The sequence below is a fragment of the Mirounga angustirostris genome, unplaced genomic scaffold (assembly GCF_029215605.1).
Source record: "Mirounga angustirostris isolate CCGP_5_RB_7025 unplaced genomic scaffold, mMirAng1.0.hap1 SCAF_12, whole genome shotgun sequence".
Lineage (NCBI taxonomy): Eukaryota > Metazoa > Chordata > Mammalia > Carnivora > Phocidae > Mirounga > Mirounga angustirostris.
Genome location: NW_026991720.1, coordinates 1,565,582 through 1,839,994, shown reverse-complemented (window position 1 = coordinate 1,839,994; position 274,413 = coordinate 1,565,582). Strand labels below are relative to the sequence as shown.

The 274,413-nt window shown below is 48.3% G+C and overlaps 3 protein-coding genes across 11 annotated transcripts; 2 read left to right on the top strand and 1 right to left on the bottom strand.

The window, feature by feature from the left end:
* Positions 1-31,045: 31,045 nt before the first annotated feature.
* On the top strand, positions 31,046-48,293 carry NOM1 (nucleolar protein with MIF4G domain 1). Of its 7 annotated transcripts, none has more exons than XR_010406679.1 (12): positions 31,046-32,029; positions 33,569-33,696; positions 35,395-35,590; positions 38,722-39,045; positions 40,757-40,867; positions 41,616-41,783; positions 42,573-42,694; positions 43,467-43,599; positions 44,142-44,273; positions 45,796-45,905; positions 46,468-46,723; positions 46,963-48,293. XR_010406679.1 is itself a non-coding variant. In XM_054505123.2 (12 exons), exons 1-12 carry the CDS (start codon positions 31,067-31,069, stop codon positions 47,055-47,057), a joined length of 2,631 nt encoding a protein of 876 aa, XP_054361098.1. In that variant the 5' UTR covers positions 31,046-31,066; the 3' UTR covers positions 47,058-48,293. The 7 variants fall into 7 exon arrangements, 6 of the variants coding, with proteins under 6 accessions (XP_054361098.1, XP_054361099.1, XP_054361097.1 ...); XM_054505123.2 differs by having other exon boundaries at positions 33,572-33,696; positions 46,468-46,619; XM_054505124.2 differs by having other exon boundaries at positions 41,622-41,783; positions 46,468-46,619.
* An 18,261-nt stretch (positions 48,294-66,554) lies between these two features.
* MNX1 (motor neuron and pancreas homeobox 1) lies at positions 66,555-71,297 on the bottom strand. The gene is made up of 3 exons (XM_045865062.1): positions 70,619-71,297; positions 67,531-67,691; positions 66,555-66,917 (listed from the first exon to the last, which is right to left on the bottom strand). Exons 1-3 carry the CDS (start codon positions 71,295-71,297, stop codon positions 66,555-66,557), a joined length of 1,203 nt encoding a protein of 400 aa, XP_045721018.1.
* A 73,854-nt stretch (positions 71,298-145,151) lies between these two features.
* UBE3C (ubiquitin protein ligase E3C) lies at positions 145,152-268,227 on the top strand. Of its 3 annotated transcripts, none has more exons than XM_054505121.2 (23): positions 145,152-145,657; positions 168,060-168,113; positions 171,043-171,117; positions 171,831-171,977; positions 176,033-176,148; positions 176,552-176,709; positions 180,330-180,483; positions 180,894-181,114; positions 181,733-181,887; positions 185,718-185,905; positions 195,957-196,043; positions 200,780-200,937; positions 201,082-201,314; positions 209,843-209,947; positions 211,924-212,011; positions 213,237-213,334; positions 214,444-214,576; positions 219,826-220,073; positions 241,416-241,628; positions 249,357-249,545; positions 249,645-249,711; positions 257,430-257,560; positions 261,941-264,152. In XM_054505121.2, exons 1-23 carry the CDS (start codon positions 145,592-145,594, stop codon positions 262,247-262,249), a joined length of 3,393 nt encoding a protein of 1,130 aa, XP_054361096.1. In that variant the 5' UTR covers positions 145,152-145,591; the 3' UTR covers positions 262,250-264,152. The 3 variants fall into 3 exon arrangements, with proteins under 3 accessions (XP_054361096.1, XP_045719924.1, XP_045719923.1); XM_045863968.3 differs by lacking the exon at positions 261,941-264,152 and adding an exon at positions 267,853-268,227 and having other exon boundaries at positions 145,153-145,657; XM_045863967.3 differs by lacking the exon at positions 261,941-264,152 and adding an exon at positions 265,061-266,862 and having other exon boundaries at positions 145,153-145,657.
* Positions 268,228-274,413: the final 6,186 nt, after the last annotated feature.

Below are 274,413 nucleotides of genomic sequence, written 5' to 3'. Positions count from 1 at the left end.
GGCTGGGGGATGGGGTAACTGGGTGATGGGCATTAAGGAGGACATGTGATAAAATGAGCACTGGGTGTTACATGCAACTGATGAATCAATGACCTCTACCCCAGAAACTAATACTACACTATATGTTAATTGACTTAATTAAAATTAAATAAATAAATAAGACCTGTCTTCTCCACAAAGTCTTTCCTGATGATTCCAGACACTTCATTCACACATTCATCCAAAACTGTGGGGACACAATGGAAAGACTGCTGGGGTTCCAGGGTGGCTCAGTTGGTTAAGCATCTGACTTCGGCTCAGGCCATGATCCCAGAGTCCTGGGATCAAGTCCCGCATCAGGCTCCCTTGTCAATGGGGAGTCTGCTTCTCGCTTTCCCTCCGTCCCTCTCCCCTGCTTGTGCTCTCTCCCTCTCTCTCTCTTTCTCAAGTAAATAAATAAAGTCTTAGAGAGAGAGAAAGGGAGGAAGGAAAAAAGGGAGGAAGAAAGGAAAGAAGGAAGAAAAGAAAGAAAACTGCTTCAGTCCCTGCTCTCACAGAGGTCACAATCCAAGGGTAAAGCAGAAAGCTTACAGAGGTTATATTCCTAGCCATTCATCTGACCCTTAGCACACATGCCCTTATATCTGTGTCTAGTGACAGTCAACATATAAGCTCTTTAAGGTCTAGAGCATCTTTTCTTGCATCTTGTAAACATCTGTGTACTTCCTGCAATACCTAATAGAATGCCTTGCACAAAGTAGACACCTAACAAATATTTCTTGGCCAGTAGGTTGGTTGCCTGAGAAATTTCCCAGACTTCTTCACATTTCAGTATGTCTTCAAATTTCTATATGGATGTAAATAATTGCCTGGGCCTTGCTGGTGCTTCCAACCTTACTGTTCACGGACGTCCGTCATGGAAGGCCATGCTTGTCACTCTGTCCTCTGGCGTCACTGCCACATCATGTCTTTGAAACTGCTACAGTTCCAGGTAATTCCCCTCGCTTCACTAGGCCTTGCTTTGATTTTCTTCGTCACGATGAAATCAAAGTTTTGAGATATAAGGTGACAGAGACCATTTTTTAACCTCTTTATGCCCTATACAAAACCAAGCCAAGCAGTATTGAGATGTACCCTGTACTCCTTCCAGCCTCTGTCAGAGGGGAGCTTTTTCTTTTTCCCTTAGCCAAATACAGCAAGAGAGATGAACAAGAAAAAGTCTAGAAACAGCCCAGCTATCCCTCTGCAGTGGAATGGGTAAATAAACTGTGATGTGTTCATGCAATGGAATAATCCCCTGGGGTAAAAAATCAATAAGCTACAGCTGCAAGCAACAATATGGACAAATCTCTGAAACAGTGTTGAGCAAAAGGCCGAACAATGCATACCGTATGATTCCATCTGTATGAAGTTCCAAACCCTGCAAAACAAAACAAGGTATTACTGAGGGATACAAACATGTAGTAGAATTTTTTTTAAGTTCTTTTTTTTTGACAGAGAGAGAGAACGTGCACGCGAGAACAGGAACACAAGCAGGGGGAGTGGGAGAGGGAGAAGCAGGCCTCCCTGTGGAGCAGGGAGCCTGATGCGGGGCTCGATCCCAGGACCCCAGGATCATGACCTGAGCCAAAGGCAGTCGCTTAACCAACTAAGCCACCCAGGCTCCCTGGTAGTAGAATTATAGAGAGAGGGGGGGAAGGATAAACTTCAGGAAGGAAGGGCAGGGCAGAGAACGGTGGGAGGTGCTCAGGGGCCCACAGAGATGACTGTGCTCATTGCTAAGACTTGTCATATCTGGACCCTGGATGTGGCTGTTGCCACTTGCATAATGGATCCCACAGGGGATCCCCCTCACGTCACTGCAACGGGTCTCTCTAATTGGCAGAGCCTGGGTCACATGGCTACACCTGAGTTGCAAAGGAAGTGAGTATGGGATATTTTTGGCTTCTTTTTTGGGATGGAGTCCCTGCCTCACAGGATATGGGATTCTCATAACATGGAAAGGGGCTTCGGATATGATTCAGCGTAAAGGAATTATTTGGTCCAAATACAAAGTTCTCTGGTGCCCCAGCATAACCAAAGTATAAAATTTAGACTCTCTAGAGAAACAGATGGACTTCAGGGTTTTGTTAAGTGATAATCAGCCAGCGCTGTGCTGGAAACCAGCTCTCAGACACCGGTTGTTAATTTTTAGGAATTTTGTGAGCCAATTGTTAAACATAACCATTATTTCAAGCTAAGTTATATAAACTTACATTCAAATTATATTTTTAAGGGACGCCTGGGTGGCTCAGTCAGTTAATCATCTATCTGCCTTTGGCTCAGGTCATGTTCCCAGAGTCCCGGGATCGAGTCTGGCAAAGGGTTCCTTGCTTGGCACGGAGCCTGCTTCTCTCCCTGCTTGTGCTCGCTCGCTCGCTCTCTCTCTGATAAACTCTTTTTTAAAAATTATATTTTTAAAAGGTAGCAAATACTCAAAAGCCATCATGTCTTAATTATTTTATTATACTTTACTCTCTGCTGTGCTCCTAAAGTTACCTCAGTCTACAGCAGTGTGTTACTCTTCCTTCAGCGACCCCACTTTGGCAGCTGGAATCAGCCACGGTGGGAGCATTTACATCATGGAAATCAGCAGTGGCAAGAGCGGAGCTTCAATTTGCCAAGATATTGCGTGGCTGTGGGTATCCAAGAGTTGGACTTAGAAGGACCAACCAAAGGCAGTGAAGGGATGTGGACCTGGCGTTGGCGGGGGTGGGCGTGATTACAGGGAATCATGGGAAATATAAGTCCACAGATAGAAAGGGCATCCCCTCCTCGACTTGCCCTTCAACCTTGGTGTCAGCTTCTGATTTGGACAAGATTCTGTCTTAGGTGAGTCACGTGGTTTTCACCGCCCTGCTAACTCTCACTGAAGCAGGAATAAAGAGATGATCAAGGCCGCTTGCAGAGGAAAGGAGAGGGACGTGAGGAATTCATGTGTGGGGAGAATTTGGTCTTATTCACCTAGCGTGCCATCAGCTTACTGTGGCGTGAATCACCCTTTCCACAATAACGTATCAGATGCCACAAGAAAGGGGGACCCGCTAAATTCCAAGGGAAGACACCTGTAGATATCTTTAAAGGTTTTCCCCTTGCAGTATCCACACAAAATTGCCTGATCTCTGACTCAGAAACAACTAGAGGAGGCTCACTTTCTCACCGAGGTGTACGTCCGGTGGCAGGGAGCAAAACAGCAGCAGGGACGGCGGCCTGGGCCAACAAAGCAGGAGAACCAGGAGGAGACGGGACACCCCGAGGCTGGTCGGGGATGAATCAGGAGTACTGGGCGTGTTCTTGGACTCACCGCAGCCATGGTTTTGTCATGACGACTCCCTGCGGCTCAGCAGGGCCTGCTGGGGCCCAAAGCCAAGGTGCAGAAACCCTCTGAGAAAACATCCTTGGCTGGCAGAGCCAGCTCAGAGACGGCTCTAGAAGAAGGAGTTAAGTGCTCAGGAAGAGGGAGGCTGAACTTCCTTCCCCCTTTAATGATAGCTTGTTAACTCTTCCGTCTAAGGAAAATGAAGGAAACGATGAGGAACGTATCTTGAAGAAGTGAACCCTTCTCCCCTCTCCCTCAGACCTGCTCTCTGGGGGCAGCCGGGGGTGAGGGCCTCTGGCCATTCCTCCTACACACATAGAAGTATTTGTTACACAGTCCAGAGCTATTTTGCCACTTGATACTTTTATTTGACAACATATCTTGGCTACGGTACCACATCACTATGTACAACTCTGTTTCATGCTTCCCACTGCTTCATCAGTACTCCTTTGACTAGGACTTTTTACATTTATTGATCTAGTCTTATGTAGATAGACATTTAGATTGTGCGGTTTTTTATTTTCTAGTCTTATCAGAACAGTGCTATACCGTATATCCTTCGTACATATATTTTTGCACACCTGTAGGACTCTTGGGGGCTAGTGGGCCACTGGAGAGAATCTCCTCTGGTTTGCTCCAGATGAAGCCAAGGCAGCTGAGGGGCTTTAGGCAAAGGCTGCACGGGGCCCAGGTCCATCACGGCAGAGGGCTCCCGGGGCACCTGGGGGACAGAGCCAAAGCTGGCTGGGAAGGGACTGGGTCACATTTGGAGTCTTCACTGGCCACGGGGCCTGGGGAGGGAGACTGCCCTCAGAGACCTTGGGGAATTCAGGCAGACCTCACCCGGCCTCCCTCAGAGCTGCCGCCCCAGGGACAGGCCCACTGAGGGTAAATGAAGTCAGCAATGCCATAAGGGAGGGGTCAGCCAGGACTCTCTCTTGCCTATTCCAGCGGCTTTAGAAAACACTAATTTAGGGGCGCCTGGGTGGCTCAGTCATTAAGCGTCTGCCTTCGGCTCAGGTCATGATCCCAGGGTCCTGGGATCGAGCCTAGTATAAGGCTCCCTGCTCAGCGGGAAGCCTGCTTCTCCCTCTCCCACTCCTCCTGCTTGTGTTCCGTCTCTCACTGTGTCTCTCTCTGTCAAATAAATAAATAAAATCTTTACAAAAAAAAACAGAACAGAAAACACTAATTCAGCCCCTGAGCGCCCAGGCCACATGCTTGAGACCTGGGCCCGGGAGGGAGGGGTGGTGGCAGGAGGGGCGCAGTCCAGGTTCACTGTCATGACGAGTAGTCCCTGAACAAGAACCAGCCCCCAGCTGTCGGCTGTAACCTCAAGGGCATGAGGCAGGCATCTCGCCCGGTGTTACTTAGGGAGCTAGAAAGGCTTATAACATATAGCTTGTAACACTGACAAAAATATCTTGGTTACCTTTTGCACTCCTGAGCTGTGGCATGCCTAAACATCCTGCGGCTTATGTTCCTCTTTTATCATCTTTCTAACCCAATTTTCAAGTGAGTGTCATAAAAAATCACTCTATCCAGAAGTCAGTGCCGTAATCTCCACGACATAAACTTTAACAGCAAGATACAGAATGCTGTCGGGATGCCCTGACGTGCTCTCACAATGTGCCCCTTCGGGAACTTACCGGCAGCTCAGCGGGACACGAGGATCCACACTGGGGAACGGAACAGAGGAACCGCTCGGCTGTCGCTGGGGACACATTAGGTTTTGTGAGAAACTGCGGTCTGAGAGGACACAGAAGCATTACTCCATCGGCGCAGGTCCTGCTCATTCGAGCGTTTGCCTTCTGGGAAGGTTTCTTTGACCATAAAACATCAAGACAAGCACCCAAACAAAACATGAGCCCGAGACCCTGCGCTGCTCTATGTTTTCATGTGATGTATGGCACGGCCGAAGTCCTTGCTGTCGTTGTTTATGTATCTGTGTGCACATCTTGTCTCCGTTAGCGTCAGCTCTCTAAGGGCAGGGCCAGGCCCCTGTAATTTCTCTCTCTGGTGTTGCTCCGGTTCTCCCTGGGCTGCGCAGGAGAGGCTTGCCGTAGACGGTGACTCGGAGGTCACAGACCGTCACAGATGCCTCGAAATGCCTTGCTTGCTCAGCTCATCAAGAAATCTTCAGTTGAGGCAAAACGCCCTCCGAGCTGGACACTTAGAAATTCAACACAAGAACCACACACACAAGCCCTGGCTCGGAAGCTGCCGCTGGTAGAGAGGCATAGCTTGCTGTTTGTGTGATGGGGTGCTGCACGCCTGGGCTTGCAGTGTTGGAAACATTAACGGGGGGTTGGGATCCGTGTCCGACAAAGGCTAGTACCTGGGCTGCAGCCTCGGGTCCCCCACCTCCCCCTGGCTCCCCCAGCCGGGTCCCACCTGCCTGCCCCCCATCCTCTTGGCAGAGGGGCCCTGGAGGAGGCCGGCGGCGGCTCTGGGAGCCCGGGCGGAGCTAGGGGGCAGTCGTGTACGCGAGCCGCTCAGGCGGCTGGGGACTTGGGGCTCCAGAGCCGAGTCTCGGCCTCCTGTCCCCAGGACTCCCAGGCTTTGAGCTCAGGAGCCCATCACAAGTCAGAGTACTGACATCTTTTGGACCAAAGATGACACTCTTTATCCTGCTTATCTTTACACTTCATTTTTCCTTCCTTGTGGACTTAGCCCAGATCTTAGGGCGACGGCTTATAATGGAACCGAGAGACGATGTTACACAGAAGGAAGCTGAGGCTGGGAGGGGTCAGTGCTCAGCATATGGTCCTCTGCGTGGTCTTGTCCCAGCACAGGCCAGGCGGCCCGCTCCTCCGTCCTCCTTGCCGCCCGCGGGCTCTTCTCCTGGGAGCCCCGCCGAACCAACTGCACGCTTCTTTGGGGAATAGGTCTTGAAGTGGGATGGCCTCCCCAGCGGGGCCTGAACAGCCCATCGCTAAGAACATTCTGCTGGTATGTGGTATTTTACTCATTATTTAAATTCACAGTAACCCGCCAAGATAAACTAGGGTTATCACCCCTTTTCAACAGATGAGGAATCTGAAATATAAGGTGATTAGCGCATCCAGGTTGGCACGGAGAATGAGCAGCAGAGGCAGCTCTGAATTCCTGACCTCTGTCCCAAGCCCAGAGCCCTCTGTGACGTGCCCCACGGCCAATCCAGGAGAAAGGGGGAGAACGGGGGATGGGACTGGGGGAGCATAGACATGTGGATATAGACACGGCTGCAGTGGAGACAGACGTAGCTATGCTATGGCTAGGGATCTAGAGATCATAAATGTAGTGACAGTCATTGATACACTAGGACTATCGATCTGATGGTTATGCATGCAGAGGTAAATACATAGTCATAGATAGACATTGACAGAGATAGAGACAGATACAAAGTGCTCCTTTGAGCTGGCCAAATTAAATTTCTTTTTTTTTAAGATTTTATTTATTTGACAGAGAAAGCGAGAGAGGGAACGCAAGCAGGGGGAGTGGCAGAGGGAGAAGCGGGCTTCCCGCTGAGCAGGGAGCCCTATGCGGGACTCGATCCCAGGACCCTGGGATCATGACCTGAGCCAAAAGCAGACACAACCGACTGAGCCACCCAGGTGCCCCCCAAATTAAAATTCAGAGATGCAACTAGAAAGCCTGGGTCTAGAGACTGTAGCTCCTGTCTTCCTTCAGTCCACAGACCTCCTTGCTGAAGGGAGGCCATGCCAGGGAGTGCAGGATGCTGGTTCCAAAGACTCAAAGGCATGATAAAATTTCCCTCTCTCTTGTTCATCAAAATCAACATTCCACATAGTTAGAAAATTTTGGAGCTTCCTGGGACAGCGTGGGAGAGTAGTTTATAAATAATTCTACTTTGTCTTTATATATGCAAGGATAGAAGGGAAACTCAAAAAAAAAAAACAGTAAAAATATTTGTTAAATGTTTTACTATTATAAAATTAAATTATAATTTAAGAGCTTCAATACATTTCTAACCATGGTAGATTTTAAGGTAATTATGTGTCTCTTCAGTAATATATTTGCTATCAACTTATTGCATAAAAGGATTGCTTGTGAATTCAAAATTATTTTTAGATTTATAGCCCTTTCAAGTGAAAAAGGGGTTTTTCAGAAATACTTCCGATTTCCAATATCTGGTGAATCTTCCATTTGCCATCAATAATGCCTCCAACAGAAATCCTCCTTCATATAAATCCAACCTGACATTCCTATAATGCACAGTGCAAGAGAGTGCTCTTAGGGCAAGAAATAATATCTCTGTGAATTATATTAGGCCAGCCTGTTGAAAACATTCATCCCACAATTTATGGATTCAGATGCTCCCGGAATATGCTTTGGTATTCCAAGGAGACGTAGGTGTTTTCATTTTCGTTGACTGTCTTGATAAATGTTTATTGTGGGCACTGAAAACTGCTGATCTGGAAAAACATTTTTGTTCTCATTTGTTTGCCTGCCTCTAATGTTTATTACTCACATTATCAAAATTGTACAGCTCTATTATGCAGCCTAACGTTGTTTTGTTGTTGTGATTTTTCCAACATAAAGCAGCGTCGGTGGAAGCCTCGATGTCCAATGTCCGGCTGTACCCCCACCTGGGCTCGGTCTGTCCGGGGGGAGCTTGGGGAGCACAGGAAGCAGAGGTCTGGCTGGAGACACTGTCCTGTTTAATGTCGTGTGACTTCATGTGACTTCCTGTGCCGTGCAGCGTTGTGTTGTGTTGCATTATGCTGCCCACAGTATATTGTATTACATTGTCCAGAGACCATAGAGGCATGGTTGCAATGCAGAAAATAGTAATTTCGTGTGGACTGAGGATAGAGTAAGTGTTTGGGCTAAATGATACATAACGTCCACACGGTCTACGTTCACTGGGCAGTTGCTACTCTCTTCACTTTCTGTCCTGTCACTGTATCATTACAATATGGGGTTTGATGGGGCACCTGGGTGTCTCAGTCGGTTAAGTGTCCGACTCCTGATTTCGGCTCAGGTCATGATCTCAGGGAGGTGGGATGGAGCCCCGTGTCGGGCTCCATGCTCAGTGGGGAGTCTGCTTGAGGTTCTCTCTCTCTCTCTCCCTCTGCCCCTCCCCCTGCTCGTTCTCTCCCTCTCTCAAATAAATAAATAAATCTTTAAAAAGAATATGAGGATTGATTGATTTGTTCATTTGGTTGTTTTAAGATTTTTTTGGGGGGGGCGCCTGGGTGGCTCAGTTGGTTAAGCGACTGCCTTCGGCCCAGGTCATGATCCTGGAGTCCCTGGATCGAGTCCCGCATCGGGCTCCCTGCTCGGCAGGGAGCCTGCTTCTCCCTCTGACCCTCCCCCCTCTCATGTGCTCTCTCTCTCTCATTCTGTCTCAAATAAATAAATAAAATCTTTAAAAAAAAAAAAAGTTTTTTGTTTTTTTTTTTATTTGAGAGAGAGAATGAGATAGAGAGCATGAGAGGAGGGAGGTTCAGAGAGAGAAGCAGACCCCCTGCCGAGCAGGGAGCCCGATGCGGGACTCGATCCTGGGACTCCAGGATCATGACCTGGGCCGAAGGCAGTCGCTTAACCAACTGAGCCACCCAGGCACCCCATTTGGTTGTTTTAAAAGTTAAAGTCTGGCAGAGAATCATAGGGGAAGGGAGGGAGAAATGAAACAAGATGAAACCAGAGAGGTAGACAAACCGTCAATCTCAAGAAACAAACTGAGGGTTGCTGGAGTGGAAGGGGGTGGGAGGGATGGGGTGACTGGGTGATGGACACTGGGGAAGGTATGTGCTATGATGAGCGCTGTGAATTGTGTAAGACTGATGAATCACAGACCTGTACCCCTGAAACAAATAATATATTATATGTTAATTTAAAAAGAAAGAAAGAAAAGTTATACTGATCACATTGAAAAAAAAAAAAAAAAGTTAAAGTCTGGGATCTCAAAACTTACCCAGCCTGCTGCCTCTGGATAAGTGTGTGTGTGCGTGTGTGTGTGTGTGTGTGTGTTGAAGATCCCAGGGAACTGGGGTGCTACAATTTATCTTCATAACCAGTTCTAATGCCCAAGCTCCTGAGTCAGCGGCCTTTATCAATGTAAATGAGGAGGCTCAGTTCCTCTCAGGCTGCACACTCAGTTCTTCTTACAGTGACGTCTGTCTTGCTTAGCTCCTGGCCTACACCTGGGAGTGGGATTTAACCTGTTTTTTGAATAATATTTATAAGAAAAAGCATGCAAATAAACATGTAGCATTAAATGAAGAATTATTTGTGAAAGCCACTCAATCATTTCCTGTAGTTAGGTCACTGAAAAGGAACCATACACTATTCTTTTTCTGAAAGATTTGTTTCAGAAGCATTAGAAATCCAAGTGGGAATAAATCAGATTAATTTTCAAAATTAGCAGGGATAAGCTCTATTCTGAAATCATGAATGTTCTCTTTTAATTAAATTCAAATGCGGTTAATCCCTCTTAGGCATGTTATAATATTACATAGTAGACTGGCGTGTGGTGGGGGAAGGCGGCGAATATCCTTGATCCCTGTGAATAATTAGACCGGTTGGCTTGTAAAGCGTAATGTCTAACATTGTAAAAATCCCAATCTTCTATTTCTGTCTCATTGGCAAAAATAAATAGGCTTGTGCTAGGCGTACACACTAAAACAGGAATTTAGTATTGTTCAAGGACACACACTACAGAGCCCCCGTTAGCTAGCAATGGTTTATTCAACTTGGTTTTCCTCTTCCCAAAAGCATATCAAGAGAATCATTAGATTAGCAGCTCTCACAATATGCTACTGCTCAGCCAGGTCATCAACCAAGGGGTAGGGACAGGAATCCATTCACTGGAGTGCCATGGGGACGTGGCAAAGAGCTTGTTTCTGCTTCCCTGAACCACTAGGGGTCCAACAAGATGACAGCCGCCATCGACGTAAACATGGCTACCAGCCCAGCCTGCCCAAGCCCACCCTCATTCAGCACTTCCAAGCAGGGGCGGACCTGAATCTCACAGACACACCCACACCCCTACCTCTTCTTCATTTACAGAGTCACGGTGGACCTTCTTCATCTGTTAATGATTGCAAGCAAGAGGAGACTCAAGCTTACACTGTGGGCAAGGTCAACCCTTGCCGGCCCCACCCTAGGATATTGATGACGGTCTTCATGAGCTACACAGGGTGGGGGATACCTTGCTTGGGCGAGGAAGACTCCTATAATCACACCCTTCTTGTTCCCTTCGGTTTCACTCATTCAGTTCACCAGCATCACGTGCTCTGTGCTCAGCGTTATCCTAGGAAGTACAAGTACGTGCACAAATAAAGTTTATAAATAAATACAGGACACTACTTACAGGTCTCAGCTGTCCTGTGCTTACACATTAGGAAAGAGACAAATGTAATTAATCATTTTAATTAACTGATTAAAATATTGGGTAATGACTGATAAGTGCTAGATAGAGAATTAAAATAGGATCTTGTGGCAGAGCAGATTAGGTTGCTAGAGACGCAAAGGGGGCTCTGAAATGTGGAAAGGGGACACTGGGCCAGAGGAACCAGAGCAGCAGGACATCTTCCAAACCCCGGCCCTGGCCAGGCGTCCCTTGACCCTCCGCCCTAAACAGAAGGAGGCTCAGGGGGGCTCACCCTTCCCCACACCCAACAGGAGTTCTGCCCACCAAGACCAGGTGACCGAGCAGCACCAGCAGGGCTGACCCACTGACAAGAAGTGACTGGGGGACACATGCCCTCCTGCACTAAGGGAAATGGGGTGGCCTGGGGCTCAAGCAGGGAGGACCCAGCAGCATTCTAGACCTCCTAAAGCACCAGGTAGCTTGGCCTGAGGAAGGTCCCTCTGCCCTTTCAGGTGGCACTAGCAGGACCGGTGGGAGCCCCACCAGCACCAGATAAAAGCAGAGCAAACTAGCACCTCAAAGTTTCTGGACATTCGAACCCCAGCTTCTCAGAACCCCAGCTCACAAAAGTAGGCCAGGAGCTCTGTGCTGAATCTACACCGAGTGACCACCTGCCCCCTGAAATAAAAGCTTTGTGCCTCATCCAGAGTTCCCAGTCCGAGAGCCGAAATGTCTGGAGACACGTGAAGATCACCTGTCACACCCAGAACTAGAAAGGTCACAACAAATGGGAAAAGACAACTGGCGCCAACAACAAAATCAGATCAGATGTTGGAATTAATGGACAAGGAGTTTGAAGTAGACTTCAGTAAAAATGCCCCAGGGAGTAATTACAAATTCTCTGAAAACAAATGAAAATAGAAACCTCAGTAAGTAAATAAAAATTATTTTAAAAAATGACAACCATGATTTCTGAGTCCAGTTCTTTATTCCAGAAGCTCCTTTCTGAGGTAGCGTGCAGCTTAGCGCCGTCTCTGTCCGCTTCGGCCACTGTGGCATACCACGGCCTGAGCCAGAAAATGCAGAAGACGACGGTGCTGCCCGTCGACCTCCTCTTCAGATCCCTGCGGAATAGCCCCTGGATCCAGGTGTGGCGTTAACGAGCATGTGAGCAGGCGGAGAGAGGGCTATGTCATTGACGAGTACATGAACCTCAGATGACACAGAAGAGATTTATTCTAAAAGTCAGGAAAACAGCGGGCTCAGATCATGCTAAAAGGGGTTGACGTTACTCTGCTCCAAAGTGTCTCCAACTAGAAATGATCAATGAAGTGCGAAATTCTTGAGAAGGCCATGTACTTTGTTTTTTGAGGTCGTTTCTTGGGAGAATAGTCTGAAAAAAATTTGTTCATACTGGGTTTTTTTTTTTAATTTTATTTATTTATTTGAGAGAGAGAGAGCACAAGCTGGAGGAGAAGCAGAGGGAGAGGGAGAAGCAGACTCCCCACTGAGCAGGGAGCCCGACGAGGGGCTCAATCCCAGAACCCCAGCATCACGACCTGAGCAGAAGGCAGATGCTTAACTGACTGAGCCACCCAGGTGCCCCATGTTCATACTGTTTTGATTACCTTTATGTTATTACCAGATGACAATAAATGCTGTGGGGTGCTTTTTACCTAAAAAGTAATAATCATAAATAAAGAGTGAAAATTACAGAACTGAAAAAATACGGCAACCAAAATAGAAAACTCACTGGACAGGCTCCACAGTGCAGTAGAAATGACACATGAGAAATCAGTGAACTTGAGGACAGACCAGTGGAATTTACACCACCTCAACAAGAGAGAGAAAATGACAGAAAAAAAAGCACAGAGTTTCAGGGACTGTGGGACAATAATTAGCGATCCAACATTCATTTCCTCAGAGTCCCAAAAGGAAAGGGAAGAAGGGTAGAGCTGAAAGTGGATTTAGGGAAACCCTAGCTGAAAACTTGGGAAATTTGATAAAATGCATAAACCTCCAGATTCAAGAAGTTAGGTCACCTTAGACAGGATAAACCCCCCAAAATTCATTGACGATGCATCGAAATTAAACTTCTGGAAACACAGCCCAAGAAAAAGTCTTGAAGGCAGCCAGAGAAGTCGCAAAGTACCGATAAAGGAACACCAATTCAAAGGGCAGCAGATTCCTCGTCTGAGACCACAGAGGCCCAAAGGAAGCCGCGTGACGTTTTTCAGGTCCTGGAAGAAAAGAGCCATCAGCCACAAATTCTATACCCTCCGTCAAACTATCTTTGAGGAGTGAAGGGAAAATGGAGACATTCTGGGAAGCAGAAAAACCGAAACACTCGGTCACCTGCAGACCCTTCCAGAACGGCCACAGGAAGTCATCGGAAGGTCAGGGCGATGAGGCAGGCAGGGGCCTGGGGACATCAGCAAGGAAGTTCGGGCAGATCGGAAACCGGCAGATGCCACAGGCCTGCCTTTTCCTCGTGAGTTCTCTACCTCACCTTTGATGATCAAAACAAAAATTATAACACCATTTGATATTTGGGACCATGATATGTGAGAGTGACAAAAGGAAAGGAGCCGAAATGGAATTAGGTTTGGTTGCTTCGTGTGAAGAGGGAGAATGGGGGCCCGCAGAGTCTACACTCCCTGAACACTGATCCGAAGAGACTGACCGACTGAACTGTGACACGGCAAGCTCATATCAAATGTGGGGAAAGCACACTGAAATGTGTGTCCTTAGCACGATATCACTGAGACCCACTGCTTGACTGAACAGTATTTAAAACGTATAAGCACTTAAATGTGTGGACAGAAAAACCCCTCTTGCTTATTTTCCCCTTGATTTAGCAATAGTCAAACCTGCAAATGCATAAATTTATGCTAAGTGATTACAAAGATGGTGACTTGCATAATGATACCTCTGTTTGCAGTCGTGATTTTAAAGCCCGTGACCTGATGAGGCATCGCTCTGTAGGGTACACATCCAAACGGTCTTATTCTGCACGCAGGGTGTCTGCACGCAGGGTGTCTGCACGCAAGGTGGCTCGTGACCTTCTCTTTTTTCTTTTTTTTAAAGATTTTATTTATTTATTTGACAGAGGGAGACACAGCGAGACAGGGAACACAAGCAGGGGGAGTGGGAGAGGGAGAAGCAGGCTTCCTGCCAAGCAGGGAGCCCGATGTGGGGCTCGATTCCAGGACCCTGGGATCATGACCTGAGCCGAAGGCAGACGCTTAACGACTGAGCCAGCCACCCAGGGGCCCCGGCTCGTGATCTTCTCTTTCGCCTGAAGCAGGAGCACTGCCTTTATCACTCGCCCTGTGTTTCCACAACCATCTGCAATCAGATGGAAGGAGAGCGGGTTCTGCTGAGCGGGCAGCCAAGCCGCAGAGAAGCCGCCACAAATGCGAGACTGGGAAGGTAGACAGGGGGTGCTAAGAGACGCCAGGGAGGCAGCCCTGAAGCCCAGAGCCCACTCACTGGGTGGACGGCGGCAGGAGGACGGCCCTGTCCTGGGGAGCCTGTGGTCTTGTGACGAGGGTCCTCCCTCCTCCGTGCGGTCGCCCCGCTCGCCCCCTCAGACCATGGATTGGCCATTTCAGGGCTCTTCCTCCGAGAGGCAGCCTCGGGGGGGCGGGGCGGGCATCCTGGTGAGGCTGGAAGCTGGAGTGGTCTCCACCCCTCTGTTTCTGGTCCCTGCAGATGGCGGTTGCCCCTCACCTGCTCGGACTGCTGTGTGGTCGGGGTTCCGTGTACCCCCAACTTGACAGTGTGGTTGGGCCCCGTAGTGTGAGCCCCTGACCACCCTGGGTGGTGGCCCCTCCCCTGCCTTTGTCTCAGGTCCTGCTTCCGGCCCTGCCTCTCCCTTAGGGATCCCAGCTCTGCAGAGTCTAGGAGCGTGGCTGCCCCCAGCACCCTGGCCTCCTGCCGTGGAAGAGAGAAGCTGGACCACAGGAACGTGCCCTCCGGCGTTCTCATCGGAAGGCTCTACTGCAGTCGGGGTCCCCTTCCAGCCCCTGAGGGGGGGACCGGCTTTGCCCTCCAGCCCCCGGCTCCACAGCCGTGATAACAATACAATAGCACCAGTGTGTCCCTCACCCTGAATTCGCTCTAGATCCTCTGCTGAAATGGAGTTTCTGAACCTGTAAAGCTCAGGGCAAGAGGCTGAACAATGAAAAATTCACTGAGTTAATGAATCTGACCTGGGAGACCCTCCCTGGAGAGGCGTGCTCTGGACTGTGCCCGGAGCGTTCGGCAGGGGCTGGCCCCCAGTCATGGGAAAGCCAGAAGAGGAGTAAGCACGGCCGTTAAAGGAAGGCCCTCCGCTGGGGTTGCATTCGCCTCCCCTTGGGAAATCCTGGAGACGGTGAAACACGCCCTGGGGCTCCGGGAGCCTGGGCCCCTGCGGCCTCCCCGACCATTCAACCCAAGTCTGTCAGCTGTACGTAGGGGCCTGTCCCTGCCACCCCCACCCACCCTCTGCCCGCACACAGGACTCGCTTTGTACCCATTTGCACGGAGATGGGATGCCACAAATAAAACACTAAATTCAGAATTTAGAGAAAAGTCTGAATTCAGAGAAAAAATAGAATCCAGAACACTGTGAGCTTTTCCTCTGGAAAAGTAGAAGGGACAACTGTGGAAGTGTTAATATTTATACTGCGTTGAGACCACATTTCAAATGTCAAGTTTCTATGTAATTGTGAGATAGAGATAAAAATAGAGGAATTATTATAATTCCGTCATAATTTGCTACTTGACCAAAATAAACTAATAAGATAAATAAATACGGCTGCTTTTGCCCAACTGACTAATATGACCTGCATGGAAATAAAATACTGGATGAGCTGAAGATGCCGTGTTTAAACTGGATTAGCGACAGAATCTCAGTATGCTGTTTCGATATAATTAACGTGATGATTTAATATGTTTTTAGCTCAGAATCGTCGTGAGGAGTTTTTTTTGTAATAGCGTAGAAATGAAAACACACTCGTCCAGACATCAGAGGAATAAAAGGTTGTCATATTTTTGAGTTCCCTTGGCAGAGCCATCCATCTCGCCCTGCGCAGGAGAACGGAGATGTTGTTCTTCCGATCATTCTCAGTCATTATTTAACGCGGGGCAACAGCCCCAGTCTTCACTAATATATTAACCTATGGCTCAAAAAGGCCTTGCAGTGAACCAACCGAGGACTCCTCGTGACGGGTTTATATCACAGGGCTTGGAGAGACTGACCTCAGGGTTAAGCCTAACGTTAGCTGCAGATGGAAGAAGCCCACCAGCCAGCCAGGAGGGGGCCGGGAGAGCCCCTGCCTGGTGCGTGATAGAGCACCAGTTAAAAACATCCACGATGCAACCTGATAATGCAACATCTTGCAGCTTCAGAAAGAAGGAGGTAGATCCACCGTACCTGCCTGGCCTCGCCGTCTGCTCCTTCTGCGGCAGCCCCGCCAGCCTCCTGGCCTTCGCCTGGACCGCACTTCCTGCTCTTCCCCAGGCAACACTTCCTTTAGGGAAACATGGAAGAGAAGGATCAAGACCCAACTTCACCTCGCTGAGGCCTCCTCTCATCACATTTTAAAGATCGAAACCTTCACCAGCCAGAGCTGCCCCTTCGATGCTTTGTTTTTGGCCACAGTGCGTATCACTGACATGCAATCCCCTAAAAGGTGAATTCCCTAAGGTCCACAAGGGCAGGAGGACGAGTCAGGACCCAAGCAGGAAACAGAGGGGAACCCTGACTTGGCTTCTTTGAGGACAGGGCCCTTTCCCAAGATTTGGATGGAGGCAGGGAAGGCTGGGGTGAGAGAGCACCCCAGGGCAGGGACTCAGCCTGGAGGGGGAGTGTGTGAGGGAAGGATAGCCAAAGGGGGGGAGCCACCTGACCTTCAGTTCAGGGAAGCTCAGCCAGTGCCAACTGCCCCACAGCGAGGGACCCTGGGTCCTATATGCGCTCCCCCCTACTCCACAGCTGCTCCTCATTTCCCACCCTCACCAGAAACCAGAGGTGGGGGCTCCACTGAATCAGCCTTCCAGGCCACAGAGCAGAGGGCAGAGGGTGGAGGGGCATCTGCAAGGTGACACAGAAGGGAAGTCAGGTTTGTCTGCTGTTGAATTCCCACCACTACTGGTGCACAGGAAGTGCAAGTGTCCTGGGACTGCCGTTACAAAGGACCACACACTGGGGGCTTAAAACAATAGAAACACATTCTCTCACGGTTCTGGTGACCAGGAGACAAATGAAAATTTCAGCAGGGCCACACTCCCTTGGAAGACTCTAGAAAAGATACTGTCCCGCATCTGTCTGCTAGCTCCTGGTGGATGCAGACACCCCTTGGCATTCCTTCTCTTGTAAATGTGCCACTCCAGTCATGGCCTCCGACTCCACATGGCCATCCCCCTGTGTGTCTGCCTCTGTGTTTGTACTTGTAAGGACACCAGTCAAGGGCCCATCCTAAATGAGCATGACCTTAACTTGATGACATGTGGGAAGATCCTATTTCCTAATAAGGTTGTATTCACAGGTCCCGGGTTTAAGACTTCAACACAATTCAACCCGTGGTAGTGAGTACTCAATGAATCCATGAGTAAATTGTACTCTTCTGAGAAAAAAAAAGAAAAGAGAAGTAAAGTTTGAGGGAAATTTGACCAGGTCATTAAAGGGCCTCATTCCATTATATATCTTTTTTTATTTTCTTGATGTGATGTCAGGTTATGGGCAGCAGTAAATCCCCAAGAGAAGCCAAAGGCCAGGATTTAGTGCCAGAAAGAAATCCTGAAAAAAAAAATGTTTAAATCAAAACCCCAAGGAACTAGAAGCAGGAAGCGTGGGGTACAGTCTAGGCAGAGGACCCAGGAGAAGCTCAGAGCTCAGCAGCATGGCATTCGGGATGGGAGTAGGTTGATGTCACCCCCCCACCCCTGCATGCACGGTGCAGGGACCAGCCTCCCCTGATGAGGGCTCTTCTCTAAAGAAATGGAATGGTTCCAAGGCAATTACCAAGCCGGGTCTCCCAACCCACCCACCCTGAAGCAAAGCACAACAGGGATGAACCTCAACAGAGATTCAAAGCCCTCTCTCAACATGCTGGTGCCTCCTCCCAGGCTTGAAGGTCCACAGAGAACGGCCAGACATCCTCCTATGAATGAGCAAGAGCAAGAAAACAGGAAAAAGGAAACCAAGACACCATATGTACTTATGGTCCCAATTCAATTAAAAAAACACACAGTATGGGGCATGTGGCTGGCTAGTCAGAAGAGCATGTGACTCTTGATCTCTGGGTTGTCAGTCCAAGCCCCACATTGGGTGTAGAGATTACTTAAATAAATAAACTTAAGAAAATTACACACAGTGTGTTTGTAAATACATCAACATACATGTGTTTATATATGTGTATATTTGTGTAGCGTGAGTATGTGCAGTGGTATTTCATTGTTGTTTCAATTAGGTTTCCCTCGTGACATGTGATGTGGAGCATCTTCTCATGAGCTTATTTGCCATCTGTGCATCTTCTTTGATTAGGTGTCTGTTCAGAACTTTTGCCCATTTCTTAATTGTGTTGTTTATTTTCTTATTGTTGGGTTTTAAGGGTTCTTTGTATATTTGGGTGACAGTCCTTTATCAGATGTGTCTCTTGCAAATATTTTCTCCCAGTCTGCGCTTGTCTTCTCACTCTCTGACATGGTCGATCGCAGAGCAGGAGTTTAGTTTTAATGAGTCCAGCATATCAGCTCTTTCTTCCATGTTCTGTGCTTCTGGTGCTGTGTCTACGAAGGCACACCACACCCAGGGTCTTCTCGGTTCTCTCCTCTGCATCTAACCGGAGTTTCATTGTGTTATGTGTTTTACCTTTAGGTCTAGAATCCATCTCGAATCAGTTACTTCTGACAGTATTTATATTATAGACAACTCAAAGTTAAAATTGATAAGGTTACAAAACCACGACGAGATACCACCTCACAACTGTCAGAATGGCTAAAATTAACAACACTAGAAACAACAGGTGTTGGTGAGGATGTGAAGAAAGGGGAACCTCGTGCACTGTTGGTGGGAACGCAAACTGGTGCAGCCACTGCAGAAAACAGTATGGAGTTTCCTCAAGAAGTTAAAAATAGAATTATTTTTATTTATATTTGCACTACTAGGTATTTACCCAAAGGATACAAAAATACAGATTTGAAGGGGTACATTCACCCCAATATTTATAGCAACATTATCAACAATAGCCAAATTATGGAGAGAGCCCAAATGTCTATCACCTGATGAATGGAGAAATAAGATGTGGTATATACATATGCTGGAATATCACTCATCCATCAAAAAGAATGAAATCTTGCCATTTGCAGCAACATGGATGGAGCTAGAGTGTATTATGCTAAGTGAAATAAGTCAGTCAGAGAAAGACAAATACCATATGATCTCACTCATGTGTGGAATGTAAGAAAGAAAACAGATGAACATATGGGAAGGGGGAAAAGAAAAAAAGGATAGAGAAATAAACCATAAGAGACTCTTAATGATAGAGAACACACTGAGCGTTGCTGGAGGGAGGCGGGTGGGGGATGGGCCAAATGGGGGATGGGCGTTAGGAGGGCACTTGTTGTGATGAGCGCTGGGTGTTGTATGTAAGTGATGAATCACTGAATTCTACTCCAGAAACCAATATTGCAATGTATGTCCACTAACAAAATTTAAATTAAAAAAATAGAGAAAAATATGGGGCGCCTGGGTGGCTCGGTTGGTTAAGCGACTGCCTTCGGCTCGGGTCATGATCTCAGGGTCCTGGGATCGAGCCCTGCATCGGGCTCCCTGCTTGGCGGGAAGCCTGCTTCTCCCTCTCCCACTCCCCCTGCTTGTGTTCACTCTCTCGCTGTCTCTCTCTCTGTCAAATAAATAAATAAAATCTTAAAAAAAATAGAGAAAAATAAATAAATAAAACTGATAAGGTTAATTGGATCTCATAGAGATATCAGCACCCCCATGTTCACTGCAGCAGTTTTCACAATAGACAAGATGTGGAAACAACCTAAATGTTGATCAATAAGTGAACAAATAAAGAACATGGGATATAGACATACAGTGGGACCTTATTCAATCTTACAACAGAATATATATTATGTCCTGACACCTGCTACAACATGGATGGGCCTTGAGGACATTATGGTCAGCGAAATAAGCCAGACACAGAAGGACAAATACTGCGTGATCCCACTTATATGAGGAATCCAAAAGAGTCAAACTCAGAGAAGTAGAGAGTAGAATGATAGTTGCCAGGGGCAGGGGGAAGGGAGAAATGTGAAGTTGTTCAATAAGTATAAAGTTTTAGTTATGCAAGTTAAGTAATTTCTAGAGATCTCCAAACAACCTAGTGCCCAGAGTTAGCAATTCTGTACTTTATATGTTAAAATTAGTTCAGAGTGTCAATCTTGGGGCACCTGGGTGGCTCAGTCCGTGAAGTGTCTGCCTTTGGCTCAGGTCATGATCTCAGGGTCCTGGGATCCAGTCCTGCATTGGGCTCCCTGCTCAGCGGGGAGTCTGCTTCTCCCTCTCTCTCCCTCTGCCCTCCCCACTGCACATTCTTTCCCTCTCTCTCTCTCAAATAAATAAATAAAATCTTTAAAAAAAAAAAAGAGTATAGATCTCATGTTACGTGTTCTTACCAGAAAAGGGGCAGGGGAGGGGGCATGAGGAAAATTTTGGAGGTGATGGATAAGGTTTTTACCTTGATTGCAGTGAATGTATTATAGGTATACACCCAAACTTATCATATTGTCTACATTAAACATGTTCATTTTTAATATATCAGTTGTATGTTATTTTTTGAGAAGAGATTGATATGTCTTAGATAGCAACAAACCAAGTATTGGGATTCAGACAGCAAAGCCAAGGTTGTGCTCTAAATGTTAAAAACCCTGATTTAGGGGCACCTGGGTGGCTCAGTGGGTTAAGTTTCTGCCTTCAGCTCAGGTCATGATCCCAGGGTCCTGGGATCGATCTCCGCATCAGGCTCTGCATTCAGCGGGAAGTCTGCTTCTCCCTGTCCCTCTGCCCCTCCCCCTGTGCACTCTCTCTCTCTCTCTTTCTCAAATAAATAAAATCTAAAACAAAACAAAACAAAAGAAACCCTGATTTATGTTGCCATCCTCATGAAGGACAGCCAGGTCTTCCCGTGGACTAGGACTGTTGAGGTACGAGACAAAGTATTTTTCAAAAAGCACCTGGAGGTTTATTTAACTACCCAACAAGGGGGCGCCTGGGTGGCTCAGTCCTTGGGCGTCTGCCTTCAGCTCAGGTCATGGTCCCAGGGTCCTGGGATCAAGCCCTACAATGGGCTGCCCGCACGGCGGGGAGCCTGCTTCTCCCTCTCCCACTCCCCCTGCTTGTGTTCCCTCTCTCTATCTCTCTCTCTCTCTGTCAAATAAATAAATAAATAAAATCTTAAAAAAAAAAATAAGTACCCAACAAGCACCAGTAATGCCATTAATGGGACCAGTAACGTCCCATTAAGTAGAGTCCTGGATAATGGTCACCGAGGATGGAGCCCAGCGTTGTATTTCTTACTGTATTGTATTCCTTATCTCATTTAAGGCTTTGTTGAAGAATATTTTAAGGACATCTCTTCTGTCATCAAAGAACTCAGCAAGACTTCCAGAAATGAACACCAGTGGATCCGCCAAGCAATCAAAGAAGTTAATCTGTTCAACAAGCTTGCTTACCATTATCAGATCAGATGCCGGAGTCAGTCTGACAAGAACGACGGTGTTGATGTCGGCAGGATGCTATTTTGCTGCTTCTCTTGACCGTAGCTGGCCAGTACATTTAGTTGCTTCCCAAGGCCTGCGGGGGGCACGACAGTGGCTCTGTGTTAGCAACGCAGAAGAGCATCTCCTGTTTATTTAATTTCAGAGGCCACACGACCAGATAAGCTAAGAACTATTCTAAAATCTTTACAAGTGAGGGCTGTGTAAAAAAGAGCCATCTTAACATAATTAAACATGGACTTTTATGTCAGAAGGCCATTCCGGCCCACTCTGATTTTCTCACTGACATTATGATAAAGGCAAAAGGTGCATTAAAAGCTTTGGATCTATACTGAGGTCATAAAATCTCGCACATAGACAATTCCTGTCTCGGGATTCATATGCCAGAAACAGATCAATAAAAGCCACAGAAAGTTCTCCAGCATCTGCAGCTGGCTGTTCCCTGAAGCACAAGGGAATGCTCACGAGTCGAGTGCTAAAGCATGCCCGTGATGCTGGTATTAAAGGTACAATTTACTCAAACAAAAGAATTTGTTTTCTATTTATTTTCTTGGAAAAATGAATTGAGAAATGAAATATTAGACCTGCCTCATTTTTCGGGATAAAATTCTGTTGTAACTCCAGGTCTACACCAGGCCCAGACAGGTGGCCTCTCCACCCCCAGTAGACACTGGAGGTATTGAGTCTTGAGCTCTTAGGGTTCAACTTGATAAAACTCTAGAGGCAGGACGGAGTGTGTCATCGGAAAAATGTCTTCATTATGGCAAAGTGTTAGTGCCAGAGAGAAGGCAAAATAAGCAGATGTGTGCCGGGGTAGATGTTCACACCTGAAATCCTGTAAGAATGGCACTCTCAAGGACAGCATGCACACAAGCGTCTCCAAGGTGAGGGGACTTCTAGACCCACACTCCATCCCTGCAATAGGAAGGACCACTTTCCTGGCAACAGAAAGATTAATCATACATTTCACAAAGGAGACACAAAGTTCGGTAATGTGAGACCTTGATTTACAATGGCCTCCTGATTTATAGTTGTGTATTTTTAAACCATGCTATTTAAAACACAGCTAATTTAAAGGCTACGGTGTAGGCACCATCTGACTGTTGCTAAAGATTTACTCTGCGCTAATACAAAAATTATTCTGTCTAACGTTATTCCCACTTCTCCCGCGCCGAGATCCAACCTCCAGTAAAATTGCTTGTCAGGTGATAGATATTGGGTTCCTCTGGGTAGTTACTATTTCTTTTTCTGCCCCCCCCCCAATACAGTTTAAATGCTACAGACACAACACAAGAAGGATGCTTCCTAGCAGCAGCTCTCTGGGTGAATAAAACAGCAAGTGTGTTTAAAGGGGTCCTTTCAGCTGGCATGACCAGCAGCTGCAAACGGCTCATTTCAGTCAGAGGGCGGACACAACCAACACCCTCCTCGTGCGGCTGAGGACACGGCCTGCCCACCCCGTCCAGCAAAGCAAGGCGGCCCAGCCAGCCCCCTCCTCCCGCTTTGCACCCTTGTCCTGCTGCCTCTGGGATTGTAGGGGACACCCATGAGCTGATGTTTTTAAAAAGCCTGAAGAGTGCCCGACTCATGGAAAACATGCAATAAATGTTAACCATCCTTGTTAACACAAACACATGAAATTCTATCCAAGCTCATTATTGTTCATACAAGACTGGCAAATAGTTTTTGAAGAGCCTATTAAAATTCTCCAAAGAAGTGAATATGTTGCAGTGTGAATAATTAAAGTAACCAAAGTGAGCCCACAATCTCCTATATGAACCTCAAAATCCAAATCACTAGACCAGGGACCCCAACTCTGCTGTTGTAAAAATTTCAAACATCTCCACCTCGAGCAACCAACAAACAGGTGCTTTCTAAAGACCTTTATGCCAGGCCCGAGAAATCAAAAAAAAATGTGACCCGGGTCCCCTTCCTTGGATAAAGCCATAAAAACCATGCACCGGCCACCGTAAAGGCTCCACCACCATGAGGAATGCACCAAGAGAGGATGTCGGGGATTTCTAAGTGAGCGGACCCAAGGTCAACCTCAAAACAGAGGTCGTATGTGGCTAGCTGCATGAAAAGATGTACCTGGGAGAAAGGGCAGGGGGAGCGTGGCTAGTAAGCTGGGGTGCAGCTTTGCTAGCTCTGGGGATGGCTGGGCAAGCACGTACAGCCATGCCACCCGCCTGCCGAGCTACTGGTCTCCGGGGGCTCCATCCTCTGCCTCCTGAGCACATCTCCTGCGACCCTCGCTAGCTGTCCCCTTCACAACCCTCCTGCACACAGCAAGGACCTCAGGGAAACTAAAGAATGGAATGTGATTCCCCCCCACTTTTCAAAAAAAAAAAATGTGTGTGTGCTTAAGAAAGAATTTTGTGCTGGGGAAGGAGAAAACCAAAAAACTTTGGGTTTACAAAGAGAGGAAGAGTTTTCTACACCGATTACTTCTAAATAATTGTTCTAGTACTATTACTAGGCTTTGCTTTTCTTTAAACACCTGTGTTAAGTTGGATTCTTCCAGAAGCAAGCCTTGAGTCAAGGATTTGAATTCTTGCAGGAGTACCCGCTCTCTGCCCGCGGCTCCCCTCCCTGCCCCTGGTCGGAGCAGAGGAAGGCACCTGCTCCAAGGTGTGGCAGGCTTGTGCTGTGTGGAGGACACAGGGGTCTGACAAAAATGTCTTCTACAACCTTATGCTTCAAACTTCTTGATATTTTCTGAAATTTTTACATTGAACTTCTTATAATAAAAAGAAAAACTGTTTCGATTCAGAAGAAAACAAAATACGCATGCCTGGTTACATTGCCAGGGTTTCTGGACGGAGAAGACCGTGCTTACATTTAGTCTGGGATCTGAGCAGTATTAAAGGGTTGTTGACTTTAGCCAGCGATGATACTAGGGAGGATTTTATGCTAATTGAAAAATCTACTTCAAAGTTCAAATGATTATTAGCTTGCTTTAGTTATTAGCTTGCTCTAGTGTAAGCAAGACTCAGCGCAGGCAAGACCAACCAGCTGTGTGGAAAACTGAGAGTTTTATAAGTACATGTTGGGGTGCCTGGGTGGCTCAGTTGTTAAGCGTCTGCCTTCGGCTCGGGTCATGATTCCAGGTCCTGGGATCGAGCCCCACATCGGGCTCCCTGCTCTGCAGGAAGTCTGCTTCTCCCTCTCCCACTCCCCCTGCTTGTGTTCCCTCTCTCGCTGTGTCTCTCTCTCTCTGTCAAATAAATAAATAAAATCTTTAAAAAAAAAAATAAGTACATGTAAAAATGGACATCCTCAGTCTACACTGGCCCAGAGCACGGTAAACATCAGGACGGACAGTCTCACGCAGGAACGCTGATGGGAAACACACACACCCATGATTGCCCAGCACAGACACAAGCCCACCTGACGATCAAGTCTTGCACAGAAACCACAAAGGAAAGACAGAACTAGTGATACAGACGTAACTGTGATCAAGAAGGTGAAGTCCCCACGTGGAGAATGTAACTGCCCTAATTCAAGGGCATTTAGGTAATGCATGCTGCAAAGGGGGAAAGCATCTCTAGACGGGAGGAAGCCACCAAGAGCGGGAGAGCGTACAGAAAGGACAGGAAGGACTGATGAAAACTAACGGCGCATCTGAAATACAGCCAGAAGTAGACAGGGCTTTATGTTACTCAAACGCAAGAGAGCTGACCTCAGGGCCTGCACCAGGGGACAAAATTTTCTTAAGGACTTCAGTAATCAGGAATGAGATTGATAACCGAAATGAAAGCCGGGGCATTAACAATAAAGGGATCAATGACACAGACAAATATATTTACAGATCATCGCCTCAACTTGAAGACTGCAAAGGCCCAGACATATCACTGCTTTCAAATTTATTTATAGATCAGTGTCTTAATGTGATAAACAGTTGGCTTGTAAACTAGAAATACTGAAAATCACAACACATAACTATGACTTTTGTTCCTTTTCTTTACTGCATGAGAGATGTCAGACAGGTCCATGCCTCAGGGACAACTCCTTAGTCATCTGGTGCGTGGGGTCAGAGGGCGAGCCTACCCTACAGCTAACCTCTACCGGGCACAACACTCAAGGCCTGGGGACGCTAGCTAAGAGCCGAGGTGCCCTGGTGCCTCACCCACGGAAATGCCCTTTTCCACGTCTGATCTGCCCCGGTGGCTGCAGCCGAGGCTGTCGAGTGCCGTCGAGAGGGAGGCCGGACCTTGCAGCTCTGGACCCAGCCGTTCCATAGCTAATTAACGTAGAAAGGAAAAGACTTTCAGAGTTCCTTTTTGGCCCGGTGTATTGCACTTGGGCATTCCAAGGACCCCACTCAGCCACGCATTTGTCCAACAAATATTTGAGTGCCCACTGCCAGCCAGGAATAGAAGCAGGTCTGGGGGTAGACACACGGCTGCCAAAAGTAGAAGAAGACGGAATCTGAGTTCTGCAGCTGGGGAGACAGAGGTGAGGGGTCAAGGGAAGCAGGAAGCTGCGTCTGGGCGATGCAGGGGGGTGATCAAGCAGAAGGGGCACTTCCAGCCGGAGGGCAGTCAGGGAGATACAAAACCAAGTGTCCTGCCAAACCCAGGATGCATGCGGAAAAGAGGCCAATAGTGGGGCTGGGGGCGGGGACCCGAGTGGGCTGAATGGCCAGGCTTTGAACTTGGTTCTTCCAGGAGCCAAGAAAGATCTTCAGCAGGAGAATGGCAAGGGAAGATTTAGGGTGAGAGTGAGCACTCTGGCAGCCCGTGGACTGGAGAGAGCCAAAGGCAGGAGATGCTGGGGCCTGCAAGGGGCAGGGGCCACCGGGTGGCGAGGAGGACAGTCTGGGTCTGGCCAAATGTTCTCCAGCAGGGCACCAGCATGGATGCTGGGGACGCTGGGGAAGAAGCCTGGGCTGGGGTTCAGCAGGCTGGGTGGTGAAGGAGGCAGAAGAAGGGAGGTGTGTGTGACCTTGCAGCTAAGGGTCACCCACAGGGCCTCTCTGGATGCTGACCTTTCATCCACTGGATGCAAAGATGGAACCCCAGAGGCATCCGGTAAGAAGAGGCTGTGGGGACAGGTGCTCACACCCACAACTATAGCACAAACGGGCACTGCTTTGGGTTGCAAACGTGGCATTATCGGTGCATTTATTTTTTTAAAAAGATTTCATTTATTTATTTGAGATAGAGAGACAGTGAGAGAGGGAACGCAAGCAGGGGGAGTGGCAGAGGGAGAAGCAGGTTTCCCGCTGAGCAGGGAGCCCGATGTGGGGCTCGATCCCAGGACCCCGGGATCATGACCTGAGCTGAAGGCAGACGCCCAATGACTGAGCCACCCAGGCGCCCCTCCTGGTGCATTTAAAAAACTGTATGTATACAGTTCCTGGAAGCAACTTCCACGATGATGGTCCTGTGAAGCATGTGCCCCTTCCTGCAGACACACACACACACACACACACACACGACCTTGTTAGTAGTGCAAGAAATGTGTTTTCAAAAGGAAACCATGAAATATTCCTCATTAGCAGATTGGCTACAAAAGTGATGCCCATCAAGCCATTGGAAAGAGTGGTGGATCCAGAACCAGGACGCTCGAATGCCAAGAGTCATCCTGGAGGCTGTTGAATGCAGATTCTGACTCGGGGGCCTGGGGAGGGCCCACGGTGCCACATTCCCTGCAGGCCTCTGTTAATGCTGCTGCCCGATCCCAGGCTGCTGATGTGGAAAGAAACCTAAGCTGTATCTCTCATCAACTGCAAAACAATAGATGCTATTTTGGTAAAAAAAAAAAATATTCATAATGCAAGTTAATATATACATTGAGTATCCAGAAGGTATGTATTTCTGGAAAAAAAGAGCATATGGTGGACTTCTCCCTTTTATGTTACGTATGTAACTATAATGCTTCCAATTTTGGGCGCCTGGGTGGCTCAGTCGGTTAAGCATCTGCCTTTGGCTCCTGTCATGGGTCCTGGGATCGAGCCCCACATCGGGCTCCCTGCTCGGCGGGAAGCCTGCTTCTCCCTCTCCTGCTCCCCTTGCTTGTGTTCCTTCTCTTGCTGTGTCTCTCTCTCTCTGTCAAATAAATAAATAAATAAATCTTAAAAAAAAAAAAAAAAAAAGACTCTTTCAGAGGACAAAAAGCCACTCCAACCTGTCTGGACCAGGCCCTATCAGTTCTCCTGACCACTCTAACCACAGTAAAACTTCACAGCTTCTCCCTATGGACCCATATTTCCAGAGTCAAGACTGCTTCAGCCCCAGATGAGGAGCCCTCTGCCAAGTAAAGCTGTAAGCTGGTTGGAGATTTATTTATGTTATTCAAACAAGACTTGGGTAATACACATCTAAAGGCCTAGTGGTGGGGCGCCTAGGTGGCTCAGTCATTAAGCGTCTGCCTTCTGCTCAGGTCGTGATCCCAGGGTCCTGGGATCGAGCCCCACATCAGGCTCCCTGCTCAGTGGGGAGCCTGCTTCTCCCTCTCCTGCTCTCCCTGCTTGTGTTCCCTCTCTTGCTGTGTCTCTCTCTGTCAAATAAATAAATAAAATCTTTTTTAAAAAATGGTTCCTTTTTTTATGGTGGGCAGGAATTATTCTGCATCAGAAAAAAAATTTTAATCAATAGATGCATTGAAACAAAAAAAAGTTTGTGAGCCTAAGTGTTATGGACAGAATATTTGTGCCCCCACAGATTCATGTGTTCAAGTCCTCACCCCCAGTGTGATGGTGTCCGGAGGGGGGACCTCGGGAGGTGAGTCGGTCAGGAGGGTGGAGCCGCAGGATGGGATTAGTGGTTTTATAGAAGGTACCCTGAGCCCTCCCTCCCCCTTCCACCAAGGGAGGACACAGAGAGAAGATGTCATCTGTGAACCAGGTAGGGGGTCTCACAAGACACTGAGGCTGCCAGCACCCCGACCTTGGACCTCCAGCCTCTGGAACTGTGAGAGATAAATGCTGTTTAAGCGCCCGCCTCTGTGCTCTGTTACGGTCGAATGAAGACACAGAGTTAAAGGCTACGCTTCAAATTGTATATCATATTACTCTTAATAGATCATTCGTGCTATTATTTTTAAAAAGCTGTCAGGCAAAGCCCAACCCGCAATTTTTTCCAGGCTGGGGGACAAGGGCCTGATGCAACAGCCTCGTGTCTGCCCTTCCACCCTGACCCGCTTCGGTCAGCCCCGCAGGCAAGAGGATGAGCTTCTTGCAGTGCAAATCTATCTAGGCCACCCCCGAACACTCTTACCCACGTCTGCACCTAAAGCACTTCCCTGGTTTCCTGGTGCTCCCAGAATGGGGGGGGTGCAAACCTGTCACATCTGGCCCTGCCCCCCCGCGCCTGTTTTCTGCGCACCCACTTGCTAGCGACCCTTTGTTGCATCAGTCCCTGTGCCATTAATGGGCGCTTTGACGCTTGCATTCCTTGTCTTGGCAACGGGACGGTGAAGCCTCTGCTCCCCCCACCCCAGCTGCTCTCACTAGGGAAAAAGAACATCCTCCCCAACCCGCTGCCCGAATCCCTGCCCAGTGGGGCTGTGGCGGTGTGCAAGTCTGGAGATGCCGAGCTCCTCCAACCGAGAAGTAGCCAGAACAACGCCGAAGACCTCCCTCGCTTTAGGATTTCAGGGTTGAAAACTGCCCCCAAGATTTACCCACATCAATCCCTCACGGAGTCAGAATCCGCGGCTTCGGAGCTGGGCAACCTCTGCCGTCAGAAAGCCGGAGGCCGCCCAGGGCTCCGAGTGATTCACGAATGCCCGCTGATTTGGGAGGCCACTGACATCGACGGCGCAGTGACGACGTGCCAAACCCCTTCTGAGGACCTCGCATTACTGAATGGATTTAATTCATTGGGTTCCTGTCAAAATGGGTTAGAAACAAGGGCCTCCATCTCCCTCTTCCCAGTGAGTATCAGAGAAATTATTCAACGAGAGGGGAGCATGGACCCCAGGGCGTAACAGCAGAAGCGAGACCCCGCAGAGCCTGGAGGTGAGGACACATGGAGACAAGCTTTCTCAACCCCGCTCTTGCTTCGCCCTTTGCACACGACCAGGGCCCAGGAGGGGAGGCACCCCAGGAACCTGCTCCCGAGCCCCAGAACCGCAGGACTGGGGGCTGCCCCTAGGGGACCCTGCCTCCCCTGATGCTTCTCCCCAGGAACCTAGACAGTGATCTACACAGGTGGACAATGCTGCATCTCTCTGCACTGAAGGCCCCTACGTTCAGCCTTTGACATACTCATTCGCAGAGTGTTGGTAGCCCAGGCGAACAAGCCCTCACAGGGAGACCTGAGGAGCACCGCAGCCCCCAGTCAAGATGAGAAAGGAGACCACTAGCAGCACTGGACTCGGAGTGAGGGTGCGACAGACCAAGAACCGAGAGCCTGGCAGAGCCACTGAGGGGCAGCAAGAAGGGAGCAGTTTAAGTTCACCATGAAACGAAACAAGGAAGTTACTTTTTAAAACCTCGTTCATTTTTACAGCAGCCCGGTGGGATAGGCATTATCATCCGCCCATTTTGCAGATAGAGAAGCTGAGACTCAGCAAGGTTGAGCAAGGTCACACAGCTAGGAGGCAGTGGGGTCAAGATTCGAACCCCAGCCCCAGAGCCTGGGCTGCTGAGCACGCTGAGTTCTGAAATTTTATTTGGCCTTCCCAGAGCTTTTTCTCTTCACTAGTAGGCCGCGAGTACTGTTTGCTTCTACTTCCCTCCTCCCCATCTGCTATACTAGTTTCCTAGTATAAATTACCTGGTAACAAAGCGCCACACACCAGGCAGGCTTAACACAACAGAAATTCATAGTCTCGGTCCTGAAGCTGGACGTGGGAAATCGAGGTGTAGGCAGGGCTCCTTCCTTCCCGGGGCTCCAGCAGAAAATCTGTTCCAGAACTCTCCCAGCTCCTCTGGTTCCCGCAAATCTTGGCATTCCTTGGCTTGTAGCCGCTTCTTTGTGACTTTCTCCCCGTGCATCCAAACTTCCCGCTGGGAAATCCAGGAAAACCTCTTTTTTTTTTTTTAATTGAAGGATAACTAACATACAGTGTGATATTCGTTTCACGTGTAACCTCCTCTTAACTTGATTACAGCTGCAAAGACCCCATTTCCAATAAGGTCACATTCCCAGCCTCTAGTAGACAATACTTTCATCCCGGGACAGATGTACTGGTAGAGGAATCATGGAACATCATCCATGAAGCCAGGCACCCTAATGAATAATGAGGTGAGCCATTACACCGTACATGGAGAGACCCAAGGCCCGAGGTTGGGTGGAATAAGCAAGTTTCAGAATACTAAGCTGGGGTGAAGTTGCCCCGTAAAATACGCACAGAAAACAACATTAATATTTTCCCTATGGATGTATGAGATGCAAACACGTCTGAAGAGTCACGCCCTGCAGACAACTAGGCTCACTTCTGTGGCAGGTCGCCAAGAGGCCGCTCTACCGTAAGCCGTCAGGTTTCATTCATGAAATGAGCACGTATTTGTGTCACGCCGTTACAAAGTTACAAAGTGTTCGGAGAGCAGGCGCCGTTGGCTCCCGGGCGGTTCCCTGCGCTGCCGCCCTCCCGCCAGCAGGGGGCGCCATCCCGCCCCGCGCAGCGCCCGCTGCCCGGAAGTCCCGCCCCGGCCGGAAGTCGGAGTAGGAGCATCCAGGAACATGGCCGCGTCCGCGAGTGCTGGGGGGGCGCGCCGGCGCGGCGGCCGGAGGCGGGGGCCCGATGGGCAGCAGGGACGCGGGGCACGCCGCGGGCCGGGGGGCGGCACAGGCGGGGCCCTGCGGCGGCTGAGGCTAGCGGTGGAGGAGTTCGTGCAGGCGAGCTCCGAGGGTGGGATCCCCGGCGGCCCCGCGGGGCCCCGGACGGGGGCGCGCGTGCGGCCGGGCGGCAGGAAAAGCCGCAGGGAGCTGAGGAGGGAGAAGCGGCACCGGAGGACGGCGCGCCGGCTTCAGAGCACTGCGGGCCGCGCGCAGGGCCCGGGTCCGGGCGGCGGCGGCGGCGGAGCGGGGGGAGCGAGCGGCCCCCGGGCGGACGGCCGGCCGCCGGCTCGTCGGGCCCCCCCGCCGCGGGACGGGCTGCGACCTCCCCAGGCCACGGGCGCCCGGGCCCGCACCGAGGCCAGAGGCCCCGCCGGGGCGACCAGGCCCCCTGCAGCTGCCGCTGCGGCTCGGAAACGGGCCCTTCTGGCGGCCAACGAGGAGGAGGACCGGCAGATCCGGAAGCTGGAGCGATGCCTCGGCTTGAACAAGCGCAGAAGGAAGGGTGACGGTAGCTCCGTGCCGCTTAGCTTTGCCCGCGATGGGCTCGACTACATCCTGGGAGCCCTGGAATCCGGAAAAAATAGTGGCTTGTATGGGAGCAGCGGTGAGGAGGAGGAGGAGGATGCCGGACAGACTGCCCCCGAAAGCGGCTTGGAGAGGGGCACCGAGGGTGAAGGGGAGGAGGAGGAGGAGGTGGAAGAAGAGAAGAACAAGCTGGGAGCAGAAACCGGAGCACAGGTCGAGGAAGAGGATGAGCAAAAAACAGCAGAAGGGAGGGCCACGTGGGAGAGGAACAAAAAGAGAGTCCGCTTTGCAGAAGAAAGGAGTGAACCTTCCTCTGAGGACTCTGACACAGCAGATCAGGTATCATGCGAACAACCTAAATTCTCCGGGGTTTTTCCTGAAATAACAAGTGATGGCAAGAGTGGGACAGAAGTGACCTATTGATGTATTGGTAGTTGTTGAGCCAAGTGTGGGTGAATTGGGTTATTATGTCTGTTTTGTTTTTTAATTTACATAATAAAGAGTTCAAGGAGGAAACCTCTCTAAAGATCTTTTTATCCCAGAAAGTTAATGGCCTTCCCACTGATTGTCCTAAGGTGGTATCTCCTTCATTCCGTGTTACTGCCTCATTGTCCAAACCTGACTTTGAATGCCCTCCCCCTTTGCTCTGTTCCCACCGCCGATGTGTACCGCAAGGACATCAGGACCCCCTACCGGGCTCTGCCCTCGCCTAGTCCTTCTCCTGTCCAGCTACTCCTGCAGTGAATCTTTGAAACACAGAGCTAGTCAATTAACGCTCCCTTGCATAAAGCCGTACATTGAAGATCAAGTTCAAAATCCATGACAGAGCAGTCAGGGCCTTCATGGGCGGGCCCCTTGCTATTAAAATAGCTTCACCTCGGCATGCACCTGACAGGCAACCTTGTGACTGCACGCACGTCCTTCCTCACATCTCATCTGCCCCTAAGTATATGTATTCCTTCTGCCTGCACGGTCCCTCCTCATCTTCTCACTGTTTGTGCTTATCTGTTCACGTCAGACAGATCTGGGAGTCTTTCCCACCTTAAGTATATGAACTAACTGGCTTTCGTTTCTGGCCTGTGCCTTAGCAGCAGGCACTTCTCGAGCAGTGTTAAACTGCTGTCAGCTCCTCTCTTAGAACTTCTGTTTTGGACTGTTCCTAACTTTTCTTTCACAGCCTGTTGAGGTGTAATTAGCATACAGTTTGAACTAATGGGTGTCTCAAGGGCAACGGTTTCTATGTACATAAATGTGATTTCTCCAACTAAGTTTAAACTCCCTAACAGCATGGATCATGCCTTACAAATGTTTGTCTCCTAAAGCCCTCACTTAGGTGCCCAGGGAGGGTTGGTACGATACCAGTGGTAATGATTTGTAACCTTGCACGTGGATGATCTAGGACATAGTGAGCAATGGATTGATTTTGATTTTGTCATGTATACTTACGTGTTAGTTTTGAACAAGTTTGAAGTTATTTTAGGACACTCCTCCTCCAGAACCGGTGGTGCGTGTAATTGAGGTGTTCCTGTACTGCTGTGCTGGCCATAAATCGAGCCTGGGCAAGTGCAGAGGGGAGAGCTCTGGTGGGCAGCTGCCGGGGGGCGCGGCCAGGTCTGAAGAGGCACAGAGTGGAGAACAGGATGAGAACACACTCTGATAGTCACGGCAAGGGTGACCCCCCGCGGGCTGGTGAGGGGAGCCCTCGCTCAGGACTCCCCAGGGCACTCGGGGAATTTTTTATGTGGATTAAGTCACAGTGGTCAGTCAGTAGTTACAACTTCTGCCCGTCCTTGGGACTCTGATACGTAAATATGAACGTAGCAGGCAGAGAAGAGGAACTTGTTCAGTGTTAAATTTTTGTAATTCTGTCCTTTCAAGCAGAGTCTTTGTGAAAACAACGGCAAGTACATCCCCCCTCACGTGAGGCAAGCTGAGGAAACAGCGGGTGGTCAGAAAAAGGAGGGACTGGAGAGACTGCAGAAACACGTCAGAGGTCTGATCAACAGGTAACCTCGCCCATTGCCATCCCATGCTGTGCCAAGAGCCCATCTGTTTATTCTAAACTTACAGAAACTTTCCCAGGAATTAGACTGTAAGCGATGGGGTGGCGGGGCTGTGGTGGTTGATCGGCCCCTCTCTGTTTCTGTCCTGCTGTGGCCAGGTCTGTCCCCTGAAAAGCAGGAAGCCCACCTTTTCCATTTGGTACTTTGAACCCTTCAGAGTCTGAAAGCCATGCAGGTGCCCTCGTGGTTGTTCTGAGAAGTCCCAGGAACAGGGCTGGCAGGGCCTGTCCTCCCCCTGCGGTGGCACTCTGGCCCAGGAATGTGGTCTGCGGCCCCCTTTGCTCATTCCTTGTGGTAGCACGTGTGTGCGTCCTCTGCAGCAGGAAGCATCAGGTCCCTGCCCACAGTGAAGACAGGACCTTCCCAGCACCACATGGCTTTCCTGCTAGCCTTTGTGGCCACACCCAGTCCTCCCCGCCGAACCCACTGCTTTGTTTTGAAAACAAAACACTCTTTCCAGAGCGCCTGGGTGGCTCAGTCAGTTGAGCGTCTGACTCTTGATTTCGGCTCAGGTCATGACCTTAGGGTCCTGAGATCGAGCCCCACGTCGGTCTCTGCACTCAGCGGGAGTCTGCTTAAGATGCTGTCTTCCTGGGGCGCCTGGGTGGCTCAGTCGGTTAAGCGTCTGCCTTCAGCTCAGGTCCTGATCCCAGGGTCCTGGGATTGAGTCCTGCATCGGGCTCCTTGCTCGGCGGGGAGTCTGCTTCTCCCTCTCCCCCTGCTGATCCCCTTGCTTATGCTGTCAAATAAATAAATAAAATATTAAAAAAAAGAAAAGATGCGGTCTTCCTCTCCCTCTGCCCCTCCCCCGCACTCACTCCTGTGGGCACTTGCAGTCTCTTTCTCTCAAATAAATAGATCTTTTAAAAAAAACTTTTTTAAGATGTTGAGAGAGAGAGAGTGAGTGCACATGTGTGCACACGAGTGAGGGAGAAGGGGCAGAGGGAGAGGGACAAGCAGACTCCCCCGCTGAGCAGGGAGCCCGACGCGGGACTTGATCCCAGGGCCCCAGGATCATGACCTGAGCCGAAGGCAGATGCTTAACTGACTGAGCCACCCAGGCGCCCCTAAAAAAATTTAGAAACAAAAACAGAACACTGTACATCCTCGACTTTTACCAAACATGCATGCTGTTTGAATGCTCAGTGTTCGCATAGGTGCAGCGATAGTCTTCCAGGTGCATATCCATCCTTCCCCTCTACCAAGTGGAGCAACCTTTTCTCAGTGTGGGAACTAAAGATTTTTATGCTGGCCACTAGCCAAAAAGTGGAAAAGTTGGACTTTTTCCCAACAGCACATACTGATGTGCTAAGTAAGGATGCTTCCCTGCCTCTGCCTGGGAGCCTGGATCAGGATTCCAGTGGACTGTCATCATCGCAGTCTCCGTGGTCTTAAGGGGTCCTGTGTGTGCTTCCCCAGGGCCAAGTTTCAAGTGGAAAGACAGCATTTGGGGAACTGCAGGATTCCAGAGGATTAGGGGCTATTACGGCCAGTATATGCTGGGTTATCGGGCGAGATAAAAGCTGTTCATGGCTTAAATGTGAATGTGACATAGGGGGTATTGGTAGTATTGATGACTCGCGTTTTTTGAACTCGACCTAAAACCTCATTCCTGATGTGAGGCGCGCTGCCATTCTGCAGGTTGAGTGAGCCGAGCATGGCCTCCGTAAGCGGGCAGCTGGAGGGGCTGTACATGGCCCACAGCCGGAAGGACATGAACGACACCCTGACGGACGCCCTCCTGAGCGCCTGTGCCCCGGACACCGCCATGCCCAGCAGGCTGGTGATGGAACACGTGCTCCTGCTCAGCGTTCTCCACCACACGGTCGGGATTGAGGTAGGGCTCCCTTCCCCTGCGCTGTGCGTCACGGTGGGCTCCATATGGTGGGTCGTGTGTGTCTCTGTCACGTGAACACTTGATTTTGCGTTTGGTCCATTCTAACGTGCCTTCATCACTTATTTTTCTCTGGACTGACATTTTGGACTTGCCTTCATGTGCTTCGTATTCCAACTCTAACAGGGACTTGTTTCAGATATTCGGAACACAGTGCTCCCGATGGTGTTACTACTCGGGTATTCATGCTGGGTGGAGAGCACTCTTTCGGAAGTGAGAAGGCCAGCAGCACGGGAGGTAAACCCAGATTTAATTAAGTGAGGGACACCTGTGACAGGGCTGAGGCTCGGGGCCGCCTGCGCCCCCTCCAGATGGGCCCGGACCCTCCCTCCCGCGCCCTCCTCTGTGAAGCGGGGCCTTTATCAGGACTCAGTCGGGCCGCGCACATAAAGCACCTGCATGATGCCTGGTACCAGATAGGTGCTGCCAAGCGAGTCCTTGTCCCCCTTCATCTTGTGCCCTTTGTCCTTGCTCAGTGGCCCTCTGGGTTAGCGTCAGGGAGGCTGTGTGGTGCTGGCTCTGGTTCTGATAGAAAGGCGTCTTCTGTCACCTCATACGGTGAGTCACAGCCTCCAAGCATTGTTCCGTCCCCCGGTGTGGCCTTTCCCAGGGTTGTTGGAGGAAACCGCTCTCATCGCAGGACTTTATACTGAGGCTCGGGAATGAATGGACGATTCGTGAGTAGGGCTTCCTTGTCCCAGGTGACGTTCATACAGAAGAACTCACTGACCCTGTGGGTCTTTCTGTGGGGCAGTATCTTTCATGGTGGTTTGGTTTCTTTGCTTCCTGATCACCCTCCCCCCCGGAGAGGACAGCCTGGCCCTTGGGGAGGTGGGCACACTTGTGCCTCCCTTCCTCCTGTCCTCTCAGTTCCCGGCAGGGCCCGGAGAGCAGGTGGGCAGCCGCACTTCACACCCACAGCAGAGCCTGGGGGAACCGTGCGCTGAGCCACGTGGCAGCTGCAGACCCGTCTGGAGCTGTTGTCAGTACCCAGGTCTGCACTCTTTTCCCCTCGTTCTGTTCGTCGTTGCTCCCAGAACTCACTGGAGTCTTGCAGAGCAGGCCTGCGCAGGGCTCACTTTAACGGCCACAGACTTGCTAGACTCCGTGTCCTCCGTGCCGCTAGAGGTTCTGCCATGAAAGCGGTGCGTGATGTGGGGAGACGTCGCCTGCGGCTGCCACAAGGCCCCTGTCACCTGGCAGTCTCTGCGCCAGTGTCTTCCTGTGTAGCGTCGGTTTAGCGGGTTCTACATGCAGCGAGCGTATTCGGGGCCTTGGCCTATAGGAAGTGCTAGTCATCCTAACTTCTGCCTGAAGCGGGAAGTTTTCAGGTTGAAAGTCTCTTCTCCTCACAGCCTGTCCTGTCCCTGCAGGCTACATCGCTCTCCGTAGACAACTTTGGAACCAGGCTTTCCCATCTAGCAGCAGTCACAGCCTGTGAGGTTTGGAAGGTGCCGATTCTAGGATCTTCTGGGTGTTGGGAGGTGGGGACAGAGAGACACAGGCCCCGAGTCTTCTGGGCAGCAGGACTCTCCTCTGTGACGTCTGTGCCAGCTGTTTAGAGAATCTCCCTTCTGAAGCAATTGTTTTATTTCTAAGAGCTGTCCTCATTTTCACATAAGACACTGCGAGTCTCTTCTCTTCGTTATGAAGTGTGACAGAGTCACCGGATGCCATTCCTGGTGCCCCGGGAGTGCCATGATTCAGTGCCATTATTAGAGGGCTTTAAGAGCACCCCCCGTCCTCCCGCCTCACGCCGTGTACTTCGTAATCAAGAGGATTCTCATAGGGACAGTAGTTTGAGTTACAGTAAGAGCTGTAGGCCCTGACCGCCCACAACATGCAGGGATTCACTGGACTTGAACACAGGAGGTTATTGGTCCTCCTTATTCAAGCCTCTGCTAACAGCGCGAAGGACATCTGAGCTGACTCGTTCCATGGGAAGCTGTTACGGTAGTTGGCTAACAGGGCCCACTAGCACTTCTAGCGGGTGACGCGCTCCCGGGACTAGTGCCAGCATGCTGCTTGCAGTTCTATGAGAAAAACTTGCTCACGGGAATTCATGGAAGGGGAGAGTCTAGCGAAGCCCATGTTGTCAGTTACTGAACTGCTTCTCAGTCATTTAGAAATAAAAATCAGGTCTGTGCAGATCTGTGTTAAATTCCCCAAGTCAGAATTAATGTATATTCTCAAGTAACTTCAGCAACATGAACGTTATTCGTATTTTTAAATGTTATCCTAAGTAGGGGCGTCTGGCTGTCTCAGTCGGTGGTGCGTGGGACTCTTAATCTCAGGGCTGTAAGTTCCAGCACCATGTTGAGTGTGCAGATTACTGAAAAATAACATGTTAAAAAATAGAAGTCATACTAAGTTATATTTTATTTTGAAGATACTAACTGGAATCTAAAGTTTTAAAGAATGCTAACATAATTATTCTACTCATGTGATTGAAAACATACCTATATATGTTTTATGCCTGAATTTTTCTTGCTATCTGCAGAGTTCTGATTTCTCTTCAGGTCATATTTGAGTACAGTATTCTTCCTCGTCCACGTTTCAGGTGGTCATTTCGTGGCCGGTGTGCTGACGTCCCTCCCTGCCAGCACCGAGCCCCCTGCTTCTGTCCCCCTTCAGCCTTAACTTGAGCTGGAGAAATGAGTGTTGTTCATAGCAGTACATTTTTAGAGCTGTAGGTGTGTTCTTGACATTTTTAATAATTTTATTTTTTTAAGGAACCAGAATGGCTGCTGGCCAAAAATACGACCGTGTTGATGATAAAGACCAGAGGATGTACTCGGGTTTGGGAGCCGCGGCAGATCACCGTGGGCCATTCGCTGTGGCCTTCTCCCACGTGTATAGCGCTGTACATTCAGACTTCGGTTTTTAGAGTTCATGCCATGTTGGGGTTTATACCCTACTGTTTGTATATTTTATGTGTCAGCTTAAAAAAAGCACTGATTTTTTTCAACATACATCTTAGCTTGTTGAAAGAGGAAGAAGGATCCCTGTGAATAGCTGCTAACGTCTGGTTTTTACATGTTTGCAGTGATACTTTTTCTGCCTTCTTTGTCCAGGTCGGTGCTCACTTTTTGGAGGCCGTGGTGAGGAGGTTTGACGCCATCTATAAGAATGGAGGTGAAGGGAAGGAGTGTGAGAACTTGCTCACCATCGTCGCCCATTTGTATAACTTCCACGTGGTACAGGCTTGCCTGGTCTTCGACGTTTTGAAAAAACTTATCGGAACATTCACAGAAAAAGATATTGAACTGACCCTGTTAATGCTGAAAAACGTGGGCTTTTTGTTGAGAAGAGATGATGCTTTGTCACTTAAGGAACTGATCGTGGAGGCCCAGGCCAAAGCCAGCGAGGCCAGTGGCAAGTTCCAGGACCAGACCAGGGTACGCCTGACCTGCTGCCTGAGTGCTCACACATTGACCAGAGCTTAAAAATAAGTATTTGGGGTAAAATTGCATTTAATTTCTTAGTGATCCCCATTGTCTTCTGCCTCATCAGGTTTTGTGGCTTTATCATGAATCCGTATGTGAGTGAACTTTGGTTTTCTGCTAAGAACTCAGGTATTCTGTGAATTGAAGAATCCATTCCTTTAACGTTGATGCATTCAAACAATATTTACTGAGGAGGGCTGTGTGGCATATGGGCCTCAGGCATCAGCACTCTTGGATTTTCCGCTCTGCTGCTTAACAGTGATGGGCCCTGGGTCTTCCAAGCCTTGGTTTCCCCATCGAGGAAGTGGGGGCTGATTGTGGCTCCCACCTTACCTGCCGGTTGACAGGCATGGGCGAGCCCTGGGAAGCCCACAGGGGAGAAGAGGACGTCACTAGGAACAAGAGAAGTGTTCTGTCAGGAGCCTACGGGGGAGCAGGGCAGGAGGAACGGGCAGAGGCTGGCCTCAGGAGGCCTTGTAAACCCTTTCAGGGGCTTGGGATTTTAAGAGGCCCTACCTGAAGAGAGCTGAGCAGGTAAATGACGTATGCTGTTTCCATGGCACTTTACACCAAGAAAAGGGGGAGGTGGGCGGGGCGGGGAGACGCCACCACAGTGGTCTGGCAGGGAGCCTTAGCATCGTAGCAGTGGGTGTGGGGTTAGGAGTTAGAGGTGACCGGAGGGCGTGGGCTGGAGGGAAGGGCGGTGTGAAGGGCAGGAAGGGCCAGGGTTACCCCTGGTGGACAGCAGGGCAGTAGGAGGAGACAGACTCAGGAGGAAAACAGGCCCGCTCTGGAAATCCTGAAATGAAGAGGTGCGGTCTCAGGATCTGTGCAGGCTGGGGAACTGCTAGCGTGCAGTGGGGTGTGGACAGAGCCCCGAGGTTTCAGAGCACCAGCATTCAGCTGTGTTGTCGAGGGGAAGAGGAACAGGACGAGGCTTCTGGAGCCAGGTCCCAGAGTGTCCCAAGGAAGCAGTTGTCCCTGGTTGAATGCTCAGAGGCCAGGCTTAAAACACGAAGTCAGCAGAGGCAGGAAGTAGCCTCTGTTGCCCAGGGATGGGGGGATGGGGAGTGCCCATGATAGGTTTGGGGTTTCTTCCTGGGGACGACGAAGATGTTCTGAAATTGATCCTGGTACCTGCACACCCCTGAACGTGCTCAGTGTGCACTTTTAAACAAGTGAGGTTTATGGTGTGTGAGTTAGATCTCAGTAAATAAGTATTTGGGGAAATCTCAGAGAAAGGTATGCAAAAATTCTTTTTTATTGTTTTTGCAACTTTTCTCTAATTATGACGCTTTCAATTTAAAAGTTAAAAAGGTAAGAAGGCCAGGAATGGGGAAGAAGTTGAAATATCATGTAACTAAAACCACGGGGGCAGGAGGGGTGCCAGGGGCGGTTCAGAGGTGTTGGGGGGCTGACTAGAGGACGTCCGATCTCGGGAGGTGCCCAGGGTCCCAGGGGAGGCCAGGTGGCACAATCATACTGAAATATGTGGTCCTGAACAGGAGGTCCTGTTGGCGGCGACTGTTTCCCTGGAAGACCATCTCTGGTTTACCATCGGCAGCAGTGGCCCTGTGCGTGGCCGGTGTAGTTCTTCCCAGGCAGAGGGTCCGTTGTTCGGGCTGTATGAAATAATGGTTTCTTCCGTTTTGTTTTCTTAAAGGTTCGGTTTATGCTGGAGACCATGTTGGTGCTGAAGAACAATGACATGCGTAAAATCCCGGGCTATGACCCCGAGCCTGTGGAGAAGCTCAGGAAGCTACAGAGAGCGTTGGTGAGGCCCTTGCCCTTCCTCATCTCCCGCTCCCGTGTCTGCATGGACTCGTGAAACTGTGGAAGGCAGTTGGAGCTCTAAGTCAGGTGCCGTGTCTGGTTACTAAGAGTTCCAGGATCCTGCCTGAGAGGAAATGTCCCATTTCTGTGCAGAGACCCTCGGAGTGGTCTGGGTGCGGGGCCGTCCTTCTGAATCCAGCGTTCCCAGCACTTAGCCTGTGGCCCTCAACTCGGCCGTGCAGTACAACTGACCGCTTTGAAGGAGGGCTCAGGCCGGGGTCCCACCCAGACCAGTGACGTCCACGTGGGGGTGCTGGGGGCTCACCTGTTGAAGCTCCCTGGGTACTCCTGATGTGGGGCCGCAGCCGAGACCCACCGCCATCCCCAGCCAGGGGGTCCCTCGGCCCTGGCTCTGGGCAGCTCTGGAATCGTTGGCTCGGCAAACCCCAGGCGCTCCTGGACAAGGTCTCACCACCAGCTCCAGGCAGCTCTCCTCGGGGCCTGCGTCCGAGCCTCCTCCCTGGTGTGACAGCTTTCCAAAGACAGCGGCATGTGGGGTGACAGACCCACAGACCTCAGACAGGAGCACTGAGTTTCCCTCCACCTGCGGCATTATTCCAAACTGGCTCACTGTCCCAGCTGTCAGGGACTCAGCACAATGTTCAGGGTCAGACGCGAGAGAAGCCCGAGGGTGACGGTGGTGCCCGCCAGGAGCCAACAGCACTGTTTGACTGGCTCCTTTCTGTCAGGTACAGAGCGCTAGCTCCGACACGGACACTCGGCTCCGCATCTCCTGGGATGGCATCCTGAGCGCCGAGCAGACCGGGCGCTGGTGGATCGTGGGGTCCGCGTGGAGCGGCGCTCCTATGATTGACAACAGTCAGCAGAAGGTCCTGGAGAAGCAGCCCTCGGGGACGGTATGAGAGCCCTGCGCGGTCCCCCGGTGTCCCGCGGCCTGCCCTGCAGGAGCCGCCTGATCCCTTGCACGTTACGAGATGTCCTGGCGTGCGTGTCTGCAGAGACTTTATGGAAACCCTTTGTTGTATGATACGATTCCATTCCATTTCTGTGGTTTCAGTCCCAAAATAGCATACGTAGAGGACTTAAAAGTGAGTGGAATGAGGGGAGCGTAGGAAAACCCGGACAGTCAGCTTGCAGACGGCAGCCTTGAGAGGTAGACAGTTTCCCAGGAGGTGTGGCTTCTGGTCTATTAGGCTCGGATTTCAAATTGTTGGAATTCTTTGTATTTCTTCGTATTTGATTATTAACTAAAGTCCATATGTTATTCAGATATCCTTCATTTTTCTCCTAATACCGTTTTTTGTCTCAGGATCCCATGTCACACCTTGTCGTCCTGGCTCTTCTGGCTGTGGCCACTTTTAATTTATGTCCTCATTGCCCGGACTGACAGGTCGTGCTGCTCCTGAGACGCTCCCCCGAATCAGGCGGTTTTCTCCTCTCGTGCCTTGCTTCGTCTCTTGCTTTGGTTTTCTCTTCATGGGAGTGTACCCAAGAATAAAGATTTAGCACTCACATACATGTATTTCCACGTAACTTAAAATTAATCTTCGTAACTTAGAATTAGTCTTCGGTAAAGCCATGGAGGAATACGTGTTCTCTTCTAGAAACTTCCTGATCACAGTAGACCAGAGTAACTCTTCCTTGAAGCATGCTTGTGGTCTGTGCCTAAATTGCTCCTCTTTCAGGTTAGCGGGAAGATGCTAGAACTTGCCCGAAAGCAGAGAATGAACACTGACGTCAGGAGAAACATTTTCTGTACAGTAATGACTAGTGAAGATTTTCTGGACGCGTTTGAGAAGCTTCTGAAGTAAGCATTAGTGCAAACACTTTGATTAGATGTTGTTTGAGAAATGCGCACAGTTGGGTTTTGCGTCCCGGAGGGTTGGGTCAGATGCTGCCCGGGGCAGCTGGGCTGTCCTCTCTCTCCTCCTTCCCTGGGTCCAGGCATGCACTAGTCAGCAGTCTTGCTCCTGCTGACTGGCCACTGGTAGTTCCAAAACATTTTCTGATATATTTTGATTAAAAGTATTAGGTGACCAACTGATTAGTGACAGTGACTGTTGGTTGTCTTAAATTGCTTAAAATTCTCATATTGAGGTTGTGTTTTTGATTACTTCTAAATTAAAATTTCCTGGTGTAGTTTCTGTAATTAGTTGTAAAAGGATATTAAAAAGGGGCGCCTGGGTGGCTCAGTCGTCAAGCGTCTGCCTTCGGCTCAGGTCATGATCCCGGGGTGCTGGGATCGAGTCCCGCATCCGGCTCCCTGCTCTGCGGGGAGCCTGCTTCTCCCTCTCCCCCTCCCCCTGCTTGTGTTGTGTCTCTCTGTCAAATAAATAAATAAAATCTTTAAAATAAATAAATAAATAAAAGGATATTAAAAGTACCTGTGTACCTTCACAAACTTTCTCAGCAAATCCGATAGTGATTCTCCTTTATGTGCTTCAGATGCAGAATACCCGGGCGCGAGGTGGGAGTCTTGTGACTCCCACCTCCTCTCCTCCATCCCCTTTGAACCAAACTGCCAGGCAGGATGTGCTCTCCTCACAGATGTCTCACTCCTCGCCGTCTCTGTTTTGCAGGCTTGGGCTGAAGGACCAGCAGGAGCGGGAGATCGTTCATGTCCTCGTGGATTGCTGCCTTCAGGAGAAAACCTTCAACCCTTTCTACGCATTCCTGGCTGGCAAGTTCTGTGAACACCACAGGAGGTTCCAGGTAACCCGCTAGCAGCCCGCCAAGTCATCTGTGCTCCGCTGTCTTCCTGGACATTCTCTCTGGCTCCGCTCACTGGGAACGAGCGCCGAGTGAGGCGTCCAGCCTGGGCCGAGCTCTGTGTGCAGGGGGACAGTCCCAGGGCCCACGCCCGCGGCCAGGCCCCCTCGGGGAGAGCAGGGGGGCGTTGCAGAGGCGGAGTGACCAGGGCAGAGGGTGCCGGGCCCTTTTCCTGTGGCAGAGGAGGGTGTCGTGTGGCCCCTGTCCCCGGGGGAGTGCCTCCTTATTCTTAGGTGGCACCAGCCTTCTCTGATCTTTCTCAACATTTCTGCCGGTTGGAGGGGAAAACCCTCAAGAGAAAGAAATTACTGTGGCACTGTGTGTAGGAATGGAGGGTGTGTTGCTCCTGGCTCATCCTGACTTGACTTTGAAGACACTACAAGCAGATGAGCGGTAGAATCCGTCTGGATTACGTCCTGAGCGACTTGTTCTAACAGTGGGCTGCATTGTGACTCTTCCTTCTTCTTTTTCAATTGTTCTATTAGATGACTTTCCAGTTCAGCATTTGGGATAAATTTCGGGACTTAGAAAATTTGCCAGCCACTAATTTCTCTAATTTGGTTCACCTGGTAGCCCACTTGTTGAAGACGAAATCACTTCCACTTTCTATTTTAAAGGTTTGTATCATGGATGAAATTATTAAAAGCAATGAAAATGATAGTATAATTGTTTATATTTGGTACCTTAAGAAAATGCCTTTCCTTAGATTCTGACTTACCTGGAAAGTGTGTTTGTAACGCCCTGGCCATCCTAGAAGGTAGCCAGCGTAGCTTGCCGCGTAAATGTACCGAGTAAACAAAGGCACGGTTACAGTTGTTCTGCTCATCTCCAAGAATCTCGTTTGCACTTTGGGTTCACATGGAGGTCCTAGTTCTCAATCCTCCATTGGCCGCTGCTAAGTCGGGAGGGGGATGGGGAGGCCTAGGAGCAGGTGAGCTGTGGTGCAGGACTCTCTGCTTCTCCCTCTGATGGGCGACCCCCCCGTACCCCAGCCCTGCCGTGTTTCTGCATCGCATCCGAGCCAGTGAGGTGCAGGTGCCCTGCTGTTGGTCTGGAGTGGACAGGAGAACCTAGACAGAGGATGTGGAGTCCAGGTGGCCGTCAGGCCTGGACAGCGGGACCACTGGGGCCTGGGCATCCTAAAAACGGGGACAGTGAGGGAAGCTGAGGGCCAGAGAGAGTGCTGGGCCCGGGCTTCTGTGCCTCGTGCTTCCTGACCTGCAGACGCTGCAGGTGTGGTCTCCTGTTTATGCGCTTGTGTCCGTCCACCAGGGCACTGAGGTGGGTTTGCTCTGTGCCTCTTTGGGGTGTGGGACTAGGTTTGGGCCACTGAGCCAAAAATGAGAGTACTATAAAGCGTGGAAAGGACATGCCTTCTCATTGCTGGACTAGATCTTGCTTGCAGTTCACTCAAGTTTTGAGCTCTGAATGGAAGAGGATACGGTGTTTCTCTAGATTCAGTAGAACCTGGAGATGTCCTTGAAGCTTGTCCCAGGGTCCTCGCTCCCCCCCCACCACCACCACCCATTCACAGGGCCCTCTCTGGTTCTCAGGCGTGCTTTGAACTCTTCCCTCAGATGGCACGTCTCTCATTTCACACACCGTCACCCTCCGTGTGGACAGCAGCATCCTGTCCCCACGCTCCGAATATCCTCTCACAGTTCTTTAAGTCAACATGAGTTTGAAATATATCCACATTAATATCTGTGATTCTGTTCTCTGATTTATCACTTCTGTGCAATATTGCATTGTGTAAGTGTATCAAAATTTATGTGTAATTCTTAGAGAACGTCTATGAGTTATTTTTCCACCTAGATCCAAATTTTCTATGTATGGTTTTAATTAGGGGGTAGTTTCTCTAAGGCATGGAGGTAAGTATGTTTCAGTTCTAGGATTAAATTCCTGATTCATGGAAACTCTGCAGGGGCAGGTTGCTCTCGACAGCGGTGTGCAAACCCCTCCGCTGTAGAGCGCACGAGACCCCGTGGCCCCACGCCCTTGCCCGCCCGCAGCACTTCATCTTCTGTAGCTGGAAACGGTCTCACTTAAAGGGGGCGGGTGATTTTTTACTCTATTTTTAGAAATTATTGAAAAAATTGACTAAACGTGACTTGTTCTGTCTGTCCTGACTCTGATTAGGTAGTTGAGTTCAGTGAATTGGATAAACCCAGAGTCCACTTTTTACGAAAAGTGTTACATATTCTCTTAATGGAAACAGAAGTTGAAGACCTTGGTTCAATTTTTGCAAGGTATGTTCCCAGCTTATTTTGTTAAAACATATGGAAAAGAGAAGAAGAGAATTATTTTCACTTATGTTGACTTAGAAAAAGCAAGGTTGTTACACATTCGGTGCAGCTTAATACCTTATTTTCAGTTTTCATTTTACGCGGATATCTTACGCATTCAATTTGGGGAACATGAAACTTGCCTAATAGCAAACTAATGATGATTTCTAACACGTAGAATATGTTGTTAAGCTCTTAATTGAGAATTCTATTTTTTTTTATTTTTATTTTTATTTATTTATTTGACAGGGAGAGAGATAGCGAGAGCAGGAACACAAGCAGGGGGAGTGGGAGAGGGAGAAGCAGGCTTCCTGCCGAGCAGGGAACCCGATGTGGGACTCAATCCCAGGACCCTGGGATCATGACCTGAGCCGAAGGCAGACGCTTAATGACTGAGCCACCCAGGCGCCCGAGAATTCTATTTTTAAAAGCAATTAGGTTATGCCTCCCAATTGGAGATTCCTAGAAACTGCAGTCTGGAGAGACTAGCTCATCACTGATGCACGTTTATGCGCCTCCCTTCCAGAGTGTCTGACAACCCAAAGCTGGGCTTGTTGAGAGAAGGTCTGAAGCTCTTCATCAGCCACTTCCTGTTGAGGAGCGCACAGGTGAACACAAGCGTGGAGGAGGCCAGCATGCTGAGAGAGAGGGCCGACCTTTCAACTAAGTTTCTGCAAGGCAAGGCTTCCCTGAGAATGTAGTCCAGGAAAGGAGAGGAGCGGGTGGTCATTTGTCTGAAAATGTCTTTTTAAACCCAAAAGGCTCATTACTCGGACGACCAGGTGTGTAAGCTTGGTGGAGCTAGGCCACAGTCTGTTGTGTTTAAGATACTATGTTTTAGATAGTTTCTAAATTCAAGGTTATATTGTATTTTTTAAACTGTTTTCACCTATCTAGTTGTAGAACGGGGTGGGGAGAACACAGGGAGGGAAGGACAGGCAGACGCCAAGCAGGTTCTCTAAGCAGAGACTGGCTGGGGTGCGGGTGGGATCCCGTGTGTGATGGTCTTATTTTTTAATAGACAAACAGTCCACTAGAGGGTGCAGTTATAAAGAAATTGACGGCGTTTTTTATCTTCGTTATGTGTTGACTTGGAGTTCAAAAACCACCAGTTAAATGTGGTACCTGGTGTTTGACTGATTATTTCAAATACTGGGAGTGCAAGTGTGTTGCAGAAGTGAACAGTTGACGTACACTGCGTGGTACGTGCAGAAGCTGCCCACCGGCACTTGCCCGAACTTTTGACGTGGCGAAGGACGCCTCCTGCGTGTGTCCGTCACTCACACGCATCGGCTCCAGGGTGTGAAACACGGTACTAAGCAATTCTGGAGTCGCCAGACAGATACCGGATGCGTGATGGGTGTGCGTCTGAGCTAGGTTCTAGGAGGAGTGCGTGCGAATAAAACAGAACTGCCGCCGGCGAGGAACGGACGTTTAGCTAGTGAAGACACGCCCCACGAGTCCCGTCAACTCTGGCTGGTTCTGAGAAGGCATAGATCGACGAACGTCTGTTCTCCAGCTCTTAGACTTTGCTTCTCTGTCTTAAATGCTGCGAACTTGAGTTAAATGTCACCTCAGTTACTGAAAAGTCATCAAAATGTGTGTGTAGAGTAGGATTTTCTGCAGCATCCACACATGCCCGGCAGCTCACGGTCCCGCAGAGTGGTCACTTGGCCTGAGTGAGGCCGCTCCCGCGCAAGCTCCCCTTTGTCGCAGACTTTCAAACACTATCTTTACATGGCCCGACAGCAGTGTGTGTTTAGAAATGACCACGTGAAGTCGTGAGCGTCTCCGTGTGCGCCCTAAACTAATGGCTCAAGTCTTGAACGCACAAGGAACACAGACGCCTGTTGGCTGGCCTCCCCCGTGCCTGTCGAGCCCACTGACGGCCACACCACACCCATGCCTTCCAGCCGGTTCTGAACCTCGTCAGCAGAGAACAGCGCGCGCTACCCGAGAGCCCCCACTTTCTCTGCGGGAGCGGTCCGTTCTAATCCAGGTGCCTGCCTCCGCTGAAGGCCAGCACAGCGTCCTGCATCCAGAAGTCTGGCTCGGAAGGAAAATGCACCAGTCGAGCTAGACTGCGTGCTTACTGACACAGTCGACTTGCATTTGGTGCAAGCTCCCACTTCCTCGAAGACTCACGGAACTGACCTGAGGCCACTCACTGTGGGGGCGGCCACTAAGACCGAGAAGGACGGTCCCCCCATCCCTGACGTTCACTGAACCTAGTTGGGGGCTTGGCTGAGCTCAGGCCGGTTTTTTGCAGAAGATAAACTTGTGTCAACTGAATTTTTATTTTTATATTGTCTTTTATTATTAAAACAATAAAAATGTTTTTCTGCCATGGAATATACTTGTGACTTAATTCCTAATGTCCTGGTCTTGCATGTATTATATGACAGGTTCTCCATAAATTTGTCCTTTTTGTAAAAGCCCTTTTTAACAGCAAAATATCGTGACTTATCACATGTTACTAAGTATGCTTTCAGTAAATAATTCTGTCTTGACCAAAAGCTACTGTGAATTCAGATTTGTTTTTGTTTTTGTTTTTGTTTTTAAAGATTTTATTTATTTATTTGACAGAGAGAGACACAGCGAGAGAGAGAACACAAGCAGGGGGAGTGGGAGAGGGAGAAGCAGGCTCCCCGCAGAACAGGGAGCCCGATGCGGGACTCGATCCCAGGACCCCGGGATCATGACCTGAGCCGAAGGCAGTCGCTTAACCAACTGAGCCACCCAGGCGCCCCCAGATTTGTTTTTAAATATATAGGATTTTAAAATGTATTACAATAACAGTATTTAAAAAATACTGCCATCAGTGCTTGGTGTATATGTAAATTTTTGGACTTCTTATGATGCAGGTTGAGAACTGCTGTTCTGTTGATAGAATTTCTGAAAAGACTCTTTTAGGGGATTTCATCTTTTTTTTTCCCTTTAAGTAATCTCTGCATCCAACCTGGGGCTTGGACTCACTACCCCAAGATCAGGAGTCGCATGCTCTACCAACAGCCAGCCAAGAGCCCCTGGGGGATTTCGTCTTTAAAATAGAGACTAAAGGGGGGCGCCCGGGTGGCTCAGTCATTAAGCGTCTGTCTTCTGCTCAGATCATGATCCCAGGGTGCTGGGATCGAGCCCCGCCCCAGGCTCCCTGCTCGGAGGGAAGCCTGCTTCTCCCTCTCCCTCTCCCCCTTGTGTTCCCTCTCTCACTGTGCCTCTCTCTGTCAAATAAATAAAATCTTAAAAGTTTTTTTGAAAAAAAAATAATAAAATGTATAAATCACTTTCTATATTTTATTTAGAGTGCCAGTGAAGGTTTATTTTGAAAGAACAGGTTTGCTGGTTCTAAGATCTATGCCTTATCTTTCCACTTTTTGGAAATCTATCTAAAAAATACAGTCTCCGTCTCGCTCCTCCCCTCCTTCTTTGCCCAAAGACCCAGATAAAGCAAAGGAGGCAAAATGTTAACCATTAGTGGATCTGGGTGAAGTTTATACGGACAAAGTATATTCTTACAACTTCCCTGTAAGTTTTAAGTTATTTTAAAATACAGAATTTGTGTAAGGCATTCATAATGCAGAACTCATCCTTCAAAGTTTTAAAATACTCTGATGTTTTTTCACAAAAATAATTAAGCAAATCACCTTTGCCTCTTCTGTAAAAAACCAGTTAGGCCTTGCTGTGTAAACAGTGATAGGGTTTCTGTGGTTTGCTTGGACTCGGGGCACCTGGGTTAGCAGGAGGAGCCGGAGTGGACGGAGCGGGGGCCCCCGTTCATTCCCTGATCACTGAGCCACAGTCAGCCTCTGGATCAAAGCCTGCGCGTGGGCGGGGCGGCCTCGGGCACCGAGTCACCAAGAGTTGAGCGCTCCTTGAAGGGGCTGTGTAGGATTCAGACTCCCACGTGTGCGCTCGAGGCACCCTTCCCACCCCAAGGCACGGGATCGGACTTGTGCTTTCTCTCTGTGGGTCGGTCCCTCGGTCAGTAGCTAGACCCAGGGTTTTCTGAACCACTTAAAGTTGCATTATCACATCCCTTCACCCTAAATGACTGTATTTCCTAAGAACACCGTCTAATTACCCAAATCGGGAAATGAACATTGATGGAATGCTGGCTCAGTCCCTTCGTTTGGGTTTTCATGCTGTCCCCTGTTCCCACAGGTTACAGCTTCGTTCCTTCTCGGTGCGCCGCATCGGGAGACGCGTGATGTCACTCACGGTGACGGTCAGTGATCGAGGCGGAGTTGGCTGGGCTCTGCCCTGGCCGCTGACCGCCTCTCTGCAAGTAGTGGGGGGACGGTGTCAACCTGTCGCTACGTCCCCGGTCACCGCAGCCTCCCTGTGGAAGGCAGCAGTCGCTCGCTGTCGGATTCTCTGGGTCACGAACAGCGTGGCTGGCCGGTTCTGGGTCAAGCGGGAGGAGCTTCCTGCCACATGACCTGCCAGCCCTCTGGGCCCTCGCCAGCCTGATGCCCTCAGGGACCACCTCGGCCGAAATAGCAAGTGTCTTCTGTTTTCTGCACCGAAGGCTGAGAGCAGGGCAAGATGCCGGGCCCGGGGTGCTACAGGACACCCTGCCTGACCCCCACCTCCCGAGGGGCCACTGAAGTCCTTCGCTTGACTTTGATCCTCGTCTGGCTGCCCTGCCCCTGATTCCAGCGCGCACGTAGCATCCTGATCACGGTTCCCAACAGCAGGCTGGCTGTGGGGGCGCATTGGGCGCTGGCTGGTGTGGGAGTCATCCGCGACGGTTCCTCTCCGATCGCACCCCCTCTGGGCCTCGCTGCCAGCTCTCAGTGTCGTGTGCGTGGGCGATTGTTCGCGTGGCTCTGGTCTCTGACATCCGCTCAAAGCCTCTTCAGCGGAGGCCCCTCACGAAAGTGCGAATTGTTGATCGCATTCCGCGCTTCCTGGGGGCCTGCCCGGTGCAGCCCAGAGAGCCGGGCCTGGGGACATCCTGAGCTCCAAGAGCTGGTTGAAGTCTGACCAACAGGCCCTGTGGTGAAGGGGAGCAGCCAGCCGTGCCCAGAGGGACAGGGATGGAGAGCTTCCCTCGGGGAGGAGCCGAGCAGGGCGTTGTGGGGGCGCCGCCAGGCATGGGTCCCTGGGCACAGAGCCCTGCTGTGGCCCAGCCCCAGACATGGCAGTCCCACGGTGCACGTGGAGCTGACCGAAGGGCCCCGGTCTCCACGCTGTGGACGTGGGGTTTGGTCAGCGACAGCAAACCATCAAAGGATCACTGGCAAGGAGATTAAGTCCCTGAAGTTGGGTTTCAAAAATACTGGCCGACGAAGCCGGGCTCTGGATGGGCAAGTGGGCATGCTGGTGACAGAGGAGGGCCAGGGAGCGGGTTCCTGTGACCTTCCGGCCTGGCGGGCCACACGGGCCAGCGCAGCAGGGGCAGCAAGGGGGTGCTTCAGCGACACCTCGGGGGACAGGGCAGCTTGGCCTCTGGCGCCGGGGAACCCACAGAGGTCAGGGTCGGGGGGCGCAGATGCACCACCTGGAAGTGGGAGCCCTGCAAGGAGTCAGGCAGCCTGAGGGCGGAGAACAATGCCGGCCGCGGAATTTGGGGCTGTCTAGAACCAAGTCAAAGACACATCCTGTGGACAGCAGGTCGCTAACAGGGGAGGCAGCTTCACGCAGACATCGTGCGGGAGCTAAGCGCCCGGAGCCCCCCGAGCCCCTCGTGAGACCTCCGTGAGCACAGGGGGTGAGGACACACAAGCAGGTGCCTCAGGAACGCTCCTGTGCAATCTGGACGAGTTGCCAACGGTCGGGAGAGTAATCCCGGCCCGGGCATCAGCGCTTTCCTTTTTCCCACCCCTGAGGTTCTGTACCCCACGCTACCCTGCCGACGCCGGCAGGAGGAGCTGAGCACTGCGGGGTCGAGTTCACAAGAAGGGGACATTTATCTTGAGCTCAGCTGGATAAATGATGAAAAATTATGTTTGCACGATAAGATGATGAAAGGGAAATGGGGCCCGGCTTCGAGGGCTCCGAGGGTGCAGAGGTGATGTCAGGCCCAGGGAGGGCCGCGCAGGCTCGGGAAACAATGCCGTGTGTGTGCCCATGGGCCGCCAGAGCCCAGCGGGTTTGACCTTGAGCGTGTCCAAACAAGGATGTATGGGCCACTGACCTTCACGGGTTATCAGGGCAACGCTTTCCCAGCCCTTCCCCTGAAGATGGCCTACTCCCAAAGGGGAGTGCTGCTCCCGTGCCCCCCCCCCCCCCGCCGTGTTCTCCAGCGGGGACCTCACCACCGCCCACAGCCGCGGCCCGGTGCCGGGGAGCAGCGCTTGGGGAGGACACCCCTCCCAGGCAGAGCCAGAGCCAAAGCAGGCCGGCTTTCGGCCTGGGCCAAAGTGAAAATGATCAGGAGTATTTAAAAAATTATTCTTTCTAGAAAGTCATTCATAATGGACTGCTCCTCTCATTTTACTCCGTCAGAAGTGTTTCCAAAGAGGGCACATTCCTCCTCTTGTGTTTGTGGTGGCCATGCTTGCCTTTTCTCCTTTTTGTGCGTACACCCCCGTGCATTTGTACTCACCCATGTGCTGTGCTGGACTCGTCTGCAGACCCGCACCTCAGGACGCTCAGCTCCCAAAGCCTCAGCCCGTGTCTCCTGAGGATGAGAACGTGCTCCAGGGCCCACGGCACCACCATCACACCTGAGAGCTGGGCCGGAGGCTAACAGACCGGTGGCGTGAACGCTGCCCCTGGTTCTGAAGTGAGTTTTCTAGAGCAGTTTGTTCTCACCACCAAGAATACGAAATGAAACAAGACAAAACCAGAGAGGGAGACAAACCAGAAGAGACTCTTACTCTCAGGAAACACACTGAGGGTTGCTGGAGTGGTGGGGGGCGGAAGGGATGGGGTGGCTGGGTGATGGACACTGGGGAGGGTATGTGCTATGATGAGCGCTGTGAATTGTGTAAGACTGATGAATCACAGACCAGTACCTCTGAAACAAATAATACATTATATGTTAAAAAAAAAAAAAAAAAAGAATAGGGTGCCTGGGTGGCTCAGTCGTTAAGCGTCTGCCTTGGGCTCAGGTCATGATCCCAGGGTCCTGGGATCGAGCCCCGCATCGGGCTCCCTGCTCCGCGGGAAGCCTGCTTCTCCCTCTCCCACTCCCCCTGCTTGTGTTCCCTCTCTCGCTGTCTCTCTCTCTGTCAAATAAATAAATAAAATCTTAAAAAAAAAAAAAAGAATACAGCCAAGGTCCAAACGTCACATCTCCTTTCCATTTCCTCTTTTAGCGTAGAACACCTCCCGCTGTTTCCTAAAAAAATTCATGGCGCTGGACTTGTGAAGAGTCCTGGCCAATCCTGCACATGTCTGTGAGCCTCGGGGTGAACCCTTTGGGAGCAGTGCCGCACGGCGATGCTGGGGCCTCTCACAGTGGCGCTGGGGGACCTAATCGTGACTGCCAGTCCCAAGTTCCATCGCTTAATTCAGGTCAAGGCCACCAGACCTCTCCACAATACAGGTACATTTTTACCTTTGTCATTATTAAGGGAAATTAATCACCAAATTTAAGGACATGTTACAAGGGGAAAAAATGGCAAAATGTGGATTTCCTGTTGCCCACCAATAGTTAGTGGGTGGCTTAGGCAGCCATTTGTCACCCTTGCCAGACTTGGGGGTTGCAAAATGGCCCCTCCTCCTACATTATTAGCTGGCATTCTTATTTTAAAACGAGTCTTCCTAGTGGAACACCTGGCCAGCTCAGTCAGTAGAGTGTGCAACTCTTGATCTCGGGGCCGTGCATTTGAGCCCACCTTGAGTGTAGAGATTATTTAAGTAAATAAATAAAAATAAACTTTAAAAAAAGCATGAGCACATAAAATGAGTCTTCCTCTGCTCCTCTCCCCTTTGCCTGGATAAGATCAAATTCTACACGTCTTTAGTCTACTAAAGTAGTGACAAGCGATTCCCTGCCTTGTACACGTTAAGATGTTGCTGTTGGCCACGGTGAGTGCAAAGGATCCGTTCCTGGCCCAGCATATGGGAGCCGCCAGGCTGTGGTGGGCTCCGCAGAGCATGGTTCTGCAGTCTCCCAGGTGGGTGGCATGGTCTTCTGCCTGTTGGGGGCAAGGTCCGGCCGGGTGGAGGGAAGGCCTGGGTGCATCGCCAAGCTTCCGTAACTCCCAGCTGCATGGCCTTGAAACTCCAGCATAACTACCCTCCGTGGCCCAATATGTAGGTTTGGGGTACATATTACACCATCAGCACCGTTCTGTTATGTTGTGCGTGGCCTATTAAAAACAAAGACTAGGCATCACACCGCGCAATCCCACTGCAACGAGGCAGTGACCCTCACGAGACATGCCCCTTGGTCAGTCGTAGGTGCAGAGGGACGCGGTGTGTCAGACCTGGCCAGCACCGCCACCAGCCCAGCTCATGGCCAGTTCCTCCCCTGACCGTCAACCCCTGGCAGCCGCCCCACCTTGGAACTACGATTGCTGAGAAAGTCAGCTTGCCCTTTATGTTTTCTCTAATTGTTCAGCTGGGTTTGTGGACATCTGTGATTACAGCGGTGATCTCTGTAAGACTCGGGATGGGCTCACTAACTGTCCTCGTGTCTTCTTCCTGCTGATCTTTACTCCTGTCCGTGAGCGGAGCAGGCAGGGTGACCAGCTGTCCTGTTTGTCCAGGAATCAGGGGTTCTCAGGATGGAGCTCTTCGGGTGCTAAAGCTGGGAAGGTCCCAGAAAGCTGTGGAGGGATGGTCACCCTAAGTCCTGGAGATGATGTGCAGCACTGGACAAGGTCTTCGGCAAAATCTGCAGGGATGAGATAGGGCTCAGGGACTGAAATGCAGCATGAGCAAGGGGGAATTCGTTACTACTCCAGCAGCCTCACCTGGGGTGCCCGTCGCCTCACCTGCACCTGAGAGGGTTTCCAGCAGCAACTCTGGCTGTCTCTGTCCCCAGCATTTCCTCCTCCCCGCTCCATCCTAATCAATAACTTGGCCAAAGAGAAAGTGTGCTTACGGGTTTGGCTGACAACCTGACATCGGCAGGAATAAGGGCATGTCTCACTCTTGGAGTCTGTTTTATGACCCATGACCAGCTTCATGTCCCTCGGAGGACCCAGCACTGTTTGTCTCCAGGTTGGTTCTTACCTAGACCAAGGAGGTGCCTGCGGACTGAGAGCAGAGCCTGGTTACTTCTCAAAGTGCAGAGGACAGTCTCTAAAGTCACTCTCCTTTCTCAGTCACCAGTTTGCCACGAACATCATTCCCAGGGTCTGTATCAGCACCTACTTTGTACTTCTTAAAAGCCGATGGATAATCCAGAACATTTTTACTGCCTCTGGGAAAATGAGCCTTAATGAAAGTAAAGCAAGACGAACCCACGGTGCTGAAAGGTGTGCCGGGCACCCACATGCCCTAAAACCGAGGCCTGAGATTATTTCTAGTATTGTTATTACTTCATTTGCCCAGGCTTGGCCAAATCTCTGATTTCCTAGAAAGAGTGAACTCTGAGCAGATGTGCCCAAGGGCATAATTATCAGACAAGATGCAAACGGGCTGCATTACAAATGCAGATTTCCTAGGAAGTGCGGGGAGAGCAGCAAGTTCCTGCGTGTAGGGCATACGCACACTTATTTAACTCATCAAAAATATGACGTGATTATTTGGGATTTATTTTATCCTTGCCCTCAAACTTCTGATTAGTGAAGGAAGTGCATTTCAAGCCAGGCCCCAGACCAGCAGGTGAAATCCATATAGCCCTCATTAGCACCCTTGCACTTTTTGACTCATATGGACAATGAGATTTTTAAAACACTCTGCTTTCTACATCAGATTTAATAGGGCAGACAGAGTCTGCTTTTCTACTTTAGCACCTGTGGGACCAACACCGTAAGACCAAGCTGCAGAGGCCCCTGGCAGCAGGGGCTGGGCCTGGGGAAGGCTGCAGACCAGGGCTCTGTCCAGGGACGTGGCCCTGCCTTCCACACCCTGTAAATTCACCAGGAACTGTGCCATAGAGAATCCTAAAATACAGGATGGGCTTTGGGAGTTGGGTGTGCTGTTTTCTATCCCGCGTGTGTATGAACGGATGTGTGCACCTTCGGTCCTGTTGACACAGTCCTCTGTTCCTGTGGAAGAGTTCTGAGCGAGCCCTGTCTTCCCAGAACCGTCGGTCTGGGCCGCTGTGGGCGCTGTGGAAGGAGCCCCATTGCCACCCATCACTTTCCAGAGCTGCTCCCCTCAGGGGGCTCCTCCCCAGGGTAAGACTCGGTTCCCGCGGGGCCTGGAAGAAGCCCGCTGCTCTGCTCCAGGCCTGTGGCCACCTGCCCGTCCGAGAGACCAGCATTTCCGGAGCTCTCATTGCGGGCTTGCAGGCTTGCGGGCCTCCGGGCCGAGCTCCGGCCAAACTCGCAGCAGAATAGAAGCAGGGCTTCTCGAGGAAACGTGTGTTTGGCAGCGATCTCATGTGAGACAGTCTGTGATGGACAATCTCGCCACCGCCCCACCTGAGATCGGGGGCCTGGTCCGCTGATGGCGGTCAGAGGGTTTCACGTTCCCACGTGGTGCCTGGATCCTAGGGGGGCTCATGGGATCTCTGGTCCCCGCTCACCCCCTCTTCCGCCATCCTGAAGGCTTAGGGGGCGCTCAGCGGGCGAGTCCTCAGGTGCGCCGGGTGCCCACCCGCCGAGCGCTCCCCGGGCCGTGGACTCTCGGTGGGAAATTCCTCGCCAGCCGCGGGGCTCGCAGCCGGCTGGGAGGAAGCAGAAAGCACTCTGTCGCCTGTGAGCGTGAGGCCTGGTGAAAGCAAAATGGTATCACAGCACCTGTGATTAGGAGGCAGCTGGCCCGGGGGCCTGAGTCACATTTGTGGGTAAATACAATCCATTTCTGCTCTCTGATTATGAAGGTCACGGTGGTTTAACCCTGTCAGGCAAGCCTCGGCACATTATCTGCTCAAATAGAACTGGGAAAGAAAACACCGGCAGTCATTAAAAGTGAATTACTTTGTTTTTTGAAGATAGAAGGCCTCCAAAGCCTCCCGGTGCGGGGGACGTTGGGGCCTCTCCGTGGGCCACCTGCGAACGGGGAGCTTCAGAGAGAAGAGCTCACAGGAGGCCACCAGAGGTTCGGGCAGGTCGTGAGCTCCCCTGGCGGCTTCTTGGAAAACGCTGGATTTTTCAAGCAATTGTGGAAGCTGCCAAGAATGCACTAGGTGGCATTTCCGGCATTTTCTTTACCTGTGAAACAGAGGAAAGGACTTCTGAGAGCTACAAAATCAGCCTAGATTTCTGGTTTTAAATTTAGCAGAGGACTTGTGTTTTCTGAGGCACGGCCCTTATTTTTCAGAGTGAAATGTTTGGCCAGGGGTGATCATTTTCAGTCCCTCCAGACTCGGTGAACCGTGGCTTCTCCTCACTCCCCAACCCTGGGGCTCTTGGGGGATGTCCTAGTCGGGATCGGTGTATTTGAGCTTCATTTAGAAATGCTAACACCTGTATCAGAGAAAGGTGGGCGGTGTCCTGGTGTATCGTGGGGGTGGGTGCACACCACGGGGCATGAGCTGCTGAGGAAGAGCCCGGTCTGGGGGTTACTCAAACGCCGGGGGGATGATGTCAACTTTGCTGAGTTGGGGGGAGAAACCAACTTTACTTACGGGCCCTTTCTATGGGTTCATCTCTATGGACACTGGGAACTATGGGAAGTTTAAAAAGAGCCCAAACAGACCCAGAATACGCAGATTCTCAGAGGCAGAGTAGATGTTCCCAGGGGCCGAGGGAGGGGTTCTTGTTTAATGGGGACAGAGTTTCTGTGGGGGATGACGGAAGAGTTTGGGGTGGATGGTGCTGACAGGCACACAACATTGTGAGTGGACCGAATCCACCACTTGCACACTCACAAATGGGCTACAATGACACGTATCGTTACGTGTGTTTTACTACAATAAACATAACCAACACAAACACACACCTGTGGCAGAGTTTGTTAGTTGTTCCCCAATATCCCTTCGCCCCCTCTGTCATCCGGAACAGGGCTAGGCCTGCAGCCAGCCGGAAACACCCGTGTCCCAGTTCCCAGCGAGGCTCACGGTGGCCGCGTGAAGAGCGCTTGCCACTCGAAGAGAAAGGGCCAGTTTCTGCACTCCTCGCAAGGACACACACTTGTTCGTCCTTTGTCCTTTGCCCCGTTGGCTGGGACGTGGGGCCCAAGCGCCATCTTGAACCATGGAGGAGAAGCCATGTGATTAAGATGGGCCACGAGATAATGGGCCTGGGTCCCTGGTGATCGTGGGGCCCCCAGCCCAGCCCTGGGCAGCCTAGGTGCGTAGGAGAGAGAAACAAACGTCTGTCTGTGCAACCCTCTGGTGTTTTTGGCTCTGCCGTCACTTGAGCCCCCCAGTCCTGACCGAGAGGACAGCTGCCGCGGCCCGAGCGCTCACGCCGCTAGCGGGCCCCCGTGGGCTATGGCCACACTCGGTAGTAACAGTTGAGGCCACAGATGGCTCGGCCGCTTTCTGCCTTCCGTCCAGAGCCTGGCACAGCGCCTGGCACACAAGAGTCAGTCAATACTACTGGAATCTCGAAGGCAGGGGTCCACCAGTGGTCCGCGCAGCGCTTAGCAGCCCGGAACCCCCTGACGTCCTTGTGCGGGTGTGGCTTGGAAAGATGGTGTGGGCCGCGTGGCACGCACTGGGTCGAAGAGCGCTTGCTGCGCGACAAGCCCCCGCGAACGCTGCTCCGCTGATCCGGGGAGAGGGGCTCAGCCGGACCTGTGCCCGTGGGCTGCACGTCCCCGCACCTACCGGCCAGCCCCGCGCCCAGCCGGCCAGCAAGCATTCGTCGAGGCTCTGGCCACATCACATTCGCAAATGTCGCACCGGTCGGTTAGGATTCGTGTTCCCGCGCAAGGCAAGCGGGGAGAGGACCAGCCAGGCACCAGGGGCGATCCACTGGCTGCCAACAGCATCCTCCTCGCTCCTCTGTGTCTCTGCTGACGGGTCCCAGACGCAGGGCGGGTGGAGCCCGAGGTGCACAGGCCACCGACAGCAAGCCCAGGAGGGCAGCAAATGGAGAAGGGGGGTCCCACCGCAAGAGACCACAGGCCCCGAGGGAGACAGCAGGAGGGGAGTGGGTGCGACTGACTTCCTCTGTGACCAGCGCTCCCTCTGTGTGCGCGCTGCCATCTCTACAGCCTCTGGGAGGCAGGCGCTGCCTTCCCCACTTGACAGAGGACGACCTTGGGGCTCAGAGAAGTGAAGTCACTTGCCCAAGGCCACCCAGTCGGTGTGTGCTGAGCCGGGTTTCGCCCCACCTTTGCCTTCTGGCTCTGCGTACGACGACTTCCTCCCCAGCACACACCCCTGCACCTCCTCCCTCCTCCCTTACCCTTACTACACATCTTTTCCCAGACTCTCCTGAGCTACAATGGCCCCAGGAGAGTTCGGGAGTGTGCTCTGTGTGCCGCATGGGTCCGGAGAGCTTGGGCTGAAGAAGTACACATGGGAGGGGTATTCTTCTTCAGTTCGACGACCCCAGGAGCCGTGTGTGGGGCCCGCACTGCTATAAATGTCCAGTAGTGTCCAACCCTCACCTCACTCTGTGAGACGGTGACTGATAGAGCCCGTATTCTTCAGATGGGGGCACTTGCACACAGGGCACAAGGCCCTTGTCCCAGCCGTACTTCAGGGGAGGCCCGATGCAGGCCCGGGGCGGGGGGCCCTCTGCTCAGGGCACAGAGACTTCGTCCGGGGCCCACTGGATAGGAGTCAGGAGAGTGAGAGTGAGGTGAGTCCAGCAGGAAGGACAGCACGTGTGGATGTGTGGATGCGGACACTCATGCAGAGGGGGTGCTGCTCAGGTACCCGGCAGGGCAGAGGGCGTCCGCGGTCCCTGAGTGTGCAGTGAGGGGCATTGTCCATGCCCTGCTCTCAGTGACACATGGCCTGGGCCCGGCATCGGGTCACTGGGCCTACGCTCCCTCTTCCGGAGATCTTCCCAAGTCTCTCAAATTGGCAGTGAATCTTTTATGTGAAAATTTTGGCTTTCTCTTTTATTTTCTAGAGTGCTGTCAAACGTGTGAATTATTAAAATTAAGAAATTATGCACGTGGGGCACCTGGGTGGCCCAGTCGGTTGAGCGTCCGACTCTTGGTTTTGGCTCAGGTCATGATGTCAGGGTCGCGGGATCGAGGCCTGCGGTCGGCGTCCCTTCTTCACTCCGTGTACTGCAGCTTGAGATTCTCTCATTTTCCCTCCCCCTCCGCCCCTCCCTAAAATAAATAAATCTTAAAAAAAGAAAGTATGCACCTAAAACTAAAGCAGTGTTATATGTCAGGTAGATCTCCATAAAAGAAGAAAAAGAAATCACACATGTCATCTATTTCTCTCTCAATACCCCTGTTTGTACTGCCCACATGCCTCTCTATTCTGTGTTCTGGAATATTTACTCCGGCAGAAGGGTTAGGGAGCGAGCATGTGGTGGTCTGGGCACTGGATCAACGTCCTGCACGATCCCTCAAGGCCTCCGATCCCTCGAACCCTAGCCACTGAAAGGAGGCAGGGGATGCACAACCCGCCTGCTCACACTCCCATCACCGCGGCACAGCTGGGTCTCGGATGAGGTTCCAGGTGGCAGCTGCGGTCCCGGAGGACTGCGCTGAGCACTCTAGACCTGCCTTGGCCTTACTTTACCACGATTTACAACCTTGCACCTAACCTCATGTATTCACGCACCTTTTACATTATATAATTTATGTATTCATTGTTTGTTATTCTTCTCTTCCCCATACAATGCAACTCAGGAGGATGGAGATTCCGGGCTGTTTTGCTCACCCGCGTATCTCAGTGCTTGGAACGTCGTCTAACTTATAGCAGATACTCCGAGAAGTCTGGTTGAAGGAATGACTGCCCGAGTTGGCTATTATTATCTGTTCTGTGGTGGAAAAGCCTACAGTGTCACACAGGTACCTGATCCGAGGACATATATGGGAATCTGATGACCCCCCCCCCCCACTCCCCGAGAACATTTCATCACCAGGATAAACCCACCAGGGGGGTAAAAGGTGCTAAGGACATGCTGCAGACCCAGGGAAAAAAATTTTGCATTTGCTTTACAGATTTATCTATTTAAAAAAAAAACTGCAAGTTTCCCGTCATGGTGTTGGCCTCTCTATTATATATTTAAAAAAAAAAACCGGAGCCCCGCAGCCCCAGGCGTGGGCCTCTGCTTGGGAGGACGAGCACCCACCCGGCCGCAGTTTGCAGGCGGCAGCTAAGCCTCCCCCCCCCCCCGGCCCTCTGCCTGGAGCGCACCCCCCGCTCCGGGGAACAGGGCCGCCCTTCTCTCGGCACCAACCCTCCCCCAGACGACCCTGGTTCTCCTTTTTCTAGGTCTTATTTCACGACAGAACGGGGACATTTTATGCTTGGAAGAAAGGATATTAATAGGGAAGGTGGAGGGGAATATTAACCACCGACAGGAAACCAGACATTATAATGAAAATGGGTGAACTTCGAACCCTAACCGCAGGCACCGTTCCCTGCGTGTGGAAGATCCTTATTCCCACGGCCTCCGCCCCGCACCCCCACACCTCGTGGGAGCGTCTCAGGCGCCCCTTGCACAGCCCGGGGTGGCGAGGTCGGGAGGGAGGAGCAGCAGGGGCGGCGGGTGACCGCATCCGGCGCAGGGCGCAGGGCGGGAGGGCCCCCCACCCCCGCCCCCACCCACCCCCACCCCCCGCGCAGGACCTGGCACGGCGACCCCGCCTCGGCCGCGGGCCCTCCCGCCCCCCGCGCCCCCGGCCTGACCCCGCGCCCCGCCGAGATAAGGCGGCGGGCCTTTGTTCCTCCCCCCAGCTGGGTAAACCGCGCCCGCCGCCCCCCGGCCGAGGCCGCCCGGGGCGGGGGCACCCTTTGTCCTGCCCGAGCGCGGGCGGACAATGGCCCCGAGGAGCCGCACATTGTCCGGAACCTTGTGCACACCTGGGGGCGGCAGGTGCGCGGGGTCGGCGCGGGGCCGGGGGCGGGCGGGGGAGGGTGGTGGGTCTAGGGGCGCGGGCCGGGGGGGGGCGGAGGGGGGACGGGGGCTCGAACGGCGGGCCTGGACCCAGCGGGGGGGGTTCTTGTTGGCGTCCAGTTGGGGACACACCTGGCGCATGATTTGCGAAGTCAAAGTGTTAAACGAGGCCACCAGCTGGAGGCCCGACCCGGCCTTGTGAGTTTTATTAGGTGCCCTATTACGGAAAATAAACTTTAATCCGACCATAAAAACCAAATCTGAAAAGCATACTTGCCCTTGTGGTCTGGAACAGGGCAGCCCTCTTGGCGGAGGTCACACCTCCCAAGGGATTCGTTTTATTGAGGGAGACACAATGCGCCGCAGGACTTTGATACGAGACGGGGCCGCGCACGTTTGCGGGGAGCACGCCCCACGTCGCCCACGCCCGGCACCGGCCCCTCCCCGCGGGTCCCCCCTCTGCCGCTCCCCACCCACCCCAGGAGCGCGGCCCCCGCCTGGCCACCCCGGGACCCTGGGCGGGGGGGGGGGGGAGCGCAGGGGACGCCGCGGGGCTGCGTTGAGCCGCAGGCCCTGGGGGTGCTCCCCGCCCGGACTCGGGGCCTGACGCTCAACAGCGCAGCCGCGCCCGCCAGACGCCCTCCTGCTCTGGTCCGGGGCTCCCCTCCCGTGCCTTCCCGGGGATTTGGATTTTCCACGGCAAGGCTGTCCTATCTCGGAGGGAGGGAGGGAGGGAGGGACGGGGCGGGGAGGAGCGGAAGGGGGGAAGGCCCGTCTTGAGGGTCAGTACAGTACTGTTAACTGTGGTTGGGCAAAAGGTCTCTAGAATCTTTTCATCTCCCCAAACTAAAACTCCGTATCCATTGAAAAACTCCTTCCCCCTCCTCCCAGGCCCTGACAACCACCCTCCCACCTTCCAAAAGTTTGACTTAGATTCCACTTGTAAGGACAGTTACGCAGTATTTGTATTTTTAGTGACTGGCTTCTTTCATGCAGCATAACGTGCTCCAGGTCCATCCGTGTGGTGGCGGGGAGCAGGATTTCCCTCTTCTCAAAGGCTGAATAATATTCCATGGTGTGATATATTCCATTTTCTTTCTCTCTTCAGCTGTGGACACTTACATTGCTTCCACCTCCTGATTACTGTGAACACTGCTGCCCGAGCATGGGTGTGCAAATCCCTCTTCCAGATCCCATTTAAATTCCGTTCTCTTGGCTATACAACTAGAAGTAGGACTGCTGCATCCTATGGTGTTTCTAGGGTTTTTTGTTTTGTTTGTTTTTGAGAAAACTCCATCCTGTTTTCCACGGTGGCTGCCCTATTTTACATTCTTCCCAGCAGTGCACAAAGGGTCCGATTTCTCCATACCCTCGCCAACACTTGTTATTCTCTGTTTTCATTTTTTTGTAATAGTCATGGTAATGGGTGTGAGGTGGAAGCTCATTGTGGTTTTGATCTGCATTTCCCTGGTGGTGGGTGATGTTGAGTACCCTTTCATGTGCTTGTGGACCATGTGTATGTCCACTTCAGAGAAATCTCTATTCAAGCCTTTTGCCTTTTTGTAAATCGGATTCTTATTTTTCTTGTTGAATTGTATGAGTTCTTTATATTTTGGCATATTAACCCCTTATCAGATATATGATTTACAAATATCTTCTCCCAGTCCTGGGTTGCCTTTTCATTCTGTTGACTGTTTGCTGTGCAAAAGTTTTCAAGTTTGATGTAATCCCATTTGTCTATTTTTGCTTTTGGTGTCATAGAAAGTCACTTAAACTGATCTTGCCAAGCTGACTTCCCTCTGGGGCTGGGTTGTGGAAGGCCCACCTCAGAAGGAACATACCCACTTCCTCTAGGTTCTAGTTGTTTCTGTACTTCTCAGACTCTGCCTATTAAAGCTTCTGTAGAGGCCTGGGACCCTGGGCCACAGCTCTGCCAGGACTGCGGGCTGTCACCTGGAAGATACCTGCAGATTGGTTTCTTTGTCACAAAAAGGGCTTTATCCACACCCGTTTGTACATGCTGGAGACACTCGCCAGGGCAGGTGCCTCTTTTCTGAGAACGAAGGAGAATCTCCCACTAGGGTGAAGAGAAGCAGGCTCAGGATCCGGCCCTCGGCAGTCAGCGGGCCAGGCTGGCTGGGGGCCTCGCTGGGGACCCAGCCCCCGGGCTCCAGCGACCCGGCGCCTGCAGGGTCTGCACGGTGCACCCTAGCTCTGGTGGAAAGCCGGGAGGCCCGCGCGATAGTCCTGCGGAGCGTGGGCTTGTGTCCCCCTGGGCTCGGGCCGCGAGGACCTGACTCCAGGTCGTGGAAACAGGGTCGGGGGTGGGGGGCGCCTGCAGAGCCTCTCACACCGCCCCCCCGCGCGGTCAGCGGGGTGGGGGGCGCGCCCCGCGAGGCGGGCGGAGCAGGGCCTGGCGGCCCTTCATTAGGCGGAATGAATTGTTCGCCGTGCCCGGAGTGGGTGAGGATGAGCCAGTGATTATATTTAAATTTGCTATAATTGATTTGGGGAAGAGCTACTGTGACAAGAACGAATTGATCATTAAATTTATTAGCGAGATAAATTCCGCCGCGATTAGGCAGCTGGCTGCAGGCGCTGGGGCCGCGGGCGGTCGGGCCTTCCCGCCGCCAAGTCCCCGCGCCAACGCCGGCCTTGCTCTGCGCGCTGCGGCGGGGTCGGGACGCACGTCTGCCTTCAGTGCTCCGCTTCCCCGCGCCCGGGGCGAGCCGGCCGCCCCGACCGGCTGGGGCTTTTGCCCCTCGGCGGGGAGGCACCCCAACTCGCAGGCCCCGCCACCCGCCCCGGCTGCCCTGCGCTGAGCTGGGGGCGCGGACCGAGCCGGCCGAGCAGGGGGCGACCCTGGATTGAAGCCAGGCGGGGAAGAGATTGCTTCAGGCTAAACTGCACCGATGTGTTAGAAATTAAAGCGCCATAGTCGCGGATTGCAAAGGTTTGGTTTGGGTTTGGGTTTTTTGAACCCCAAAGGCATCTGTCTTTCTCTTCTCTGCCTCCCCAGCCGCCCTCTGCTGTTCCCACCAGCTTTCTCGGGGCCCTCTGGCTATCCCACAGCTGCAAACCCAGTCCCCGGCCCCCAGGGCACCTTTGGACCCCGAGCTGGCCGAGGCCCCGCGCCCTGCCCACAGCTGCCCCCGCCGGCTCCGGCTGCGCCGCGCCCGGCCCCAGCTGACGTTGCATTTTATGGAACGAGCCCGGGGTGATAATGAGCTGCCAGAGAGGATATTAATCTCACCCCGGCCCTGAGGTAGGGGAGTGGCCCCGCTGGCCCGCGGTAATCACCCAAATGAAACGCCTGGCCCTTCTGAACTCATTTATCAGCTGGGAGGGGGCGCGCAGGCGGAGGGGGGCGCGGACCCGGCGCGCGGCGGCTGCGGAGAGAAAGGGAGAAACAGAAGGACGGAGGCGGGCGCGGGGGAGGAAGAGAGAGGCCGCGCGCCCCGGCCGCCTGGCTCCTCTGGGCCCACGGGCGGCCCCGGACCGCGGCGGGCGGGGCGGGGAGGGGAGCGGCCGGCGCGCACCCGGCGCGCAGGTGCAGCCGGGCTCGTGTGCAGCACATGGCAGCGCCCGCGGCAAGGTTGGTTCACCCCGAGCCACGCTGCTGTCCTCGCGGACATTTGCACAGATCCCAGGAACACGGTTCCGGCCGCAGCTAGAAAGGTCCTGCGGGAGAGAGGGCCGGGCAGAAGCCCGGGGTTGCTCGAGGCAATCCCGACCCCGGACGCCAGAAAATCATCTCGTCGTCTCAAAGCGTATTTTCTGAAACATTCAGTGTGTTTCCACGAGCGCCAGTGAAGCAAGATCCTCAAGGAAATGAAAAAATAAATACTCGGAATCCAAAGTCACTCTCCTGAGATTCACGCATTAGACACGCGCTGACACCTGGTCTCAGGTATTTTTACGAACATTTCGCACCTAGGCCTCCCCAGCGGCGGGAATCAGGTTCCCCGCCCACGTCACAGCCCAGAAGAGGAGGTGTTCCTAACACCTGTTTGCCATTCTCATTTGCACCTTTCGCTGTCAATTGAGGAATACACCCCCCCATCATTTCAACAACAAAAAATAGTACAGTGCGCTTTCGTAACTCCCTCCCCAAAGACCTGCACTCTCATCCAGTAAAAAACCAATTTATTTTACATTCCATCGTGGGCGATGGGAGAAGCTAAATAATAATTTAGCATGCATAAGTAGATGCTTCTTTATATATATATATATAAATACAATATACAAAAATAAAGACAGTACAGTTTTGAGATTTCCAGCGGTTTGAATGCTCATGACATAAAGTTCCCCCTAAGATAGGTAAGCACAAAACATTTTCCCTTTTTCAATACTCAGCAGAATGTCGATTCCGGAGAAGGTTTCAAGTTTTCCAGGTGGTCCAACACTGTAGGTTCCTGCCTTCTCCATCAGGAGGAGGGGAGTGGGAGGCTCCCCCTGATAGCGGCCAGCTAGCTCTTCTCACAAATACTAGGCCCCAACACTAACCGAAATTAAATTAAAAAGAACGGGAGTTCAAGCTTGAACCTGCTGGGCCTCCCTCTCTGTCCCCAACGGGCAGCGCCGGGTCGGCGGCCTGGCTCACAGGCCCGCGGGGCCCCTACTGGGCCTGGGGCTGGTGCCCGGGGCCTCCAGGCCGGGGAGGCGGCGAGTCGGCCTCGGTGGAGCAGTCGGAGGACACGGCGCGCGTGCTGGCGCCGTTGCTGTAGGGGAAGTGGTCCTCATCCTCGTCGTCCTCGTCCTCCTCGGGGTCACTGTCCCTCAAGTCCCGCAGGTGGCGTCCACTGCCTTTGTCCCCAGCCGCCGGTGGCCCCAGCAGCTCCCCCTCTCCCTTGTCCTCTGCGTTGCCACCTTTGCTCGCGCCCCCGCCACCCTTCTGCTTCTCAGCCTCCTGCGCTGCCTGCTCCTTGGCCTTTTTGCTGCGTTTCCACTTCATCCGCCGGTTCTGGAACCAGATCTTCACCTGAGAGCACGAGAGGGTGTGAGAAAGCGGCCACCTCCATCCCCACCGTTGGTCTCTCTGGAGGCCCCCACCTCCTGCACCTCGCAGGGTCCTGGCCTCCCTCACGCTGCGCAGGAGCGGGCTTCAGAGTAGGGGACACAGAGGCTCCGGCGGGAAGGAGCCCCCCACCCCCTTGGCATCAGCAACCCCAGGAGTGGGGCTGGGGGATTCCACGGAAGCTCAGACTAGGACCTCCACTGCCGGATGCCTGTCCTTTTCTAGGGGTGCTCGCCCACTGTCCAGGAAGGGCCGGAGCAGCTAGGGTCCATATCTGTAAATCTCAAGATGTTCCCCCTCTTTCTGGAATAAGGTTTCTCAAACGTGGCCTGAGGACCATGGCTTCAGAATGGGGGAGTGGGTGGAAGTGTCCTTAAAAAGCAGATTTCTGGGTCTGACCTCAGCCTACTGAATCAGACCGCTGGGCTTGGTATATGAACCCTAGCGGGGCAAACACGGACTCTGCCTCGGACATTAGCCGTCCCCCTAAAGTCAGGAGGCGCTGCTCCAGGTGCCAAGAGTGGCCCCTAGGAGGCCCGCTTGTGTTGAGGTGGCGTGGGGGGAGGGGGCGGTGTACCTGGGTCTCCGTGAGCATTAGCGACGTGGCCACCTCGAAGCGCTTGGGCCGTGACAGGTACTTGTTGAGCTTGAACTGGTGCTCCAGCTCGAGGAGCTGCTGACTGGTGAAGGCCGTGCGGGGCCGGCGGCACTTCCCCAGGAGGTTGGACTGCGCCTGGGCTGGGGACAGAGAGGGGCGTGAGGCCTGCAGCCTGACGCTGTCCTCCGTCCTCCGACCCCCCCACGGCCCCCCAGCGCCACCGCCCCCAGGCCGCCACCTGGCCCACCAGCCCTGCCAAGTGGCTGCTCTTCCTTCAATGTGAGCACCCTGTCCCCAAGGGACTCAGTGACCAGAGGAGGCCCTGGAGCCCAGGACCTGGATACCAGGTGGAGCCATGCGGGTTTGGGTTTAATGCGACTCAATATATTTTTTTTCTTTTTAACTCAGGGTCTGGGTGTTCTGATTAAAGAGAGCCTATCACCTAGGGCAGCCCTGTCCATCTGGGGGGTGCGGGGCAGTGTAGAAGAACTTGACAGGCAGGATGCTGAGGCCAGAGAGGCATAGCTCCTCTCCACTCCTCACCCAGCACCCACCCCCGCAACTCAGCCTCAAATCCAAACAGGTCTCCGGAATTACCAGTCCCATTTCCTCCCAGCCAGCAAGGAACTAATGCAGGATTCCCACCACCACCTCCTCAACTACAAAAGGAGGAGTAAAAGTAGGGCAAAGGCAAAGAGAGAAGGAAGGATAGAAGGAGAAGGAACACATCTTGGGCCCAAACATGTGAATTCATCACACTCCCCACTGAAAACTCTTCTTGAGGCTCCTGCCCCCGTTGCGGAGGGGCAAAGCCCAGGGAGACTGGAAGCCTTTCCAGGACAGATCTCATTTCACCAACTGAAGGCCAGGCAAAGGGGGGATCCGGCTTTCTGAACGTTCAAGGAGGTCCCTTGGCTGTATTTACATAATTTCACACGGTTACATCAGAGAATTTTATGGCCTCAAAAAACGAGACTTCCCTTGATTTCCCAGGAGCCTTACGAGTGTTAGACAATAAACGAAAGGATAGAAAAGAGGGCAGCCCAGCGGCTGAGCGCAGGCCCCCCGGGTGGGCAATTTGCTTTACGGGAAGGCCCACGCCCCCAGCTTTAGTTAAATGAGGCCCCAATTCCCAACTTGACAATACATTAGAACTTTAATTAAAACACTGACTCCAGAGGGACCATTTGGGAAATGCCATCCAACAGCAGAGACAACCAATTAGAGGAAACCAAACAGGTGTTCCAGCGACAGAGGAGGGACTCTCAGAAGACATTCCGGCATCCTGGCCTGTTTATTATCGCCCTTTCAGGATTTGGTATTTAGATTCCTTTTCTAAACTTAAAGCAGGCTGGGTTTAATTCTGCTACCTGTAGGTCAAGATTAGGAATCAGGGATGGGCAAAAGGGATGTGACTTTCACCAATTTTCTGAGCGACCTTGAGCTCCACACAGGCCCAGGAAACCATGGGAAGGGAGGGGGGGGCAGGGAGCCCAGAACCCAGTGCCCAGGGGAGGTCTGTGTGGAGACCCCCACCCCACTCAGTGGGAGACTAAGCATCCCAGGCTCTGGGACATGCAGATCATAAGGAACACCCATGGGTGGCTTTCCATCAGAAGGGGATTGTTGGCTCTGCTCACAGCCAGGTCCAGGAAGAGTGCCTTGGGTTTGGCTGACCCGGGATCAGCAGGTTCAGATATGTCCGAAGCTGCGGCCCCAAACTGAAAGGTGAGTCCAGGCTTTCCCTGCTGCGGATCAGAAGGGGCTGACTTCCACCTGGACAGGCTGGGTGGCCATTAGGGTCTTCTGGGAGCTGGAGAAAGCCTGGGGTGGCTAGGGGCAAACAGTCCGCAGGCTGAGATTTTCTCACCCAGCTGTGACTTCTCCAGCTCTCAGGCCCCTAGCTTTTCTCTGTTTAGTCACAACCATGGCTTCTAGCAGAGGAATCTGAATTCTGCCAAGTGTTTATTTTTGTTTTCCTTTTTGCTTTTTCCCCTCCTATGCCTGCATCTCCCCAGTCTAAACACTTCCACTCAGAAGGAAACAATGGGGTCTCTTTGTTCGGGTGTTCTGCAGCTGAAAGCATAAAGTCTCACGCATCACCCTCCGTGTGGAGCCCGGGTGGGGCGAGCAGAGGGGAGATCCAGACTCCCAGAGTGCCAGCCCAGTGTGCCCGCCCAACGGGCCAGGGAAGTCCAGTGGGCTCAGGCCTCCCGGAGGCGTACCACCTGCATGGCAAGCATGCTGCCCACAACCCAGCAGCTCTCGGGCTGGGGGTGGCCAGCCGTCCCTTGCTCCTATCCTGGGGAGGGGTTCACTCTGTGTTGGGTGCCTCCAATTCTGGGCCGGCACCTGCTACGTAGAGTCCCTATGATGGGGTTCGTGAAAGAGGCACATCCCTTCTGCAGGGGCATGCCACCGCTCTGTTCAGGTCAGGACATCTGCCTGCTGGGCATCACACCGGGGACCAAGCGCCCTTACAGAGGCGGGCAGAACCCCTGCAAATGGCCAGAGCACAGCCAGGGACCTGGCCTTGCGGCCCTGGCCTCTTGAAGCCCATTTCTTGTTCTCTGCTCCTGAATCTCTCCTCCTGGGAGGGACTGGGGGTCTCTCCAGAGCCCGTAATGCGTTTCCTAAGTTCGTTTCCCTGGAGATAAGCCCCTGGTTTAGGTGGCCTCGATCCCCAAGCCAGCCTAACTTGGACGCTGTTTGGCTCGCCTTCCCCCACCACTTCCTTCTCCTCCAGCCCGCCGGTTAATGATTAGATTTTAGTCTCACACCTCCAGCTGCCCCTTCCCGTTAGGAGAGGAAGAGAAAGCAGGGCCCGCGCGTGGCCATTTTAATAATTCGCTGCCAATGCCACAGCGTGCAGTCCACACAAGTCTTCGCGGGCCCCAGGCGGAGGCCAGGCGGCCTCTCGGCCCTCCCACCGTGCTCTCAGAGCAGAGAGCAAGGAGAAGGAGGTGCCGGGGGGAGGCGGAGGCGCGGGAAAGCCGTGTGCCAGGACTCCCCCTCCCCCATTTCTTCCTTCCTTCCTCCCCAGGCCCGGGGGCCGCGCGGTACTCACAGTTAAAGTCGGGCATCTTGGGCAGGATCATGCCCGCGGTGGACGCACGCAGCCACTGGTCCAGCTGGAAGGTGCCGGCGCCCAGCTTGATGGGATCCGCGGGGTGCGCAGGGTGCGCGCCCTGCACCTGCGGGTAGGAGTAGGAGAGCGCCGGGTGCTGGCCGGCCAGCGCGGCCGCCGCCGCCGCCGCCGAGTAGCCGTAGACCGGGTGGCCGTAGAGCGCCGCCTGCGCGGGGAGCCCCGCGCCTCCCTGCGCGCCCCCGGGGTGCAGCCCCAGCGCCAGGCCCCCGGCGGCGGCGGCGGCCGCGGCGGCCGCGGCGGCGGCGGCGGCGCCCGGGTGCGCGTGGTGGGGGGGGCCCCCGGGCCCGCCGCCCGCGCCTCCGCCCGCGCCGCCCGCGCCCAGGAAGCCGGGCTTAGGCAACAGCGCGCAGTGCGCGGCCAGCAGGCGCGGCGGCGAGGGGCTCTCGGCGTGCAGGCGGTCGGCGGGCGCTGCGGGCGGCTCCGAGGACGCGGGGCTGCAGTTGCCGCTCGCCCCGCCGCCCGCCCCGCCGCCGCCGGGGCCGGACGCTGCGGCCGCGAGCGACGTGACCAGGGCCAGCGGCGCGGTCTGCGCCGAGGCCGCTCGCGGGGGGTCCACGGCCAGCAGCGCATCGATGCGGAAATTTTTGGATTTTTCCATCGGCTCGTTCGCGGCTGGCGAGCAGGGCCGGGCGGTGGGTGACGCGGCCTCGCGCCGGCTCGCGGAGTCCGTGCGTGGCGGTGGCAAGCCCCAGGGTTCGGTATTGTGGTGGTGGTGATTTGCCAATAATCAAAGTCGCCGCCGGAAACTCAGCCGAGGGTGACCATGGTCCGGGCGCCTCCTCGTGCGGACCCCGCCCCGGGCCGCGCTCGCACGGACTCGCACGCGAGGGCCTGGACGCGCCGGGCCGGGGAGCCCGGCTCTCTGCGCTGGACCCGCGGGCGACCGCGCCGAGGCCGCTGGCGCCGTAGTGGGGACCCGCGCCCCTCCGCGCACTTGAAGCGCAGCGCGGCCGCCGATTGGCGCGCCCGGCGGGGGCTCGGGGAGGGGCGTCGGCCCGGCCATTGGCGGAGGGGCGCACCTGTCACCGTCGAGGCCGCCCGCCGCCCCGCCCCTGCGCCGCGGGGTCCTAAGCACCCGGGGTGCTGCGCCGCGATGGCGGAGCGGAGACGGCGACCGGGGTTGCCAGACGCGGCGGCTGAACCTAGGGACCCTGCCTGCCCTCCTGCAAGTGCTGAGCGGGACTGCGGGCGCTGGCGCCCCTGGGGCGCGGTGTGGGCCCCGCGGCCTGAGGCCAGCTCCGGAGACACGCTGTCCGGCTCTGGGCTCGGCGTCCCCTCGAGCCAGCGGCGTGCGTCTCCTCGCGCCTCCTCGCCAGCACTTGAGTTTGTGCACTTCTGCGTCGGCGAGCCCACGTTGCTTGCAGATCTAGCTGCTTTGCTCAAGGACGGTAGCACAACGAAGATCAAACCAGTCCCCAAGCCCTGTTCTTGGGTCTCCAGGGTGCACGGGAGCAGTTTGTGTCCCTGTCGTCAACCCTCTGCAGGTCGAACCTTCTCATCTCTGGGAAGTCCTGTGCGTTTCAGGTGTTGTGTGTGTGTGTGTGAGCGAGGGTTTGCCTTCCACAAGTCATCGCCTTGAGCCTCTGCCCCTTCTAGGCGGAGAGGGCAGAGTCTGTGAGCCCCGCGGCCTGCAGGACCCAGGTCGGCTTGGAGACGTTGCCCACCTGCCAGTGAGAGGATCCTCGATGACAGAGCTCTTCCTCTCTGCGGAAGGATACCCATGGGCGTGAGGAGACAGCACCCACCTCGGTTCTCGAAAGCCTGCGGGAGCCGGTAGTCCTCCCGAGGCCAGCCACTCTGACCCCGGTTAGTCCCCAGGCAGGAAAACGCAGCCTCTCTCCTCTTCCTACCTGCAGCTTGGGAACTCGGGCGAAAGGGCTTCCCCTGGCTGAGCAAGGTAGTGGAGTGAGAATCCAGACTTCACACCCACCCCCTCCGTCCCCCATACACACACTTCAAATATTTACAGTAAAAGCACTTCCAAGGGCTTTTCTGAAGCGGAAAGAATCAACATGCAGGTCGGGGAGTCAAGCGGCCACCAGCACGAGGCTTTGTCAACAGCTCCATTAGACCTAGTTATCTGGCCCCAACAGGGGAAAGAATGCAGGAGGGGGTTTCGGTTCTTGCAGCCAGCTTCCTAAGCAGTTAAGAGGTGAGTAAAGGACAGGGTGGGGGCTGGAGGAGGGACAGAGGAGGAAGGAAAAATGAGGGCAGGTAAACTTTAAAATTAGCAGATCAGGTTGCTACAAGAGGGATTTTTTTTTTTTTTTAAGGTAAGTATAGGGATCGCTTAGTTTCCCTTCAAAAGGCTTTTTGCCTTGGCAAGAGTTGATTGTGGTGATTCTGTTGGCAAGAGTCGACTTTCTTTTTCATTAAAACAGGGTAGTTCCGAGACACACAGTACTAGTTGGAAATCAGGAGGACAGCAATGGATAAGGGACAGCGCTGGGAGTAAATATGATATGGCTTTGCACAAACCAATGTTAACTTGTAAATAGAAATTACAGCATTTACATGGTGTTTGTCTGGTCTTTAGATGCTATCTCTTTGGGGTGGTGATGATGCAGTCCTGCCTTTAAGCAGAGAGAGGAGAGCACTTACACTTCCTGAACACTGCTATATGCCATGAGCTTTCTAGAATTCTCATCTTTAATTGTCACTGTGACACAAGAAGAAGGATTTTATCCTCTCCATTTCAGAGAGTAGAGGTTCAAAGAGGTTGAGACTCTTGTGCCCAGCAAACCGTTAAGCCTCGTAGTTTGGAGTGGGACCAAGTGTGACGCAGGGGCCACACAGCTGTCACCGGCTGCCCTCAATGCTCCAGTGGTCCCTAGCCCTGTTTCTCTATGCCTGTCTGTTCCCTTTGGGGAAGGAGGGTTTATGAAGGAGACCTGAGATTCTTAGCCACCTGTTCTGGGCAGGAAACCCTTCGCCCTGTGAGGGACAGTAATGACATCTTGGCTGTCACTCTGCCTCCCCGGGAGAGTCTTGGCCCCCACCTCTGACAGCGGTTTGCTCTAATGCTGACTGCCTTTCCCTACCTCCCTCCTCCTCCATCTGCTGGGGCAGGACTCCTGGGATGCAGGGCAGTGATTTAGGAGGCTGGGGGAAGGTAGTGAATGAAACTCCCCAAAATTGATCTTGGAGAGCCTGCTGCCCTCTCTTCTCCCTGAAATACCCACCGCCAGGGCTATTTTAGTTGGGGACGGGTGTGCAGTCTATATGCAATAAATCTCCCATGTTCCTCAACAAAATCATGCTGTGTTTTAGAACTCCCAGAGGAATTCATTTCACCCCCTCTTTATTCCACAGTACCCATTGTTCCTAAACCCCTCAAAATCCGTGGTGGGACGTGCGAGTTGTCCCCCTGAGACCAGCTGAGAGCACTTCCTGGAAGCACAGACTGAACAGGTATGTGGGGGTCCGGCAGGCAAAGGTTCACCTGGTTTTATCCCCGAGGCCACACCACCCATGGGGGCGCCCAGTGAGGCATTGAAGAAGCACTAAGCCCGCGGTGGGTCCTGGTCGCGGCCACCCCTGTAACTGCAGTGAGACTCTGGATGTCTGTGCTCTTTTATTTTCATGGATTTCTGTTTCTTTGTTTAGTAAAGTCGGGGTTAGACCAAATGCACTCTGTGGGGCCAAAGGGCTTTAAAATTATCATATATTCTGTTGATGTTAAGAAAAAGTTAATACAGATTGGAGGTTTTCTGTGAAGTTGTATGGAAAGAGAGAGGGACAGAGAAAGAAGGCGAAGTCTTGGAAGTTTGGGGGCTTTGTGTGGTTTATGAGGTGTGAAGCTGAGCGCGCTGGGGCTCTTCCTGTCTCCAGCATCTGTATTGGTCCAGCCCAGCTGGCTTTGAAGAAGGTTTTGGGCAGACAGGAGTGGGGCTTGCGTCTGTTGGAGGGCCGTAAGGAGAGATCAAAGTCTGGTCCCAGCAATACTCCCGGACCCAGTCTCCAGGTGACTCCCCTCTCCCACAGCCCTGGGACAATTGGGGGACCCTTGATTTCCTGAGCAAGCACGCTTCATCAGCTGTCCCCCATCTTGGCCCCTTCCCTGCCCGGCACACCACCCCTTTCCTCTCTCCACACGGTCTCCCTTCAAGATACTGAATATTGCCCACAGTCGCCCTTCTCCCACTATGTAGAAAGGAGAATTGGTGGTTTATACCAACAACTGCAAAAGAAAAAGCTGTTTGTAATCCATGTCTATTCATGTCTGGAATTATATACCTATGAGGTTGGGAATAAAATCTATATAGTCACACATTCAAAGGCTGGGAGGCAGGCATCATTCCTTATCATGTATATATTGCTTTCTTCCACGTGAAGTGGGGCAGGTACAGTAGAATAATTAACCTGAAGACCACCTGGAAGGGCCCTGGGCAATGGGTGCAACAAGACTTTCTCGGTGGTCCCTGTGCGCTCCCCCCTTCCCCACCAGTCTGGGGAGACGCTCCGTGGTGCCCAGAGCCTCCTCTGGGGACCTGCCCACCAGGCCTGGAGTCAAACAGGGGCAGGCGTGGGGGCAGGGGGGTGTAGGGAGTTGGCGGAGAGTAGGGGGTGCTGGGGTCACCGGAAGGCAAACTTGGGGGTGGGGATAGGGAGGAGGAGGGGCGGATCTGCACAGGTATCCCCTCCCCCCACCAGCAGAGCCCCAGGACTAAAGGTATCATGTTGTTAGCGCTGCCCTTTGATCTGCTGACCTCCTTCCTGACCCGGGGGCACTTGTCTTGCAAAGGGGTCTGGAAAGGGTGGGATCCTGCCAACCAACCGCTCCAACGAGAGGTGGGCCCTGCCAGAGGCACTGGGTGCCTTTTCTTGAGGCCCCTCCTTGTCAGCCTGGCCCTTTACACCTGGATTGCGTGTTGCCCCTTTAGAGATCACAGCCGCAGCTCCAGGCCTGACCCTAACGGAGCCCACCTCCGAAGTCCCGGGTCATGGGTCCGTCCCCGTGCACCGGGCCCAGCCCCAGGTGCAGACAACCAGCCTAAACGGGGCTCACTGGTGGGGTTGTGCTAAGAGGTCAGGAGGATGCTGCAGGATTAAATGCCTAAAAATTCAGCAACCTAAGGGCCCTCTATTTTTGGAAATTTTCTCCAGATACAATAATATCTGCTTTATGCTCAGATCTTGGGCAGTCTCCCAGCTTCCATAGACACCAAAGAGAAGGGACAGGTCTTGCTGGGCGGGCCGGGCAGGGGGAGATATGCTCAGCCCTGCCCCTCGTGTGGAGACAGAACATATCCACCTGCAATTTTCCTTCTAACCCAGAAAACTGAAAGTGTTTCCAGCCTCTCTGTTGCACAAATTCGAAGCTCCGGGCTACAAAGAAACAAATTCCTACCAAGACATCGGGGAGCATGGGGAAGGTCACGTGAGCCCTTTAATCAAGCTGGGGGACAACAGTCTTCAACAGAGATGAAGAACATCCCCCAAGTAGCTTGTATTTTTGCTAGAAGATTTTAATTTCAGGTTCACTCTTTCATGCTGTTGTCAGGAACAAGGTACAGAACACACATGCCCGCGAAGTCAGCCTTGATTGTTGTAACCTTCATGACCCCTCTCTAGATAAGCTAACACCTGACCTGCACTTCGTGGGGAGGGAGTCTTGACCTAAGGGCTTTCTTATTTTAAGATTGGGCACAACACACACCTGCTTTAGAGGAGCCCAGCTTTGCAGTCTCCCCCATAAAATGTGTCTAGTCATCGAAGGCTCGCTCTCTAAACGCTCCCCACGGCGGTTCTGGGACCCTGTGCCCGAGACAACCCCCTCCCCCCACCGCAACTGAAGGAGAGGGGTGCGGAGCTCACACCAGCAGCTCAGCCCCTGGGGAGACCAGACCTACACAGGTGGGTGTGCACCCCAGCCTGGACTGTCCTGCAGGTAGGGAGGCTCCAGGGGAGAAGTACAAAAAACAAGACGCTGCTTGCGATGTTTTAATGCTTTGGTATGTGAAATTTTTAGTGCCTTCTGACTCCGAATGATGGCTGGATAGTCGCACGGTAATGTCCAAATCCACGGTGGATAATGGCAGGAAGTCACTGCTAATTGGTCTCTTTAGTAGTGCTGAGGTGGCAGAAGCTGAGGCTGCTGGCTGCCGAGAGAGAGAGAGAGAGAGAGAGAGAGAGAGAGAGAGAGAGAGAGAGAGAGAAGGATGAATTCCTTCTCATGCCATTTTCCAGAGCTGGAGGGATGTTCCCTAAGATGGGCAAATGGTGTCTGTGGTCAAGTTCTCCTCTTTCCACCCTGCCCCTTGCCTCTTCCCACAGGTGCGCACTCCAGGCCCAAGGGACAGATCTCAGGCTTGGAGGCTTGGAGTGGACTTGGCGGGGGGGCGGTTCTGTTTGCACGTAGAACTTGGCTGGGTTACCCAGGACGTTATTCCCACGGCGCCTTCCTGAAGCAGCTTCTCCCCCTCACATCCTACCCCAGCCACACTTCCTAAGCTTAGGTGGAGTGTGTGGTCAGCCTGGCAGAACGATGCTAGTGTATCAGGAACCTGCTGCCTACCCGACGGTTTGAACAGGGAATGTTTTACCCAAGAGGAATCTGAAGTTGTTGTCATCCACGTAGTAAGTGTGGCTTGGGAAGCCAGTTTTAAAATGACGGCGTCCGGCTCTTAGTGCCCCTGCTCGGCCCCGCATGCCCCAAGCACTCATGGGTGCCGTGCCTCAGTGTACCTTCTTGCGTAGTCTCATCCAATGAGATTATAACTGAAAATACGTACGGTGTCCCCAGTCTTACCGGCGGGCAAACTATGTCTCTGGGAAACCAAGGCACTTTGCTCCAGAGCCCACAGCAAAAGGGCCAGCGGTGACTTCCAGTCCTGTGGGGGGGCCTTAGCCGGAACCCACTAGTCACATTGGCGATTATGTTATAATCTCCTCATGGCAGGATTCTAATCAGTTTTTCCCACTTGGCCTTTGACCAGCAGGGCTCCTGCCTGTCCAACCTAAGGGTGGCGCGAGGTGGAGTGTTTGCTGCTGAACGCACTCTATCTGGGGTCCCTTCTTCCTGACACCAGTGGGATGGGGCCATTTCCCCCTCTGCACTGCTTCTGCCCAGACCTAGGGGTGGGGGTGGAGAACGACCCCCCGCCCCGCCCCCGCCCCCTTCCCTGGTCTCCGGGCTCCGTGCTGCCGGCAAGATAATTTGGCTAATGAAGTCGTTAAAGGGCCCCTGGTGACCCGCCCCGGCGTCCCCTCGGCCCATCTGGGAAATTCCATTGAAAGGCTGAGAGCCTCCTCGGCCTCGCCGCCGTCTGTCGCCGCAGGAGGCGCGAACCCGCTGACGCTGGGCCCTTACATTAAAATAATTACCCGGCGGAACAGGTGGCCCACTCCGGACGCCCGGGCGCATCTGGGCCGGGAGCCGCCGCCGCCAGGGGAGGGGAGCGGCCCGCCCAGGGGTGGGAAGGTCAGGCCCGCCGCCCCGGCAGCCGGGAGGGCGGAGAGGGGCCTTCCGGGGCCGGCGGTTGTCCCCAGGCGGAGGGGAGCTGGCCCCCGAGTCTGGGGAGAGGGGCGGGGAGGGGGGTGCCAGGGCAGAACCCCGACCTGGCGCGCGGCCGGCCCGAGGCTGGAGCAAATGCTCACTTCGGGCGGCGCTCAGGGCCGCGCGGGAGAAGGAGCTGGGGCGCCGGCGGCGTGCGCACGTGTGCATGCGTGGGAGCGCGTGTGCGGGAGCTTGTACACGCGCGTTTCGAGTGTGCGCACGTGTGCGGTGGAGGAGGGCAGCGTGGCTCCCAGCTCCCCGGGCCCGCCTGGGAAGCGTCCTCCGGCTGCCCGCCTTTAGCGCGCGGGTCTCCAGGCCGGGCGGTGCGGAAGGAGGCCCGCCGCGCTGCTTAAAAAGAGCGGCGCGATCCAGGCGCGGGGCCAAGCCGATTGCCAAAAACACATATTACACTGCGACATTCTGTAAATGAGATAATGATACATAAACCCGGATGATAGATGTGACATGCCTGGGATGTCTTCTCTAAATTAGCTGCTCGCATCGACTGCTAATAATGGTGAGTTTATGAAAGCAATTTCAGTGCAAAATGCGAGCCAGTCTTCTTACTCTAATCAGCCTGCCTCGGTTAATGCATGAGGGGGTCAGGCTGAGAATTATTGACACGCCCGTGCCCTTAACCTGTTTCCCAATAAAGCTGATTAGTTTTTGTCAATTCATCAGCTAACCACTCTTGCTGGAACTGCATCAAAGCCTTATTTGCTCAGGGGAAATCAACAAGTCACAGATCAGCTCCATTAAGGGGCTGCTTGGCGAGGACGGTCCTGGGGCCCAGGGACGCCCCACTGACCTCACGCCCCCAGAGTGGCTGACAGCGTGGCCCCCTAAACTCCAAGCATGGCAACACAAGTGAATATGGGAAATGCTGGGTCCGAAGACTTACTCTTTCTGTGAGGGGAGGCCTCTGCCGCCCAGTGCTTTGGGGCGGTTGTCCTGGGCCCCAACAGTCCTGGTTGGGGCTGGTTGCCTTCCAGGCGAGGTGGCCCCAGACGGTGGAGCCGGAGGGGGATATTGCAGGCGGCAGGGAGCAGAGGGTGTAAGTGGGGGAGCCTAGGGGTCCACAGAGTGTCTGTCCCAAGGCTGCGCATCCTTCCCGTGATGGAAGGGAGAGGAGTGCCGATTTTGGATTGTGTCGGGACAGCGCTGACAGTGAGCCGAAAGGTGTTACTTGGGCGGGGTTGTACCTACACCCGAAGCTGACCCTGACCTTGCTTGGTGACCTCTACAGGCACGTGGGGGAGGGCACTGGGCTGCTGGGAGGACAGCTGGGGAGGAGGGGATCTTGTGTCGCTCCCTCCACCTTGCCCCAGGTGAGCTGGCTGCAGAATGGAACCCCCCACACATGCACACCGCCTTTCCCCGCAGGCTGGACCCGCAGATCTGCAGATGGGGGAGGTGACCTGGAGGCCCCGGCCTGTGGGCGGGTGGGGTGGGGGGAGGAAAACCTGCACTGTCCCTTTAAGCCCTGGGCCACTGTCGCCTCCCGACCCCATCCCCCCTCAATTTAATTTCATTAAAACGGAGCATGAATATTTCTATTAAACCTAAAATGAAATATGAAGCCATTTAGACTCTGCCTGCACCAATCACCCAGATTTATGACTTTTATTCATCACATCAAGAGCTTGGAAAAATGAATTTTCTTCACCCAGGAAGGAAATAAAACCTCAGGCTTGGTCATTTCCAGAAAGCTGTTAATTTGACCGTGTGGTAATTACTTTCACAATTAACTAAAATACAAATCAACTTGACAAATTGGGCTAGTTTATATATTAATTAGCCGCTTAAATTTATTCATTATGAAAAGACAATTTAAGGGGACCTGTGGTGTCTGTTTTATTGCAATAAATTATTGTTAGGAAATGGGTCTACTAAAATATCTTAATATTTAAGGATATTGTATACGCGAGGGGGGATGCTTTATTGACAATTTCATTTTCCAATTAGTAATTTTGTTGTAATGTATCCGTGAGCCCAGGACTAGCAAGCGGGCAGGCAGGATTCCCCTGGCCAGGGGCAACAACGAGCGTCCGGGCTCGGCCGTGGGCAGAGAAGAGTCAGTTCTGCGGGAAGGGCCGGGGTCGGATCCCACGCAGACACCGGGTTTGTGGCCGGGGCGTCCACGGAGGCACCGAACCCGGCGAGATGCTGCACTGGCCTGGGGCCGCCTCCTACTGCCAGGGGCCGCGGGGGCTGATTTAATAGAATGTCGATAGAATCATTCGATGCCTTTTAGCTTGTGATCTTTATAAATGTCCCTCTATTAAATTAGAAAATGATTCTCTTCTCGTTTAATTGTATTCTTTCGTTTCTTATTTCCAATTAATTAGTCCTATCGACGTTACAATATTTTAAGTGACTCGAGTCCGTTTCCAGTTAGAATATATGGGTCAGCACATGTAATTTTATACCCGACAGAACTATATAATGTGGGTTTTAACTACTCGCTCCTCATCTGTCTTAACTCTCTGGCCCGAATGCGCCCCCTGGCCGCCTGGCAGCTCCCTCCGGGGTAGGTGGGCCCCCTCCGCCACCCCGAGCACTTCTTTGTAATTCTGTCTTAAATCTAGTCCCAGCCGGCTAGCTGGAGGGTGCGGAGAGCGCCCAGGAGCCCAGGGCCGCCCTGCCGTCCGCGGGGCGCGCGAGCCTGCGTCCCCCCAGGTTGCCCTTGGCCGGCGGAGCCGCTCGCTCGCGGCCGTGGCCTCACGCGCATCTGCGCGCCCCGGGGCCCAGCGCGGCGCTGGCGGAGCGAGGGCCCCGTGAGGCCGGGGGCGGGTTCCGGGGCGCAGAGCGGAAGGCCGCAGGGCCAGGCTCCCCGGCACCTTCTGTTCCACTCCTGCCCCCGACTTGCTGCCTTACAAGACTTGAAATCATTTGTCAAAAAACGGCCCTCGCGCGCCCAGGCTTCGTCTCCAGGCCCCCTCGACCTCTGCGACGGAGCAGCCCGCCGGCCCTCCCTGCGGGCCACCCCTGTGCTTTGGGGAGCGCGCGGTGGCCCTTTCCTCGACGACGTCCGCTTCCCCGCAAGCACCCAACAGCTGTCTCGAGAGCTCAGCTTAAACGGGGAGGGATCCACCGCTCCTTAATTCAAGGACAAATTAACTAATTCCTCCCGGGAAGATTGACGGGGCTGCTGCTGGGGCCGGCGCCCTCCCCCCGTGCGGGGGCTGCTGTAGGCCCCAGGCCCGCAGCTCGCCCCCTTCCCCAGCACAGCCCCGTCCCACCACCGCGCCAGCCCCAACCCCGGCCCGCGCGCAGTCACAGGTGGGGGAGCCGCCCCGTCCCGCCGTGGGCAGAGGGGGGCGGGGCGGAGGCCAGCGGGTGGGCTCCGGGGTCCCCGCGGCCCCTGCTCGGCTGCCTCCCGCTGGGCGTGGGCGCTCGTTTGCCCTGAGGGTCAGTGGCCTGGTGCCCAAGGCGCGTCCTGCGAGGTGGGAGATGGAGGGTGCCGAGAGCCCGGTCCGTAGGACTCCTCCGTGCTGTCGCCATGGGGCGGGCAGCGGCACCCCTGCGCGCACCCCAGCCCGCAGGTGAGCTCCCCTCTCCTGAGGCCCCTGCTCACCAGCAAGGCAGCTCCAGGAGCCATCGCTGGCAGAGCGGCCAGACGGGTGCGTCCACTAGGTCCACCAGCCGTGTCGGTGTCCGGGTGTCCGGGAGCTCCTTAGCTCTCCCCTTCCTTCCAGGGGGAATGAGGGTGGAAACCTATTTTGTGTATTTCTAACCAATCCTTCTCTCCCCACGTCTTTCAGATAGCTCCCCAGTCAGCTCAGCTTTCTTCTCCAGAGCAGAGAGACCCCCATTTCCTCTTCAAGGCCTATGTCCTAAAAGTGGGGACAGGAGCCTCACTGAGGCACCTGAAGGTGTCCCAGCCCCTCCCCTCAGCTTGGGCGGATCGCGGCACTTCCACAGCAACGTCTCCCTTCTCCTCCAGACCTGATAGGGTCCAGCTCACTGACTGCCCCTGATGGGGCTGGCTTGGGGAGGAGGGGGACATTTAACACTTCAAATCTGGTCCTGAGGGACTTGGGCCTGTTTGCTGACTCCCAGCTGGGGCTCCCTCTGTCACCGCCCCTCCCCAGAGCACCCCGCTCTCAGGGAAAGATGGTAGCTGGGAGGATGGGGGTCTTTAACCCAGTGGCATTGTTTGAGCCCAGAGGAGGATTTTAGATCAGGTGAAGCTGGTAGCCCATTCCCTCAGCACATTCCTCAATGCCTGGGGGCGTTGAGGGGGAGGACCCTGCAATCTGAATGATTCTGCCAGGCTCCTAAAGCATCTCCAATCCCAACCATCCCAGCAGATTAGCTTTTCTCTGGGGGTACAAAGGGCAGGCCACCTCGTTTTGGGTTTGTTTTTTTTTTTTTTAAGATTTTTATTTATTTATTTGACAGAGAGAGACAGTGAGAGAGGGAACACAAGCAGGGGGAGTGGGAGAGGGAGAAGCAGGCTCCCCGCTGAGCAGGGAGCCCTGGGATCATGACCTGAGCTGAAGGCAGACGCTTAACGACTGAGCCACCCAGGCGCCCCAGCCACCTCGTTTTTTTCACCCCAAAGTCATCTGCTGGCTAAAATAAAAATTTGCTCACCTCCTCTTTCTGGTTATTAGCGAGGGTTGTCTACTGACAGTTAAGGGGGGAAAATAGTCCTCAGCAATGAGAGCGCACTAGAAAATCTGCAGAAATTGGCCTGGCTCCCTCATGCACCCTGGGGTCAGGGCTGGGCCAGCAGCAAAATGGATGGACTTTGTTTTCATGTCCACTGTTCAATCTGAAGGTGGTCAGAGCAGTGGCCTAAGATAGGCCAGCCAAGGGCTCTGGGAGCCCTCGTAATCTCCCAAAGTAGGTTGTTTGCCAGACAAGTGAGAGCCCCCTCAAACTGTGCTCTCTGGGATGCCGTTTGTGTGAGAGCATCTCACACTGTGGCTGGGCAGAGGAAATCAGTGTCCCCTCCCCTGCTTGGGGTGACATCTGCACCTACACTGTCCTATCTCTCGGCCCCAAATGGGCCATTTAACAGGATCCAGAGCAGCAAGTACTTATTAAGCCACTTGGTGTGACCAGCTTGATACTGAAGGATGAGCAGGAGCTTAAAATACCCTTTCTGTGCTCAAGGAACTCCATTCCTTCTTGGAAGAGAAAAAAATGCGCATATGAACAATTAGAAACCCCCATCAAATCATGTATAATGATGTATAAGAATGAGAAAGAGGGGCGCCTGGGGGGCTCAGTCGGTTGAGCATCTGACTCTTGATTTTGGCTCAGGTCATGATCTCAGGGTCATGAGATCGAGCCCCATGTGGGGCTCTGCGCTGGACATGGAGCCTGCTTGGGATTTTCTCTTTCCCTCTCCCTCTGCCTCTCCTCCCCAACCACCCCTCATGTGCTCTCTCTCTCTCTCTAAAAATAAATAAATATTAAATGAAATCACAAACTTCAAAAAAATTACATTTTCGATAAGGGAATTTTTTTTAACTTGTTTTGTTTTTTTAATATGGTAGAAGCTTAGTGGAAAAGGGGTCATTTAAATTGTTGAAAAATCTAGTAAAAGTGCTGCCATATGCAGTCGTATGCTCATTTTGCAAGAGAGGAAGCAGGAGCTTTGGTTGATTTGCCCCCAGACCGCAGATCTTGAAAGTGGCAGAGTCAGGATTTGAACCCAGACGTGCGTGGCCCAAGGTTCTCCTTGCTCACTATTATTACTGCAACAGCTGGGTGGCTCTTTGCAAAGGTGGCTTTGCAACAGACCAGCTCGAGTCCTAGTGCCTCAAAGGGAAACAGTTGCCATGTGTACGAAGGGCTGATTTGCCCTGCCAGCAGGATAAAGTTTCGTATTTCTGGTAAAAAACGAAGCACCTCTGCTCTGTCCACCAGTTTCCTTGTCAAGGAGAGCTGGAGTTCAACCACCAGCACATTTGGAGCATGCTCCCAGGCACTGAGCCGTAGGGCAGTTAGGACCCACAGAGAGGGTCACTAACTCAAACCAGAACAGCAGTTGGGTGCCAAGGCCACCTGAGGCAATGAAGAGATTATATAGAGATGCACCTCGGTGGTTGGGGAGGAGGCAGACAGAAGGGGAAGAGGGAGGACACGGAAAGGTCTCCAGGCAGTTCTGGAAATCACTCCCAATACTGGAAGGTAAATCTTACGTAGAAAGACAATTAAAGATAACATTTAAAAAGCCAGAACAAAACTATGGAGTTAGGACCAGAAAAAAGAAAATCATCACGAATAGGGGGGGAAAGTGAGACGTTTTAAGATCTTTGGAATAGCCTCCTCTGGCCATGTCTCATGACGGACCCGGGTAAGGGGTGGAGTGTTTGCGGGCTTCAGACTTTCTGTTCCCCACCCCGGGCATCTCCCCAGGAGATAGGTCTCCCCAAGCTGTGGGGAGGTTGTTGCCAGATGAGAGGAGCAAGCACCCAGGAATCGACTCAGGCAAGAGCTAGTAAAATCTAAGATAGAGGGGGTTAGGTATCTAGCAGCTGGGGAAGGAAAAAGGGGTGAATTCCGGCCAAGGTAATCGTGGAATGCTGCCAAATGTGTGATGAGGAGCTTTAGTGTTTGTCTGTTGGGCATTAAAATACCATGAATCATTGACAAGAAACCAAACAGTGCTGATCTATATAACAATTCGAAACCATATTGCTCCAAGTAAAATCAAATTAGAGCCTTTCCCCAATTAGGTTACGCAAACGCTTACAGAAAGCACAAAGAGTGATGTTCGTGGGACGCATGCTGGTGGCCCCCACCTTGCACCTCACGCAACACAGAGACTCTCAAGCACGCGGGCTCAACACCCGGGCTCTGTCAACATTCTACCTCTAGATAATAAATATGAGACACAGCACACACTGCTTTTAATTGCATCGATAAACTGGGATTAACCCCCAAGTCAGGCTTCACTATTGCAATTAAATGTCCTCAAATAAATTGTTTCCTCAATAAACAAATGGAAGGGGCTGTGTTTGCCCTGAATAATAACAGGTGTAATATTTTACTGGCTAAAGTTAAGTATTAAGTGGAATCACTTGCTGGCCCTGATTTATTCCCTGAGATCGGAAAGTCATTTTTCATACGTCATGTGCCGCTTCAGTACTGTATAAACAGCTAATAATGCACTAAATCAACCTAGCTCGACCTTGCATTTCACCTAAAGCCATCAGGCCTCAAAAACCTGGTGCTGGGGGTTCTAGGGAGAGTCAGGAGCTAGAAGCTGTCCTGGAAAGACAGCTGAGTCTCTAGCTTCTAGGATTCGAAAGTTAAGAATTGTATGAAAACCTACGGGGTCCTTAAACAATCCAGGGGCTTTTTACAGACATGCATCTCCTTTGGGTCTTCTGGTTGCAGTAGGATGAGCTGGAAGGCTTATCCCTAAGAGGAGGCTGATGACGGGGTTGATTTCCTTTATTCTCTTCACTGGCGAAATTGCACTGGAAATTCTTAAAGCCATTATTTCTCGTTCTTCATGAATGCTCACCTCAGTTTTGATGTTTTGGTGGACATAGAATAGACTTTCAAGGCCGTCAGTATCCACGGGCAACTTTTGGTCTCTCTGTGTCACCCTTGATTTTTAAGGCATCGGGGAAGGGAAAGCACAGTGATGTGTCCTGGGAGGTGAGGAGCGAAGAGTGTATTAATTCTCAAATAACCAGGATCAATTCCATTCTTCTAGAATAAAGTAGAATAGAATAATATTCTTATTCTATGATAGTCTGTAGGGTGTAGGCCAGCACTTCCTCAATGATGAGTGGTGATTTGTTCGAACAGGGACCTATTAGAATGTATTCACTACTATTGACTGTCAGTTTTACTTGGCCGTTTTGAAAGTGTGTATTCTTTTCCTCTGGTTCCCAAACAAATATCTAGTCATGAGAATTTGTAAGTAAGCATTTTGGTGTTCATTATAAATATAGATTGATCTGTTTATAATCTTCTTATAATTTATTTGTTGGTTGCTTCTTAAACTTTGCAACATGAAAGCTCCCTCCCATTTTACCCTATAAACCTTATATTTGCATACATACTTAACCATATTAAAAATAATGCATTTCTTTTTTTTAGTCAAATGCATACATTCTGGCCTACATGGGAGTGCTAATTCCCGAGCTGATTCCAGCTCAACCAGAGATGCTGCAGACTTTGGTAAAGGCAGCCTCCTGGGGAGAAAATGCAAGATTTCTATTAAGCTTTCAATATTTTGAAATGATCTGTAAGGCACCGTCTTCCCCCTCCCCCATGACTACCTTCCTCAATGCTTGGAGACCTGGAGATTCTCGGTTGGGATTTATTGATTTAGTTAAAGAGCAGTTTAGGCCACATTTTATTAATATCCTCATCATCAGCATTACTACCCCTCACCCTTCCCATTTTCACCACATCATTCTACGTGACTAGTGAGCCGCACTTGTCCTTAGTTAGTGAATCTTCCACACTCTCGTTACCACAGGGAAGTGCTTGCTTGGGCTCCCACAGAGACCAAAAAATATGCATGGGAATTACCAGCATGCCTTAAATATATCAAAATAACCTTCCTTAGCACCAATGCCCTGTAACTTGAGATAAAGAGAGTTTGGGTTTCCCAAACTATTATAAAACATCTTTCAATGCTAAAGGATACCAGGTGGAGAAGATAAAATATTTAGCATGCGGGACCTCATTCAGAGCATGAATATATCTATAGATAATTGTAAGTTCCTAGGAATACTTGATGGGAAATATATTGATAATACAATTTTTCTTTTGAAAGGGGTTGTAATGATTGCAAATTCGGTTAAATAGTTAAATTAATAAGAACTATCTGATTCAAACACGGGCCTTTTAATGATATACAGAGCTAATAATACCCATCTTGCCAGCTAAAGAGATTTTAACAGACTACATCGGGCCATCGACAATTGGAGCACCTAGCTGCCTCTTATTAATGCAACATTCACCTTTATATTAAAATGCATTTAAACATAGCCTGAAAATATTAAAGAAAAACCAAATACAGAATAGTTCACAACAATGTCCTTATTTTACTGTTGTGAATAGAAACACATTATTTGGTTGTCCACAAAATATAGCTTTTGGGTGAAATTTTAGGAAACCCATTGCAAAATGGAGGTAAAAACACCTAATCTGTGTTCATGCATTTCAGAACAGGATCTTCCAAGTCAGTGAGATGTTCGGAGAACATACATCTGTACTTTGTATGTAATGTGGGCACTTGGTGATTGGTGTGCGGGGGTTGGGTGAAGGAGCCTGGCGGTTCTCGACGCAGCTCCCTCCCTGCATGTTGTTATGTGACTCTGGATGGTGACTTGGTCCTTCTCGGCCCATGTTCCCTTATCTTATCTGTAAAATGGGGATAACAACATCTGTCAATCCTAACATTAATGAAAGGACACATATAGAGCATCTGGCATGCAGTAAGTGCATAATACATGCTGGCCCACTCGCTCTCTGAGGGATACGGGGTATTTGCTGGCAACCATTGTGACCGATGCTGGTGGTGGGAATATGTGTCAGTGTGCGTGCCTGTTACGGACTGAAAATTCGTGTCCCCCCAAAATTCGTATCTGAAGCGCTAAGCCCCAGTGGGATGGCATATGGAGGTGGGCCTTTGGGAGGGGATTAGGTTTAGATCAGGTCATGGGGGTAGGGTCCTCGGGATGGCATTGGTGTCCTTACACGAAGAGACCCCAGAGCTCCCGCTCTGCCTTACATGAGGAGCAGGGAGAAGGCAGCTGTTGGCAGAAAGCTCTTGGGGGACGGGACGGGCTGGAGCCTCCATCTTGGACTTCCAGCCTCCCGAACTGTGAGGAAGACATTTCTGTTCCTTGAGCCCCATTGCTGTTACCACAGCCCATAATAAGAAAGTGCCTAAAAACCAAAGTTGAAAACCAGAAGCTAAACTTGCTGTGCTTCCACTGTGGCAGCCTGCGGTGTGCCCATTGGCCGATTTAACCCTCGTGTTTCTGTGAGACAGATTCTTTTTTTTTTTTTTTTTTTAAGATTTTATTTATTCATTCGACAGAGAGACACAGTGAGAGAGGGAATACAAGCGGGGAAGCGGGAGAGGGAGAAGCAGGCTTCCCGCTGAGCAGGGAGCCTGATGCGGGGCTTGATCCCAGGACCTCGGGATCATGACCTGAGCCGAAGGCAGACGCTTAACCGACTGAGCCACTCAGGCACCCCTGTGAGACAGATTCTATTGTTGTCCCATTTTACAGATCAAGAGATGGGGGCTCAGAGAGATTCAGTAACCTGCCTAAAATCCCCAAACTGATTCACACTCAGTCTGAAACTCTTTCCTATGTGTCTGGCCTGATTTGCTGGTTTCCCCCAGTGCCTCGTGGTTGATTGGCAAAGAGAGGTTTTGGAGACGCAGATGCTCTGGAGAGTCCTGGGGGAGTCCAGCTCTCAGGAGGCTGAGTCTCACCTTCCTTGGCTCTGGCTGCTGGAGGTCCATGGCTCTAGCCAATCTGCTGGGACCAGGAGGTAATCCTGAGTCCCCCCCGATCCATCCCTCCTGGGTCCTTCCAAGTGAATGAGGAGCTTGTGCGGCCAGCATGCCGGATCCTGGGGGCAGTGCATGTGCAGAAAGCTGACTTGCTGGCCTCCGCTCTCCAGCCTCTCCAAGCTCAGGCATCTTCCAGGCACAGAAAGTCACAGGAAGTAGTGACGTGGCTCAGAGAGGTAATCTGTCCGGCCACGGAGCCGGGGAAGGCAGAGCCAGGGTGAGACCAGCCCGATGTGGGACTCCAAGCTGACACCTGTGTGAGCATCCCAGTCTTCTGTCTCCTGAGCTGGAGGGGGGCGGTGTCCAGAACAAGGTGGGGGAAGGAGTGAGAGCAGGGTGTCTGAGCCCCAACCCAGGTGATGGCTGGCATCTAGCGGGGGCTCATTGTAGGCCCGGCACAGTTCGAAGTGCTTGATAACATCTCAGCTCATCTGATGCTCACAACAAAAGTCTATTTTTCAGAATTGAAAACTGAGAAAAGGAACTTGGCCAAAGTAACAGAGCTGCAGTGGTAACTCTGGGGCTCAAACCCAGGGCATCTCCTGCTACACTCTGATGAGTGTGTTTGGGTGTGACCCCAGGTCGGGGACAGGACTGTAGATGGAATCGAAGGCAGAAGCTCCATCATCCTGGCTGGGTACCAGTGATGTGGCTTACAGGTGAGGCTGTGGCCCTTGGGGCCCATAGGAATCCAAGTGGGTGCTGGACTTGGGGCAACAAGACCAGTTCCAGGTCCCACAGGCCAAGGGGGGTTTCGAATGTCCTCTCAATGGGGTTTCTCTGGGCTCGAGGCCTGGCTGTCCCCAAATCGGCTGTCTAATGGGCTCAGGACGTATTAACCGGGGACAGAGACACTTCAGGGGCTCTGAGCTTCTCTCTGCTCGGCTGCTAGGGTTCTCGGCCCTCCCTCCGCCTTTGCTGCCCCCAGCGAGATGCCAGGTCAGGGCGGCTGGTTTCCTCCGTGTTGTCACCACCCGCGTGATGAGGACCTGGCAGGGCTGTGGCCATGGCGAGTGGGGCAGGGAGAGGGGCTGACGAGGTCAGTGGAAGGACGCAAGACAAACGGGGATGCGCCAAGGGCCAGAACAGACTGGGGTCAGAGCTGAGAGCCCGGGCGAGGAGGAAATGGCCTGGGGCCAGTTGTGTGGAGGCCGACCTTCATCCCCACGGCTTCGGAGGCCACCTCTCTGAGGAGTCGGGGAGCCGAGCAGGAAGGCCCTGAAACGGTGGGGAGCAGGGACGGGAAGTTCCAGGCACCGGCCGGGCGGTCAGAGCTCCGCCTCATGCCTCGTCCTCAGGCCCGGGATGCCCGGTGATGGGAGAGCCCTTCCGGTTGTCTGAGGATGGCAACACCTTCTCCATTTGGAAACAGCCAGGTGAGAGGTGTCCCAGGGCTGTGGGCATGGGTGCCTGTCTCTCAGCGCCTTTTCACCTTCAGAGCACTTTCCAAACCCTAAGTGCAATTTATTAAAAAATGTTTTGTAAAAAATTAATTTCCCAAGAGGTTCCTCTATATTACTCTAATTGCTTTTCCTTGACTGACTAATTTTTTAAGTAGCAGTTTTATGAAAAAGAAATCCGAGTATTTCCAGATGAGAAATGTCTCAGTGGGAATTCAGCTTCAGTGGGGTTTGTAAGCTTTATATCCAGGTTTATATATTACCCTTCTATCGACACTACTTTTTGATTAATATTGTGTATAACATTCCTTAATGCATCAGCAGAATTAATTATGCAGAAACATTCAGGCACACAGACATTATATTGATGAAATGACATTTTATTGACAAAATGACAGTTTAATACTGAGCTTTTCTGAAGCCGTATATCCAATCGATTGCCTCAAGCCTGCGAGCGGATCTGTTGGAGTCAGAGCGAGGTAAATCTGTCCTGCCTTCCGCACACACTGTCAGTAGAGGGGTGTGGGGCATTCGGGGTGTGCGCGGGACGTTTCGGTGCAACATGCTGATGCTGGTGGACCTTTTGCATGGGTCTGAAAGCTTATTCACCCCTGGGGTATTCATCTGAATTTCTTTTACCAAAGTCTGCAACTCACGCCTTTCACGGGCTCAGGCTCACTTTCCCCTGTTTTGTGGGTTGAGTTGTGTCCCCACAGAATGCGTGTGTTGAAGTCCTAACCTCTGGTACCTCGGATTGTGATCTTGTTTGGAGAGAGGGACTTTACGGATGGCCACGTGGGGATGAGGTCACCGGGGGGTCGGGTCCAATACGACTAGGATCCTCCTGAGGAGGGAAATCAGACACAGCCGATGTGTGTGCAGAGGGGAGCTTGGCCGCCAGGAGTCGAGGAGCCACCCGGAGCCAAGGGGGAGGCCCGGTTCGGACTCCTCCTGGCCCCTGTGGAGGGAGCACGGCCTCCATCTCAGACTCCCAGCCTCCAGGACTGTGGGAACGTAAATGTGTGTTGCATAAGCCACTCAGCCTCTGCTACTTTGTTCCGACAGCCCTTCAAGACCAATATCTAGTTTCCAAACTGTGAGATCGTTCCCTCTGTGCTCTTCACACATGGAGCCCCGTGAGCTGGTCTTCCTGGGACCTGGGGGGCTCCCGTGGGCCTAGATGGTGGTTAACACGGGTGGTGGGGGTCTGGGCCCCCACAGCCTGGGAAACCCCCGCCCAGCAGGCCTCAGAGCCGAGGCGCGGTGGCGTGTGATGCCGTGAAATGTGAAGCTGCTGGCGCCAGGCTGCAGAGTGGCCCGAGGCCTGCTCTCGGGGTCCCCAGCCACCGTCCTAACAAAGCACCCTCGCGCTGGCAGAATCCTGCTTGGTGGTTCCTCCTGCACGCTTGGGGCTCATGTGGTGCCACTCTTGACTTGATTTACTTAATCCTCCCCCAACTGTCCCCTGGAGGCGAGGCGGGCTGGGCCAATTATCCGACAGGTGCTGGGTGCGGCGAGGAGGAGGCCGAGGCCCGAGGCCCTGGCAGGGCAGCCCTGAGCCCGTCTCGAGGACAGAGCACGCTCTTCCCGCGACAGCCTTCCTCGGGGTCAGGAGCAGGCCAGCAGCAGGTGCTCAGCCTAGCCACCAGAGAGCCGCCTGGCATCTGATGTGACATGCTGGTCTCCAGCCATCCTCGGAGCCGGTGGGAATCTGCATCCCTCTTAAGGCACCATCTGGCAATTTCAGCAGAGAGGTCTCGGAATAAAGGAGGATCTTTATTTGATACAACTTCATCCGCTCTCCGGCGCCACGGACATTTATCAGAAGGGCCACATGTATACTTACCATTATTAGTGAGGCTGCCAACACGACTGTTGTCATTTCGTTCCCCGGGGCCGATGGCCGCCTTGGCAAATTATCCCTGCCCCTGCCTCGGCTTCCGTGTCTCCCGCTTTCCCGCCAGCCCCTCACTGGCACCTGCCCGGGCCAGGCGGGTTGAGCTGGGTCCTCTGCCCGACAGCTGCCCCTGCTCCTGCTCCCACCATGGGGGGACCTGGTCTTCGGCCCTAGGATGGGTTCTGAAGAATCACGCAGCTGGGCTGGGCCCTTAAATCGGGGCCGTTCCTCTTCGGGGAAATGTCCTCTTGGAGAGCACCTTCAGTGTGAGGGGCAGTCCCCGCGTCCAGGCTGTTCCCACTGCCTGGCAGACAGCAGCAGAGACCACCCGAGAAGGTAGCTGCAGGCGACCTTTGGTCTCCTCTGGACGGTCTTGCCCAGCAAAGCGTTCCGAGTCGGGCCTGCTTGTCTGGTGCCTGTTAGGTTCAAATCGCATGTTCCTGCTCTGTGTCTGGGATCCGCGACCCTGAGCTCTCAGGGGTCAGTGAGCAGAGCCTTCTGCCTTTCTCTGGGACGCAGCACGCGTCAGCGAGCTCGAGCCCTCACAAAAGGGCAGCGGACAGCCGAGCCGGATGGCATCTCAGCGTGCTCACGGCCGATTCTCGGGCCCTGACACCTGGCACCGTGCGCTCGTCGACACACCGTCGTTTTATGCCAAACCTGCTGTCTCTGCTTCAGCACGTGGACTGCGTTTGAAGCCTTGCGGGAAGGGGCCTGTCGGCGTCCTGTAGGCCTGCGCCCCACGGGACGTCCAGCGGCGTCCGTTCCGACGTGACAGCAGGCCCCCATGAGAGCACTGCTTTCCAGAAGCCACGTCAGACCCGAACAGAGTTGTCACAACGTCCTTGCCAGCACAGCAGGTGAAGAGGAGCATGTCATCGTTTTCTCTCTTTCGTTACCAAAGATGCGGAACTTTTAAAAATATGTGCACCATTGGCCTTTTGTGTTTTCTCTTAGATCATGTCCTTTCCTTCTGCTTGGAATAGCTCTATTGAGGCGTAATTTATACACAACAAACCACACATCTTTAAAATATGCAACTGGAGGGGCACCTGGCTGGCTCAGTCAGGAGAGCACTTGACTCTTGACCTCAGGGTCGTGAGTTCGAGCCTCACATTGGACGTAGAGTTTACTTTAAAAATAAATAGGGCAAAATGTACCCCTTGTTAAGTTTTGACCTGGGTGTACATATGCAGGGAGACACAACCACAGATAAGGGTAATGGACACATCGTCACCGACCAAAAGTCCTCGGGCTCCTCTGGAAGCCCTCTTCCCCTGGCCTCCATCCCAAGCGATCACCAATCTGCTCCCTGTCACCACAGATGATGGGTTATATGTAGATAGATTACAGGTTATACACACACTGTAGAATATGGACTCTTTTTTGTCTGGCATAACTATTCTCAGGTTCAGCCATGTATCATGTATCACTAGTTCATTCTTTTTTTTTTTTTAAAGGTGGTAAAAAACCACATTTTTAGGTAGTCTCTTTTGCCATTTTTTTGCCCCATGAGATGCTCAGCTTTTTCTTATTGATTTATAAAAGCTCTTTCTATAAAGAAGACCTTACCACTTATCACATGTTTCAAATATTTTCCCCATGTTTTTATTTAAAATTTAATTTTTGTTATTTAAAAATATATATCAGTATTTTAAGAATAATCTCATTTGTTCACCAGGGACTCATAACAGTCAAAGAGAAATAGAGCCACATGCTGGGTCATCTAGGATAGTCTTAGATCTTCTGCGCATCTCCTTCTCAATGGATATTTCATCTAGGGGAGAACACACAGGGTGCCTCCGTCTCAATGATTCGGTGAAGCTGGAAAGCCAAGGAGGAGAGAGTGAAAGGTTACAGAGTGCACTGAACTGGAGAGAAAACCTGGGGGAAACATTCTTTCAGTTGTTGCAATCTTGTTTTGTCCCAGAATTTCCAGGTTTGCACATTAAGGACCTGCTTACTTATGCAGGTTTGAAAATGTCTTAGGGCATTTCCAGCATCCTTCACTCTCTCCTTCGGCCTTCATTATGCTCACCCGGCAAAGCGAAAGCAACCCACCCCGATTTCTCTTTATGTCTACACTGTTGCAACTGGGCACATAACGGTGCTGACTGGTCTCCCCTGAAACTGATCATCATGGACATTACTCGGGCTTATCCCCTCCCAGCTCCCACATCCCCTCCCTCAGCCCCCAGCAACCACTGAGCTGCTTTCTGTCTCTATGGACATTTGCCTGTTCTGGAAATTCCTATCAAGGGAATCAGAGAGCACGTGATCTCTTGGACTGACTTCCTTCACTTTGTATAATGTTTTCAAAGATGATCCGTGTTATAGCAGGTGTTAGTCCTTCCTTTCTTTTTATTGCCAAATAATATTCAGCTGCATGGAGAGACCACATTTTATTTATTTATTCATCCGTTGATGAACATTGGGTTGTTTCCATCTTTGGGCTCTTATGAAAAATGTTGCTTTGAACATTCATGTACAAGTTCTTGTGTGGATGTGTGTTTTCATTTCTCTCGGGTGGAGTTTCTGGGTCGTCCGGTAACTCTGTGTATAAGGTTTTGAGCAGGTGTGTGATGGTTAAGTTTACAAGTCAGCTGGACCAGGCCACCAGCACCCAGACAGGTGGCCAGACATTACTCAGCATGTTTGTGAGGATGTTTCTGGATGATATTAACATTTGAATATGTAGAGTGGGTCAAGCAGATGGCCCTCCCCAATGTGGGTGGGCAGCATCCGAGCATTTGGAAGCCGGAACAGAACAAAAAGGCTGAGAAAGAGGGAATTCTCCTGCCCGACTGATGAGGGGGAAACTGGTCTTTTCCTGCCTGCAGACCGGGACTGAATCATCAGGTCTTCTTGGGTCTCAAGTCCAGCAGCTTTCAGCCTGGAGCTTACACCCTCTGATCTCCCGGTTCTTAGGCCTTTGGCTTAGGCTAGAACCACACAGGGTCTCTCCTGGGTCTCCAGCTTGCTTACTGCACATCTTAGGATGTGTTCGCCTCCATAATTGTATGAGCCAATTTCATACCGTAAATCTCAACACCCTCACGCCTGCGTCCTGTTGGTTCTGCCTCTCTGGAGAACTCTAATACAGACCCTCAGGATGGGATGGATTTGTGCCCTTACAAAGAGAGATACCAGAGAGCTTGAGAAGGTGGTTGTCCACAAGCCAGGGACAGAGCCTGTCGGGGACGAAATCTGCCAGGACCTTGATCTTAGCCTTTCCATCCCCTAGGACTGCGAGAAGTAACTTTCTGTTGTTTAAAGCAGGTGGTCAGTGACCGTGTGATGGCAGCCATACTGATGGATATAAACAGAGAAACTGTTTGTCAATGGCTTCACCATTCTACACTCCCACCATCAACTGTGATGGCCCCTTCGGACCCTACAACACTATAGTCACCCGTCTTTTTATCATAGCCGTCCCAGCGGGCCTGATGTGGCATCTCACTGTGGGTTTGATTTCATTTTCCTAATTGCTAATCATCGTGAACATCTTTTTGGTGCTTATTGGCCATTTGTAGCTCTTGAAGAATGTTCAGATCCTTTGCTCATTTTTAAGGGGCAGTTTGTCTTTTTGTTGTTGAATTGTAAGTGTTCTTTACAAATTCTACATATGAGTTCCTCTCAGAGGTACGATTTGCAGATATGTTCTACTCAGTGGGCTGTCTTGTCACTCTCTCAAGTGTGTCCTTGGAAGCACAAAAGTGTTTCGTTTTGATGATGCCAAATTTCAAATTTATTTTTCTTTTGCCAAGTGTGCTTTTAGCATTATGTCTTAGGAGTATTTACCTAACCCAGGTCAGGAAGACTTGCTCCTGTGTTTTAGTCTAAGAATTTTTATAGTTTCAGCTGTTAAATTTAGGTCTGTGATCCATTAGGAGTTAATTTTGTGTGTGTGTGGTGCAAGGAAGAGACCCAAAGTCATCCTTTGGCACGTGGATACCGTTATCCCGGGAGCACCTGCTGGAGAGCGTCAAGTAGGGCCGCCTCGTCAGTAGCCACCGAGGAGCCACTTGAAGTCCCAGCGAGCTGCGGGAGGCTCAGAAGGTTCCAGCTGCGTGGGTCTCCCGGGGCTGCTGGAACGAGGCCCGGCCCATGGGGCGGCTGAGAACAGCAGATACCCCTACGGGCTCACCGTTCCGGAGGCCGCACGTGCAAAATCCAGTTGTTCGTGCCATGCCCTCGGAAGGCTCCGGGGGACATCCCTCATTCGCCCGGACTTCTGGGGGTGGCATCGGGCCTAGAGACCTGTGGCCAGCAGCTGCACCCCCAGGCCTGCTTCTGCTGTCCTGGGCCATCTTCTTCCTCTTCGTGTAAGGACACCAGTCCTATTGGATGGGGCCACCCTGCTCCTGCACAACGTCATCTTAATGAATTCGAGCCGCAGCAACCCTATTTTTCAAATAAGGTCACATTCTGAAGTCCTGGGGATTAGGACTTCAACCTATCTTTTTGGGGCACCATTCAAGCCATAACACCCACCATAAGGACTTTAAGCGTCCTTAGAAGCAAATCTAATCTGCACGAAGCACAGAACTACGCAAGAGAGCACGGAACAAATGCTGGGTTCTCCTGCAGCAACGTGTGGGACATGGGGGATGAGGAAGAATGGGAAGGAGCGGAAAAACTCTGAGAACAGTGGCCTGGAGGAAGAAAGAACTGGGTCCCTCATGGGGCCTGCCGTGGGACGCTGAGCGGGGTGCCAGAGGCCAGACCCTTGCCTCAAGGCAGGCCAGGCTGTGGTGTGGCTTAGGATCCAGAGCTTTCCCTGAGAAGACATTGCTATCCACCCCTCCCTTTCTGACCCTCCCCTGCCCCGGCCCCCCCAGTTCTTCCTGGAGAGCCATACCTCCCTGACAACCTGCATGCGCTGTCCCCATCCTGAGCTTTGCTTCTAGCTCAGGAAGTCGGTCCACTGGCTGGCAGGAGAGAGGAAGACAGATTACAAACAGGATATTTCACCTGTCAGAGGCCATCCGCTGGCTGATTGGGAATGCCAGGCTGTTCTTACATTTCTATTTCCATGGATAGGATTGACTCCAGCCATTGGATGAACAGGTCAACTTGTTCTTTGCTGAGAACCAGGCAAAGAACAAGTTCCTGGATGTAACTGAACATCTTCTTTCTACTTTAGGCATTCACATAAGCATTTCCTGACTACTGTGTGGAAATGTAGTTGAATAAGCAGACGAAAAGCAGCATGACTTCTGCATCCATATGACAGATCGTGACACGCAAGCCACCAGAAGCTCACATAAGCAGACACGTCCTCTAACCCAGCCACTGGCCTTGGGGTTGAGCCTCCCACCTTCCACGTGGGAAGCGTGCCGCCTGGGAAGACCAGAGGCCTGGAGGTGCTGCTTCCATGTACACACCGCAGGGTCCTTCAGGAGACTGGCCTGTGAATGCAGCGATCAGCAGGATGAAGAGAGGACATCGTGACACTCTGTGTGTCGGCAGCCCGATGGTGCCATATGAAAGGAGATATCTCAGTGCTAATGGAAATGTAATGGATGTAAACCTGCGATTCTTACGGTGACTCAGAAGGCGAGGAGCTCACTTGTCAAACAGATAAGGCTGGAGGGAGCGGCGGGAATCTCAGGGCGTTAATCCTGGCTGTATTGCTGGTGCCAAATGCTAATAAGTAACTGATTGTTCTAGTTCATATAGGTACCACCGATATTTATTGTATTCCCCAGATCGGGCTTGCCTGCCGCTGAGTAAATCAATAAGAGCGTCACTGTTTCATTTCTTCTCCTTCAACGGCACGTCGGGAGCAGCAGCCCGACCCGCTGTTATTGATGGGACGACCCAGGAGGGGAGGCCACGGAGGAGCACGTCAGAGCACTCCGAATTCATAAGCAAGAGTGCTCTGCTCAGGCGCTTCCGACTTGTGGCCGCGGTTCTTACCGCTCAGAGCCTCCAGCCCCGCCAGGCCCCGCTGTGGGCGCTGGTGACAGGTGGCTCGTTGTCATCCTTGTGGTGCTGGAGCGCCCGCCAGCCCCGGGGAGGACGGGCCTTGTGGGGACTCCGCTGACGCCTTCAAACTGTCCATGAGACTCGAAATGGGGTTGAATGTTTGGACTGGAGGAAATGCTCCGAGGGCAGGCAGGCCAGATCCCCGATCCCTGATCCCTGCCTCGCCCCCGTCCTGTCCCCACATGCCCAGCCTCAAGCCCACCCCACTCCGGGCCTCAGAGGGTCTGAGCCCTGCAGCCTCCCTCGTCGGCGGGGCTTCGGGGGAGATTCAGACAATGAGATGCTGGCGGGAGGGAGAAGCCGGGGCCCGTTTCCCTCTCTGGCTCAGCTGGAGGCCTGCACGGGCCCCAGCTGCCTCTGGAGTCTGGCAGACCGTCCCCTTTGGTTCCTTCGGCCTCGGCAGTGGTGGGGGCTTCCTGCGGTTGCAGTCTCTAGTGGGCCCGCCTGGTTTTCCTGCTCTGCCGCGCTCCAGGCCTCCCTTGGTTTTAAACCCTTTCAAGTGTTTCTGCCGCGCTGGTTGGAACCTGACTCCAGTCCCCATCCTAGGTCAGGGATCCACCATCTCTTCTGTGCCGTGATCACTTCGGCTGTGTGGTGGAGCCCGTGGACTGCTTCTTAGAAGCAAGTTTCTCAGTGCATGATGAAAAATACACGGGCTTAAAAAGGAAAACAATTATATTGAAACATACTTATCAAAACATTTAAACAAATATATGCGAGAGTACTAGGCACACCTCTTTACTAGCGTGTCTCACGGAGGCTCCGACACTTCCGCGTTTGGAAGGAGTGAGGTGTGCACCCAGCATTCTGAGGTCTCTGCAAAAACGTGGTGCATCTTGAGATGTCGGCCATCATGTGCTATTAAAAGTATCTGTGCTTTTATACACCTGAAACTAATATAACACTGTATGTTAATTATACTTCAATTTAAAAAAAAAGGATCTATGCTCTGGGGGCACCTGGGTGGCTCAGTCGGCTAAGCGTCCAACTCTCGACCTCAGTTCAGGTCTCAATCTCAGGGTCTTGAGTTCAAGCCTACTTAAAAAAGTATCGGTGCTTTGTACTAGTGATAGAGCAAGCTAATTTAACTAGTTTGCTGCCACGTTCATAATTAAAGGGCATGCCAAATTTTAGTTGGAGGTTAGTGAAAATAAAGATATAATTATTTCTTTTTTTTTTTTTAAAGATTTTATTTATTTGAGAGAGAGGATGAGAGGAGAGAGAGAGCACATGAGAGGGGGTAGGGTCAGAGGGAGAAGCAGACTCCCCGCTGAGCAGGGAGCCCAATGTGGGACTCGATCCCGGGACTCCAGGATCATGACCTGAGCCGAAGGCAGTTGCTCAACCAACTGAGCCACCCAGGCACCCCGATATAATTATTTCTTATCCTAGTTCATGGACTCCTGAATTTTATCCACAGAGCTTTTAAGGGTCTATGAAATGTAGATTAACAACTCTTGCCACGGACAAGCCAAACATCCCTTGGATTTTCAGGCTGAGACTCAGACCGCCTTTCCCCCAACTGGCCATTTCATTGTTACCCGGTTTCTGAGTGACCATGCTTTCTGGGTCCCCACAGATGTCTGGCCACACTGCTGCCTTACCCATCCTGGTGCCCTATACACTTGGAGTCCTCTGGTCTCTGCGGCTGGCTGTTCTCAGCGGGCACCCCTGCCCGGGTGCGGCAGAATCCCACCTCCTCCACGACTGTCTTTAGGATTTGAAAGTCTCGATTCAACTTCCAAAGCCCTTCAGGCACATCATCTTCAGGGGGGTGTGGATAAGTGCAGGTTGGACTCTTGAAGCAGAATTCCACTTTTAATATTTTAGGGAAATTATAGAATAATATATTTCCGCACAGGAGACAGTTTCCTGGCCCCAAATAAACCATTAGTCAGTTGTGGTGCGAGCAGACTCTTTTCCTAATGGAGTCATGTGCGCGTCTTTGGCCCCGTCAGAGTTCTGAATTGGGTCAGAGACAGATGTTTTCTCGGGGTTACTTTAGTGCTCAGGTACTGGGGGATGATGCCAGGCACAGAGGGCCAGGCCTCGACCACTGTTCTTCGCGGAAAGACCACCTTCACTCTTGTGCTGGGATCGTGGGACTGAAATGCTTCTCTTGACAAGTAAGCTCAGGCAAACTGCTGATGAGAGACCCCCCAAAAAATCAGTGACACCAGTTGTTCAACGAAATTGTCTTTTCTCCCCCTTTTAATGAAATCGACTGGTCAGGTAAAAAATTATCGACATGACCTGTGTATGTGGGGCGTATGTTGACCGTATTTCTCACGGGGCCATGCGGCTTTGTTCTGGGCACCTCACGACACAGCGTGTTAGTGTTGTCCTCATGGCGTAGCCACGGGAATGTGTTCTCTCCTAGTTCTGGAGGCTGGAAGTCTGAGATCAAGTCGTTGCCGGCAGGGCTGGTTCCTTCTGGTGGCGGGGAGGGAGGCTCGGTTCCGGGCCTCTCTCCAGCTACCGCTGATTTGCCGCCGTCGCTGGTGTTCCGTGCTGTGTAGAAGGTGTCACCCCATCTCTGCCTCCCCCTTCCATGGTTTCTGTGAGCTTCTGTCCCTCGGTCCACATTTCCGCTTCTTACGGGAACTTGGTCACGTGGGAGCAGGGCCCACCCTAATGACCTCATCCTAACTTGATCACATCTGCAAAGACCCTATTTTTTTTTTTTTAAGATTTATTTATTTGAGAGAGCGAGAATGAGAGAGAGAGAGTACATGAGAGGGGGTAGGGTTAGAGGGAGAAGCAGGCTCCTCGCTGAGCAGGGAGCCCGATGCGGGACTCGATCCAGGGACTCCAGGATCATGACCTGAGCCGAAGGCAGTCGCTTAACTAACTGAGCCACTCAGGCGCCCCAAGACCCTATTTTTAAATAAGATCACATTCTAAGGCACAGGGGTTAGGGCTCCAACGTGTGAATCTGGGGGACATCACTCGACTCATAACACGTAATATCTTTTAATAAATTAGAAGCTTCTCAATGCAGGAAGCGTGTCTCCAGCTTTCTTTTATCTCAGATAGATGGTAGAATTTAGTAAATCCCAGCTGAGCAAAATCCACACAGACCCCAGGTCGTGCCTCAAAGCCATGCTCAGGGAGATCAGCCAAGCACTGGACTAGCAGAGGCCGACAGAAAGACTCACCCGGAAGAGATTCTCTCCCTCGATGTGCTCATATTCAGGTGTTTTTCTCCGTGACTTAGAAATTCTTCCAACCAGGGCATGGGCAGTGAGCTAGAATCAGCATTGTCAAATGTGAGGGTGTGTCGGGCAAAGCTGGAAGCCGTCACGTTCGGCCCAGTAACACCTGTCACCTGGGGTTCGGACCGGTTGCCTCATTGCCTGGAATAGCTTCTGGTCCCGGATGGAGAGTGAAATGCAGCACTGGAAATCTCCTCTGCTGGACAAACCTGGAGGCAGCCCTTTGGTGGAGGGTATAGGAAAAGCTGGTCGGAGCGCGGACCCTTCATACGGCTCATTTTCACCCTTCACTGTCAGCTTCGGCGCCAAGTCCTGTGTGGGCTGCAGGGTGATGAGGCGGAAGGAACGCAGGGAAACTGGAGAACCACATCCCAGGCGTGGCTCTGCCCCCGGGTGACGACAGGCATGTCATGTAGCCCCCTGGGGCCTCAGTCTCCCCATCTGCTCAAGAAGGGCCTGAGCTCAAAGAATCAGCTGGGCCCTTCCAGTCTTCGGGGCTCTTCTGTGACCTTCCACGTGCCCGGGGCACCACTGTGATCTGATCCACAGGGCCAACAGCAGCTGCCTTCAGAGCGTCAGCCCAGCCCGGGCCTCCTGATGCACTTGTCTTAGCAAGCGGTGGTCTGGTTTTGGACAGCAACCCCCCACACACCTAGCTTGGGTAGAATGGGAATTCCCAGGCCATCTTATGGCCGCCCCAGGCAGAAGCAAACAGAGCCGGGCCATATGTCTCCCAGAGCTGGACTGTCTGAGACGAGGCTTCTCCCTGCTTCATGGGGACACATGACCTGCACATGCACACACACACACACAGGCACACACTCCTTCGGCTTGCCTCAGTGCTGACTGGTCTGGCTCTACTTGACCTTCCATCGAAGAACCTGTCATCCTACGGCTGACTCCTGGTCTCTTAATTCAAATTTTCTAGGGAGAGAGAAGGAAGTGACTGACTCAGGCCGGCATGGGCTGGTTCTCCTTGGGTTAGGTGCTCATCCTTGGTCTAGTTGGGGTAGAAGGAATTTAGGGGGAAATTTTCAAAAGCAAGGGCAAAGTTGGGGCTGGGGCAAATTCTCTAGGAAGGAACGTGGGAGGAAAACTAGGCAACCACTGATGTTCGTATCTCGAGAAATGTTTATTGATTGACCCAACAAAGGAATCCCCAAAGTGGCGGCTCAGCTAACTGTAGTCAGAGCCAGTAACCCCACCCTGAGTGCAGGGGGGAGGAAGGGCTCTCCCTCCCGCTGTGGGAGCCAGCAGGATCCAGTCCACCTTCCTCCCAGTCCCTGGCCCAATAAATGTTCCCACACATGTTGAGCCTTGGGCTGGTGAAACAGTGATGAAAGGACAGGCCAGCATTCACAGACAGCATCCTGTGGCGGCCTCAGGCAGCCCCAGCCAGCCTGTTTCTGCTCCTGACCTTGGCTGGAACCCTGCTACCATTCCTCGGCTTCTTGCCGTTTTCTGAGCCTGTTCTCAAGCCTTCAATCCATCCCATGAACTATCGATGTATTTCCAATAAACTCCTTTTTTGCTTAAGTAAACCAAGACTCCTGTTTCTTATAGCCAAGAACCCCGACTAATTGGCATTTAGTCGATGATTTTTGCATAAATGAGCGAATTAATGGTGGCCATGGATTGCAGAAGGAAATTGGCTATGGGTTTCAGCTCCTTCCTCCTCACCATCTTGGTACCACTGGGCAGAGGCTGGATGGGTGCGCTGGGAACCCTGGGGCCTGCTTCTCTTTCTGCTAGAGAATGACGCTTGCCCCGGGCAACCTCGTGAGGGAGCCGGGCATGGTCTTTAGTGCCCCCCCACTGAGCTTGTATCCTTTCCCCCACCCTCTGATACAGTCAGTGATTACGCTACATAACTTAAATATTTATCAAGTGTATATCTTATGCCAAGAAAAGACCAGGAGCTCTTGACCCAAGTTGCTACTGAAAACAGTGCTGTGATGTATATCCCCATAAAGATGTCTTCGTACCTATTTACAAGGACGTTTACAGAGGAATTCTTGGGTCAGAGGGTATGTTCATTTAAAATCGTGAGAGATAATACCAAATGGCCCACCGAGGAGACTGTATCAGTTTCCCCCGCGCAGAGCTGTGCGCCGCGGGCCTCGTTTCTCGCCCCCATCCCCAGACTCTGTCTTGGCCAGTCAACTAAGTGAGAGAGATTCCTTCCAGACTTGATTTGCAAAGTGTCTTTAGTATCAGTGAGGAAGGGGGTCTTTTCACGTGTTGAAAACACTTGTATTTCTACACGTTATACAACCTCTTGACTTCTGCTTTTTCATCAGTAAAAGAAGTGGCGATGATGAGCAGCCCTTCCTGGGTGGCGTGAGACTTCCATCAGATGTGGGATGTGGGAGAAATGGCGGCTTCATAAATGTTGGTTGCCTGATGGTGATGCTACGGGCACAAGACGCGGGGTGCACGAAACAATCAGAAAAAAATCAAGAAGTGGGGCGCCTGGGTGGCTCCGTTGGTCGAGCGTCTGACTCTTGGTTTCAGCTCAGGTCGTGATCTTGGGGTTCTGAGATCGAGCCCCGCCTCGATCGGGGGGGTTCTGCGCTCAGCAGGGAATCTGCTTGTCTCTCTCTCTCTGCTCCCCCGCCCCCCACTCTCTCTCTCAAATAACTAGATAAAATCTTTAAACAGAAAGAGGTGACTTTAATCTGAAAGAAAAAAGAAAAAAAGAAGATTTGGATGCTGTTAAATATTCTCTGCCCCACTGTGATGAGCAAGGTGAGAAATAGCAGGTCCCATTCACATGGGGACATCCAGGCAGTTGAGGAATCAGTGGACCCTTTACTACGAACTCCCCTGGTGGTTGGAAAGATGGGCCCCACCAGGGACTTGCCCTGGGGAATCTGAGGCCCTCTGCTTCCCCCGAGGCTTCTCACCTGTCTCTCCGGGGCACCATCACCATCCCTGCCTCCCACCTGCCTTCCAGGCAGTGCCTTCAGAATGCTCCCCTCCCTCTGCAGAGCCCCCATGCTCTTCCCACTCCTTTCTGGAGCCTCCTCTCTCTGTTCAAGCTCTGGCCTATCCAGCTGAAGCTTCCGTCAGGGCTCCCTGGTGATTTGATGTGAGACAAAGGATCCTGCTCCCCCTGCACACCTCCATCACTTGCTCCTCTCCCCCCCCTGCTTCTGCCTCCTACCCTTTTGAGAAAAACCTGCCCTAACGTCCAATTTGCAGGCAGGTACATGGTTTAGGTTGAAATTATGGACAATGTGTCAAAGCCATTCATGAGATAATTAAGTTAAATGTATTAAAAACCAAACCACAAAGGTGACTTGTGAATAAAGGGGCATCCTTATGCATGAAATAACCCAGATTGGTCCTCTCCAGTGGTGGCAGGGGTCGGGGGTCAGTTCCAGTCTCCTGTCGCCACGTCTCTGCAGACCCAATGGGGGAAAGACCAGGAAGGGGTCCTGACTGATCAGGACAGCCAGAGGGCCGTCCCCTGGTGCCGTAGCTTCACATCTGTCCCAGGCTTCACAGAGGAGCTACAGTTCTGCCCGGGATTGAGATTCACTTCCCTGTTGCTCGGGGCTTTCTGGGGCTTTGGAAGGATTATCGTAGCTGTACCTCCCTCCCCATTATAAGGTGCTTCCCATTTCAATCGATGGTGTTTGTGGGTAACCTAAAGCCTTTGATCCAAGGTTGTTTACCTGCCTGGGGACACCAATAACTTTCCTGAACAATGGCACAGCTCCAGGGAGTTATCTGAGACCCAGACCTAGTTCCAGAACAATCAACTCTAAGTTGTTTAAGAAGGCTGTGTATATTAAAACAGCCATAAATCACGGTAATGAATCCACCAGCATGGGGAGAAATTCATTAAACATCTGATACATGGGGCTATTACTTCAATGCTTGATGCACATGCTTTTGAGAGTGGTAAATGCAGGACGAAAATGCAATATTAACACACCACCCCCGTAAACGAAAAACATTGCGCATTTCAAGAGGCGGAGGGGTAAGAACCCAACCAACCCACCCAACACGTAAGTGCTTTATTATTATAAAATTCCTTGAGGCCAACAGTTCAGCAAGGAGAATTTATAAACATATTTCAACCCTTGGAAGGATTTCAGCATAATTTGCTTGGGCTCCTTAAGCGAGGTGGAATGCATCTCTAGGTCTCTGCAGAGCAATAAAAGGAGAGAAGTGGCTGTTTGTATGTGCAGATGATTTCACAGTATCCAAAATGCTTCATATTTTCCAAACGAAATGGGTCTGCCTTCAAGACTAGGAGCAATGGCAGGGCCCAAGAACGTCTGGAAAAGGCACAGGACGCTCTGAGCACGGGCAGGTGCCTGCCAGGCAAGCCAAGGTCAGCTGTCTTTCTAAAACCCTTTCATTTGGAAGGGAAAATGCTGATGCATTGGGCCCAGTCCTCATTTGATTTCCATTTGCAAATGAACAGGAATGATTTCTTCCACTTACCCTTGGTGATTAACTGTTGGCATTCAACACTGCACAAACAAATGAGCCTGCCCCAGTTTTCAACTTCTTAAGTTAGACACTTGAGAAATGTCACATCTTGGGTTTCTGGGTCAGGAATGAACCAGCACAGGTAACTCTGAGGAGTTAACCTTGGCTTTGGGGTCTGGCCTGGCTCTTACCATGCATCTTTTCGAATATTGGCCCTTTTTGGGTTCTTTCAAGTGGGTGACGGCTAGGGAAAGTGACTTTCATACAGAATGCTGCTGGCTGGCTGGCCCTGATGATCTGTGGGCAAAGGACAGCGGGGGGCTGTGGACATCTGCTTCAGGATCAGGATGCTTCTCAGAAGGGGTCATGGCGAAGAGTCCGATCTCTCTGGCTCTGGGGGAATTCTGCTTCCCCCCCTCACCCCAGAAGCTGGCAGGACAGGCTCCCTCAGGGGTGGACCCAGGGTGTCCTCTGAGCTGCCCTCGCTTCTGTCAGATGCAGAACTTCCACAGGCCACAGGAGAGAGATCAGGGATGTGTGTCTGTGAAGGAGAAAAAGACATCCCCTTCCAGGCCCAGATACCCCACATATGAAGCGGATTTGACTTTGGGATGCCCATGAGCGATATTCAGTCTGGGACAAGCGTCTCATCATCATTGGGCCATGGGGGGGGGGGCGGGCAAGGGGGATGCGTAGGGTGGGTGTGGTCGGTGGGAGAGGCTTAGAGGGAGGAAGTCACTCGCTGATCTTGGATGAAAAAGGTCGAAGCTCTAGCTGTCCTAAAAGGACAGTTTTATCACCGACTCCCCTCCCTGGCTTTCCTCCTTTCTCTCTGACTGCTCTTGTTCCGACTACTATGCTGGCCCAAAGCCGTCCCCCCCGAGCCCACCTTCAGCCTACAGGTCCCATCCGTCACCAAGATGCCTGGAGCCTCCACCTAAGTAGCTCCTGGGTCTATTTCTTTTCAGCCCACACCCCCTAGTCGCCTCCGACAGGGCTCACCTCAACTTCTGCGATTGCTTGCTGGTTTTCCTGCGTTTATTAGATTTGCATTTTCTCGGGGTCCAGGCCTATGCTCCGTTCTCATTTTAAACCGTCTTCCTGGGCGCCTGGGTGGCTCAGTCGGTTAAGCGTCTGCCTTCAGCTCAGGTCATGATCCCAGGGTCCTGGAATCAAGCCCCGCATCGGGCTCCCTGCTCCGCAGGAGGCCTGCTTCTCCCTCTCCCACTCCCCCTGCTTGTGTTCCCTCTCTCGCTATCTCTCTCTCTGTCAAATAAATAAATAAAATCTTAAAAAATAAAATAAAATAAACCATCTTCCTGTGCAACTGATCCAGTTTCATGGTTCTAACTCCCAACTCAGTATCTCTACCCTCAACCTCTACGGGCTCCAGAGTGAAACATGGGGCTGCCTGTCTGCAGTCTCCATCTGGGTGACTTACAGGCCACTCCGACCCAACGTCTCCAAGACTGGACTCCTCTCCTCCTTTCCCTTAAAACCACACCTCTTCTAGTACCGTATCGGTCACGGTGCCACCCCTCGCTCGGGTGACTAAGCCAGGCACACGGGAGCACTGCGGGGCTCCCCCCACCACAACAGGATGCCTGGAGGCTTCCACCCAGATCCCCTTCCACTCCTGAATCCCCTTCACTCATCCCACCCCCCAGTCCAAGCCTCCATCGGTACCTACCCGAGCTGTTGCAATAGCCTGCTGCCGTCTGCGCATTTATCTTGGCTTTCTCTAATCCACTGTCCACACTGGAGCCAAAAGGACATTCCAGACACTTGAACAAAGTTCTTCAGTAGCTCCCGGTGCGCAGAGACTCAAATCTGAAGCCCATCACGCGGCCGGAGAGGTCGTGCCTGACTCGGCCCCTGCTTGCTCACGTTCTTCCTGGAACCAGACTCAAAGAGCTCCCACACTGGGGAGTGCTGTTCCTTCTTGTGGGTCTTTCTACAGTTCGCTACGCTGACCTGAAGGGCAGTGGGTGAAAAGGACAGACAGTATCCACTGGGGACAAGAATGACACGACTGGAACTCTCCGGAACTGCTGACAGTAACATAAATTGGCTCAACCACGTTGGAAAGTTGTCTGACAGTATCACCTAAAGCAGATTGTACCTACAGCCTATGACCCCTAACTCTGCTTCTCCCTGTGCACCCAAAAGACACATGCAGGAATGTTCACAGTGGCAAAATTTACAATAACTCCAAACCGGGAATAACTCAAATCCATCAACGGTGGGATGGACACTTAGTGGCGGAATACTCATTCGGTGAGGCACCAGCCAGGGGGACAAGCACACTGCTCGGCAGACCACAGCGCCTCAAATATACTTCAGAGTTTCCTTTCTAAACCGGTGATGTGTGATGTGTCCACCAAGCCCTTTCCATCTAACGATTCACGTCCTTTAGTTCTGGGGAGGTACTGGATTTTGTTTGTTTGTTTGTTGTATTTTCCTCTTTCCTGTTTTATCTCTTCTTTTCTGGAACTCCTGTTGTCTACTGTTTGACTTTTGGGGTTGATCTTCTTTTTTTTTTTTAAAGATTTTATTTATTTTTCAACAGAGTGAGAGAGACAGCGAGAGAGGGAACCCAAGCAGGGGGAGTGGGAGAGGGAGAAGCAGGCTTCCCGCGGAGCAGGGAGCCTGATGTGGGGCTCGATCCCAGGACCCTGGGATCATGACCTGAGCCGAAGGCAGACGCTTAACGACTGAGCCACCCAGGTGCCCTGGGGTTGATCTTCTGATTTCCTTATTTTGTTCTACTCAATCTCTTTGTCCCTCTGTACATTTTTTCTGACAGATTTCTTCAACTTTCTTTTCCAAACTCTGAATTTTTTTATTCAATATCCTATACTTTTAGTATCTAAGAGCACTCGGTTACTTGTGAACTGCTCCCGGTTTAAACTAACATTCTGGGGGGCGCCTGGGTGGCTCAGTGAGTTATGCATCTGACTCCTGATTTTGGCTCAGCTCATGACCTCAGGGTCATAGGACCCAGCCCTGCAACCAGCTCTATGCTCAGCGTGAAGTCTGCTTGAGATTCTCTCTTTCCCTCTCCCTCTGTCCCTGCTGCTCATGTGTGTGCTCTCTCTCTCAAATAAATAAATAAATCTTTTTTTAAAAAATAAACTAATTCTGTTCTATTGTTTCATGAATCCAGTATCATTCCTTATTTCTCCAAAGATATTCATTACAGTAATTTGGTTTTTAGTTTTCTTCTGTTCCTTATAATATGTTTGCTTTTTATAACTTCTTCTATTTTTCCTTAGTTTTATCTTTGTCTTTATATTGGAAGCTTTCCTCAAATGTCTTGTGATATTTGATTATCAGTTCACATTTGGGAACAAGACATTAAAAAGCTGTTCAGAGCTCTGTTTATGTGACGGATTGAAGACGGCCACAAATTCTCTCTTCTCCTCCCGTTGAATTACATCCTGAGACTGCCAAGGCCAGATCATAAGCCGCCTTGTGGCTTCTGCCCAGGCTTCTTGGAATTCTTGCTCATGGAGGCCAGCCGCCATGCTGTGAGGAAGCCCAAGCAGCTGCAAGGAGAGGCCCATGTAGGAAGAACTGAGGCCAACAGGCTGGACCGAGCTCCTAGCTGACAGCCACGTGAATGAGCCATTCTGGAGACCGCTCCACTGGGTGACGGAGAGTGTCTCTGCGGGGTTCTGCCTAAATGGGAGATTTGTGAGGAAGAGCAGTGATTGCGGTTTTGAGCCACTGTGTTTCAGGTGGTGCACCATGTGGCATACGGAGCTGCTTATGTACATAGCCAGGCATTTCACCGGGTGGTATTCACTCTAGGCAGTCAGGTGGCAAATGGCCTTTGTTTGGGAACTCCTAGATAGCAGTGTGTGCAGGAAGGATGCTGCCCGCCTCTGGCTTGGGGCCATGTGTGCAACCACCTCTACCCTCCATCTCCAAAGCTCTCTTCATCCAGGAAAATGGAAACTCTACTCTCCTTCTTTGTTTTTTTAACCAGCTCCCACTGGTTTCTATTACTCACAACTAAGAGCTCTACCTAGGACATGTGGAACTGTGCAAGTGTGTGTGCGTCTTGGAGAGTCTGGCAGTGTCTATGCAAGCTGTAGGTAGAAGGCCAGCTTGGATGGGGCACTGTAGGTTCTGAGGTAGGCTGTGCTGACCTCATTTCTCTCAGGATGGGAAGATTCTCTGTCTTCTCCGAGCAGTATAAAACTATGTGTTGAGAAGTCTGACTTGACAGTGGGGAGTAGCATGGACTGAAGAGGAATATTAAAGCAAGGGAGATGAGTTCATTAAGTGAACAAGTGTTCATCAGGCTCCTTATACACCAGGCCCTGTTTGTGGCCCTGGAAATGCAGCAAGGGACAGAATAGACAAGGTCTCTGCCATCATGAAATGTATATTCTACTTGGGAAAGACATATAATGTACAAGTCAATACATGCACAAGATAATTTCAGATAGCAAAAGTTGTTTTTAAAGGAACCAAATGAGGGGCGCCTGACTGATTCAGTTGGTGGAGCATATGACTCTTGATCCCGGGGTCATGAATTTGAGCCCCATGTCAAGGGTGAAGTTTACTTAGGAAGGAAAAAAAAGGAACCAAATGAGATGACAAGATAAACAGTCCCTGGGGAGGACAGGTGTCCACTTTAGAGGGGTGACCAACCAAGATCTGCATTAGGCTGGGGGAGGGAAGTGATAATTAGGACAGAGTTTAACACAGGAGGGACTCAGATCAGTCCAGTTGAATTCCACAAACTGTTCTGGAACACAAACTTGCACCTCTGGTGTGTAATCCAGTAGTTTGGGGCCTGAATGGAGTTACGGGACTGAAGGGAGGCTAGAGGTTAGGGGGCACACCAGAGGGGGTTGCATAAGAAAGCTGTACCAGTGTCATTGAAAGAAATCAGAATGTCTAAAGAGAGTTCGTTTGGGGGGAATGTTGATTCTTTCCGTTTGGGAGTATAAATGGGACACCTGAGTGGAAATGTCCAGTGGACCCAGAGGTCAAACCTGGAAAAGTCAGCTCTAGAAGCATCCTCGGCTCCTTTCTCTCCCTGCACCTCCTCGTCCATGTGACCACCCAGGGCTGCAGCACCTACCTCCTGATAAGCCAGCCTCCGTCCTCGACCTCCCATCCACGGCCTGCGGCTCGCCTGTGGCCACCGTCTCCAACTTCCCTCACAGCATGAGGCCCACGGAAGATGCTCCACAAGTGTTTGCTGAATGAAATGAGATTGAATCTGAGATGTGCAGAAAAGAGGGGAGTGTTAAGTTGCTGAAATTAGGAGTTGGCAGCATTTTTATACTTTTTTCCAGACTGGCCGGAAAAGGAGGCCGTGGGTTACCAGATGCCAGCATGGCAGGAACATCTTGGCACCTTGACTGTCTGCTGTCCACAGAAAGGAGCTAAAGCACACTCGAGATGAGGGGCGGCTGGGGGCTTTAGAGAGGGCACATCGGCAAGAGTTTGGGGGCCTCAGAGCAGTCCTGAGCAAGCGGCATCCATGTTCTGGGCCATCTTCCGGCTTAGGGTTATCCCCCCCCCCCCCCGCCAGTGATTAACAGTGACCCTTCGTAGGAAGCAGTTAGCATGGGGCCAGGGAAAGTCTTTACTGAGTGAGGTGCAGGCAGGCGGAAACTGAGGTTGGTAAGTCACTTCTTGAGAACCACACGGCGGGTTAGCTGAGGCAAATGGTAGGGAAGCCCCCCTTTTAAAAATCATATCTTTGTACTTCAAAACTTGAGGCAGCTGGTTCCGAGCACCTCTGGGGTAGCTGAGGACTTGCACTGCTAGGCTGTCCCACAGTGAATCCCCTTCTCCCCTCCTCGGTACCCCCTTCAGACAAGATTTACTGAAGTCAAGTGAACCTTGGTTCAACCTTGTTCGCAGGTTCTAAGTGGTCGTTTCATTTAAGACATTTACCTAAAAGCCCTTTCCATAGAACCAACTCCTGCAGGCATGCTGCCAGCAATTAATGAAAGATGATAAAATAATAAAAGAAGTAATACATTAACTATATTATCCTTGCACATTTGGGCAGTCCTTTTCATTATATCCTCTTTATGGACATTCTCCAGCAACATTTGAAGAGCTCCTTTATTGCTGTTCTGTGACTGTTTAGGTTTCCAGACATTAACAGGCTACTTAAATGCTAATGTTCTGTTCTGCTCTCTGTCTTCGCTGGTGGGCTTTGATGCAAATGCTCAGTGGGCTACATGACACCCATACCGTCCCCTCTCTGCTTGGAGAGTGAGCCGCAAGAGAACTTGGAATGACAGATCTCACTTTTGGGCTCCCAGCCCCTGAAGGAGATTGGCTTGCTAATTAAGAGAAATGAGGCAATTCGCCTCCATCTCTAATTTGCTTCAAGAACAACGTGGTCTGGAAGCGAAGCGTCCCTGTGCGGACCTGGGGTTTCCGGGTCACAGTCTGCGGTGGGCATGACTGAGGCCTTTCACGGCCGGACCAGCGGACCTGGGGTGACAGAGCGCGCACTGCGTGTCCACACCTCTGCTCCACCTGCTTGTCCTCCCGCTCCCATCAGAGCCTGTACCAGACTCAAAACCAGTCTGATGTTTACCCCACAGACCCAGGCGCTACTTTTGAAAAGCGCACAGGTTTGGGAGGAGAGGAACTGCGCCCCCCTAAACCACCAGCTCCTCTGGGCGCTGTGGCGGCCACGTGACACAGTTCTGACCAATGAGATGCGAGTAGAAGGACAGAGGCGACTCCTGGGAAAGTCTATGTGACCAGGTGACAATTCTGACCAATGAGATGCAAGGAGAAGCATGGGTGTGATTTCTGGGAAAGTTCAGGTGGCCACGTGTCATAATTCTAACCAATGAGATGCGAGTAGAAGGACAGAGGCGACTCCTGGGAAAGTCTATGTGACCAGGTGACAATTCTGACCAATGAGATGCAAGGAGAAGCATGGGTGTGATTTCTGGGAAAGTTCAGGTGGCCACGTGTCATAATTCTAACCAATGAGATGCGAGTAGAAGGACAGAGGCGACTCCTGGGAAAGTCTATGTGACCAGGTGACAATTCTGACCAATGAGATGCAAGGAGAAGCATGGGTGTGATTTCTGGGAAAGTTCAGGTGGCCACGTGTCATAATTCTAACCAATGAGATGCGAGTAGAAGGACAGAGGCGACTCCTGGGAAAGTCTATGTGACCAGGTGACAATTCTGACCAGAGAGATGTAAGAAGTATGGGCACGATTTCTAGGAAAGTTCAGCTAGCCTGACAGAGGGAGCACTCCTTCCTCTCTTTCCTTCCTCCTTCCTCTTCCCTTCCCTTCTTTTCTGCCTGACAGAAGGACAGGTGTACTCTGGACAGACACCCTGCACCCTGCAACCATTAGGTAATAAGCCTGAGTCTGGAAGCTCCCATGCTGGGAAGGATGGAGCCGAGAGAAGAAAGAGCCTGAGTGTCTGGCAGGTGTGGGTCACCTGCCTCGGGACTTGTAGTGCAAGACCAAGTCCCCAGGCAGAGGGGCCACTGTTGGACAGATTTTCTGTTTCTTACAGCTGGGAGCCTTCCTCGCGGATCCAGGGTCTCACCAGGGAGAGAGTCAGGCTGGCTGAGCCGTCATCACCTTTGAAGCTTGGATAGGACTGGGTCCCGGCCAGGGGCCCTCTGGCCGGCGCAGCCTCCCCTCTGCTATAAACTTGTTCCTCGTGGCCTCCGTTCCTCTTGTCCTGGTCACCCTTGTTCCTGAACTTACCTGGCAAGAGCTGACCTCTGGAGTCCTTGCCCGGGACTCCTGCTGGGGCCTCTCTCCCTCCCCAGCCTCCCCAGTCCCCACGTCAGCCACAACTTCCAGTCCTGATGGTAGCCCCCCCTCGCCCCCCTCGCCAGAAGCCGACTGCTCTAAAGGCAACAGACTGAGCGGCCGGTGAGAGGAAGTGAAGAAGATGCCAGAGAGCCGCAGTGGGCATCCGTAAGCCTGGGCTGTGCCCCCTAACAGAGCACATTCCGCAAACCTCCTGCGTCTGCCTTCCTTCTCTGAACCCTCAATCTAGGAAGTGAGCTCACTTTTTTTTTTCTTAAAGATTTTATTTGGAGCTCCTGGTGGCTCAGTCCTTGGGCATCTGCCTTCGGCTCAGGTCACGATCCCAGGGTGCTGGGATCGAGCCCCACATCCGGCTCCCTGCTCGGCGGGGAGTCTGCTTCTCCTTCTCCCTCTGCTGCTTCCCCTGCTTGTGCTCTCTCTCTTGTGCTCTCTCTCTCTGTCATGACCCTGGGATCATGACCTGAGCCGAAGGCAGACACTTAACCAACTGAGCCACTCAGGCGCCCTGTGAGCTCATTTTTCTGAGCTGATCAAAGGAAAAGAGAGAGCCTTAAGAAACCGGAGTGCAGTGGGGAGAAAGAGGTCTGTTGGCCCCTGATGCCTGTGGCCTCCCTGGGGTCTCGGACAGATGCGGTCAGGATGGGAGAAGGCCTCCGTTCACTGCGGCACACATTTCAATCATCTCTTATAATTTTACTTTCCAGCTATTTTTATCAAGAACTTAATTTTTCCCTGCAATGGAGTTACTGGTCCCTTTGCCTAACTATACTTCGGATTCTTGGAAGCTGAATGTCGTTCTGGTTGTGATTCCAATTGACAGCCTTCTGGGACAAGGCCTTACTGAGTCCCACCCCTCTCCTGGGTGGGATGGGCCCAGAGGGGAGCTGCTCTCCTGTGACGGCTCCCAGCCTCTGCCCCATCGCTTTTCTCTTCAGAGTTCCGGGCCTCTCATCTCTCTGATAAAGAGCAGAAGTGGACAGACAGCATTGAGATGCAGTGGGGGACCAGCAGAAGTCGAGGTCAGGAGCCCAAGAGGTCGGAGTCTTTGGCAAGCTGGGGAACAGGGTGACCAGGACAGGAAGGGAGGCTGGTAGCCAAAGAAGAAAGCAAAGATCTTTTCCAAACTTCGAGCGTTTCCCTGCTCCTCCCTTTCTCACACGACCTTCCCGGATGTGCGCCGCTTCTCTGCTAAGATTCGAAGCGTCTGTTTGCTCCTTGAGTTCATAGGGAACCTCTCGGCCCTGACCCCTTGTTGTGACTTAGCTGAGTTCCCCAGCCAGCCACAGGGCCCGTTGCCCTCCACCCCAGAGGGACAGTATGATCTCGTCCTGACCTTGGATCTGGCCCTGACTCCAGGGAACACCAAGATTTATTTAGGGAGGAGCTCTAAACGGACACTGTAAGCCCCTTAGAAAATCCCTTGTTTGTAACAGTTGGTGAGGGCTGAACGCTATGGAGAGCTCACCTTCAGTGCTCATGGCAATGAGACGGTTTTGTAAATCCATGAGCACCTAGTAAGAGAATCAACTTTGCCTAAAGAATGAAACAGGCAAGCACGCGGCACCAATAAGAAAAGGTCCTCATTTTCATCTGCTTTGGCTCAACTGATCAGTGACATTGCTCACCGATATGACAATGACATATACTTCCTGTATTCAAATTTCATGAACGGTTAATCTTCGGCATCCTCCTCTATTCCTTTCCATTTTGATCTTGGAAGAAACGCTCATAACCTTTCAATTTAGACGTTTTATATTATTCACTATGGAAATCAAAAAGCTTTGCCAGATTGGAACTGAAATGTCAATTAATTGTCAATTCGTCACATTGAGTAATTGATTAATTGGCACAATGTTAATCTCTAAATCAGTGGTAATAAATTACCTGGTTTTTAATCTTGACCTTCAGAGTGCTAAAACTCTTCAAATTGCCACTGTTCTGCAGGAAAATGACTGATGGAGCTACATTCCTCCCATAATTTTCATTGCTCCTAAAATATCTACCTAATTGAGAGTCACAGGAGTGCCTGGAGCTGAGCCGGGCACGCCCCACCCTGCGCGAACGTCAAGGTGGAAGGGGTGAAAAGCAGGTCAGGGCGCTGGCTGCCCCGAGGACCAACGGTTGATGGGTTTGCTTTGGGGGTTTTTGTTTTTGTTTCCTTTCGAACCCAATCACTTGAATATCACTTAGAATTAATTTAATAGGTGCCCTATTTACAACAAAATTTATAGCTAAGCCGCTGGGACAGCGTCCTTTTCTCTTTCCATCACGGTCGAGGCCGAACACGGAGGCCGTGGTGACCGTGTTCTTTGCCGTCTTCGTATCTGGCTTCCTGGTGTTTTGGTTCCACAAATCCCATTTTCTCCTTGAGCAAAGGAATCAATGCGTTCGGCTTGACCCCAAATGGCTCGTAAAGGTTAACATTTTTGTAATACGGAGAGCTCCTTGAATTTTCTTCCTAAGCCAGGGCTCGGCTTTTTGTCCCACGCGGGACGGGCTCAGGGCGAGACTGTGGGCCGGGTGGACCTGCGGTCACCTCCTTCCTCCCTCTCGCCCTACTCTTCTCTGTTCGCTGCTGCGGCACAACAGGGACCTCACGTGTGGACTTGCCACCTTGCAGGGCTGCTCGAGAGTCAACGAAGCCTCCCGAAGGAAGCTCAAAGCTGCTCCCTGGACGTCCCGGCCCCTCCCCATGCACCCACCAGCAGCCTTCTCCTCACAGTGTGCTTTGGGCGATGGTTCACGGGCTGACTGGGGACTGGAACATGGGCCCCTCCGAGGGACCATCGACACAGTCAGGTGGAGAAGCAGTCACGTTGTTGTGTGAACCCTGCCCGATGTCTACACGGCCGGGTTCTCACCACCTCGTGCTGGCTCCTGTCTTTCTGTCTTTGGGACGTTGCCTTAGCCTCCTGAGGGCTTTCCCATCAGTAAAATGAGACGAATATTGTCTACTTCATAGGACAGTTTCGAAAATGTGCTAGTAGGTGAAGAAAGGTTTAGGAAATGTAGCACTGCATATATAAACAAGGTGGTGGTGTTACTTGTTGGATGTTTCTGGGAGTTCTGCTGAGATTCGTGGCTTTTCTGGGAACCCCCAACCATGGGACAGTCAGGCCTGGGGGCCTCCTGACACTGGTCTCTCAGGCCCATCAGGCCCCCAGAGGGATCTGTGGCGTGGACTGAACTTGGCCAGGCCCCACACGTAAGGAGATTAACCACCAGGCTGGGCCAGGGTGGCCCAAGTGCAGCCTTCCCTGACCTGGGTGAGGAGCAAAAGTGCATCTGTCCTGAGGAGGCCAGGCGGGGATGGGCCTGGGTTAAAGACTTGGAGTGGGCGCCGTGGCAAATGGCAGCGTGGATGTCCTGTGCCAACGCATTTTGCCAAAAATACCTCTTCAGGGTAAACATCACCTACATCAGATTCTTCCCAGAGATGCTAGCCCACATGAAATTAGGGGGAAACAATCAGGACACTACAGAGAGGGGTCACCTGACAGAGTCGGGGAGACCTGGCCTGGCCTCAGCCAACAATTCAATGTTGTGGAAAATAACCCCAAGGAGGGGGGGGAGTTCCCATGTGAAAGAGATCAGCAGAGTAAAACCCAAATGCCACGGATGGACCCTGAGGGGACAAGACTCTAAAAAAAACCTCAGCTTTAAACGACATTCAGGGGACAGCTGGGGAAATCTGAGTATGGGCGGTATACCACATCATCTGTGGAATGGCCCGTTGTCTTCGGAGTGACGCTGACATTGTGGTTCCCAAGTTCCTGCAGGAGATGCATGCTGACGTATTTAGACGTGAAAGGCATGCTGTTTGCCATGTGTTTTCAAATGGTTCAGCAAAAACTGTGTAGACACAGCCCCACGTAAACAGTGCACCCACATCTATGTGTACCCACACGTACACACATCCACAGAGACGCACGTACGCACACGCACATGGGGAGAGAAAGTCGATGTGACGATATACTAACATTGGGTGAATCTAGGTGAGGATACGTGAATGCGTTTTGTACCATGTGTTTAGTTTTCTGTAGATCCGAACATTTTTAAAATAAAATGGAACCTGTTTGATTGGAGAACAGAGGGCAGTAGCCACAAAGAAGGAAAGCGTTCTGGATTTTCATAATTTGTATTAGAGACCTAGAGCTTAGCCAAAATGTCACTAGTGCTGAGGTTGAGAACTCGCTGTCCTGTATAACCCTGTAACCCCATTCCCAAGTATTGTGTATTTTTTTTAAGATTTTATTTATTTATTTGAGAGAGAGCACACAAGCGAGTGGGAGAGGCAGAGGGAGAAGCAGGCTCCCTGCTGAGCAGGGAGCCTGATGTGGGGCTTGATCCCAGGACCCTGGGATCATGACCTGAGCCTCCCAGGCGCCCCAAGCATTGTGTATTTTAAGTAAGAACTTAGAGAGACTACTCCCTTAATTCCAGGGCTGTCCCTCTAATCGAGGGTGTTGTAGGCCTCCTGGAGGATGTGTTGATGGGGACGTGGGGAGGAGAGGCTGGGGAGGGACCACAGGGACCCTGCAGCCTCTGGGCTCAGTCAGTGTGGCCAGCCAGCCATGAGGATTCAGACTCAAACTCGCTTTCCTTGGCCACAGTATTTTCTGCCTAAATGATACAAATCATTCCTTTAATTCCTTTCCCTTTTTTCTACATAGACAATCAGAGGGAAAATCTGTTTTCTTTGAAAGTATTCTTTTCCTTGCTCTGTGTCTGTATGTCTGCATCTACATACACACGGAGGAAACACTAATGCCAATAAATTGTGTTGACTAAATTTGCACTTTTAAGCAGGTAGTTTTACAGTTTCTGAGTAAGAGAGTGAATATGCACAGAGCTTTTGCCAAGACGTTTTCCTGGTTCAGCTCCCTCCCCCAGCCCCAAATCAACTTCTAGTTATGGTGGAAAATGCCCAGTTCTTGAAGGGCCTGCTCTCTGTGTTGGATGTCTTGAGTCGCAAGTCCTCCTTCCAGACAATAAGATACAGGGTGTAGGGAGTGTAGTATGGACAGTGCAGGAATTGGCTCCCATGGATAATGGGGCCCCCACTTAGCTTGTGAGAGGCAGCATCTGTCTGCGACAGTCTCATCCTCCTGGGGAGCCACCAGTGTGGACGTCATGTCTCCCCACCAGAGCCACCGTGCTGGTTTTGGGGGAAAACTAAGAGACATCAGCACAGAGCCAAAGCTTGTACGCTTGGGTCTCCCAGGATGGGGCACACGGACGGGGCCACGGGCTCTTACCGTCAGGGCACCCCGACAATATTTACACCCTCATTTGCCAGACTCGCCCTGGGAGCGCAGGACAGATGGCTTGCCCGGCTTCAGTGCGTACAAGGGACCCCGCACACGGCTTCGTGTTTTCCCCGCCACCTCAGCTGCTTAGCGCCCAGACCCGTTACCCGAGCAGGAGGGGAAATGTCAGCTGGGAACACAGTGTTCCTTTTCGGCACAGGCAGGGCTCCGGTGTCCCCAGCTCGGGCTCCTCGTGCTGTGGTTGGCTCACGCCCTCGGAGCCCACTTCTGCACTGAAACCATCGCCCTTGGGTTTGGTTGGGGGGTTTCCACAGGGCCCGTGAAAAGGAACACAGGGGAAGACAGATTGCCCGTTTGTTTGAAAGGGAAAGGGCTACAGATCAATAACTGGGCGAGCAAGGAGGAGAGGGAGTAAAGGTTGGGTAGCAATGGGGGAAAGACAGGGGAGGCTGGGCACAGGGCAGGACAGGAAGCGCTTCAAACTAAATCCCGCGTTCACACCAAAAAACATAAAGCTGTCAGTTTTCATTAAGGATGAAGCAAGTGAAATCTAGATGGTGCCAAATAATTAATGACTTTTAATAACCCTAATAAATTTGGATTTCATCAAAACCCTGTTGCCTACCACGGATGATCACTACAAGAACGGGGAGCTGTTAAGGGTAGCCTGACACCTATGTAAAAACGGACGCCGCTGACATCTTTCCCAGGTACATCAATTATAATTAAAGAGTAATAAGAATGCCAAAATGGACTTCTTTAGCACTTGGATACAGAGCCCCTTACGTTGAAAATTAAATCCATTAATTGTAACTACTGTACTTTTGTGATCCCGCAGCTAGCGTGCAAACTAATTCATGGCTTTGGCAATCACGCGGTCTTTGTTAATTAGGGCCCTTGATTTATTTCACATAGGGAGGGCTGCAGGAGTGTGCCCAAGATCACACTGATAAAGGGTCATTAGATCATGTTGTTCCAGACGGTTTAGAAACTGATCATGAAATATGTCTCCAGAAACTGGACCAGAAATGATTGGAGGACGATGCACAAGTGGTGGGTGTTCAGCGGCATCCAAAGCTCACAAGGAAAGAAGCATGGTTCCCTCTTGGCTGCATGGTGAAATTTATTTTAAAATAAAAGATTTTTAATGGCGCTTGGCATTTTTTTTCTATTCCGGGTGGCAGCCCCGTTGATGCATCCGTTTTGACTCTGGCCCAGGGGCGGCTGAGGGGGAGAGACGGAGGAACTGGCTTCCAACCAGCCGAGGCAGGTTCGTCTGGGAGAGGAAGATGCGGGCAGGGGGACAGATGGTGGCCGGGCTGCCGCTAAGCCCAACGGCCCCGGGGCCAGGGAGGAAAAAGGCGCAGGGCAGAGGGGAAGACGCAGGAAGAGCCTAGCGGAGTCCTAGGCTCCGGGCTGAGGCGCTGTGAGGGTGATGTCATGAGGAAAGTTCTGGAAAGGGGAGAGGCTTGTTGGAAGCCGAAATGCACTGAGTCGAGTTTGGACACCTGTGGGACAGCCGCGGGCAGAGGACAGCGTGTGGGGACCCGACCCCGCTGAGCAGGTGGGGGCTCCTGCTATAGAGATGGAGGGGAGGAGGGACGCTGCTTTCCTGGAGCGGGTAGGTGATGAGACCCTGAGGACCACGTCGCTCCTTTGTGCCCCCGCTGCCCCTTCCTGGCTGCCCCCTCATCCCCGGCACCCCCAGCACCCCCAGTGTAGTCCTCCCTGGTCTCTCCTGTCAGGCCGGCCAGGCGCCCTCAGTTTGTAGCCTCCATGCATTGTGTTTCCTTGAAGGAGACAGGAAGCCTCTTCAGGACGGGGCATCCCTCAGTCACAGCACACAGCAGGTGCTCAAAAGGTGCTTTCCTCACTGAACTCAGCTCACTGGAACTGGTCTTTCAGTTCCGTCGGCCAGATGTTGCTGTGAGACATCCTACACGGAGTCGTGGGGGGAAGCATTTTCCATCTCTTGGCCAGGTTATAGACTCCGCTAATGAATCATCCTTAAACGCTCTCACCAATTTCTGCCCTGAAAATCCTGAATTCTCTCCCGGGATCCCCTCAAAAAACTTTCTCCTTCTTCAATATGAAGGTCTCCCACATGTTTTAAATAAAAAATACACTTCTAGTAGACAGAGTAATGCCCTCCAAAGAGGTCCACGGGCTAGTCCTGGAACCTGCGACTATCCCACCCTACTGGGCAAAGCAGACTTGTGCGGATGTGATTATGTTAAGAATGTTGACATGGGGAGATTCCCTGAATTATCTGGGTGGGCTCATGGTAACATAAGGGTCCTTATAAGAGGTAAGACGGAGGTCAGGGTCAGAGGAGGAGACGTGAGGATAAGCAGAAGTGGGAGCGGCTTGATGGCCAGGAGGCCACGAACCAGGGAACGTGGCAGCTTCTAGAAGCCCGAGAAACAGGAACGGCAAGATTTCCCCCTAATCCTCTGGAAGGAGCCAGCCCTGCTGATGACTTATTTTAGCCCACTGGGAGCATGTTGGATCTCTGAGCTTCAGAACTGTAGCAAGACACATCTCTGTGGTCTTAAGCAACTAGATTTGTGGTCATTTGTCCCAGCTGCCATGGGAAACCGATACAACACTTACGTTTCCATCTCCTACAATTGGAAACTCAAGCCTTCCTTGCTCCATAAGAGCAAAGCTTAGTAGAATCAAGAAGCTTTGCCCAGCATCCCTGGGAAGGGATGACCTCGCTGCTCAGCTGGGCACGTGCAGACACCACACCTGTCTGAGGGGTGAGGACCCGGAAGGTGACCTTCCAACCTGTCACCTCTTGCCTAGGTCTCTTCCCCCACCTGGCCACACCCCCAGCCTCCGGGAAAGCCCCTAACTGGCCCAGGTGTACTCAGTTGTTACCCTAAGACTCTCTGAAGCAATAAACAGGCCAGTCTGAGGTTGCCTAATGGGTAATAACCAGATCATTTATTCAAAATAATTGATACATTTTGGCAACATAGATGGGACATGATCTGCTTTTGGATTTTGACATTCTATACTTGCAGTTTTCATTTTAATATACCTTCACCATACACTCAGTGTCCTCACACAACCACATAATGTGCTGTTCGAACGTTCTTTTAAATCAAAAAGAGTGAAAAATTATTTTAACCTTGAGCCTTTTTTCCAGCTTATTGTTTTAAGACTCTTAATTCCTTGGGAAGGTCCTGGGTTTTCACAAACTCAGGCGGAGAGCCGTGTCACGTACAACAGATGGATGGCTGTTGCACGCCTGATCAATCGGCTGTAACACTCGGCTCGTTGTGCGCAGAACAGCGCCCGTCCTGTACCAGGCGGCGCTCTGCTTGATCAAGATAACACAAAGAAATCTCAAATATGTGCCGCTTCATCACAAAGTGCTGTTCAAACTGTTGTAAGGCAGGTCTGAACAATTCCTAGCAGCGTGTGAATGGGAACGGAGATGAAAGTTGGGTTCGCAGCAGGACGCATTCCCTGTGTAGGGAGAAGACATGTCCCAGAGAGCAGGGGCGTGTTGAAATGTGTCGGGGATGGCAATTTCTAGAGCAAAAAACTACATGAGGTTGTTAGTTGGGTTTCTGAATTGCTTGTATGGAAACAGAATCCTGACAGTGGCCTTCTGTCCAGCCTTGGGAACAGAACTAGTAACTGGAGATTAGGTTTGTCTCGATTTCATTTCATCTCACAGGCGGAGTATATTTTATGGGTTTTCGTGAAAGGTGTGATTTATGCGTTGAGACTCCTGGAAAAGCTCACGGCTTTTAAAAATAATTCCTGAAACGAATTTCTTTTTAGGGTCACTGATTTTACCGCGTAGCTCAAGAAGACTCAGGCCTTTCCAACAGCAGAGCGTTAGAGCAAAATTCCTTCAAAATTCATTTATTCTTTTGAAATCTTAAAAGGAAATACTGTGTAAAATACGCACTTCTTATCTGTAACATATTTGTGCTCCTGTCCCCCAACCTTTCTCTTAGCACCTTGTCTGTAGTTGGAGAGCCATCCAAGTTGGTTGATTGAATTTCAGGGAGCCTACAAATATTTCACCAGATGGAAAGTGCCAGGCTGGGTTGTTGCTCCAGAGCCGAGGTCCTCAAAGAGGTTTTGATCTATGTCTACCTTGCGGAAAAGAGCTCTGTACTCAGGCTGATTTACATATTGATCACCTCTTGTAATCACCACATGTGTTGGAGGAGGTAGAAGCTTTAAGATCCACCCGCTTTGAAAATTTCAAGCATAGGCTATAGCATTGTTAACTAAAATCATAGTGCTGCCCGGCAGGCCTCTGGAACGTTTCCATCCTGCAGAGCTGAAACCAACACGTCTCCGATCGCCCTCCGCAGCCCGGCCCCCCAGCAAGCGCCCCCCACCACCCGCCACCCGCCACCCAGCTCTGCAGCTTTCACTGCACTAGGCTCCGCCTGCACGTGAGGTCGTGGGGTATTTGTGGCAAATGGCAGGGTTTCCTTCTTTTCTGAGACTAAGCGATGTTCTCTTGGGCAGAGGCCACATCTCTTCCAAGCACTCATCCATGGAAGGGCTCTTGGGTTGTTCCCCCGTCTTGGCTGTTGTGAGTAATGTTGCAGTGAACATTGGGGTGCAGATATCTCCTCGAAATTCTGATTTCAAATCCTTTGGATACGGTATATACCCAGAAGTGGAATTACTGCATCATAGGGCAGTTCTATTTTTAATTTTCTGCAGAACCAGCATACTGTTTTCCATAATGGCTGTGCTAATTTACATTCTCACCACCAGCGCACAAGGGTGCCCTTTTCTTCACAGGCTCGCTGACACTTGGCATCTCTTGCCTTTTTGATAATTGCTGTCTTAACAGGTGTGAGGCGACATCTCGTTGTGGTTTTGATTTGCATTTCCCTGCTGATGAGTGATGCTGAGTACCTTTCCATGTACCTGTTGGCCACCTGTGTGTCGCCTTTAAAACAATGTCTATTCAGGTCCTTTGTCCACTCTTTAATTGGGTCATTTGTTTTTTGCTATTGAGTGGCATGTGTTCCTTATATATTTCAGATACTGACCCTTATCAGATATATGATTTGCAAATATTTTCTCCCACTCTGTAGGCTGGCTTTTCATTCTGTTGCCAGTTTCCTTTGCTGTACAGATGCGTCTTAGAGTGACGCATCGTCCCACTTGGCTATTTTTGCTAGGCATTTGTGGGCTGCCCTTCACCCTCCACCACACACTCACTGATCAGGATTTCCGAGGATGTCTTGAAAGCAGCTGGGCTGAGGGTTCCTTGTGTCCCCCTTCTCTCTGTGAGATGCTCCTTCCCTCCCTGGCCCTTAACTAAAAATGTTAAGGACAGGGGCACCTGGGTGGCTCAGTCAGTTGGGTGTCTGCCTTCAGCTCAGGTCATGATCCCAGGGTCCTGGGATCGAGCCCCGTGCCAGGCTCCCCGCTCGGTGGGGAGCCTCCTTCTCCCTCTCCTTCTGCCTCTCTCCCTGCTTGTGCACGAGCTTTCTCTCTGTCAAATAAATAAATAAAATCTTTTTAAAAAATTAAAAGGTTAAAGACGGACAAGCTTTTCAGCTCAGAATGTCGTCAGCCTTGCCCCTGGCCAGTCCTGGGCTAGGATGGAGCAGATGATAGTGAGGGGGTAAAGACGAGGAAGGAGAAGGAGTAACAGGGGGGAGGGGTCCCCTAGCGGTGTCCCTAGGGAGAGTCAGTGGTGGGAACATGGCAACTTGCCCCTCACTGATCCTGAGGGAGAATTCTGAGTCAGGCCTAGGAAAGGAGGGGTGGGAAGCTGACAGCTGGGAAGCAAACAACCTCTGAGATGGGTTGTAGGAGAAGGGGACCTCACCTCACTTCTCTAAGATCCCCTCTGGTGTATTACTCTCAAAACTCCCTTCAAATTCCTTGACTATTGATTGATTGATTGATTGATTTTTTCTTAAGTAGGCTCCATGCTCAGCATGGAGCCCAACGTGGGTCTTGAACTCACAGCCCTGAGATCAAGACCTGAGCCAAAATCAAGAGTCAGACACTCTACTGACTGAGCCACCCAGGTGCCCCAGGATTTCCTTCCTTTTTAAGGCTGAATGATATTCCAAAATTCCTTGGCCTTTTCAACCCATAATTTAAAAACTTGCTCTGAGGAGCCTAGCTGGCTCAGTCAATACGGCGTGCAACTCTTGCTCTCAGGGTTATGAGTTTGAGCTCCACGTTGGGTGTAGAGATCACTTAAAAATAAAATCTTTAAAGACAAAAAAAACTTCCTCTAACCTGGTAGGAGAAAGGTAAGGGTCTTCATCAATTGTAAACCAAAACTTGTCCCTACGCTGCTTCATATCCTCCTGTTGGGGATCAGAGGGGCCTCCCGGGGCTCTCTTTTTGGAGGCAGAATGCAGTTGACTGTCTTAGTCACGGCTCTCCAAGGCTGACCCTGCCATCTCCCAGAACATTCTCCCCACGCTGGGCTCTGGCCCCACCACTCCCTTTTGGGTCACAACAGGCCACACCTGCTTTGGGCTCAGGGCATTCCCTCTGGGCTATTCCCTGGGTCCCAGATCCTCTTCTTCCAAATCCCCTCCTGTCTGATTCCTGCCAACAGTCAGGTGTCACTCACTCTCCTCCTCAAGAAGTCTTTCCTGACCTTTTGTAAGGCATTGCTCCTCACCCTGCCCCCTGTCAGCATCACAGAACCTGGTCTTATCTTCCTCCGAATCCAGATCACTGTCTGATGTGTCCCCATCCTGGAGCACTCCTGAGAGCCAGCACCTGGTTTGGGTTTTTCCTGTCATTGCGAGGCCCTGCATGTAGACAGGAGCTGGGCGCAGGAGAAGCTCAGGGGTGCTTTGTCAAACGGGGACACGAGGAGACACGGGGAGACATGAGAGGTTGATGGCACCCATTTGATACCCCCAAAAAACTGAATGTCAAAAGACCCACATGGTGTAAAGTTTCAGAATATTAGGGATGAAGATCCTGAACATTTCTGGAGTTGGAGGAGGAACAAAGTTGTATACAAAGGATTGGAAGTCGCAACCTCATCAAATCCTAAGAATCATCAAGGTAAATGATGAGACAATGAATCTAGTGCTCTACATCCAGCCAAATTATTATTTACGTGTGAGGATAGAAAGAGACATCTGGAGACATTGAAGATCTCACAAAGTCAACTTCTCTTGTATTCTTTCCTACCAAGCTATTGGGAGATGTGTTCCACCCAATGGATGAGCGAGGCCACGGGAGATCACATTTCCAGAGACACAACTGTGTGGTCCCAGACACAGGCGTAACTGATGGGTGTGGCTGACAAGTGTGGCTGACAAGTATAACTGACAGATGTCATTGACAGGTGTGGTTGACATGTGTGGCTGATGGTGTGGCTGACAGGTATGACTGACAGGTATGACTGACGGGTATGAGTGACAGGGTGGCTGGTAGGTGTGACTAACAGATTTGAGTGATGGGGTGGCTGACAGGTGTGGCTGACAGGTGTGAGTGACAAGGATGACTGACAGATGTGGCTGACAGGTGTGGCTGACAGTGTGACTGACAGGTATGACTGACAGGTGTTGTTGACATGTGTGGCTGACAGTGTGACTGACAGGTATGACTGATGGGTGTGAGTGACAAGGTGGCTGGTAGGTGTGACTAACAGATTTGAGTGACGGGGTGGCTGACAGTGTGGCTGACAAGTATAACTGACAGGTGTCATTGACAGGTGTGGCTGACATGTGTGGCTGATGGTGTGGCTGACAGTGTGGCTGACAGGTATGACTGACAGGTATGACTGAAGGGTGTGAGTGACAGGGTGGCTGGTAGGTGTGACTAACAGATTTGAGAGACAGGGTAGCTGACAGGGGTGGCTGACAGGTGTGGTTGACAAGTGTGGTTGACAGGTGTGAGTGACAAGGATGACTGACAGATATGGCTGACAGGTGTGGCTGACAGTGTGACTGACAGTTGTGGCTGACAGGTGTGGCTGACAGGTGAGACTGATAGGTGTGACTGACAGGTGTGATTGACAGATGTGGCTGACAGTGTGACTGACAGGTATGACTAACAGGTGTGAGTGACAGGTGTGGCTGATAGGTGTGACTAACAGATTTGAGAGACAGGGTAGCTGACAGGGGTGGCTGACAGGTGTGGTTGACAAGTGTGGTTGACAGGTGTGAGTGACAAGGATGACTGACAGATATGGCTGACAGGTGTGGCTGACAGTGTGACTGACAGGTGTGGCTGACAGGTGTGGCTGACAGGTGAGACTGATAGGTGTGACTGACAGGTGTGATTGACAGATGTGGCTGACAGTGTGACTGACAGGTATGACTAACAGGTGTGAGTGACAGGTGTGGCTGATAGGTGTGACTAACAGGTGTGAGTGACAAGTATGGCTGAAATGTGTGACTGACAGGTGTGGCTAACAGATGTGACCAACAGGTATGACTGACAGATGTGGCTGACAGGTGTGATTGTATAAAAAGAGTATTGGAAACATTGGGAGACATATTACAGGGCTACTGGAGGTGAAAAACTAGACATTTCAAAGAAAAAGAAATATATTAAAAATTAGACAGTTATTGGGGTGCCTGGGTGTCTCAGTGGTTAAACATCCGACTCTTGGCTTTGGCTCAGGTCATGACCTCAGGGTCATGGGATTGAGTCCTGCCTGGGGCCCCAAGCTCCATGCAGAGTCTGCTTAAGATTCTCTCTCTCCAGGCACCTGGGTGGCTCAACTGGTTAAGCGACTGCCCTCGGCTCGGGTCATGGTCCCGGAGTCCTGGGATCGAGCCCCACATCAGGCTCCCCCTGCCCTATGGGGAGCCTGTTTCTCCCTCTGCCTCTGCCTACCACTCCCCCTGCTTGTGCTCTCTCTCTCTGTCAAATAAATAAATAAAATCTTAAAAAAAAGATTCTCTCTCCCCCCTCTCTCTTTGTCCCTCACCCTCCTCACTCTCTTTCTCTCTCAAATAAAATAAATAAAATCTTTTAAAAATTAGACAGTTATTATTTTTTAAAGTCAGCTCTACATTCAATGTGGGACTTGAACTCATGAGTCTGAGATCAAGAATCAAATGCTCTACCAACTAAGCCAGCCAGGTGCCCCCAAAATTAGACAGATATTAGCTTCTGGGAAAAGGTATATAAGAAAGGAAATACCATTATAGTATAGATTTATTGTGCTGTCTGGTATGATAGCCATGAGACACAAGTGGCTATTTAAATTTTAATTAATTTTATTAAATACGATTCAGTTCCTCACCTTCATTGGCCACAAAAGCTCATAGCCACATACGTCCAGTCCCTTCTGTATTAGACAGTTCAGATATAGAACATTTCCATCAATGCAGGAAGTTCTGTTGGACAGCGCTAGCATAGAACTTGGGTCAGCAGCGAAAAGTATTCACACGGAACCATAATGATGAAAACGCTAAGTGTGGATGCACTATAAAATTGTGATATATCTGGGGCTCCTGAGTGGTTCAGTCATTAAGCGTCCGCCTTTGGCTCAGGTCATGATCCCAGGGTCCTGGGATGGAGCCCTCTGTCAGGTTCCCTGCTTATCGGGGAGTCTGCTTCTCCCTCCCCCTCTGCCCTTCTCCCCACTCATGCCTGCTCTCTCTCTCCCTCTCTCTCTCTCAAATAAATAGATAAAATATTTTTTTAAATTGTGATAAATCTGTCCTGGGGAGATGGAGAGCTACAGTCCTCATGTATAATATCATGTCATCTAATGCAATCAAGTGTTGAAGACTGACAGATCAAGGGCTGTCTGATAATGCATATTATATAGAAATAAGGAGGGAAATAACCAGAATGAACGACTAAAAGAATTGGAAGTGGCCACCCCTGAGGATTGACAGTAGGGTAAGTAGAGACCTCATTAAAAAAATTTTATGTATATAAAAAGCTGTACTTATTTAATGCTTATAACTTGATGAGTTTGGAGATGAGTATACACCCATGAAACGATCACCACTATCTATGCCCTAAACCTATCCATCACATCAAAAGTTTTCTCCCACCTCCTTAAAATAATAATAATTATTATTATTATATTATTATTATAAAAAATACATATTTTATAATATATAAATATTATATTTATTTTTATAATAATTTATTTTTTAATAAATATTATAAATAATATAATATTATATTGTTATTGTAAAAATAATAATAATTATTATTATTATTGTTATTATTTTGGTAATAAGAACACTTAAAAGATCTACTCTGTTAACAAATTTCCGAGTGTAGAATAGAGAATTGTTTGCTCCAGGCATTACACTGTATGATAGCTCTGTAAGACTTATCCACGTCATGTACCCAGAACTTTGTATTAATTACTCCCCAAGTCCCCCTTTTTCCAGCCCTTGGCAACCACCATTCCACTCTCTCCTTCTATGAGATGTTTTGTTTGTTTGTTTTGTTCAGTGTAAACAGACTTTACTGAAGTCAGTGCTTCTGTAAAGAGACTGAAGACATTGTTGACATAGCACAAGTTGTAACATTTCACAGCTTCTCAAAGAAACGTCAACAATGACGACGATCATGCATGCTTCAGTCGGTAATCACACCTTAGAAGCATTTTCAACCATTTTTAAAGAAATGCTTATAACATCATTCTATCCTTCTATGGGTTTGACTAGTTTGGATTCCTCATATAAGGGGCATCACGCAGTATTTGTCCTTCTGTGACTGGCTTATTTCACTGAGGATAATGTCCTTCTGGTTCATCCATGTAGTCACAAATGTCAGGATTTCCTTCTTTTTTTAAAAGGTCGAATAGAGGGGCGCCTGGGTGGCTCAGTTGGTTAAGCACCTGACTTCGGCTCAGGTCACAATAGTGGGGTCCTGGGATCGAGCCCCGGTCGAGTCCCACATCAGGCTCCACACTCAGTGGGGAGTCTGCTTATCCTTCTCCCTTGCCCCTCCCCTGCTCATTCTCTCTCTCTCGAATAAATAAAATATCTAAAAGTAAATAAAAATGAAAAGCTGAATAGTACTCTGTAAGACATACACATCACATTTTCTTTATCTGTTCATCCACTGAAGGACACTAAGGTTGTTTCTGCATCTTGACTATTGTGAATAGTGCTGCAGTGAGCACGGGGGTGCAGACATCTCTAGGAGATCCTGATTTTATGTCCTTTGGGTAAACTCCCCGAAGTGGGATTGCTGCATCATCTGGTACTTCTATTTTCTGAGGACGCCCCATACTGTTCTCCACAATGGTCACATCAGTGTGCGTTCCCGCCAACAGTGCACGAGGGGTCCCTCTTCTCCACGTCCTCGCCAACCTGTGTTGTCTTTTATTTTTTATTTTTTTGATAACAGCATCCTCACAATGGGAGGGGCTCTCTTGTTGTGGTTTTGATTTGCATTTGCCTGATGATGAGTGATGTTGAGCATCTTCTCATATATCTGTGGACGATTCATCTGTCTCCTTTGGAGAAATAAGTGTTTAGCTCCTTTGCCCATTTTTAAACCTGGTTATTTGGGGTTTCTTGCTATTAAGTTGTAAGAGAGACCTATTTTGTTAAAAGCCTTGCAGTACTAGTTGATTTTGAAAACCACGTTCACATACTACTTTGAAAAAAATGAAAAATAATCAAAACCACAAGCATTGCAAGCATATCGTATGCATGGGAGAGAGAATGCTGTGGAGCAGCGGGCAGAGGAGGTCACCTGAGACACAACGGGGTACTCCAACAACACCTGACACTTTATTTACTTATTTATTTTGAGGGAAAGGGTATGAAGCAAGTGCAGGAAATATTTCTTAAATGTAGGTGGTGTGTACATGGGTATTTGCTATACCCTTTGTACTTGTGTTTGAAATATTTCAGAGAAGAGGGGCGCCTGGGTGGCTCAGTCGGTTAAGCGTCTGCCTTCGGTTCAGGTCATGATCTCAGGGTCCTGAGATCAAGCCCCGCATCGGGCTCCCTGCTCGCTGGGAAGCCTGCTTCCTCCTCTGATCCCCCCCCCTGGCTTGTGCACTCTCTCTCTCTCTGTCTCAAGTAAATGAATAAAATCTTAAAAAAAAAAGAAAGAAAGAAAGAAAGAAAGCTATCACAGATGGCAAGAATCATGCCAGACAGGTGTGGGAGCTGGGCAATCTGAGCATCTGGGAAAACAATGATTACAATGGGTTAAGCACATCAGCTGTATTTTCTTTTTCTTTTTTTTCTTTTTTCTTTTTATTTTTTTTAAAGATTTTATTTATTTATTTGAGACAGAGAGAATGAGAGAGAGAGAGCACATGAGAGGGGGGAGGGTCAGAGGGAGAAGCAGGCTCCCTGCCGAGCAGGGAGCCCAATGCGGGGCTCGATGCCAGGACCCTGGGACCATGACCTGAGCCGAAGGCAGACGCCCAACAACTGAGCCACCCAGGCGCCTGTAAGCACATCAACTGTATTTTCACTAACACTTTAAAAACCTTTGCTGTGACCCGGTTGGTCAAACTTGGGGTGAAGGGCACCACCCTCCACAAGACTGCTCTGGCTTCAGGCACCAGTTGGAAGTTTGGGGTCCATGGGACTACCCTCACTTCTGACCAGCTGGCTACAAATTCTGGACCCCCTTCAGGTTCAATAATTTAGACTACATTAGAGAGTCTAGAAAGACTCGCAGAACTCAGGAAAATGCCATACTTAGGATTACAGTTTTATGATAAAGGATACAAATCAGAACCAGCCAAAGGACAAGACACAGGGCGAGGTCTCGACACGTCCCAAAGGCTGTTTCCTTGTTCTTAGGGATGTGTGACCCTCCCAGCATCCAATGTGTCTATACTCAAAGAGTATTGCCAATTCTTAAATCTCCAGTTCCCCTGCCCCTGAGGAAGTGGTGGGTCTTCCCTGGGGCCTGCCCCCTCCCCAAACCACATTAGTATAAACCATCAGGTGTGGTCCACATGAAGAACAGGGACTTGCCCATCACGTGGAACTTGAGGGTTTAGAGCACACCTCTAAGGGACAGGGGCCAAGGCCAGCTGAATTCTTTAGGACACAGTTGGTCCTTTGGAGAATGCTTAGGAGCCAATGCATTATTTTCAAAGCTGGTAGATAAAGGTAAAGAACCAATCAAGCATTTATCCCTCTTTTTCCTTTTTTATTGTATCAGGTTACCAAATATTGATGGGAGGAATTTTTTTTAAGATTTTATTTATTTATTTGACAGAGAGAGACACAGCAAGAGAGGGAACACAAGCAGGGGGAGTGGGAGAGGGAGAAACAGGCTTCCCGCTGAGCAGGGAGCCCGATGCGGGGCTCGATCCCAGGACCCTGGGATCACGACCTGAGCCAAAGGCAGACGCTTAACAACTGAGCCATCCAGGCGCCCCAGGAATTTTTTCTTAATAGAAGTTTGTCACTAGTGAAGAAAGAGGAAATGGATTAGAATCCAGGAGCTGGCATCTCTCCATCTGGCACATCCTCGTGGAGTCGGGGATCGGGCAACGATGGTCAGTGATGGCTAATGAGACAAAAGGACAACCGGTGTGACCAGCCTCCTGCGGCACAGGACACCCCCACGGGACAGGCCCCCCCCCCGTGAAGCGGTCTCCAACAATAGCACCTGAAGCTGTCCAGGTCCCCAGATCTCACTGGTTTCCTCCCCACCACAGGGGTGCATTCTCTATAACAGGCACCAAGGACCCCGGTGTCTTCGGAAATGAATTGTTGAAAAAGAAATAGAAGGGGAATCTAGAGATTAAAATAAATTTTGGAGAAATATCAACAAATTGCAACCTATGAATATCATTTGAATCCTGACTCAAACAAAGTAAAAAATTATGAGACAATCAGGGAATCCAAACACTACCTAAATATCTGATGCATTAAGTAATTATTTTTCATTTCTTTGGGTTTAGAAAAAGAGCAGTCCTTATCTTTCAGCAATACATCCTGAAATATATATGGATGAAATGATGCAGTTTGGGGGATTAGCCTCAAAATGACCTGGGGCTGGGAGGAGGACCAGTGTCCACCAAGGAAACACGAGCAGTTATGAGTTGGTAACTGTTGAAACTGAGTGATCGATCCGTGAGGGTTTATGATCCTTGGCTCTCTACTTTCACGTATGTGTAGAATTTTCTCCGGTAAGAAGCTTTAAAAATTTCCATGGTGTTACCTGGGCAGATGAAGAAATCCATTGCCACTCATTTCCAGATCAGCAGCTAAGGCTGGGGGTGCAGGGGACCGGAGTACAGGACAAGGGCCCCGCCTGAAGGGAAGTGGCCCCCGGGCCACGGCACAGCAATCCAGGGCCCTGGGCCAGGGCGGGAGGTCCTGTAAAGAGGACAAGGATGCCACGAGGGAGGGCGACAGGCGGCCACTTGGCCCAGTCCTGGGTGTGCTCCGCTAAGTGTCCTCTCAGTCCTGAAAGGTAAGGGAAAAGGCTGTCTTTGAAACACGATTGAGATAATTTTAGGATAATAAACAAGGCGTCATGATATTAATGTAAAGAGTGAGAATTGGACATTACATCCATTCGGGTAATTTTCTTGACTTCTCTGAGTTCAAATTTTTTAATCTGTAAAATGAGAGGATTGGACAAGATCCATGGCTATCAATCTTTGTGCTAGTTAATATTGATCTATTTAATATCTGTATGTCAATCTTTGCACCTCAAAAATACATTAAATATTTTAAAGTAATCACATCTCCTCAGGAAAAATATAATCATAAACTTACTCACCAAATTTAATTTGAAAGATGAGCTACAGGTGGATTACGAAGGCTTGCTTTCTAGTGCGATATGGAGCGCTTGGACGTACATTCATGGCTCTGCATTCATTTATTTCGTGTTTTTTTGTGTAGAAACGACTGTAAAAGCCAGATTCCAGATATAATCAGGTTGTCATGTGAGATTTTTAAGTTTAAATTTGTATCGCACATCAGTTCTATAATTTTTAAATGACGAAGTCCCAGGTCGTATGCACTTAAATAGATTGTGAATCCAACCACAATTTTCAACTGCAGGAGGAAAACGTCCACGCTTCTGAAGCCTAATTTCGCTCTTCCCTGAGCCAGCAGTCTTGCGATTATTCTCTGAGAAGTCGTGGGTGGCAAATCAGGGAAATCAGCCTTTGTCTTTGTGTGCATGCTAGATTTCAGGTTCCCTTCCTGTGGCTGTGATTTTGCCATCACAGAGAGGAAATGTTGCCTTGAAAGTTCAGTTTTATTCAGCTCCTAGGTATGTGCCCAATGGAATTGAAAGTAGGGACTCAAACATACTTGTCTACCAATAATCATAACCACATTATTTACGATAGCCAGAAGGTAGAATAGCTTAAGTCACAGCAGCTAAGACATGGAAGCAATCCAGTGTCCACCAATGGAAGAATGGATAAACTAAAAGGGATATATCCGTACACTGGAAAATGATCAGCCTTAAAAAGGAAGGAAATCCTGACACTTGTTGCAGTGTGGGTGAGCCTTGAGAGCATGGGCTGAGTGAGATCAGACAGTCACAAAGGACAAATACGGCACCACTCCTATACCTGAGGTCCCGAGAGCCATCAGGTCTATAGAGATAGAGAGTAGAGGGTGGGGCGGGGGTGGGGCGGGAGTTAGCGCTTCACGGGGACATCATCCCAGTTTAGGAAGATGGAAAGTTCTGGAGATGCACAACCATGTGGATGTACTTAATGCTACAGAAGTGTGCACTTGAAAATGGTTAAAATGGGGGAGGGCACCTGGCTGGCTCCGTCGGAAGGGTGAGCGACTCTTGATCTCAGGGTCGTGAGTTCAAGCCCCACGTTAGGTGTAGAGATTACCTAAACAAATAAACATTTTAAATAAATAAATAAATACATAAATACATAAACTGGTACATTTTATGCTGTGGGTATTTTACCACTATTAAAAAATTCATGAGTACAGAACAGGTTAGGTTTAGCTCATTAGCCCTTGACGTGGAGGAGGTGTGGCAAAGTCTGAAGGAGGGGCTGGAAATATTTCTGTGGCCTTTTCCAGAAAACAGTCTGCCATGTTTGCATTAACCTCTGTTTGTAACACAAAGATACAAAGGCTCCCTCACATTTCGAATACATTGTGCTGTGACATTCAGTAATTTGTTACTAAGGATTTTCTTGCTTTTAAATTAGATTATAGTGGCAGGGAGAATTTTCTGACAGATTCCCTTATTTTGAAAGAGACTCTGGTCGACTAGTTGCCTGCTAGTTGGGAAAGTGTTTGCTCCATGGAGTAGGATACTGAGATTGAGCATTTTCAGAGATGAGCATTTTTAGGGATGTGGAGATGGGGGAGGCTCCGTGCACCTGCAAGAGGGGACTGTTGAGGAGTGGGAGCGAGAACCCACAGCCGCCAGGCTCAGTGGCAGACAGCATCACGTGCGCAGGACAGACCCAAAACAGGGCTGGAGGAGCTAACGGAGGAGGACTACAGGATGGACCAGGAAACCGCTGGTGGCCCCACAGGGGTCCGACTTGAGCAGAGAGGGTCGGAGGACATGCCAGGTCGACCCAACAGTGGGGGCAAAGCCATTTTCCATCCTGATCCATTTCTGGGTTTGAATGCGGCTGGACATTTTCCTGGACATTTTCTCCCCCAAGGTTCCGTGGTTCTCAGGCGTATGCCCCTCTAAAGCCTCCTAGAGGCGGGGACTGGAGAAGGACGGGACGGCTTGTTCACACGACCCTGAGCTCCTTTCCCCACTTGTTCTGGACACCAAAGAGGACACTGGTTACAAAGTTGTTACGGGACAGTTTTTAATTCTAGGCCTAGACAGTGCTTTAAGGGAAAAAAACTGTGTCAAAACATGGCACATACGGCCAGATTTCAATTCGTGAGCAAGCAGGCCACGGAAGGGGGTGGAAGTTAGGCGATTGGCCAAAGCCCCGCGGGGCCGCAGGTGGTCCTGGAAGGCCCCCACCACTCAGGGCCCGCTCTCTGATGAGGCTTTTCAAAACAGCCCTTTCCAATCAAATGACATTAAAGACTCACAACAGCTCAATGTAAAGTCTGCTCCTCAACGGGATTCTGAACCAGGAAGACAACACCAACTTACCCTCCAATGTTTCAGCAGGTAATTCAGGTGCGGGCGGCCGAGCGCAAGCGGCTCGAGGTGAGCGGTGGGCGCGTCTGGGGGCGCGCGGTTCTTCCGACTGCGACTGGGACTTTCCCACACCTTTCAGATTTGTCGTATAACCTTAAAAAGTTAAAATGAAGCCAACCCATTCTGAAACACGCTCTCTGTCTGTGTGGGCGCAGGGACCTCGGGTGGCTTTGTGGGTGGCCGGGTGAGCCTTCCCCGACGGCCACCGCTCCTTCATCAGCCCCACGCGGACCAGGGTCGTGAGGTGAGTGGAGCAGAACAGGCATTTTAGGGGCAGTTATGGAAATGACTGTCATAAAAGAAAAGGCTTGGGTCCTTACGCGTCTAGCCTGGCTGCACGATGAAGCCGGGCACCGGGCACCGGGCACAGGAGCCTCCCCCATCTCCACATCCCTAAAAACGCTCATCTCTGAAAATGCTCAATCTCAGGATCCTACTCCATGGAGCAAACACTGTCCCAACTAGCAGGCAACTAGTCGACCAGAGTCTCTTTCAAAATAAGGGAATCTATCAGAAATTCTCCCTGCCACTATAATCTAATTTAAAAGCAAGAAAATCCTTAGTAACAAATTACTGAATGTCACAGCACAATGTATTCGAAACGTGAGGGAGCCTTTGTATCTTTGTGTTACAAACAGAGGTTAATGCAAACATGGCAGGCCTCCTGTGGCCACCACAGCCCCTTCCCAGTCACTGGCCATTTCAAACCAGGAGGGCCTCCTTGTAGCAGAGCGGACACACACAGTACTCCAACCCACCAGCACCTCCGTCTGGAAACCTCTGGAACTGACCAGAAATCGGTTCTGGAATTTTCTTGGAGAACTTGTGTATCAGGGTCTGAGTACCAGAAACGGCAGTCCCAGGATCCAGCCTGACTGCTTTTCCTGGTGTCAGACCCACAACGCTGGCCTCATCAACCCCACACAGATCCAGCTTTGTATTAGAGCTGTCTTACTGCCTAACGAATTACCCCAACAGCCAGTGGCTTAAAAGAATAAACATCTCGTGTCTCAGTTTCTGTGGGCCAGAAATTTGGGACTGGCTTCGCCTGGTGGTTCTCCCCCAGGGTCTCTTGGGAGCTTGCAGTCAAGATGGTCCTGGGGTTACAGGCTCATGCAAAGGCTCAACTGAGGCTGGAAGGGCCGCTTCCAAGGCGCCACCTTCTCCGGAGGCCTCCCTTCTCTGTATTACCGTATCTTTTATTTTCTGTGTCCTGGTGCTTTGACGTCTGGGACCTCACTGATCCTAGAGGCTCTGCCCACCCAGGGTTCACCATTCCTTAGAGATAGTCAACACTTGTCTACCTGTGAGAGCATTTCACAAATGCAAGCCGAGCAATGTGGGGCCCTATCACCTGCTCGAGTGGGGCCCTCACACTCTGGGCCACCAGCCACCTGCCCTAACCACCCCAGAGCAAGGGCCCAACAATTGGGGGCAGCTCCTATGCCCCAGAGCCCATGTAAGTCACTCAAACCAACCAATCCTAAGCCTCCTTGCCCTGCCTCACCCATTCCTTCCTGCAGAAACCCCAGTAAAAGCTCTTGCCCATCTCCCCACCACCTGCCCCCGCACCTCTTGACTTGCTTTAGTGCATCCCATGTGGCCCCCATGGCATAGTGAGCCCCCTCCTCTGGGGATCGAACACACTGTCTTTCACTTGGCAGTTTTCTCCCCATCTGTTGGCCTCACGACCCCTGACTGATAAAGCCGACTAGACGGAATGGCCAGCTTGGTTCTCTCCTCCCCTTGCAAACGCTCCCTGCGTGCTTTGCAGACACCATGGAGGTCGTAGCTGGAGGAGTCACCTGCTTAGATCTTGCTCGAACCACAACTGACTGCCGTGTGTGGCCTGGCCTGGAGAGCTCTGAACAAAACCTGGATTTTTCTGGATTTTCCTTCAGGCTCACCGCTGCTTGGAGCCTTGGCTCTTAAATGACCACCTTGTATCAGAAGAGATTTACTACTCCAGCTCTATCTGTATCTCAATTTAATGAAAATGTTAAGGATACTTTGATGGTCTTGTGCCAGTGTAATTTTAAATAAAATGTCTTCATTCTTTGGCATCATATTGCTGCCCTGATGTTAAACTATCGGAAAGTACTTAAGTGAAGTGCTCTTTACAATATTGTCTTTACAACATCGGCTTGTTCTACAGCATTTTTTTCCCCAGAGTAAACAAAAAAATGTTTATGGAAATATTTGAGGCAAACTTCATCTGTGTTGCTAGACATTAAACCCTGGCTGACTGTAGATCATAAAGCAATGTATTTTCAGGGGAAAACACCGGGCTTTGAAATGACACAGTAACTCTGGATTTGAACCCCAGCCACGTGTAAACCAGCTATCAGACTTGTCATGAGAGTGTCCAAGCTTCGGTTTCTGCATTTGTAAGACGTGGATAATGGTATTTACCTCACAGTGTTGCCGTGAGAAGCAGATGAGTAAAAGAACCCTTATGGCATATACTGTAATTCCTGTCAGAAAATGAATGCTCGAAACATAGTAGCTTTTATTTTCCACTGCTGTGTTTGTACCCTCTAGCACTTAGTTATTTGGAGGTGACTTTGAACAGAAGTGTAAGTGTTTCTTGTTTGGAGGTGACTTTGAACAGAAGTGTAAGTGTTTCTTGTTTGGAGGTGACTTTGAACAGAAGTGTAAGTGTTTCTTGTTTGGAGGTGACTTTGAACAGAAGTGTAAGTGTTTCTTGTTTGGAGGTGACTTTGAACAGAAGTGTAAGTGTTTCTTGTTTGGAGGTTTAATACTTTGCCTCAGCATAGGGAGGAGGAACTCTCCGGACTGTCCTGGCAGCTCACGGTGGCCAAGGCAATGTGGAGCATTTGCAGTTTGGCCTCCTGCTTGTTGACACTCTTAATTGTCTAACCTTTTTAAGTGATTAAAACGATGATGATGATAATGCATAAAAATAGTAACAATAAAATGTTAACAGTGTATTATTCATGCTTGGTCTTTTGATTTTGCTTATTATTAAACTCGAAGGGCACTTGGCAAAATGCCTTTCGAGTGTAGATGTTTAGTACCAACAATAGTCTACAGTGATGACGTTTGTTCAATATATTTGTATCACCAAGACCTCAATGTCAAGAGTCATCTGGGCCAAGGCCTGCGCCTCAGCCCTGGCTGGGGGGGCGGGGGGGGGGGGAGGGACAGGGGGTGGTGTGGAGGGGCCTTTCACCCACTTGGCAGGTGAAGTTGTGGAAGTTACCTGACTCATCCAAAGTTACACAGCCAGGACAGCGGGGCTAGGACCCCTTAGTGGGCGGGGCTCAGACACCCCCAAGTGGGCGTGGCCAGGACCCCTAAGTGGGCAGGACTCAGACCCCCCACATGGGTGTGGCTAGGACCCCTAAGTGGGCAGGGCTTGGACCCAAGGCTGCTTCTGAACAGCGCTTTGCTACGAGAAAACATGTTACCCTAGGACCCAGAAATTGCACTACTAGGTATTTACCCCAAAGATACAAATGTAGTGATCTGAATTGTCACCTGCACCCCAATGTTTATAGCAGCAATGTCCACAATAGCCAAACTATGGAAAGAGCCCAGATGTCCATCGACAGATGAATGGATAAAGAAGATGTGGTATATATGCAATGGAATAGTACTCAGCCATCAGAAAGAATGAAATCTTGCCATATGCAATGACATGGATGGAACAAGAGGGTATTATGCTAAGTGAAATAAGTCAGAAAAAGACAATTATCATACGATCACACTCATATGTGGAATTTAAGAAACAAAACAGGATCATAGGAAGAGAGGAAAAAAATAAAACAAGACTAAATTAGAGAGGGAGACAAACCATAAGAGACTCTTAATCATAGGAAACAAACTGAGGGTTGCTGGAGGGGAGGGGGGTAAAGGGGAGTGGGGTAACTGGATGATGGACATTATGTAGGGCACGTGATGTAATGAGCACTGGGTATTATATACAACTGATGAATCACTGACCTCTACCTCTGAAACTAATAATATATTATGTGTTAATTAATTGAATTTAAATTTAAAAAGTAAATAAATAAATAAAATATGCCCTTCATAGCAAAAAAAGAAAGGAAGGAAGAGAACATGTTAAACTTGATTTTCCTTTGAAAGTGGAATGCATGCATGGATATTTGTGCACATTGTTTAACCTGTCAGTGACAACAGGAAGAAGGTTTTGTTGAAGAATAACATGGCCGTCTATGCAAGGCAACTTGAAAGGATGAGGTTGTAGGCTATTTTGTATTGGATGCAGTCCAGTTTTTAGCAAAAATAAATAATTCACAGCCCATAATCTTAAAGAGCTTTCTGATAAAAAGAAGAGAAGGTAAATGCTGATCAGTGCCAAGCCTAGTTGTGAGATCAGGAGCTTTGCTTCACACCCCTCTGGGCACAGCTGCAGGCCTTCGCCTGGTTTCTCATCCCACATCCTGGCCCCCAATACCTTCACTTCCTGGTCCCTGCATTGACATTACAGAGTCACGTCTGATGCCCAGGACCATGAGGCAGGCCGCTGGGGGAGCACTGTTATGCCCAGAGCACGTGGCCCTGGCCCCCGGCCTCGGAGCCCGGCCTGACCCCAGGCCCCTGCCGCGGGGCACCTCCGAGGGCGGGCGCAGCTGATGGCGTGTGAGGCAGCTGTTCCCACAGCTGTGCGGCCCCCTCGCTGCCGCAGCAGAGCAAAAGGATGTTCGTCTTGGGCCACACGAAGTTTTGACTTCATTGGGTGACTGCAGCTGATGCTGGATTTGCCCACATGCAAGTGCCACGTGGGCTCCGACTGTCCTGGCGTCGCAGCAGGTGAGAACATCGGGGAAGGTGTGGACTGTGGGCCTCAGCCAAGGCAACCTGGAGAGCAGCTCAGCCACGTGGCAAGGGCTCTGGGGGCACCTGCCGGAGCACGGCCTCCACTCCAGCACAGGGGATGGAACATGCCGGGAGGGGAGAGACCGTGCTTGCAGGCGCACGAACAGAGGGAAGGGCCCCGGGGATCCCACAGCAACCCGCATGGCACCTGCAGCTCCGAATCAGCTGGATCCAATGTGGGGTATGAAGAAGCTTTCTTAATCAACGGACCGTGGGCCTGAGCACTCCTGCCGCAAAGTTCAGGGCTGGGGTTTGCTGTGGTGTAAACTCACAACAGTTCCCAAGCACTGTGGCAGAGCTCACCCTCTGTGGGCATCGGTGCCAGAGACACGGCTCAGGGGGAGGAGATAAGGGGTTTCAGAAATGCGGGCTAGGAGAGAAAGATGAACCCAACTCAGGCCTGCCGATGGGGCCTGCCCCCACTGAGATTCATAATGTGCGCAAGACGCAGGGCCACGGTGTCTCGAGGATTGCTTTCTGCAGCGGGAGAGCCGGCTCAGGTAAAACCCCGTATTCCCCTGGATGGGGCAGACACAGTGTGCAATTCATCTCTCCATAGGAACGGAGAACACTTGGCATGCTTTCCAGACGACTGGCACAGAGGAGTCCCGTGTCTGTGAACCTAGAATCTTATCTACCTGCATCTGGAATTACAATGACCCCGCTGTGGTCTCCGGCATGCTCTCTGGACTTTCATTCACCTCAACAGGCTTTCTGCTTCCACTTTTGATTTCTTCCCTGAGCCACAGGCCATTTAGAATGTGTGGTTTAAGCTCCAGCTTTGTGACCTCCCCAAATTTTCCCTGTCAAGGATGTGTCAAAGATTTCTAATTTCGTTCTGCTGCATATTTCGAATGATTTCCATCGAGGTTTGTTGGCGGCGGGCACGTGGCCCACTGTGGAGAATGTTCCACGTGCTCTGCTGTTGGCAGCGGGCACTCTCGGTCAGTTGTTACACACTTTAATTCCTTTGGACTTCCATCTTGCAAAGCAATTTAATTTTTGTTCTTTACTTCCGAACATAGTGGAAGAGCAGTGTGTATTCAAATTTAAGGCGTCTTATTGCTGCCATTTTATTAACGTTATGGACCATCCCCCTCCAAATCCATATGTTGACATCCTTACCCCCAGCGTGACGCGGTCAAGAGGTGGGGCCTTCCGGAGGTGATGAAGTCATGAGAGTTGCAGAACCTTCATGACTAGGATTTGTGCCCTAATCCCAGGGCCCCGGAGAGCCCCTGAGCCTTCTGCTATGTGAGAACGGAGAGGGTACCATATGTGAACCAGGGAGCAGTTCTCACCAGACATCACATTGCTGGGCCTTGATCTTGGACTTCCAGCCTCCGGAACCGTGAGAAACATTTCTGTCGCATGTAAGCTACATAGTCTGTGGCGTTCTGTTATAGCAGCCCAAACTAAGACAATGAAGTTTTTCTAAAATATATTTATCCTTAAAATTATTGTACACACAGAAAGTATGTGTAACATATCTACATTTTAAAGAATATTACCAGGGGCGCCTGGGTGGCTCAATCAGTTGAGCGTCTGCCTTTGGCTCAGGTCATGATCCCAGGGTCCTGGGATTGAGTTCCAGGTCGAGCTCCCTGCTCAGCGGGGAGCCTGCTTCTCTCTCTGCCTCTGCCCCTCCCCCTGCTTGTGTGCTCTCTCTCTCTGTCAGATAAATAAATTTTTTTTTAAAGATTTTACTTATTTATTCATGAGAGATAGAGAGAGAGAGAGGCAGAGGCAGAGGGAGAAGCAGGCTCCCCGCAGAGCGGGGAGCCCGATGCGGGACTCGATCCCAGGACCCTGGGATCATGACCTGAGCTGAAGGCAGACACTTAACTGACTGAGCCACCCAGGCGTCCCAGATAAATAAATAAATTCTTTTAAAAAAATTTTATTTTGATTATAGATTCACAGGAAGTTGCAAAAGTAGTACAGAGATGTCCTACATACCCTTTACATAATTTCCCTTCCTGTTGTATCTTACATAATTAGGGTACAATATCCAAGCCAAGACGCAGACATTGGCATGCTGCGTGTTCATGGTTGTGTGTCATTTTATCACACGTGGATGCATGTAACCACCCCTGACCAAGACCCAGAACCGTTCCACCACCACAAAGACCTCCCTCCTGTGGCCCCCGTATGGTCCCACCAGCCCCTCCTCCCCCGCCCTAGCCCCTCACAACTACTAACACAGTCTCTGTCTCTCTGATTTTGTCATGTTGCCATAGAAATGGAATCATCCCATCTGTATGTGACTTGGTGGGAGTGGCTCTCCCAGGCAGCAGCATCCAGAGGGCGGCCCCGGTACCGCCGAACCCTACCTGCGGCGAGGACGCCCCACGGTGGGGTTGGCCAGCACCCTTCAAAGGACATTTTGGTTGTTTCCAGATTTGGTCGATAGAAGAAGCTGCCGTGAACAGTTATGTATAAATGTTATGTGAACAGACATTTTTATTTCCCTGGGATAAACGTCCGGGAATGCGAGTCCTGGGCCGTCTGGTAAGCGTTTGGTTTCATTTTTTTTGGAAAAAGAAATGACCAAACTCCTTTTGCAGAGTGGCTGGAACATTGTAGCGTAGGGCAGGCCGGGTTTCTCCGCCTCTTTGCCAACATATGGTGCTGCCACTAGGTTGCACCTTGGCAGTTCTAAGGGCTGTGTAATAGTTACGGGATTTTAAGCTACCTCTTTGCACTGCCTTTTAGACATCATCGATTTAATGCCCGAGTATTTAAGGGCCCATCCTACAGCACTACAGCAGGCCCACAGGCGAGCCGGCCGGAGGAGCTGCGGTCTGGAGAAGGAAGTAGGACGGGACACAATAAGGGAATCCCATTCCACAGGCATTAGGCTCTGCCGTAGCACCTGTGGTGGGGAATCTTTTACCCAATATATCCTTGAAAACTATTGTTAGTTTTTGCAGGGCGATAATGAGAGAATGATGTCTTCAAAAACAAGCCCCCGCCCCTTTTTAAGAGATACTGACATACTTACATGAGATGTTGTCTAGAATTCACTTCACAATAATGGGGAGAGTGATTAACGGATGGGGCATGAATTACACAAGAGTGGCCACAATAATCTCTGAAGCGAGGTGAGGGGTAATGGGAACCAATAAGACCATTTCATATTCTGCATTACTAGGCTTGAAATTTTTTACTTGAGAGTATTTTTAAAAAATCTTTGAAAATCTTTCAGAGGAATCCTATTTTGATAAGCCATCTTTTCCTCTAGCATGGGGGCAGATGACTAATTCTTTAGCGGAGCGCCAAAGGAAGTACCTGGCTCACACAACGGGCCGCGTGATAAACCAGTATAGGGATGTTCACGCCACCAGCGGCAGGTGGAACCTACGACCAAAGGAGGGGACAGCATGCTGGGATTTTTAAAAAAATAGAAACCTCTTCCCTGCCCGTGGTCCTAGTCAATTAAAATACTTGAAAACTACCCAGCAGATGGAGGCCGCACACCTTAATTCCCAACAATGCGGATGCTGGAGAACTAGGCTTGGTGTTCTGGGCAATTGGGCTTCCCTGTTCCTCACCTCTGGTCTAGACCTTCAGAGGGTTTATTTGAGGCCAAATCTGAGAACTCTGAGCAGACTCGCTTACTGAGGCACATACTGGGTATCACCCGTATTTTTAACCCTTGCTCATCTGGCAGGTTAAAGAAAAGCTGATGTCCTATGTACAGAAATCTGGAAAATGTCAGGGTTGGTGAAGGGTAAATATCTTTGTTGAATCAAGGATTTCTTGACGTCTCCGAGTAGCTGAATATGTTAGATGCCGAGGAGCGAGTACTGTCCTGGTGGCCTTCGAAGCTTTTCGGTGCTGATTTACAATGAAACACACTCCACGCTGTAACCTCGTTCACACCGTGCGCGCGCAGGGCAAGAATTTTCCGAACCGAGGCCCAAAGTGCCTCCCTCAAAGCGCGTTGTGAGAGGTACTTAGAGCTTGTAATGGCGCTGAAAAAGATGAGGGCGCGCCGCACGGTGATGATGAGCGGAGCGGGTGCCATCGGGGCTGCGGGCGCGGGTAGAGGACAGATGTCCGGCGCGTGTCGCTGTATGTGACACGTCCACGCTAAGTGCTTTCGCGTGCCTGACGCCTGTGTGCTACGTGTTCCGAGGGACGAACCTGGTCACGCGTGGAACGCACGCACCCTCTACAGGCGTCCGCGATCTCCCGAGGCCCGTCCCCTCGCTCTCCCATCAGCCCAGCTGGGCGTCGCACGGAAAGCGGCCGGCCCCGCCTCCCGGGACAGCGCACATGCGCGCCCAGCTCCCGGGTGCAGGTGCCGGCGTCTCCCCTCCCCCGCCCCGCGCCGCCGCCGCAGAGCCGGCGCCCCGCGGGGCCTTCCCACGCTCCCGCGCGCCGACGACGGGCGCGCGCACGCTGCCGGGCTCCGGGGGGCGCCACGGCGTCGGCGCCGGGCGCGCGCACGCCGGCGGCCCGCGGGGCGCAGGGCGTCGGCGTCGGCGTCGGGCGCGCGCACGCCAGCCCCGGCCGGCGGCCATCTTTCCTGCCGGCGGCTGCTCCCGGTGCGAGCGCGGCTCCGCGGCCCTGCAGGCGCCCTCGGCCTCGGCCGGAGCAGTGGGGAGGCGTGGATGAGGGGGGAGGTGAGGAGGAGCGGTCCCCCCAGTGTCGCCGCCTCGCCCCCGAGGGCAGGCCGGGCGGGCAGAGCGCGCGGGGCGGGCTCGGGCTCGGGCTCGGGCTCGGGCTCCGGCTCGGGCTCCGGCTCCGGCTCCGGCCCCGGCTCCGGCCCCGGCCCCGGCTCGGGCTCGCTCCCCGCCGCGGCGCAGTGCTTCCCGCGGCGACCCCTCCTCTCGGCAGACCCCTCCCCGCGGGAGGCCCCGCCCCCGGGGCCCGCCCCGCCCGCCCCGCCGCTCTCGGAGTCGGGGGCTCGTCCCGCATGGGCTAAGCCGTGAAGATGTTTAGCTTCGAAGGGGACTTCAAAACGAGGCCCAAGGTGTCCCTCGGAGGCGCCAGCAGGAAGGTAGGAGCGGCGCGCGTGCGTGCGGCCCCCGGCGGCGGCTCGCCCGCCCCCGGGGCTTCCTGGCGCGGCGGGGGAGGAAGGGCTGTGTGGGCCGGGCGCGGCGGCGGCCTGACCCCTTCGGTCCCGAGGCAGGCGGCCGGCCGCCGAGCGCGCCGCAGCCCTTGCGGGTCCGCGCTGGGGACGGAGCGTTTCTTCGGACGTGGGTTCTAGACGCTCCGTCCTCCTCGGCTTCGGGCGGCCGTTGCTCCTGGAACGCGCCCGAGGGCTCTTTGCTGTCGTGGAGGGCGAACGGGTGTATCTGTTACGGCCAGCCGCCTCTGAAATCGGGGCAGAGCTCTCAGCCGGCCACGCGACTGAATCCAGAGCCGGCGATTCCTCTTCACCAGCTTCTGGAAGCGCCGCCGGAGGGACTCTAGCACCGCGTTCCCGCTAGGCTCGGCCCCGTGTCACTCTCTTAGCTGCAGAGCGAGGGGGCGCCGGCGGCCGTCGCCCTGCGTCCTCCCTGGTGACTGGCACCTGCTGATTCGGGGACGTGCTCACAATAGGTGAGGGTGGGCGTTGCTTCCCGCGCTCGTCTCTCACGGCCCCTCCGCTGTCCTGGTTCGGGGCTGCCTTCTCTGCCTGTCTTGCTGTCATCAGGCTACAAATAAAAGCGTGCTCTGCGTGCTTGTTTGAAAAGTCTCAGTGAGTCTAGCTAGTTGATTGTTGACCAGAGAATTTTTTTGAATGTCTTTTAAATGCTTTGTATATTCTTTTTCGCCTCTTCATTAGCACATTCTGTACGTTACACTCAAATAACTGGGTTGACACACAATCCTCGGTGGATGCTCAAATCCGAGTAGGGACATCCTTTTAAAATCGGGCCCAGGGTGTGTGTGTGTGATGGTTTCCCGGGGCAGCGGAAGGGAACCCAGTAGGGAGTTGGCAGAGAACTGTGCCCATAACTTTCAAGCCTGAGTTTTGCATGGTAGTGGCTGGCTGCAGAACTAGGTACTAACTAGGTACTGTGTGGCTGCGGCACGGTTGGCATGGGTAACATTCAGTGGTTTGGGTAGTCGTGAAAATTACAAATGAGATAGAGGTGTTTCTGCCCTTGGAGTGTAGAAGAGGCCTTGGGGCCCTCCGGGCAGATCTAGGGTACACGTGAGGTAGAGAGCAGATGAATGATTGCACATGCACACAGCAAGCTGAGGACAGGCCATCACCTCAGAATCCATGTCACTTGTGACTTCTCTCATAGACAGGAGGGCCCCTGCATGCCCTGCTCGGGTGCTGTTTTCTCAACTGGTAACACGACTCTAGTCTGAGGAAATTCTTATCTATTGATCAGAATCTCGGGGAGATGGCACATCTTGTTTTTAGCTGTGCAAAACAATTTTTTTTTCTTTTTGATTGAGACTAAACATTAACTGTACGTGTCTTAGGTCATGTGCCTAGAAGAGCTTGAGGAGGTGACCTTGGTGCGACTGAAATTGGGGGGTGGGGTGGGAAGGAGAGGGCAGGGAAAAGGTCTTCTTGCTTGGAGTCTCGCTGAAGCCCAGTCCCACCAAGAACTCGGGACCGTGGCTGGCATCACAGAACTGTCCCTTCTTGAGGTAAGGGGGCTGAATTTTGTAATTCTGTCTGCCCCCCCATCAGTTGGTCTTTGGCTGCAGGCCACCCTTGGGGTGAGGGTGGGAGTGTGACACTGCTGGCCCTTGGCTGAGGGCAGTTGTCCTGGGAAGGTACTCAGGGGCCAATAGTGGTTATAACACACAGCGGCTGGGGGATGGGTGCTCTGGCCTGGAATCTGGGTGAGAAATCAACTGCAGGTTCAGCTGGAAGGATTTTTACGAATGACTGCACCCTTGTGACCACCCCCCCCCCAATCAAATAACATTCCCAGCATTCCATAGGCTCCCTCCTGCTCCCTTCCATTCAATATTCCTTCTCCCAAAGATAATTGCTATTTGATCCCTGTGACTGTTCGTTAGTTTTGTCTGTTGAACTTCATGTGAATGGAGTCACATACAGTTTGTTCCTGTTTTGGGGTCCGCATTCTGAGAGGTGGAGTTCACTCTCCTTGTTTTGTTGCATTGTGTGAAAACAGCATGGTCGATGCATTCTGTTTTTATGGTGTCTTCTGGAGGGCACAGCCGCTCATATGCTGGGTTATGCACACACTTAGCTTAGCTCTAGTGCACATACCTGCATTGTCTGAGGGTGTCCGTGGCCTCACTTCCTTTCAACATTCTTATTGTCAGTCCTTTAATTTTGGCAGTTCTGGTGGGGATGTAGTTTCATTGTAGTTACAGTTTTAATTTTGTTTCCTGGCAGAATTGTTGAGCACCTACAAATGCATATTTTTCCTTAATTCTCTTTGGGTACAATGTAATTCCTTCCCCTAATTTAAAAGGCAAAAGGTTATAAGGGTCTTTCCTTCATGTATTAAATTATTTGTAATTTTCCTCCTTTCTTGAACTTGGTGGAAAACTGAATATTGCCACCTTTTGAATACATCTTTTCTTTTTCCAAATTAAATGAATATCTTTAATGTTTATTTGTGAAGGCTCTGTCTAGCATCTGAAGCATAATAAGGAAACTTCCATGCCCTCATTATAATCTTGTTGGAGAGAGAAGACTTTAACAATTACAAGTCATATAATGGTAGAGAATAGTTACTACATTCTAGGTTTGTGTTAGGGCTGGTCCAGGAAAGGGTAGAGCTGGTTGGGGCTTAGTCTTGAAGGATGGATAGAATTAGGGTCGGTGGGAAACAAGAAGGGTATTCTAAGTGGGTGGAAGGGTATACACAGAGTAAGTATATACTGGATTCCGCTGATTCTAAGTTACACAGTTTCCTACTTTTTAATATTTCTGAAATCAGGATACATCTTGGTGGCATGACATAGTTCATGGGTAATATTTGTTTTTCCTTTCTTGTAGTGCAGAGAAGAATATCTTAGGGACCATTCAATTACAAGTATAGAAATCCACTGAAAATTGCTTAGTAGGGGGGAAAAAGTGTATGGGAAGAATATGATGGTATCTCAAAGAACGTAAGGACAGAAACGTACCCAGATACCAAGTCATTAGCATCAAGGTGGTTACTCTTGGTGTTGGGCTGCACTGTCTCCTTCATTCTTGGCTTTCTGCTGACTGGCTTTCTCTCTTTTACTTGCATGTGACCTTGGCAGTGTATGATTTCCTAGTTGAGGTGCCCTACTGAGACTGTTGGATCTCAATTCCATTTCTCAGGAGAGGAAATCTGATTGGTCTGGGTCAGCTTCCCACCTGATGAGCTGAGTCTGGGATGGGGGATGGAATCTTTGGTACAAATAGAGCAGTCTAGATGTATGAGTTGTGGAGAGCAGATTCTCCAAGAGGAGGAAGTGGTTGTTGAACAGAATGTCTAGGTTTCTGTGGACATAAGTAGAGATGTGTAACAGGCTATTGATTGTACATGTATGAAATGAGGGAGAAATATGGGCTAGACATGCAGATTTGGTAGTTACCAACAGATAGATGACGCAGAAAGAAGTCCCGAGGGGAAGGCCTGGAGTATGCGATGGGGCGTGGCTTGTGGCATGTTGTAACATCTAATAAGTGAGGAGAATATTTAGGAAAGAATCACACCTGGCGTGGGGCTGGGGCAGGTCGGGGGGAAGCGACCACAGTGCCAGGTGCTGCAGGGGTGCAGTGAGGAAACACTAACAAATACCAAGCCCGGGGTGACTTTATGGGGATAATAGGCCAGGGTAGTAGGACTTGGAAGTCAGATTGCAGTACATCAGGGAGTGAATGGGAAGTCAAAAAGTGGCTAGATCTTTTTTGAAAAGGACCTGAAGAAGGTTGCATTCAGGGTCTAAGGAAGGTTTTGTTTTGGGGGGGATGGGAGAAACTTGAGCAAGCTATAGACTGGGGAAGGGGCAGGTAGAGGAGGGAGGCGTTGCAGAGCTTTCAGAGTCCTGGGGGAAGGGAGTGGGAAGAATTAGGTGTGAGCAGAAGAGAAAAATATATTTTTTAAATATTTTATTTATTTATTTGTCAGAGAGAGAGAGATCCCAGGCGGGGGCTCCTCACATTTCCCCAGTTAATTAGCGTCTTGCGTTAGTGTGGTTCATTTGTCATAATTGATAAGCCAATACTGATACATTGATGTTCACTCTTTGTGTTGTATTTTCTATGGGTTTTGACAAATGTATAATGACATATTATCCACCCTTGAGTATCATCCAGAATAGCTGATTGCCCTAAAAATCCTCCCGCCTTTACTTATTCATCCTCCCCCATACTCCCTGCATCCTGTATTACAAGTATTTAGTTTTATAAGAAACTGCAGAACTGGGGGCGCCTGGGTGGCTCAGTCAGTTTGGCGTCTGACTCTTGGTTTCAGCTCAGGTTATGATCTCAGGGTCCTGAGAGCGAGCCCCTCGCTCAGCAGGGAGTCTGCTTCTCTCCCCCTCTCTCTGCCCCTCCCCCCGGATGTGTGCACTCTCTCTCTAATAAATAAATAAATCTTTAAAAACAAAACAGAACTGCCGAAGTGTCCTCCAAAGTGGGTGCAGCATTTTGCACTGCCGCTGGCAAGGAATGAGAGTTCCTGTTGCTCCACATCTTTGCCAGCATTTGGTGATGTCAAGTGTTCTGGATTTTGGTCATTCTGATAGGTATGTAGTAGTATCTCATAGTTTTAATTTGCATTTCCTTGATGACACATGATGTGGAGTATCTTTTCATATGCTTATATGCCATCTGTATATGTTACCTTTTGCCCATTTTTTAATTGGGTTTTTTTTTTTTACTTATTTTTTTTTATTAATTTTTTTAAGTGGGCTCCATGCCCAGTGTGGAGCCCAATTCGGGGCTTGAACTCAGGACCCTGAGATCAAGACCTGAGCTCAGATCGAGTCAGATCCTTAGCCGACTGAGCCACCCAGGTGCCCCTCCATGCTGTTTTTTTTTTTTTAAGTTGGCACTTGGTATATGTGTTGTCATGCTACTCTGTGTACATTGCAGTGGAAAATAAAACTCTTATAGATCTGGCATTAAGTAAAAATGTTATCTGAGATTAGATTTAAGAATGTTAATTTATTGTCAGGACTGGTATTATTACATTACTGTTTTATCTAGCAGTACCAGTTCTGTTCTCTTGAATGTAATTGTTGGTAGCCTTCATATATGGGACCAAAAAACTGGTTCCTTGTAGCAGATAAGGTCAGGAATTCTTGATTTTGTTCTTTGGGAAATCAAGCGGACTAGAAGGCTGTGACTATTTGTCTAATTCCTTTTGTACTCGTAATCAGGGCCTAGGGTGAGGCAAGCAAGGCAGCTAGGGCACAGAATTTAGGGAGGCACTCACGCAAGTTGTACAACTGCAGGGCTTAAGGGGGCCCTTACTCTCATGGCTGGCCCTGCACCAACGCCACCCACAGAGCAAGCACCTCCTTAAATCTTGTTCTCCAGGTACCTAGCTTGCCTCACCAGTCCCTGTCTGGCTGTGCACACTGAAGCTGATTTTCTTGGTTAGGAACTTACTTGCCCACTAAGTCTCTTAATTAAGGTAACACATGGAAAGTGTCATAGGACTGCACAGGAGCCTCAAAAGAGTTTATTGCAAAAGCAATAGGGAGTTTTCTTCTGTGACTTTCCTTTTATTCTTAAAACTTTCATAGAATGCAGACAGCTAGAAGTTTGGAAGTTAGACATCTTATTCTTAACAGTGACCTTTATTTTATGCCACTGTAAGAGTAGCTGCTTTCTACATGTTCCTGTTCTCCAGCCGTGGCCTCTTCACACCTTCCTTTATTTATAGCGTTTGTCAACAGGAAGGCAGGAGCGGGAACTTTCTTCTGTTGGCTTGTCTCCTTATAGTTCATTGCCTTTCGGGGTAATCAGATTAAAGTTGGACATGCCTGATGGTGTAAATTGGCACAACCCACTTGGTGGGGGGGGGGGGCGGGGGAGAAGCAGTTTAGCATCAAAAGTCTTAATAAGGTACATCCCCTCTAATCCAGTAATTCTACTTTTAGAAATTAATCCTAAGGAACTAATTTGACAGGTGCATAGGAAAGATGTATGGGAAAAAATGATGATTGTGGCGATACTCATCATATTAAAAATATAAAACAACCTAAATGGCCTACAGTAGGAAATTTGTTAAGCAGATGGTAATATAACAACGTAATGGAATGCTATACAACCATTTAAAGTGGTCATGATGTTTGCTTATTAATATCTATATTTTAGGGGCACCTGGGTGGCTCAGTTGGTTAAGCGACTGCCTTCGGCTCCGGTCATGATCCTGGAGTCCTGGGATCGAGTCCCGCATCGGGCTCCCGGCTCGGTGGGGAGCCTGCTTCTCCCTCTGACCCTATCCCCTCTCATGCTGTTTCTCTCTCTCTCTCTCTCAAATAAATAAATAAATAAAATCTTTAAAAAAAAAATCTGTATTATATTTATTAAAATGATTCATTGTTTATGGAAATAAGCAGATTACAAAACAGTACTGCAGTGAGCATTTAAATATTAGTCTAAACAATCATGATATTGGGGTGCCTGGCTGGCTCAGGAGAGCATGTGACTTTGTTGTTTTGTTTAATGATTTTTATTTATTCATCTGAGAGAGAGAGCATGAGTGGGGGAGAAGCAGCCTCCCCACTGAGCCGGGAGGCCGATGAGGGGCTCGATCCCAGAACCCTGGGATCATGATCTGAGCTGAAGGCAGATGCTTAATGACTGAGCCACCCAGGCGCCCCAAGCATGCAGCTTTGATCTCCGAATTGTAAGTTCAAGCACCATATTGGGTGTAGAGATTACTTAAAAATAAAATTAAAAAAAAAAAACAAAACAACCAGTCATGATATCTACTTTACCACTTTCTTAATTTCCAGTAAACGAAGGACATGTTCTCTATTCCAGTGTAATGGTGGCTTAAAGCAGTACATTCTCGTCATTTCACCCAGTTTTGTGGGACAGGTATCTGAGGGCAGCTTGTGGGGTGGCTCTGGCTCAGCATCTCTCAGAAGCTCAGGTGTCTAAAGCTCTGACTGAACTGGGGATCCACACCTGGTCTTGGTGGGAGGTGTCAGTTTCCTCCTACCTGCACATCTCCTGAGGGCTGCGTGAATGTCCTCATGACATGGCATGTGATGTGAGAGGGCAGAGAGAAAGCAGCATGCCTGTACGAGGTAGTCCTGAAGGTCACATACACTTTCGTCCTATTCTATCCACCCAGTCCACCCTCAAGGTGAAAGGTAAAGTTAAGTTCCACCTCTTAAAGGGAAGCAGCATCAAAGAATTTGTGGAAATATTCTTTAAAAAAAATATATGTTATTGTGGGAGACAGAGTGCATGCCTGCATGTGCACAAGCAGGGGGAGGGGCAGAGGGAGAGAGAGAATCTCAGGCAGACTCCCCATTGAGCGCAGAGCCGGACACAGGGCTCAGTCTCACGACCCTGAGATCATGACCTGAGCTGAAATCAAGAGTTGGAGGCTCAACCGACTGAGCCACCCAGGTGTTCCCAAATTTGTGGAAATATTCTAAAACCACAGAAGGGGTGTCAGTTTTAGCTAAGTTGTAAACGCTGATACCACATGACTTACAGATGTTATTTTTCTGTTTCAGCCTATTAAGAGTTAAATATTATGGCTTTCTTTTTCTCCTACTATATTGAGTCAGTAGTTACTAGCTATGTAACTATTATGTAAATAATGAAACAGTTATAAAGCAAAAATTGTTGACCAAGTAATTTTTCAGTAGACATTTTGATGAAATTTAGTTGACTCGGAGACAACTTTGTAGCTCTGTGCCTTGGAAACTTAAGCAGATGACATTTATTTGCGGCATTGTGCATTTACTTAGGTCATTTGCCTCTTTAATCCAACTACCCTTGGAGAAAAGGGGGGATATACGGTTGGGCGGGGGGGAGTAGATAATTTTGGAATGAGTGTCTTTGGGTTGTCACCATGACAACCGTAGGGCAGGGTGCAGACACATGAGGATATGGAAGAGAGGTGAGTGAAGTAGGAGAGTATCGTGGTAAATTTTTGCTCATTGGGAACTTTTTTGGACAGTCCTGTACCAGAATGAAGGGAGAAAGCTTGTTTTCCTTTTCTTTTAGTCCTTGTGTATCCTGTTTCCAGAACTCCAGGCAAATGGTATAAGGTTAGTGCCATAGACTTTTGTGCGCTGGGTTTCTTACCACTGTTTATGTATGAACATTGTTGCCATCAGTGAGAAGGAACAGCATAGACAGAGGTGTCCAGCCATGGAGGGGTGGTAATCACCTACAGATGGTTCAACACGGCTGGAGTTAGGGTAGGAGAAGAGAAGGCTGGGGACGGGCAGTCGGGGGCCAGATCACAAAGGGTTCCGGGGGTCACACTTGGCATATCCAGGCACATTGATGAGCCAGTGAAGGATTTTAAGCACTGAAGTGAGGTTTTGGGAGAGATGAGCGTGGGGCAGTGCAGGTGGTTGGAAACCAGGCGAGAGATAGCGGTAGTTGTGCAGAAGAGTAATGAGGGCCTAAAGCAAAGCCAGGGGGGAGGCTGAGTGGAGTGGAACTGAAGAGCTGTTGAGGAGGCAGAATTGATGAGCTCTGCAATGAGAGGGTCACTTCAGGTGTTTGGGATTACCAGAGTGGATAGTGACTCCAGGAACCAAGACGATGTTCCATTCCTAGGGGCCTGTGCAATGTGAGATGTTTGGGGATGTTCAGGAAGCACTGGTTTGGACCTTTGGGTAGAGCCTGGGAGTCCATCAGTAGGTGGTTGAAATTGTGAGATGCACCGGAATCCTCGGGAAAGCGTTCCTCTGAGAAGACTTGTAGGCTCAGAACAAAACTCTGAGGGATGCCAGCATTTACAGAAGCAGAGAAAGGGGCATGCAGTCAGGGCCTGGTGAGCAGAACGCCCGCAGGTATGTCCACATGTGGGTGGCCACACTCGCCATCAGGCAGCAGTTGTTACTGACGGAGGCAGAGTGTGCGAAAGCAGGGCTCATCGGAGGACCGCGAGCCTTGTGTGTGAGGCTTGATCTTGAGGCTTTTTGTTTTGCTCTAGCCATTCCGCTCTGTCTTGTGTCTGACTCTATTTTATCCCAAAGCTGAGAGCTAAGTCATTCAATCTGTTTTCTAAAATTAAAATTTTAATTTTTAAAAATTACTGTACATGCTCATTGCATGAGCTTTGTATGAAGTATATATGTTTATACTTTATTTTTGGATGTTTAGGTGGTTTTTATTTTATTGTGAACAACATCTTTAGAGCCAACAATTTATCATTATTTTTTAGGATAAATTAAAGAAGTTGAATTGCTTGGTCAAAGTATGCATATTGTAAAGGCTTTTGATACGCTTTGTTCTCTAGAAAGAATTGTATCGGTGTCTATTCCCTGGGCGTGGCGGTTAAGTGCCGCCTGCGCATCTTTGCCTTGCCGTCAGCCTCTGAGGACGTTTTTGTCTCCAGGGAGTCCCTTTTCTCTCTTTCCTTGTTGCAGTGACATAGGAGGCTGTCCTCCGTATTTGTCCTCCTGCAGGGCGTTTGGCTTGTTGTGCCCCCTCATTTCTCTGTGACTCCTGGAGGCGTCCACACTCCGTGCCACATCCTTCCGAGGGAGAGAGATCAGAGCTCATCGAGTCCAGAAAACCACGAAGCTCAGGAACCCTGGTCTGTTCTCCAGGATGCTCTGCTGTGCCGTGTAGCCTGCATGTCTGGCATCCGCCTCCCACTTTACTTAACGCTCTCCTTTAACTGCGGGGGGAGTCAAGGAACATGAATGGCCTGCAGGCACTGAGAAGGTGGTTCTGATAAAATCCTACGTCTTTTTAAACTAATTTTCCTTGCAATGCTTTAATGCTCTAATATTTTTAAGGAACATTGGTAAACTCTAGTGTGTTGGCAAGCAGCATGATTCGTATCACATCTTTACTACAAAATGTGAAATTGTTAAAAGTACAACGGAAACCAGAAGAAATGTTTATCTCCGTAACCAACTGTCTGTGATTTAGTTGCTTATCTTTTTTGGGCTTCTCTTTTTCACATCTTATAATATGAAAGTTGTAATTCTTGATAATGAGAAAGTCAAACTGAATTATCACTAATCTTCCTTGCTTTAATAATGTTTCCATTTCCAGTCTCCAGACCAGGGGCCTTTGAAACAGTGTTAACTTCTTTTTAATTGAAAAAAATTATAAGAAGTGAAATCCAGCTAAAGGGCTTATAATGAAACCTTCCCCTCACTGAGATTCCCAATTTCCCCATTAGTACCAGTTTCCTCAGTGTCTGTTCAGAACTAGTCTAAACATAAATAAACATATTCCCCATCACTTTTTCAATAAAAACGAGGGAATATACTGTTCTTCTACTTAGTGTGGTAGCTTAGTGATGACTCATTAGGTCTTGGTAGTTCTGTTTTCACAGGTGCATGATACTCCACACATGGTTTGTGTCATGTAACCACTTCCCTATTTATGTGTGTTTCTGTGTGTCTGTGTGTGTATGTATCTATAGGTTATTTCCAGGGTTTTGCTATTAAAATGGTGCCATATTTACCACCCAGTTCTTATGTAAGAAAAGGACATCTTTCAGAATTTGTTATAATGGGATTAAACTATTTCATAAAGTGAGCTCTTGTCTACTTATAATGTTTATTATAAAAAATTTAAGATACACTGAAATGAAGAAAAACTACCTCTTCAGAACCCTACCCTCCATTTAGAAATAAAACACTGCTAATATGTGGGTAAATTTCTTTCTAGTTTTTTTCTATTATTTGTTGAATTAGGAATCATATTGCACATTCTGTTTCATAAATATGATATTTAGTAATTTATTACTGTATTTGATGCACCTTTAAATATTTTTTGCATGTACATGAAGTTGGTTGCTCTTATATTTTCATAGAGGTTCTTGGAAAAACCCACATATCATAGATTGTGTATTATTCACAAATAATACTTTTGCTAACATTTGACATTTTAATTAACTCAAAAGGAAGTGTTTTACTCGAATATTCTTTGAACTGTGTAAAACTGTTCTTACTATGTTAGTGCATGAGAGTGGGAAAATACTAACTTAAACCAGGTGTGAAACTGATTACTCTATCTACACTGTTAAATGAAGTAAATTGCTAAAGGAAGATAACCCAAATAGTGAAACAAAGGAAACTTTGTTTTTAGAAATCAAGATATTAATAAGCATGCTAGCATTCCTTTTATAAATGGTTAGCCCATTTGAGCATTTGGTGTATGGAAGTCATATTATATAAATGTACTTTGACTTCAGTGACCATAATGTTTTTTATTCTGATAGTTAATGAAATCTAATTTAAACTATCTATGACTTACATTTTAAAAAACTTCATTTTGTTACTACCAAAGGTATCTGCATTTAAAAAGGGCATTTTTCCCCCATTTAAAAACATGTTTGTTAATGGTATTTTTGAAGTTTGGCCATATTTAATTTTCAGAGATGAGATAATGTGCCTTGAGTGCAAAGATCAAATAGAGAGGTTTGCTGTAATTTACTCTTGTTTACATATTGATGAAAACAGTTAGTGTCACAGCAGTGGAGGTGAGATTGGCGTTGAAAGTAACATGTACCCAGACGTCCCGAAGAATAACAGGCTTAGTCATTCCAAAAACACTTGATGAGCGTGTTTTATGAAACTGGTATACAATTGCCCTTCGAATTCCTAACTTTTCTAGGCCTGGAGAATTTAGAAGGTAGAATGTCTTCAAGCACATGTATAATAAATTGGAACCAAAAACTTGCTAAGAATCAAAATCTGAATGTTCTTTTTACTGGTACTTTATTATTCTTTTCCTCCCAGCCACTTCACTGTGGATTTATTCTTGGTCATGTTGAGCTGTTTTTAAAAATTGATGTTCTCATGTAGCTTCAATAGTTTGTTATTACCAAAAAAAAGTATTCCATGGGCATGGATAATGATTCAAGCAGTAGGAAATAACAATGCAAAGTGATCACAGTCTCCCCACCTTTCAGTCCCTCGGTCCCTGATCCTACGTCAGGCTCTCACAGGTTCTTCCCTGTCATCTCGGCTGGTCTGGCACGGAATCATCAGGGGCTTGCCCTTCTCTTACTTGACACACTGTAGAGCATATTCAACAGACAGTGGCACTTACCCCCGAGAATACATCTTGGAGATAGTTGCAGTTCAGTGCAGCTGGACGGACTGCATTCTTTTAAAAAGCAGGATGATCCTCAGTGTAATGAATGTTTCGTAACTTCGTTAGCTGTCATATATTTTAATGGCCATTTACTGTCTTTTTTGATAATTTAAGCAACATTGCAGTACATATCCTTGTATATGTGCCTTTAATATGTATAGGCTAAATTCCTAGAAGTGCTAGGTCAAAGGCTATGCACATTTTGAATTTTAATAGATTCTCCTGTATTGCTAAGGCCGGCTTATCAGCGAACGAAAGTAGCTGCCGTCCTCTATAACTCACAGCATGCTATCTGAGTTTCTTTGCCAGACATATAGGTCAAAAAGCCTATTTCATTGTGTTTCTATTGCATTTTTTCCTCAAATGAGTAAAAATGAAGCTCTTCTGTTTAAAAGATTTTTATTTCCCTCTGCACTGTATATAGCTTTTGCTAATTTTTCTATTTGATTGTAGATCTTTTTAAATTATTTTGGAGAGCTTTTACAAACAGTTGGTTTTGCATTGTTACAAATATTTATTCCCATTTTGTCATTCTATTAACATGTGTTATATTTTTCTATGTAGAAAGTTCTAACAATCATGTACTCAAATTTATTTTTTAAATAACTAATGACAAACAGTAACAAGACTTAATGTGTGATATATCTTTCTTAAACTTATTCCACATGGGAGTTTTTTAATTCTCATATTCACATATTTTTATAGTGCTTTATACACACACACACACACACACACCTTACATCAATCGGGGATCTCTTGATGTGAAAACTAGAGATACTTTGTCGTTTATTTAGGTCATGCAGTTTTTCCTATCATATTTACTGAACAGTACATTTCCTGGATAGATTTGAAATGCCACCTTTATCACATGCTGAATCTGTCTCCGTATGAGTCTTCCCGGAGACCCTCTGACGTTGACCTGTCTATTCATGCTTTACCCTCATTAGTATAGGTCACTGTTTGTCCCAAAGCGTGTGATGATTTAGGTGGCATGTACGAAGGAACATTTTTTAAAAACTTAGCAGTGTTTGTTTCAGTGTCCAATAGAAAAATATAACTAGGGTGTCAAACCTGTGATTTCTCTGAAATGCTAGCTCATGGTGAGATTAGAGTTAGGGAGCTTTGTGGTAAGCTAGGCTTGCCAGTGACCTGTCAGTATTCAGTGGTTGCAGTTTGGGAATGTATGCATATATAATGTGGGCTCTGTATAGTCTGTGTTGCTAGTGTGCATTTCTGTATACTGACTCTCCTTATGCATTGTGTAGGTTTGTTTATTTTTCTAGCAGCATGATGAAATTTCACTCTCAGAAGATGATAATTATGTGCTAGTGTGAGCTACACGTAGGTATTGATAACAGCAAGTTAGGATCATGCCTTTATTTTTTTCCACCTGACTGCTGTGTCTGACATGCATGGGTTAGGTTTTGTAACAACAGAAAACGTGTCCTTTTTAAAGCCTGAAGGTAAAGATTGTCTTACAAATTAAGGCACCTAAGGATAATTATGATTGTCATCATATATCTTCACTTATAATGAGGACCACGGGGGCGGCTGGCTGGTTCAGTTGGTTGGGCGTCTGCCTTCAGCTCAAGTCATGATCCCAGGGTCCTGGGATCGAGCCCTGCGTCGGGCTCCCTGCTCGGTGGGAGGCCTGCTTCTCCCTCTCCCACTCCCCCCGGCTTGTGTTCCCTCTCTCACTGTCTCTCTCTCTCTCTCTCTGTCAAATAAATAAAAATTTTAAAAAGGACCACGTTAATGACCCACTGGAACTAGCTTTTTAGTCTTGTAAATTTACAGCCTGCATAGGAAACACAAACAAATATGATAAAGATTTTTGAGGGGTGCCTAGGTGGCTCATTCAGTTAAGCATCTGCCTTCAGCTCAGGTCACAATTCCAGAGTCCTCGGATCGAGCCCCGGGTCGGGCTCCCTGATCAGCGGGAGCCTGCTTCCTCTCCCGCTCCTCCAGCTTATGCTTGTGCTCTCGCTCTCTCTGTCAAATAAATAAATAAAATCTTTAAGAAAAAAGTTTTTGAAACATGGTTTTTCATGCACTGGCTGAGAGAGTGAACCTATCCCATTATGAGCCAGATGTCAGTGTGAAACCACCACGCTCAAGCTTTATTTTGAAACCGTAAGGCATACCACCCCCAACCTGTTAAACTTTGGGGAACAAACAGGAAAGGTTTCTAAATAGCCTGAAAGTAAGTGCAGAATGTGATGGTGAGTTAAAATGAAAAGCGGAGAACACTTCATGTGGGATATTATACTTAATTGCAAAGGCTATAGCTGCTAATTAGCAAAATACATGAAAAGTTATGATTAAAAGTGGTGATTAGTAACAAAACAGAGAACATAGTTGATGAGATTCCTTTGTCCAGTGAGTGAGTTCATTGTTCGCTTATACACAATTAGGGCCAGTTGTTAATCTCCCAGGGAAGACAGACTTGGTGCTGCTCACTGCAAACCAAGGAGCTCACTGACGTTTTGAAATCAGCACATCTTTTGCTGTTTGTCAGCTATGAGTTGAATAAACAAGTCCATGAAGACTTTTTTGTCTAACTCATAAATTAGAGGAAATCTTTGAAAATGTGTTGATGACTTCATGACAGACTAACACAGACTTAACGTGTGATGTCATGAGAAAAGCAGAGTTGGTACAGAACACTATGGTGGTTCAGTAGGCGGTTTGATCCAGTGTGTTCCAGCCCCAGAAACTGGACCCTTTCGTATCCAAAAGGCAGTCTTGGTCATCTCCGGTATTTAAGAGTGGTACCTGATAGAATGTCAGTTCATCACTCCTGTGGCAGGTGACTTACTCCTCTAGCTTTGTGAAGATTTGAGCTGTAAGTACAAGCACACACTTCTTCCCGTACTGAGAGCAGAAAGGTCTCTTGATAGTCACTTCAAGAGGAATGTTCAGGTCTTTGTGGAGTAAACTTTTTACCTGAAGCCATGGGAAGTACACCTTGATTGTGGGAGAAAGAATTGCGAACAACTTGAAGAAAATCTTTTTTTTTTTATAAAGATTTTATTTACTTATTTGACAGAGAGAGACAGCAAGAGAGGGAACACAAGCAGGGGGAGTGGGAGAGGGAGAAGCAGGCTTCCTGCGGAGCAGGGAGCCCCATGCGGGGCTCGATCCCAGGACCCTGGGATCATGACCTGAGCCACCCGGGCGCCCCTTGAAGAAAGTCTTTTGAATACCATACGTACAAAGTTAAGAGTGATGGCCTCCAGGAGCATAGTGACTGGGTAGACGCAAGCCCCACCCGCTTCTTAAAAATCATCATGAGAATAGTACTAAATAAAAGGACACTTTCAGAAGATCAGGCCCTGGAGGTTTTCTTTCTTTCTTTCTTTCTTTTTTTTTAAAGATTTTATTTATTTATTTGACGGAGAGAGAGGGAACACAAGCAGGGGGAGTGGGAGAGGGAAGAAGCAGGCTTCCCGCTGAGCAGGGAGCCCGATGCGGGGCTCGATGCGGGGCTGGATCCCAGGACCCTGAGATCCTGACCTCAGCCGAAGGCAGACGCTTAACGACTGAGCTACCCAGGCGCCCCTGGAGGCTTTCTTGAAACTAAAGTTTGTTGAACCAAAGTCACACTTGGTGTTCTGGTTAGGAATTCATTTTTAGAATCCAGTTCTGTCAGAGAAGGCAATTAAATAACATTTGCCTGATGAATGATAAACACGTTAGTATTCTCTGTGTTGTCCAATATCAAAATTAAAAAATAAAATTATAAACTTATCCTCCTCTTAAACTTTACATAGCACCTCATGCCCCTTTATTGTGATGATAAACAGTTCTTTTGCTTTGAGGGGCTTAGTTTCTGATGGGGCTTTTCATAAATAAATTTATTAGGTTTTTCTTGTAATTCAGTGTTTATTTTTTATTTTTTCTTGCTCAAGCTTTTGCCCGCTAATTTTAGCACACATCAGTAGATGTTGTCTCCACCATTTATTACTGCGAGGTGTTTGGTGATTGTTTTCCTCTTTCCTTCTACATTTATTAACTGAATTCTGTGAGAAGAGATTTTTCTTCTCTCTCATTTATATATTGGTCATTTATATAAGTATGGAGACACAGATATACGTTTTACCATATACATTAAAGTCCACTACTATCATTATTGCATAACCGCACTCCAGTCATAAGAGAATATTGGAAAAACCCAAATCGAGGCGCAGAATCCAGAATATAAAAGACAAAGGTGGGGGAACTGTTATAGGTTGGTGTGGATTAGGAAGAAATAGTAATTAAATGCAGTGTTGGATCCTGGATGGGCTCCTAGAACAGGCAAAGATCATTAGTATAAAAATCGGTGAATTTCTAATAAAGTTTGTAGTTTAGTTAGTAATGTTATGCCATTGTTAATTTCCTGATCTTGCTAATTGTATTCTGGTTATGGAGGGGGCAGTGGAGTAAGAGAAGGGATAAGGAAACTCATGTATCCTTTCTGCAAATTTGTCTAAAGTTAATTCAAAGTAGAAAGTTCTAAAACTCCGTGTGAAGAATAATATTAAGTGATTAACAGTCCCGGTGGTATAGCTATGGTGAACCTTGTGAAAGTGGTGGGGGAGCATCTCTGAGACACTGGTGTAGCGGGTAGTCGAGTTGGAGGGGAAGGGGAGGGCTTCATGCCCAGTCCCCTTTCTTCGCTCCTCCCTCTGCAGGTGCCTCAAGATAGAGGTCCTCCCTTGTTCCCTCCTTGACCTTCCATCCTCTGTGCCTCGTCACTGCATAATATGGAGAGGATGTGGTTGCTTTTCCCCACCTTTGTGGTCACATTCCCACTGGTTTCTGCTGTAACTAACGGTAGGCTTATGTTATAGATTGCTCCGCTGGCTTAGGCAGGATTTTGCTCTGGGGATCTGTTTAAAGACTTCTCTCTACAGGTGGGTTTAGCATGTGAAGAGCACCTTGGGGGTGGAGGAGCTGGTCTGTCCATCTAAGCAGTCATTCTTCCTGGGAGGAATTGGGAATTGGGCTAACAGTTATAAGGGTGACTGATTATGTAAGGAGTACTGATGAGATTTGTAATAGTACTTACAACATTTTTGAAATTGTCGACTTATTGAGTACTTACAACATTTTTGAAATTGTCGACTATTGTTTAGGGGCTGCATATTGATAATTTACAAATTATTGATTTGTCTGGCCAGTATTCTGATTTTGGTGGCACTAACTGTTGGTAGGAAGATGTAGGTCTTTCTGATGTCAGCCTCAGTAGATAAGTGATTTTACATTCTATTCTCTTAATTTATCATGACTTTTTTTTTTCAACTTTAAAATCTTTCAAGCTTCAGATTTCCCAGTTGTACCTTTATTCTTTCTAAATTTAATCCTTCAATCATTATATTAGGCACAATGCTAAATACCAGGACTATGAAGAATAAGACATAGGTCTTATTCTGAAGGAATTTATAATTTATTGAAGGAGAAACAAATACAATTAAGGTTACCTTTACTCTTTCCTCTCTCCAGGTACACTAAGATAAAAAATGTTTTTCTCTTTAAATAGACACTTCATTATGTCTGTAAGTGATAAAATCCTAGAGCCTTTGTTGGGCACAGAAATCCAAACCCTGCTAAATATTTAGTATTACCACGCTTGTGTGGTTTGAGCTTGGTTTGCAGGGGAGCGGCCTGGGTGTCTCTTCCTGTCGGGCGTGCGCCCTGCAAGGCTGCTTCCGCTCGGACGGCATGTGCGTCAGAGCCTGCTCTTCCCTGCTTAGGGGCCTCACCCGCTCTCTGTTCTTACTCTGATCGTTCATTACTTGCTGCTTTAGCTGATACAGTTCAAGGTTCATTTTCTTATTTCCTGCCCTGAGGCTGAAATGCACTCTTCTGCAGAATAATCCTACCCACACGAGCACTCTGGCGTGGTGTGCTGGAGAGTGACCTCCAGCAACATTTTGCAGGCAGTGTCTTTGTAGAGGAAACCTATGTAGCCTCCATGATTTTGACTAGTGCCCATGACACAGTCATTTTCTGCGCGGTGAGTTGTAAACCCTATGTGCTAAGTACACTTCCACGAACGTCTTGTGTGCCAAGGCAATCTCGTTACATTGGTGAACTCACCAGTTTATCATGTGGAGGAGTAAGAGAGAGTGTGGTCTTCTAGGGAGAGCTTCTCCCTCATGGGAGAGAGGACATTTAAATGGAGTCTCACCTAAGATGAGCGGTGCTTGCTACGCGTGTGTTTTGGGGTCAAGAGGGAAGGAGAGCCAGATTGGGCAGACGGAAGCAGGGCATTTGAAGCTTGAAGGACAGTCGGAGGGAGAGATGCACTTGAGGCAGCATCAGGGGATGGTGCAAGAGAAGTTGTCGGGAGAAAGGGGAGGAAATGTTCTGACCATAATGTTCCTGTGCTAAGGCAGTGTTTGAACTTGATCCCTTAGAGCACATTGGTGGTTCTCAAATTAGGTCCTCAGAGAGGCTAACATGGAATAGACAATAAGGACAATGTAATAGGTTTTGCATAAATTGGGTTAATTTAAATAACTGAGCATTGAGAAGAGATGATTCTTACATTTGTTAGTCCCTCAGACCTCTCAGTGGCACTGAATTGTAAGTGATTCTCATCTCCTTCCCATCCATCCTGCTGTGAGACAGGCTCCATAGCCAGCCGTAGAGCTCTCAGGTTCCCACGTGACTCTTCCACGGACGGCTGCCGAGTCTGGTTCCTCCCCGGTCCTGCTACCTTGTGTTCTGCCCCTCTGCTGCGAAGTTTTCCCATCTTGTCATCCTGCTGAACATGTCCTTCCTAGGTGCCTTTCAAATTTGCCTTTTCTTCTGAGCGTTCTCTTGTCGCGGAGGCAGAATAGGTCTCCTGTCCCCACGCTTATGCCCGGTGCATGCCTCTGCACGGGGGGCAAAGGCAGTGTCTGTCCCGGTCAGGCTTTCCCGCTGGTGTCTAGAACTCTGTCTGGTACCAGGTGCGTACTCAGTAAACAAGCTTCTTTTCTCTCCCACCAGACTATGAACTCCTTGGGAGCAAATGCCTCACTTACTTTTAAAATCTCTAGTGCCTGGCATGATACGTGATTCACTAAATATTTGTTGAATGGATAAATGCACCCCCTGTGCCTCATTTGAATGCTTTTTGAATGGATACATTCTTCAAGGTGGGGAACAACATACAAGAGGCTCTGGTTCTGATCTGGAATTTGGTTACATGTTTAGGGGCTGCATATTGATAATTTACATCGTGTATAGACATCGATTATGCACTCTTGTCACACTTTTCTTTCTGTGCTGGGCTGACTTTTCATGGTAGCCTTTTTGTCCTGATCTTTTTGATTGCTTAGTTTGCCTTTTCTAGACATTCTGTGTCCCGTGGTTCTCAACACCACCTGCTCCCCATGTTTTCTTGTCAAATTTTGAAGATCAAAACTTTTTTTTCTTTGGCCTCCCTTCCCTCTCCCTTCCTTTCTGATATATCTTTCAGATTACTCATGTATAATGAAGACAAAGAATTGTTTAAATTTCCCAAAATGTAAAATAATAATGTTCTTTTTCAAAGTAAATAGCGTACTGCTTAGTGGGTTTTAAGCTCCAGGCCATCTGAGTTCAGATCCTGTATCTACCACTTTCAAACCTCACTTTCCTCATCTGTAGACAGGAAAAATAATAGCACTTCCCTCATAGGCTAGTTTTGAGGAATACGTGAATTAACCGAAGCCAAGGGCTTGGACTGTGGCTTCGTGGGGGGACAGAAGCCTTCAGTCCCTGTTAGTGTTCTGTGTGTGGCACACGTAGCCGCCTCGGCTGCCTTCCTCTGCTAGGGCACAGGAGACGGGTGCAGACGAGTCCGTGCTGGCGGGAGATGGTGCTCCCGTTCAGTCGGCTCTGCAGGGTGCCCAACTGGACGTAGACGATTGGTCACCTCTCCCTGTAGACCGTTTTCTTTTGTCTGCAGAGTATTTAAGGGGCATGAGTACGCTTTGAAAGGCCTTATTAGCGTTTTCAAAAATAGGATTTTATTGTTGAAATTACATATCGGGGGGGTGTGTGTGTGTGTGTGTGTATCCATTATTTTGGATTGGCTTGCTATACTTTATTTTTTTGAAATGAATTTGTCTTTTAAGTAGGAAACATTACAGCCCTTGAGCACAGGTGCATATTGACCTTCACATTTGTACGATGTCCTGTGTCCAGGGATTTGGATTTACAGGTAATCAGAAGTTAAGAATGTTCACCCTCAGCACATCCAGCATTGCCCCTTGTGCTTTCGTGGCTCCTCCCATACCATGAGCTTCAAACTTAAAATAGAATTTCTAAGAAATTCCAGTATTCAGTTAGACTCTAAGTGTGCTTTTTGATCCTGAGTACCTATTTTGATTTTTAACATATTGCAACCTAAGTACTGTGTTGCAGGAATCCAAAGTGCTTTTCAGCTGTTACGGTTATGCCATCCTTTAGACTGCAGTGTTTTACTTAAAGGAAATGTTCGTTCAGTCATTTCATAAGTATGTGTTGAATACCTACACGTGCCAGATGTTGAAGCAGATGAAAGCAACAGTGCGGTCAGGGAAAATGAGGTACTTGAACCTGTGCGGCTTTTAGATTAGCGAGGACTAGGAACTTATCTGTGTGTGGAAGTAAGTGTAGTGGCTATTTTGCCAGCATGTACCATGTTTTTAAGGTAAAATGTTGGTTTGTTGAATTTCAGAGAAATTGTTTTTATTCACTTAGCCAACATAGATAGTACATCATTAGTTTTAGGTGTAGTGTTCAATAACTTATCACTTGCATATAACAAACCAGTGCTCATCACATCACGTGGCCTCCTTAATGCCCATCCCCCAGTTACCCCATCCCCCCACCCTAATTTCAAACTTAAGTGTATTTTTTCATAGTTGTAACAGGGTATATTATTTTAAGTAATCTTAGCTTTTTAGCTCTAACCAAATAATGGACATATATTAAATCTGATCAAATGGAGATAGAAGGAAAGGAAAGTATAGACACAAACATACCAGTTCTATTCATAAATAAGGATACTGGCTAGAAATTTTTATCTAGAAGCTTTCCCGAATTCTGACCATCATACCTTTGCACTTTTTACTTTAAATTTTCCATTCCCCCTTCTCCTTTTAATTAAAATTTAAAAGAAAATATTTTTCTGACCTTGGTCATGTGATAAAGGCTTTTTATTTGAAATTCAAGAAATGAGATTATTTGTAGTGGGAAATATCTGGAGGATTTCTTTTCCTTTCTTTTCTTTTCTTTTTTTTAAGTAAGCTCTGTGCCCAATGTGGGGCTCAAACTCATGACCCCGAGATCAAGAGTTGCATGCTCCATTGACTGAGCCAGCCAGGTGCCCCGGATTTATTTCTTTGGCTTTAAATTTTGTCAGTGAGAAACTTTTCGTTCTGCACACTGTTTATTCACATACCAATGTATAATTTTAAATTGGCTTAATTACTTGCCTTCTGACACTCTTTTGATGTTGTGTTTGTTTTTGTTAAGAGATCTGTGTATTCATTTTTATAATGATTCATATATAATGTCTTGGGCTGTTAATTTTCTTTTGGATTACATTTATAAAAATAAAATGCCCATACACTATAGACTTGAACAGTTCTGGGGGAAGGAGGGTTATCTTTAAGTATTTTTATTTCATTTGAAATGTTTAAGTTTCCCATTTATTACTTTGGTTCCTTCTACATACCAGTAATTTTGTTCAAAATTTAGTTTTATGATGAAAAGAGAATTTTTTGAAATTCAGTAACAATACTGAATTTTGTTTCATCAAAAATTCATCAAAATGAATTCATAAAAAATCAAAATTTTATTGAGGTAATTGTAGGCTTATGTGCAGCTGTTAGAAATAATACAGAAAGATCCCTTGTTCACATTGCCTGATTTCTCCTGGGGGGGTTATATTTTGCAAAACTGTAGTATGATAATCACAACCAGGATATTGACATTGATATAATGCACTGATATTATTCAGATATTCCCAGTTTTACTTGAACTCTCTTGTGTGTGTAAAGAAATCAGATTTTATTCTTAGAAAACTACTGAAATACTAACTTTAATTAGGTCTGTGATCTGGCGGGGGGCTGTTTAACCTCTTGTGCCTCAGATTTCTCATTAAGTCAGAATGTTTGTATGATCTTTAGAATCCTTTTTTGGTCAAGACATTGTATAATTTTTGTTTGAGAGTATTTTAGAATTTGAAATTAGCCTTCTTTATCTTTTCTCTTTTTGTGTTTAGGAAGAAAAGGCTTCTCTTTTACATCGTACTCAGGAAGAAAGAAGAAAGAGAGAGGTAAAAACAGTTTTGTAATAGTCTCTTTAAATAAGCATTTTTCCATAGCATTTAAATAAGTCTTGGCTTTACTGTCATACAGGTGTATAGATATATGTATGTTATATGTGACATAACATATATATTTTTATGTATATTAAACTTCAGAAGCATTTCTGGATTTTTTGGATTTTATAATAAGTAATTTATTCTGGAACCAGTGTGGAAAAAGATGGACTAAAAGGGCAGTTTCCAGAATGGGGGGGAGGGGGAACAGGCTTTTACAAAGTTCACTTGCTTGCTTATGATAACGGTTTCCAGAAGATCTAGACAGACTTAGTATATCGTGTTCATGTTTTGCCAAGCAAAAGAAGAAAACTCACTGTTAAGGCAAATATCTTAACTATTTGTGAAGAAGATAAATAAACGAATGGAGCTAGTGACAGTTGTTTTATTCTTTATTTTATTTATTTATTTTTGTTTGTTAATATATTCTTTATTTTACATTTCATCTCTCTGGTGACAATTTCTCAAAATGGCTTTATTTTGTTGATTAATCAGCAATTATGGTATTTTATGGCCTACTTTTCCAGATTTTTGTTTTGTTTTGTTTTCTAATAAATCATTTGTTCTTTTAACAAATATTAATTGAGAGCTTGATATATTCCAGGTACTGTGCTGCTTGCTGGGTATATAGATAGTGAATAAGACGGATAATGTTCTTGCTGGGTTCTAGGGCACAGATGTGAGCCGGTGATAAGTGCCATGAAGGCAGTGGAGTAAGGTGATAGTGATGGGGAATGGTATTCAGGGAAGGACTCTCTGAGCTGGTTAGAGTTGAGCTGATAACTGAAGAATGAAAAAGAAGCTGCCTTATGGAAAGCTGGAGGAAGAGCATTCTTGGTGAAGGAAGCAGCAGACACAAAGGGTTTTAGGCGGGGTTTCTCAACCTCAGCTCTGTTGATATTTTGAACCAGATAATTCTTTGTTGTAGGGGCTTATCCTGTACATGGAAGGGTGTTTAGCAGCATCCATGGCCTCTACTCTACCCACTAGATGCCACAGCACTCCCTCCCTCCAGTTGAGATAACCAAGAATGTCTCCAGAAATTACCAAATGTCCCCTGGGTGGTAAAATTGCTGTCAGTTGAAAATGACTGCTCAAACAAGAAATATTTATTGGTTGGTGTCTTTCATCTTTTCTGGAAAATTCTCAGCCTTCATCTCTTGAGTAGTGTTTCTGCTCCATTCTTCCTCTCCTCTTCTTCTTGTACTCAAGTTATGTACATATTTGACCTTTGCCTTGTGTCATATATGTCTCCTATACTCTTCTGTATATTTTTCCTTTTGAGTATTTCTACTTTGGTTTGGATATTTTCTTCTGACCTAACTTCTAATTTACAGATTATCTCTTTACCAGTGTCTAATTGTTACATATATCCATTGAATGCTGAATTTCAGATTTTATTTCAGTTCTAGAATTTTCTTTGATTGTTTCATTTATTTCCCAGTTCTCTTGTCTTCTAATTTCATGAACATAATTATGGGTTATTAAAGATAATGTTTAAACTCCAGTTTTGGGACTCTAAAGGTCCCTGTCCCAGCCAGAAGGCTAGAATGCTACCAAGATTTCCTCCTTAGTGAACAACTGAATGAATAAAAATAAATGCTTTGAAAACTCATGGGACCATATATGGGTTTTTAATGAAGGGCTCTTAGAATCATCGTAGTAATGAATAGATTCGCAAACTAGGTTTAAGCTCAGGGGTTCCTTTGCTGTAACCACTTGAAGCTCAGGAAGTACACTTGGGTGACCTGATTGGTGTTCTGCCATCCTAGGATTGTGTGTGTGCGCATGTGCATTTCAAGCCTGGCAGGTGGCATTCATAGAAGACATAAAATAATGTCATGTGGTAGGATGAGTACAGGTTTTCGTGTCACACTTGGCTTTGAATTCTGACTCTCTTACGTCTTCCAGCATCACTTTATCTTCATGGAAATTTCAGCTTCTGCATCATAAAATGGGGAGTAGTAGTTGTCTAAGATGATTGTGCAATGTCTCTCTTAGGGCCGGCACATAGTAGGCTTTCAAACAGTAGGAGCTGCATTGGTTACGATGATGTGAAGAATAAATATTTTTGCTGGGTCACTGAAAATTTTAAAGACAGCCTTAATCAAAACTGGAGTTTTCTGCTTTGAGATAAGAAAAGTGGCTTTTAAAATTGATGTTTGGGTTGTCTGTATTCTTTTTGTATTTAAAGCTAAAATTGTTATTATAAGTCTTACTATGCTGGTGGGATTGTGAAATGGTGTAGCCATTTTGGAAAACAGTCTGGCCATTCCTCAAATGTTAATTCCACTCCTAGGCATACACCCAAGAGAAATGAAAACCTGTGTCCACACAAAACTTTTATGTGAATGTCCACAGCAGCATTAGTCATAATAGCCCAAAGTGGAAACAGCCCAAATGTCTATCAGGTAGTAAGTGGATAAACAAAATGTGAGACATCCATACGGTGAAATATTAATTGGCCATAAAAAGTAGTATAGTATTGATACTTGATACAACATGGATGAACCTTGAAAATATTGTGCCAAGTAAAAAAAGTCAGACAGAAAAGGCCACATATTATATGATTCCATTATAAGACATGTCCAGAATAGGCATTCCCACACAGACAGATTTGATTAGTGGTTGCTGGGGATGGGGGAGCCAGGGCAGGGGTTGAGGAATGAGTGCTAATGGGTACAGGGGGTTTTGGAGTGGGTGATGAAAGTATTCTAAAATTAGATCATGATACTTGAATTTTGAATATTTTAAAAATTGGTGAATGGTACACTTAAAAGTGAATTTTGTCGTATGTAAATTCTGTAATTTTTTTTCTTAAGTCTTTGCTAGCTAAACGTCATTTCCCTATGACCCATTGTACCTCCCTCCTTCCACTCTGCAGGAGGAAAGACGAAGATTGAAAAATGCAATAATTATACAGTCATTTATACGAGGCTACAGAGACCGGAAACAGCAAGTAAGTTTGCTTTTAAACTGAGAAAGAATTAGGCATGCCAGAGCTTATTTTAAATATGGCCTCGGGGGGCGCCTGGGTGGCTCAGTCGTTGCGCATCTGCCTTTGGCTCAGGTCATGATCCCAGGGTCCTGGGATCGAGCCCCGCATCGGGCTCCCTGCTCAGTGGGAAGCCTGCTTCTCCCTCTCCCGCTCCCCCTGCTTGTGTTCCCTCTCTCGCTGTATCTCTCTGTCAAATAAATAAATAAAATAAAATAAAATAAATAAATAAGGCCTCGGAGTCTTAGAAGTGGAATCCATTTTGTGGGTATCTTAGTACACCTGTGTAATCAAAGCTAATGTTGATAATAGTGTTTTCCCCAATAATTAATTTTAGTAGTTTATATTTACATAAAGATTTATAGACAGGGGAGTTTTGAGGTGATTTTTAAATAGTAAAATAGCAACCTGGGCCGCAGCTAAAGGTGGAAGTGTTGGAAGCATCTTTGGGGGATTGAAATGTCTTCATTCCATCCCAAGTTTTCTGGGTTTCATTTCACCTTTCCGCGAGAACGGTCCGAATGGCGGGGGCAGCGGAACCCAGACTGGGAGCCCCCCCCACCCCCTGCATCGCCGCGCAGCCCCGCCCCCACCGCCGCGCAGCCCCAGGTGCTCCCTGGGGCCACCGCGGCCGCACCTCTCCCCGTCACACCTGCTGTCATCTGTGTCGCCTCCAGCACGCGGTCCAGAGAAGCGCGTTCGATCGCTGCGCCGCCGCCTCTCAGTCCGGTGGTACTTTCTCCGTTGCCAGTGGGCCCAACCTTACCCTTTTGGTGAGGCAGCTTCTGTTTTTCTACAAGCAGAACGAAGACTCAAAACGTTTGGTGAGTGACAACTGCGCTTTCACTTACCCTTGTTTATGTGTTTTCCAGCGTGCTTTTTTAATGGGGTCGGGTAACCCTCCCGTGTGTGTGCCTTTGGGAACTGCCCTCCGCCCGCCATAATGGGTCACCTTTGTGGTGATGTGCTTTACCTATTAAAGAGCCAGATAAACTGTCAGTAGGGTTTTTTTGTTTTTTGTTTTCTTTTTTATGGAAAATTTCAAATATAAGAAAAAGTAGAATGGGGCGCCTGGGTGGCTCAGTCGTTAAGCGTCTGCCTTCGGCTCAGGTCATGATCTCAGGGTCCTGGGATCGAGCCCCACATCGGGCTCTGTGCTCGGCGGGAAGCCTGCTTCTCCCTCTCCCACTCCCCCTACTTGTGTTCCCTCTCTCGCTGTCTCTCTCTGTGTCAAATAAATAAAATATATATATATGTATATATATAAGAAAGAAAAAGTAGAATACTGTCTTGATCCATCCACCATGTAGCCAGTACTCAGTGTCCATAGTCATCAACACCCATCTCACCCAGAGCCCTCCATACCTGTGCCTTCCCTTCCATCACTGTGACAGGCATCCTAAATATTCTTGCATGTTATCTGTAAATACTTGAAATCTCTAACATACAGGGTCTTGCTTTTAAAACATCCCAAATACAACTATAAGAATGTCAAACATAGGCTTCTAATGTTATCAGTGATGAGGAACGGCTTTGGAAAATACTGATGGGTGTGTAGATGAATCAACTTTTTAAAAATGCAACTTGTTATTGTGTCCATTTTCTCAGGAAATATTAAGAGATGTCTTATGTAATTATTAGATTAAAAATGTACTTATTCTTAGGAATTCTTGTTTACTCGTAACAGAAATTTCAAATTACATTGAAAGATGGTGTAAAATGAGAAGTCTTCCGTACTACAACCATACATACTACAAAGATCCCCATAAGAAATATAAATACAGGAACAGTTTATTGCTTATCTGCTGTTTGGCTTTAAAATGAATGCAACATTACTTCCTGAGTTGAGCTAGGCTGGAACCTAAGAACTTTCCATAAACTAGGTCCAATCTAGAGAGGCAGTAAAAGTGGCTTCATCTGCCCATTCTAGACTTTCCTTAAGTGTAGCCTCTTTCCAGGCTTTCTATCTGAAGTTCATGAAAAAATGAATCAGAGAAGTACAGTAGCAGATAATCAGGCTTGCTTTCTGGAACGGGCCATCACCATCTTTGTGTACTCAAGTCTTACAGATTGAGATTTGGCTAAGGAGCACCGATGTGTGGGTGCCGTGGGGGGTGCCAGTCATTTATGCCAGTCATTATGTCATAAGATAGTACAGAAAGCACCCCTTTCCTCTGGAGAACTGCTCCTGCCATGCTCCTGTGTGAGGGTCCGTCTGTGGTCCCCACGCGGCTGCTTCAGCAGAATTCACGTACGTTTGCCGCCAGGCCTTAAGCAAAACAAAGCAAAGTGCTCCTGTGCGGATTCTGAAACCCTAAATAGAATTAAATGTCATCAAACCTGGTTAATAGAACAAAAGTGAACTTGAATGTTTATTCAGTTTGCAAGCAAAAATGCAAGAACAACAAATTAATCGTGTGGGGAAAGAGGCCCTTTGTGCCAGTCTTCAATGCTCCCTAATTCCCTCCCAGGAGTAAGCATGATGCCACTTTTGTGTTTTTCTAAGATGCTTCTTGCAAAGCTAGGTATATATGGCTGTATCTTCTGCATTTCCTCCCTTTATTTTTTATTATTATGACTTTAAATTATGGTCTCGGGGCGCCTGGGTGGCTCAGTTGTTAAGCGTCTGCCTTCGACTCAGGTCATGATCTCAGGGTCCTGGGATTGAGCCCCGTATCGGGCTCCCTGCTCCACGGGAAGCCTGCTTCTCCCTCTCCCACTCCCCCTGCTTGTGTTCCCTCTCTGGCTGTCTCTCTCTCTCTGTCAAATAAATAAAATCTTTAAAAAATAAAAAATAAAAAAAATAAATTATGGTCTCTGCTAAAATAGTGTACTCTGATTATATTTAATTATTCTGGAGTTCATAATTGCCTCACTTTTGTTTAACTTTTTTTGAGTCTCTTGATAAAGTTGCCCTCTACTTTTGACAGTACTGTAAAATGCTGCTCAGTATAATTGTCCATGATCAAAGATGTCAGCTAGTCTGATGCTCTATTTCCCTGGAGCTAATCTTCTTGGATTCCCGGAAATTCTTGTGTCATTATCTTGGGAAAATCACTTGCTTTGCTTCAGTTTTAGATCCTCCCTCCTGATTCCATTATCTTTTTGCTTTCTTGGTTTACTCCCTCATTTTATTGATACATATCCTCAGCTGACTTCCCAAGAAAGAATGAATAAGATGTTTTTAAAACTTTACTCATCTGCATTTAGTAAATAGTAACAAAAAGTTAGGCAAAGTAAGTGTTTAATGTACAACTTTTTGGATGTTATTGGTACATTTGTCAAGGTTGTGAAATACAGTATCAAAACACAGTCCAGGATTGCCTGGCTGGCTCAGTCGCTTAAGCGTCTGACTCTTGGTTTCGGCTCAGGTTGTGATCTCAGGATGGTGAGATCAAGCCCCACGTCGGGCTCCACGCTCAGCACAGAGTCTGCTTGAGATTCTTTCTCCCTTCCTCTGCTCCTCCCCTTGAGCTCTCTCTTCTCTCTCTCAAATAAATAAAATCTTCAAAACACAGTCCAGAGAATGTTTAAGTAAAGTATCACTACTGCTTTGAGGTTTTTTTTTTTTATTTCATAAGCAACTTGAAACATAATTACTTGGTTAATATATTGACAGCCTTATTCTTGAAGTTCCTACAGTTGCCCTTTAGATTTTTATAATGTTTAGTTACTGTACATGCTATTGTTACTTGTTAAGATAGCATGCAATTTAGAATGAACTACATGTCAGAGAGTACAGAAAGTATTGTATCCTGTTGGTTCCTGAGAAAATATGGACAGGGTAGTTCCAAACACCTGAAGAAGAAGCCTTGTGTGTGTAGGCAAATCCGTATTTGGAATGGGTCACAGAGTTATCTCCACCTAACTTAGGATCTGTTGTAATTTGTTTTATAAAACACTTCTGCATTAGTATTTTGTTTGATAACATTTTATATGAAGACGTGCTCCTGTCAGATAACAGGCAAAGAAAGAATGTGGCACATTTGTAAGTGGCCACATTTAAGAGGCTGTCTTAATTTTAACCGGTTCTAAATGGGTCTTACAAAATGAACAAGTAACAGCCGGTTTTACAAAAATATAGTACAGAAAGTAGAAGAGCTTCCTTGTTAAGTGCTGAGTTTTCAAAATCATTTATGGTAGCTACGTCCATAGCAGATAGGCCTCCTGGGTGCAAGTTAGAAATCTTACTCAACATTTGCTAAATTCACTGCCCAGTCGTTGTGTCCAGGAGACTGGGGAGTTCTCCTCACCCTGGCACATCCTTGACTTTTTTCCAACTCTACGGAGGCATGGTTGGCAAAATTTTAAGATAGTTAAAGGGTACGCCATGATGATTTGATATATGTCAGCATTATGAAAGGATCTGTCCAGTCTCTTGTCACCTCACATACTACATACCTGAGCTTTTACTGGGCAGAGTAGGGCTGTATGATCGGTTTCCTACCAAAATTTCATGGAGTTAGGGAAGGGGAGTATCCAAACGGAAAGGATGCTGGAGACACAGAGGCAAAAGGTAAAACGAAGAAACAGATATCCTTGTGCACCTTGGCATTAATACTGTATTTCTCGTGTGTTTTTACTATGGATTGCTCATTTTTGCAAATGAGCTGTTTTATTTCAGATTTAGATGAGTTTTAAGTGTACTTGTTCTAGTAATAAATTTAGAGATTTAGCTTAATACTGATTTGCTATTTTAAGATAGAAAATCAAAGACGTGTGGTATATACTACAAAATAAAAGCTGATTTAGAAGATTTACTTTTTATCATGTTTTGATTAAGTATCTATTTACCACTTAAGGAAATTTGGATTGTTATGTACTGTAAACAATGAGCTTTTTATGGATTGAGAGTGATCTGTATCTTTTGCTGTTTCAGATATGGATGTATCAGAACTTAATTAAACACAGCTCTCTGTTTGTCCAGCAGTTGGATGGATCTGAGCGACTTACGTGTTTATTTCAAATAAAGAGGTTGATGAGCCTCTGTTGCAGGTAAATCCCATCGAGTCAGCAACTTCTCACAGGTGTGGAAAGTCTTGAAGAGCTCTTTGAAGGAGTTAAGCACTTTTAGCGAGATCCATGGATTATAACACTTCTCACACTACATTTGTGGTCTTTGATTTTTCTTGTCTGTTTTTCCCTCTGTGATTGTGCATTTCTCATCTCTACAAACCCAGTGTCAGCATGCTGTTGGGCAAGTAATGAGTACTCCAAAGGAAGTGTAAGTTGTTGTCCTGTCTATCCTCGAGTCATGCCTGTTTTCAGAGACCTCTAGTACTAGAACAGAGTGGCTCAAACACCATAGTGAAGGAGAGTCATTTGCGGGAGTTTGGGATGACATTTGCCATGCAGTAAGTAAGTATGTGAATACTTTTTTTTTGGTTTGTTTTTACAGGTTATTGCAAAACTGTAATGATGACAGTTTGAATGTTGCACTTCCAATGAGGATGCTTGAGGTGTTTTCATCTGAGAATACTTACTTGCCTGTTTTACAAGACGCTAGCTACGTGGTGTCCATCATTGAACAGATTTTGCACTACATGATTCAGAATGGTAGGTAGCAGGTGGGGCTGGGGCTTTGCGTAGGCAGGATGCTCTGTAGAGCTTGCACACGCGCTCTAAACACCCAGAGTGACTGTGACGGGGCACTGCTGAGGGGAGCACCTGCTGGAGGCACGAGTGCTGATGTTTGTCCTCAGCTCTCCACACCCTGAACGTCTGGAAATGTGGTCCACTCTAAAGCAAATGCATGCTTCCAGAAACTGTTGTGGGGGCTTCGCTTATGCGTATCTGCAGCAGCTGGTCCTCACGTCAGTGAGCCAGCGGCCGTGTCCCCAGTGGGAGGAGCAGTAAATAGTGCTGCAGCGACGAGAGACAAGTCAGCGGGATAGCCGGTCTCAGTCAGAAGTAATCTCAGTCTTCACATCAGTTCAGCAGAGGAGAGGAAGAGATTGAGTCGGAGTTTTCTTTCCGACTGGGTGTTAAAGCTCTTACACGTTGGCACTCTTCTGATAAGGACTGCGTTGTGTAAGGTATAATCTAGATCTGAAATTCCTCTGAGGACACATTAGTGACTATGAAATACACAGGATTTCTAAAACTTTTATGATGAGTTAAGCTGTATACAACAAAAATTTAAAAATCTGACTCCCAGGGCACCTGGGTGGCTCAGTCGTTAAGCATCTGCCTTCGGCTCAGGTCATGATCCCGGGGTCCTGGGATCGAGCCCCACATTGGGCTCCCTGCTCCGCGGGAAGCCAGCTTCTCCCTCTCCCACTCCCCCTACTTGTGTTCCCTCTCTCACTGTGTCTCTCTCTGTCAAATAAATAAAATCGTTAAAAATAAAAATAAAAATCTGACTACCAGTAATCTCACAGCTAGGAAGTCAAACACTTCAGGGCTTGGACTTCAGAGGTATTAGCATTAAAAAATAAGTGTGTTATTTGTTATAAGAGGGGCTATAGGTGGTTCTGGAAGGCAGGAGTCACTGGTAAAGCCATAAATAAGTTTCTTTTTGTTTTCCAGAGGTGATGGACTAATGTAGGCTAAACATAGCTAATTTAATCCTCAATACTAAAACTGTAAAAATTAAATTCGTATACATCTCAACCTTAGCTTTTGGCTTAGGTTTAAAATAAAGGGGGTGGGTAGGCCTGGGTGGCTCAGTCGGTTAAGTGTCTGCCTTGGGCTCAGGTCATGTTCCCAGGGTCCTGGGATCGAGCCCCACGTCGGGCTCCCTGCTCAGTGGGGAGTCTGCTTCTCTGCCCCTCACATCGCTGTGCTTTCTCTCTCTCTCAAATAAATAAATAAAATCTTTTTAAAAAAAAAAAAGAAACCTATTTTAGTTTGTTGAAAAATTAGGGAGTCAACTAAAAGTAAATTGAAATTTGTGGGATTTGATCTTTTAAAAAACAAAGTAATGATAATTAGAAATCATCCTTTGTATCAGTGATGCATTATTGTGTATATTGATTTAAGGCTGAGCAATCATGAGAATTTTTACTTTTCTTGTTTTCTAAAAGTGTAAAGAATGTAACTAAGAAATGCATTATTTTGAAATGTGTCTAGAAGTAGAAAGTGTGTCACAATCTTGCGGTGAAACTGCCGCTTCTGGCACCTTCTGTGGGGACACGTGGTGATGCCACAGCTCCATGCGGTGCTCAGGGCTCCGCGCGACAAGTGTGGCCCCCATCTGTCCCATGCACCATTACTGTTGACTCTACTCCTGTGCTGTACTTTCATCTCCGTGACTTACTGACCTCACTGGAAGTTTGTTCCTCTTAATTCCATTCACCTGTTTCTCCCCGGCATTAGGAGTCTATAAAATTTGGCAGTGTTTACTAATTATAGGTTGTATTATTATACAGTATGTGCTGTGATTTAACATGAAGGCTTTTTAACAAATGCAGCGGAACTTCATACTCTAGTCATGCTGTCAGGTAAATCTGTTCAATACATACAGAGATTGATGTTGACATATTAACGGTATCATTTTTTTAAGATTTTATTTATTTATTTGACATAGAGAGAGCACAAGCAGGGGGAGCGGCGGGCAGGGGTGAAGCAGGCTCCCCTGCTGAGCAGGGAGCCTGATGCGGGACTAGATCCCAGGACCTTGAGATCATGACCCAAGCTGAGGGCAGATGCTTAACAGAATGAGCCACACAGGCACCCCATAATATTTTTAAAATTCTTGATGTATTCTCTATACTGTCCCTTTTTTCTTTTTTTCCTTAATCTCCGTGACTTACTGATTTTATGGCTGGAGGTTTGTACCTCTTCATCCCCTTCATCTGTCTCACCCCACGTCGGGCTCCCTGCTCAGTGGGAAGCCTGCTTCTCCCTCTCCCTCTGCCCCTGCTGTATTCCTTCTCTCGCTGTGTCCCTCTCTATCAAATAAATAAATAAAATCTTTAAAAAAGGCGGGGGTGGGGGGGCAAATATATTTAAAAGACTGTAGGGTTTGGATCATTGGTGATGCCAGAGTTGATGTTTACTGCACACCTTGCAATCCCATTAAAAGTTTAGTAAGGTCATAAAAGTTGTTGCTTCAGCTTGAATTCCCTGGTGCCCATATTTTGGTCTCCAAAGCCATCATTTCCTCTAAAAGGAATGAAAAGGCTGGTGGGTGCCAGGTCCTGGCTCCAGGTCAGGAGATGAGGACAGGTGAGTCTGGAGATGCTCTTCATGAGCGGTGGAGCTCAGGGGCCTGCCCACAGCCTACCCCATTGCCCAAAGACAGGACAGTGTGAGAATTAGTGAGGATAACCACTGCAGTAAATTGAAATATGTCTGTTTAAGTCCATGAGTTCAACATGCTTTTTAAAAACCACAAAACTAGTTAAATACTTGGAGGATGCTTAAGAGGCAAATGAAAACCATCACAATGTATGGGCCTTACTTAGATCCTGATTCAAGCAAACTAGTTAAATAAAATTTATAGCAAGAGAGAGTTGGAGACTTGAACACTGACTAGATAGATGCTTGTGATAGCAAGGAATTATTGTTAATTTAATTTAGCTGTCATAATGGTATTTTTAAGAAAAATAAAGTCCTTTGATGACACATTGAAATCATTATATTTTAGATTTGCTTCCCAATGAATGGAGGAGTGGGTGATGGGTACATGGAGTATATATACCATTTCAGGCTACTTATGTATTTAACTTTTCCTTAATAAAAAAGTTGAAGGGGCTCCCAGCTGGCTTAGTCGGTAGAGCATGCGACTCTTGATCTCGGGATCGTGAGTTCGAGCCCCACGTTGGGTGTAGAGATTACTTTAAAAAATTAATAAACTTGGGCGCCTGGGTGGCTCGGTTGGTTAAGCGACTGCCTTCAGCTCAGGTCATGATCCTGGAGTCCCGGGATCGAGTCCCGCATCGGGCTCCCTGCTCGGCGGGGAGTCTGCTTCTCCCTCTGACCCTCCCCCCTCTCATGCTCTCTGTCTCAAATAAATAAATAAAATCTTTAAAAAAAAAAAATTAATAAACTTAAAGAAAGGGGGCCATTGTCTGTTTAACTAGTAACATTTAACAAAAAAGGAAAGTTGAAGAAGAATTAACTTAAATTTGGACCCATGGAGATTTATAAAAAGCTTTTAAAAATTGACACATTTTTTTCCTCATTATGATGAAGGTATCTAATTTTAAATATGTGTTTTTCCTTTCTTTTAGGGTATTATAGATCTCTCTATTTGTTAATTAACAGCAAGCTTCCATCAAGTATTGAATATTCTGATTTATCTCGAGTTCCTATAGCAAACATTTTGCTAGAGAATGTTCTGAAACCATTGCACTTTACCTACAACTCCTGTCCAGAAGGTGCAAGGTGAGAATGGGATAATTTACTGATTTTGAAAGTTCACAGGTTCTGTATCTAACAATAACTATTACATGGATGCTATTTTACATATAGACTTCAAAGTGAAATTTTTACTTTATTAATGTGACTCAATTTAAAGAAAAGTTTTACTATTTCTGTTTGGCCTGTACCCCAATATAAATTTATAATTCTGATGGTCTGGTTATTTTCCTGTCTTCTAGTAGCTATTGAAAGATATAAAAACATGGTAGAGTTTTCTCAATAGGGAATGCACAAAATCCGTTAATTTCAAGGCAATTTAGTTGATACTGAATGCTTAACTTCAATTAATTTAGAAAAGAATATTTCATAAGTTAATTTTAATCGGTGATTTTATGAACAGTATGTTTTGATAAAAGCTTCCGTTTTTCTTTCAGGCAACAAGTTTTTAGCGCCTTCACTGAGGAGTTGTTGGCAGCACCTTTTACAGATCAGATTTTTCATTTCATCATTCCAGCCTTAGCGGATGCACACACTGTTTTCCCTTACGAGCCCTTCCTGAGCGCACTGTTGTTCCCAGAGAGCAGGCACTCCAAGACGAGCAGTGGGGCACCGTGGCTCTTCTTCTTTGTCTTAACTGTTGGCGAGCATTACCTGGGTATGAGATAAAAGACGTGTTCTACTTGAACTCCTATTTACATAGTACTGGCAGATAGAAGTCAAAAGAGAAGCAAATCCAGTGCCAGGTGTATGTTGTCAAGGTGGCCCCTGGGGGACGGGGTGGATTTCTTGTAAGAGTGTGTTTGCTGAAGGTCTGTGTCCTAGACAGTGGGGAAAGTTTCTAGGCACATAAAAAAGTCCCTATTCAGCGACGCCTGTCTGGCTCCATCAGTGGAGTATGTGACTCTTGATCTCCGGGTTGTGAGTTTGAGCCCCACCATGGGTGTAAAGATTACTTAAAAAAAAAAAAAGGCTCGATTCAGATACATGTTACCAGGCCACACAGATTAAAAAGAATTTTAAAGTTGAATGGGAGAACTCCTGTGAGTGCAGGGATGTTATCCCCACTTATGCTAAACTTCTAATGTGTGCCTATTCTAGAATTATAGCATCTTTCTCTGATGTATTTTAATACATCTGTACATGAGTTATTAGAATTTTGATAATAAGATGTGGTCAGAAATGTTTCTCTGAATATAAGAAAAATGATACCTGAGTTTTCTAGTTTCTGTTTGATCATTTCTAATGAAATACTACAACTGACTGTTTTACAAAGGAACCCTCTCTGAGGAAGGACTGCTGGTGTATTTAAGAGTACTCCAGACCTTTCTCTCTCAGCTACCAGTTTCACCTACCGGCACGAGCTGTCAAGATTCGGCCAGTGACTCGGAAGATGAGGGTGAAGAGGCCGATAAGCAGCCGAGCGCTCCGGTAAGCTCCAGGGGGCCTGGGGGTCAGCGAACGAATTACACTACATATCACTCCATCTGATTTTGAGGTCACTTTTAACTTTGTGTCCATCCTTACTTTTGGCTATATAAGTAGTACATGAAAGCGTTCTTGTTGTAAAGCATTCAGACTGCAGATGAAGTCCCCTCCCTTCCTCGGCCACCCTGTTCTTTTTTTTTTTTTTTAATTTTTTTTTGAAGATTTTACTTACTTATTTGACAGAGAGAGACACAGTGAGAGAGGGAACACAAGCAGGGGGAGTGGGAGAGGGAAAAGCAGGCTTCCCACGGAGCAGGGAACCTGATGCGGGGCTCGATCCCAGGATGCTGGGATCGTGACCTGAGCCGAAGGCAGACGCCTAATGACTAAGCCACCCAGGCGCCCCTCGTCCACCCTGTTCTTTCCAGAGATGACTGTCCTGGCGACTGGGGATTGGGATGTTCTTCCACACCTTCTCCTGCCCATCCATAGAAGTGTATGTGGGGGTACATAGTTATGTGGGTTCTTTATGCAGAGTAGGCCATGCTGTATATTAATTTGTTACTTGGGAAATTTTCCTAGAGGTGAAATTGTTGGGTTTTTTAACCCAACCCATTTTTAAGAAATTTTTAGCGCAACTTTGTTGAGATACACTTTACCATAAAACTCGCCCTTTTAAAGTGATGTACAGGGGCGCCTGGGTGGCTCAGTCGGTTAAGCGTCTGCCTTCGGCTCAGGTCATGATCCAGGGGTCCTGGGATCGAGTCCCGCATCGGGCTCCCTGCTCTGTGGGGACCCTGCTTCTCCCTCTCCTCCCCACTTGTGCTCTCTATCTCACTATCTCTGTCTCTCTCTCTCAAATAAATTAAAAAAAAAAAATCTAAAAAAAAAAAAAATAAAGTGATGTACAGTTGAGTGATCTCTCAGTATATTCGCCTAACCGCAGCCACCACCACTCAGGTAGAGCATTGTCTGCACAGAAACCCGCGCCCATCAGCAGCCACGCCCTCCCCTTCTCCCAGCCTCAAAGGGAAAAAAGGTTTTCTTCCTTACCCTATGTTGTGGGCACCAAGTAATGTCTCCTGTTAATTTTTGGCAGTTTTGTAGATGACAAATGTTAGATTTATTTTTAAAAAATGAATATTGAGTTTATTGTAACGTATAAGCATGGTTTGCTGTGTATTTTCAAGGAATAAAAAGCTCTGCATTATACACACACATAATTTATGTGTCTTCAGTGATATATCTGCTGATTTTTCTCTTAATTACACAATTGAAATAACTTGAGATAAGGCTGACATGGGTTTAAATATTTTTTTGGTTAGGAAATTTCCCATTATTAATACTAAGTCCAGTCCCAGGAAGAAGACACTCCAGAGTAGTTCAGGTTTCCCAGGGAACGTAAATCTTCAGGATCTCGTGAAGTGAGAGGGTGTGTTAGTGCTCTGCCTTCCGATGCAGATAGCTTCGTTAGCAGAGATGAGGAGTCATTGCCCCTTACGGCTAGGGGAAGGGCTAGTTACAGAGGGCAAAACTGAATGTTTTGGTGGAAGCTGCAAGCCTTGCATCTGTCAGAATTCAGAACTGCACATAAAAATGTGAATTTTTTATATGGTAAAAAAAAGTGGGATTCTGTAGATGGAATGTAGATAAAACTTTTGTTTTTAGAAGACACTTTTTTAATGCTTAATTACCTTCTAGAGAAGCTGTGAAATTGTAATGTTTATACACAGTATAATTTGTATCCACGTGAAAATGAGGCTCTGGGCTGCGTCTGCTGGAGGGGTGTTAGGAAGTCCCTTCTCACTGTGGACACAAACAGAAGAGCAGAATATGAGACATAGGAAACAAAAGAGTACTCAGGCTCGCTTGTGGTTACACTGCTAGAACGTATAAAAAGTGTAGCTTGTCTCCCTCTCTGATTTTATTTTTTTCTTTCCCTTCCCCCATGTTCATCTGTTTTGTTTCTTAAATTCCACATATGAGTGAAGTCATATGACATAAGAGGCTCTTAACTCTAGGAAACCTACTGAGGGTTGCTGGCGGGAGGGAGGAGGGGGATGGGGTAACTGGGGGATGGGCATGAAGGAGGGCATGTGATGTAATGAGCACTGGGTGTTATTTAAGACTGATGAATCACTGACCTCTACCCCAGAAACTAATAATACACTATATGTTAACTAAATTGAGTTTAAATTTTAAAAAAATTTATTTTTAAAAGCCCATAAGACTGGGGCGCCTGGGTGGCTCAGTTGGTTAAGCGACTGCCTTCGGCTCAGGTCATGATCCTGGAGTCCCGGGATCGAGTCCCACATCGGGCTCCCTGCTCAGCGGGGAGTCTGCTTCTCCCTCTGACCCTCCTCCCTCTCATGCTCTCTGTCTCTCATTCTCTCTCTCTCTCAAATAAATAAAATCTTTAAAAAAAAAAAAAAAAGCCCATAAGACTATTGGAGAATATGGCTTAGAACTTTTATTTTGAAGTTTCTAAATGTAAGCCTTTGAAGTGTGAGCCATTGCATGGGCTAGGCATCCCATAAAGTCATTAAAATTTTTTTTGACAAACTGCAAAAAAAAAAAAAGTGCAGCTTTATTTTGTTACTTATATTTTTGGGAAATTTTACTCCACTTTATTTTTCTTCCTTAATATACAAGGGTTTCAAGGTCTGTGTTACTAGAATTATATGACATGGTACTTTTGTTTCTCTTTTTCATTTTTTTCTCTTCATTTTTCCCTTGCATTGTTTATCATCTCTCCCTTCTTGTCCACTTTTGGGTTCAGAACCAGTGACCCAGTAGAAGGCCAGGTACTCAACAGATTTGACTCAAAATCTTTTCTTTATTTTTTGGTCTGATCTTTTGATGGCTGCTTATGTATTATTTCCTATGAGAATTATGTAGACTTTAATTTGATTGAATGAGATTTTCCAGAGGCAAATTTCACTGTTCATAAACTCTTAGGTTTCTGTATAATCAGTTTAGTTATTATTTGTGTATAATTTATTTTAAATATGTACACTACGAAAATAGTACCAATGTACTCTATTCCTAACTCCTTTTATTAGGTGTATCTTATTTACAGATTCAAGTTTGACAGAATTTATTACTTTTATCTAAAGCAGTGTTTTGATAGATTATTATAAGTTACGTAAATTATATCCATTTAAGTTTCCAAACAATGTATTCAGCAATACCCAGTGTTGTGTATATATATTCATATTTATATATACTTGGATATATACATACATATATGAAAAAAGTATGTATCTCTGGTTAATACCCCAAATAGGTAAATGCATAGTGTCTTAGTTCAGGTTTTATTTGGTGAATGAGATCTTTAGGGAAATTAAGATATAAAATATATCTCTTGTTTTTCTAAAAATAAATTATTTAAGATTCTATTTTTGCTTAAACTGTAATCTCCCAAATAATTTAAAATGGAAATTCTGCTAGATGATAATATATTCCCACCCATGTATGCTTAATACAGTGGTGTCTAAAAATACAAAATTAATTTTTCTTAAAATGTCAATACTGAAATACTGTCACATCAGTAGGCAAAAACTGAGTATTTACAGTCCCTGTGTTGGTAATGCTGGATAAAATTGGTGTCTAATGTAGATAGTGACTGTGGAACTCTAGAGAATTTCATATTACTTTAATGGATGCATTTGGAGAGCTATTGATTTGTCCATTGTGATGTGGGTAACTTTTAGATAATGCCTACTTTTTATTTTCACTTGAAGTAAGATCAGATTTCGTGTGTGTGTGTCGTATAGAGGGTCATTTCTAATAAAACGTCGTTAACTCAGAGCAATTTATGTGGTGTGTTTTAGGAGGATGGTAGGCTCTCAGTACCATACATAACGGAGGAGTGTCTGAAGAAGTTGGACACGAAGCAGCAGACCAACACCCTGTTAAACCTGGTGTGGAGGGACTCAGCCAGCGAGGAGGCCTTTACTCTGATGGCATCGATCGGCCACACGCTTATGGTGCAGCATCGGATGGTGGTGCCCAAAGTCAGGCAAGTGTTGCTGGGCACTCCGTGAACGATGCAGTGTGCCTCCCCCCGTGCTTTGTTCCGGCTTCCTCTGTAGCAGTTTTATCTGCCCACTTTTCTGATAGAATATGATGGAGGATATTCAACTGTGCAAGCACTTCGTGGAGAATGAAAGTTGGTTTTTCTTTTCTAAACCGACTGATACTGTTTGAATCCGTTTTCCTGGCCTGTCATGTATTAAATGAAATAAGCTCATTTTTCTGGAGTATCTTGGAAATGAGAGTGGAGTTTAGTCCTAGCCGCCTTCTGAAACATTGGTCTCATGCCTGTGTATAGAACCAATATGTTACGTATCTTCTAGGCTTTTTCTCACAGGACTCTTTATCATTCGCCCTCGACAGTTTACTCTAGCACCCTGAGATTTTTGCCTCTCAAAACTTTGGAATAAACTTTTGAAAGGGACAAAACAAAACACACAAGTTAGAATGTGGCTTATTTCATTGAGGTAAGTAAGTGTGACCATATGTTGAACTATTTTTCTCTCTCTCATTTGAGTAATAGTTCAGTGGTTTCTTGAGAATTGCACAAATATTTCACAAGGTGCAAAGATACATAGTGGTTCTAGGAGGAATGAAGGGACTGACGTTATATAGGCATTCTGCTGACAGGCGCTGTCTCTTGATGTCCTGTGTTATGTCGGATGATTTATGTTACCCTAAAGAATCCTCTCCTGTTTTTATAAAATGCTATCCTGTAACATGAAAAGAGCTGTTTCTTTTGGTTAGGAAAGCATTCTTTGAACCGAACTGTATGCAGAGAACACATCACCAGCTGAAACCGCCTTGTAAACACTAATGCAGCTCACTAATTAGGTGCTATCTTAGCGCCCTGGTGTTTATTACTGTTGGAGGAAGTAAGATGTCAGTGAAACTGTGATCCCTCGATTAGGTAATTAGCTCTCTGTAGGCTAATTGCATTAGGGCAGGATGTGAGATCTCAGGATCATAGCAGCTCAGCGAGGATACTTGCTTTTATTGTAGCACAAAGTCCATCCCTTTGGATAGTAATTACTGGAGTTAAATGCATCACTGCCTTGGTCTGGGGTTCACTAGTGAACTGTTTCCAAAAGGTGTTTAATGGGTAAAGGAGCTTTATATGGAACCTTGATTTTATGAGTACTGCACCTATTTCCTCTAAGAAACTACTCCAGGAATTTTATTTATGGTTTAAGTATATTAGGTTTTAAGTATCTAGAATGTTTTTCATAGCTCATGAAAGCAGGTACTTTAACTGTGGTTGATTTTCCCTGCTTTCAAGTTTGTTTTTGTTTTGTTTTTTTAAGGTATTTAAAAGATGATTAATAAATTCCAGGGCTGACAGCTCGCTATCAGTGCCTCTGGGCTCATACAAATCCCTCTTACTTTCATGGTTGGGATTTGCAATTTTAATTATTATTATTTTTTCTTCTTCTTCCTCCTCCTCCTCCTCCTCCTCCTCCTCCTCCTCCTCCTCCTCCTCCTCTTCTTCTTCTTCTTCTTCTTCTTCAGATTTATTTATTTATTTTAGTGGGGGGAGAGGCAGAGGAAGCGTGAGAATCTTACACAGGCTTCACAGTGCAGAGCCCGACTCGACTGGGGGCTTCAATCCCAGGACCCTGAGATCATGACCCGAGCCAAAATCAAGAGTCAGATGCTCAACTGACTGAGCCACCCAGGTGCCCCTGCAATTTTGATTTCTGTTTAACATTGATTGTCGGGATCTATAAAGGAACATGGAGACCCTTTTTACATTGATATGGAAAGAGTTCCAAGGTACATGTTTAAGTGAAAAATAGGAAGCTACAGTACAATGTGAATAATAACCTACTTTTGTGTCAGAATGGTGGAAAAAGTAGGAATGTATGTTTGTTTGTATTGGCATAAAAAATCTTGGACACATACACAGAAAATTCATAGAACTGATTATTCACATGTCTGGCTGTGCTGGCGAGGTCAAGAGTGGAGGAGGGTGTGGACTTCTCACTGTATTTTTTCTTAATGATTTTTATTTATTTATTAGAGAGCATGAGTGGGGGGAGGGGCAGGGAGCCTGAAGCAGGGCTTGACCCCAGGACCCCGGGATTATGACCTGAGCTGAAGTCAGATGCTGCTCAACTGACTGAGCCACCTAGGTGCCCTTCATTGCATGTTTTTTGATATGGTTTTAAGTTTCAGATCATGTGAATTACTTAAATTTTAAAAAATTAAGTAATAAATGAGTTGCCAGCTCCTTTATTTATTTTTCCTAAAGATTTTATTTATTTATTTGACAGCTAGAGAAAGTACAAGCAGGGGGATCAGCAGGGGGAGAGGGAGAAGCAGACTCCCCACTGAGCAGGGAGCCCGATGCTGGGCTCCATCCCAGGACCCTGGGATCATGACCTGAGCCGAAGGCAGACGCTTAACCTACTGAGCCACCCAGGCCAGCCAGCTCCTTTTATGAGAGAAAATTTGTAGATCCTGCCGTTGGACTAGGGACTCTGAATAAATACTTGGATATAAATTTATTTTTTCCTTAAGAAAACGTATTCACTATTTTTACTATGAATAAATGCTACATGGTTGTATTGTGAGATGGAAAACAAGAAGGCAGTGTCCCAGTATCCAGAGAACTGAACCCAGAAAGGTGGACACTTACGTGGACACGTGAGGGTGGCCACTGGGCCCTGGTAGGCTTTAACCCTGGCTGACTTAGAATGCGAGTTGACAGGCAGTAGGTTAGTGTTTCATCGATGGATTTGTGCTGTTCAGAAGTGTTACAGGTAGAGCTGAGGACTGTGCCCTTCTGTTTCCCCTGCCTCTGGTCACGCCCCACCCTACTCTTCGGAGGGGGCACCCCCACAGGCCCCCCCAGCAAGCCTGGCCCTCCGTGGCTATCTGCATGGTTGCCCTTCCTCTTCCCAAACTTCCTTCCCCTGTGACCTTTGCAGGTGCCTTTCTCATGAATTTCCCTTTGCTGTTGGGCTTCTCTTTCTGTCTCCTCCATGGGCTCTTCTTTGTCTCTGTGTTTCAGTGTTTCCTCAACTTCTTCGACTTCTTTTCCCTTCAGTTTCTTTGTTTTTTCCTACTCAATTGATTCTCTGGGTGATAGAAGTACCTTCAACCACTTTCTGGAGTCCAGACTCCTATTTAGCTGTTTAACAGGGGCTGTCCTCAGATCCCTTACATACTGCCTAAGATTGAGTTCAGCATCTCTCCCCAAAACCTGGGGGTTACGCTGGCGGGGGGGGGGCCACTAGCAAAATGTGGCTACTTCATTGTAAATTAATTACAGTTAAATGGAAGCACAGACCCAGTTCCTTGGCCACCTAGCTCGCCACATTTCAGGTGCCTAGTGGCCGCCGTGTAAGACAGCGTAGACTATTCCCGGCATCACAGAAAGTTCTGCTGGATGGAGTTGCTGTAGAGTTTAGGCTTAGAGTCGTTCCTTTCTTGGTGATTCCGCACGTGCATCCAGTCACTGATGTGTGAGTGCTATGTTCTTATGCTCTGTTTTGCCAAACTGAATTGTCAGAAACGTAACCCTGTTAATCTCCTACTCAGATATCTGCCAGTGCATCCCCTTTGCTTTCAGGAAAAAATTCACATTCCGTAGTTTATCAGGTGCCTTTCTCATGCAAAGGCACTTCACTTATCAAGTGTTTGGTTACCTCTCTGCCCCAACCATGCTCGCGCTGGCTTTCTGCCTCTCCTGTGTTTGGGCTCTGCCCCCTTTTGCCTCTGCTAGACTCTGTCCAAAATGCATCTTCCCTCCTTGTCCTATCTTTCTTGGCTCACTTGTCTGCTAGATTCTCGCTAAGGTTATCATCTGTCAGAGGCCTTCCTGAGTTACTGAGATTTCACCTGTAATTCCCAACTTGCAGTGACATTTTCATTTTATGGCAGGCACTTCCTGTTAGTGCTCGTGTCAGGAGTGGGGCTTATAATCCGGGTGCTAGACGGACTTGTTCTTGGTACTCAGCTCTTCCGTTGCGTGGACTTCTAAAACCTTTGAAATGGAATTTTAAAAGGTAGTGTCTTAGGGGTCACAGAGGTTGCTATTATAATTTGCCCGTGGTTTTCTTGAAAATACATCCAATCACAAGGCCTTCACAGATCAGTTTTATTGCAACATGTGCTTCATTTTTCTACCAAAACCTAAAGAATGAGCCAACTTAATTGTATTTTATGTTTTGAATTGTGGTTTAGTTAATCCTGTGCCTGGAAGCGCATGGCTGTTGTCCTGTCTGTTTTCTGGGCGCTGTCAAGTGCGTGTGGCAATGGACATTCTTTAGCTCTGGTTCACAAGTTCATGTCTATAATAATTTGAGGTAGTGTGAGTATGCACATGACTTCAGTGGGGAAAAACACGGATTTGTGTTTTGTTTTTTATTGCAGATTATACTACTCATGTTTTTGTAAACAAGTGTTTATAATTTCTTTTGAAACTATTGAGCCTGGCTACCTCCATAGAGAAATTTACTTTTTGCCTGTGATTTCATGCTTGCTTTTATTATCAATGATATTTTCAGTACAATCAATACATTTAATTTGCTTTTGATTCATGTTAGAATATTCTATGATAGGGGCGCCTGGGTGGCTCAGTCGTTAAGCGTCTGCCTTCGGCTCAGGTCATGATCCCAGCGTCCTGGGATCGAGCCCCGCATCGGGCTCCCTGCTCCGCGGGAAGCCTGCTTCTCCCTCTCCCACTTCCCCTGCTTGTGTTCCCTCTCTCGCTGTGTCTCTCTCTGTCTTACAAATAAATAAATAAAATCTTTAAAAAAAAAAAAAAAAAAGGAATATTCTATGATAGAGGCCAAGTAAGATTTGTGAGCTTTTAAACATTTCAATACATAATGATTTTATTATTAAATCTATTTTGAAGTCCTATATAGATTATAAACTAACTGGTAATCATTATTGTTAGACACATCAAATTAGTAAGTGGTCTTGATTTGGTCAGACTTAGCAATAAGTGATTTTTGAAACTTCTGAGAATTTTCTAAACATTTATGAGTGACAGCTGATTCACAGGAAACACAAGTCCACTTGGGAAAAGCACATATGCTGCCTGTATTGATCTTCTTATGTGTACTTTTTAAGAGTAGTATTGAAGGGTGCCTGGGTGGCTCAGTTGGTTAAGCGACTGCCTTCGGCTCAGGTCATGATCCTGGAGTCCAGGGATCGAGTCCCACGTCAGGCTCCCTGCTCAGCAGGGAGTCTGCTTCTCCCTCTGACCCTCCTCCCTCTCATGCTCTCTGTCTCTCATTCTCTCTCTCGCAAATAAATAAAATCTTAAAAAAATAAAAAAATTAAAAAAAAAGAGTAGTATTGAGAAATAGTAAGGAACGCATCCAACATAATGATTCATTTTAGTGAAACTGTAGTATGAGGGAAAGTTCCGTTTTCAAGGGTGTTCACTCTTAAATAAAAGCAGTTGTCAGGAGAAAGGTACTGTCTGTGTGACCTGGTTGTGGTTTGAGCGCTGGAACGTGGACTGAACAGAGCTGTGTCTGGGGCTTCTCTTCGTAGTTTTCAATGGTCTGTGAAGAGAAATTCTTTGGCAAGTTGCCTCAAACTGAAATATGTCTTAAGATTTTTGTCATAATAAAGATGGGCGCCTGGGTGGCTCAGACGGTTAAGCGTCTGCCTTCGGCTCAGGTCATGATCCCAGAGTCCTGGGATCGAGCCCCTCATCGGGCTCCCTGCTAGGCGGGGAGCCTGCTTCTCCCTCTGCTTCTCTCTCTCTCTCTCTGTCTCTCATGAATAAATAAATAAAATCTTTAAAAAAAAATTTTTGTAATAATAAAGGCAATTCAGAATGTATTTTTAATCTTATCTCAGAGGTGAAATGTTATATGTGTGTTTTAATACTGCTTTTGTCAAACAAGTGATACTTCCAGCAGGAAAACAGTATTAGGTGTGTGCTTGTGAGCTACAAGAGAAGCATGGTCTTTGGGTGGCTGACTAGTCCTGTTTCTTTTACCTGGGACACCTTCCCAGTGTCTGAGGACGCCTCTCCTTCCTGCATGTGCACTGTACCCTCCACTGTGTTCTCTTTAATGACTTAAAGAGTCCCTGCAGACAGCTGACCTGAATTTATGACTCGGGTTGGACAGGTCGCCCTTTACTAAGTAACTCATAGAGTTATCTCAGCTAAATAAAACTTAGTGGGTAATTTTTAATATATCCCAGTATACATGAAGAACAGATTACTTCTTTACCTTTTAGCAATAAAGCTCCAAACTAAATAACCTTCAGTAATTTATAAAAATGTTTAATAATTTGTTTTCCTTTTGCCTATTGAATGGTTGTTTGAAATAAAATTGTTTCAAAGTTAACTTGAAATATAACTTTTGAAATACGTAGCCATTAAAATGGTGTTTCAGAAATATATATATATTTTTTTTTCTGTGGAAAGATGATAATTATAATCTTAAGGAGAAAACTATTATAAGACAGTATACTGGGAGGACCCATTTCTGCTTACGTGTATCCACATAGTATCTGGGGGATTTATCTCTGGGCATTAAGTTTGGTTATTTCTGGGAAGATGGATGAAATGTTGCCAATGCTCTTAGACTATATTGTTGTGTTGCTCTTAAGAAAAAAGAGCAAACGAGACATACATTGAAAATATGTAATTTCTAAAAAAAGAGATTAATAAAATAAAATAAAGAGATTAAACAGACAATCTTGGGGCGCCTGGGTGGCTCAGTCGTTAAGCGTCTGCCTTCGGCTCAGGTCATGATCGCAGGGTCCCGGGATCGAGCCCCACATCGGGCTCCCTGCTCCGTGGGAAGCCTGCTGCTCTCTCCCTCTCCCACTCCCCCTGCTTGTGTTCCTGCTCTCGCTCGCTCTCTGTCAAATAAATAAAATCTTAAAAAAAAAAATTAATTTCTCAGATTTCTTAGGTGCTAAGTTTTAATATTTATATATAACATAATTTTAAGAAATCTTATTGCTATCAGTAAAACTATACTAGATAATTCATTTTTTTAAAAGAACTCAGTTTCTTGAGGCACCTGGGTGGCTCAGATCGTTAAGCGTCTGCCTTTGGCTCAGGTCATTATCCCAGCGTCCTGGGATCAAGCCCCACATCGGGCTCCTGGCTCAGAGGGGAGCCTCCTTCTCCCCCTCCTCATGCTCTCTCTCCGTAGCTCTGTGTCTCGAATAAATAAAATCTTTAAAAAATAAAAATAAAAGAACTCAGTTTCTTGATGGAACAGAAATAAGGCAAGCAAATACTACCTTCTAAATTCTTTTTTTTTTTTCCATAGCTTTCTTCTCTCTGTGTTTTACCTGTGGTTGTTTGGACATCCTTCATAGTATATAAAGACAGATTTAACACTCTCTACGTGTTGGGTGTGGCCAGCATTTTAAGTATCTCAGAGATGGGCCCGCAGTCCTGTCTTCCAATACAGCTCAAGTGCCCAACTGGGGAGTCCTTTTGTTTTGGGAGTGGAAAGTTTAGGTGGGAATTTGCTTAGACATTAATGACAGAGATTCAGCATGTTGGAGAACAAGGTGTTTACATTTCTGTGACTACTTTTGAGACTCACCCAGCTGAGCTTTCTTAAGAATGAGGGTCATGTTGTTACCACTTTGTGCCAGCACGACTTGTGACAGACCTAACCCCCTCCTAGAATCATCATTATGTCTGAGCTACAGCCCTTTCACATCCTGAGGAGCACAGATTGCTTGTGTCCTCGGTGGCATTGCAGAGCGGGTGGACGGAGTGATGTAAGAGACTCTTCGTGGCCGAGGTTTCAGGATTCCCAGTCAACTCCACACACACTTTCCAGCTCTTGCTGGTTTGTAAATGACTGTGCTTTTATGGCCATTTGGACTTCTCAGAATGCACCGCCCTAAAATGGGATTGGATTTTTTAAAACCAGAACTCCATAATCCCTATTGTGTACTCAGAAAATGCCAATATTGGGGCGCCTGGGTGGCTCAGTTAAGCGTCTGCCTTCGGCTCGGCTCATGATTCCAGGGTCCTGGGATCGAGCCCTGCATCGGGCTCCCTGCTCGGCGGGGAGTCTGCTTCTCCTTCTCCCTCTGTCTACCACTCTGCCTACTTGTGCTCCCTCTCTGTCAAATAAATAAAAAAAAAAAAAAAAAAAAAAAAAAAGATTTACTCGACATTACAATAAACTTGTTTTAAAAAAAATAAATAAAAAAATAAACTGTTCATTTAAATTAATACACTCCTTGTAAAATGTAGTCTGTAACAAATACCATATATTCCATTCACTGTAAGAGTTACAGTAACTATGACAGTTACATGCTGGGGATGCACACCACAGAGTTTTTTGTGAGACCATCCGCGGTCGTTGTTGATGGCTGTTTCTTACGAAGAGAAGTAGAAGCGGTCTTGGGAGTTCCCAGGGGCCAGTGGCTGCACCGCTGAGGAGACAGAAGAGCCCTCTGGGACTCAGAAGCCCATGCTTGTTCTCGCCACAAGCTGGCTTTACCCCTCGGGGGTAGAATTCAGGCCCTGAGCTCTCTTCCACCACGAAAATGAACGATTCAGTGTTAGCTCCAGCGTCCCACAGAGAGTATATGATTTGCAGATATTTAAAACGTGCAATTCTGTCCTCATGGCATTTTTTATCTGCATGTTTTCATTCTGGGATCATTCCTAACACACCCTCTACTTGCACTGGCAATGTTTATATCCTCTGGTTCTGCTCACCTAAACCCCCTGTTTCTGCTCTTCTGCTTTCTTGTTTCTTCTACGGTGATTCTAGAGTAAGGTAACACTCCTTTCTCAGAGCCATGTTTTCCTACTATCCTAAACTTTTTTTACTGTGGTTTAGTCTCATAAGTTTGAAATTTAATTTTTGATTCATACACTTTTTTTTTTTTTAAAGATTTTATTTATTTATTTGACAGAGACAGAGACAGCGAGAGCAGGAACACAAGCAGGGGGAGTGGGGAGGGAGAAGCAGGCTTCCCGCCGAGCCGGGAGCCCGATGTGGGGCTCGATCCCAGGACCCTGGGATCATGACCCGAGCCAAAGGCAGTCGCTTAACCAACTGAGCCACCCAGGCGCCCCTGACTCGTACACTTTTTTTTTTTTTTTTTTAAGATTTATTTGAGAGAGAGAGGGAGAGTGTGGGGGGGAGGGGCAGAGAGAGTCTCAAGCAGACTTCACACTGAGCATGGAGCCCAATCTCACAACCCTGAGATCACGACAAAAGATCAGCCGACTGCGCCACCCAGGCGCCCCTAAACTTCTGCCCTTTATCCACAAAGATTTTTAGTCTTTTTTTTTTTTTTAGATTTTATTTATTTGACAGAGGGAGAGACAGCCAGAGGGCTTAGACCTTTAAAAGATACTTTTAGATCTGAATTTATTTGAGATGCTAGTTAAGCATTAAAAAACACATCTTTATGTGTTTGTTTCAAGAATGGTGACTTAAAATTAGTAAGTATTTAAAAACTTTTAGGGCGCCTGGGTGGCTCAGTCATTAAGCATCTGCCTTCGGCTCGGATCATGATCCCAGGGTCCTGGGATCAAGCCCCGCGTCGGGCTCCCTGCTCGGCGGGAGGCCTGCTTCTCCCTCTCCCACTCCCCCTGCTTGTGTTCCTGCTCTCGCTGTCTCTCTCTCTCTGTCAAATAAATAAATAAAATCTTTAAAAAAAATAAAAATAAAAACTTTTAAATGTATGATTAATAATAGTATTAGTACCATATAATATTATAGCATATTAATATAACACATACCCAGAGGGTGAGCAAACTCAGCTGTGCTTTAGAGCAGCCCGTCTCTTTCTCGTGGGGTGGACCTCCCGTCCCCAGCTCAGGACTCCCGAGCTCTGGAACAGCGCTTGTGGCCTGATGCCTTCTAGAGCTCACGGGCAGGAATGTTTCCCAGTCACCCCCACCCCCAGCAAGCAGCCTGGTGCAGGAAGCATGCTATTCGTGGGCTTCATACAGACATTTTCTGAATTATATACTGTCATCAGTTTATAGCTTTCTTGAATTTTGAAGAAATATGTTGAATGAATATCTGCTTATTCTCACTTATTTTTCCCCATTCCCTTTTTAGGCTTCTCTACAGTTTAGCCTTTAATGCCAGGTTTCTGAGACATCTTTGGTTTCTCATCTCTTCTATGACAACACAGATGATCACAGGGTATGTATCACATGGACTTACAAATTGAGCTTATGTACATGGAAAGTGGCAACCTAATTAAAAATATTCTAAGATGGTATTTTAAAGTACTACTTATTTTATGTAAGAAAAATTCTAGATGGTCTCAATTTCATAAGAAGGAGAAATTAATGCCTAATTTTACAGTTGTTTATCTGTATACATTAAGAGTATGGCTTTATCTGAGAGTAGATTTGTTTTTAATAGCCTACTCATTTTTTTAAAACCGTATGACTTTCATATGTTTTTGATAGTGAAAACACAGAGTTGAAGCAAATTTAACCCCATTATAGACTTTAAAACATGTTAAATGTTGAAGAAATTGGTTTTTGGAACTTTTTATTTATGTAATTTGATTTTTCTTATATGAATCATTATGTAACTTGAAGTCTGGAATCTTTAATAGGCATATTTTAACTGAATGTGAACTAAACAGAAAATTTAATATTCAGACGTCCTTTGTGGTGAGCTGACCTAGCCTAGTGCCTCGTTGAATTCTCCTCTATCCGGAGTCCAAGCTAACTCCTCGCTGCTGTAATAGGAAAAGATGAGTGTGTGACTCCGGTAACCAGAGACTAAACTTCCAAAATACAACTAACTATATTAGTAATTACAGAGGTCTGCAGTCCAACGAAGGATGACACCTCTCGCCCAGTGTCTCTTAGGGCAAGTTTTAGGGCAAGAGTTTGGAAGGGAGCGTCCTTCTGTCTTTTTGTCTGTCTCCCCCTCTCCCCCCACCCTCTCCCCGCCTCCATCCCTTCATCCCTTTCTTTGCTGACAGGTGGTTGAAGGAATTTCTGGTGCACGAGGGTGGGGTGTCCAGACTGAACACACGCTGATTGGGTCTGTGGCATGTCAGACGGGGGTGTGCAGAGAGGACACTCACGCTGGTGCTTTGTCTCACGGCCGCTCTTCTGCAGCAGGAGGGGGTATTCGGGTCATCTGCACAAACTCGTCTTCTAATAAAAGGGAATGTCGGTTTTTGAGTAGCATCACTTTGAGTGACGTGCTTGGTTTTCTTCCTTTAATGTCCGTGCCTCTGAAGTGAGTTACTGATGCCACAGCGGCTGTGGGCACTTGGAAGGGAGAGGAGCAGGGAGAGGCAGCAGGGACATGCCTTCATGTCCAGAAAAGTCCTTTTGCACCCTTTCATTTTCAAATTAAAATGTAAGGTTTTTGTGTATGTTTTGTTTGTTTTTCTGGTGCTTTTCAGCCACTTATGACGATGCCGGCCTCAGCCTATGACAGGTTTGTTTAGTGCAAAAGATCAGGGATCATTGGGACAGGAAATTATCATTGGCCTCAGAGTGTTTCAGCTTAGCAACTCAGACCCCGCCACGGCTCTGCCTGATGATTGCCTGTTTGTTTATGGCGTTGGTCTCTTGGTAAGGAAGTGGAGTCACAGTGTGTGAAGGAAAAATGAGGTATTGTTAATTATATTAAACTATTGGTATTACTTTATAAGTTTATAAAGTTATACAAATTTTTTTAAACTCATTATTTCTTAAAAACAATTTGAGAATTTGGGTTTCACTTTACTTATTTGATTAAAGTCCCTCAAGAAATGTATGATGGGATATATATTAGGATTGTATCAATACAATGTAAGTTTCTTGAGTTTACTATTGGAATAAGATTTCAAATTGAAATGCCTCATTTTTCTGAAACTGGCACTGAGTTAATTTGGAAATAGTTTCATTAACAGGACTTACCCTGGGACTTGTAAGTTCGAGCGAGCATAACGGTCATCATAGGAGCGTGAGAAAGCGTGCATTTCCTTGTTGAGCCCTGTGACGCGCTGGTGGCCTGGGTTAGAAGCCCAGGGCTTGTGACCTCCCAGGCTCCGGGGTGGTTGGGGTGCAGCTGAACATGCAGGAGCATGTGGACTGCTGGTTCGTCTTCGCTGTTGGACATCCCGTTACCAGAGCTTCTCACGAGCTGGCACGGGGCCTTCTTGTCTTTAACTCTGTGTAGACTCTTTTGACTATGAATTGCCCATTTCTTGTCACACTGACACCAATAGTAAGTAGTACTTATGGTAGTCTAAGTAGTACTCTTAAAATTCTTTCTCAACAAGAAAGCATTCGGTAGCAACTTCTGTAGGAGAGAAACTCTTGTGGAAAGGGATGTGGAAAGGGATGGGTTGCTGCAAACGCGGCGTGGGAGCCGTCCTGCGGAGGCTGTGTCCAGAGGCGAGCAGTCACCTGTGGTCTCAGGGATGCTCGCGTACCAGCCAAGTCTCCGAGTTCTGAAGCAGTGTCTTTTCCATTACAGTAAATTGTGGACTTTTTATTTGCTCGTAAGTCTTTGAGATTGACGTGTTTTCAGAGGAATATTTGAGTCCATGTTTATGGCAGGAAGAGTGGCCAGCAAAGAATCAAGGAACATAAGCTTCCTTTACCTCTCTGCTGGAGGAGACCACAGGCACACATCTGACCCTCCTGTCATTTAAATGACATTTTCCGTCATTTAAATGAAAATGATTCATTCCTTCTGTTTACCTTATGGGGGTTAAAGAGAAACAGTAAGCTAAGGCTGAATAATGGCCTCATCGTGCCTTAGGGAACCCCAGTGTGAGAGCATTGAACACTGGACACGTATGTGCCTAACTGCTGGTGATGGTTGAGTACCAGGGCTGGTGACAGGTGACAGCAGGAGGCTGGCTTGCCACTCTTCTGTAACTCGACCTGGACCGTGTCCCCTGAATAGCATTCGCTCATCACTCTCCTCTATTGTTTGTGTGGTTCTGCGAGGGAACCAAGAGATACAGACCATTTTTACTACTATCAGTGAAACATGACATTAAACTGTTCTTCTTCTGTATGTCAGCACAATTTTGTTGGGTGACTGGCCCGGTGCTAGGCTTGGTGGGGAATAACTCAGGAGGTAGAGGAGGGCTCCTGCCCTCTCAAGACTCGCCAGTTCAAAGGGAGCCCCCCTGCCTCTTTTATCCTAACATAAAGAGCCTTTTTCTGTCGTCCTGGCTTTGGCCATGAGGTAGGACAGTTGTACTTTGTCCCTTTTTATATGTCCTCACTGCGTTTTTATTTTGGACAGAACACTTTCATCCATTGCTCCACTCCGCTCATGTAAGTGCTGGGGCGGCACAGGGCAGTAAGGGCGCGTTCAGGATCGGGATGCGTAGAAAGATGGTCAGAGTACGTTTCTTCTGCACGACAGCAGAGTTCAGGCTACACATCTGGGTCCCTGTCCTCACAGCCCTGTTGGTGGCAGTGCTCTCCCCTGAAGTGGGCCCCATCGAGATCTAAAGCTCCAGGTGGCTCAGGCCCGCCCACCAAAGCCACACTAGGAATAAAAGGACATTTGCCTGGCTTTTACTTCTGCCTTGCTCTCTCACATAACTTTTGGCAATGGTGGGCAACCAGTTGATAATTTGTGGGTCCTTACTCCTGGTCATAGCGCATCTAATCTATAACTGTGGTTTTGTAGAAATAGATATTGAAGGTATGAAGATCAGAGAGTGATCTTGCCTACAACATTTGCTAGCTCAGGACGGATAGGAAATGCTGTAGGGGACCAGGGGGCTTTATAGATTCGAAAGAGCTTACAGGTGAACCTCTGGTTACTGAATGTTCAACAAGACAAGGAACCACATTTAACCAAGGGAGAAAGGGAACAGATTCTAGGTGGGAGAAGTAAATTTAATAGCTCACAGCTCTTAACACGTGAGAGAGACGACAGGGCTCTCTAAAGATCGCCCTACTTTTTAGAGCTATTCTAGGATGTCTCAGGACTCCTGGTAAAAGTGGGAGCGGTAACAGGAGCTGGTAAAAAATGTGGCTAATAGAAACAAGGTCCAGGGGTGCCTGGGTGGCTCAGTTGGTTAAGCGACTGCCTTCGGCTCAGGTCATGATCCTGGAGTCCCAGGATCGAGTCCCGCATCGGGCTCCCTGCTCGGCAGGGAGTCTGCTTCTCCCTCTGACCCTCCTCCCTCTCATGCTCTCTGTCTCTCAAATAAATAAATAAAATCTTTAAAAAAAAATTAAAAAAAAAAAAAGAAGAAACAAGGTCCAGTATACAAGAGGGGAAACTATTCCTGAAAGTTTTATCAAGGTTCAACACTCAACAGTTCTGAATGTTCCTAAATATAAGTAGCTGGATAAATTTTTCATGAGACCAGCATGATACTTTGTTAAATATGTTAAGTAGAGAGGGGGGCGAGGGGGTGGCCTTCCACATAAAAGTGGCATTACTTACTATAACCCTCTGTCTGGGGACCACCGGCACACGCTCAGTGACTGCTTTCGTCCGGGTGATCGTGGTGGCAGGAACACTAGGAAAGAGTGCTGGCTTGGTGTCCTGCTTTCTAACTTGAGCTGTTTATGAACCCATATTGTTAGAAGGACTTTACCTTCCCTTTAAGTAGTTTGATTGCTAATACGAATGTAATTTTCCCTGATTATGTTTGTCTGATGTCATAATTCATCCCCAAATCAAAACTAACCTTGGGCGCCTGGGTGGTTCAGTTGGTTAAGCGACTGCCTTCGGCTCAGGTCATGATCCTGGAGTCCCGGGATCGAGTCCCGCATCGGGCTCTCTGCTCGGCAGAGAGTCTGCTTCTCCCTCTGACCCTCCCCCTCTCATGCTCTCTCTCTCTCATTCTCTCTGTCTCAAATAAATAAATAAAATCTTAAAAGAAAAAAAAAAATTAAAAAAAAAAAACTAACCTTAAAATCATTTTTTTCTGCCATTTCAAGGTCTATGGTGCCGCTGCTCCAGGTGATCTCTAGGGGTTCTCCGATGTCTTTGGAAGACTCCAGTCGGATCATCCCTCTCTTTTACCTGTTTAGCTCTCTCTTCAGTCACTCGCTAATTTCTATACATGACAATGAATTCTTTGGAGATCCCATAGAAGGTAAGAGTTTTGGTTTTTGTTGGCTTCATGGCCTCTGTTTTCACAGGTTAGATAGAGAGGTTTTATTTTAATGTGTTAAGAAATGAAAAAAAAAAAAACAAAACAAAACCCAAGTATGATAGAATATTGGATTATGTTTTCCAGTTGTAGGTCAAAGACAATCATCAATGATGCCTTTTACTCTTGAAGAGCTGATAATGTTGTCTCGCTGCCTTCGAGATGCCTGCCTAGGGATCATCAAGTTGGCTTATCCAGAAACAAAACCAGAAGTTCGAGAAGAATACATTACAGCGTTTCAAAGTATTGGAGTTACAACTAATTCTGAAATGCAACAATGTATACAGATGGAACAGAAACGATGGATTCAGTTATTTAAGGTATAGAGTATATGGGGTTTTTTGTTTGTGTGTGTGTGTGTTTTTACTGAGGTCAAATAATGTACAAATGTGTTCTGACTTGACTCATAAGAATAGAAGTACAGGCTTGTTTTACGCATAATTTTTAATCTGCAAAATTTTTTTAAATGAAGAAAAGTTCATTTTCATTTTACTTTTGCCTTCCTTGAAACCCTTGTTTTTACATTGTTACATGCATCTTTTATAAGTTGCTCTAAGTACTTAGACAAAATGAATTACAAATAAAAATTTAAAATATTTTCATTTTTCACTAAACGATCTCTTACAGATTTTATTTTTTTAATTTTTTCAGAAATTGATTAGCAAAGGTGGGGGATAAGGTCATTAATGTAATGCAAGTTGCATATAAATTATTTTAAAATATCTTCACTTTTAACCATGCAGAAAGAGAAGTGATGAGTTACTGTGGCTGGAGCGCTGGCAGGAAGTCACCACCGCTGAGACTGTAACTGTGGGGTAGAAAAAAAGAAAAGAAAAAGGGTGCTTGACTTGCCATGAAATTTCTGCAGCAAACACATCTAGTCAGCTAAAATCGCTCATTAAAGGAGTGAGAGCAGAAGAAGTGCATTTTCCAAATTGAATGCTGGATTTACAGTCCGTTTAATACCCGCGACCCCTCGCACACTAATGTGCAGTCCGAGTCATCAGCTGTCCCTTCAGGTCTTTTATCACTGCTTTTGTCAAGCTATCTATTTAATTGAAAGAAGTTAATTGAATGAAAATGATCAACTAAGCTTGTATTAATATTGCTAATGGAACTTTCTTCTTGGCCATGTTTGGAGAAAGATGTCAAGCTAGACTTTAGGAAAGGCCCATTAATGCTTGCACTTAACCTGATGGGCTAATTAAGGACTGCTTATTCATCCGACGAGCGCACGATAGTCTCTATCCAGCCCATTCTGCCTGATTTTACAACACATTTCACTTATGAGCATGAGCATTAGTAGCAGTGAGAGTAACTGATAATGTTTTGATTGCACTGAACACAGTACTAATGCATCATTGAATTTATAATTTGTGCAGATTGATGTAATATATGTTTGCACAATTTATTTTAATTACCTATCTCTGTATTTCCAAGTAAACTTTAAAGAGCACATGTTGAACCCTTAATATATCCATTCTTAAAGATTGACAATTTTGCAACTTTTTAAGTTAAAAATAAACCAGCTAACCTATTTCAAGCTTATAATTCTTAGGTAAACTTGGCTGGATCTGTGTTTGGTGGTGGCATATGTGTTTTTCTTCAAGTATTTAATTAAACTCTGGGATCTTTGTTAATAAAGCTTTCCATTATGTAGGGTATCGGGTTTTGTGTACAGTATCAGATAATCTCTTGTTTTATAGCACCTATTGAGAATTTCATAATTTTCATATGACAGGCTTATCTTCAGGACCTAGGAATCTCAGGATTTAATAATGCTATAGAAGGTATTTTCCCCTGGCCCTATTTTATATTACTTAAGCATTAAATGAAAATTTTGTAGTGGATGTTTTCTTATGCCTCAGAATGACTCATTACCACTTGATTAAGGATTGAAGGTTTTAGGAATTAAGGAGAAGGTCAACTTTTTAGGTAATGGGATTGTTTTACGTTTGAAATTGAGTTGTTACAAAGACTTTCTGAGTTTAGGACAGAATTGTTTGAAGACAATTTTTTGAACAGGATTCCTGTTTTTTGGGGGGTAAAAAAACAAAAAACAAACTTTTTGATGCTACGTGATGGTAAGCTGAGCCCTAAAAATAATGAAGAATCAAGGCATAGTCTTTGTGTTGTAGAGAATGGTTCAGCTGCTACTGTTTTTCTTTTAAGAAAAAATTATCTTTAATACGAGATAAAAAGAATCCCCCTCAGTGGTTCCTGTGTCCCAGACAGTATTGTAAGAGCTTTACGTATACTGAGTCATTGAACATAGTAACTCTGCCAGGAACGTGCAGTTATTACTCCATTTTACAGATGAGGTCCCACAGCTGGGGGGCTGGCAGGGATAGAGCTGGCCCTTGGACTCAGCTGCTCTACATCCCCCTCCGAAAAGTACTAAATACAATGTTAGCATTTTTTGTGTATTTTAGTGCCACATTTGTGTTGAGGAACTCAAGGTAGAATCAACCGAAGAAGGTAACAGCATTTCACCAATGATTTCCTGCCTTCCACTGATTTTGACAGAATTGCAAATGATGAGACCTGACTCCTTCAACCGCCAACAATTTTCATTTTTCAGTCTTATGATGGTCCTTTCAAACTAATTTCTGTGAGAGGCTCTGTTGGCTGGTCACAGAACATAGAATTTTAAGTGGATAGAGTCATCTTTCTTTGTCACTATAAGAATTGAGGTCAGTTGCTAAGCCCTGCATTGACACTGCTAAAACAGTTTATGCATTTATCAAATTTATAAACTCCTCTTGAAGTGTAATTTATAGCTATAATTACTTTAGCCCTGTGAGGAGATAGGAAGTCCTGTCTGATATGCCTTTGTGTGCAGCTGTCAGCCTAAATAGGAGTCACCTGCAAGGAACAAGGTGCATCGGGGAGCAGGAAGGAGACTCTTCATGCCTTTCTCATCTGCACATGTCTGTATGGGGAGAGAGAGGTCTGTGTTGTGAGTGATGTTCACTTTCTCAGTGGCTGAGTTCATTTTTCAGTTCCAGAAAGAATTTTTTAAAAAGTGATAATTAAAACAACCACACCCTAACGTAACCCTCCCATGCCACCGTTAGGTAGAGTGTTCAGCGGAACAGTACACCCTTTGTTCTCGTAGAGCTGCCTCATGCCCTTTTCCGTCTTTGAAGGTTTTTGTTTCTGACTACTAAATAAAATGGGTACTCTAAGAAATATTTTTGTAGTGTTTTAAACATCCTGGAGAATCCTGTTGTCTTTAAAAATACACCAATTTTCACAAGTAGTAACTAAGGGCTTTATAAAACTTGGTTCACCTTTGACGTGGGTAGCCTGCCTCAGACGCTTCACGGCCTCTGCAGATGCGGGCATCGCTCTCGCCAGTTCCTTGAACACTCGGGCTTTATCCCGGGAATGCTGATGCCACCCCATGCTGGCGACTCGTGAGTGGTGTTGGCCCAGCCCTTGCTCTCTCAGCACTTTTACGTGGTGAAAAAGACAAACGTTCAGCTAATCACATTGAGATAAACGAGATCAGTACCATTAGTGCACATGAGACGGAAAAACAACTGCTGAGGTCACTCGAAACTTTTCATTTACTCTAGGAAAACGGTCATTCTGGTCTGCGAGATGATGCTCTTGGAGCTGGTGCTTTATTGGTGTTTCTCGTATTTCATTTCTATATATTCTTCATTATGAACTCAGATGTGTAAAAAATTCCTATAGGATTTACATTTACCACATTGTACATTCACCACACTTAAGTACCCATAGATTATGTGCTATATCCTGTACTTTGTATTGAACTTCTTGAAGAATTACCTAAGATGTTTGATTTTACTTACCATATTTTACGTATACGATTTAAGATAAAAAGAGATTATTAGGGGCGCCTGGGTGGCTCAGTCGTTGAGCATCTGCCTTCGGCTCAGGTCGTGATCCCAGGGTCCTGGGATCGAGCCCCACAAGGGGCTCTCTGCTTGGTGGGAAGCCTGCTTTTCCCTCTCCCACTCCCCCTGCTTGTGTTCCCTCTCTCGCTGTGTCTCTCTCTGTCAAATAAAATCTTTAAAAAAAAATAAGAACTAAGCATTTAAAAAAAGATTATTATTTTATATTAAATGTGATTTAGTCTTGCAGTTGCCTTTCACAATTTGGACTATATGTACTTTTTTGGGGTTACAATAATTTAACTGAATGTCAAGAATCTCCATTCAGAAATGTGAGACTTTACTCAGTAGCCTTCAGCCATTTAATGTACATACAATGCTGATTATGTATATGATGTAGCCATATGTGGTGCGTAAGCACATCTCCTCGAGTCGCTAGGATTTCGTGTCATCGTTGTAACCAGTGCCCTCAGAAACATACGGGGTCCTGTGAAACAGTGCCTGTTAACTTGCCATCTTGACCTGGGACAGCTGTCGAGGGTGGTTTTTATGAGTGGTCTCTACGTTTCTAAGCAGTCACCTACTTGATCTTTTTAACATTGGATTCAGGGAGCCTGTTTACAAATCTCCTGGGGAATAGTTACAAACAGTTGACTGGTTTCACCTCAAATGAATGGAATTAAATTCGCCATTGCTGCTGCCTCTGCATGACCTTCATCAATAGGAGATTTCAGGATGCAGGGAGGGGTGAAGAACCATAGGCCTCACTGCACAAAGAGGTTACTTTGGGCAGATATTTATAACCTTGGGTCTCAGTTTGCAAAACTGGACTTACCCATGACTTAGGTCTTGTTTAAATCTAAAATTCCTTCAGTTTTGGAACAGTCTTCTTTTTTTTTTTTAAAGATTTTATTTATTTATTTGAGAGAGAGAATGAGAGAGAGCGCGCGCACACGAGAGGGGGGAGGGTCAGAGGGAGAGGCAGACTCCCTGCCGAGCAGGGAGCCCGATGTGGGACTTGATCCTGAGACTCCAGGATCATGACCTGAGCTGAAGGCAGTCGCTTAACCAACTGAGCCACTCAGGCGCCCCTGGAACAGTCTTCTTTAGTAGGCTTATCTGTGCCAGAAAATTTAATAAAATTGACTGAAAGAAAGACTGCCTTCAGATCTCAACACTGCCTATCTGTTGATCCAGTTCAAAATTGTGACCCCGGTTTTCCTTACCTTTTACAATCTTTAGTCAGTTTCTGTAATTTTAGTGGTTACCTCCATATATTTTCCTTCTCGGTACTAAGTATCTGTGTAGAAGTTGAGTATGTGATCCTGAAAATGGGTGCAAAGAAAGGGGTATGATCAAAAGTGTTTTGACATCACAAATGGACTCTGCGTGGGGCGCCTGGGTGGCTCAGTCGTTGAGCGTCTGCCTTCGGCTCAGGTCATGATCCCAGGGTCCTGGGATTGAGCCCCACATCGGGCTCCCTGCTTGGCGGGAAGCCTGCTTCTCCCTCTCCCACTCCCCCTGCGTGTGTTCCCTCTCTCGCGGTCTCTCTCTCTCTCTCTCTCTCAAATAAATAAATAAATAAATAAATAAATCTTTAAACAAACAAATGGACTCTGCGAAATTTTCACAGTTTCTTAAAATTTGCATTTTTCTTTAAAACTTAGAAGAGAACTAGTTTAAATGAGGGAGGAAAGTGTTTTTAGTTGAATTTAAGACATGGGATTTGACATTTCTAAAAGAATTTTTTGGGAATTGGTCCAGGGCTAGTATTGCCAGATTTAGCAAATAAAAATGTGTCACCCAGTTAAATTTTAATTTCAGATAAATAACAAATGCTTTTTTTTTTTTTAAGATTTTATTTATTTATTTGAGAGAGCGAGAATGAGAGAGAGCACATGAGAGGGGAGAGGGTCAGAGGGAGAAGCAGGCTCCTCGCCGAGCAGGGAGCCCGATGCGGGACTCGATCCCGGGACTCCAGGATCATGACCTGAGCCAAAGGCAGTCGCTTAACCAACTGAGCCACCCAGGCACCCAACAAATGCTTTTTTTAGATAAAAATATGTCCTATGCAATATTTTGGATATATTTACATTTTTTTTAAAAGCAGTATTTGTAGTATATTTATACTAAAAAATTACTTGGTATTTTTTTGAAATTAAAATTTAGTGAGGTATCCTTTATTTTCTCTTGTAATCCTGTCCAGGACTCATCTTCAAGGTTTGCTTGCTGTCAAGTCTAACTTTGTAAGACCTGCTTTTTCACAGTGACTCTGTCTGGACAGCTCATCCTTGACACACCTCCTGAGGCCCCTGTCACTTTGTGCCTCCCACTTTTTCATCCCTCCCTCCCTCCCTCCCTCTCTTTTTTTTTTTTTTTTCTTTTTGAAGAGGGTCACTGATACCAGGACATTTATAAGTAATATGTGATTACTTCTTTTTTTATACTTAAAATGTGAAAGTAAGAAAGGGGGTGCCCTGTATTGAAACTTTTTATTTAATTTCACAGTAATTTAAAAGAAGAAAGTTATGGCATTAATTGCTTCATAGATAGTTTAATATTTGTGACCTGTAGAAAATAAATGACCTCATAACCACAGGTTGAAAAGAGATGACTGCCAGGAGGCAGATAAAAGGTTTTATTCTGGAGTTAGGCAGCCCTGGCCCCACCCCTCGGCAAGCCCTGGAGCAAGTCTCTTACCTTCAGCAAAGCTGAGTGTCCCCCACTGTGCGGTGGGGAAAGCCAGTCCACGAGGGTGTCAGCATCCAGTGGGACTATGTGCGTAAGCCCGTGAGTGAATGGGTGCAGTTAAATCAATATGTGTACATACTGGTAAGAAAGCATGTCTTTTGTTAAGAGTTGTGTATTATGTGTAAATGTCAGCCCAGTATCTGTTCAATGTGAGCTTATTTAAAGTACTAATATAGCTGGTTATGAAAGTGGAAAGATGGGCTGTGATATTCTTCATACAAGACGATGGTGCTTCAGTCTCTCTGCTGTTGAAAGAGCAGTTGTTTATTTGGTGTGCTCCGTGTGCACTGACCTGGACTTATCCCAGACAGGATCACACACATAGCAGAGATGTCAGTGCATTAGGTCAGTGACCATACTTTGTTATGACCGTAAAGTTAACCAGATAGAACCCCAAACGGGGCTGTTCTTAATCTACCTCAGACGCACTTGAAATCCGTAATCATAAACCCCTGAGTGAGCACAACAGGGTGTCAAGAGGTGAGGATAACCAACTGCGAGTTAACCTGAGCTCATTTCTGCTGATTCAGAAAGGATATTACTTAGTATTAGGACAGGCTTTCTACAGCTCACTTGGTAAGAAATATCCATCAGTCAGAAAGCTGTATTCTAGATCTTGAGACGTTAGTACTGATGTAGTTTTGTCTGTGTGGCCAAACTGCTCGAGCATTACTTTTTCCTCTGTCCATGGGCATCTCATCCAAGTGGTGTGTCCACATTCTAGTAGTCTAAGGTGTCAACCAAGGGCCTTTTCCCACCCATTTTTGTTGAACACAGAATTTTTGGTATCCCTGAATACCAGGATTTGCATGTCATAAAAGAAACGTTTGTTTGTATTTCTATCGTATATAGATGCCGAATTGTGAAATTTTAAAGGTAAATCTCTATTAACAGTTAAAATTATGCAATGTTGTTTGTCTTGTGGGTATATTTGGTGGAAATTTATTGCATAATCCTAATTTTATTCCTTACCCGTTATATTTTATCCTAATTCCTTATCCAGATTATATTTTACTTGATTAGAGGCAGTGTGTATAGAGGCCTGGCTGACTTTTTCAGAAAACATCATCATAGTCTTACTTTAATTACATAGTAGTTGTGTGATGAAATCCTGTTTGTAAAGGTTTAAAACTTTGGATTTACAATTTTATGTTGGTTTATCACAAAGTACATTTGTATTTAATATAAAGCGTCAGGTCTTTTTTATTGTTTAATTTCTTTTTTAAAGATTTTATTTATTTATTTTGAGAGACCGAGCATGTGCGTGAGCGGGGGGAGGGGCGGAGGGAGAGAGAAAATCTCAAGCGGACTCCACGCCGAGCGCAGAGGCCACTGTGGGGCTCGATTCCACGACCCTGAGATCCTGACCTGAGCCAAAATCCAAGGTTGGACACTCAAAGGACTGAGCCACCCAGGTGTCCCATCATCAGGTCTTTTTTAAATAGGCAGTGCCATCAGTTCTCTTTAGTCATGTATTTTTAAATTTACAATTAATTATTGATCCTAAGTCAATCATCAAATACCTACTGGGTTTCCAGGTAGTTAGTCGGGAGTTTCTTCATCAGGAGCTTCCTGCATAGCCAGGGAGGAACTAATGCTCATTGCAAAAGCAGTAACGAAGCAGTTCAGCTGTGCTGGTGTGGGGAAGCTTTATGAAAGAAGTTAGACGGAGTCTGTGTAGAATTACGGTGAGGGTAGGCCTGACTCCAGAGAGTTACATAAGGAAAATACTGGAATTGTTTTTCTTTTTTTGACAGGTGTCAAAGATCCATCCAGGACACTTTTTTCCCCTCAGTGCTCTTGATAGAGTGTCTTTTCAGAAAAATATGAAATGCTATTACTGTAGGAAAAATTTTTACAAAATTGCTGTATATTTGGAGATTTCCTGCATTATAGCTCACACGAGCTAATACATTTCCAAATTTGTGTTTGAAAACTTCATTACTACCTTCTTTGTAGTCCGCCTTTAACATCTTCCTGATAATTTTCCTCCCTTCGTTGGCACGTGGCTAACTGCTTTGTACTTGAAATTCATTCTTGTGACCACAGGATGAGGTACTTCTCTGTGGCCTGATCTGTGGTGGCCTAGGGCAGGCTTTGCGGCCAGGCCCCCGCACACTCAGGCCTGTGGCGGGGAGCGCGCCCCGTCCTCTGTGGGCTGGTGCTCTTGCTACCTTTGTGCCGGGGTCGTTCCTGAGCTTGTTCCGTGACTTAGCCCTGTGCTTCCTCTGCAGGTGATCACCAATCTGGTGAAAATGCTGAAGGCCAGAGACACAAGGAGAAATTTCTGTCCTCCAAACCACTGGCTGTCAGAACAAGAAGATATTAAAGCAGATAAGGTTTACTGAAAAATCTTTCTAATATGTTTTGTTAAACATATTTTTTCAGCTTTTGTCTTTCTGGGGAGAAGGATAAGTTCTTTTAAATTGTTTCATTTATTACTTATTGTGTAACTAAATATTAACAGTAAGCTTTTTTATTCTTAGGTCATAGAATATATAACAGTATCATTGACTTAAAACATACATCCTGAGTTTATTATTAAACCTAATTTTCTCCTTTAACTACAAATTATATTGGAGCCTCGTGGCTCTTTGTTGGGATTGCAAGAAATTTTGCTTTTATTGGTGTCATAATTATCAATGTGTATTTAGCACTTAAAGGAGATTGAATATGTCCTTGATTTGCTAAATGAACAGAGACAAATTTGAATATTACTGAGATCTAGATCTAAAGTAGATTCAATAGTATAAATATTTTTAGAAATTTAACTAACAAAGATCATGAACTATGTGAATTTTTGACGAATAAGAATTTTCATTCTTGTCAGAAAAAGGCATGATTGTATTCATTTCAAAATCTTGGGGATCAGGGCAGAGAGTGGAGGGTGTAGAAGAAACAAGACCATAGGAACATTCAAGAAAAGAGAGCAGCGGTGTTTTACACCAGGTTCAGATACTGTGTCTGCACGAATCCTGAAGCGGGTGGCTTCTAGCTGTGCCCACTGGTTAGGCCGAGACACCATGCCCCATCCTGTAGTGGTGGACGTCCTGTAGCGAGACCCTGGGGGGCGGGGGGCCTCTGAACAGCACTGCCACCCAAAGGAAACAGCCTTTGGTACGATGGGACGTTCTGTTACTGGAGAGCACGGGAGCCATGGGCGGCCCCAACCGTCCAGACTAGGTGCAGCGAACTGAACCTCAAGTAGGCTTAAATCTGCAAGTTCGTAAATATACAAAAAAGAACTTGATTGGCCATCTTGGTGGGATGCAGAGGAACCACCTGATTTTGAGACTGGCTTGGAAAGAAGAAGTAATCATGCCCTGAGCCTGCCTGCCTTTTATGAACTTCATGTACCTCAGGCTAAGCAAGTAGTGGTGATGGGAGAGCCTTCTCGGTGTATAGTAGCTAATAGTGCATGAGCCGGGGTCCCACAGTCTGCAGGCTGTGAGGAGGAAGCAGTCCAGGCGGTGCCCCTGGGGTGCAGGCCCCAGGGGACCTGCCGAGACCGGGCTGGGGGCCCCCGCGGATGGGGGTCGATCACCGTGCTGCTGCTTGACTCCAGAAGGCGCAGCTATGGAAAAATGGCAGCTGAGCCAAACTGCGTCTGGTGATACTTGATTCCTGCTTGGGCACAGGTTCTTGATCTCATGGCTGACCGCAGCAACCAGACACGTGCCTCTTGAGAGAACACGCTGCCTGTGAAATGCTCTGGCCAAAAGTCCAAGCTGGATGTGATGACACCTCTGGGTGTAATTGCACATTTAGAGGGAAACGGAGGGCCTAGAAGCCCACGTGAACACCGAGGGGACACTGCTAGCAAAATCCGATGGTCGGCAACATTGCTGGACAGCTGACTGGGGCCACAGCCAGGGCTGGGGGAGCAGGCAGAGCCTCGGGCTGAACAGAATGTCCGCGGACCCCAGCCCTCCTGGGGTACTGATGCAGACAAATTAAGTGTTTAGAATTAGGAGACACTGAGTATTTAGTAATAAGAAGAAATTGTTAATTCTTAAAGTGTGATGTGTTTTCATTTGTAAGTGATCATATTATGACAGTTTACTAGATGCAGATATTACACAGCATTAAAGAGAACAAGTAAGATTTCCTTGGGATGTATTAGGGAAAACAGTTACAGTGTGAAAGTGTAAACGGGCAGCCGACCAAGGAGAGAATGCATGAAGAGGACATGAGGTCAAAGAGCAGGACCTGGCAGCGCGTAATGTACGCACAACATCCATGTAGTTCACATGTGGCCAGTAAGAGATCGTGCCGGGGCACGAGGAGGTACTAAGCCAAGTTGCTGGCCCCACAGGTCACCCAGCTCTACGTCCCGGCTTCCAGACACGTGTGGAGGTTCCGGCGGATGGGGAGAATCGGCCCCCTGCAGTCGAGCCTGGACGGTGAGTTCCCTGTGGCCTAGCACGTTTCTCCTTCAGCCCACGGTCATGGGCTCTCGTTGACATACTGGGAAATCCACTCTTTTTGATGTACTGTTCGGAGATTTTTTTTTAACTTTTTTAGTGGGGGGGAGGGGCAGAGCGAGAGAGAGAATCTTAAGCCCAACACGGGACTTGATCCCCACGACCCTGAGATCATGACCTGAGGCGAAATCAAGAGTCAGAGGCTCAACCGACTGAGCCACCCAGGTGCCCCTAGTGTTCTGTGATTTTTGGTAAACATCTGCCTCCGTGATCAACCATATAGAAAAGATTCATCACTCCACAAATTATCTGATGCACCTTTGTAGGTAGCCCCTTCTGACTTGTTTTTTGTCCTGATAGCTTTGCCTTTTCCAGAATGTCTTTAAATGGAACCATATAGTGTGTAGCCTTGTGAGTCTGGAAAGGAAAAGTCCAGGCATACCTCTGAGACCTGGCAGGTTTGGCTCCAGACCACCGCAACAAAGTGAATGTCCCAAAATGAGTCAGACGAAGTTTTTGGTTTTCTAGTGCATGTAAAGGTTAGTGTGCGAGGGCACCTGGGTGGCTCAGTCGGTTAAGCATCTGACTCTTAATCTCGGCTCCGGTCTTGATCTCAGGTCACGTGTTCAGGCCCTATATTGGGCTCTGTGCTGGGCGTGGAGCCTACTTAAAAAAAAAAGAAAAGTTACGCATGCAGTAGCATTGCGTATATACGTACTTTCATTAAAAATACTTTCAGCTAGGGCGCCTGGGTGGCTCAGTTGGTTAAGCGACTGCCTTCCGCTCAGGTCATGATCCTGGGGTCCCGGGATCGAGTCCCGCATCGGGCTCCCTGCTCCGCGGGGAGTCTGCTTCTCCCTCTGACCCTGCCCCCTCTCATGCTCTCTCTATCTCATTCTCTCTCTCAAATAAATAAATAAAATCTTAAAAAAAAAAACCTTTCAGCTAAGAGATGCTGATCATCGTCTGAGTTTTCAGTGACTGGGAATCACTGATCACAGATCACTATAACAAATACTAAGTATGAAAAAGTTTGAAATATCAAAAGAATTACCAGAAACAGAAAGTGAGCAAGTGCTGTTGGGACATGCTGGATGCGGGGTCACCACAGACCTTCAGTTAGTAAAACACTGTGTCTGCGAAGTGCGGTGAAGTGAGGTCACGTGTGCGCAGAACCTGACGGAGGCGTTCCCCTGTTTTGCAGTGGGTTTGGAGTCCCCGCCTCTGTCTGTGTCCGAGGAGAGACAGCTGGCCATCCTGACAGAGCTGCCCTTCGTGGTTCCGTTCGAGGAGCGAGTCAAGGTGTGCACTTTGGTGTCTTTAGAGATTGACTGCGTACTACATCGTTTCAGTGTGAAAGAATTAACACCAACGCAAAAAGCTCTGAAGTTGCTTAGTGCCTAGCTGGTTATATAATTGTTATTTTTCTCACTAGACTGTAACAGTTGACAGTGATTTATAAAAGCTTAGTCCAACCAAATACCTCTGTATAGACTTGAAAGATTTTTTTCCCTTAGTTGTAACTGTAGTTTAAATGCCTATCACACCATTATCCTCTTACAATGGGAGTAGAAGGTCTTTTTGTCTAGTAAATCTTGCATTGTTTTTGAAAATGCAAATTTTTTTTAAAAGATACGCTTCTGTATATTATGTTGAGGTTATTTATTGCAAGTACTACTTTATAAAAGAGTGATGGGCAGGTATCTTAAATTCCTGCCTGGTGATTTTTGATGAGTGTACAAAACTTTGTTTACATTTATCTGTTTTGAGATTTAAAATGTTTTGTTTGTGTTCACCAACTTAGCAAATTTCTAAAAACTACTAGGCTCTATTCTTAAGTAATGGCTTCGAGAGGGTAATTTTAGTCCTGCCCACTTTCTTTATAGGATGAGCAAAAGAGTGAGTTTCTTTTAAAGCTATTGGTGTTTCTTCGTTAAGACCCATCGGCACCCAGGCACAGATGTAACATGACATTACGTAGTTCCTGAGCTCCCTCTACTGGATTTTTAGCATCAAAAAAAATTGCTTAAATTTTATTGTTTAGGGAGATTTTCTTACTAATATTAATATATAGCTTTACAAAGCTATTCTTTTCTCTTTACCACCTGGGATTTTCTAAAGGTTTTGCAAAAGAAAATACTGAAAATATACTACAGCTTGGGATTTTTAAAATTTGTTACAAAATTTGTTATGAAATGGAGGAAAGGGGCAGTATTACAAATACATAAATATTACGCATTTACTGAGAAGGCATAAAGTCCACATTTGATACCTTGGCTTTGAAAATTCGCTTCAGGATTTATGGACATAGAAAAGTTAAGATTTATTTAGCAGTTTTTCCTTTTGTTGCTTATATTTCTAACAAGAAGTCTGTTGCTTCAGATAACCTGACAACTTCCCCTGTTTGTTAGATCTTTCAGAGGTTGATTTATGCAGATAAGCAAGAAGTTCAAGGAGATGGTCCATTTCTGGATGGAATTAATGTCACAATAAGAAGAAATTATATTTACGAAGATGCTTATGACAAACTTTCCCCAGAAAATGGTATATATGATTCTGTGTGTCTGCATGTGGCAGGGGAGGCGAGGGATTATTTTAGAAAAAGGTAGTCTTAAAACATTAGTGTCCGTCATCTTGTTCCATAATGACTTTTTAACAGTGGAATGTACTATGTCAGATTTGGTAGATGTGTATTATCAAATAACATTGACAAATAATTATCCCAACAGGAGCCTTTCAAATACTGATTTTTTTTTTTAAGGCAAGAAACTCCACCCACAAATGTCTGCGTCTAAAATTTAGTTGACAACTTTTAATTCTGAAAATGTTGATGGGCAGCCATCGACATTCTGTATTATGGTATTATGATAATCTATTTATGTATATATTGTAAACTCTAAGCCATATTTAACATATCAGAAGAAACCCCACTGCAGTCCAGACCCCTCTACAGACAGACATGTGCATCAGTGACCGGAGCGAGTCACGCTCAAACAGTGACTTGGATCGCATTTAGAGCTCAGCAACCTGTTTTGTCTCATGTGACTATTTGACACCCAGTGTTAAATGTGTAGTGTTATCATTTATATATTAATAATTTTAACTTCAGAGGATGGTATCCATGATACTGCATGAAATTGTGGCTCGATCAATGCAGGGAATTAACAATGGAAGCTTGGCAGGATCTGGAGCACAGCTTTAGGAGGTGATGGGAGGGTGTCAGAAATGAACAGTTGCCTCTTCCAGGGGAGCAAAACTTCAAGTCATTTTTTTCTTGAAGAGCTGATTGTGCTTTACTGTGGGAGTAACGGAGGGTGGCGAGCATCAGTCACTGGCCCCTTCTCTGTCCCAGGGTTTGTGTGCGAGGGTTTGATGTTCACATGATGTGGTTTTGTCATGGAATCGGGGCTGCAGACACCACCAGCTCAGTCCTGACCCCTGGCTGTGCACTCTCCACTGCACCAGCGTACTCTTGCCCAGCAGAGCACGTTTTAAATCTTCTCTGTGAACCAGGCAAAAATCTGGTACTCTGACTTGCAGCCCAGCGTACTTTTGGAAACCAACTGGGCCTCCCTCCATGGGGATCTGGTCCCCATGAATCAGCTGGTGCAGCTGTTGCGTTGTGTCCCCGCACACTGCGGGGCAGGGTCCTCGTCCATTGTCTCCTTCAACTAGCTGGTGCTCAGTAGGTGTTGGGTTTGCGCTTGAACCTGGGGAAGACTCAGTCGATAGACAAGATGGTAAATGTGCCATCAACTCAGAAGTGTTGAGAGTGGGATGGAGGGGGGGTCGATGCCAGAGGGTTTTATAAAGCCGTGGGATTTAGGAGAGGGAGCAGTGACCGCCGACCGTGTGCACATTCGGTTCAGGCTTGCTTCCTCCACGTGCCAGAGTTGGAATGAGCTCCTCAGCCCAGAAGGAGATGTGTGTATCAGCAATTTTAAATTAACTTTAAAACTATTTCATGTAGATGATTTTTAAAGACGTTACTGTCCAGGGGCGCCTGGGTGGCTCAGTCGGTAAGCATCTGCCTTCAGCTCAGGTCATGGTCCCAGGGTCCTGCGATCCAGTCCCACATCGGGCTCCCTGCTCGGTGGGAAGCTTGCTTCTCCCTCTCCCTCTGCCTCTCTCCCTGCTCATGCTCTCTCTCTCTCTCTCTCTGTATCTCTGTGTCTCAAATGAATAAATAAAATCTTAAAAAAAAAAAAAAGAATATGTAAAGACATTACTGTCCAATTATAACAAGCCTCAAATTTCCTAATGAATCCTTAAACTTAAAGTTATTCAGAAGTTGATCACACCCTAACTCCCCAGGGCGTGCTGATATTTGCATTGAATTTAAGGGAGTTGGAGAAATCTTTTCCTAATATGTATGTTATAATGCTTTACATCTCTGCAAATAGTCTCTAATTCAGGCCTTATTAACATGACTTTTTTAAGCCATGTGTTAAAATTGCTATTTTGCTAGGGAGAGTAGTAAAATTAAATATCATCTCAGAATGTTGCATTTACTTCTGGAAAATTGGTGTGAGGTGCTGTGTTAACTGATCGTTTACACATAATCAGTTAATACGACTGCTCCACGTGCCGTCTCGTCCTCACAGCGCATCTGGCCTTTATGGACACTCATCATCTCGTATTCATGTCTTCTCAGGACGGTTTTCTTCCTCTCTCTTTTTTTTAAGATTTTATTTATTTATATAATCTCCACACCCAGCGTGGGGCTTGAACTCACACCTCCGAGACTGAGCCAGCCGTTTCCCTCAGACTGGTTTTCTGGAGTGTGGATGTTGGCCCCGTGGATGATCAAGCTGGCTGCTGGAGCTCAGAGAGGTGGGGAGCCCAGCAGGTACCGGTGCCCCAGCCCCAGCGCCAGCCCCAGGCCCGGGCTTCCAGGAGCTCTCGTTGCCCCACCCCGCCCCAGTGTGAGACCGGGGCGAAGTGATCACTGTTACTCTCAGGACTGCTGTAGCTCTTGACGTCATCATCCGTTAGCTTGGATGAGAATCCGCTAGAGCTGGCTCTGAACTGTGCTGTAGTCGGTTCCCGAGAGCCTCGCGTGTCTGTGCTTTTGTGTGTGAGTTGGTTTCATTTTGTTTCATTTAACGGGCAGGATTTATGACATTGTTTTCCTGAAGAACAAACTATAATAGGGTAAAATAAAAGTAACATTTTACTTAGGTCCCCCCCCCCCCCACTGAAACCTTAGTATATAAGTAGATATTTTATTTTATTTTATTTTTATTTTTATTTTTTTTTTAAAGATTTTATTTATTTCACAGAGAGAGACACAGTGAGAGAGGAAACACAAGCAGGGGGAGTGGGAGAGGGAAAAGCAGACTTCCCACGGAGCAGGGAGCCCGATGCGGGGCTCGATCCCAGGACCCCAGGATCATGACCTGAGCGGAAGGCAGATGCTTAATGACTGAGCCACCCAGGCGCCCCTATAAATAGATATTTTAAATTTGTCCTTAGAAACAAGTAGTGGCAAGTATCTCAGGCTAGATTTGATTCTGAAAATATTATTATGCTATTGTATATTACCATTCACAGAAATGAGCTTTAGGGAACACAGAATCTCAATTCTAGCCAAATTAGAGGGGTGACTTCTGTGACTGCCCACTGAGTCTGCAAAAGATAATGACACACTCCCGCTCTCCTTGCTGGTGCTACAGGTGGAATGAGGGTGGGAAAGCATGGGCCCTAGTGGAGTGGTTCCCACTTACAGCATTGTACACTTAGAATTTTTACGGAATCTGCTACCTGCTGACCATCAGTTTGAGAAATAATACATACAACAAATGCTTAAAGTTCATCCTTAAAACTGGGTATTAAGAGGAATATGTAAAGGTGAGAAATATCCACTGTATTTTTATGTTGCATCTATAATTATCCGCTTAGATTTCTCTTGGCATTTTACCTAGATCTTGAGATTGAACGTATTTTGTAATCCTATTAATCAAAATACATGCAAATAACATATTCATGGAGTCTAATCAGTAAAAAGCATGTTCTTCATGTAACTATAGTTAAATTTTAAAAATAGAAGAGAATACGGTTTAGTATAAAAGCCTGTGCTTTGTAGGTAATAGACCTATCTTTAAATTATAGCACCCCCTTTACAGTGTTAGCTGTAGGTCTTTAGATACGTAACTCAACCTTCCTTTTACTTGGTTTTCTCACTACAGAATGAGGATAATTCTTTTTTTTTCCTCTTCTTCAAGTTTTTATTTAAATTCTAATTTGTTAATACCCAGTGTAATGCTTGCTTCAGTAGAATGTATTGACTCAGCACCTCCACCCAACACCCAGTGCTCATCACAGCAAGTGCCCTCCTCCATCCCTTCACCCATGTAGCCCCTCCAGAATGGGGGTAATTGTTAACCCAGAAAGTTGTTAAAGGACTTGAAGTAATGTGTGTAAAATTCCAGGTAATTTCTAGCTCGGGGCAAATACTCAGTGGTCATTATTCCTTTACAAAGTACAAGAGCAAGCTGAAACCAGGTGGTTTAGGTCTGTTTGCCTTACTCCTGCGGGAGATGTGGGCGTCAGCACGGAGCTCACCTGGCACAGTGTCTGTCCTCTCCCCTGCCGGCTCAGCGGAAGACGAGGTCTGTACTGCTGGGCACAGTGGTGTAGATCTCAGTCCATACAGTAAATCGTCCTGGCCCTGTTTGAGCCATGTTCTAGAATAGTCCTGGCCGGGTTCTGTGACTTCGGAAGTACTGACGCCCGCCCACCGCCGTGATGGAGGCTCTGGCAAACATGCATTCTGCTAAGCCCCTTTCTGGAGTGTTTTCTCAAGGTCCCCTGTCCCTCGGGAGGTTTGAGGTGGCCGCACAGGAAGCCTGAAAGATGGCAGCCGCTCATGAGAGCCCCGGAGCACTGGTTCCACGTGCCCACCTGGGCCGAGCCGCTCTGCACCCACCACGCTTGCCCAGTGGCCCGCCCCCTCCACCCCTCCCCGCCCGCTGAGATGCAGAGCACCCCAGGATGCAGGGGGGAAAGGAGGAAGGACGTGCCAGTTACTTTCTCAAACCTGCAGCTTGAGAGAGCCTGTCCAGTGAAGACCACCTGGTTTCGACTTTTGGCAGAATCCCTGTCTTTGGCTTGTATCTGGGGTCTGTTGTATCACTCTAGGGGAGTCAGCCCAGCCACACTGTCCTCTTGAGGACCTGGCCGGACGTTTTTCTAAGATGTCAGGCATAATTAAGCAACTTGGCAAATTTTTTTGTGTTTTTATCTTTGTGGCACACTATGACCAAAAAGACTTGACCTTTTTCAGCCAGATAACACTTTGAAATGAAAATGGAGACTCTGGGTTCTGACTCTCCTGCATTGTTCACCTCTTTCCAAGACTCTACTGTTGTGGCACCGATGTCTCCTTTATTCATTTGTTTTTTGCCTTTCCTGGTAACAATTTCTGTTCCCCTTGTATTCTTACGTGCTTAATTCCCTCCCTCCTCTCCTTGTAGTTTAGAGTACTTTAGAGTGTCATGTCCTTTAGAATATGAGGGGTAACTTAATTCTCTCCTGAGCGCTCTGTCTCGCCTCACATCCATGTGTGATAAGTCAACTTCTTTCTCTTTCTCCCATTGTCAGCTTTGGGGAAAATATGGGTCCGTCTCGTTGTCTGTTTTTACTCTCATTGGTTTTTTTTTTTTTTGAATCCTGTATTAAAATATCTCTAATATTCTTGCTTCCCTTCCCAAAACTTCCTGTAATACCAGCTTATTTTATTGCCTTCTTTTAAAATCCTCTCTCCTCCCCTGTTAATCCCCTTGCTTTCACAGAGCCTGATTTGAAAAAGCGGATCCGTGTGCACTTACTCAATGCCCATGGCCTGGACGAAGCCGGCATCGACGGTGGTGGGATTTTCAGAGAGTTTCTGAATGAGCTGCTCAAGTCAGGATTTAACCCCAACCAGGGGTTTTTCAAGACCACTAATGAGGGGCTCCTGTACCCCAGCCCGGCCGCTCAGATGCTCGTGGGAGATTCCTTCGCCAGACACTACTACTTCCTGGGCAGGATGCTTGGAAAGGTAAAGTAACTTTGTATGGACATGGACCTCAGACCACAGGATGTTGGAAGTTCTGCCTTTCTGTGTGGTTGCTCTGTGTCATTGAAGATGTTTACTCAGAATTGCTGAAGTAATTTTGGTGAACCCTGAACGGTATTCTTTTACATGACAACTAACACTTCGTTGTTACACGTTGCATGCACAGTAGTCACAGACATAAATCATTTGGGAAACCTGGGGGACATACATTATAAAACCCTGTTTGTCGAAGTCTCTGGGTGGATGTCTCCTGCCTCAGTGTGCACCCTGGAAATACTGTCAGTCTCCCCGTTGCTCTTGTCCATAGTGTTCAAGTGGTTCTTTTAAGGTTCTGTAAACGTGTAAAGTGCTACAGGGTGGAAGACCATAGTTGTTGGGTATGGGCTAAGTGTTCTGTATGTTGTATGCAGACTCTGTGAGAAATGGCCATTAAGGATGACGTGATCGGGGCGCCCGGGTGGCTCAGTCCATGAAGCGTCTGGCTTCGGCTCAGGTCATGATTCCGGAGCCCCGGGATTGAGGCCCGTGTCAGGCTCCCTGCTCGGCAGGGGTCTGCTTCTCCCTCTCCCTCTGCTCCTCCCCCTGCTCAGGCTCTCTCTGTTCACTCTCTCTCTCTCTCAAATAAGTAAATAAAATCTTCAAAAAAAAAAAAAGGATGACATGATAGAAATGCTCTAGTAACCGGAATCCTACACCCCTGCCGACCAGCTACACAAACTCCTGTAAATGAAAGGAAAAAATTGATGAATGGTGTGTGTAGCCTTGTGGAAGCGTCCTATTTAGTGGTGAAACTGATAAACTAGATCAGTCCTAGCCTGTTGTAGCCCCTTCAGGCGGCCATAACAGAACCCCACAGACCGGGCGGCTTATCAATCACAGACCTTTGTTCCTCACAGTTGCAGAGGCTGGAAGTTCTGGTCAGGATGCCACATGGTCTCACTTGCTGGGGGCCCTTCTCTCTGGGGTCGCTTTGATAAGAACGCCGATCACATTCCTGAGGGATCCACCCTCCTGACCTAATCACCTCCCAGAGGCCCTCCCCCTCCTAATGCCATCACCCGGGGGGGTTAGGACGTCAGCGTGTGAACTTTGTAGGACAGGCGGGGAACAGCAGGCCCAGGCCGCGAGACTCCATTTAAATCAGGGGTGGCTAACTGCTTCCCTATGGGTCAAATGCAGTCCAAAAAAGAGATTTAGTGGTTTTTTCTTTTTAATTAATTACTAACATTTTTAAATGGGGGAATATTTATGTGCAAGGTCGTATTTCTGGGTTACTTCGTTTTATTTTGTTTGCGTCTTTATACTTGAATTCCACGTCAGCAGTTGCCAATCCTAGCAGGATGCAGCTGGTAAATATCCCAATAACATCAGTAAGTGAGACTTAGGTCTAAACTGTTCTAGGGCGCCTGGGTGGCTCAGTTGGTTAAGCGACTGTCTTCTGCTCAGGTCATGATCCTGGAGTCCCGAGATCAAGTCTCGCATCGGGCTCCCTGCTCAGCGGGGAGTCTGCTTCTCCCTCTCCCTCTGCCTCTCGTGCTCTCTGTCTCTCATTCTCTCTCTCTCAAATAAATAAATAAAATCTTTAAAAAATAAAAAAATAAACTGTTCTGAATGAGGTGGGAAATCATCTAGGTCATTTCCCTGGGAAATGAAAAGTTGATTCTTGATTTTTCTTTGAATGATTCACTCCACTCATCATAACTCTGGGGTAGAGAAAACCTGATGCATGTGGGGCAGTGTGCCAGGATCCCCAAGTATTCAGACTCTTGTTAACCAATAGTCACTCTAGTGACAGTGACCCGGGTTTACCCCAGACTCACCTTCTGAATCAGAAGCCTGATACAACAGCCTGAGAGCTGAGGGGAGAGCTGGAGGGAGCGCAGGGCTCAGGGCCGGTGGTTTCCTGCTGGCCTGCCTCATCTGAAGGATGCACACCTTTCTGTCCTCCCCACCAGCGATGCTGGCTCCTCACGGGGGCTTCCGCCAGCCACCAGCTCCAGTTCAGAAGGTATCTTCCTTGTTTTCATTACTGGGGGTCTACCTCGCAGCATAGAATAAAGATGGAACATACCTGGATCTGTAAAGGGTCACAGCATATCCAGTAATAAGGTTATTATTAAATAAGGACGCCTGGGTGGCTCAGTCGATTGAGTGTCTGCCCTCGGCTCGGGTCGTGATCTCAGCATCCTGGGATCGAGCCCCATGTTGGGTTCTCCACTCAGCAGGGAGTCTGCTTCTCTCTCTCTCTCAAATAAATAAATAAAATCTTCTAAAAAGAATCGTTGATGTATTGTTATAGGAGTTAAATGTTTTCCATGGTATTTGGAGGAAGTTCATTAGGGTTTTTGGATAGTCTGGGAATGCATTTTGGTTTCCCCTATTTTTTTTTTTTTTTTTTAAGATTTTATTTATTTACTTGAGAGAGAGAATGATAGAGAGCATGAGAGGGGGAAGGGTCAGAGGGAGAAGCAGACCCCCCGCCGAGCAGGGAGCCCGATGCAGGACTCGATCCCGGGACTCCAGGATCATGACCTGAGCCGAAGGCAGTCGCTTAACCAACTGAGCCACCCAGGCGCCCTGGTTTCCCCTATTTAAGAGTGGGTTAGGAATGCCTGATACTCAATATTTACTGTCCAAAGCATTTTGAGGGACAGATTGGATTATAACACAAGAATCATAGCTGGTGCAGCTTCTGCAGGTCAAAGGTATGACTGAAGGTGACACTCTGGAACTGAGGGCAGCGAGCTACAGCCTCTGGCCTCCTATTCTTTGTAGTTAAAAACAAAAAAAAGTTAGAATTCCAGCAGGTATCATCATTTACATTGTCTGGTTGCTTTCCCTACAGCGACAGTTGAACAAAGCCCAAATAAAGGCTATGCTCTGGGGCCCTTTCCAGGACAGTTTGCTGACTCTGCTGTAGGGTTAAGCCAACAGACAAATCGTAAAGAACCTTTGTGTCGCATGGTCTCCATCCTATGGGTCATGGAAAATCATTGGTTTGAGCAAGGGCTGAGACTTCCTACATTTGTAAGGAGACAACATGGGGCGAATGGATTTTAGAGGGTGAGACTCAAGAATTAAAGAGTTTAAGGGTCTGGGACACTGGCCTGTGAGGTCAGCAGGGACTAAGAGTGACCACGGGATGTGTCCGCAAGTCTTTATTTCTCTGGCGCGTTTTCTTAGAACTGCTTTATTGAGAGATGGTTCACATACCTGCAGTTTGCCCACTTGATGTGCGTGCGATTCAGGGCGCCTGACTGGCTCAGTCGGTGGAGCGTGCAACCCTTGATCTTGGGGTCATGAGTTTGAGATCACTTGAGTGAATGAACGAATGAATGAATGAATGTTTCTCAAGTGTACGGTTCAATAGTTCCAGTGTAGTCAGAGTTGTGCAGCCGTCACCACCAACACATTTGGAACATTCATCTCCTGCGTCTGTTAACAGCTCTCCTTTCCCCTCCCCAGGCCCTAGGCAAGCGCTAACTTACCTTTAGTCTCCATAGAGTGTCCTGTTCTGGACGTTTCGTATAATCGCACCAGACCTACGTGGCCTTTAGTGACTGGCTTCCTTCACCTGGAGTCATGTGTCCAAGGATCACCAGAGGTATGGTCTGTGTCAGCACTTCGCTCTGGTATTGCCAAATCATGTTCCTTCTGTGACAACCACATTCATTGTCCATTCATCAGCTGATGGGTGTGGGGTTGTCCCCGGTGATGTTTTTAGTGGAGTGGTTTGATAAAAATGAGTTTGCTGGGGCTGAAGAAGAGCAAAGGCATAAGAGCAGAAAAGAGTGTCGGTGACCTTTTCAGAAGGCTTCACTCTGAAGGGAAGGAGAGAAGATCCCCAAAGAAAGAACATGTTCCAGAAAAGAATGGGTGGGTTGGTTTTCAAAGATAGGGTAGCTTTGTGCAGGTAAGATGTCGATGAAGAGCCAGGTGAGAGGGATGGCTTAGCAAGCTGGGAAGACACAGCCAGGGACTGGCGAGCCGCCATGCTCCACGAGAACTGTCTGCGTGGCCTGGCGTCTAGCTGGCACGGGGCTGGTTCAGGGAATCACATGCACGATGCAGGTCTCGATCGGTTTGGTGGCTGGTGACTGCAGTGTGGAGCAGCTCTGAAGCCCAGATGGAGGCATTGGCTTCAGGTGTCCTGAGCAAGGAAGGTGGGCCAGGGGTGGTCTCTGTGTGGACTGGGTGAGTAAGGAAGGTCAGAAGGGGAGCTCTTGCTGGCGTGGGTGCCTGGCTGATGGAAGGAGGAAAGCCAGCCTGAGGAGTCGGCCCTCGGCGCTTTGGCATCCAGACAGACTGAGGGAGTGGCCATGGGGGAGGAAGATCAAAGAAGACGGGGTGTTAGAAGGGAAGGAAGTGTATCAAGGTCAAGCGGTGAACAGTGACCCCCTGCTACGAGGTTGGGAGGGTGGGGACCGTGAGCGACACCGTGGTGCCCACCACAGTGACGTCAAGCCAAGGGGTAAATGGAATGCGTGCTATTCACGGACTCAGTATGTAGGAATTGCAATTAATGAGTATCATCCTTAAGTAAGTAATTAAGGAGTTAATGTTGCTATCGTCATTGTTTTCTGTGAGAATTAATCAGAACTATCATCATTTTCAGCTGTATAGTAAAATTTCTTATAGCTCAGATTTGTAGCTCTCTGTTCTCTACCTCTGAAACAGACCTGCCATTGTTCACCTTGGAGTTGCCCATTTGAGAAGCAACGTACAAATCAGTGTCTGCAAAGCAGATCATGCTCTGACTTTTAAAAAAATAAATGAATAGATTGATAGATAACAGCTTTTTTGAAATATAATTCACATTCCATAAAATTCAGCCTTTTAAGTGTACCGTTTGGTGGTTTTTAACATGTTCACGGAGGTGTGCAGCCATCACTGCTTTTACTTTCAGGACGGTTGCGTCACCCTGGACAGGAGAACTCTTTGCACATTAGCAGCTGTTCCCCTCCAGCCCACCCCTGCCAGCCCTAGGCCGCCACTCATCTACCGTCTCTGTGGATTTGTCTGTTCCGGACATTTCATAGAAACAATTCATAGCCTTTTGTGACTGGTTTCTTTGACTTAACAGAATGTTTTCAGGGTTCCTCAACATCGTAGCATGTGTCGGAACTTCTTTATAGCTGAGTGATATTCCATTGTGTGGATATAAGACATTTTGTTTATGCATTCATCCATCAGTGGACATTTGGGTATTCCCACCCTTTGGCTATTATGAATAATGCTGCTATGAACATTTGTGTACTGACCTTCCCTGACTTAGGATGGGGTTACATCCCGATAAAAACCCATTATAAATTGAAAATATGAGATGTTGAAAATGCAGGGCGCCTGGGTGGCTCAGTTGGTTAAGCGACTGCCTTCGGCTCAGGTCATGATCCTGGAGTCCTGGGATTGAGTCCCACATTGGGCTCCCTGCTCGGCAGGGAGTCTGCTTCTCCCTCTGACCCTCCCCCTCTCATGCTCTCTCTCTCTCTCTCTCCTCATTCTCTCTCTCAAATAAATAAATAAAATCTTTAAAAAAAAAATGCATTTCACACACCTAACCTACCGAACGTCACAGCGTAGCCCAGCCCACTTTAAGTGTGCTCAGAGCGCTCACATTAGCCCACAGTTGGGCAAAGTCATGTAACACGAAGCCTGTTTGACAGTAAAGTGTCGAATATCTCCTGGAACACACGGCACGCTGTCCTGAAAGTGACGGACGGGACGGCTGTGTGGGTGCAGATGGCTGTCGGTGTATCGGCCGTGGCCCCTCGTGATCGCGTGGCAGCTGGGAGCTGCGGCCCCCGCCCGGCATCACGGGGGGAGGATCGGACCGCGTATCGCTGGCCCGGGAAGAGATCCACATTCAGAACTCGGAGCACGGTTTCTGCTGAGTGTGGATCGCTTTCGCCCCATTGTGAGGTTGAAAAATCCTGAGTTGGGGTCCATCTGCACAAGGTTTTGTGTGGACATATGTGTGCATTTCTCTTACCCGAGAGAAATCTGTACCGAGGATTGGAAGTGTGGACTCGTGATTCTGCTGTCAAAGTGTTTACAACCTTTTACAGTCCCACCAGCAATGTTTGAGGGTTCCGGTTTCGCCACACCTTGCCAACACTTAAGATTGTCTGTTTAATCTCTTTTTTTTTTTTTTTAAAGATTTTATTTATTTATTTGACAGAGAGAGACACAGCGAGAGAGGGAACACAAGCAGGGGGAGTGGGAGAGGGAGAAGCAGGCTTCCCGCAGAGCGGAGAGCCCGACGTGGGGCTCGATCCCAGGACCCCGGGATCATGACCTGAGCCGAAGGCAGACGCTTAACGACTGAGCCACCCAGGTGCCCCAAGATTATCTGTTTAATCTCTTTATTTTACTTACTTTCTTTATTTTAGTCTTTTTTCTTAGAACCATCCTGGTGGGTGTGAAATAGTATCTCATTATAATGAGCGTTTGATTTCCCTGATGACTAGCGATGTTGGGCATTTTTTGTGCGCTTCATGTTTTCTGTGCAGAAAGGTCCCTTCAAGGGGCACCTGGGTGGCTCAGTCGTTGAGCATCTGCCTTCGGCTCAGGTCATGATCCCAGGGTCCTGGGATCCAGCCCTGCATCGGGCTCCCTGCTCTGCGGGGACCCTGCTTCAGGGAGCCTGCTTCTCCCTCTCCCACTCCCCCTGCTTGTGTTCCCTCTCTCACTGTGTCTCTCTCTGTCAAATAAAGTCTTCAAAAAAAAAAAAAAAGAAAAGAAAGGTCCCTTCAAGTCCATCATCCGTTTCCTAAATTGAGTTGTTTTATATTAAGTCCTTTATATATTCTAGTTTCAAATCCCTTATCACCCTCCTCATGATTTGCAAGTATTTTCTCCCATTCTTTGGGTTGTCTTTCGCTTTCTTGATAGTGGCCTTTGAAGCTCCAGAGTTTTTAATTTTAATGAAGTCTTAATGCATTTATTTTTTTTTTGTTGCCTGAGCTTTTGCAGTCTTATCTAAGAAACCATGGTCACACGACGGTTTTAATCCAGGGTCACAGAGATTTACACCCGTATGTGTTCTTCTAAGAGTCTCATGGTTTTAGTTCTCATATTTAGGTCTTTAATCCATTTTGACCTAATGTGTTTTTTTTTTTAATTTTTTTGTTTTTTAAAGATTTTATTTATTTGAGAGAGAGAATGAGAGACAGAGAGAGCACACGAGAGGGGGGAGTGTCAGAGGGAGAAGCAGACTCCCGCCGAGCAGGGAGCCCGATGTGGGACTCAATCCTGGGACTCCAGGAACACGACCTGAGCTGAAGGTAGTCGCTTAACCAACTGAGCCACCCAGGCGCCCCTTGACCTAATGTTTTTATGGTATGATTAAGGATTTTATTTTATTTTTAAGTTTTCAGGGGCCAGATAAGCTCCTTTCTTTCCAGTTACACATCATTTTGAGTTAATATTTGTAGATGGTGTGAGTTAGGGGCCCCACTTGATTCCTTGGCATGTGGGTATCCAGTTGTCCCAGCACCATTTGTTAAGAAGACTGACCTGGTTCCCTTATCAAGAATCAGTTGACCGTGAATGTAAGGGTTTATTTCTACTCTCAGTTTTGTTTCATTGACCTCTCTGTCTAGCCATGTGCCAGTGTGGCGTTGTTTTGATTACCTGTGTAGTCAGTATTGTGTGTGTATTTGTTAATGACAAATGGTAATGGAGCCCCAGGCCTAACAGTGCAGAGGGGTGGTGGAAGGGAACCGGTAGGTCCTCAGTATAAAAATCATACCCCTTTATTTGTATCTCTGAGATGCACGGATGGAGGCCCATTATCATTCATTTGTTCTGATTCCAAATGTTGCTACTTTAATAATAAAGACTCTAAGTGTTGCTCAAGTTTAGAAATGGGCTCTAACTTAACCTCATCATTGTGTACGTATGTTTCTTTAGGCTCTCCTTGTCATTTCAGAGACAAATTTCAGACATTGGCCTGGTGTTAAATTCCTTAACATAACTGTCAAACAGATCATTTTCTACTTTAATTCATTTAAAGACATAACCTGTCTCTCCCACCTGAAGCCGCGTGCTGGCTTTGGTGTCCGTTCTCCATGAGATACCGTCTCTCCCTGGCAGTGGTCCCTGTAACTCAGCTTCAGCTCCTCCCGGACGAGAATATGTTTCATAACCCATTTCATGAAAATCTTTGAAATGATGCACTAGTTCTTTCTATTAAGGTGAGCCCAAGAATCTCCTAAATTAATAGTAATAAAATTAAATTTTAAAATAATAATGGTGAGCCTCTATTTTGCTAGACTAAACTGAGATACCCCCTTAAATCTTTTAAGTACTTATTTTTTATTTATTTAAGTAGTCTCTACCCCCAGCTTGGGGCTTGAACTCATGACCCCAAGGTGAAGAGTGGCACACTCCACTGACTGAGCCGGCCGGGTACCCCTGAAGAAACCCCTAAATTCAGTGGTTCTCACACAGTGTGGTTAGAGACAACAGAGGAAGTGGTTTTGTTTGCATGAGTTAAATCTTACTAAAATTTGGCATTATTTTTTCTTCCTGAATGTATAAATTGTCCAATCTTGATTAATATAGAGACAAGATAATTAGACGGTCCTGGTCCACTGAAGTTTTCTGGCCAGTAGTTTTGTAAGTTTGGTGAGGATAAACTCATTTTCCCCTCTGTTTAAGGATATGCTCCCAGCTGCAGACACCGTGAGGAGGCGGTTCCATCGTGGCGTCCTAGAGGCTCAGAGCAGATAATAGATCGCTCCTACTCCTCTACTTCAGAATACGTATCTCTGTACCAGATTCCAGGGAGGAGAATTTGGGATCTACACCTTTCTCCCAAAAATGAAGTTTATTAAATTGTTTCTCAGTAAAGCTCTTTAAAGTAGTGAAGGTTAGACAGAACCAGTAACAAAACTCTAGTTATAGGAGGATGGTAGATAATTTAGTTCCATGTATTGAAGATTTTACTTATATAATTTTCTGCATTTTCTGGAAATTCCTAAGGGAATACTAGTTTCTAAAACATCTGATTATTATCTGGTTGCAAATGGTTAAACTTTGTACCAACATGTTAAAAATTGTCCAGAGCTTAGTGAGCGTGACAGTATGGCCCTAATAGTGATATCTGCACGTTAAATCCTTAGGGGAAGAAAATTGTGTATTGATTGATTATGATATTTATTGGGTCATAATGTATTTAAATTTTCTTTAATGCATATGTTAGTGATTGTTTACTGTGATGAAGTGCAAAGAGGTCTTCAAGAGCAATCCTACATAAAAGAATTACCTCATGTCACTGGTCACTTCTCAATTAGAAGTTCCATTAGCAGATGATTCCTGCTGCTGGTGTGGGTCGTGATTGCATTTTATTGCCTGTAAATCAGGCTTGAGACAGGGAATAAATAAACAGCTCAAGGATGTGGTAATGTCAACTTGAACTTTTTTTTTTTTTACAGATAGAAGCACCTAGGTCCATTTAAGCCAATTAAGTTCAGAAATTTATTGAAGGAAATCTTTTATCATATTTGAATTCTATTTGAAAATGGCTTTTTCCCCCTTGCTTCAGAATATTGATTTAATTGGAACAGGATGCCTATAAATAGATTATTTGATAATATCTTGGTCATGTATTTCCAATTTTTAATTAGCAGACCCTGAAACTTCCATGTGGCTTATAATTTTGTATTTTAGTAGAATACAGGTACACTTAATGTAGCAGAGAGTGTAATAGTTAACAGTTTATCCTGAGATTTTTTTTAAAAAAGATTTTATTTATTTATTTGAGAGAGAGAAACAGCATGAGAGGGGAGAGGGTCAGAGGGAGAAGCAGGCTCCCCGCTGAGCCAGGAGCCCGATGTGGGGCTCGATCTCGGGACTCCGGGATCATGACCTGAGCCGAAGGCAGTCGCTTAACCAACTGTGCCACCCAGGCGCCCTACCCTGAGATTTTTGAGACTTGGGAAAATTTATTCTTTTATATCATTAGAGTCCTTTTGTAAAATGCTCACTGAATTTGCTGAGCCTTTGAAAGTGTAGATTGAAGTGAGTACTAGTGATTTAAGTTACCTTGGTCTGTAAATGGCAAAGCTGCTCTTTTATAATATCTTGTTTTGAACTCTCAAACTCATTAAGGGTCAGTGTAATTGAGCTTCTTCATCTGATTATCATTGGACTAAGTGCTCTTGTCTCTAAAGTTAATATATCTTTTCCCCTAGATTTTTTAAACATAATATTCAGCAAATAGTTGATCATTCTGTGCTTAGCACAAGCCTTCCAATCAATGTTAAGACTTTTTTACTTTGATGTCAGCAAATTTCACAAGCAAGCTTTCTCTGAATCTCCCAATTATCCACAGTGGATGGTTCATTATGAGTTTGCTCTTGTTGACCTTCAACTTTTTTTGGAAGCAGAAAAATCAAAGACCATAATAACTTACAAGTGGTTACTTTATTGGACTCTTGCCCCTTCTGAGGATCCCACTGGCCTTCACAGCTCCCTGATACTCACAGTTTACAGTCTTTCCCTTTAACAACCAAGTGCTCACCCTTCTGCAGATTACTTCTCCCATCAGTCATAAGTTCATTTTATTTCTTCAAAATTATATGTGAAATAAAAGTAAGTTAGATTGTATGGTAAAAATAACAAGTATGTTCCGGAATTCAGTTGATTCCACTCCTAAAAGTATCATTGTAGTTTTAGCCCCTTTGAGATATTTACCAAAATTCTTTCTGCTCCTGAATAAAGTAGAGCTTGCTTACTATTGAGATATCCCTTGTCATAAATTTTAAGCACTCCCAAACACTAGGTAAACACAGATCAATATCCTTATATTGAGGCCATTTTCCTGGGAAGTAGTGTTGGAGAGAAGACCCAAGGGGATATTGGGATATGAGGGAGAGAGAGACAGCAGGGCTATGCAGATTTTGTTCTGAGAACCAGAGGATAGAGGTATCGTCGACCACGGTGGGGAGACTTGGGAAGGGATGATGAGATGTTTGTTTTTCCTTAGGTCCTGAGATGTCTGCTAAGTATGCAGTTGAATCTTTGGGCCTTGAGTTGAGGGGCGAGGTCTGAGCTGAGCCATCAGGTGGTACTTGAGGTGGTGAGACTGGGCGGTGTCACCGAGGGAGTGAGTGTAGCTAGAGAAAAGATAGCACTGAAGAACTGAGTCCTGGGCCAGGTTGAGAGTTCAGAGACTGCAGGAGAATGTAGCCACCGAAGGTGAGGAGAAGCCGCTGGAGACGCAGGGAGCACACTAGGCAAGTGTGGTATTTCCGAGGCCAAATCAAGACAGTGTTTCAAGGGAGAGAGAATGATGAATAGTGCCAGATGCTATTCATATGTCAGGACAATAAAGGCTGAGAAGTGAGCATTCACAGTGTGTTCAAGAAGCTTGCATGGAGGGTGGAGGCCAGAGCCTCAGCACATGGAAGCAGTGTCTTCCAGAAATACCTTATTATGTACCAAATCCTGTTCCTCTGTGGCTGCATCCCAGCAGAAATACGTACGTAGATCTGCCAAAATACGTGTATAAGAATGGCTACAGTAACGCTACATTATATAACCCCAAACTGAACTGCCCAGATGCCTTTCAGAGGTATGGCTGGTAATAAATTGTGGGATATTTACGTGAACCACCGAATGACCAAACCACAACTATTCACAACAATGTGGAAGAACGGCACAGACCTCATGTGAGTAAAAGAAGTACATTCTGTAGGACTCCATTTATATAAGCTCAGAAACAGGCAAAACTAGTTTGTGTTGTTGGGCATCAGATCCTTTCTCCTTGTGGGGGGGGGTGGGGGGCTGGTAACTTTTTCTTCCCGGGACTGAGTGCTTTGACGGAGTGGGTCCACACTCAGGACTGGGGCACTCCGCTGCAGCCGACTTCTTCATGGTTACAGGAGGAAAGGGTTGGCGGGTGGGACAGCTCTTGAGTGTTTCTGTAAAGAAAATCTCAGCAGTAGCTGAAGTGTGTGGGCCTGATGGAGCTGACCTGTTGTTTTCAAGAAGAGAGCAGGCATGCATGTTTGCTGCCGACGTGGCTGTGCAGACAGGGACACTTGCTGGAGGAGCGTCCTAGAGAAGGTGGCCGGCAGGCTCTGGCGCTCAGTCCAGGACGCGCGTGGGCAGTTTGTGCGGGAAGCGGAGGCCGAGTGTGGGGCACGGTTGTGGGACATGGGAGCCCATGAGCTATCTGAGTGCGTCCGCTGTCCTGAGGCAGTAGGCAGCCTTTGGCCGGGTGAAGGTGGGGAGCAACAGTGAGAAGAGGAGGAGGCGCAGGGGTCTCAGAGGGTGGCTCCCAGAGCAGTGGTAAGGGGTGCTGCATGGGGCTTGTCAGTCAAGCCTTTTCATGGACTCTGCCTCCGGCCTGCTGGGCCCCGAACTGTGGGGTGGGTCCCTGCTGAGTGTGAGGATTGCCGGGCCAGGGAAACCCGGCAGGACAGCCAGCCGGCCTCAGGCTCCCTTGAGGCTAGCAGCATCATTGCAGGGGAGCGGGAGGCGGGGGGTCCAGGCACAGACGCAGGTGGCGGCATGTTGAACCTGGGCGGGTATTACAAAGGGCGAGCTGGGTACAGGGGAATCGAGGGCACAAGAGGTGAGCACAGCCATGAACTTCTAAATCTGGGCTGTGGAGAGGAGGCTCTTCATGAGGATCAGAGGGCAGGGCAACAAGAAGGTGACAAGACGAGGTATGGCGTCATCGGCCATGAGGGCCGCATGGACTGGGCAGGAAGGAGCCAGAGTGCGGGGTGATTGAAATCAGATCAGGGAGGGGCACTTGGTTACCTGCAGCAGTGGTTCCAGGACAGGCCTGAAGACTGGGTGCCTGGGCGGGGCAGAGGCCAGAAGGGCACACGAGAGTGGACGGCAGATGGCCACGGGGTCAGGGTCAAGGGCAGGCAGCTGGCAGCCGTGGGAGGGACTGCAGTGGCTACTCTGGCCCAGCAGCAGGCGAGTCACAGCCAGGGACGGGGGGGGGGGGGGGGGGGCAGGTGTGGTGTGAAGTGGCAGTGAGAAACGGGGAGGGGTCCCTACCTCACTTGTCCCACTGGTGCAGGAGTGCGACCGAGCAGACAACTACCAAAGGAGAAAGGTGCTGAGGGATACAAAGAGCACAGCACTCGGGGGGTGCCTGGGTGGCCAGTCAGTGAAGCATCCAACTCTGGATTTCGGCTCAGGTTATGATCTCAGGGTGGTGGGATCAGCCTGTGTCGGCCTCCCACTAGGCAGAGTCCACTTTTCTCCCTCTGCCCCTCCCCATGCTCTGTCTCTCTCTCTCAAATAAACCTTTAAAAAAAAAAAAAAGGCAGCATAGCACAGCCCATCCTGCAAACAGTGCTAAACGTTGCAGTATTGTCAGGAATAATACGGTTTCTTAGAGATGAAACCAAGAACACAAAAAGAAAAAAACAGGTTGGATTTCATCAAAAACTTTTTTGCTTCAAAGAACACCATCAAGAAACTGAAAGGACAACCCACTAAAAGGAGAACGTATTTGTAAATCATATCGGATAAGAGACTTGTACTAGGATATAGACAGGACTCTGTAATAAAAAGACAAACTAATTTTAAAATGGGCAAAGGATCTGAATAGATACTTCTCCAAAGAAGATAAATAAATGAGCAATAAGCACATGAAAAGATGCTCACCATCATTAGTCATCAGGAAAATGCACATCAAAACCACAGTGCAAGACCACTCCACGCTCAGGAGGACGGAAAGAGTCCCAAAGACCGATAATACCCAGTGCTGGCAAGGAAGTGGAGAAATTGGGCTGCCCCCGCGTGGGGGTAAAGAGTGAATGTGAGACAGTGCGGCCCTTGGGAAAACGGGCTGGACGGTCCACGGTTACACAGTTACCTTGTGACTCAACCAGCCTATGTTCGGCAAGAAGTGTTCACTGTAGCGTTCTCTACAACAGCGTAAAGGGAGCGATGAGTCAAATGTCTGTCAGCTGACGAAGAACAGAATTGGTCTATCCATACTACAGGAGTTGATTTGGCCACGGAAAGGAACGAAGGCCTGACAGCCGCTATGACCGCCGAACAGAACAGGCCCCGTGAAGAAAGCGAATCACAGAAGGTCACCGTTACAGGATTCCGTCTCTCTGAAATGTCCAGAGAGGGAAATCTGAAGTGAGAAAGTAGATTAACGATCGTCCCAGGCTGGGAGGGTGGGAGAAATGAGGACCACGAAGGGGTAAAGGGTTTCTTTGGGGGGGGATGAAAATGTTCAAAAATGCATTGTGCTGATGGTTGCATAACTCAGTCACAGTAAGAGCCATTGAATTGTTCGCTTCAAATGGGGTGAATTGTCAGGTATGTGAATCATATCTTAGTAAAGCTGTTACCAAAAAACAGTGTGATGCAGTGATTTTGCAAGAGCCACAGGGGTCAAAGGAGTCAGCGGAAGGAGAGCTCAATCTGGGGTGGAGTTTTCGGGTGTGGTCGTTTTAGCCGGAAGGAGCTGTAGGGGCCCTGTGTCTCCTCACCTTGTGGAGAAGGTTCTCAGCACCTGGCCATGACCAAGTTATTTACCCTGGAGGGACGTCCGTAACCTCAAATTTCAAGGGCGGTAGTGTGGCAGATGTCCGTGTATATTTTATTATCCTGTGCGGTAGAAGAATCTTCAAACCTGAGAAACGTTTCCTTTTAGTTAGTGAAATGGTTCTGCCGTGTGGGGTCCCTTAACCGGGACTCGGCGTTCTTCTAAACTCCTGATAAATCTTCCAGAAGCAGGACGGAACACCTGTCCTGAAACTCCCAGGTAGCTACTTCTTGTGGTGTGTCGCTTTGGCGAGCCCTTTTGGTTCTTGATCTTCCAGAAGTGCCTCTGTGGGCGGGGCGGGCGGGGCGGGCGGAGCAGGGGAGCCGCGTCCCGCGTGGAGCGGGAGCCTGGGAGCGCGCGGTAACGGGGCACACGGCCGTGGAGCCTCAGTGCTCGGCTCGTCAGACTCACTCCGCGCCACAGCTTCACTTCTGCACGCGCGACGAGGAGAACAGGACCGAGAGGTGAATTCGTCTCCCACCCACCCAGCCTCCCCCACGGGTTTTCTGAAGAACTGTTTCTTTGTTGTTTTATTTTTTTTTAAAGATTGATTTTATTTATTCGACAGAGAGAACGCGAGAGAGGGAACACAAGCAGGGGGAGTGGGAGAGGGAGAAGCAGGCTTCCCGCGGAGCAGGGAGCCCGATGTGGGGCTCGATTCCAGGACCCCAGGATCATGACCTGAGCGGAAGGCAGACGCTCAACGACTGAGCCACCCAGGTGCCCTAGAAGAACTGTTTCTTTAAACTAGAGCTGTCAAAGCATTAAGTGCAGATCATCAGTTGCAGCGAACAAGAAAAGATCTGTCCTCGTGGAAGCCTTTGCTTCGGGCCCTGGCAGGTGGTGAAGCCAGCAGCGCCCCGCTCGGCCTCCCGCGCCCCTGGTGTGAGCGGAGAGCGCGCCCCTGCCCGGCCTCCGGAGCCGCTGGTGTGAGCAGAGAGCGCGCCCCTGCCCGGCCTCCGGAGCCACTGGTGTGAGCGGAGAGCGCTTGGGGACAGGAGTGCGGCTCAGGCGCTCTGCTCGCTGCCCCTTGGAGCCTCTGTGGGGAGGACGAAGGCAGTGCCAGCCCCCTGCTGTGGAGCTTCAGGGTTTCGGTGATGCCTTTTCTCGAAACACCAGAACCTCTGGACCCTGCTCAGTTGTGCTTGCTGGACATTGGCTGAGTCATGAATGGACAGAGTCACTACTTATTTTGGGGGTTTGTTTTTTGTTTTGGGGTTTTTAAAGATTTTATTTGTTTGTTTGTTTGACGGAGACGGGGGAGAGCCCACAAGCCCAGGGAGTGGGGCAGGGACAGAGGAGCCCGATGCCGGGCTCGATCCCAGGACCCCGGGATCACGACCTGAGCCGAAGGCAGGCGCTCAACGACTGAGCCACCCAGGCGCCCCGAGCCACTCTGAAGCAGCACTGTAGGGTGCCCAAGAGTGTGAGGGAGTGTGGAGCTCGAGGGGCTGCCTCGCCGAGGTGGGTGGTGACCGCACACGGGAGATACATGGGAACGCGGGGCATTGCCTCCTGACACCTTGACATTCAGTGTCGCCGCCGCCGTGTTGACCAAAGCAGCGAGCCGTGTGGAAAGACCTCTGGGGGAGGACTGTGAAGACCCAGGGGTTTGAAATGAATCGTGACACACGTGTAGTTTGGCATAACCTAAAGTGTCTCAGAAGAAATGGGTTTTTGTGAACAAATTCACGGTTGTAGAATCCCAGTGTGGAAAGTAGTCCCTAGCACGTAGTTGGCACTTAGTAAATGTCTCTTGAATGATTGGATGCCATATGTTGTGCATAGACCTGGGCGTTAAGGATGAGGGGTGTTTTCTGCCCTGTGGGAGCTTGTGGTCCTGAAAATCCACTGTAGTCCCAGTCGGACACCGTGTTTTCCACTCGTGGGTGTGCATGTTGAAGCACAACTGTTGGATAGCATATCACTATCAGCGCACATCCTTATGCTACATTTCTTTCTTTCTTTTTTAAACTGCAGGGTTAGTGTGATCTGAAATAATTAAAATTATTATCTTTTTGCTCAATTAGGGCGGCTTTAACATAAGACAGCTCTGATATAGTTTTTAGATTAAGTTATAAATGTTCACTTTAGAACTACCTGAAGATTGATAGAGATGCATTTGAAAAGCATTATTTTTTTATTGATTCTTAATGTAGTAAATTACTGAAGTTATTTGGCAGCAAACAGAAATGGCCTCTCATGTGGTTCACATTTATTCTCCCGATAGTGCCACAATTTGCATTAATTGCATTGCGACTGCACTCACTTATATTAAAAGGCTTCTACTATAATTAATCCTTTTTATTTCAAATCATTTTGGCACAATTTCTAGCTATAAACACTCATAAAAGACAGACAGTTGAAAAATACGTTACAGGTTTTTTCCATATACCTATTGCAATTTTTTTCGTGACAAGTCGTTATTGATGTGCTTCTGGAACAAGTGTGGTGCAACCGGCTGAGAATTAAGGCCAGTGTGAAAAATGCTAAGTGGATTATTTTGCATAAAAAATAGGCAGTTTTGAAATTGTATAATTAACCTGTGTTTAGAAAATACGTTGATTTATGCTTACATTTGTATCTCAGTTGCATACATTTATGGAAATTTAATTTATAATCCATTTAGCTGATGCAATCATAGTTTTTAGTGCTATCATTTATTAGTGCTTGTATATTAAATGCTCTAAAGGTTTAAACCTGCCTTATGTAAAAAATTATACCTAGGCATTTACATTTTATGAGTCACAGTGGGATTTCTGTTTAAAATTCAGGTAGCTCTGATCTATTTAACGAATTTCACTGGTTTATTGTTACTAATGCAGAAGTGGCAAACGATGACCTTGTATATTGAACACCCCATGATTTACACTTCCAGTTTACTTTAAAGTCCACTACAAATGACACTGTTCTTCAGCACCTGGAATCAGTCATGGCGTCTGGCGCAGAACGTTCTCCTTGGCTGTGAAGCCATCGTTCATTTAGAAGTAATGGGATTTTTAAGTGCTCCAGGTTAATAGCATTAGCCATTCTTAACTTTAAGCAAACTGTGGTTTTTCAAAACAACTCTTTCTTTGCGTTATCAGTAGATGAGTTAAGTGCTGGTCGCCATCTTACTGCTCATTCTCTCATTCAGAAGTCTTTTTTTGCCACGTTTTCAGAATTAATTGGGTAATCGTTAGTCTTCAAATCAGAAATAAAAGCACGGGGACATAACACTTCAGTTTCCCTGGCAGAGAACATCTGGAGTCTTAGCTGGAAGGGGGATATTATGAAATACGTAGTAAACAGATGGCGAACCTGAAGTCCTCAGACGTGTTAACCTTGGGAAGAAGTGTTAATTCATACTGTCTGTCAGCGGCGTCCGGAGGCAAGAAGCCAGTGCACTGGATGCTACTTTCAGGACGATGTTTGATAGCTATTCTCTGGTTCCTTCCAGTCCTGTGAGTGGGACAGACTTTGAAGTGTGGGTCTCACTCAGGGTGAACCTGAGCATTCTCGGTGGCGTAGGAGGGACAGGGGAAGCACTCATTCGAGGGTACGTTTTTTGGTGTGTTTAACGATCATTGGTTTACAGACTAGCGCCACCGCTGATTGTTGCCCGTGTGGAAGTGGCCCACATCCGGTGTGACCCAGCTGAGTAAAAACTGGCGGTGCCGGGAGCCGTGGGCAGGGCATGTTCACCCAACGTGAAGGGTGGCGCGGGGGCTGGAGGCTCGGAGGGCCGGAGCCCCTGCTCCCCGGAAGCTGTTCGTCTGCTGTGTTCGCTCGCACTGGTGTGTCTCACCAGAGCCTCGTGTCTCCCGTCTCGCGTGTGTGGACGTGGTCGGGTGAATGGCCTCCTGGAAGAGGGGCTTCTGGAGTCGCGGTCTCACGGCCGAGCGACTACCCCTGGGATTACAGTTTGTTTTATGGCGGTGTTCCGGGAGCAGCATGGTGGCACTTGGATCTTTCAACGGTGACTTAAAGAAAAGCTCTGAATACATCCGTAGCGCAGCTCACTGAGTACTTTCTGAAGCGGGGCTCCCCCGCCATCCCCCCGAAAGAGAAGGGTTTGTGAGAACGTGTGCCTGAGGCTCTGCCTCCAGCTCCCCACCCACCGAGTGGGGGTGGCGACTCCACTCTCCCTGTCATTGTCATGTCTCTGCAGACTACTCTTACTTTAGCAAAAATGGCCTCGGGCGTGGAGACCCAGATTTCCCCTAGACTTCTGTAGAAGAGTGACTCTTGCCTTCCACTTAGGAGATCTTCCGGACAGGCCAGATGCAAGCGAGACAGCTGATGTGTGCTCAGCGCAGTGCCTGGCTCAGAGCTAGCATCAGTACATAGTAGCTTAGGTTCATTGGGACAGTTTGACAGGACTTGTTGGGGCTTCCAAGGCCATCATCTGTTAGAAGAAAATAAGAACGTTTCTGAAAATTTTACAGCCCACTTCTGCTTCCTTGTTGCACTTTCTCTCAATCTAGCTTTCTGGTTGGTGTGTTGTGCAATCACTTCCACGAGGGACCGGAGTGTGGAGGGAACATCTTCAATGTCAGAACTCTCTCAGAGCTGTATAGGAAATGGGAAATGAGACTAAGACCAGCCTGTGCTCTGTGATATGGCTGCCCTTCCAGTCCCCCAACCTGAACAGAAAAATTCTTCATTGTTTGGGACAATTGCTCCTGAAGACAAAAACTCACTGTAACTTTCTGTTCCCCTCTACGTGAAAATCCCAAGCGCTGATTGGAATACAACATGAATACTGTAGATAGTGCGTGTTTAAAATGCACTTTACAGCCTTAGGCCATAGGAGTATTTATCGTGCAGGATGAATTCTGACATCATGCTGGGAAACCTGCATCACTTGGCCCCTCTTTTCTCTGGATGGAGAATCGGGAGATTAATATAGTAATATAGTAATATTCACCAGCGCTTAATTCGTCCAGTACCACCGGTCATCAGGGAAATGCAAATTAAAACCATAGTGAGATACCCCACTGCACCAGCCAGAATAACTAAACTTAAAAAAGACTGAACTGACAACGCTAATGATCAGTGAGGTTCTGGACCAGTTGGAACCTTCCTGTGTTGCTGGTCATGGTGGAAAATGGTTGCGTTTTGGAAGACAGTGTGTCGTTGCCTGATAACAGCTAAGCGCACCTCACGCCCAGTGCTTCCCCTGTCAACGGGTCTGAAGTCTATACTGGGAGAGGTGAGCATGGATCCACAGAAAGGCTCACGCTGACGGTCCAGCAGCTTTGTTTCTCCTAGCCTCAAATGGGAAACAGCTCCACGTCCATCATCAGGCCCAGGGCTGGAGATGATACCAGCCTCGCGGAAAAGAACAGACAGTAACAGGTGAATCTCAAAAGCATCCTGCTGTGAGGAGGCACATGCTGTCTGGTGCCATCGGTGGAGTCCTGGGGTGGCAGCGCGCCCGTGGTGACGGCCACAGAAGGGGCTGAACGTGAGGGAGGCTGTGGCTGAAGGTCATGAGGGAGCTCTCGGGGGAGTTTGGGGAGGGGAGGTGTTCTGTGCCTTCACCCGAGCGGCCACTGCGTGGGTACGGTCAAGTACATTCATCAAGCTGCACTTACAGACTGCGTTTTATCTGGCCCTTTGTAAGTTATCCTTTCACGTACACGAGTGAAGAGACAGTTCCGCACGTGGCCCTCGGACACAAAGTGGACAGGAACCCAGAGTGCAGAGGTCCTCCTGTGGGCGTCAGGGCGTCTGGGTTTGGCGCCAGCGCTGCCCCGCGCTAACTCACCATGTCCACCCGAGTGCCCGTGAGTCCCAAGGCCCAGTCTCTTCAGTTCAGAACAGGGCCTGTGGGCCAGGTCCGGCCTGCCCCTGTTGTGTGGCCAGTGTGCGAAGAGGGCTTTTCCCTTCTGATGGCCGGAAAAGCCTACAGAACAGTATTTCTTGGCATTGAGAATTACGTGCGGTCCAGCCCTGGTACACAGCTGTCCTCACTCGGCCCCGCCCTGTGTTCCTTTTTTGCTACAAAGGCCGAGCAGAGGAGTGGCCACCAAGCCAGTCCAGCCCACTGTTGTGGGCTGAATTGTGACCCCCCCAGAAATGAGGTTCCCTCCTAATCCCTCGTACCTGTGAACCTGACCTTATTTGGAAGGGAATCTTTGTGTATGGGTCATCGCGGGTTAGAGTGGCCCCCCAAATCCAGTGACTGGTCTCTGTAAGAGAAAGGACAGGGAGACCCACACACAGGGAAGACAGCCGCCCAAAGAGGCAGAGTTTGGAGTGACTCAGCCAAAAGCCAGGGGCCACCGGGTGTGGCCGGCAACATCAGAGAGGACAAGGGGGCCTTTCGGGAGAGTGTGCCCTGCTGCCACCCGGAGTTAGACTTGTGGCCTGCAGAACCCTGAGGCGCCAGGTCTCGGTTGTTCTGAGCCCCCAGCGCGTGCGGCTTTGGTACAGCAGCTCTCGGGGGCTCACACGCCTGCACAGCCCTCTACCAAAAACATGTGCCCACCTCTTGCAGCACAAAAGACGGGGCTCTGGAACGCCCCCGTCGGTACACACATTCTGTGAGGCAGCCCTAAAACGTGCTGCTGGTCTGCTCTAGAATTTGCGACACACTGAAGGCATGCGTTGAATGGTTCGCCTGGCCTAGCACACGGTAAGTGCTCACCAAATACTAGCTTCCACCATCGTCGTCATTATGAAGAGGAAGTAGCTGCTGTCAGGACTCTGTTAAATCTCGAGTTGGACTTTTTTATTCGTAGGCAGTGTGAAAAAAGAATTCCTCTGAGATGCTAATCATTGCTCCTTGTTCTCATTTGAAGGCTCTCTATGAAAATATGCTGGTAGAATTGCCCTTTGCTGGGTTCTTCCTGTCCAAATTGCTTGGAACCAGCGCAGACGTGGACATCCATCATCTCGCCTCGTTAGATCCCGAAGTGTATAAGAATCTGCTTTTTCTCAAGAGCTACGAAGGCGACGTGGAGGAACTTGGGCTGAACTTCACTGTGGTGAACAATGACCTGGGAGAGGCACAGGTGAGGAGGCCCTTGGCCGGTTTGTTACTGACGCCAACTTCTCTTCCCACGGCGACGGGGAGGATTTCCTTCCGTGTGGAAATGCTTCAGTGCCTTTCCAGTGCGCTGAGGGTTAGACTTGGGGAATGGGGTGTCTGGAGACGCACGTGCCCCGGCCCCAGTCCTTTGTGACGGCTATCCTCTGGGATTGTCTTCTTGGGGCGGCTGCTTGCCTGGCTCTCCGTCCCAGGGAGTGGCGGTTAGCACCTTCCCGACTGGAGCCCTGAGGGTCCCTGTGCCCCTCCGTTCCCTGCCCAGTCTCGGTGGACCTCGGGTGCTCGGACACCGATCGCTGGCCTCCATTATCAGTCTGGTTGGTCTTGCTGCCTTTATCCTTTAAAAAAAAATGAATAAACCCTACATGCTAGAGATTGAAACTGATTTTTTAAATGACAGCAGTATTGGGGTGTAATTTGCATACGGTAAAATGCACACTTTAGAGGATGGCATGGGTCAGCACATTCCCAGAATGGGCAGCCCTCACCAGCATCTCCGTTCGGGATGGTTTCGTCTCTCCAAAGAAACTGTGTGTGCATTAGCAGGTCCCTCCCACCCAGCGTAGGTGAGCACGATATGCGTGCTGTCTGCGTGTTCATCTACCCTGGACGCGGTCCCTAACTGGAGTCTTACAGCCCGTGGCCTTTTGCGGCCGGCTTCATTCCCTTTTGTTGTAGGAGCCAGAACTCCGTCCCTTCATCTGGCTGAGCGGCACCCCGTTGTATGGAGATGCCACAGTTTCTTTCTCAGCTGACGGACATTTGGGTTATTTCCACTTTTCAGCTGTTATGAAGAATATGCTGTGAACATTCTTGTACAACATACTGAACTGTGGAAGAGTTGATAACATCTGGGATTTATTTCCAGTATGATGAGAGCAGGGGCAGTGGGTGGAGGTGGAGATGAGCTAGATTGGCCATGAGGTGGAACTTGCTAAAATAGGCGGTCGGGGGCGCCTGGGTGGCTCAGTTGGTTAAGCGACTGCCTTCAGCTCAGGTCATGATCCTGGAGTCCCTGGATCGAGTCCCTGGATCAAGTCCCGCATCGGACTCCCTGCTCGGCAGGGGGTCTGCTTCTCCCTCTGACCCTCCCCCCTCTCATGTGCTTGCTCTCTCTCATTCTCTCTCTCTCAAATAAATAAATAAAATCTTTAAAAATAAAATAGGCGGTCGGGTTGGGGGGCGGCATTCGGCGTACTTTTTTGTCTACATTAGCATACATTCAGATGTTCCCGTAATTTACAAAACCTTTTTTAATGTATACCGACGAACAAAATTGAGGACCTTTGAGGTCGTAGTTGTTAATATCTCATTTTATCAGATTTTAAAGTGACCAGTGTGCTTCTCTATTTTTGGTCTGTTTTGTGGGGAAAAACAGCTTTTCTGCTATTGTTATTAGATCAGTAAACTTTTCTGAATCTAGTAGTTGTATTTTAACTATAAAACGATTGTTACTGGGACGCCTGGTGGCTCAGTTCTTAAGCGTCTGCCTTAAGCTCGGGTCATGATCCCAGGGTCCTGGGATCGAGTCCTGCATCGGGCTCCCTGCTCAGCGGGGAGTCTGCCTCTCCCTCTGCCCCTCCCCCTGCTTGTACTCTCACTCTCTCTCTAGCAGAGAGATAAATAAAACCTTTAAAAAAAACTGTTACCTTTAAACTTCGTAAATTTCTGTTATTACTTGGTTTTTAATTCAGGCTTTCAAAGGTCATCAGCTTTGCCAGCTTAAAAGTAACTTCATATTAAATCTATACTTAGTGTTTAGTCAAATCACCATTGATAATGCATTGATCCATTCAGGGTACTCCTTAACCTAACCTCCAGGTCGTCAGCACTAACATTTTATTTTGATAAACACATGTACTGAACAAATTTGAGTTGATGCAATTTTGGTTATTTTTAAATCATATTACCTACTTGCCACTGTGCCTCATCTGTATTTCTTCATTCACTCATGAGACAGTGTTGCCACTCCGTACCAGCCATGATGCTATCATGCATAGGAGGTTTTTTCTAAACTAGGAGAGCATACACATTCTAACAGGGGAGGCAGATGTGAGCAGTAGCTCAGCTCCAAGTAGTTCAGGGGAGAGCTACCTGGGAGAGACACTGGGGGGGTGGAAAGGCGTTCACCAGGTAGGTGAGCACATTTAGAAGTGGCTAAGCTTAGGGGTGTACAAGAGTAGGTAGACAGATGCCAGCAAATCTGGGCTTCTCCGGCCATCGCGGAGAACAGTTAGAGGCCTTGGGCTTTAGAAAGGGTAAAGATGCAGTCAGAAGGAGAACCAGTGTTTCATTCCATAGCTGGTTTGCAGTATTTCATTGCTTCAGGGTAAGAGGGCCTAAACCGGTGCATTTCAGAGCCAATAGGAAAATGAGTAACAAGAAAACACTTGGGGGCACCTAGCTGGATTGGTCAGTGGAGTGTGTGACTCTTGATCTCAGGGTTGTAGATTCGAGCCCCATGTTGTAGAGATTACTTAAAAAAAAAAAAAAAAAAAATCCTTAAAAAAGAAAGAAGAAAACCCTTGAGCCTTCCCAGGAAGCTGAGATTTTGATTCTGTGAGTCAGGGCAGGACCCAGGAGCAGCCTGCTTATTTCCTGGGTCAGGTGGTTCAGAATTCAGAGAAACCACAACTTGGGGGTTAAGCAGTGAAAAAGTTTTAACGAGAGAACGTCTGTATGATCTTCATTTTTAAAGTTACGGTCTGTAGGTATAGGTCAGTATCTTGAGCGAAGTTGATTTTATTTGAGTCAGAGGAGGATGGGGCAGGCAGGGCATTCTTGCACTGAACTCCCTGTTCCCTCGTGCCCTGGTGCCCACCATTCTACTTTGGGTCTCTGTGAGTTTGACGACTGTGAGGACCTCATCTAAGTGCAGTCATATAGGGCTTGTCCTTTTGTGACGGGTTTATTTCACTGAGCTTGATGTCCTCCCAAGTTCACCTGTGATGTAGCACAAGTCAGAATTTCTTCCTTCTTAAGGCTAATACCCCATAATCTGTACAGATCACGTTTGTTTAGCCATTCATCCCTCGATGGACATGAGAGTTGTCTCCACTCTCATGAATAATGATGCCACAGTAATGATGTACATGGGCTGTACAAATACCTGTTCAAGTCGCTGCTTTCCGTTCTCATGGGTATATACCTAGAAGTGGGATTGCTGGGTCACACAAGAATCCTAATGTTTAACTTTTTGAGGACCTGCATACCATTTTCCATGGTGGCTGCACTGTTGGTCTTTCTACCAGCACCGCACAGGGGTTCCAATCTCTCCCTGTGTTGCCAACACTTGTTTTCTGCTTTCTTTTCTCTCTCTCTGTCTTTTTTAAAAACTCACAGCCGTCGTCCTGGGTGCGAAGTGCTGTCTCATTGTGCTTTGTGGTGCACAGAGCCCTAATAGTCTGGGACTGCTTCGGGAAGGCTCCGAGGTGTGAGACCTTTGTGTTGGCTCCCTCCCTGGGCTGCAGGACCGTTGCATGGCCCCCACACCAGCGATGTCTTCAGAAACTAAGTTAAGAAGCACACACAGACTTACACATCCTAGTTCTAAACTCTCTGGGTATTTTTAAATGTCTGTCTTCGTGGTGCTTGAATTTTAGTCTATTTCTTGGCCTTTAAAAAGCTGCCTATTGGGGCGCCTGGGTGGCTCATTTGTTAAGCGTCTGCCTTCGGCTCAGGTCATGATCCCGGGGTCCTGGGATCGAGCCCCACGTCGGGCTCCCTGCTCGGCGGGAAGCCTGCTTCTCCCTCTCCCACTCCCCTTGCTTGTGTTCCCTCTCTCGCTGTGTATCTCTGTCAAATAAATAAAATCTTTAAAAAAAAAAAATTACGTATTTAATGGGGTGCCTGGGTGACTCAGACAGTTAAGCGTCCAACTCTTGATTTTAGCTCAGTCATGATCTTGGGGTCGTGAGATTGAGCCCCACGTAGGAGCTCCGCACTCGGCAGGGAGTCTGCTTGGGATTCTCCTCTCTGCTCCCTCTGTCCCCCGACCCCCACTGTGCATGTGCACGAACTCTCACTCTCTCAAATAAATAAGTAAAATCTTAAAAAAAAAAAAAACCAAAAAACTAGCTATTGAAGAAATAGGTGTGGATTAAACCCTAAGTGGGAATATAGGAAATGATACCACCTTGGGTCTCCCGCTTCCCTGTCTTACTTGGACACCTCTAGGCGTTGTTGAGAACTGACCTCAACACTGCGAGAGAAGATAAGAATGAGGAGGACAGAACCATTCTGTTTGGTTACAGCTTACTTAGTTGCTTTTGTTTGCACCTCTTCATTTTATTTTATTTATTTTTTTAAAGATTTTTTATTATTTGAGAGAGAGAGTGAGAGAGAGAAAGAGCACAAGAGGGGGGAGCGGGAGAGGGAGAAGCAGACTCCCCGCTGAGCAGGGAGCCCGATGCGGGACTCGATCCCAGGACTCCAGGATCATGACCCGAGCCGAAGGCAGTCGCTTAACCAACTGAGCCACCCAGGCGCCCTGCACCTCTTCATTTTATAGAGCTGAAGTTTCAGCATGCAGAATTCAGATTTTTGTGAAAGATGAGGTTTGTTCCTAGCGTGAGGACACTGAACACACAGACAGTGATGGCTGCTCGCCCTGCTGTCTCGCTCCACCTGGTGGCATGATTTAAAAAATGAAATAAAAGCGCCAGGGCAGTCAGTTTTATAATGACCTGTCCACGGCCTTTGCTAATGGGAGTATTTCCCATTTTTCCTCCTGAAATAGATGGTAATAGTGAAATGTCGCATATGTAAGAGTTCCATTAAAGCACCACTGGTAATATTGGAATCTATTAAAAGCAAAAGTGTGAAGTTACAATGTTCCAATTATTCATAGAAATTCCCACTGAATAAAGAGATTATGGATGACAATGCAGAGGAATAATTACACTAAAGAGTCCAACAGGAAAAATTGAGAAAGTCACTGGTAAAGCAGCCAATTTGTGGGGGAGATCTTACAGATTTCTACAGAGAGAGATATAAAAACATAGTCCTCTATACAGGTTTAAGTTTGTAAAATACTATGATTTAAAGATTTCTAATATGCAAATACTTCATTATGTTGGTAGGTTACGTTAATCAATCTCCCCTTTTAAAATACTAGTGTTCCTCCCCAACTTATTTTCTCCGGTAAAATCAATATGGCTGTTAGCCTGCCTAAAAACAAACATGAAATTTTAGACCACGAATTTGTACACATATCTTTGCTGAGGAAAGTGCTCAGGGTTTAAGATGGTTCTGTGAGTGATCATCGTTACGTACGAGGCATGAACGTGAGTCACGAGTCCTTGTGAAAGTTCGGGCTTGCTGCTGTGGCGCTTCAGTGGCGCTTCCCCGCCTTCGGGGGTCGTGGACGTGGCTCCAGGGTGAGGTGAGCTCGTGCGGGTGGTGAGCACTTGAGGCCCCGAGCCTTCTGCAGCTGGACTCAGGACTGTCAGGGAGGAGAGCTCTTCGTAGAAGAGCTGCTCTAGTTCCATACTTAGAGGTGTCAGTGTGCCCCCAAAACTGAAATCCCGGGACAGATTTGATGTGATTTTAGACACAGAGAGTTGTTTTGATGTAGCCTAGAGAGGAGTTTAGACGACCACGGCGCAGTCCCTGTGCGGTCACTGGAAATGGCATTGCCATCTGATCAGGCAGGGTGACTGGGGCTTTGGAAGTCCTTTACGTGATCGTTTCCCGGGTCCTTTGTCTTCGAATCACTCAGTACATGCTCATTTATTACCTGTTGTTAATCCACTTAAGGTAAGAAGTGGTAGTTTGTACATTAAAACAGAGCCGCGAGCGCGAGGCCCAGGTGACAGATGGCCTGTCAGCGGGCGGCGAGCACGGGAGGCATTGTGGCCTCTCCCTGGAGCAGAGACGAGCAAGGAGATGTGGGTGCAGAGCCTTTCTTAGGCCTCTGGTTCCAGCGTGGAGCACGAGAGTTAATGAGAAGGGAGGCGTCATCTAGAACGTGCACTGTGGAAAGAAGCAAATCCAATAAAGCTTTGTAACGTCTTTAGCGTGAGATGGCCACGTAACCACTGGGTGTACGATGATTTCAGTATAGCTCTTCAGCAGATGGTAAAATGGCCTTTCTCTCAAGTGGTAAAAAAAAAAGCTGGCTGAAATGCCGTTGCCCAGAGCGGGAGGCGTTGTCTTCATTATGACAGAACCACGAGGGGGACGTTTTCGCGGTTTCCGTAGCCCGCAGTCTGGGCAGCGCTCTGTTTTCACCCCCCGAGGTTTGCCACCCACGGGTCATTCGGGAATGGCTTGTTCACTTACTGTGGATTTGTCTTCTGGTTCTTCATCCTCAGCACAGACGGCCTCCTCCAAATGCATCTGAGTAAACAAACTTTAACAAGTGCATTCTTGTAAATGAGGCTGGTGTGTTTATAATTGGCTGTGCTATTTTGTCAACCACCTTTGGTTTATGTGAGTTTAGAGAACCACAGTTCTAAGGTAGACCAAGCAGAAGTATCACCATCTTATTAATGACGAAAGCAGTTCCTGGGGCGAGGTGAGTTGCGGGCGTCGGCGTTACCGGGAGCGGGGAGAGCCGGCGTGTGGCCCCAGCTCCCGCCGAGGGCTTCCCGTGACGCTCCGGCGCAGCCAGCACCGCTCACCAGCTCTGTGCTAGACCGACAGGCTGTGCGAGCGTGGCTACCCAAGGACAGAGGGTTGTCCTCTGAGGTTCAGTCATCTGAACGACGGTCAGTCACCTCTAATGGACCGCTGTCCTCTGAGTCCTGTTGAAAGTACTTCAGGGGCGCCTGCCCGGCTCAGTCCGTGCATGTGCGACTCCTGATCTCGGGGACGTAGGTTCAAGCCCCACGTTGGGTGTAGAGATTGCTTAAACATAAAATCTTTAAAAATAATGAAAGAGGGGCGCCTGGGTGGCTCAGTCGTTAAGCGTCTGCCTTCGGCTCAGGTCATGGTCCCAGGGTCCTGGGATCGAGCCCCGCATCGGGCTCCCTGCTCGGCGGGAAGCCTGCTTCTCCCTCTCCCACTCCCCCTGCTTGTGTTCCCTCTCTCGCTGTGTCTCTCTCTGTCAAATAAATAAAATCTTAAAAAAAAAAAAAAAAGGAAAGAATAAAGTATGTCATAGTGGTAACAACATGATGGAGACCTTCACTCCTTGGGCTGTATTTTCTCCAGAATGAATCCCTTTGGACATGTGTTCATTTTTTGGTTCATATCTTTGCCCCTTGTGATTCATAATTTATTTTAACTTTTAATTATTAGAGAAAGAGTGTGCACCTGTGTGTGAGTGGGGGGGAGGGGCAGAGGGAGAGAGAATCTCAAGCAGGCTCCCCACTAAGCACGGAGTCCGATGCGGGGCTCAATCTCACGACCCTGAGATCATGAGCTGAGCCGAAATCAAGAGTCGGATGCCCAAACAACTGAGCCACCCAGGCGCCCCAGATTCCTAATTTTTTAAGACAGAGTTGCCATGATTGCGTTGCTGCGTCACTCCTTAGTGCTTCGGAGAAAGCACTGGCGGCTGACAGCCCTAAAGACGGGACAGGACGCCCGGCTTTGGAGAATGCCGTCAGGTGTGCCAGCTACACGGCTTTTTATGTAGATTCTCACATACAAAGCAGTGCTGTCAGGTTTCTTTGAAGTAGGTGTTTCTTGCTTTCATTTTACTCTGGTCATACTGAGAATTTCCAGACCCTTATTTTAATACTTGCAGGTAGTCGAACTAAAGTTCGGTGGGAAAGACATTCCTGTCACCAGTGCCAACAGGATCGCGTATATCCACCTTGTCGCCGACTACAGGCTGAACAGGCAGATCCGTCAGCACTGTCTGGCCTTCAGACAGGGCCTGGCCAACGTGGTGAACCTGGAGTGGCTGCGAATGTTCGATCAGCAGGAGATCCAGGTACACTGCTCTCTGGCGCTTGGGGTCACAGCTGGCACGTGACACAGAAAAGCTGTCATAAAATCGACCTCAAGTTTATGAATCCAACTTCTTTTTCAGGTGTTAATTTCTGGTGCACAAGTTCCCGTAAGTCTAGAGGACCTGAAGTCCTTTACAAACTATTCAGGTATGTTGTCACTACTAATTACTAATCCTGAAAATGTTATAGATGATATTTCCAAACTAATTTTTCATACACTTTGTTTGGTAATTCATCCACATGGTTTAGAGCCCAGCAAGTGAGGTGAGGGGTACAGGGGCATCCCCAGCTGTCCCGTTCTGCTCTGCCTCTCCCACCACAAGTAGACACTCCTCTTGGTTCTTTACATATTTACGCACAAATACAAAGTTAATTCTTACTTTCCTCATCTTTACACACGATTCTGCCTCTTGTGGTTTTCTCTTCACACCAGGTCTTCTTAGCTCTCTACTAATGTATTGGGTTGCTTCCAGTCTTTTGCTTTTAAAACCGTGCTAGCAAAAAAAAGAACCCCAAAAAAACAAACAAAAAAAACTACTAACAATTAAGAAGAATAAACAAAAAAACTGGACCTCATTTTTATTAAATTAAACTTAAAAGTTTCTGCTCTTCAAGAAAATGAAAAACCAAAAAGAAGATATATAAATGGCCAATAAACACATAGAAAGATGCTCAACAGCATTAGTCATCAGAGAAATAATAAGATTGTTCAGAGGTGGAATTGGTGTATCTTTTGGGCATTTGTAAGTTTTTTTTAGATTAACCTCATATATACTTAGGAACAGTGAAAAGAAAAAAAAATCACCCTTAAAACAATTACTGTAATTTTAGTGAATTTTCATAGTCTATTCTAGTAATTTATAGTGTACATTCTGTTTGTTTAGCATCAGAAATTAAAAAAAAAAAACTATTTCCAGCATACAGACTCTCCTGCTGTCCTGCCCGCCCTTGAGGTGTATTCAGTAAACTTCTGTCTCCTTAAAAAATAAACATATATTTTTTCAAGCTGTTACTCTTGCAATTAATTTTTGAGGTTAAATAGATACATATGATTCATTTAACCTTCCACTGTAATGAACAGTTTTGTGTATATTTCTAGGTATAAAGTCTTTTTTATTTTTTAATGAGAGAAGCCCAGAAGTTGAATTGCGTATTAGAGGATGGGAAGACTTCGGGGGTGAGATTAGGATGTGTAGGACTCAGGGAAAGTGTGGCACGCAGGGGCGCCTGGGTGGCTTAGTCATTAGGCGTCTGCCTTCAGCTCAGGTCATGGTCCCAGGGTCCTGGGATCGAGCCCCGCATCGGGCTCCCTGCTCTGCGGGAAGCCTGCTTCTCCCTCTCCCACTCCCCCTGCTTGTGTTCCCTCTCTCACTGTGTCTCTCTCTGTCAAATAAAAAAAAAAGTGTGGCATGCAGTATTAGCATTTAGGAAATGGCGTACATTCTTGAGCTTACTTGAGGCTAATTCCACACTTTCAGTTTTTTTTCTCATCTGTAGGAAACTGTCCAAATCTTAAATACATTTTATAAAAATCTGCAGTTGTGAGCCATTGATTCTTACTTTTATTGTGCACACGGACATTTTAAAGTATATTTTTTTATTATTTTCTCCCAAAGATGTGTATGTATGTATGTATGTATTTATTTATTTGAGAGAGAGCATGAGAGCATGAGTTGGGGAGGAGCAGACGGGGGGCCAAGCAGACTCTGCGCTGATCATGGAGCCCAACGTGAGGCTCAGTGCAGGGCTCAATCCTAGGACCCTCATGATCATGACCCAGGCCGAAACCAAGAGTCGGGCGCTTAACTGACTGAGCCACCCAGGCGCCCCTGAAGTATTTTATATACCAGCGCGCCTGGCTGGCTCAGTTGGAAGGACACATGACTCCTGATCTCGGGGTCGTGGGTTCGAGCCCCACCTTGGAGGTAGAGATTGCTTTTTAAAAAAACAAAACATAGGGGCACCTGGGTGGCTCAGTCATTAAGCGTCTGCCTTCAGCTGAGGTCATGATCCCAGGGTCCTGGGATCGAGCCCCTAATCGGGCTCCCTGCTCAGCGGGAAGCCTGCTTCTCCCTCTCCCTCTGCCCCTGCTTGTGTTCCTTCTCTCACTGTGTCCCTCTCTATCAAATAAATAAATAAAATCTTTAAATATATATATATATATAACATTTTTATTTTTATATATAAAAATGTTTTATATATCTTAGAAAATTTAAAATATATCCTTAAGTAAATGCGATGATGAAACTGCGTGCATGTGATAGCACATCTTTGAAGATGGGGTTGAGTAAGATCTAAGCAAAAGTGTTAAGTGGTCGTGGGATGATGAGGCACCTTTGCTTCTGTAAGGTATTATTTCCCTTTCTTTATTATTTGTTATACACTGCATAAATCACTTTTCAAAACCAAGAAAACTTTAGAAAACCAAAAACGAAAACATTTCAGTGTCCGGGCACCTGGATGGCTCCCTTGGTGAAGCGTGCAACTCTTGATCCCTTAATGAATTTACAGGTGACTTTTCTTCATTATCCTTCTCTCTTTTCTGAATATTATGAAATGAAAATTTCTCTCAGAACAGTATTTAAGCCTTTAAAAACATATCCTGTATGGGAGTTCCAGCTACAGCTGAGTAAGGAGAGGATTTCTCTCCTCAAAGATCACCATTAGCCTAGTATCAAAAGCAAACAGAAATAACACAAGAAAATAATAGATTAATATCCCTCAGGAACATAGATGAAAAATCCTTGAAATGTTAGCAAACCGAATCCAGCAGCTAAGTAGCATTTACAGCATGAATGCAAGGTTAATTTGACATCTGAAAATGTATTAATGGAATATGCAGTGTTGGCAGTATAAAGAACAAAACCCATATGGTCGTCTCAGTAGATGCAGAAGAGAAAGAAAAAAGCAAGTGCATCCCTTGAGCATCTAAGCATCTCCTACCCGCTCAGGATGAAGACCCTCAGGGAACCAGGAACAGAAGGGAACTCCCTCATGCTGATGCAGGACATACACAGTACTTCGTAGCAGCCAGCACACGGTGATGGAAGGTTGAGTGCTGCCTTCCTAAGTCAGAGGCACTTGACTGGGGTTTCTAGCTAGTACAGTAAGGTGGGAGGGAGGGAAGGAAGGAGAAAAACAGGTTGGAAAAGAAAAGTGAAGGAAGTAAAACTGTGGGCACCTGGGATGCTCAGTCGGTTAAGCGTCTCTGGCTCTTGGTTTCGGCTCAGGTCATGATCTCAGGGTCCTAAGTTCAAGCCCCATGTCCGGCTCCGAGCTGGGTGTAGAGCCTCCTTAAGATTCTCTCTCCCTCTCCTCTCCCTCTGCCCCTCTACCCCCAAAAAAGGACTTAAGACTGTCTTTCTTCATAGATAGCTTGACAAAAAAAACAAAAAAACTAAAAAAATTTCAGCACCAATCAGTATACACAAACCAATTTTGTTTTTATGTACAATCCAAGAATGGAATTACTTCAACAGTTCCACTCAGAGTAACAGCAAAATAAAGTACAAATGCAGCAAAGTAAGGGTACACGCAAGACCCGTACACTCCAAACTGCGTGACAGCACTGAGAGGGAATGGAGAGACAGCCCGTCGTCATGGGTCAGAGACTCCGTATCGTCAAGATGTCATTCTCTTCGAGTTAATCTGCAGATTCAGTGCAACCCCTACCAAAATCCCAGCAAAATCCCTGTTTGTAAAAATACACAGGTTGATTTTAAAACTCATTTGGAAATGTAAAGGACCTAAAATAGCCGAAACAGTTTTGTAGAAGAACAGCTATAGGAGTTATACTCTGATTTAAAACTTACCGTATGGCTGCGGTAGTCAAGACATTGTGGAATTGGCACACGGATTGGCGTATTGATCGATGGGACAAAATCAGGAGTTCAGAAACAAATCCTCACGTTTACGGTCAGTTGACCATTCACTTGACAATACAGTCGTGCTGGGACAACATATTCACGTGGAAAACAATGAGCTTAGACCTTCACCTCACACCGTGTGCAAAAACTAGCTCAACAGGATCAGAGGCCTGTCGGTAAAAGCCGAACCTGTGAAACCTCTAAAAGAACATAAAGGAGAAAATCTGCCTGGCTTTTGGATTAGACGGAGTTTTTGGTTGTACACCCAAGAGCACGGGCCAGAAAAAAGAAATCGATAAAAAGTTGGGACTGCCTCAAAATTAAAGCTTTTGTGCTTCAAAAGATACTATTTTTTTTTTAAAGATTTTATTTATTTATTTATTAGAGAGTGAGCGAGAGAGAAACAGCATGAAGCAGGCTCCCCACTGAGTAGGGAACCGGATGTGGGACTCGATCCCAGGACCTGGAATCATGACCCGAGCCGAAGGCAGACGCCTAACCATCTGAGCCACCCAGGCGCCCTCAAAAGATACTATTAAGAAAATGAAAAGACAAGCCACAGATGGGGAGAAACTGTGTTCAGGTGATATATATAATATATGTATGAAGAACGCTTACAACTTAGTAAGACAAGCAATTGAATTTAAAAACATGGCCAAAAAAAGTTTGACCTGAGAAGATATATATAAATGGCCAGTAAGCAAATAAGCACAGGAACAGTTGTTTGACACGAAATCAGATCCTAATGAGAGATTACTACATACCCACTAGAGAGACTGTAATCAAGAAGATAGACAGTACCAAATGTTAGTGACTGCATGGAGAAATTGGAACCCTCTTGACTGAATGTGAAATGGTAGAGCCTCTTCAGAAAAGTTTACCATGATTTAAAAAGTTGATGTACTCCTACCTCACACCATATACAGAAATGAACCCCAAATGGGTCAACAACCTTAATGTAGGAGCCAAAAGCATAAAACTCTTAGGAGAAAACAGGTAAGTCTTTATGATCTTGGATTTGACATTGGATTCCTAGATATGCCAAAAACATGAGCAAAAAAAGAAAAAATAAATATAAATTGGGCTTCATCAAAATTACAAACTTTGTACATCAAAAGACATTATCAAGAAAGTAAAAACACCAACCTATAGAAGGGGAGAATATTTGAAAATCATACATATGTATTCAGAATAAATAAAGAATTCTTACAGCTCAACAATAAGAAGACAAGCCAATTCAGAAATGGCAGAAGGCGTCAGTAGACATTTCTCCAAGGAAGATATACAAACAGCTGGTGATCTCACACAGACGTGCAACATGACTGATCATTAGGGAGATGCAACAGAACAACAGTGAAACAGTTCACCCGTCCATGAAGATGACCGCACACAGGCACTGTATAGAGAGTAACAAGTGACGGCAGGGATGTGGAAACACTGGAGCCTTTGTTGGTTGCTGGCATGTGAAGGAGCCACTATGGAAAAATGGTTCGACCCCGCAGGAAGCTGAACATAGACTTACCATTTGACCCAGCAGTTCTACTCTGAAGTGTATATACCCAGAGGTATTGGAAGCAGGGACTGAAACACAGGTTGCACACACATATTCACGCAGCATTATTCACAGGAGCCCAGAGGTGAGGACAACCGAATGTCCTTCTGTGGATGGATGGAGGATCAGATGTGGTCTCTACACACATACAGTGGAATGCTATTAAGTCTTAAACAGGAATGAAGTTCTGATACATGCTACAACATGGAGCATCTCAAAAACACACAACCTATGTTGTATGATTCAACTTATATGAAATACCTGGAATGGGCAAATTCTTAGAGCCTGAAGAGTTAGAGACCTGTTAGAGGTCACCAGGGCTGGGGGAGGGGTAATGGGTGCAACTATTAATTGCTTAATAGCGTTTCTGTTTCGGGTGATGACATTTTGTAGGAAAAAGTGGTGGCTTGAGATTCTCTCCTTCTGCCCTCCCTCCCCACACCACGCTGCTCGCTTGCTCTCTCTTTAAATAAATAAGTCTTTAAAAAAAAAAAGGGTTAGGGGCGCCTGGGTGGCTCAGTTGTTAAGCGTCTGCCTTCGGCTCAGGTCATGATCCCGAGGTCCTAGGATTGAGCCCCGCATCGGGCTCCCTGCTCCACAGGAAGCCTGCTTCTCCCTCTCCCACTCCCCCTGCTTGTGTTCCCTCTCTCGCTGTGTCTCTTTCTGTCAAAGAAATAAATAAAATCTTTAAAAAATAAAAAAAACGGTTTAGGGACGCCTGGGTGGCTCAGTCGGTTGAGCGTCTGCCTTTGGCTTAGGTCATGATCTCAGGGTCCTGGGATCAAACCCAACGGAGAGTCGGCTTCTCCCTCTGCCCCTCCCCCTCTGCTCTTGTACTCTGTCTCTCACTCTCGCTCTCTCTCAAATAAATAAATAAAATCTTAAAAAAAAAAAAAGTTTAAATGGTGAAATTTATGTTCTGTATTTTACCACAATTTGAAGAAAGATCCCTGTGCAGACTCCTCTGTCCTGTGGAGTGCTGTTTCCCGAGCTTTCCTGTGAGGTCACTCTGACAAGGTTTTGGAGCTGGAGTGCCGTGTGGGCGGAGCGTTGTGGCCGAGCCGTCTCTGAGTGCACCTGCAGACTCGGTTGTCTGCGGGGAACATGGACTTTGTTTGAGGAAGTGGGGTGTTCCAAAGGGGCTTGCAGCCGTGTCTGCAGAGCTCTAAATTTGCTAACATCATTTACATATACATATAAATACGCATGTCTGTATATGTACATAAACATATGCGTGTATCTCCCCTTCCTGTCATTAATTTTTATTGCTGTAAGTTTGAACTCTAATGTTTATGTAAAGGCAGATAATACCTAAGGTCATTCTGTCCCCACCATCAAGTCATAAGTTTAAAAAAATGAAATCAATCCAACCTTTCCTTTGCCAAGAAATTGTCTTGGGTTGTTTGCATTACCCTATCTGCACTGAAAGCTTATACCTTTAATGATCTTAGCTATTCCAGTAAATAGGTTTTAAAATATTATCATATTCATTTTGGTGCCAATTAATGCACTTAAGATATTTTATCGATGTTATTTCTGTAGTATATTAACAATGAGGGAACAATATATAGCAATTATTTCAGTTTTAGGAAGCACTTAACTAGATTAAAAGCTGTAAGTAGCAGATATTACACTTGAGAATAGTGGTCTCATCGTGTGCTGGGTGGGTTGTTAGCCATGGTCTGTACCTTACTATTACAAGGACAGGTGATAAAACGAATTTAGACACTAAGATCATGTTGGCAAAATAACTAGCTCTGTTAGAAATGAAAATCCCAAAGTGTGCTGTTTTCAGATATATGGCTCTCATATAAATCCTTTGTTGTTTAGGGTCTGCTACTCAATAGAGGTTGCTTTTTAACTCCCAGCAGAGTTCTTAAAACTTAGACCCTTTTGCAGCATCATTGGCTGCCGGGGCTCATCCTCGTTCTGGCCTTTGGTATTTGGATCCTGACCTTCTCCCAGGAGCAGAATGAACGGTGTCTCTAGGGGGAACCTGGCTGGTCGGTTGGGAGTCAGGGTCGTGAGCTCCATGTTGGGCATGGAGCCTACTTAAAAATTAAGAAAGGTGTCTCGGGGCACCTGGGTGGCTCAGTCATTAAGCATCTGCCTTCAGCTCGGGTCATGATCCCGGGGTCCTGGGATCGAGCCCCGCATCGGGCTCCCTGCTCCGCGGGAAGCCTGCTTCTCCCTCTCCCACTCCCCCTGCTTGTGTTCCCTCTCTCATTGTATTTTCTCTGTCAAATAAATAAATAAATAAAATCTTTAAAAAAGAAAAGAAAAGAAAGGTGTCTCTAGAGTTGGCTCTCAGCCACGAGCTGGCATCTGTCACTGGCAGGTGGAATGATAGGAATCACTCTTACCAGTTGGTTGCTTTGGTGTTTTTCGGATAATACCGCTTTGCAGTTACCTGGTTTGTGATAAAACATTTGTTCCTGTTATCACAGGAGGCTATTCCGCCGACCATCCTGTAATCAAAGTCTTTTGGAGAGTTGTGGAAGGATTCACCGATGAAGAAAAGCGCAAGCTGCTCAAGTTCGTAACGAGCTGCTCCCGACCCCCTCTCTTGGGGTTTAAGGTACACAGCTTCTGTGTCATTTGCTTTAAAAACCAACTTGTAAGCAGGAAAGGCAGCAGGATAACAAGTGGGATTAAATGATGTAGTGCACTATCCACGGTTCTCAGGGGAGTAACATTTACCGTGTAGAGCGTTTATAACACCAGTTTCTCTGTATTTTTAGCTACATTAACTATTTCGGCCAGATCAGTTACGTATTGGTCATGATGTGTATTTCGTGGTGCTGGTCCCCGGGTTACCTGCTGATGTGGCCGCTGTGATCGTGATGGCCTGTGAGCAGGGCCTGCTGGCTGGGGGGCCCTGGGCAGGGCTCGGGGGATGTAAAGTACCATCTCCTCAGTTTTACTTACTCTGAACTGAAGAAAACACAAGCTAAAAATGGGGATGTAGTGTGTTTGGGAAGAATAATGTGGGAGCAAAAGTGCAGTTGACCTTTGAACAATGTGGGGTTAGGGGTGCTGACCACCCCCCCCCCAAGCAGCAGAAAATCCACAGGTAACTTTTGACTCTTCAAAAACAACTACTACAGCCTGCTCTTCATGGGAAGCCTTACCAATAACAAGCAGTCGAGTAACACGTCTTCTACACTATTCTTACAATAAAGTAAGCTAGAGGAAAGGAGATGTTGAAATCCTAAGAGAAAATACCTGTCTAGTACTGATCTGTATTTATGGGAAAAATCTGCATGTAACTGGATTCGCACAGTTCAAACCAGTATCATTCAAGGATCAGTGGGATATTTTTCCCTGTTGTTAGCTGTTACTTTTTCATGTTACTTATCATTTCTGATCATTAATTCAGCTTAATATTTTTAGCAATTAAAATTGGTTAGGGGACAGTTAGAGGTTCCCTTATTCATTGCCAATTAAAATAAAGCAATATTAATAGTTTAAAATACACAGTGGTGTATATAATATAGAAGAATATCAAGTTAGATAAGCACTGAATAATGCTTGTGCAGGTGAAACTTACAGAAGGCACGTACTTTCCCATAACCTTCTATCAATGAGTTATATAGGAGTTACTCTTTTCTTCAAATTTTTACTTTGAAATTATTTTAAAAGTATGGAAAAGTTGTGAGAGTTGAATAAAGAGCTTCTAGTATGTAAATTGCACTTCAATCAAGCTATTTTTATTTATTTTACTTATTTTATTTTTACTGGTATATATTTTTAGAGAGGGAGAGAGGGAGTTGGGGGCAGAAGGGGAGAGAGAATCTCAAGCAGACTCCACACCCAGCACAAAGGCTGACTTGGGGTTTGATCTCACAACCCTGAGATCACGACCTGAGCCAAAATCAAGAGTCAGACGCTTAACCCACGGAGCCACCCAGGAGCCCTTTAATCAAACTATTTTTAAAAATTGACATCAATAGGGGCGCCTGGCTGGCTCAGGCGGTGGAGCATCCGACTCTTGATCTCAGGGTTGTGAGTTCGAGGCCACGTTAGGTGTAGAGATTACTTAAAAATAAAAACAAAAAAATCTTTAAAAAAATGACTCTCCGTAGCTTCGTACAGCATTCCAGCAGTGCCATCCGAGCTAGAGCCATAAAGTGGAGAAGTTGGGGGGTTGGCGTGAGTGCGGTGGTTTGATTGTTCACAGGACCTGCGTAATTGAAACTGCTGTAGTTTGGAAGCTGGATAATTTTCAGTGACTTTAGAACTGAAATCACTCCTGTCTTCCAAAGTATCAGAGGAGGAGAATAAGCCCCAAAAGACAAACAGAACCCACTTCATGAACCAGATACAGAAAACACTAAGAATCATGAAATAGACACGGAACGTTATTGAGAGAAGGCTGAACCATCACAACAAGGAATGTGCACAGAATAAACTCATCTGTTAAGGGAAAGAACTTTCAGACTGGGTTAAAAAAAACTCTGCTGTGTACAAGCAACACACCTAAACAAAGTGATTCAGAAAGATTGAGTGATGTTTCTGGTTTGGTGTATAACTGCCCCCGGTGACCCCAAAAGAACTAGATGGATCAGCTCCACGGTTTTATGCCCTGGCACACGTGACCAGATATGAAAACAGGCCTCTGTGCATCTAAAGAAAATCAGGCAATAGCCTGAAAGAAACACGTCTGTGCTTTTTGGTTCCTCTTGGGCTTGTCGTGAAGTCTGGGGATGTTGCCGTGTTGGGGCCTGGAGAGCGGGAAGAACGCGGGGGAGGCTCGCAAGTGTGCAAACCAGTGGGACCAAGGAGAGGGTCTTCTGAGGGCCAGGTTTTATCATCTAGTCATGGCAACAGTCACATAAATTCTTACATACTAAGATTGTAATACGATTAGGTAGTTTTATCAGCGACCTTTATTATGAGAGACTAGGTTTCTAGAATCTTCCAGTTTCAAAATGACACCAAACCTAGAGGTAAGAAAATTAAGGACCTAGTTTCATGAAAGGAAGTTTGGAAGACCTACTCCCATCAAAACTGAGTGGAGGACCCAGAGATTTCTGCCAGCTCCTGATTAATTTAGTCCAGGGCCAGAAAGAACTAGGGGTGTTGCTGGAAGGGGAAGGTTCCAGAGATTTTGGCAGCCAGTGGAAGAGTCTGTGTTAAAAGGCCTGTGGGAGCGTCACATGTTTACAGGGAAGGAGAAGTTGGGGGGTTTACGTTAGCTTTTAAAATCCCACATGGAGGGCGCCTGGGTGGCTCAGTCGGTTAAGCATCTGCCTTTGGCTCAGTCATGATCCCAGATCCTGGGATCCAGTCCCGCGTTGGGCTCCCTGCTCGGCGGGAAGGCTGCTTCTCCCTCTGCCTCTGCCTGCCGCTCCCCCTGCTTGTGCGCACCCTCTCTCTCTCTCTCTCTCTCTGGCAAATAAATAAAACAAAACAAAATCCCACATGGAGCCATAGTGAGAACAAACACTCTTGTCCCCTCTTGGTGACCCCACACAATCCTAACTGAGCTGTCATTGTACCATGAAAAATGCTTTGGGGAGCTATGAGATAATCTTCCTATTTTAGATTTTTTTTTCAAGGATCTAAAATACATTAAATATGAAATTTAATTTAGAGTTTTCAAATATCTTTGCAGTTGTCCTAAGTTAGGTTCTGAAGGTGGAAAAAAATCACCTTAATATTTGTGCTTTCCAGTTGGCTCGGCATGCCCGGTGAGAGTGTCCTTCAGTCCAAGTCCTGTAAAGAGCAAAGGCAAACTTGCATAATTTAAAAGTTAGGAAACTCCTTAGTGCCGGATTATTGGAGAAGAATAGCGTCTGCTAAAGCTAATTAAAGTTTAATATGTTCAATGAATGTGATTGTTACAGACAAAAAAATCATTAAAGCGCTGTAGAAAATTGTTAAGTTGCCATCAGGCCACATAACAAATTGATGATTTTTCTCACTCTGAATTAATGCAAATTCCCGTTGTGCTCTATTTAATTATGCACGAAATGGTGCCCTTGACTCAGATTTCAGTGAAAAACTTCATTTTTTTTACTTTTAAGTCTCCAAGTAGGAAATTCAATTAGCATTATGAAAGAAATGCTAAAATGGGGCATTTAATTCCAAATGTATTTCAGGCTCTTCCCATTTAGCCAGTCACTCACCTTTCTCCCTGTGCTCACCGACTCTGCCTTCAGAGGTCCTTTTGTGTTTCAAAATGTGATGTTTTCATTTTAGTTTATTCAAGCATTTGAGAAAATTGCCCTCCATGTACTCAGAATGTGAAATAATTTAATGTGCTGTTTCTCTTTTGGTTTCTGTTCGGACACTTCCATGAGACACTTTTAAAATAGCATATAAACTATAATTCTTAAAAAGACAGTGGTTTTTAGCACATACTATATGCCACGTGTACTGTTTAAATGAAGTTTTTAATTTAACAGTGAGAAACATACAAAGGCTAATAATAAGTATGTAAGTCTGAGTCAGCGTTTTGTGGGCTGTGTTGTTGCTCAGTTTTGCCCACATTGTAAAGTACATGCTAAATTCAACACACAAATGAAACGAAACCGCAGAGAAGCAGTTTGGGCCAGTTGGGCGCCCGCTGTGCTGGGCAACAGGGTTCAGGCGCCTCCGGGGGTCCCCGTCCGGGCGGGGACATTGCTCCAATTTTGTTCTCCCGTTTCCACAGCGGGTGGTTAGTAGGTAATTACTTTTTATACTCTTTGATCATAATTCTTGAATATAATTTAGGCTAATGATGTGCTTAGTTTTATAGGCTTTTTTTCACTCAACATTACATCAGGATCATTTTTCCTCATATTAAAACATCTTTGAAATATTTTTAATCAACTTCATAATGTCCCATCATGCAAAGTTACCACAATTGACTTACAGTTTCTTATTAGTTGTTTACAACTCTTCCTTCCTTTTGACGCCAGGAACATCCCTGTGCATAAATCATGGTCTCTATCTCTGGTTGTCTGCTTAGGCTGCAGTCCTGGAAGTGGAGGTCAGAGGACGTGCATGTGTGTGGCTCCCGGTGCCCGCGCCACACCGGCCTCGTGGGCAGCTAGGCCAGGCGGTGCCTTGGAGAAGCTGCTGGCGGTGTCGGTGTGAGCCTTTGCTCCGGTGTTGGAAGCCCAGCTGTCTTGTCACAGCTCTGAGGAGGAAGCATGTGACAGGTGTGCGGGGCGCTGACCCGGAGCTGAAACCACCCTGTGCCAGATGCCAGCCAGGGGGGCCGCCGTTTTGCTCCCTGGGCCCCGTTTTCTGGTACAGTGAGGGGTGCAGCAGCTAGCTGGGTGTCTGAAATCCTGTAGCAAGGGAGCTAAAACCAGGCTTGCCTGAGAGTTGGCAGATTCAGGCTTTCAGGATGAAGACCGTCTCCACTTCATCGGGCTCCTGTTGGAGGAGGACATGTAAATCACGTCTTGTGTCTAATGGTGTTTGTTGTAAGAGGGAGATAGAGTCCCTGGTTATTTGTGGCTATGAAAGAGCTGTCCTTCCCAGAGATCGCACGTTCATCCTGCCTGATCAAGTTAACCTGCAGATACATCTGCACAGGGTGAGGTGACTTAGCACGTGCGTATTCATAGCATCGTCATTGGTAAAATTAGTAAGTACAATAAATAACGTAACTGTCCATCAACAAGTGGTGCTGCGTACATCGAGTAGAATACCATACAGCCTCAAAAGAGGGAACCAGATTGATTGAGAAAGATCGTAGAGACAGAGTATCATGTGAACGACGATCGAGGTCCACACAGTGTGCATAGTGTGCTAACGTTTTCTATTTTAAAGTGGGGAGGGAGAAGATACTTTCTTGTCTGTGCACGAATCTCTGTGAGAAGGTACTTAAGACCCTGAGCACGGCTGCTCGTGGGCCGGGAGCCAGCTGCCGGGATGGACAGAGTTTGCGCGTGCCTGAGAAAACAGTGTCTAAAACGTAAGCGCTTAGTCCCTTCGTCCTGCCAGCGCTGCTGGGACAAGCAGGACAAGCGAGCCACGCCATCCGCCGCCCTCTTGTCCCGCACCTGGTCACTGAACTCACGGAGGAGCTTGGTCGCTCCTCTGTACGTCTTGTGAGCCTGGTCATTAGAGGATCATCAGACTCCGGATTTGAATTTTTCTTTTTTGGTAGTAGTGTTGCATAGATAAAACGTCGTCTGCTTTACATTGTGTCACTTCAGCGTCAAAGACCCAGTGTCTGAGTCGGCGGCCGGAGGGGCCGGGACTGGTGCGCGGCTTCGGTCCGCCTGCTGCAGAGGCCCCTTGCGGCCGCGCCCTAGACCCGTTCTTTCCTGTGCTTGTGAAACAGCCACGGTCCACCTGCAGCATCTCTTCACTTCTTAGCAGACATTTCCCCCGAAGAAAAGCTTTATTTTTTCTCATCAGTTATTTGGTTACCCTGAGGACTCTTTGTGCAGAAATGACACCTCCTTAAGGCAACCGTATGTTTAGCTGCTTTACTATCACCACGAACGCATGGACTTTCACATTTTGCGTGTTTCCGTCAATTCCAAGCATTCCTTTTCGCCTTCCAACCCACCTGAAGGCAGGGGGGGTGTGGGGTGGCTGGCTTTCTGGTGTACACATGGTGACACTGGTGCATTTCCTGGCTCCATATGGAATCCCGTATTTTCCCAAGGAGCCTGGTTCCTTCCCATGAGAAGTGGGTCTACAGAAACCAAACCTGGGCACTCAGGCTGTTCATTGTCACATGTGGTTATTGTTTCCAGGCCCTGGAAACCATGGACAGCGTCAGGAAATGGGTGCGGTTTTTGCCCTAAGAGAAAAATACATCACAAGTTCAAACTGACCTTTCCAATTCAAATTTAAACTTCCAAGGTTTTCGGGGTGGCTCAGTCGGTTAAGCATCTGCCTTCGGCTCAGGTCATGATCCCAGGGTCCTGGGTTTGAGCCCCGCATCGGGCTCCTGGCTCAGCGGGAAGCTTGCTTCTCCCTCTCCCTCTGCCTCTCTCCCTGCTCATGCTTTCTCTCTCTCTCTCTCTGTATCTCTGTGTCTCAAATGAATAAATAAAATCTTAAAAAAAAAAAAATTTAAACTTCCAAGGTTTTTATTTCTTTGATTTTATATTTGGATCTTATTTTAATGGGGACAGTTGTGGTTTTTAATTTGCTTTTTTTTTTAAGATTTTATTTATTTATTTGACAGAGAGAGACATAGCGAGAGAGGGAACACAAGCAGGAGGAGCGGGAAAGGGAGAAGCAGGCTTCCCGCCGAGCAGGGAGCCCGATGCGGGGCTCGATCCCAGGACCGACCCTGGGATCATGACCTGAGCCGAAGGCAGACGCTCAACGACTGAGCCACCCAGGCGCCCTTAGTTTGCTCTTTTGCTTCATCTCCTAGTGGATTCTGGAGTCCCACAGTCTGTTACTATTCCACATAGATGTGCAGTAGTCGTAAGGAGCACCGTGGTGGTTTTAGAACAACACTGCGGGGGCGGGGGGCGCCTGGGCAGCTCCCTGCTCGCACTCAAGCCCTCTCTCTCAAATAAATAAAATCTTAAAAAAAAAAAAACAACACTCAGAATAACGCCTCCCTGTGTGATTAAGCCACCAATGCGTAGGTTCCTTTGTTTCATTTTGCTTTCAATATTTTGAGGTTGCTGTTTTCCTCCCCATTTGAGTGAATTTGGGTTTTTTTCTGTTGTGACATCCGAGTGGCTCAGAGTTTAGAGAAGACGAGCTCTGTCACTGTTCCTCCACCCTGCTCTGTCCCCCCGGGTGGCTTCTGTTCTGACATAAGCAAATGGGCGTATATATTCAGGTCTTCCCTCTCGTACCTTCTTGAATTTAAACAAATTTTTAAAAGACTAAAACTGTGGAGGCCCTGCTCACTGGAGAGGTTCTGTTTCCCGTGAGTGAACGTTATTCTTGTCCTTTCTCATGCACAAAGTGCAGGGCACAGTGTTTGGTATTCTGCAGAGCTCAGTCTGGAGCATCGTAAAAAACCAGATGTCTTTTGGGAAAACGTGACCACAACAACGTTTTACTGTTTGAAGCAGGCAGGTTTTGTGTGCTTTTAAAAAATCCATTCAAGGGCCGCCTGTTAAAGCCGCGTCCTGCACACCTGCTTTCTTTTTAGGAGCTGTACCCCGCATTCTGCATTCACAACGGAGGCTCTGACCTCGAGCGGCTCCCCACGGCCAGCACCTGCATGAACCTGCTGAAGCTCCCCGAGTTCTATGACGAGACCCTTCTGCGAAGTAAGCTTCTCTACGCCATCGAATGTGCTGCTGGCTTTGAGCTGAGCTGAGCCCAGACGGGGACTGACCCTCCGCAGAGGAGTGCCTGTGGCCGCACCGTGGGCAGCTCCCCCGGCCGCTGAGGGCGCTGGGGCCGGACTCCTGCAGCTCTCCTGCCCCCCCTCCCGTCCCTCACGCCCCCTCCTCCATTTTCTAGATGGTCCGTTAAGTCATGGTCGCTCACTTAGATGGACACTGCTTTTCCGATAACTTAGAGTAACCAATGTTATGTGCCATGTGGCTACTTCAGTAACTTTGCCAAGAAGAGCACAGTTTTAAGACTAGTGGCAACTCAGTGAAATTAACCAAAGATGAAGCTTTGGCTTTGCTGATGGACTCGAGCCCTTCCTGGGCTGGGGGTGCTGGGGGGGGGGGGGGCGGGGGGCAGCGCGTTTGCTCGGTCTGCAGAGACACTGGGTCTGAGAGCTAGAGATGTGTCCTCTCTGGGCCCGTTGCTTCTCGTGTGGCTGAATTGTTTACAGTCCTGTTAAAACTAAAGGCATTTTCTCTCCTGCTGCCTTTTCCCAAAGTGGTTAGGTTTGGAAAATACACAACAATGATAATACTGTATTTGTGCTTTTTAAGCCATTCCCCTGAATGGGACTAGCATGCTTGTTTCGGTTTACCGTTGACCGCATCATGGTGGTTTGGGTATTCCTGTGTGTGGGTGTGTGTGAGGGGAGACTTCATCCTTCTTCCATTTCTGGCTCCACCTCGTGGCCGCAGAGCTTCCGGGAGAGGGGAGGGGCTCATCCGGTTCCCGCGGCCCGCGTGGCCCGCGATCGGCGCGACTTGGAGAGAGCAGACACTGGCATCGATTCGAGTCACTTGAACCAAAGTGGGAGGCTGCGGGTTTGCACTGGGCGCCGCCTGCCGTGCGGGGCCTCGAGGCCGGCCGCCCTCCTCCCCCGGGGCTGCGCCCGCCCCTCTTGCCAGATATCTGGGCCGTGGGCCACGCTTCTGCACCCTCTGCTTCTCGACGGTGCTGCGCTGAAGGAAGCCTGGACAGTCCCCAGCGCGTGTCCGGGGGAGGAGTGGTGGTGACTCTCTCTTAAAAAGGCACTTTATCAGGACCTACCTTGTTGCTGGGTGATTTCGGTCTCTGAAAACGGAGAGCGCGTCAGAGCGTCAGTCATGAGAGCCAGAGTGACCCTCGCTGATGCTGGGGGCCTGGGGGCTCTCGCTCTGACCTCCCTCTGCCTCACCTAGCGTTTCCTGTCACTGGGCTGTGGGCTGTCCTATGGAATTGACCAGAATTAGCAATATGCTTTTAAATGCGGGGAAACTGAATGACACTTTTAAGACAATGACCATATCAAAACAAAATGTATAATTTCATAATTTGAATAATAAATTAAGTGTTTAAATGCTATTTGTAGTCTTGATATACAGAAATAAAATAATTAGGGTTTGTCCTTGGTTTTATTTTTATTTTAGGTTGGTTTATGTTGAATGTTCTGTATCTTCTCTGCATATTAGTTTGTGTATTTTATTATCAGTATTTTGAAAATGGATTATCTGGGACTGAAGGGAGATGGGCAATTACACTTACTTGGGTTTTTTTTCTCAGCTATTCTGAGCTTATTTATTTATTTGTATGTTCCAGTGGTTAAATATTTGCATTAAATGTTTTTTCCCCCAAGATTGTGTTGGAGTCACCCGAAATCATTGTGATTCGTTGCTAAAACGATTGTTTCATCACGGGTGTGTAAGTGACGTCAGGTAATGCGGCGTAAGGACAGCCTGTGATTATTGCTGAGACCCCACCAGACTGGACAGGATGCCCGCCGTCTGCACACACAGATGCTCCAGCAGGCAGACGGGGGACCGCCCTCCCGGCTTGTGCTGGGGTGCCCTCCCCGGGGCCGCGTCGCTGGCCTGTGCTATCCCGGGAGGGATGCCACCTCCCAGGCTCTCCGTGGGTTTAGCAAGACACTGTTGAGAAAAATTATACGTAAAGGGAGACTCTCTTTCTGTGCTTTGTTTGCCTTTCTCTGGGTTCTTTTCTACTTTGTGTTTACTGCTAACAATTTTGTGCTCAAACGGAACGTTGAGTTAAAGTGGGGGGTATTCCAGGTGTTTCTCACAGGCTGTCGCCTGCAGATAGAGTCTGGCCGGCGTCCTCCGCGCTCGGTGGTCTTGTCGCCACGTCCTGCCCTGGTGCTCGTGACAGCCCCGCCTGCGGCTTGTGTGGTGAGCACCCATGTGCGGCACAGCCGGGCGCCACGGAGCCCGCCACAGCCACTGGCAGCCACGGCCCTGCCGCTCGAGCCCCAGCTTGCGGTCCGCACAGGCCTTCCGGGCACAGACCCGCCATTGGCAGCGATGGAGAACCGAGGCAGGGCCTCGCAGACCTGTGGATGCTCGTGGGATTTGGGGCACAGGAAGGGCCCCCTAGACTTCCTTGCGGGGAGCGGGGAGCTTGACATTATTTCATATTGAAGCTGTCTCATGATTTAAAGAAAGATAAACAGCGAAAAGCATATGATAATGCAAATAAAATAGAAACCTGGGGCCTAGACTAGGAGCATAAAATAAGCTAACCACAGCTAATAATTAGCTGATCTCTCGCAGCCAAGACCTAAAGCCAGAAACTGAAAACAGTCAGCTCTTTGAAATTTATCTGTTCCAGGCCAGAACGCATTACAAGTGCGTAATAACCTGTCTGAGATAACACAGCCACGTGTACCATGCAGGACGGCGGATTTCCCCTGGACGCCTCTGCTCCCCAAACGGAAGCCGTGTGTCGGTGAGCTCTCTCGGCTTCCAGAGGCTTCTCCCGGTGCTGTGCTGGCGGCCAGGCTCGGCAGCCTCGACGAGTCCTTGTGCGAGGCGTTGGAGAGCTGAGAGGACCACGTGGGCTGCAGGTGGGAGGCTCCTGTGGGCTCCAGGGCTGTGGGCCACGCAAAGCTCTCTGCTTCCAGAAGAGTCTGAGGGGGGGTTCTTTTTTTTTTTTTTTTTAAGATTTTATTTATTTGACAGAGAGAGACACAGCGAAAGAGGGAACACAGGGGGAGTGGGAGAGGGAGAAGCAGGCTTCCCGCGGAGCAGGGAGCCCGACGCGGGGCTTGATACCAGGACCCTGGGACCATGACCTGAGCCGAAGGCAGACGCTTAACGACTGAGCCACCCAGGCGCCCCTGAGGGGGAGTTGTTAAAGCCTGAGGACTTTGTGCCTCCGCTCGTGTGTCTGTCAAATGGGGATGATCTGGGTACTTGGGCTGCCCAGCAGCGTTGTGAAGGGACGTGCAACAGAATCTCACTTTAAACTGTGGTCTCACGTGGTTTGATGCCACGTCTTCGAACTGCAGAAGCAGGATGACAGCCGTCCGACCCCGGCCTTAGTAAGCGGACGCCTTTGCTGTTTCCTCGGCAGAGGTGGGCAGAGGACAGTCACCTGTCTTGTCTTCCCACCTCTCCGTTCCTTCTGTGGAGGGACGGTTCCCAGTCAGCTCTGAGCACTTCTCGGAAAGTAGCATCCTTCGCTTGTATACGTGACACGTCACAACCCGCCGTGTGATTCAGCCAACACTTAGCGGACGATCGTTCACCTTACACGGGTGGTGCAGCCTAGGTCAGGAGCCCCCCTCCCCCCGCCGGCCTCCCCGGTGGGCTCTGCAGTCAGCACAGGCTGTGTGTCCTCCCTCCATCCGGAATAAAGCAAAGGGCAGACTTACCGTGGAGGTGGGAACCTGCGTGGGGTCGACTGGGGACACAGGGTCTGAGCACCTCCTGGAGCTACAGCGAGCCGACAGCCAGGACTGCAAGCAGAAGCACACGTTTGATTCGGGATGAGCCTGCGGACTGGTGAGTGTCGTCACCAGAAGCTTCTGCTTGGACCCGGTGCTATCTGGAGAATGGAGGTGGGGCAGTAAGTGGATGCCATACGGACTCAGACCCGAGAGAGGAGAGCCAGCCCGAGTCATGCTGCACAGATTTGCCCAAGCTGGGGGAGGATCTGTTTGAAGAAAATTAATCTCACGTATGATTAGCTTCCTGCGGCTGCTGTGTCGTGACCCCAGACGGGTGACGGGCACAGCAGCCTCCATCCTCCGTGCTGGAGGCCTGGAGGAGGCGTCCTAACCCGGCTCCATCTGGGGAGGAACCTGTTCTCTGCCTCTCCCCCTCCTGGTGGCTGCCGGCACTCCTGGGCTGTGGCCACGTCTCCTGCCCATGCCAGACCTCTGTCTGCACTTCTCCTCTGCAGACGCTTGTCCACTGGAATGAGGGCCCCACGGGGAACCCAGAGTGACGATTCCATCTGCAAAGACCTTTTTTTCCACATAAGGGTGCCTTCACAGGCCCTAGGGCCAGGACACGACCCTCTGTTGGGGGCCCAGCATTCTGTGCTTTCCCTCCAAAAAGCAGAGGAGCGTGCTAGACGAGCCCTTAACCTGAGAGTTGGGAACCGCAGAGCCCTGCGCAGGTCCATCCTTCACCATCAGGGAATGCAGGCCCACACTGGATCGGTGCTCCCCATCCCCAGGATGATCCAGGGGAGGAGCTCACCTGTCTGCATTTTTCAAGTGTCCCAGACGGTCCTTTGCGGGTAGCTGTTGGAAAACAACTGCCTGACCTCGCGAAGTCTTGAGCCGCTGAGCACTTCAGGGCAGGGGCTGTGGGGCGCCCCACCCGAGGCGTGCGGGATCCATTTCCTCTGTTCTGGGCAGTGCTGGGCCCTCTGCTGCAGGGACGGAGCCGGTTACCTCCAGCACACGTGCCCCATGCGGGGCTCCTGGGGGACGGGCCCAGCGGGGTCCCCTTGCCCCCCCCCCCGCCGTAGGCACACACGAGCAGGTGTTTCCGGGGATCCCCGGGCCAGACCCGAACTGCAGTGCGCACACTGCGTCTGTGTCCACAGGCGCTCCCCTGCGCCTCCACTGCCCCTGACCAGGCTCTGTGAGCCCAGGACGGCGCTGAGCCCCGCGTGGGCCCCAGGTCCCTGGCTCACCCTCGCCGGCTCCCCACACTGCCGCCCTGTGTGCTGCTCCCACAGCAGCCCGACTGGCCCCCCTCGCATCTTCTGCACCTGCCTGTCCCGAGCCCTAGTCTGGGGTTTGCCTGGCCCAGCAGGTGCCTCCCAAGTGCCCCCCCCACTTGGGTCTTCACGCACCTCCAGGCTGTTTTGAACTCAGTAGCCAGAGGAAACCCTGGATCCTAGGCCAGTCCTCCCCGTTGCCCCACTGCAGTCGGGGGGGCGGCCCTTAGTGACAGGACCCAGATCCCCCCCTCGCTAACCAGCTCCACAGGCGGCTTTGGCTTCCTCCTCTGGCCTCAGGGCCTTTGCACTTGCCCTCTACATGAACGCTCTTCCCACAGACACTCGGTGGCTTGCCCCCTCACTTTCTTCAGGCAGTTCTTTGCTCAAGGTCGCCTTTCCTTACCACTTATTAAAAATTGCAGCCGCGGGCGCCTGGGTGGCTCAGTCGGTTGAGCGACTGCCTTCGGCTCAGGTCATGATCCTGGAGTCCCGGGATCGAGTCCCGCGTCGGGCTCCCTGCTCGGCGGGGAGTCTGCTTCTCCCTCTGACCCTCCCCCCCCTCATGTGCTCTCTCTCTCTCATCCTCTCTCTCAAATAATAAAATAAATTAAAAATCTTAAAAAAAAAAAATTGCAGCCGCTCTCTGTCCCCATCGTGGCCTGTCCTTGCTTATTTATGCTTCCTCGGCGGTACTACATCCTGTCTGATGTATTATGCTCTCCACACTTTCTCCACCCCCACTAGAATGTAAGTTTCATTGGGGTAGGAGTTTGCCCGAACTGCTCTGTACCAACACCCAGAGTAATGCCTCGCACACAGCAGGCTCCATGATTATTTGTGGAATGCATTTGCTTTATGAGTGAAGAAAGGTTTTGCTAACCGAGCTAAGGTTCAAGTTAACGCCTCCGTGAACTTGCAGGTTGTGAATTCTCGGGCCCAGGTTGGAGACCCTTTGCCAACAGTAGTGAGAGGTTGATTATCTTTCCGGACTGCTCTGCCCTTCCAGCCCCAGCGCAGACCCTTCTGCGGTCCCGCGCTTTTCGTGGGGACTTCGTTTCTTGCGCTCCCCGGCACTGACTCCGTGACCAGGTAACCACGGGTCCTCCGTGTGTCCGCAGGCTGCCCACGTGTGCCATCTAGCGGCGGCGGCGGCCGTGGGATTAATGCTGTGCTGAGCCGGCCTCCCTGCGCGCCCTGGACACCTCGGAGTCTGTCCTGGTTTCTCAGTGACAGCACCCCGCCCGGCCACCATCAGAAGCTAGTGACTTATGAAACTTGAACCTCTTCACAGAACCAGCGGGATTATCCTGCTGTGTCTTCATCATGCGGTGGCTTTAAAATAATAGGATATAAAGCAAGGCTTTTAATAAAAGTCTTAAAGTTTAAAATCCCATTGCCTTAGTTTCTCAAAACATCACAGAGTTAGTATATGAGCAAGCAGTTCCACTCCTAGATTTATACCCAGACGGGAAAACCTGTTCAACAGGCTGATATGGGGGTGTTTACAGCGACATTATTCGTAGTAGCCAAAACTTGGAGAAAATCTAAATGTCCATCCACTGATGGATGAGAAAATAAACTATTTTTTGGACACAGTACCGAAAGTACAGGCAACAGAAGCTTATTGGTGCATCTTTTTTTCCTTCTAAATAGACTTCCTCTTAGGGCAGCTTTAGGTTCTCAGCCAAATTGTGCCCAAGGCACATTTAACATCCAGAGCGATGCTAGCAGGAGACGGTCCACGTGGGTTCTCACCCGGGGCCCACCCGCCTCTCGTGTCCCTGCCCCCGCCGGGGCGGCCATGCTGCCGTGAAACCCCTCCTCCTCCCGAGCCGCCTGTCCGCCTCACCACTGCCCTGCTTTCCCGCAGGGGACCTGCAGCCCGTGCGCCCCCGCCCGTGGCTCTGGCCCACAGCTGCGCCCCACCAGGAACCCCCAAGTGGTGGTCTGGGCGGTGGGTCCTTTGGGAGGCGATCGGGCCGCGAGGACAGGGTCATGACATGAGGCAGCGATGCCAGCCGGCAGGACCAGGGGTCGGGAACCCGGCTCTGCTCGGGCGTGCAGAGCTGACCCCCAGCCTCTCGCCACGCTGACCCTCCTCCGTCCCCGCATTGGAAGGGCAGCCGCTCCCGAAGGCTGTGCCGGGGGGTCTCTAAGGGAACAGAGATCCTCCCCCGCCTGCGCGCCCGCACGGCCTGCGCCTGTGGCTCATTAACTTCTTACCCCTCGCCTCGTTTGTCCCGTCACTTTGTCTTGTGCTCTGCGTTGTGTGGCGGGTCAGAAGCCGAGTTACCTGTTGTGAAATGTCACTGAGTTTGGAGTTGTGAACCTGCCGTGATCTTGCTCTAAGACTGAGTAAAGCTGGCTGTGGAGACACGACTCCCGCGTGCGCCCTCCCCGCGAGCTCACGACAGGCCCCACAACGATGAGTCAGACACCAGAGCCTCCCCGCGCCCCCGCCTGGTGAGCGACAGACGGTGGCTGCGCCAGCCCCTGAGAGAGACTCGTGACACCCGGGCCGCCACCGCCGTGATCCTGGGCTCGCAAGGGCTGGAGCTGTGAGAAGTTACCGTCCGCGGTGTCTTACTTGGCGCCCAGCACACTGGCGCCCGCAGGCTCACCCACTCTCCCCCACCTTCTCCGCCCACAGGAGGCCCCCCACCTGTGACCTGCGGCCACCAACCTGACTCCCCGCACCCTTCCCCTGGTGTCTGGTGACAGCCTGGCTCCGGCGGGTCGTGGGGCCCTCTGTCCTCCCGGGCACATGGCTGGGCTCTCCTGGAGGGCCGGCTCTAGCCCTCCTCTGTTCTACGCCCGGCGGCCACCACGTCCGACTCACACGCGGGTCTTCAGCTCGGACTTCCCTTTGCGCCCCACCGTCCCTCCTGCGTACGTGGCATCCCTGCTTGGATACATCAGGGTTCTTGCAAGTCCGTGTTCCCCAGCCCAAGTGCAGACACCCCGCTACGCTCTCCCTGCCCTCCCCAGGGGGCCCCCTCAATGCCCAGACCCCGCCGCAGGGCCCCTGCTCCACGGTGGATGCGGCTGGACCCCGCACGCTCGTCGACGCACGTTCGTGTGTGTGTGTGAGATCGCTTATCGCGCAGCCCTGCCCAGCACTGAGCGCACCACCTGGCGCGTAGTCACTGGAGACGTTTCTGAGAAGGGAAGATAGCAGATGGGGTAGGATGGGAACGAGAGAAAAAAACTGAAATAAATAGGATGAGAAATCTATCTTCTACATTTTTATTGAGTCAGAGACATAAGTAGCATATTTTATATTGAAAGGGCACCATGGAGACAAGGCCCCGGGCTGTCGGGGTCACTAATTTCCGTTCTTTCCTAGAACACATTGGTTGTCTCCTAATGTGTGAGCGTCTCAGATTCCACATTCAAGATGGGCCCTCCTGGGTTCCTCCCTTCATCCCCCTGAGGTCATGGCCACACCCTCTCCCTCCCCCCCCCCGCCCCGCCGTCAGGGTCCCCAAGACCGTCCCCGGGCTCCCGTGATTCACAGGATGGACTCACACCTCACGGAGCCAGCCTCGCTACACCGGAAGGGCGCGGATTCGACCAGCGGGGGAAAGGCGCGTGGGGCAGGGTCCTGACAGAGGACCCCCAGCCTCCAGGTGGCCCTGGGCTGGAGCCCTGCAGCAGGGACGCTCACCGGAGTCCGGGTGTCCAGGGTTCTTACAGGTTCAATCACGAAGGCACCCGGCATCCTCCTGCGTTCACCTGTTCATTCTGCAGCCCCCTGGGGACTGGCCCAGCGTGGCCCAAAGCCCCAGGCACACAGACGGGCACCGCCTTACCCGACCGTGTTAGCACGCACCATCCGGCCTGGCCCGAGGTCCGGGCACAAGACATTCCGAGAGCCGCCAGATCCCTCCAGTCCCCAGGACCTTTGGAACGTGCGGGCTGCGACAAGCCGGGCCTCCCAAGGGCACCCTCCTGTGCACCCCAAGCCCTGTGGCTGCGTGGATGGACCTGGAGCCTTATCCAGGGCAGTTCGGGCCTGGGCCGTGGTGTGCGGGCAGGTCCCCGGCTTACGGCGTCTGCCTGTGTCTGTCCTGGCGTGGACACTGCTGCCCTGACCACGTCCAGGTGGCCCACGTGACCTCCTGCAGCGCCCAACGCTCTTGAAGGGGGTGCTCAGCAGCCTGTGCGTGCAGGGGTGCGGAGGGGCAGGGGCAGTGCTGGCCGGTCAGACCG

Bases quoted from the DNA above. Each gene is read 5' to 3' on its own strand.
- UBE3C (XM_054505121.2), top strand. From the start codon at position 145,592: ATGTTTAGCTTCGAAGGGGACTTCAAAACGAGGCCCAAGGTGTCCCTC. The intron at 176,710-180,329 runs GTAGGTAGCAGG...CCTTTCTTTTAG, and splicing joins GCACTACATGATTCAGAATG to GGTATTATAGATCTCTCTAT. The intron at 257,561-261,940 runs GTACACAGCTTC...TTGTCTGCTTAG, and splicing joins CCCCTCTCTTGGGGTTTAAG to GCTGCAGTCCTGGAAGTGGA.
- MNX1 (XM_045865062.1), bottom strand. From the start codon at position 71,297: ATGGAAAAATCCAAAAATTTCCGCATCGATGCGCTGCTGGCCGTGGAC. The intron at 67,692-70,618 runs GTGAGTACCGCG...CTCTGTCCCCAG, and splicing joins CAAGATGCCCGACTTTAACT to CCCAGGCGCAGTCCAACCTC. The intron at 66,918-67,530 runs GTACACCGCCCC...TCGTGCTCTCAG, and splicing joins TAATGCTCACGGAGACCCAG to GTGAAGATCTGGTTCCAGAA.
- NOM1 (XM_054505122.2), top strand. From the start codon at position 31,067: ATGGCCGCGTCCGCGAGTGCTGGGGGGGCGCGCCGGCGCGGCGGCCGG. The intron at 39,046-40,756 runs GTACGCCTGACC...GTTTTCTTAAAG, and splicing joins AGTTCCAGGACCAGACCAGG to GTTCGGTTTATGCTGGAGAC. The intron at 43,600-44,141 runs GTAACCCGCTAG...TTGTTCTATTAG, and splicing joins AACACCACAGGAGGTTCCAG to ATGACTTTCCAGTTCAGCAT.